Source organism: Equus caballus, chromosome 10, assembly GCF_041296265.1.
Source record: "Equus caballus isolate H_3958 breed thoroughbred chromosome 10, TB-T2T, whole genome shotgun sequence".
In the NCBI taxonomy this organism is placed as follows: Eukaryota; Metazoa; Chordata; class Mammalia; order Perissodactyla; family Equidae; genus Equus; species Equus caballus.
The window spans coordinates 68074413-68318205 of NC_091693.1; the positions used below are offsets into that span (position 1 = coordinate 68074413).

Below are 243793 nucleotides of genomic sequence, written 5' to 3' on the forward strand. Positions count from 1 at the left end.
ATCTACACCATTCCTCAGCCATGCTGTGGAGGTGACCCACATATAAAATAGAGGAAGACTGGCATGGATGTTAGCTCAGGGCTACTCTTCCTCAAGCAAAAGAGGAGGATTGGCAACAGATGTTAGAGCTCAGGGAAAATCTTACTCAGCAAAAAAAAGAAAAAAGGAGGGCTGGCCCCGTGGCCAAGTGGTTAAGTTCGCGCGCTCCACTGCAGGCAGCCCAGTGTTTCGTTGGCTCGAATCCTGGGCGCAGACATGGCACTGCTCATTAAACCACGCTGAGGCAGCGTCCCACATGCCACAACCAGAAGGACCCACAATGAAGAATATACAACTATGTACTGGGGGGCTTTGGGGAGAAAAAGGAAAAAAATAAAATCTTTAAAAAAAAAAAAAGAAAAAAAGAAAAAAGGCAGTTAAGCTACAGACTTGAGGACGGAGTTATAAGGGAGGCAATACCTGCAGAAAAGGAAACCAGAGAGATGCTAAGTGCCTAAAACTGAGCTAGTTTTGGGCATTTATGTTGAATAACCATTAGTCTGGCTATGTCCAATTATAAAGAGGTTAAGCAAGATTATTCTGTTGAGAATATTGTGTCCAGTTACCATGATGAGAAAGATGATAGCACAGAACTTAGAAAAGGGAGAGTAACAGAAAAAACATTATTGGCCACTCACACAAGGGTAAGAAAACCCTAATTCTGAGGACTAGCCCCAGCCTCCCAAACAAGAAAAGATCCCCCGAAGTGGGGGTGTATCATGTCTCCACGTGACTTAGGAGAAGTATGTGCAGAGACATGATTTGTATCTCTTTGATTCCATATTTACCACGTAACTTTCAGAAAACCAATCCCCCCGGTATTTGGAAGTACTGAATTTGGCAATGGAAGACCTATTTCTGGTGTATAACCAGGTGAGCTTTCTATGTTAAAATAAGACACTTTTTTCTATTGAAAAAATTGGTATTTAAGCTTTTAAAAAGCAATAATGTAATTTTTGCTTTTCCTCTGGCTTCAAGATTAATTATATCTAAATGAAAATGAATATGGAAGATCTACTAACAAGCGGATTCTTAGAACTCTAAAAGGATGAGAGCTTGAGAGCTAAATTTTTCCTATACTACTTTTGCTGCCATTTTTTTTTTAATTCTAACGTTTGGTAAGGGAATTGCAACATTAATTAGGATGTGACAATGAGATAAATTTACCTCAACTTCAGAAAAGGGTAGGGTAAGATGTAAGCAACGTAGGCTAAACAGATGAAGATAATACCCTTTATAGAAGATAAAATCACATGGCTGTATTTCATATTTTATTCAATTTTAATATGGTTTCCATTATTAACTTTTAAAACAAAATGATTTCCAGTTTAGAAAACAATGCACTGACCACATAATTCCTTTTTCATTTTATACAGTTATACAAATATTCTAAATACACATTTTGTGTTCAAGATGATGGCAAATAAGATTAACTGTACAGTACATAAGGAAAGAAAATATTTTAAGCATATTTAGAAGCAATAGAAATGTCTATACAAAACAAGCAAAAATGGAATAAATTTTTTTATTTTTAAAGTATTGCAACAGGCCCACAGGTTTGTAACAAAAATGTCTTTGCACAGTTCCTCACAATGCCCCATTAATAGCTAAAGCAAGACAGCGGTTTTAGAAAATAATGTTTCAAAATGCTACACATGGTACTATTGTTTGCACAGTTTGATCAAAATAACAACTCTACTCTGAGTCAAGCAAAACCTAGAGGAAATATACCAAACAACTTGAAAATCATTTGTATAAAATTCATTGCACATTATTTTACTCAGTTGTTTGAAAAGTAAAAAAGTGTATTTACAAAATATTTCGCAGTCAAAATTATGAAGTGAATGGGTTATCTCTAAGTAACACGTCTTGATACAGACAGTTCAAGGAAACACACGAAATTTTTTTTTTTAAGAGGTTTTCAGTGCTCCTTCCACAGGGAAGTAAATATGATCTACTCAAATGGATTTACAAGATGTTACACATACTGGAGCAAATTCAACACCTGCATTATAAAACAATGTTAAAAAGGTGAAAGGATGAAGACTTTGTACATTGTAAGAAGTGAGCTATTCAGAGATCAACTAGTACAGTTTTTAATTCAGTTAGCATAGAAGTCTTCATAGTCTTCAGATAACAGACAATGACATACTTGACTCAATGAAAGTTGAAAAAGCACCATGCACAACAGTCTAGTGGTAAACACCGAAAAAAATAGCACCTGGGATTTTGTGATATTGACAATTTAAAACTGGTCTAGTAACTGCCGGAGATACGGTGCCTTGGATAATTCTCTGTTTACTTGGGAGAGTTTGAAAAGTACTGGGCAGTTCAGAGAAACACATGGGATATGTCGATCAAAGCAACCTGTACAGTTCTTGCATATCTGAAAGCACAAGAGGAATATATAAAACAATAGGAAAGAAAGTGCCTATGTATTTGTGTAAACAACGAACTTTTACAATCCCTCTGTTCTGACCCACCACCGATTACTGGCGAACATACGACACGTAATATGTTACACAAAGTTTCGTTAATTTTCATCTCTTTGAAGCCTAGACTACCCCATGTTGAGACATTTTGAAAGGATATTATTTCACAAAACATAGAGCACAAAATCCCGTAAGGATTCATTTCATTCCAGAGATCAACTTTCATTTACAGTAAAATTCTATTATATTAAGATCCACATATCATTCAGAGACTGTCTCTTAAATGAGCTATAAACACTATTTTTTCAAATTACTCAGATTTATCTTTTTATATGCCAATCATAAAAAGTTATCCATTTTCTTATTTCAAAGAAAATGCCAGTATGAAAAAAAATCAAACGATGTCAATGTGAAAGTAGTAGTTTAGACTGTGGGTCTCAACCCTGGCTATACACGAGCTTAAAAATATATACGGATGCCTAAGCTCCACCCTGGACCAATGAATCAGAATCTCTGGGCATGAGCGCCTACGAATCTGTACTTTTTAGGGCTCTCAGGTGATTCTGATGTAGAATACGATCTGATCTAAAGGAAAAATAATACATCATAAAGCAATCTTTAAAGAGCAGAAGCATTATAATGTCTTACACAACGACCAGACTTTAAACAATAAGTCTCAATCACATATCCGGTTAAAAAAAGACTACAAACATGAAAAACATCCAAAAATCAGGGAGGATACTAGTGAGGACCCCAAGGGTCAAGAAAGTGCAGGCTGATTTTTCACTTGAATAGTGTATCCAAGTGATTAAAAAAAGGGAACCCCAACAGCAGCTATTACTCTAGACTGTCTTTTCAGAGGAAATTAGCCCGCTCTACTTAGTTCTCTGATCTACATCAAAGAGCTTCTGTTTCAGAGGTGTCTCACAGGGAATCCAGTTTTGTTCTTTGCCTCAACTTCTTCCAGGCAGAGAAGGGCATGTTTTCCTGGACCTGACGCTGTGATACGGAAACTGCTGAGGCCTGTGCTTCAGGGCGCTGTCTGAAGACTGCGTGCGCTGTTCATCACGAAGCCTTTCACTAATGAGGTCTCTGCCAAGAGACTCAAATCTATTCCCAGATACAGAATTTCTGCAGTGCATCTCTATGCACTGCAGCTCCACGCAGGTGCCAGGACAAACCGATAAATATCTATGCACCCTCTGTGCCTGTCTGATAAATACGCCAGGATGGAATTACTTGCCTCACTGAATTTAACTCAATGTTTAGTTTCAAGATCCTTTTCTTGGTGATTTAAACCTGCAGCATTGTAGCTCAATTCAGCTTACATTTAAAACTTTAAACACCACAACCAGGCCACTTACTTTTTAGCTCATAAGGAGGCAGACATTTAAAAAATCTGCTTTAATCTTCATCGATTCTTTCTTTTTGCTATCCTTTGGTATACTTTCTTATTCTTTCAAAAATTTTCAGTCAGATGCTTAATTGATTTATTTCCATTCTTTCATGTTTATTATCACAAGTGTTTAAGGTGATGAATTTTCTCTGAGATCTGCTATGGCTGTCTAGAATCTTATATGTAGTGTTTGTTTAATAGGGTGTATTAAAATTTCGAAGTGTTAAGGATCATTTTGTTTTCTCAGTTTATAATTAATTACTCATTTTATAGCATTGTATTGGTAAAATGTTTTTATTTGTTTATTTGGTGAGGAAGAATGGCCCTGAGCTAACATCTGTGCTAATCTTCCTCCATTTTGCATGTGGGACATCACCACAGCGTGGCTTGATGAGTGGTGGGTAGGCCCATGCCTGGGAATCGAACCCGCAAACCCTGGGCCGCCAAAGTGGAGCATGCAGACTTAACCATTACGCCCCTGTGCTTGCCCCAAATGTCATTTTTAATATTTCTACTTTTTGAAATTTATTGTTTTCTTTACAGACTAAAGATACAGTTAAGTTTTGCATATTCCATAAACACTTGAAAAGAGTGTATTTTCTAATATTGGGTTACAGAGTTGATATATAATCATCAGTTCTACCTTATAATGTTGTTTAGATCTTCCATAACTGTACTTATTTCTGATCACTTGATTGGCCTTGGGCTAAGGAAGTGTATCAAAGTCTCCTGTTACTAAAGTTTCTGACCATTTCTCATTACATCTCCTATAATTTCCACTTTATGAAAATTCCTACAGATTATTTAAGTACAAGAGACACATTTTGGGGCCGGCCTCGTGATCGAGTGGTTAAGTTCACGCGCTCCGTTGCAGCGGCCCAGGGTTTCACTGGTTCGGATCCTGGGCGCGGACATGGCACCGCTCATCAGGCCACATTGAGGCGGCGTCCCATGTGCCACAACTAGAAGTACTTGCAACTAGGATATACAACTATGTACCAGGGTGGGATTTGGGGAGATAAAGCAGAAGAAAAAAGAAAAAAAAAGATTGGCCACAGTTGTTAGCTCAGGTGCCAATCTTTAAAAAAAAAAAAGAAAAAAAAAAGAGACACATTTTAACTCTCTTAAACAAAACCCCTAAAGTCAAAAATATCTCTTGAAAGATGATGAACCATCTTTATTTATAAACAGCATCACTTCTTTTAAACTGCATTATTATAAGAAATAAGACCTAATATTGAAGAAGGGTTCTGGTTAAATTGATGGCACCACCTAGTGCAGTGTCTGCTGCTGAGGGCAAAAGACAGGAAGCTCAGGTAAGAGACCACCCGCAGCCCGACTGCAGTGGTGCTCTGGAGGTTCTGCTCACGCTTGCGCCTTGCACTAGGAGTGAACAAGGGAATTTCCTATGAGGGGTGGTTGCTGCCCTCAGGAAGCTGGAACACCCAATGACTTCAGTGGTTGCACTGACTAGACTGCGATACGTATTTACAGACCACCACCACAGGCTGGACTCCATGCTGGGCACAGCCGACTCAGCAGTGAGGGGCGGGTAGGGCTCTGCCCTCACTGGGCTCACTGCTGTCTGGTGGGGAAGACAGACACATGTAACCAGAGGAAAGCAGAGGAGGTTACGGCAGGAGCCCACCGCAGGGAAGGCTTCCCCTGGCCTGGGGGTGAAGCTGATTCCTCTCAGATGATGATTAGCCGGGGCAGAGGGCAACATTCCAGGGAGAGGGAACAGGGTGTCTAAAGGCCAGGACGCGGGACGGACTAAGGGGCATCACAGCCTGAAAGAAGTTCATGGTTGGATGATAGAGTGTGACAGGGAAAAGGGCAAGAAACGGTGACAGAGAGGTGGCAGGCAGGGGCCAGAATGGAGAAAGACTTATAAAGCATGCTAAGGAGTTTGAATTTTATGAGAGAGCGAGAACACCGGATTTGTACTTTTAAAAGATTGTTCTAGCTACTGCGTTGAGAATGGCTAGGATGGCAGGGGCTCAGGGCAGGAGGCTGCCGCAGGAGTTTAGGGGAGACAGAATGGTGGTTTGGACTAGGATGGCCACAGAAGGGAAGGAGAAAGATGAGGGTATTTAAGAATTCTTTAGGAGATGGAAGGGGAGAGGGAAAAGTCAACCTATCATTTCGACAAGCTAGGCTTCTGTGGTTGCATCAGAATCATCATACCTTTTAGATCCCACCATCCTTAATGAGATCTGTTTCTGGTTGACTGGCTATCCTCTCTAAAAGTAAAGCATTTTCTGCCAGTACAAATTGAGCAGCTAGAATGGTGCAGAGGAAGCAGTCTATACTTTACCAGTCCTTAATCATCTTTCTATAATCATTCAAATTCTTAAGAGCCTAGTCTCCTAAGAGACGGTTTCTCTCCCTGGTCACCTGCAGGGCAGCTAAGTTCTCCTACTAAGAGGCTGTGGATTGATACTATGTCTTGGTTCAAAAGCTTCTTACCTTGAGGACAAGGTGCAGAGACTGGCCTTTACCTACTGCTGGCTGGGTTACATGAGGCCTGTGAGCTGAGGAGCTGCTAGGAATGACTGTATAAGGAATTTACAAGGTTACAGCTGATGGAACCTACGAAACAGCATCAGGTCACCATTTGCATTCTGATAAAACTGAGGCCAAGGGACATGGCCGTTATTAGGAAGTCCAGACCAGAATCCTGATTTCCTATCAGCATGTTTCATTTTCCACAAAATCACACTGCCTCTCAATTATTTGTTGGTTTTAAAACATTTCAATTACTTTAAATACTGCTCTTCTAAAAGAAGACAAAACACAACAAAACAAACTCCACCTCAAAATTGTTCTTCTCTAGCCTGAAGTTAAAAATGTAACTTGAGTAGCCAGCCTGGTGGTGCAGTGGTTAAGTTCACGCAGTCGGCTTTGGCAGCCCCGGGTTGGCAAGTTGGGAAACCTGGGCGCAGATCTATGCACTGCTTATCAAGCCACGCTGTGGCAGGTGTCCCACATATGAAAAATGGAGGAAGATGGGCACAGATGTTCCTCAGGACCAATCTTCCTCAGCAAAAAGAGGAGGACTGGTGGCGGATGTTAGCTCAGGGCTAATCTTCCTCAAAAAAAAAGAGTAACTTGAAATATGATGGTATAAGATATAATCATTCCTTTAAGAAATATACTTTGTTTTTTAAAAAATGTGTTATGATAATTTTTTTCTTGAGATTTCATTTTCCAACTTATTTCAAGAGATTTCTGTTGTTTATTTCTGCTAGAATTCCTGCGTTTGAAAAACCATCTCTGCATTTTAGGTCTTTATCTAGCTCAGCCACTTATTAGCAGTGTGACATGGGGCCAATTCCTCAACCCCTGTGTCAGTTTACTAACCTGTGAGAGGGCCTACAATAATCTCTGGCATATAGTAGACTTAATCATGTTAACTGTTAATTTTCTATCTGGACTCTCAGAATTGAGAACCTTCCAAGTTTACTAGCAATTCTCTAGGACAACCAGATTTTTATGGGAATGGTGAGTAGATATGGCAGATATAGCAACTGGTACTCTTCTTTCTCTATTTTTAATATTATTATAAAAGAAATTGGGTGTATGGATGTTGTAGTTCTGGGATTTAACAAACACAATACAATGCTATATACAATACTATATACAATACTATTTCATAAAAACCAAAATATAAATTATAAAACAAATTAAGCCATTTTTAATATCCTAATTCAATTATGATATTTTAAGAAGTTTATTAACTCAGAATTCGTACTCCATTTTTCACACCACTTTTGTATCTCATACTGTATACCTCAAGAATTGATGACATTTCCCCAAAGAATTAGGCTGCTTGGGATTCTGGGTCTCTTGAACAAGGTCATACCTTTACAAGCTGCTCCTGTTTACGTTCCAGCTCTCGAATCTCTTGGTTGAGGATCACTGCAACATGCTGAGGTTGGCTCCGACATTTATTACAGATGCCGTGCTGAGTCAGGTCATCACACACAGGACAGCGTAAGGTAGTGAAATATTGTGAAATAGTGCTTTTCCGCCCTCCAGGTTCACTTCGAGAGGAGCTAGTGGCTTTCTGGATCTATAAAAACATCAATTCAGAATTCTGGGCCAGCTTCACAACAGAGCTGCTATTCTCCTGCTAATTACAGGTTTACTAAGGCATTATTTCACTCGTTCAACAAATATTGAGTAGCTTCTAGGTGTCAGGCACTGCTCTAGAGAAGGCAGCTACAGAAATGAATAAAGACCTTCCTTTCACAGAGCTTACATCTCAGTATCATCAGACATATTGTTTTTTTCTTTTGGAAGAAAAGATAGTCTCCTATGGCTCAGTTTTCGGGCTGAGATACATAGATGTGTGAGATCCTACAGGGCAATGGAGAGCAGAGAGGACAAAGGAAGAAATCCAGTTAAGTGTGGATACTGTTTAAGGCTGCACAATTTGAGCCATGGAAACAAGGCAAATGGAAGGTTAAAAATAACTTGTTAGGCAGTAGGGTGCAAAATTCAAGCAAAAGTAAACCTGGAGCATTTCAAATGTCATTAGATATAAGTCACCCAAGCGTTCTTCATTTGAAGCTAATACTGGTCTCAGAGATCTGTCTTCTGGGACTCTTTTTACTTTGACATAACATTATCATATTATTATACCCTTGGCATATTCTCCTGGTGTCTTATAAATCACTTTGCATAAAAGTTATTAGGTCAACCTCTTATAAATGCCATTGGTTTTTCTTACTGGTGACGAAATAAAAAATAGTAAGAGCTTTCTGGTGTAGAGCCAGGGTACAGCACTAGAGAGGTCAGCCAGCACAGATTCTCTGGAGCACAGCTTCAACCCGTTTCCTAGCTTATTCTTTTCCTTGAGGTCATACTGAGAAAGTAAAAATAATTTAAGCATCAACTTTTATCAGTTTGCCTGAATACCATCAGCCTTTCATAGTCTGAGATAACAGCAAATGACTGAGCAGATCTAATTCTAAACAGTAGATAAAAAACTACTACTCTCAGGCCAGCCTGGTGGCACAGTAGTTAAGTGTGCACGTTCCGCTTTGGCGGCCCAGGGTTCGCTGGTTCAGATCCCTGGTGTGGACCTACTCACTGCTTACCAAGCCATGCTGTGGCAGGCGTCCCACATATAAAGTAGAGGAAGATGGGCATGGATGTTAGCTCAGGGCTAATCTTCCTCAAAACAAAACTCCCAAAAAACTACTACTCTCCTAGAGTAATCAATCTATCCCTGATTATTACAGAATCATACATCGCTCCTTCAGACTTCTACTGAAGAAACTAAGAAAGAAGAGTTCAAGTGAAACTCCCTTTGCTAAGATTCCACACTGCATCTTTTCCGTTAGTATAATCCTATTTTAACATTATTTTTTTAGTTTGGTTTCCTCAGGTCTATGTCCAGATACTACATCTTATACATTTCTTAGACACCCATATCGAAGGAATTTTTGCTCTCCATTTGTTTTTTATTAGCTGGTTTATTCTGAGTTATTTTGTAGCTAAGTGTTTACCACTGAATAGTTGTGGGATTTATTTTAGTATTCTATAATTTGGTCAGTCTGCCAGCAGCTGGGAAGGTGTCTAGAAAACTTAAAAGTTTCTTTTAGGAAACTGGAGGAGTGTGGCACCTTAGCCAGTTTAAGATGACGAGCATCTGCTTTGCTTTTTATAGCACATAAATAAAATCTTTAGCTCCACTGGAAATTTTAAGCCAAGTCTTTCTACAGTCATAGAACGGGTACTATTTAGTAGGCTTACCCTTGGTAATTCATGATACCAGTTGAAAACATCAATTCCAATAAGTGAGAAGATTCTTGCCAGGGGTGGAAGGATTTGCTTGGTGATATAGTAGGTGGCATTCAGTCTCAGGGTTGGGTCCTGCAGGACTTCCACAGGACGCCTTACCAGCTGGATAAGTGGTACTCCAGGGGTCCCATAAATGATGACATATGGCACTCGCTCCCCAACTCGAGGCTCAGAGCGCCGGTCATAAGCAACCATTTTCCTATTTAAATGTAAATAAAATATGAAAAGACTGTCATGGAAGGCATCTTTCCAGAAAATTACATGAGAATTAAACAGTAATGAAAGTATGAGAAGTCTACAAGGGGTACCTTCAAGTTAGAGTTACAACTTTTTTTGAGAACTATATACACGTCACGTAGTTGGCACCAAGGGGATATCCTCTAAGAGTTTAAAACTTACTCTGAATCATTGCTACCTGGAAAACAATATGAGTTGGCAGATATCAGCTAGCTTAAAATGTTTTCTATCCCCTAAGGGTAAGAACTATCATAAATCTAACACTGAAAGATAAGAGAATATTTAGCTGATTAAATAATGAGACTCCAGAATGATACCGTCTACGCAGCCAGCCCTGGTGGTCTAGTGGTTGACATTTGGTGCTCTCACCACCACGGCCTGGGTTCATTTCCCACTCAGGGAACCATACCACCCTCTGTTGGTTGTCATACTGTGGTGTCTGCATGTTGTTGTGATGCTGAAAGCTATGCCACTGGTATTTCAAATACCAGCAGGGTCACCCATGGTGGACAAGTTTCAGTGGAGCTTCCAGACTAAGGCAGACTAAGAAGGACCTGATCACCCACTTCCAAAAAATTGGCCATGAGAACCCTATGAATAGCAGCGGAGCACTGTCTGACATAGAAGGTAAGAGGATGACACAAAAAGACCAGGCAGGGTTCCGTTCTGCTGAACACAGGGTTGTTATGAGTTGAAATCCACTCGACAGCACTAACAACCACAACCATCAAAGTGCTTTAGTAGATTAATATTAAGAACTACGAAGTGATTTTGATGTGACAAAAACAAAAGATTCAAGCTCTACACCGATTACAATTTCACTGAATTTAGTTTCCCAAGGGAAGCCCAGAAGAGGAGCTCCTTCTTCCTCTTCAGAGCTTCCATGGGGAGCACCATTCACCTTTAGTGAGGCTTCATGTGGGCAGGTGAAGAAACAGCTCTGTGTCTGTGCCTGTTGACTAGGTGTCCTTCCATCTACTTGGAGTAGGTGTCCACTACTCCAAAGTGTTCAGAATCCCAGGACTACATTTGCTAGGTATTGAGAGTTGTGCTGTTGTGAGCATCATTACCTTGTAAGTTCAAGGGATGGCACACAAACTCCAGGTTTATAAGAGAAACTTCCTCTGTATTCCTTGGCAAAGATAAAATCTTGTATGCTGGCCTTTCCTTCCAGAAGCTTCATACATTGTCGTTGAACATACTGTTTAATTAAACTTATATCTCTTGTTTCAAATAGCAGCTTTAGAGAACGCTCAAGTATCTTAAAAAAAGAAAAAAGAAGGGATAACCTCACAAAGATAAGATATCTCCTAGTATATTTCCTCATTATTGTTATACTTTCAATTATATAACTACTGGGTAACTTGTTGATCTGCCTTAACAACCTGCTATTTACAATGATTGAATAATAAAAATTATTAGAAATGGGAAAATATTTGAGACTTTATAGCTTGCTATTTCTAAAAGTAGAATATCATGTAGTTTGAGGAAAATCAGATTGGGATGACAGGCGATGAAATACTTGCTATGTGATGAGCAACATGAAACATTTACATTTTCTTAAATAGCCAAAAGCACTGTAGGCACAAGAAGCCAGACATGATTTCATGTATTGTTTTTATCTACCCTGTTATAGAAAGGACCTGATTGAGGTGGACAGAGAGAAGTTTAAATATCACCAAGCAGTGAAGTCAAAATCAGTTTTCGGTGTCAATAAATATATACTAATTGTGACAAGTTTCTGTACTAGAAATATTTCTATTAGGAAATGACTGACATGCAATGGGTTTACGTAGTGGATTGAACTTAAATTAGTTCCAGGTGAAAGTTCTGTATCTTATTCTGAGTACTGGAACCCATACATATTTACAAAACAAGTTTGCTAATTTAGCCCAAGTACAATTCTGCCCTCAAAGAAAGAATGCACTGGATGATATCTCTTCCAGAAACTAGTATTAAACAATATCTCAGATTCACACATTATATCTATATTGACATAATAGGTGGACTGTTGTCTAATGCTCTCATAAAACTCAGTTTGTAGAGTGCTATTCCACTTATACCACTTACTCTTGGTTTGTTAATAAAAGGAATTTGGACTTGAGTAAAGAAAAAATATAAAATACTATGGTTAAAATTACTATGGTTGAGAAATTTAGGTAATTTATAGTACCATTGTTTAGAAATCTTCCTAACTTGTATTTGATAACTGAAGTAAAGAAAATTTCAGCTAATCTAGGCTGGATTATATTACTTATGAAATGCCTCTGTTGCCAGTTCCTCTTTTTTATCTTGCTCCCTAGCTTTTGGGTGTCGTCATATGATAGCATGTATTATCATCTCCAGGTGATCAGGCAGGAAATTCTTTCACGTGCACATACTGTTTTTAGCGATTGTGATAGAAGGAAGGTGTGGGAAGAAGTCAGTAACTACTGACTAAATTTTTCATTAGAAATGAAATTCTCAAAAATCATATAGTTCCTCTTAGAGTTATACGGTCATATAGGCTACAGCTCCTCTACCTAGATGTGTGCTTAAGGATTTTCACCAGCTTCTTTAACCATTTATTTCTTAAAGATGAAAATAAGATAGATAAAACTTACCTTAGAAACAGCAGGGCAGGAATCTCTTCTGACTGTTTCTATTCCTTTTGCATCAAATACTGGGTCCTTTTGATCCAGTGTTTCATACATGTAACCCACATACCTCTTTTTTGTTTGTAAGACACAGGGCAAATATACCTGTGATGAAATTAACAAAATGCCTTTCAATAACCACTTTTTCCGTACCACGAATGTATTATTTTTATGTCTTTTTCTCTCTTAACCAAATGTCAATTACAAAAAAAAAAAGAAAGAAAGAAAGAGAAAAAGAAAAGAATTCTAAATATGGCTTAGGGCCCAAAAAATTCATGATACAACAAATTCACAATTCATGAGAATACACAAAATGAGTTGTCTTTACTTCCCTACCACTCACTCATTCACTCCTTTACTTGCACTATCAATTTTGCTCTGTCCTCAACTGACACTTCTCTCTCAAAAATCAACAATCATCTATCTTTTTAAACAATGAAAAAATTACTTTAGTAACACCTACACATGGTACGAAATTAAAGCGTTATAAGAGAAGATAAAATGAAAAGTCCTAGTTCTCCAGCCTCTACTTTCCCTACCCTAGAGGCATCCTCTGTTATTGATTTCCTGTCTATCCTTCCAGAGATATTCCATGCAAACACATGTACTTATACACATAACAGTAGCTTACCATATACATCATTCTGCACTTTGCTTATCTCACTTAATAATTTATCTTGGAGAGCATTCCATCCATCATTTTGTTTTGTAGCTACACAGTCATCCATTATGTGAGGGTATCCTAATTTATATAACCAGTTACCTACTACGATCATTTAGGATGTTTCCAATCTTTTGGAATTACAAACAGTGTTCTAGTAAACAACCTTGCATGGATTAATCCGTAGGATAAATTCCTTGAAGAGGAATTCCTAGATCAATGGGTGTGTGCCCCCACCCTTTTTAATGTTACCAAGTTGGTCCTTTCCTCTGCCCTCAAGCTTTATCAATAATCGCATTAAATGTAAATGGTTTAAACATGCCAATTAAAAGGCAGACATAGGGGCTGGCCAGGTGGCAGAGTGGTTAAGTTCACATGCTCTGCCGATGTGAACTTGGGCACTACCCATCAAGCCATGCTGAGGTGGCATCCCATACGGCATGACCAGAAGGGACTACAGCTAGAATATACAACTATGTACTGGGGGACGTTGGGGGGTGGGGAAGAGAGAGAGAGAAGGAGGGGGAGGAGGGGGAGGAGGAGGAGGAGGGGGAGGGGGAGGAGGGGAGGGGGAGGGGGAGGAGGGGGAGGGGGAGGGGGAGGAGGAGAAAAAAGACTGACAACAGATGTTAGTTCAGGTGGCAATCTTTAGGAAAAAAAAAAAGGCAGACATAATCAGGTTGGATCTAATCAAAAAATGAGACTCAGTGATAAGCTATCTACCAGAAATCCACTTTAAACATAAGGACATAGAAAGGTTAAAAATAGGGGCCAGCCCAGTGGCGCAGTGGTTAAGTTCGCATGTTTCGCTTCTCGGTGGCCCAGGGTTCGCTGGTTTGGATCCTGGGTGTGGACATGGCACCGCATGGCACGCCATGCTGTGGTAGGTGTCCTACATACAAAGTAGAGGAAGATGGGCACGGATGTTAGCTCAGGGCCAGTCTTCTTCAGCGAAAAGAGGAGGATTGGCAGCAGTTAGCTCAGGGCTAATCTTCCTCAAATAAAATAAAATAAAATAAAATAAAATCTTTAAAAAAAAAAAAAGAAAGGTTAAAAATAAAACCCAGAAAAAGACAGACATGCTAACATGAATCAAAACAAAGCTGAGTGGCAATATAATGATATTAGAAAAAATAGATTTCAAGACAAGGAATATTATCAAAAATAAAATATAAATTCATCAAGAAGACACATAATCCTAAAAGTGTATGCACCTAATAAGAAAAATTCAAAATGTATGAAATAGAAACTGACAGAACTAAAAGGAAGAAACAGGCAAATGATTATACTTGCAGACTTGAGCCACTTCTCTCTTAGAAACTGATGGAAAATCACTAAGGATACAGAAGGCTTCAACAACACTGTCAATTAATTTAACCTAAGTGACATTTATAGAACATTCCACCCAACAACCAGCATACATGAGGCTCTTCAACATCACATGGGAACATTCACTAAGATAGACCATACGCTGGACCAAACAACAAATTACAATAAACTTAAAAGCATCGAAATCATACAGAGTATGTTCTCTGACTGCAATGGAATTAAATTAGAAATAATAACAAAACAATTTCTAGAATATCCTTAAATATTTGGAATTTAAACAACACCCTTCTAAATAATCTACAGGTCATCATCATTGAAACAAATGAGTAATAATGAAAACACAAGCTATCAACATTTGAAGCTAAAGTAGTATTTAGAGGGAAATTTATATCTTTAAATGCTTATATTAAAAAATATTTGTTTAAAATTAATGATTCAAGCTTCTAAATTAAGAGGACAAGAAAAGCAAACTAAACCCAAAGTAAGTATAAGGAAGGAAATAATAAATAGTGAAAATTAATAAAATGGTTCTTCAAAAACTTCAATAAACAGATAAACCTCAAACTAGAATGATCAAAGGAAAAAACCCCATAAATTATCAACATCAAAAGTGAAAGGAGGGCTGTCACTAAAGATCTTACAGATATCAAAATCATAACAAGGAACTAAAAATAATTCATGCCAATAAATGTGACAACTTAGGAGAAATGAACAAATTCTTTGCCAACACAAGTTATCAAAACATGGGAGGAAAACGTGAATAATTCAATATATATTAAGGATGTTTAATCTGTAATTAAAAATTTCTCCCTAACCCCAAAGAAAATTTCAGGACCAGATGGCTTCACTGGTGAATTCTATCAATCATTTAAGAAAGAAATAACTGTACACACTTTTTCTTTCAGAAAATAGAAGAGGGAACCCTTCCAACTCATTTTACAAGGCCAGCCTTTTTTCTGTCCTCAAATCAGAAGAACAAAAAAAACTACAGACCAATATTCATCATGAACATATGCATCACAATTCTTCTTCTTCTTCTTTTTTTTGGTGAGGAAGATTGGCCCTGAGCTAACATCTGTTGCCAATCCTAGTCTGGCTCAAGGAAGATTGTTGCTGAGCTAACCTCTGTGCCAATCTCCCGCTATTTTGTATGTGGGATGCCTCCACAGCATGGCTTGATGAGCAGTGTGTAGGTCTCTGCCTGGGATCCTAACCTGCAAACCCCAGGCCGCTGAAGCAGAGTGTGTGAATCTAAGCACTACATCACTGGGCTGGCCCTGCATCACAATTCTTAACAAACGTTTGTTTTCTTTGAGAAGTTCTGTAGTTTTTGCTTTTATGTTTAGGTCTGTCATCTACTTCAGGTAAATCTTCATGTCTGGTGTTATTTTCCAAGCAAATTACGCTCTTCACTTTGCCAGATGTCCACAGTACCATACGCATACCTCTAGAATAGCATCCATGCTCACTCTGTTTTCTAATTTTTCTCTCCTCTCTCTCCCCCAAATAGAATGCTCTTTAGGGCAGATACCATATTTAAGTCCTCTTTGAATCTCTTCTAGCACAATCCTCACCTCAGAGTAGGTACACGATAAACATTGCGAGCCACCCTTGATTCTTTTCTCCCTCTTTCTTCCTCTCCACATCTGTTCTGCTAAATCAATCACTTATAACTCCTGCCCATACTTCTTTCTCAACAGCTCATGAACTGTTCTTTTGTTATTTTCACTAGTTCAAGACTATTCAGGTTGCAAGAAGCATCCTGTCTTGAGATTCTCCTCTTCCCAATCTGTCTCATATGCCACTCGCCCAACAGCTCTGACCATGTCATGCTCTTGTGTGATAAACTTGCCTGAATAAAGTTTAAACACTCTAGCTTGGCATTCAAGACACTCTACTATCTGGTCTTAAATTTATTTTTCCAGATTTCTCTCCTGCTACTCTGTATTCCCATACTGTGCTTTTCCACCTCCATATCCTTCTACGTGCCATTTTCTTCCATGCAGAATTGCAGCTCCATGGTGCCTAGTGAAATTCTAACCATTTTCTGAGACACGGTGCAATACGACCTCCTACATGGAGTCTCCCCATCCAGCCCAGGAGGACATCATACCTCCCTTTCTTTGTGCTCTTACAGTGCTTAGGCAGACAGCTCTCATGAGACTTCCGTAAGTTTACAATAAAAGAGATCACTTATATACATTTCTAATCTTTCCTTTTAGATTACCGGCTCTTAGAGGGCAGGACTGTGTTTCATGCTTCTTTGCATTCCATACCTCTCCTAGCTCAGTATCTTTTACATAGAAAGAACTAAATACAAATTTGATACCTAAAGTAAAATGAAAATAGTCAAAGATCCTTGTGGCAGACTAGATTTTCCAAAGAACTAATATCTCCCATCCCACTTAGTCTTCTTACAATGTGACTGACATTCTTCCCATTAAGAGATTCAGGGGGAGGGGTCTGTGTTCCCTCTTAAATCTAGATAGGTTATGACGCTGTGTGACTTTGAGACTAGATCATAAAAAGCAAAACAGCTTTCATCTGTTTCTCTTTGGGATGTTCACTCCTAGAATTCAGCCATCAAGTTATAAAGAAGAACAAGTAGCCTCAGGGAAAGGCCAAGAGTAGGTGGTGCAGCTGACGGCCTGAGCTGATGTCCCAAACAGCAGCCAGTATCAACCCCCAGACATGAGAGTGAACAAGCCCGAGGCGATTTCAGCCCTGAGCTGTCAGTTGGGTCACCTCTGGCCTTTAAGTTTTCCGAGCTGAGGACCTAGACATTGTGGAGCAGAAACACGCCATCCTGCTGTACCCTTTCTGAATTCCTGACCCATAAAATCTGAAAGCATAATAACTCGGTGGTTGTTTTACACCATTAAGTTTGGGGTGGTCTGTTACACAGCAATAGTTAACTGGAACAATCATTTATATAAAGACATTACTAAAAAAATGGAGAAAATTATGGGAAAATATTTTAAATTTAACACTTTTATAGACCCATACAGTGTTACTAATTCTCAACATGTATCGAGCAAGTCAGAAATCTCTAGAAGGTATGTGTATTTCAGATGTGATTATTAGTATTACATTTCTCTTACCTTTTCAAACTTCAATTTCACTGGTTTAGGGTTGGTAGCAGTTACCGCTTCAGCAATTTCCTGACCAATCTTAAAAGACTGCTCCTTAGTGGCTCCTTTCAGTAGTACAAACATACTAAGAGGATTAAAAATAGAGTAGGGTAATGAGGAAGTCACGGTAACAAAAATGTCATCAAGAGTAACTTTCCTGGCTACTACTCTAATACCAAAGAACACCTTTTTCCTTCCTTACTCTTCCTTATTAAGTTGCTTCTTATCTAAGCTTTGTGTTATTACACTTCCCTTGCATACTCATGGTATATCTTGTTACAGATCATTAAGACTTAAGACATCTAATATTTCTAGTTTAGCTACACACAGACCAGCTCAGCGATCACAGTTGCCAGGAAAGGTCCTGGGTCATTTCTAGACATTTACAGCTTTGTATAACACACAATTACGTCAATTATAAAATAAGAGAAAATGTGATCGTAAAGAAATGGAAATTTATTTGTTATATGGGAGGAAATTTCCTTCTAGAATGACCCAACTTTAAAAAGACACACATACTCTGTAACATATGCTCCCTGAAGAACAGTTAGGAAACACAAAAAGGCACAAAGAAGAAAACAGCCATCTATAATCTTACCATTCAGAAAAAAGACGCTACAAATCATAGTGTATATCTGTAAATCTTTTCTCATTTGGGATAATAGATCATACTGTTTGGTAACTTTCTCCTTTCATTTAACGGTATATTGTGAACATTTTCCCATGTCACTTAGTTCTTTTACATCATTTTAATAGTTGTACTGTATTTCAATTATGATATATTATAATTTAACCAAACCCCTATCACTGAAAATTTAGGTTAAATTTTTTTGCTAATATTTCAATATATAATAATAATTTGGCATGCTCTGTGTCCTTAGAATTCCTAGAAATGAAATTTCTGGATAAATGATATACACCAAGAATATTTTTGGTAAGATACTGCCCAACTGAATTCCAGAAAGATATTTCTGATGTACATTCCCACCAGCAATATATGCAGGTCAAGAGGGGAGGATTTCTAAGGTGGCCAAAAATTCCAATATTAAAAATACTAAAAAATAACAGATAAAACAAAAGTATTGGGCTTTTTTTTCCTAATGCAATCTGGTTAACTTTATAATAGCACTTGACATTTCAGTATATACCACAATTTGAGACTGATAGAAACAACGGCTAATAAATATACTTAAGTAGGAGAACTTATAAAGTTGATCTTCACTTATAGTTTTAGTGGAAAGACAAAGTATTGGAAATGAACAATATCTTGAAACATGAATTTTGGATTCTTATTTCTAGTCTTGGAGCCACATAAACCAATCTCATATTTCTTAATTGTTTTTATATTGGACTTTAAATCTCATTTGGATGGTTTCTTTGGAAAAACTCTTTCTCTGCCAATACTGTAGACAGCACTTGCCTTAGAGTCTGATATGAAAAGCTTAAGAAAAGGAATATTTATTCAATATTACTTAAGGTCTTTAAAATAAAAATGGTCTCAGTCTGAATTAATTTTAACATTCACTAAGGCAGAACCAACAGGGCTTAGATAGTCAATTATACGTTTAAGCTATGCTACACTCTGAACCGCTTGAAGCTTTTTATAATATTTTCTTTTTAGGCTCTTCTGATGCTCATTACACTAATATAGCCTTATTTTTTGAATAGATTACTATGAAATCTCCTTTTGAAATATTATTTTTAAAATCAACTTTGTTGAGCTATAATATGCATATAATAAAATGAACACATTTTAAGGGTACTCCGTGAATGCTGACAAACGTATAGATGTGTTATGGGCTGAACTGTGTCCCCCTCAAATTCGTATGTTGAAGCCCTAACCCCTGATACCTCAGAATGTGACCGTATTTGGAGAAAGGGCCTTTAAACAGACAATTAAGGTGAAATGAGGCCCTAATTTCAGTGGTTAGGGCGAGCCTAATCTGACTGGTGTCCTTACAAGACGACGAAATTTGGATATACAAAGAAAGACCAGGGATGCACATGAACAGAAGATCATGTGAGGACACAGCAAGAAGGTGGCCACCTGCAAGCCAAGGAGAGAGGGTTCAGGAGAAACCACACCTGCCAACACTTTGATCTTGGACTTCAAGCCTCTAAAACTGTGAGAAAATAAATTTCTGTTTTGTTTAAGCCATCAAGTCTGTGACAGCCCTAGAAAACTAATTCACTTGTATAACTACCACCATAATCAAGATATAGGACATTTTCATCATCCCCCAGAGTTCCCTTGTACTCCTTTGCAATTATTCTCCACTCTACTCCCAGCCCCAGGCAACGTGTGACCTGCTTCCAGTTACTATATATTAGTTTTGTTTTTTCAAGAATTTTATATAAATGGATCTATATAGTATGTGCTCTCTTATGTCTGGCTTCTTTCACTCAGTATATTTTTTAGATTCATTCATGCTTTTTAAGTAATAGGAACTGGTTCCTTTCTCTTGCTGAATTAATATTCCATTGCATGGATATGCCACGTTTGTTTATCCATCACTCATTGATGGACATTTGGATTCTTTGCAGTTCTGGACTATCATGAATAGAGCTCCAATGAAGATTTGCATTAAGTCTTTGTGTAGTCTTAGTTTTCATTTCTCTTAGGTATATCAAAGAGTGGAATTGCTGAGCCATATGTTAAGGGTATATTTAATTTAGATCTAACTGCCAACCTGTTTTTTTTTTTTTTTTAAAGATTATTATGCTTAAAATGTTCAGATGCGATGATGAATGAAAACATTTTGAAATTAAATGTTTTACACACTTCTATAAAGTTCTAGAACAGGCGAAACTAAGCTGTGGTAACAGAAACCAGTTAAGTGGCTGCCTAGGGGTAGGGGATGAAAGTGAGGGATTGACTGCAAAGGGGCAGGAGAGAACTTTCTACAGTGATAGAAATGTTCTCTATCTTGACCGGGGTGTTAGCTGGTTACATGGGTCTATGCATTTGTATACTGAACCACACACGGTGCACTTTTTTTGTTAAAAAGTAAACCTTAATAAAGTTGATAAACATTAAAGGTATACATACTTCACATCTTAAAAGTTATTATTATAGCGTATATATTTGAGAATTTTCCCAGTAGTGTTAGTGGGTTTATCTGAGTCCGTCTACACTGTTTTGGCCAGTTTTATCTGGAGCTAAGTTTCAAGAGAGCTGGCCAGGATTAATGGAAGTTTTTTTGTTTTTTTTTTAATGGAAGTTTTTGGTCACTTAAGAATGCAAGTGACTAGCCTACAAAGAGAAAGACTATTTTAAAATAAGTTTCTATTTGTCTGGCACTGATGCTTTTAATCTAGTTAAATAACATTTATCTTTAGGTTTAGAGATCCAAGTACACATTTAGAGCCATGAAAATCACATGGCTTTTCTCAATTATACTCAGACGAATTTCCCAAGGAATTCTTATTTTAGCTCCCCACTGCCCTTCTGCTGCCCTGGATGTGTGTCTTGCCAAATGCCCTTGCCTAACCTGTCTGAGAATCACTACTATAGAGAGCTTCACTAACTGATAGAAGTAGGTCAGATTAGTAAGTCATAAATATTATTGAGAACCACATTGTTTGAACCACTATAATATAAAAAATACAGGGTTTATTTATTATACTTTCTAAATGGACAATAATGTGTAATTGCTTTAGAAAGAGAGACACCCTTCTAACAGAGTAATTTTGATGCTTTGGTAACCAATTTCCCTTAGCTAGGCCCCAAGATTCATAAAATCAGCAGTCTTGAAGTTTGAGGGAGGCAATGGTCATTCACCATCATCTATCAGATTTCCTTCATTCTGATGATGATGCAACTTAGTCTCAGAGAGCTAAGCAACTTGTCAATGGCCATGCAATAGCTAGGAGTATATCTAGAAAGAGAATTCAGATTTCCTCACTTTCAATTAAGAACTATTTTTCATTCCACCAGTATTATCTATTATCCCTAAGAGGAGTGTTTCTCAATCTTTTATCATTATTGTCCTCCCAAAGGTAAAAGTTAAAAGTAGATTTAACAAGATAAAGTAATTACTAAGGAATGAAAGGTTGTTGGGTAGGGTTGACCTTTGTGGGGCCAAAACCCACTGTAATATTTAACTATTTTTGCTCCCCAAGGACAAATTTGTATCCTGTTGGGGCGATATTATTACCATTGAGAATGCATGCTTCAGACTGAATTGCCCTCATCTAGTATATTTCAATAAACATTTGTTGAATGAATCAGCTAATGAATAGTGATCAAAAGTTCTAATGATATTGCAAATAAATTTCCTTCATCAGAATCATAAAATACCTAGGAAGTCTGATGTAGAGACAAAGCATCAGCTAGAAATAAAAAAAAAACCCACTGAGTACCAATTTATAGCTCTGCTACTGACTAGTTGGGTGATCTTAGACAAGTTTCTTCTTTTTTTTTTTTCCTGGTGAAGAAGATTGGCCCTGAGCTAACATCTGTTGCCCATCTTGTTTTCGCTTGAGGAAGATTGTTGCTGAGCTAACATCTGTGCCAATCTTCCACTATTTTGTATGTGGGACGCCACCACAGCATGGTTTAACGAGCAGTGTGTAGGTCCATGCCCAGGATCCAAACCTACGAATCCTGGGCCACCGAAACAGAGCATGCAAACTTAACCACTATACCACCAGGCTGGCTCCTTAGACAAATTTCTTATCCTAGGGGAATGTGCTTTTAAGCAGCACCTGAGAATGTCTCTCCTAGGGTTCCTCTTAATAGCATGAAAACTGCTGACCTAAATAATACCAAAGTCCTCTTCTAGCTCCAACATTCTGTGAGTCTGTGTTTTTTGGTCTGTTTGAATTCCCAAAGATCTGAAAGGTTAAATAACAACTACAAGCAGAATCATGCCAACTGCTGATTTTGTGTGTGTTGTTAACCACCGACATGTATGACCCTGAATTAAACTCAACAATTTGTAACTTTTTCCTCTTCCCTAAATACTTTGCAAGGAGCTCTGCTAACAAGGTACAAAACTATGTTCTAGTAACTTTTATTTTGCTAGACTACTCAGTTGAAGTGGTTTTACAGAGATGTGAAATACTCTAAGTCAAACTAAGGCACAGCTTTTGATGGGGAACAGGAGAGACTATGGATAATTAGGGCCTGGATAACCTGAAACTATCCCCACCTGTTGGTAAATGAAACAGCTGCTATAAGAGGCAAGGTTTCATTCAGTATTAATATGATTATGCTGATTGTATATTCATTAAAGAACTGAAGAAGATTAAACGCTGTTTAAAGATTACCTAGAATCTATTTTTTTATTGAGTTCATAATAGTTTACATCAATGTGAGATTTCACTTGTACATTATTTCTTGACTGTCACCACATGAGTGCTCCCCTTCACCCACTGTGTCCACCTCCCACCCCCCTTCCCCTGGTAACCACTGAACTGTTCTCTTTGTCCATGTGTTTGTTTATATTCCACATATGAGTAAAATCATCTGGTGTTTGTCTTTCTCAGTCTGGCTTAAGGATTACCTAGAATCTATTTTTAATAATTAGAAGCATTATCTCCTATTGCTTCGTTGGACTGTAAAGTGATCAGAGCTCCTGAGGTAAGTGCTCTTAGCATGATCACACTGTGACTCTAAGCCTTCAATATGAAAAAAATTTCAGAGTCCCAGAAATTTGTGTAATACCTATATTCTAGAAGAATTTTAATAAGTCATACAAATAAGATGTTACACAAATAACTGGACCCTGAAAAATATCAAAGCAAGCAAGCAGGCTGAGGTTATTAATTCAGGATTCAAAGGCAGTCCTATCCTTTGTCAGTCCGTGGATGTTGGGCTTCAGGAAGTCTATGAGCCCTCTGGAATCAAATGGAAAACTGTATTTGCCTATACAAACTTTTTGTAGAAGGTCAACAGATTTTGGGACCTAGTGAAAAGTTAACTACTCAGAGCTTTGGCAACTGTCTTTCAAAATGTTTAATTATTTTAAGACAGATGTTTAAATTCAGAGAGCTGCAGCTTTTTGAAGCATCATTCACATTAAAAGCTGTTTCTTTAAACAGAATAGACTCCGGTGTGTGCAGTTTTTTGTAGATCACTATCTACTTGGCTACCTGGAGGGATGCCATGGGAATCTTCACAGTTTGTGGCTCAGGATACTTACATTTTCTGTCTCTTAAGATCATATCTGGTAAATCAGGACCTCTGCTAACTCTGATCAAGAGATCATAAGGACTGGAAAGAACTTAAGTAGAACTCTACTTTTAGGAAGGCTTCTCCTTAAGCGATTTCAAACATTTAAATGAGTATCTGAGGAAATGCAAAAAGACAACTACAAACAGAAAGCTCATTACCTGTCAGTATCACCGTATACAACTCTAGCACCCCACTTCTTGGTATCATTCACCAGTTTAATAGCTTGTTCCAAGGTCTCTCTGGCTTTGTGAACAATACTATCCCCAACCTGTTGGTACAAACACATTGGAAATAATTTCTTAACATAGCTTAGTATAAGTCAGTAGACTTTAATATATATATTACTAAATATTTCTCAAAACAAGGAGAAAAGAACATAAAGAAGAAAATAGTCACCAGTGTCATCATTCTTTCCACAAGTACTCAAGAAGAAAATGAGGTGGATGAAGAATTTAAAAGAAGGAACCAATCAATCTACAGACTTGCCTGTGAGTCTATCAGTAAGTACAATGGACTGCACTTTATACAAGGTACACAGCTACATTTGATTCCGAAAGAAGAAGCCTTGTTTATTCACGGACTTTCTTATATGCCTTTATAACCAATTCAGCAGGAAATTACTCTGTGTTTGTGCATGTGCGTGTATCTTTTAAAATTATTCTGCTGGAGTGTGATGATAATTTCTTTCAGTATCATTAAAAAGTTAATGCTGGGGCCGGCCCCGTGGCAGAGTGGTTAAGTTCCCATGCTCCGCTTTGGCGGCCCACGGTTTCGCCGGTTTGGATTCTAGGCAGGGACATGGCACCGCTCATCAGGCCATGCTGAGGCGACATCCCACATGCCACAACTAGAAGGACCCACAACGAAGAATATACAACTGTGTATTGAGGGGCTTTGTGAAGAAAAAGGAAAAATAAAATCTTTAAAAAAAAAAGAAAAGTTAACGCTGAACTTAAATCCCAGTGACTGTTTATCCATAATTTTTAGATAACACTAAATCTAAGGAGAAATGTATAATTATATAATGGAAAATATATTACAAATGTTCAGGTTAAATCAAGGAGGTAGATATATGTCTAACAAGCGTTCTTTCATTGGTGATTGGTGAGTTTTAACAATGATCATGGTATAAGCTAAAACAAAGACTGGTACATCTTGACAAGTATGAGAAACAAGCTAATTATATTTCATAATTAAGTAAATTAAGGAGACTAGTATAGCATTGCTGCTTCATTTATTAAACTCATTAAAGCTAAGAGTAGGGGAAAGTTGCCCTTCTGTATAAATGGAGCATTCCTTTTAAAATAAAAATCATGTACTTTTTCATTTCTGTTAAGAAGGAAACAACAGTTTCAGTGCTCCATCTTCTTTTACTGTAAAATTTGAATTACTTGAACTAAATGTAGGATGAAATAGTATTGAAAAGCCTGTTTAAAGTTGCTTTACAAAGGAAATATTAAGTGTATGAACAAAGTAATAAAAAACTGGTAGCAGAAACAATTTGGGTTTTAAATTAAGATCATGAATTCTGTTGAGACCTTTAGTGCATTAGAAAACTTTGAGAATGTGAACTATAACCTAATACATTTTAAAAATCATGCTAATTGAAATTCAACATTGAATAAAATGCTCAATTTGTCATCTGTTGCCACTTTCAAACAAGATAAACTTTAAAATATGTGACAGCACATAGCTGGATGGGTGAGCCATCTAGTGTCAGAGTCTAATATGCTTTTGAGATATACACATACAAATAAATACATACACACACTGATCATAAATGTCTGCCTCCTGCTGCCTACTCTGACCCATTGAAGTTACACCTGGAAGTGTAAGTCAGAACTCCTGCCCCTGAAGACCACGCACTGTAAAGGATTCAGTGGCATGTGGGGGAGGGAGGGGAGACAGAAGTGGGGGGCAACTGAATTAAAACTGTTTCTGCTACTTTGTGCCATGGTTTCTAATTTGAAAAACATCACTTCATTATGTGGCTAAGATACTGGATTTAAAAAAAGGAAAATTGGTTTCACAATTTAGACAATGGCTGGGATCCTGAAATGTCACATTAAGAAAAGTAAGAAAAATATTTAAAGTAAAAATCCTCTGAAAGGAAATAGAGAGTGGGTGAAGATGCGGAGAAAAGGGAATCCTTGTGTACTGTTGGTGGGAATGTAAATTGGTGTAGTCACTATGGAAAACAGTATGGAGGTTCCTCAAAAAATTAAACAATAGAACAACCATATGATCCAGCTAGCCCATTACTGGGTATTTATTCAAAAGAAATGAAAATTCTAACTGGAAAAGATATATGCACCCCCATGTTCACTGCAGCATAATTTACAAGAGCTGAGACATGGAAGCAACCTAAGTGTTCACTGATGGATGAATGGGTAAAGAAAATGTGGTGTGTGTGAATATATATATATACATACGTACATACATACGATGGAATATTATTCAGCCATAAAAAGATGGACATCTGGCCATTTGTGACAACATGGATGGACTTTGAGGTAATTATGCTAAGTGAAATAAGTCAGTCAGAGAACGATCAATACCATATGATCTCGCTTATATGTGGAATCTAAAAATAATAAACACCCAAAACACTGAACTCATAGATACAGAGAACAGACTGGTGGTTGCCAGAGGCAGGGGGTGGAGGGTAGGTAAAATAGGTGAAGGTGGTCAAAAGGTACAAACTTCCAGTTACAAAATAAACAGGTCTTGAGGATGTAATGTAAAACGTGGTAACTACAGTCAATAATATTGTATTCTATCTTTGAAAGTTGCTAAGATAGTAGGTGTTAAAAGTTCTGATCACAAGAAAGTAAAATTTGTAATTATATGTGGTGATGGATGTTAACTAAATTTGCTGTGGTAATCATTTCACAATATATATAAATACTGACTCATTATCCTGTATACCTGAAACAAACATAATGTTATATGTCAATTATCTCTCAAAAAAATAAATAAAAAGGAAGAGACAATGAATAGCCAGTTGAAAAAAATTGTCAAATATATATGTATACTGAATATGAGTAGTAAATCATTTAGGAGAAAAATGTGAAGACATCAATTTTTTCTTTTGCTGGGAAAGATTCACCCTGAGCTAACATCTGTTGCTAATCTTCCTCTTTTTTTTTTTCTCCCCAAGCCCCAGTACACAGTTGTATATTCTAGCTGTAAGTCCTTCTAGTTCTTCTATGTCAGCCGCTGCCACACATGGCTACTGACAGACAAGTGGTGTGGATCTGTGCAGGGGAACTGAACCCGTGCTGCTGAAGCAGAGCATGCCAAACTTTAACCATTAGGCCATCAGGGCTGGCTCTAAAAATTTTAATTTATGAAGTAAACAAGTCAGTGATGATGTCGAACTGAGACAGAGAGATTAACCTACAACTATTAGCTACATCATTTATTCACCATCTTCTTTTTATAGGAATTCTTACTTACAAAGTCTTGTCTTTCTCTATGAAAGTCCAAATCTAGCACGTTTTGTGATCTTGGTGGTACTGTCAAATATTTTTGATTGTGTGTTCACTGAAGGAAAGCAGGTGGCAGCAGTCAGTAATCCACTTGCGATTTTAAAAATGTGACTAACAGCTTCCATTTTGACTCCACTGGCCCTAACTTTTCACTTGTTCATTAGAGGGCCTTTCTGTTAACAGCTTTTTCCCACTCATGATTTCACATGTAAGTTAACACACATTGTATTGTTGGCATATAAAGAAGGGCCAAACATAAGCTTGCAATCATTAACCTCAGAATAACTGAAAAGTCCAGGGTCAAGGAGGCAGACGTTGCTTGGCAGGCAGACTTCAACATGCAGGTAGCAGCATTCTTCCTGGCAGAACTCTATACCCAAATTTCCACTGCCAGATCAAAACTTCCAAATTCCAGTTATTCTCAGGTTAGAATATTTACATATTCTAAAAAGAAGAGTTAATTCCTGCATTGTTTTGTTACCAAAATACATTAACAAACAAATTTTAAACTGAGAGGGAGGGAAAAATTAGGGAATTGTGGACAGGGCCCAAGATAAGATTTGATATCCTGATTCTACATTAGTAATATACTGATTTCCACTTTTTCTATTAGATTACTTATATTAGTGTTTTTCAAATGTGAGTAATAATATGAATCCCTAGGATTGACAGAGTATTTTTTACATTACCTAAAAATAATACAAACATAAAAAGAGATATACACTTCTTATGCTTATAGCCTTTACAGAACTACAAAACCAGAAAACTTTATCCAGTACAAACAACACATGACCAAAAAATTCAAGTTAATGATATTATTTTTTCATTATAGATAGAATTTTGCTGTTCTCAATGTTAATATGCCACTAACCGCTTTGCACAGGTTCTTTTTTTTCCAGTAGACTTTATTTTTTAGAACAGTTTTAGGTTCACAGCAAAGCTGAGCAGAAGGTAGATATTTCCCATATAACCCCTGCCCCACACATGCATAGCTCCCCCATTACCAACATCTCCCACCAGATGGGACATTTGTTACAAGTGATGAACCTACAGTGAGACATCATTATCACCCTGAGTCTACAGTTTATATCAGTGTTTTATTCTTGGTGTTGTACATTTTATGGGTTAGGATAAATGTATAATGATATGTATCCACCATTATAGTATCATACAGAGTAGTTTCTTTCTTTAAAGATTGGCACCTGGGCTAACAAGTGTTGCCAATCTTTTTTTTTTTTTTTCCTGCTTTATCTCTCCAACCCCCCCGCCACCCCCCAGTACACAGTTGTATATCTTAGTTGCAGGTCCTTCTAGTTGTGGAATGTGGGACGCCACCTCAGTGTGGCCTGACGAGCGGTGCCATGTCCGTGCCCAGGATATGAACCCTGGGCCGCCGCAGCAGAGCACGAGAACTTAACCACTCGGCTACGGAGCCGGCCCCCAGAGTAGTTTCAATGTCCTAAAAATCCTCTGTGCCCTGCCTATTTATCTCTTCCCCTACCCTTTAGCCTGTGGCAATGACTGATCCTTTTACCATTTCCAGTTTTGACTTTTCTAGAATGTCATATAGTTGGAATCATACAGAATGTAGCCTTTTCAGACTGGCTTCTTTCACTTAGTCATATGTGTCTAAGCTGCTTCCACATCTTTCATGACTTGATAGTTCATTTCTTTTTAGTGTTCAATACTAGTCCATTGTCTGCATGTATCAGTTTACTTATCCACTCACCTACTTGAAAGACATCTTGGTTCCTTCCAAATTTTGGCAATTATGAATAAAGCTGCTATAGGCATCTGTGTGCAGGTTTTGTGTGGACATAAGTTTTCAACTCCCTTGGGTAAATACCAAGGAGCTCGACTGCTTGTTCAAATAGTAAAAGTATGTTTAATTTTGTAAGAAACCACCAAACTGTCTTCCAAAGTGGCTGTTTCATTTTGCATTCCCACCAGCAACTAATGAGAGTTCCTATTGTTGCATATTCTTGCCAACATTTGGTGGTGTTAGTGGTTCAGGATTTTGGCCATTCTAATAGGTGTGTAACGGTATCTTGTTGTTTTAATTTGCACTTCCCTGATGACATATGATATAGAGCATCTTTTCATATCGTTATTTGTCATCTATAAATCTTCTTTGGTGAGGTTTCTGTCAGTCTTTGGCCCATTTTTTTTTCTTTTTAAAGATTTTATGTTTTTTTCCTTTTTCTCCCCTAAGCCCCCGGTACATAGTTGTATATTCTTAGTTGTGGGTCCTTCTAGTTGTGGCATGTGGGATGCCGCCTCAGTGTGGCTCGATGAGCAGTGCCATGTCCGCGCCCAGGATCTCAACCGTCAAAACCCTGGGCCACTGAAGCGGAGCACGCAAACTTAACCACTTGGCAACAGGGCCAGCCCCTTATTGTTGAGTTTTAAGAGTTCTTTGTATATTTTGAATATCAGTTCTTTACCAAATACGTCTTTTGCAAATATTTTTCCCAAGTCTATGGCTTGTCTTTTCATTCCTTTGACAGCGTCAGAGCAAAAAATTTTAATTTTAATGAAGTCCAGCTTACCAATTCTTTCTTTCATGGATCATTCCTTTGGTGTTACATCTAAAAAGCCATCACCAAATCCAAGGTTATCTAGATTGTATTCCTATGTTACCCTCTAGAGTTTTATAGTCTTCTGTTTTATACTTAGGTCTATGATTCAATTTGAGTTAGTTTTTTGTGAAGGGTGTAAGGTCTGTGCCTAGATTCATTTTTTTGCATGTGGATAGTCAATTGTTTCACCACCATTTGTTGAAAAGACTATCTTTGCTCCATCGTATTGCCTTTGCTCCTCTGTTAAAGATCAGTTGACTATATTTATGTAGGTCTATTTCTGGAATCTCTATTTTGTTTCATTGATCTATTTGTCTATTCTTTTGCCAATACTACACTGCCTTGATTACTGTGGCTTTACAGTAAATCTCAAAGCCAGGTACTGTTGGTCCTTTGATTTTATTCTTCTCCTTGAACACGGGCATACTTCGTTTTATTGTACTTAACTTTACTGTACTTTGCAGATATTGCGTTTTTTACAAGATCCTCCAACCAGCAAAAAGATTGCAACTCAGTGAAGACTCAGATTATGGTTAGCATTTTTTAGCAATAAAGTATTTTAATTTTATTTATTTATTTATTTTTGGGGAAGATTGGCCCTGAGCTAACATCTGTGCCCATCTTCCTGTATTTTACATGTGGGATGCTTGCCACAGGATGGCTTGATAAGCCATGCTAGGTCCACACCTGGGATCTGAACCCAAGAACCCTGGGCCACTGAAGCAGAGCATGTGAACTCAACTGCTATGACACTGGGCTGGCCCAGCAATAAAGTATTTTTAAATTAAGGTATATACATTGTTTTTTTTTATACATAATGCTCTTGCACAGTTAAGAGACTACATTATATTACAAACATAACTTCTGTAAGCACTGAGAAACCAAAATATTTGCATGACTCACTTTATTGCAATATTCGTTTTATTGTGGTGGTCTGGAACTGAACCCGAAATATCTCCGAGGTATGCCTGTATTGTGTTTGCTATTCTGGATCTTTTTACCTTTTCATGTCAACTTTTAGAATCAGTTTGTCAATATCCACAAAATAATTTGCTGGGATTTTGACTGGGATTGCATTGAATCTTTAGATCAATTTGCGATGAAATGACATCTTGACAACAGTAAATCTTCTTATCCATGAACATGGAGTATCTTTCCATTTATTTCTTTGTTAATTTCTTTCATCAGTTTTGAGTTCTCCTCATATAGATCTTGCATATATATGAAAGTATTTCATTTTGCGGAGTGCTAATGTAAATGGTATTGTGTTTTTTATTTCAAATTCCACTTGGTCATTGCTGGTATACAAGAAAGTGATTGACTTTTGTGTATTAAACTTATATCCTGAAACCCTGCTATAATCTCTCTCTTTTTTTTTTTTTGGTGAGGAAGACTGGCCCCGAGCTAACATCTGTTGCCAATCTTCTTTTTGCTTGAGGAAGACTGTCACTGAGCTAACACCTATGCCAATCTTCCTCTGTATTGTAGTGGGACACCATCTCATCATGGCTTGATGAGTGGTGTGTAGGTCCATGCCTAGGCTCTGAATCCGTGAACCCTGGGCCACTGAAGTGGAGTGTGTGAACTTAACCACTATGCCACCAGGCCAGCCCCATATAATCTCTTATTAGCTCTAGGAGTTCTTTCCTGGTCAATTCTTTCGGATTTTCTATAGAGGATTATGTCATCTGTGAACAAAGACAGTTTCATCTCTTGCTTCCCAATCTGTATACCTTGTTTCCTTTACTTGTCGTACTGTATTAGCTAGGACTCTCAGCACAATGTTGAAAAGCAGTGGTGAGAGAAGGAACACCCTTGCCTTTTTGCTGATTTTGGTGGGAAAGCTTCAAGTTTCTCATGGTTAAGTATGATGTTAACTGTATGGGGTTTTTGGTAGATATTCTTTAACAAGCTAAGGAAGTTCCCCTCTATTCCTAGTTTATTGAGAGTTTTTGTCATGAATGGGTATTGGATTCTGTCAAATGCTTTTTCTGCATCTATTGATATGATGTGACTTTTCTTAGTTAGCCTATATGTGATGTGATAGATCTCATTAATTGATTTTCAAATGTTGAACTAGCCTTGCATACCTGGGATAAATTCCACTTGGCTGAGGTGTATAATTGTTTTTAAACACTATTGGATTTGATTTGCTAATATTTGTTGAGGAATTTTTGCATCTGTGTACATGAGAGTTATTGGTCTATAGTTTTCTTGTAATGTTTTTGTCTGGTTTTGGTATTAGGGTAATGCTGGCCTCATGGAAGTTAGAAAGTATTTCCTCTGCTTGTATCTTCTGAAAGAAATCATAAAGAACTGGTATAATTTCTTCCATAAATGTTTGGCAGAATTCACCAGTGAACCCATCTGGGTCTGGAGTGCTTTGTTTGGGAAGATTATTAATTATTGATTCAATTTCTCTAATAGATATAGATCTATTTAGATTGCCTAATTCTTCTTGTGTGAGTTTTGGTAGTTTGTCTTTCAAGAGATTGGTCTATTTCACCTAGGTTATCAAATTTATGTGCATAGTATTATTATCCTTTTAATATCCATGGGAACTGAAGTGATGTCCCCTCTTTAATTTCTGATATTACCAATTTGTGTCCTCTCTTTTTTCTTAGGCTGGTTAGACGCTTATCAACTTTATTGATCTATTCAAAGAACTAGCTTTTGGGTTCTTTGGTTCTCTGATTTTCTCAATTGATTTCTTGTTTTCCATTTCACTGATTTCTGTTGCAATTTTTATTCTTTTCTTCTGCTTACTTACTTTAGATTTAATTTGTTCTTCTTTTTTTAGTTTCCTAAAGTAGAAGCTTAGATGATTGATTTTAGAAATTTCTTTTTTCTAATATATGCATTCAATACTATAAAGTTCCTTCTAAGCACAGCTTTTGCTGATCCCCACAAATTGTGATAAGTTGTGCTTTCATTTTCATTTAGTTCAAAATATTTTTTCTCGAGATTTCTTCCTTGACCCACGTATTATTTAGAAATGTGTTGTTTCAATCTCCAAGAACTTTGGGATTTTCCAGCTCTATTTCTGTGAATGACTTCTAGTTTAATTCTATAGTGATCTGAGAGCAGACACTGTATGATTTATATTCTCTTAAATTTGTTAAGGTGTGTTTTATGGCCCAGAACATGGTCTATCTTGGTGCAGGTTCCATGTGAGCTTAAGAAAAATGAGTAATCTGCCATTGTTGGATGAAGCAGTCTATACACACCCATCATATTCAGTTAGTTGACTGATTGTGTTGTTGAGTTCAACTATGTCCTTACTGATTTTCTTTATTGTCTTCTATTTGTTACTTTTGTTTTTTGTTCCTACTTTTTTCTACACTTTTTCTGCCTTTTGTGGTTTTGACTATTTCACATGATTCCATTTTCTCTTTCTTGCATGTCAGTTATATTTCTTTTTTCACTTTTTATAATGGCTGCCCTAGATTGTGCATTATATATCTATTTTCAATATACCAGTTTCAGATACCACTACACCACTTCACACACAGTGTATTTTACAATAATGAAATAATCTTCATTCCTCCCTCCCATCCCTTGTATTATTTCTGTCACTCATTTTACTTACATATAAATAAACATAATCACTTTGTTGCTATTATTATTTTGAACTGTTATCTGTTAGATCAATTAAGCAAAATAAAAGTGTTCATATTTTACCTTCACTTATTCCTACTCTGATGCTCTTCCATTCTGCATGTAGATCTGAGTTTCTGACCTATATCATTTTCCTTATCTCCAAAGAACTTCTTTTAGCATTTCTTGCAAGGCAGGTTTACTGCCAATAAATTTTCTCAATTTTTGTCTGAGAAAGTCTTCATTTCTCCTTCACTTCTGAATGACAATTTTGCAGGGCACAGAATTCTAGGTTGGAGAGTTTTTTCTCTCAACACTATTTTACTCTGTTCTCTTCTTGCTTGCACTGTTTCTGAGAAAAAGCTGAATGTAATTCTTATCCTTGCTTCTCTGTAGGTAATGTGTTATTTTCCTCTGGCTTCTTTCAGGATTTTTAATTGATTATTGATTTTCTGTAGTATAAAAATGACATCCCTAGGTTTAGTTTTTTTGGCATTTAAACTGCTTGGTGTTCCTGAACTTACTGGATCTGTGGTTTGGTGTCTGACATTAATTTGGGGAAATTTTCAGTCATTACTGTTGCAAATATTTCTTCTGCTCCTCTCTTTCTCTCTTCTCCTGAAATTCCTATTACACATAGGTTACATCCTTCTGCAGTTGCCCCACATATTTAGGATATTTTTTTTTTTTCCCTTTCCTTTTCAGTTTTGGCAGTTTCTATTGAGACTTCCTCAAGCTCAGAGATTCTTTTCTCAGCCATGTCCAGTTTGCTAATAAGCTCATTAAAAGTATTCTTCACTTCTGTTACACTCTTTCTGATCTCTAGCATTTCTTTTTGGTTCTTTCTTAGAATTTCCATCTCTCTGCTTACATGGCCCATCTGTTCTTCATGCTGTCTACTTTATCCATGAGAGCTCTTACCAACCTCATCAGTTGTTTTAAATTCACATTCTGACTATTCTAACATCCCTGGCCATTTATGAGTCTGGTTCTGATGCTTGCTCTGTGTCTTCAAGCTATGTGTTTTAGCTTTTAGCATGTCTTGTTAATTTTTTTTGATAGTTGGACATGAGGTGTTGGGTAAAAGGAATTGCTATAAGTAGGTCTTTAGTTATGTGGTGATAATTTGTGGAGGGAGAGGAAGTGTTCTATAGTCCTGTTGCAGGACTCAGTCTTTCAGGGAACCTGTATCTCTGGACTGTGGACTTCACATGGCTTCTCAGCCCCCCTCCTCCGCCCTGCTTTGGTGGGACAGGGAGGCTAGAGTGGGCTGGAGTAATTTCCCTTCTTCCACGTGGAAGGCTAGAGCAGCTGGAGTCAGGTAATTCCCCTTCTCCCAGGTCAGTTAGGCTCCAGTTAAATAGTTTCTCCTGAGGGCAGACCTTGTTAAGAATAGAATGCTGCGGTGTATTTCAAAATAGCTTCTTTTCCTTCCCTGTGCCAGAAGCACAAGAGAATTTCTCGCTGATATTGACTGTGACAACCTGGTTAAGCCCCTAGAGGTAAAATCCACAGAAGTGTGGGGGCCCCAGTGACTGGGTACCCTGGAGATTTATCTCTCAGATGTGTCTACCTCGGCACTGGTTCCTACAGAGGTTTGTGGTCTTGGGTTTCTGCTCTGGTAAGCTGTGATTCTCTGTATTCACCTCTCAGTCTCTTTAATTTTGGGGGCAGTGGTTTGCCCTGTGATCTCCCTTCTCTGACAGATCTAAGAAGAGTTGATGATTTTTCAGTTTGTTTAGGTTTCTACTTGTAAGGATGGAATGGCAACTGTGAGCTTCTTACATGCTGGACCTGAAACTGGAAGTTCCTTGCACAGCTTTTCGGAGTTTACTTTGCCTACTGTGAGCTGTGTGGGAACTTGATTCTTCCCCTGCTTCTCCATTACTGAACTACTACAAATATGGGATACCACAATGTTCTGGCCTTCAATTGGCATGAAAAGATCATCAAAAAAACAAAACAAGTCTACTCTGTTCTTTTCTCAATCACTAGTAAATTATTATATTACTCTGTCACACTATATTGTATTCATGTCAAATTAACACCCTAATTTGGTAAATAACAAGAAATTCATCTCATACTATGAAGTGTTTCAATTGCAACTACCACTGCAAAAGAAAGGTTTTGTTTTATATCTACTGATACACTAGTAAATATGGAATTATTTTTGTTCATTCTGATATTTAGAGAAGCCAACCTAACTATCATCAGATCTCTATCAACATATTAAAAGGAATTCTTTAGTACCAAGATTGCTGTAAACACTGCTATAAAGGTGGCACTGAAATCTCATTCTGATAGTTGGTTACAATATGGTCATCTAGATTATGCAGAAACATGCGTATGCTAATTTCTAAAATTATCATTGAAAATAAAGACACAAAGAGTTCTTATAGCAAAAACCCACAAATCCCTAAGAATATATATGTATATAAGCCCTGGTTTGAGAAAAATTGTCCCTATGTCATGGAAATGAAACTCTTTAGTGTAGCTCCAAAACAAAGCAAAATGCTTTAATGAACAAGTATTCATTTAATGCTGTTTTAGTCTCTTTTGAAAAAACCACAGATTCACATCACTTACCTCAATGCATGGCATTCTCCCAGAGAAATTAGCAGCTGTATAGCCGAGTGTGCAATTTGCTATAAGCTTAAGTCCTAGCTGACGTGCATCGAGCATTCGTGAAAGGGCTCTGTCTTGCTTATAAGCCTTCATCGACTGCTTCACCATGAATCTGGTTTTCAAAATTTCTTCAAGCATTCTTGGTAGCACACCCTTTCTTACTGAAGGCTATCATAAAAGAAAAAAGAATGTTCAAAATCCCTTAAACATTATAGATTTAGATAATTAAGAAGGAAGCACAAAGTATAATTATGGCCAACTGTTATGAATTGAAACATACTAATAATACAGTGGCCACAGGACCAGTGGCCATCAATACAAAATCATTGCATTTTCCTTTTTTTGAAGAGGACTTTTTGCCTAAAAGGTTCCTGTAATGTTTATAAATCTAATGTAGTACTACTATGGGAGTTCAGAGACCTCCAGGGAGGAGGATGTCAACTAGCACATTGAGAGACCATACAACAAACAAGTTCAGAGGGAAATTTGTTCAAAACTTTGATCCAAACCCCCACTCTTTCAGAAAGACACATGGGATTTGTATCACTCATAACAAACCTCAGTTTTTAAAGATCTCATCCTAATGACCCCACACAGTAATCTGCATGGAACTCCATTTATCTACCTTGGAAGAATGATGAGCTGGGTTGACTCTGCTGACATTCAAACCTGCAGTTCCAGGGACTCTAGGTATTTCAAATCTGATGCTTAGACCACTAAGCCATCCCCTCCGGCCTATATTTATTAGCAATCTGGAAGAGGGGATGAATAGTGAGGTGATAAAATTTGTTGATGCCAAAAAAAAAATCATTTGTATTAATCAAGACTAGGGAGAATTTATGAGAACTCCAATAGGAATGAAAACCACAAAACAGTATTAACTTTGAAGATGATTCACAGACACGTGCAAGGTAATGCATGTTGGACTGACCAAGTAAAATGCCAGGTAAAGGATAATCACACTCCTGAATATTAAAAATCTTATTTTCATTAAGCTTTATACATTGGGTCAAAATGTAGATGCAAAGTATTAAAATGCTGTTAAAGGCAGATAATATAATCAGCTGCTAGGTATGTGACAATGAAAACATATTCTAACCTCTAATTCATTCTGTGTACCTTTTGAAGCAGCCATAATATTTAAGACATAATACACATCACTATGTTAAGATGTAATATTTTCCAAAAATGAATATATCATGAACTTTCTGGCAAAAATTTCCTCATATCTAAATGGCTAATTTTAGGGTACTTTTTATTTATTTATTTTTTTGCTGAGAAAGATTTGCCCTGAACCAACCTCTGTTGCCAATCGTCCTCTTTTTGTATGTGAGTTGCCACCACAGCATGGCCACTGAGAGATGAATGGTGTAGGTCAGCATCTGGGAACAGAACCCAGGCCACTAGAGTGGAGCATGCCGAACTTAACCATGAGGCCACTGGGGTTGGCCCTAGGATACTTTTTCAACACAGCATCCTCTTACTAGTAGAGAAGGAGGCTACTTTTGCTAAGTACACCAGAATGAATTTGAGAGCTAGTGGGGTCCATGCTGCCATCAACCACCATATAGTCACATGATTCTAGTACAGACTCACTACTAAGGAAACAGAAAAGAGAGAAATGAAGTTGGCATATGAGAGGCAACATAATCTTCTCCTAGATCTCTACTATTTGTCTTTAATTTACTCATTTATAAGGCTTTCCTCAGTCTCTTTTAAGGGGAGATAAGAGAGAGAGAGAGAAAAAAAAAAACCCTGTTATTAGTTTGACTACCTTCTTAAAAACACAATTCATAATTATATTAGAGTATCACTATTTCTAAGATAGTTTTAATTTAATTTAAAATAACGTAGAAGAACAATTAGTAGAGTTTACACATTCAGGTAATTTAAATCTTTATAAGTTAACATCGTTGTGATCATCAAATAGCTATTTAAGTCTGCCAGATTCTAATAGAGGCAGAAGGTACATACGTCCATTTATTTCCCTAAAATATTGCATTAAAAACTAAAATCTAACAAAAGATTTTAAACCTAAATTCATGCAAAACAATATGACTTTTTTTTTAAACGATTTCTGAGAGGATTCCTATATCCTTGACTTTTTGAGATAAGATATTCAAGCAAACTTGTTTTTGTTGTTGTTATTGTATTATATGCCAACAACAACTAAACCACTAGCTCTCCAAAGGTTAAGCCACAGTTAATACCTTTCATTTACAAGAGAGTATTACCTTGACAAAAGCTATTCCATTGGGGGACACTGTGATATCATGCCTAATTTGGTAAAGTAAATCTGGAGGTACTCTTAGAGAGGTACAGCCAAATTTGAACTCATCATACCTGTTAAGAAAGAAAATATTAAGCAAATACTGTCTCAAATCATAGAATACAGATTCTAGGCAATTTTAGGATTCCATTAGAAATTCATTTTCAAACATCTAAACATGAATTCACATACTTAGTAATATGTTTGTCTAATTACCAAAATGAAGTTCTCCAAATATTCACAATTAACAGATACATTTCTTAAATGGCACTAACCTAAAATTTATGGGTAAAATCTATTCCGAAATACCAAATTTCAACTTCACATATGATCACCTTACACTAAGTTCCTTAAAAAAAAACTTAAATAAAAAGACTGTAAATAACTTGTCCAAATTTCTGTTCTTAATAAAAAGATGAGACTATCAAAACAATTTCCACGAATGCTTTCTATGAAGGAGTGAGCACACACTAGACTAAAACTGTAACACTTGGTTTTAAACATACAAAAATCATTACAAAGGAAGACTATATTTTCTTACGAGAAAAATATCTACTCCTTTGAGTATTTAAAAGGTTATTCTCATTCAGTTTATAAAATTCAGTTGACATGAAGAAATAAAACCTAACATTTAACAATTTAACTTTTTAAAAAAGTCATAGGCTATTTCTGAGAAAAGTCAAGAGGAGGTGATATCTGGAGTTATAAGATCATAGTCCTCAAACTGTGCCACTGAAAGGTGATTTACATAAACAAACTAAATATAACTCTCATTTAAAAAGAGACCATAGATGCACACGGAGAGTGAAACAGATAAGTTGCAAGGCTGATCTGTTCAGTCTTCTTCGTATGAGTCATCCATCCATGACACTGAATTAGTCATATGGTGATCCATGTCAATTAGTAAGGTAACCACAAAGAACAAATTAGCTGTGCCACAGCCCATTCATCTTGCTCATAAGGATCAGCTCAAGTGCAAAGCAACACTCAAAGAAAGTCTGATTTTAGTAAGAAGTACAAAGCACAACAACATAATTGTAAATATGAAAAAAACTTACTTGCCCAAGTTCTCCACATGGCCAAGGCAGGTGGAAAAACAGTAGTTGTATGCAATCACAATAGAAGGATACAGTGACTGGAAATCCAAAACAAGAACAGAGTTGCTATAGAAGCGAGATTCAGGCTCCATAATTAGGGGAATACACTGTGGGGCTCTCATCTGGGATCTTTGTTGTACACTAGGTGTCACAGGAATATAGTTCATTGGTTTAGCAATACGCAACATCATTGATTCCACACGGTACTGCAGGCAGAGAGGTGGAGGCAGGAAGAGAAGAAACAGTTTAAATATAAATATACTGGTCTTTTGAATATGTGAATTGGTGGATGTTTTGCTCTTCAGAATAAAGATGCATGACTTTCTTACAATAGTTACATAATATTGGTTATTTAGTCAGCTTTCAGGTGCCTGAAGGGGACATTTGTAAATCCTTTTCCTATTCCTGTAACTTTTACAAAAATTGTAAAATATGTCAAATAACTTACACAAGTCAATTTTGAAAAGATAGACACAATTAGATTTCTTCTTATATTTAAATACAGCTATATCATAACAGATGCAGGAGAGACAGATGTATAGTTCGACAATTTCATTTAAAAAGGTGGCTAAGGGGCCGGCTCCGTGGCTGAGTGGTTAAGTTTGCGCGCTCCGCTGCGGCGGCCCAGGGTTCAGATCCTGGGCACGGACATGGCACCGCTCGTCAGGCCACGTTGAGGCGGCGTCCCACAGCCCACAACTAAGACGTGCAACAAGATATACAACTGTGTACAGGCGGGGTTTGGGGAGATAAAGCAGAAAAAAAAAAAAAAGATTGGCAACAGTTGTTCACCCAGGTGCCAATCTTGGGGAAAAAAAAGGAAGACAGGCAACAGTTGTTAGCCCAGGTGCCAATCTTAAAAAAAAAAAAAAAAAAAAGGCGGCCAATAGTCTTTGAGAAATTTATGTGGGAAAATCAGAGAATGAAAGTCAGGAGACTTGAGATAGATAAATGATGTTATTCCAATTTTCCAAGAAGAAAACTCAAGGATTCCAGAACTGAAAGGTAGTCAGCTTAATACTAGTCCCTTGAAAAACTGAAACAATTACTGATTGTTTATAATAACCACTATTAAGAAGACGGTCTAGAGCATTAGGGAAAAGAAGCACTCACAGGAAGGATGGGCTCACTGAAACGTTCTCATGCGCTTTTAAGGTATCTTTACCTTTTATCATAAGCCAGCTCAAATAGTTTTTAAAACTTGTGGGGGTCTAGATAAATAAAATAAATAGCTTATACGTGAGAAACTTAAATAAACAGGTAATGTTAAAGTAGGTAAGCTCTATTTTTTCTATAGTTATTGAATTGGTAGGTTGGGGGAATGCCACAGACATAAAGTAATTAAAATAATTAAAATAAAAGATTTTATGAGGTTAAGGAACCTGAGTGATTTAATGTACTATCTCTGATGCCTAGCATAGTGTTTATTTAACATACCAAAGGTATGCAAATAACTATTTGTTGAATGAATGCATGAAATAATTTTCAGTGAGACAATTGACAAAATCTTTCATTATATCCTTGGAAAATTAGTTAGAAAGATATGAATTAAATGTCCTCCAAGGTCCCATTTTTCATTAATGTTTTAAAAAAGTGATACAGCTCACTCATATTAATTCCCAAATCCTTCTCTCTTTTTATTCTTTAGAGTTGGAACAACTCAAAATTAGGAATGTAAAACAAAAGAAAGGCCGATTTTCTTCGCTGCTTACTCGGTTCTAAGGAGCATCCCTAATCACACTGACAATATTCAGGAATATAATATCTTCCTCAAGGGCACAGTCATGTTTTCCTTAATACCAAGAAAAACTTAGCAGTGGCCAGAAAGTTGGTAAGGAGAAAAAATAAAAAGTGGAGCTGTTAAGTGAAATTAAAGCTTTTCCAGAAAATAACATGACAAGATTTGATTAACCAGTTTTATCTTAGTTGGTATCAGATAGAAAGTTAAGAAAATAAAATGACCTTAAGCATTTCAAAAGTAAGTATATCAGTCACATAGAACTTTCAAGTGTGTAAGAAAATGGATTTCCTACCTGTGAGCCCCTTGTCAATACATGTAAAAACTGAATGCCAAAAAGTCTAGCCATTTCACTGGTTTTCCCAATCACGTCCAGCTGTTCTAACATTTGGAGATTTCCACGGACACGGCTAATGTAATGATCAACCATTTTCCATCTGTTAAAAGAGAATCCATGCCATGAATATTAGGGAAAAATTTGGACACTTGAAACTATTACTGCTTCATTCTTCCAGAACCTACATGTTAAAATCGAGGTTATTTAAGGAGGGAGTCAAGGTAGGAGCCCCTAGCAAAGTATGTTAAGGAGCTAAACATCAGAAAATTTTGGATGTTTCAAGGGCATGAAACCTAGTAAAACTACACAAAATTTAAAAGAGTACTTGTGATAAGGTGGTAAGACTAATTATTTTCAATATTTTTCTTGATGTTACTCTATTTTTATTATAAAAATTAACATTCTCTCTTAGATACCATTGCTGATGATGCAATAATAATACAATTATAATTTATCATTTCTATAGGTTTTTAAAGAACTTGAAGACTTTGGGTTACCATTGAAAATACCAGTCTAAAATAAAAGCATGAACAATCTCCTCATGGAAAGAAACAGGGTAATTTGGTGAATATTTAGAAAAATCCCAAAATAATTTTAATGAGACCATACATGGGCTAAATATACATCAAATCAGTATTTTCTGGGAAACTATAAATATTCTGCTCTTTGATTTAAGCCTTGTAAAAGATTAACCTCTTTACTCTACCATTTTTGTTAAGAAAACATGCAAACAACAAAAACCTTCACCAAAGCCATGAAAGGAAATTTTGATTTAATATGATTATGTTATTAAAATGTAAAAATGATCCTAAGGTATACTATAAAGAATAAAATTTATTCATTTAAAGAATATTAACATTTAAATATATTGTAATCTTTAATTATATGGCTTTTAGAAGAATATAGTCACATAACTGTTCAATAAAAAAAGTTTAAAAACCTATTCCTATGATATATGACTAATCCATATAGAAAAACTAGAAAATGAACATAAAAAGAAGAAAAAAATCTTTTACTGTATAATTAAAAAGACAGATAATGAGTGTTAAGCAAAGATGCAGAGAAATTATAACCCTCATACACTGCTGGTGGGATTATAAAATAGTGCAGCTGTGTTGGGAAACAGTCTGGTGATTCCCCAAATTATTATCATCTTATTTATTTATCTTTTTCAGGAAGATTAGCCCTGAGCTAACATCTGCTGCCAATCCTCCTCTTTTGGCTGAGGAAGACTGGCCCTGTGCTCACATCGTGCCCACTTTCCTCTACTTTATATGTGGAACACTTACTACAGCACAGCTTGCGAAGCGGTGCCATGTCCACACCCGGGATCTGAACCCGCGAACCCGGGGTTACTGAAGCAGAACATGGGCACTTGACCACTGCACCACTGGCCCGGCCCCTCCTCAAATTATTAAACACAGAGTTACCATATAATCCACCAATTCCACTCCTAGGCATATATCCAAGAGGAATGAAAACATGTCTACATAAAAACTTGTACACGAATGTTCTTAACAGCATTATTTGTAATAGCCAAAAAATGGAAATAACCTAAGTGTCTATCAAGTGATAAAATAAAAATAAATGAATAAATAAAATGTGGCACACCCACACAATGGAATATTATTTGGTGATAAAAGGAAATGAGGTACTGACATATACTGTAACATGAATGAATCTGGACAGCATATGCTAAAACAAGCTAGTCACAAAAGGCTAATATTATGTAATTCTACTTATATGAAATGTCCAGAATAGACCAATTTATGGAGACCGACAGTAGATTAGTTGGGGGGAGGGTGGGAAGGGAGGATTGGAGAGTGACGGCTAAGAGATGCAGGATTTCTTTTTGGGGTAATAAAAATACTCAAAAATGTATTGTGCTAATGGTTGCACAACTCTGAATATACTAAAAACCATACAACTTATACACTTAAATGGGTTAATTATATGGTATGTGAACTATATGTGAATAAGACTGTTAAAAAGAATTAGGCAAACATAAAAAACCATCCTAAACTTATTATCAATATGCAATTTTTTAATAAAATAGACAAATGGAACTACTGTTCTTGCATTTTTAACTTAATATATTGCTACTATTTCTGCTTATTTTTTATAGCTATTGAGTATACTATTGTACAATTATCACAACTTAATTAATGGATCTATTATTATCTTTTATTACTCTGAGCAACACTGTGATGAACATCTTTATAGCTAAGTCCATGTACAGATGCTTAAATATTTAAGATAAATTCCTAGATTTGGTTAATGGGTCTGCTATGATTTAGTTTTTAATACATAATGACATGCTGCTTTCTAGAAGGTTTTAGTAATTTACATTCATACTAGTGATGATAAAGTGCTTGCTTCCTTGCAGCTTTGTCAACACTGGGGAGTATAATTTTTTAAGTTATAACTAGTTTGATAGGCAAAAAATTGTATCACATTTTAATATGTATTTGTCTTAGATTATTAATGTAATCCTTCAATAATACAGATTTGCCAAATGTAAATCTGAGATAATGCATTATGTGTGGCTTTGGCCAGTCCTTTTAAACAAAATCAAATGCATTTAATGGCTCATCCTTTCTGCAGATTATGTGAATGGTCAATGACCTGTCTGGAGTTTGCTGATTCCTTCTTCTGCTTGATCGAGTCTACTGTTGAATTCCTCTAGTGAATTTTTCAGTTCAATTATTGTGTTCTTCAGCTTCACGATTTCTGTTTAGTACTTTTTCATATTTTCTATTTCTTTGTTGAAATTCTCACTTTTTCCATGCTTTGTTCTCTTGGCCTTGATGAGCATCTTTATGACAGTTATTTTGAATTCTCTGTCAGGTAAATCATATGACTGTTCAATTAGGGTTGGTTTCTGGAGATTTACCTATTCCTTTGTTTGGCACATCTTTGCCTGATTCTTTATTGTCCTTGACTCTGTGTTGGTGTCCCACATTATATAAAGCAGGCATTTCTCACAGTCTTCATGGACTGGCCTTGTACAGGAGAAGACTTCCACCAAACAGCTCAGCCAGAGATTCTGGAGACCTCTACCAACTCTTTCCCTCCCTAGGGAGAAGCAGGCAGCTGTGGTTTTTGTTCACTCACTCTGCTGTGTAGCAAGAAGAGTTACAGTGTCTGCTAGTTCAACCCACTGTCCTCATTCTCCAGCAGCTAGACTGTGCCAGACCTGTTGGAGCTCCAAGACCAGAAACACAAATCCCAGTTTTTTGGGTAGCCTTGGAGAAGTTGGGGCACTAAATGCATGGATCAACTCTTTCTCTCCCCAGGGATAAGCTGAGAACTGGAATTTTTCATCCACTTGCTCTGTGCTGAGCAGGGGGGGAAGATCTGTGGTGTCTACCAGCCCATGCTGCCATTTCCATTCGGCTCTGCCAGCTGGACTGTACTGGATCTGTCAGAGCCCCTTCAGAAAAGCTGGGGTGCCAGGCATGCAAACCAATCCCTTCCTTCCCCTGGGCTGAGCTAGGGGCCATTTCCTGATCACATGACTCTGAGCCGGGGCAGGGACTCTGGCAAGAGGGTGTCCCAAATCTCCCTACCAGCTTTGGTGAGTCTGATTCTACATTCACCCTGGGAGCAGGAGCCTTTCAATTAGTTCCTGGATTTTGCATAAAGGAAATATGTCTGTAAATTGTTGCTCAATCAGTGTGTTTGTGGGGAGAAGGAGGGTCCAGGGCTTCCCACTCTGCCGTCTTGCTGACGTCACTCCGTATCTTTCCTAATACATATTTTTTAAGCATTTAAAAAGTAGACATTTTAAATTAAAAAAGTGATCCTTTTGAAATAAGATCACCTTCATTCCTACTTTCTAGTCCTATCTGGCTAGTCATGTGGTATAAAAAGAGAATGGGTATTGTAACTTTTTAAAAAATAAACATAGCATGGGGCTGGCCCCGTGGCCGAGTGGTTAAGTTCGCGCGCTCCGCTGCAGGCGGCCCAGTGTTTCGTCGGTTCGAATCCTGGGCGCGGACATGGCACTGCTCGTCAGACCACGCTGAGGCAGCGTCCCACATGCCACAACTAGAGGAACCCACAACGAAGAATACACAACTATGTACCGGGGGGCTTTGGGGAGAAAAAGGAAAAAATAAAATCTTAAAAAAAAAAAATAAAATAAAATAAAAAATAAACATAGCATGACTAAGCGAATCTTGTTAGGTAATTTTTTGTTTGCTATACAGAATTATGCCATCCTCCTAACACTTTGTCAAACTCAAATGTACCAAGCAAATACAAGTTTTGATTGGGGAAGAGGAGGGGAAACATCATCACAAAACATAAGCTACTCAGGAGAGGCCTGGCTAGAAGCTGAAATGGTTGAACTTAGAGCATCTTGAGGGAAGAGGGTATTTTAGGGGACAGAATATCTGGGAAGAAGGTGACAAAAAAGGATATGAGAATTCTAAGTACAACCTCACTGGTTTTGAACTTTTTCTATGGGTTGGCTCTATACCCAGGAAATGAAGGAAATTTCTGATATTACCTTCTTGAACTACATAACCCTCTGCTTCTAGGACATTGCTCCTAGCTCAGAAACAGGTATAGTATTCAATAACTAGTTATTGCATAGTGGATGAAATCAGGACACTATTACGGTTTTCTAGATCAGTAATATTAGGGATTAGGAAAGGTTTTATAAGCTGATTTAGAATTCTAATCATGAGACATACCATTTGGAAAAATGTTTTCTAAGTCCCAAACAATAAAACTTTGGGAATATAACTCAATTCATATAAATCAAAGGCTTCCAAGAGACCCAAATCTGAGCTTACAAAAACAAAATAATTAGGGCACCTTCTGTAAAGCAGAAGCTTTCATTTCTCAGTGAATTTACAAAAAATATATATATTTCCTTAAAACATTGTAGAAAGCAAATTCAAATTAAAAAGTATGACTTACTTTCTTAGTAAGAATTCACTTAAGTTTAAAAATAAATTGTCTGATCTTCCAAAGTATCTCCAAAGAAAGAGTGCATGGTCTCTCCATGTAACAATCCATTTAACATGAATGCACTAATGTCTAGTCCAAGCCCCTTATGTAGTATGTTAGGTCCAGCTCTCTATTTCACGTGGCAAAACAGAATTACTTATCATTCTAGATAATACCTAATTAGAGGTAGCAAAATATGCATTTAGAGCATTCTAGGGCCTATAAACAAACTGCTGAATATAGTTTTCACTAAAGTTAATATCAAGTTACATTTTATTTATTGGTATATAATCTCTCCTAAGCTTCTATTTGTATAAAGCTCTGATCATAAACTCAGAGCTTTCTGTGATTTTATCTCACTTTCTTGAGATTCCTCAAAAGAGATTAGAGAATCAGATGACGTGCTCAGAAAGTAGTTTCCCCAAATATATCAAGTCATTTTTAAGGCTCTACCTTTCCATCTTCACCACTGTGTGGCTGTACAATTCAATAAGCAGAGCTTTATTCATCTCAAACATCAGACACATTCTCTTCAGGACTTTGCTCTTTACAGAACTATTTTCTAAGCTTATAACTATCATTTTAACTTTAACTTAAAGGAAAGGTGGGAACTTTCACTTCTGACTATGATGGAGTAACTGGTACTGGACTAGCCTGGACAAAAGATACAATGTATTTGTTTCTGGGCAATAAACACTAGGCAATGCAAGACTGTGCTCCTTGAGAGAAGGGAAAACTCATGACATGAACTCCAGCCCGTGTGGAGACAGTTTCCTAAACATAGTGCAGTATGATAGAGTCTGAATAGAGCATGGGTGGCCTGCTAGGCTGAGGAGGCAGAGATTAGAGTCCAGGCAGTTCACAGCTGGAATCTGCAGGACAGGGCACCTGTGCAAGGGGCAGGAGTTAGTGGTCGGAAGTACAGCTAGGGGTTCCCTGTGAGTGCCGGGCTGTGCTGAAATGAGCAGGATGAATCCACATGAGGGTTACTAGAGAGCAGCTGCTGTGGGCTTGGGTTTGGAAGAGAACTAGTCAGATAGTGCTGCAGTTGGAGGCTAGGAATGCCAGAGTGGAGAGACTTCATTACCCCCTTATTAACAACCTGGGCATCCAGCTGAGAGCCCAGAAAAATCATGCCTTTAGAGGCCTTTGCCCTAGAGTAACGCCTACTCTAGACAAACCTGAAACTAGGCACTAACAATACGCACTTGGGACAGCATTTGGAGATGGAGTCCTGTCAAGTTGGAGGGGCTTAGGAAACATCACGGGCTTTCCAGAGATCTACCTTAACAAAGCACAATATCTAGGTCTGCACAGGTTCAGAGAACAGCTAATAATTGAATTGACTACTAGAGCAAAAATAAACAGAATTCAGAGGAAGATAACAAAAATCCAGAATCTGTGCAATAGAACATCTACAATATCCATTACATAATCATGCAAATAAACAAAAGATATGACCCACGGTTAAGAGAAAAAGCAATAAACAGAAACTAACACAGAGATAGCCTGACGTTGGATTTAGTAACTATTATAGATATGTTCAAGAATCTAAAGAAAATAACACTCAAAAAATAAAAGAAAAATATAGTCCTAGTGTGTGAACAGACAGGGAAATTCACCAAATATGGAATCTATAAAAAGAAAGAACCAAATGAGAATTCTGGAACTAAAAATACAATAACTGGAATACAAAATTTATTGGCTGGCCTTAATAGCAGATTGGCAAAGACAGAAGAAAGTTAGTGATCTTAAACATAGGTCATTAGAAAAAAGACTGAAGAGAAAGGTACAGGGCCTCAAGGATCTGTGAGACACTGTCAAACAGTCTAACATAGGGGCTGGCCCAGTGGCGCAGCAGTTAAGTTTGCATGTTTCGCTTCTTGGCAGCCCAGGGTTCGCTGGTTCGGATCCTGGATGCGGACATGGCACCACTTGGCAAAAGCCATGCTGTGGCAGGTGTCCCACATATAAAGCAGAAGAAGACGGGCATGGATGTTAGCTCAGGGCCAGTCTTCCTCAGCAAAAAGAGGAGGGTTGGCAGTAGTTAGCTCAGGGCTAATCTTCCTGAAAAAAAAAAAAAAGTCTAACATACACGTAATTGGAGCCTTAGAAAGAGAGTAAGAGTAGGGGCATAAAAATATTTAAAGAAATAATAACCAAATATTTCCTAAATTTGATGAAAAACCTCAATTTAAAAGACCTAAGAAGCTCAGCAAACAACAAGAAAGATAAATATAACAATAAAAAAAATCTACTTCTAGGAATATCATAGTGAAATTACTGAAAGCCAAAGGCAAAGAGAAAAATCTTGAAAGCAACTAGGAAAAAAAATTATGGAGTTCTGCTTTGGATGTAGAAAGCTGCAGAAGAACATCACTCTAGTCTAACAATGATAAAAAGCTGGATAATCTACAAAATCATAAGTTTTCTTGAAGTCATCAGAAAACTGAAGTTACAAGAGAATCAGGTGAACTAAATTTCATAGGGTGACAAACTCATCTAAGGACAGGCAGGACACAACCTATTTCATCTGTGGCAGAACATAGGAGGGAGAGGCAGCTGCCATAAAATTAGGTAAGAATGAAACAGTTAAAATGTTAACAAATTCTTAAAGGTCATGTAGGGGCTAGCATGACCGTTTAGAATCACTTGGAGCCCCAGATACCAGCACAGTCTTTTTCCATGGACCCCCACCAAATGCTTGTGAAAGACTGGGGGTGGGGCAGGAGAGAGCACAAAGAAATGAAACCCCGCAATTTCCTCTGACCCTTCTCTCATATGAAGCAAAGCTTTGAGGTGCTATGGGACCAGTAGGAGACTCTCCAATCCTCAGGGAAAGAATAGACGCAAAAGATGTCTGCTGCTGGGAAGAGGGGTAGCAGCAAAAGCTACACATGAGGGAGGGGAAGGAAACTAGTTTCAACTGTGGGCTTTGTACTAAGCAGCAAGCAACAACTGTGCACCACTGGGAAAGAGGCAGGAAACCTTCCCAACATAGATTTCAGGGAAACATACACTACCGCTGAGAAGGGAGTAGAAGCAAACACCATTTTCCACTGAGAGAGTCAAGAAACCTGCCTAGGGCCAGGACCTGGCATGGTACAAAGCAGAAGTCCATCACTGCTGTAGGAAGAGCAGGAAAGCTGAGAAGGCCTCATTCCTGAGCTCCAGGAGAAGAGGAACTTCCAAGGATGACTAACTTCAGTCAGAAGTGAGAACTGAATAACTTCCCCTGCCTCCACACAGAGTAAAAGCAGCAGTCAACCAACCGTTCGTTAAGCCTGACTTTGAAAAAAAATGCATTGCATACAGTGGAAAAATGAGAATGACTGTTGTTTCTCATCAGAAACAATGGAGGACAGAAGAAAAGGGAATGAAATCTTTAAATTGGTGGGGTAAAAAAAAATCTCAACCCCAAAATTAGACATTGAAAATATCATTCAAAAGTAAGGGCAAGATAAAGACATTTTCAGATAAATAAAGGCTGAGAGAATTTGTTGCCGGCAGACTTGCACTAGAAGAATTGCCAAAGAAAACAATTTAGCAGTGTCTTAACATGTTAAACATGCTAACCATGTGACCTGGCAATTCTACTGCTAAAGAAATGAAAACGTATGTTCACACACACGAAGACTTGCCTTACAGTTTTATTCATAGTAGCCTCAAACTATAAACAACCCAATTGTCCATCAACAGGTGACTGGGTAAATAGTGGTACGTTCATATGATTGAATATTATTTAGTAATAAAAATGAACAAAATACTGGTTTATGCAAAAACATGACTGAATCTCAAAAAATATTATGCTACAGTTTCCTGGTGGTCTAGTGGCTAGGATTCAGTGCTTTCAAAAAACATTATGCTGAGTTTCTTCAACGAAGTCAGACACAAAGGGGTAGACTGTAAATAATTCTATTTATACGAGGTTCTAGAACTGGCAAAACTAATCTATAGTAATAGAAATTCAACTAGTACTTATGTGGGTGGTTCAGGAATAGGTAGGTTGACTGCAAAGTTGTATAAGGAAATTTTCTGGGTGTTACAAATGTTCTTTACCTTGATCAAGATACTGGTTATAAGGTATTTGCATTTTTCAAAGTTATCACACAATACACTTCAAATGTGTGCATTTTATTGTATATAAATTATATTCCAACAATACTGATTTTTAAAAAGAGATAGTATCCTCTTGAGAGTTATAAAACATTACCTGTATAGATCTGTCTTGTTATCAAACCAATCTGATAAGACTCGGAAGGTAAAGAGGGGAAAACGCTGATGAAGAACGTGAAAGCTCACATTTTCAAAGGTGTAGTTAGTTAGAGCCACCTGAAAAAAAGCAAGACTCTATTAGAATAATGCTTGTATTTATGTGCAAATTTGGTTCTAAAAGACCCCAAATATTACTTCTAACATTTTATAGTAGATATGGAAGGTACTTATAAAAATGATTTGTGTTATAACTGAATCATAATTAATTTAAAGCTATGGCTATATAGCCTACTGGACAGAAATGTTTATAATAAATTAATATTTAATTGGAAAAAATCAGACTTGATGAGATTCAACTTGGTCATGTAATACTTAAGAGATCCCAGTTCTTATCATGTCTTTTTATAGTCTAGGCCAATACAAATACTGACAGACAGAAGCCCTGTTAAGCAAACTAATTTTTTGTTCCTTCCTACTTACCTTTTGGTCCTTGATGACAGGCTGCTTAACAGGACTCCACAGATTCAAGGATGTGTTATCTAGTTAAAGGCAGGCATTCATCCTGCTCCCAAGAATTACATCAGTACTAAGACCCAATACATGGACATTATGGAGTCACTTAACTTTCAGTCCAAAAGCAAAAGATTAAAAAGGAAATGGCAGAAATGTTTCCCCAACTTCAGATCATGTAGGTAAAAGTTGTGTTAATAATGGGAAAGGAATACTGAAAAAGGGTCCAAATTAATAAAACATACCTCTAGCTAGATGATCTCTCAGAAATACCTATAAGACACAAGCAATCTAGACAATGGTAGGTATTTCAATGCAAAATGGAAATTAAGGAACCCGTAGTCCCCATTCTTAGGTCAGCTTGAGATTCTGAGGAATAGTTCAAATAGTACTTTACATTTGTATATTATATTATAACTTTAAAACATTTTTCTTTTCCACTTCTACAATCCAGCAAGTAGAAAACCGGGAGTGAACATTAAGCTCATCTAAGTGCAGTGACCCAAATTAGTCTTGATGTACAATTTCTATCACTCTCCAGGACGACAGCATTGGAAAGTAGCATACTTCAGAGTGTGTCTGTGTACTCACTCACACACACACACACACACACACTCACAGTTTTAAACATTGGAATGAGCTTATTCTAGAGTCACCAGTATAAAGCAGATACTAATCCATTATCTTAGAAGTAAATTACCATTTCTTTCCCAAAAATCACTACTGGCCTGGAGTACTTCTCTCAAAAATAAATAACTCATTTTATTATCAAGTCCCAATATTTGAATGGCTCTTCTACCTGCTAATGAATATTTTCATTTAGTTTTTTGTATTTAATTTCCATTTAGTATTACAGAAAATAGAGCCAAACATCTGATCTCAGGCTGTTACATCATTACCTAATATAGAGGATAGCACTTGAGCCTAAATCTAAACTTCTGCCACAGTATATATCTTCATTAAAACAATCAATCAAAAACATATCTACAGAAAAGATCCCCTTGTCCTGTAGCTCTCTCCTGAGGGAAAAATCTGAAGTTTGCCATGTAAACTGACCTATTAAGATTAACTAGGGGATTTTGTGACCTCAAATAAAATCTTAGAAATTGGTCCCTAATATCTGAGGCAGATGGAGACCTATGTTCTGGGTTGATTTTATTTCAAATAGAACAATTTCATAAATTGGATTAAGACTAAACAAGTATTATAACCTTATAACACCCACTCTACTTTGGGTTTCCTTGGTGTCACAAAAGCATAAAAATGCACAGCTGTAATCTCAGCTGTGAGTAAAATTAAAGGAAGGAAACATAAACTCTAAAATTAAGATGCCTCATCTTCAGAATGTTGCAATCTTTAGAGAGCGATTTACTCTAGAAGTCGAAATATGAACCTAAAAATATGAATTAGGAGTTGGGGGGAAGTCTGAATAAGTTAAAAATTGGATAAATGTACTATGTAGATCAAAGTCAGAATTGATCAATAAATCAACAAAATGTTACAGTGTTGGTCCATTTATCCTATTGATAAAAGGAATGGGCTGACTTAGAGGGATCACTTTTCCATTCATAGAGTCAAAGTGCAAAACATAATGGTTAATGACTTTGGAAACAAACTTCCTCAGAACTGGGAGAGGCACTCAGAGTATTAGTGCAGGGGAGTAAAGAAAATAAAGGTGAAAGGAAAAAAAGGGAAGGCAACCATAACTAAGCACCTGTGCCCTACATCCTCTAACACCTTATTCCTTCAGTTGTTCCTCATTTCCTGAGTCTTCAACTAAAAATTATTTTTGATTGACATATACTGCATATAAAGAAATGTCCACAAATTTAAAGTGAACAACTCATGAATTTTCATGTTTGCATACATTCATGTAACTATCACCCATATGAAGACATGGGAAATTTTAGGACTCTGGAAGGCTCCCTTGTGCAGGCCCTGTCCCAGTCAATACTTATGAAAGTTAACCACTGTAGGTTAGCCTTGCTTATTTTTAAACTTTATAATAAATGGAACTAGTTATTATGTACTATTATTTATCTAGTTTCTTTTGCTCAACATTACATCTGAGATTCATCTATGTTGTTCAATGTGGCAATATTTTATTCTTCTTAATTGCTGTAAGGTATTCCTTTGTTACAGCTGCTTACCCTGTACTCTAATATGCACCAATTATTTGCTGAGAAGTCTGTGTTTTCTAGAGTGTTAGAGTGTTGTTTGACAGCAAGAATATCTTTGTCACCACACTCCCCCAGCCCCCAAGACACAACAGTCATCTCTTTTCCTCTAAATGTATATACCACTGATGTCTCATTTGGCTCTTATATGGTGCCTATAAGGTCAGTGATAGATGCCCTATCAAAGCCATATAATATATTTAGGAGATCTATAGATACTATAACTATACACACACATACATACACATATACACACACCCTCACACACTCATTCTGAACATGCTCTCTGTCGTCAGAGAGCTTATTATATATTTTATACATATTTTATTTTACATATGCTTAAAATATACAACAAACTCTCTCAGGACAGAGAGCATGCCCACAATGAGCCTGAGTCTTGATCCCATACTAGCTGTGAGGTTTCAGGCAAGTCACTTATCCTCTGTGAACTTCAGTTTCCTCAATTAGAATGACACCTCACTACTTTGTTGTCTTACTTATGCTGCAACTTTGTGACTATCAAAATTTTAAAATGATGAGTCTGTAAAAGTGCCTTATAAATGATAAAGCAATATATGAATGCAAGGGAGTATATCATTTTACCTCTTTACATAATCTTCATTGCCCATCACAGTGTCTTAATTTTAAAAAGCACCTGAAACATGCTTATTGACAGACTGAAACCATAATAGAGAGTATCAGAACCAGATTCTAATGTTACCAAACTGAGATAATGTGAGGCTTCGATGCATGCACAGAAGCATCTGACCTTCCTAGTGACTGTTGGGAGTGTTCTCTCCCAGTTCCTCATTATCTTATCTGACTACTCTTTCTTAGGATCTGATTCCTCTGTCTACTCCTCAAAATGTTTTCCTTCACAAAAATGTTGTCCTTGGCTGAGTCCTGATGGCTCTCTCCATTCACTTTTTGCTGAGGTCATTCACTCTCATGTGACTTACAAGGCAGTATCTCTAATCCAGACCTCTACCCCATATGTGGGACATTCCTATTGAAATGTCTGTGGGTATCTTCACCTGGATATTTGACTGATACCTCATGCTCTGTATTCTTAAAGCATCATTTTCCCACCTAAACATGATCTTAAACTATCTATGCCAGAACCCCGAAAATCATTCTTGAAACCTCTTCTTCTTCATCTTTTTGTACATCCAGTTCTTGTGGATTTATCCTCTAAATTGTTTTTTGAATCCCTACACCACTGCCAACTTTCATTTGGGCTACCCTAATAATGTTACTGGTTTCCTAACCTTTGGTCTTCTCCCCTCCTGCACTGCCATCAGAGACAGGTCTCAGACGTAAATTCACATGTCACTATCTCTACCCCACCTTAGCCACCCACTCCCAAGATCATACTTCAATATCTATAACCACCAATGACTGTATTCCCTCCATAATCTCATGCATCCCATTCTCTGACCACCATGTCCTATCCTTCCAGTTTACTCCCTCTGGTGCCGCAACCTCTCTTTGCTCCTTATCTAGCTCAAATTCCACAGTCGATCATTATAATCACAACTTTGCACATACTATTCATTTCTTTGCCCCTCTGCTGCTTTATTTGTAATTAACGAAACTTTAGCAAAGCCATAACCCTTTGCTTGCGACTTGTGGTCAAATCTAACCCTCTGTTACTCTCTACTTAGACCTGTGAATGTGAACGTAGCTGGCAGGTATCTCTTTAATTTCCTGATACAAATCTCAAATGGGCTCCCAGTGCTGCCTAGCTTTTATACTATAGTTTCTGCATTAACCACTCTCAAATTCTCCTAGATAACTTTCACACTTTTCTCTCTTCAAACCCCAAAAGCCCCCCCACTATGCGCACTCTCAGCTGAGCACAGTGATTCCTATTTCACTGAGAAAACTGAAGCAATGAGAAGAGAACCTCCACAGATTCTCACTGGCACATCTACCCACCTACCAACATCGGCACCCACAGAATCTGCCTTCCTGCCTGTTAAAATAGAGGAGCCAGCTATACTCTTACTGCTATAAACCCAGGCCCAAACGTGTGTCCTAGAGATGGAACTCAATAAATACTTGTTGAATTAAATCAGATCTGTTCCCAACCTACTTGGCAAATTCTTGAAAGGCCTGGATTAAGCTGATACCCAGAAGGCCTTTAAATATAATCTTTAATCTTCTGGGGAAGAGTCATTCTTTCATTCAAGCAGTCAACAAATATATTATGAGCACTATTTTTGTTACTGAGGATTTAAAGTCCAGGGGAATAGCAGTAATTCTATGTTAAAGTTAACCAGGAGAGTGAAAACTAGCATATTAAAAAACAAATTTTAGGGGCCAGCCTGGTGGCGCAGTGGTTAAGTGCACACGTTCTGCTTCAGCGGCTTGGGGTTCACCATTTTGGATCCCGGGTGCAGACATGGCACCGCTTGGGACACCATGCTGTGGTAGGCATCCCACATATAAAGTAGAGGAAGATGGGCATGTATGTTAGCTAAGGGCCAGTCTTCCTCAGCGAAAAGAGGAGGATTGGCAGCAGTTAGCTCAGGGCTAATCTTCCTCCAAAAAAACCCATAAAACAAAATAAAACACCAACAAATTTTATTAAACCCAAACTAGGCATAGAAAAAAGGATAGCCATTCAATTGTAAACTGTGTCTGGGGAATGCAACTGCTGTGTACATGTCCTAGAGAGAACAAGGAGATTGCACTTTCATTTTACATACTCTTCTGCATTTATTTTGTCTTTTTTATAGTGCACAGGAACTATTTTTAATAAAGAGCATATTGTAAAAACAAACTGTTAAGATTTAAAAAACAATAATAGAGTCAGAAACTGCTAAGTGTCATGAAGGAGACACAGATAAAAGAAATAAGGATAAAAAGGAGCTTTTGGAACTGCTTAAATCCAGAAAAAATAGTTTGCGGGCCTCTAACATGCAGAAAATTCTCAAGGCCAGCTGACAAAGATCAGAGATAGAAAATATTCAGCCTAGAATTAGAGAAAGGCTTTGACCCTGAATTTTCAGTAAGGACTACAGAAAGCCCTAAACTTTGAAAAAGTACTTACTCTCTAATTTGTGATTTTAAGCTAATAGTGGATAATTGCTACAGCTGCCTTTGGATTGTCAAGGATGAAAACACCCCTGAAATTAAGATTCAATAATTTAATTTTGTGTTTACATACTTAATGTATGCGTTCGTCCCAGGCATTATTAGAGACTGCAGTTTGGAATATATAATGGAATACACAAACCAAATATACCACAATCTCTCTACTTTGCATATCCTATCTCTGTCACTAGGAATTATTTTGAAGTCACTGGAGATTCTTGTGCTCTGATAACATTTTAAGAAGAAAACAATAGGATAAAATTATCTTCAAGCAGATACATATATTGTACATTTTTGAATTAGATGAAATGTGAGCATAACTTTAGGCTCATGGTGGGGAGAGGAAATAAAAAGAAAAATGAGAATACCTGAATTTTATATAAAGAACTTATTTCCTTATCTGAAAGAATTACTGTGTTATAGTGCCCAAAAGAACTGCAGAGGGTATGTACGGAAAGTCAAATGTTTTATATAAATCTAGAAGAGCCAGAAAGATCATAGTGAATATTTGCATATAATAGAAAATGTATAATGAGAAAGTAGTTTCAAAGAGAAACAACTGAAGAGCTTCTTTTAAATATAAACATTTTATCTGATATTATCCAAAGTTCAAAACCTGAGAATGGACCAACTTACAGTAGGCATCTTTTTTACATTTCAATAAGAGAAATCAGGCAACTTCAAGGACGTAAATATGACCTAGGACCCTATGATCTCACATTTTTAGTGAAAGAATTATTTCTCTGAGTTATTGTAAATTAGTAAGATACAATCACACACCACATAATGACGTTTCAGTCAATGACGGACTGCATATTCGATGGTGGTCCTGTAAGATTAGTATCATATAGCCTAGGTGTGTAATAGGCTATATCTAGGTTTGTGTAAGTACATTCTATGATGTTCACACAACTACGCAATTGCCTAACGACGCATTTCTCAGAATGTAACCTCATCGTCAAGCAACTCGTGACTGTAGTTTGGTGAAATTTATACCACCAAAATCCTTATCTGAGCCCCCAAAGCCTCAACTGGATGCTCCTATTAACTATTTCGAAATTCTCTCTTTCCAATTTACCTTATACACCAGACCCAGTTTTTAAATATCCTTAGTTCAAAAAGTTCTTTCCTATGTTGAGAATAAATTTTTCTTACTGTAATAAATCAAAAAAGCCAAGCTATATTCATCTGGATTTAAGTGCAAAAATGATTCAAGTGCAAAAAATGATGAAATTATACAACATTCAACACACACAACATAATATTTTATGATAGCTATAGACTTTTCTAGCTACTGCTACTTTAGACACAAATAGAAAAAAACTAAAATTCATCAATAATACTAAATACTTTTGTAGCTTTGCATTTTAAAAAGCAGAATTTATTTCTGTAACTAATTAAGTATAATAAAAATAATTCACAAAGAAGCATAAGTTATATAGTAGTATACTAACACTCTATAATTATTAAAATCGTTATATTGATCTAATCTGTTTCCAAACAAAATATTACATAAAGCACCTTACCTCATTTTTCATGATTCTCCAAAGATTCAGCGTAATTCGGCCAACAATATTTATCTCACTCATTGTATCTGATCCATACTCATCTCTTTCAGCTGCAAATCTGTTCTCAATTTTGTCATCTACAGAAGTAAATATGGGTTGCATCAGGACTCACAGAGACCAAATTTCCAAGCAAATTTTGCCAAAGAAAATGAGAATAATAAAGATTAAAGATGAAGATTAAAGATGAAATGTAACTCACAGTCTGTTTTGTATCAGACTTTGAGAATAATCATTATTTTGACTAATAAAACTTTTCTTTTTTCTTGAAGTTATGAAAGAATTTTGTGAAATAAATGTATCTGAAAACTATGTATTTTTTAAATTAAAAAATGTAGATACACACACATGTAGTTTTAAAACAATAAACCCTTTCCTCTTTAAGTTTGGTAATTTCTGGCACTATTTTTACAAACTCCTAATGCCACAGCATTTCTTTGATGTTAGGATGAAAAATGTTTAAGTTAAACTGATAATTTCTTGGGAAAAAATGGTAGAGTTTTTAACCCAAACAATTTTCTGAAAATCTGCTGACATCAGTTAGTGATGTTCATATTTAGGATGAAATTCTCTTAACTGTGTATGGAGAACTAGATGAAGAGTTCCTCTTACAACAAACAGAGTTCTGAGTCTAGTTTCTTAGGTGATGATTTTACCTAGAAAAGAAACTAAAATGTGTTTCTCTTATATAACACTGGTATGTTGTTGATTATAGGCTCTGAATAATAAACATATTTACCATATACTGAACGTCTATTATGATCTAAGATCTTTACTAACATTATTTCTTTTATTTTAATACAGCTATTTTACTATGTTAGTATACTTTTTATTTCACATTGTAGTAAATTCCACTCAGAAATGTTATATCTTGCCCCAGGTCATAAAGTTAACAGAATCAGTATTCTAAACCAGGGTTACCTGATTCCAAAGACCATGTACACACACTTACCCCTTTTCGTTTTTTATTTTAAAGAGATAATGTTTAAAAGTTTTTTTTCTTTATTTAACAAACACACATAATGTTTACTATGTTCTCAGGCACAGTTCTAAGTACTTCACAATCGCCCTATGAGATAAGTTCTATTATCATTGCCATTTTACAGATGAACAAATTGAGCTATAGATAGGTTAAGCTTGCTGGACATCACACAGCTAGTCAGCAGCATAGCCAGGATTTGAACCCAGGCAGTCTTCCTCCAGAATCTCTGCTCTTTACTATGCCGCCTCCCTAACCATGCCATTTCTATTGCACCATGTTGCCTCATAAAAATAGTTTCAGCAGTGTGCTGAAAGGACAAGCGCTTTCATTCACTCTTATGATCTGAAGTCATATACCTTGCCTGTTACAAGTAATTAAAACAGGGAACACTCATGCCGCCCCTCCTGAATATTCAAAAACCTATCCCAAATGAAATGCTGAAAAGATTGAGATATACCACTATTCCTATCAAGGAACACAGAAGCTACAGAAAAAGTCATGCAATGAAAAACTAAACAAAGTACTCTGCCTCTTTATTCTAAGCTTTTGCAGTGCTCAAAATATTTATTGTCCTTCAAACGTCTAGCTTCAACCTTTCCCTTTAAATTTACCAGTGCTTAAGACATTTTATCGAAGTCATACCCTCTCTCCCAGGAACTCTTGATTAGTTTTCACCGATTTTGTATTTGGTCTTTTAGCCTCCCAAAGCACATGCTACTTGCTCTAGTCAGACTTGTGGGGAGCCTCTTAAAGTTACTAAAAATTCTAAGGTATAAAGAAAATATAATTTTAAAAAGTGCTCTATAAACTGTAATTTTGATATGAATATTATTATTGCCCTCCCATTTCAATTAGGATCAGACTTTTGGGGAACAGCCTCCAAAATTCACACGATTTTTTAGCCTGACACCCAAATAAAACTCAACAGTCAGTGTTCTTCTACCATCTCCTTCCTTACCAGCCAAATGGATAAAACATAGAAGCAGACAAACGAAATAACATAATGGTACTTCAAGGCAAAGAAATGTTACATGCTTCATAATGATTATGAAGACTATCTCATAATACAGAAAACTACGATAAGATGCTGGATGAAGGAAGCATAATAAAAATAGGATATATGTATGATTTACGTCATATAAAAAATAAAGACCTACAGATGTATATGAAAAATGACTGAAAGAGAAAACCCAACAAATATATTAACAGTATATATAGCAGTGAGATTGGAGTAGTTCTTCTTTGACTTTTCTTGACTTTTAAATTTTCTCTAATGGAGTTATGATACATCTAGAACTTACACAATTTAGTATTAAAAATTAGGTTAGAATGACAATACTGTTTAACAACTTATCTTTATTTACTTTGTAATTTGCCCTGTAAAACCACACAAGATTTACAGTGCTTCATACCTGGCACCCGAGAGATCATCTGACATAAGTTCACACTTAAGGCAGCAGCCCTCTGTAAGAGGTAACCCCAGGAATGCATCTGAATCTCGTACCCTAGCAGAATATCAGGATCATATCTAAAGAAGGAATGAAAAGATCAAACAAGGAACACACATTTGAACTTTTCACCAGAAGAACTCATTCTTCATGATATAAAGCACAAAAATAAAAATCTATATTCTATAATGTTTCTTAGATGGGCAAGGGATGACATAGTGGAACCTAGAGAATTCCCATACACGAAGGAATGAGGTGATTGGATTAGAGTTCTTGGATTTGAAGCTACTTTGGTAAGGCAAGCATAGTTTTTACTCAGACTATGTATTTATTTGATATAACCTGGGATGGAGGCTGACAGAAAGTGGGGTGGGAGGGAGGCATAACCACTGAAATACATGAGTGAGGGTAATGTGGGTAGGGGCAGGGTGAAGTGTGAGGGCCTGTGTGGCTACTGTATTTTGAAAAAGACCCTCCAGATCACACTGTTGTCACTTCTCTACCCCTCTAACCTATACTGTCCTTAAACAGTTTTAATGCTGAGGAAGAAAATGAAAACGTCTTTCTTTCCCCACTTAATTTTAGTAATGACTTGGTCCTCACATGAATTAAGGACTCAGTAATGACAAATTTGTCCTCTAAACTTAAAAGGAAGGTGACTCAGTTTAATAGAAGAATAAAATATTAATGGGGGTGAGATTAATGTGGGGAAGCTCAGCATCAGAAAGTAGGAGAAAAATGTGCTTATTGTGGTCACAGAGTTGCATCCATAAAACTGAACTGACAATCTGTATCCAACTCAGAAGGAGCTTCTTTGTGGCTCCTCTTAGAACTTCCATGGTGACCACCATAGAAAAATGTTTGGTTACAGTGTAAGGGAAAATAAACATGAAGATTTACTTCAATGGGAAAATTGTGTGTGGAAGAGAGGATCTGATTATAGTCACAAGTTGAGAGTAAGAACTTTTGAGAGCAAAAACTACAGTAATGCTATCAAATTATAAACTCCAAATTACTCTGATCATTGTATTGTTTATAAAAGCCAAAAAGCAGAGTGAAAGATCACAAAATTTATAAGTTGGGTTTTATATAACTGCTGATAAAGTCACTATAATGAGTTGTGGGCTATGCAGCCTGTCCAGATTCTATCATTTAACACCTGAAGAATCATCCAATGCCTGTAGTACAGAATATACTAATTTACTGATTTAAGCTATATAGGGCTACTCTGCAAGTCTGTGATATAACAATGGATCATTTTGAGTAGATCAAATCTATTTTTAGAAATGGTGTCAGCTAATATTTTATCATACTTCCATAGCTACTTTCTTAAAATGGGTGTCAAATGGCTTTTTTACTGAGTCAACAAAAATAAGAATGTCACAAAAATGTCTCCTTATTTTTAACCCTGGAGGATTTAAGTAGCTGATATCAAAAGAACTAGGTTTGGGGCCAGCCCGGTGGCATAGCAGTTAAGTTTGTGAACTCTGCTTCAGTGGCCCGTGGTTCACCGGTTCAGATCCTGGGCACGGACCTACATACTGCTCATCAAGCCATGCTGTGGTGGCTTACAAAATAGAGGAAGATTAGCACAGATGTTAGCTCAGTGACAATCTTCCTCAAGCAAAAAGAGGAAGATTGGTAACAGATGTCAGCTCAGGGCCAATATTCCTCATCGAAACAAAAAAAAAAAAAAAAAAGAACTAGGTTCAAACTTCTGCAATAGCATTTTTTATTTTTCCTATTCCTTAAAAGCCTATCCAAATACATTCTATAATGTAAATTTTAGTATCTGCTGATCTGTTTGTGATCCTGTTATACCATCACAGACTTATGGAGTAGCCCTCAAACTTGTCAGGAGAAAATGATAACATATCTACTATCCATGTGCTTTTCTCCATATAAATAGGGTTGAAATTTTTGAAAAAAACCTGCTTATATAATAAACACTTAGTGATTACCATAACAGACCAGCCAAATAGACCTTTTCATCAACCTACAAAAGAAAGTATTTTCTTGGGGGCTGGCCCGGTGGCCAAGTGGTTAAGTTCATGCGCTCTGCTTTGGTGGCCCAGGGTTTTGCCTGTTCGGATCCTTGGCGCAGACATGGCACTGCTCGTCAGGCCATGCTGAGGTGCTGTCCTACATAGCACAACCAGAAGGACCTACAACTAGAATACACAACTATGTACTGGAGGGCTTTGGGGAGAAGAATTTAAAAAAAAAAAAGAAGATTGGCAACAGTTGTTAGCTCAGGTGCCAATCTTTAAAAAAAAAAAGAAAAGAAAGTATTTTCTTGGTAGCAGGTTCCATGTGGCTGTTGATTCTGGAACGAAGAGCAGGATTATGGCATGAGCATGGAGAAGAAAAAGAAAGCAAGGCAATTGTAACAATGGGGCAAAAGCTTAGTTTCAGAGGTCAATTCTTATAAAGGAAGACCAGAAAGATCCTAGGACACTCAAGAGAAGTTTACCAACACCCTACCTGCTCATTAGTCTTCTAACATAACATCTGATACCTTAATACATCTTTGTTGATAGCAACTTCATCACCTCTTCCATTAAAGTGAAATTCTTCTCAGAGCAGCCAAAGATGAACTATCTGTACAACAAGTGCACCTCTCTGTAAAACTAACTATGTAATGTCTAAATTTGAGAAACTGGGGCCGAAGTATCAAGTGGCTCTTAGGATTGTCAGGGGCAGATGTGAAGGATTCCCACACACACAGAAAAGAACCCATGCAGGTGACTGCTTTAGTACTGAGTCACCTGGATCAGGCATTACAGCGTGGCCACAATGGCCACAAGAAGAGCCCTTCCATTAGAACTCTTATAAAGACAGTTCTTCTAATTTCTTCACCTGAACTTTGCAAGATGCAAACTTATTCTTCTTATTGCAAGAATTATTATCATTATAATCTTCTTATTGCAAGAATTATTATTCTAGCCAGCTACTTGCTCTGTGGTGGCAACTGACTTACAAAGTTGGTTAAGTACACATTTTTTGATAATGTTTTGAAAATAATTTTTTCTCAATTAAAAAGACATTTCAATAAAACAGACATATTTTATAATCTGCTACTGGTCAGAGATGACTGCTGACAAAACAACAAAAAGTTACCCTGCTTCTCTTAACAGATTTACTAAATAAGTTTCACTCAATATTTTTCAGATTATTATTTTTTGACCCAGAGGCTGTTTCATCTCAAGAGACTTTTAAAGCTGATAAAACATCTGTGTCAAGTTTAAAATCCCAAGGATTCTATATTTCTCCTGTGAAAACATTTGGTGACAATAACAAAATCTTGGTGACTTTTTCTTCAATTTTTGTGAATTTTATTCACTCTATCAGCTCTCCTAAAGTTACAGAAGGAACAAAGTTGGGTAGATGGGATTAGTAGTGGAGAAAAAACAAAACTGTGAAGAAAATGGAAGCAGCAGAAACATGAAAATGATTTTATTTGCTTAGGCAAAAAAAAGTTGCTTCACAATTAATATTTTAAATAACCCATTAAGATCTGTACAGAGGCCACATAAGGGGGTTCTAACTAGGGCAGTGGTGATGGGCATGGGGGAGAAGGCATGATCTTAAAAAATAATTCTGAGGTTAAATGGATAGGATGTAATGTATGGATGTAGGGAAGAGAAAAAAGGAGGAATCAAAGCTTATATTTAAGTTAGAGAGGCTGGGAATAACGTAAAATTATTAATAGTTCAAAGAAATATAGAAAGAGAAAAATGATTGTGACAAGAATATAATGGATTTGGTTTGACTTGTTTAATATAATTTTATATTACCTTTTGTATTTGGCACCTAAGGACATAAATGTTAAGAATGGAAAAACAAAGTCAATAAAAGTCTTTGAGAGTATGTATCTGTATTTTATTCAGTTTTATATATAGCACCTAGCACTGTACTTTACATGTAAAGTTAATATTTAAGTACTAACCAGGTTAAGAGTTTTATTTGCATTACCTCATTTAATTCTCATATTTATTACCTATTTTGCAGATGAGGAAACTAAAGCTGAGAGAGACAAGAAACTTCCTCAAGACAAAAATACAGAGCTGGCTGACTCCAAAGCCTATGCTCTTAACAGAGCCTGTGTTGAGTAGATACTCAACAAATGGGGTGTGAGAGTGAGATAATCTCTTAGGTGGTTGTTTGGAATAAAATATAAAGGACATCAAAAATTGAAATGTTGATATTTAAGCATTTTTCTTCTCTCTAAAATAATCACATGATCTTTTATAGTAAGAACCAGAATGTCTTGTTCTGTTTACTGAATTTTTCTTAATTACTAGTATAACTCATGTTATGGATATTTAAGAAAGTTACTATACTTGCAAATGACTGACAAAATTCTCAGCGTTGGCAGGACTATATCTAACATGGAGAAGACAAGCATACAAAGCCCAGGACATTATTGGATGTGTGCTGGCACACAAAATAGTGCTCATTAATGTTCTGACATGTTACTTTTGCTAAGTTGCTTGCAGAAATAAAAGTGTGGGCACTGAAAGCATCTGACACGTTGATCACTTCTGTGAGAAGGTAAAAGGTAGGACTGACAAGGGCAAGACTCAAAGGGATGAGAATCCATCCAGTCACCAGTGCTATAAATGGTAAAAATACATTCTTCTTTTTTCCTCCCTAGAGTGGTGGCTAGCAGCATATCATTTTTGATGCTCTGACATTTAGTTTTGTTTTGTTGAAAACATTTTCTGGTTTCCAGTATTTAAAATAGTTTGTTAACCTGTCTGAGATTCAACAGATGTTGAGCCTGTAGAATATCATCCTGATCTTTAATGTAGAATATCTCAGTTTTATGGGAAGGAGTTCAACTATAGGAAGCACAACAGAAAGGACAGAGTGTAACCACATGCTCAAGGACAGTGTGTACCTATACATCAGGATCCAGAGTATGTTTTAGCCTGCTGTAGGCATTTAAGAACCTAAACCTAGCAATGGGCAGAAATCTTAAGTTCCTAGAAAAGTGAAGCACTTAATGAGAGTCCATGGCTACCAAGAGTTATAGTCTTGAGAAAATGCAACAAATCCACTTAATTGTTTGATTTTTAAATGAAAATATTTTTGTTTTTAAAAAAATTCTTTTCATAAATTTTGACAAGATTCTACTATCAACCATCAAGGCCAACTATCAAATGGTCAAAAGAGATCTTTAAGGAAATATGTGCACAAAAGACATACCATATAGTCCTAAATTTATAAAGAGACTGCATTCCAAAGATTTTTGGAAATATTGGTTTGTTTAGAACTCAGAAAAACATTTTCTTAAAAAAAAAAAAAGGTACTGAAATGGTGGCTGGCCCCTAAGGTAGAAGCCCATTTAATGAATAATACAATTTAACTTTAGTAATGTTCTCCATTATTTTACCCCTATAGAAAAATCATGCTAAAATCCAAGTTGAAAGCTAGAGGCTAAACTAATATTTCTCTTTCACTTGCCCCTCAAACTTAGAAACAGCATATTCTTTTTCCTATCCCTAATCTGATGGAAACAGTGATGGTGGTGGGCGGTGAGAGCAAAATCTTTCCAGGGATAACTACTTTCAAGGGCCACAGGCAGGGATTCTCCCCCTCTTTCCTACCTTCACCTGTATTAATCAGCAACAGTATGAAAGGACTCTGAACTAAAACTGGAAAAATCAGAAAATACAAAACAATACCTCTTTATTATAGCTGCAATTTCTTGAAAAAGTGCCTTCTCATCAGCAGCATAGGTAACTTCTAGTCCTGTAATTCCAGATCTAATAAGTAATGGGGTCTGATATCTGATATCTAAGAAAGAAACAAAATGTTTATTATAAATATAATTGTGTAAGTAATATCATTCCTTACATTTTAAAGGTTTTCTAGTTTCATATGCAACTGAAAATTCAAATTTCATATTTTCAGTTATTTTCCTGAAAAGTCTACATTCACAAAACTCCCCAGATAATAATGTCACCTGAAAAGAAATTTTATTACTGTTTCTGTTTTTAATTTTAATCAGTGGTATGCTGGAAAATGTTTAGAACCACCTCTCCAGGGGAAACAAAAGCCTTGATTTGTAGTGCTTGCTTATTTCCATGACATAAAGACTTCACACCATGAATAATTTCAAACTACTACTAATTTCAACTAATTAAAAAAAATTATGAAAATTTAACAATTGGTTCATGAGCTGGTACAAGCCAGCTCAAGTATACCACTGATTAAACTGCAAAATCCTATACGGTTCTGCTCTGTGCTAAGACTTCCTCTTGAGTTGACCGAATTCATGTGTTACCATTTAAAACCGCAGAGGGACATTTTGTATTTTATAAAATGGTATGCTATATGAAGAACCTCTGAACCAAAAGTGTAGATATTTCGGAAGAGATAGAAACATAAGTTAGAATCCATCTGGGAAGACTCTTGTAAAACATTAACTTACAAAAGCACCTTAACTTCTTAAAGCAAAGAGAAACTCTGTATTAGCAACAAAATACCAGCAATGTATACATAAGGAAGATTGTCTACTCCAACTAGAGATACATAATCATTTGGATTCTGTATTAACAATTAGTATTTTATAAAATAATATTTAGAACAGATTAGATATGCTAATTGGAAATTTTGTTAAGACTTTATATATCAACTTTATATTGTATTGCTTCTGACTTCCAACAATAATCCGAGTAAGAATAATGAATCTAGGACAAAGCTATACATGAGACTTCCTACTCCCATCTCTGCAAACATTCTAGAAAGGAGTTCCTTACGCTTGCTTGGTTTAGATCTCTAGCACAGAAACTGACCCATTAAAAGGTTCATCCTTGGGTGGCTAGGATAAAAATGAACAGTACCTTGACTGGAGACTGTCTTGTCTTTATCGATCACTATTACACCTGTGAGTTCTGTTTTGTCTGTATCCGGTAGTGGAGTGTCAGATGAGATGCAGTAGAACAGAGCACAGATTGGGTCAAACTCCGGATCTGGTTCTAAATCTCGCCTAGTTCGAGCATGTAACTCCACACTGATTAGGGTAAGATTTTGTATCTACAAAAGGAAATACAAATTATGCTTTTAAACATTTTTTTGAGACGTCCCGAAAGAAAGACTCCAAGGAAATGTGTGTGTAAAATTACAGAAAAAAAATCTATAAAGGACATAGTTACAATTTAGCACTCCACAGATTAAAGATTTTTGCTTGTAAGATTAGATTAAATCAATTCACCTTTTATTTTAGAAAATCTTGTGCTGTAATTTCTCAATGACAATACATACTTAAAACTATTTGTCTGAAATACCTGCAGTGCCTCTCAATTTTCTCAATTCCTGTTTGGGGAACTAGGGAATCATTAGTCCAAGTGGTCATACATTCAAACTAAAGTCTGTTACTTCTTACCTTCTACCCGGATAACTATACTTTTACCTATAGTTTAAAGTAAAAAGAGGTATTTCTTAGTTTGAAGCTCCTACCTACTAATTCTCTACTACTTGAGGGCTACTTAAAATTTAGACTTTTGTATATACTAGGCAGACTTTTAATTATGGTTTTTCTTGGAAAAAAATCATAAGAATTGTATGGTATCAACTACACAATAGCCAGATTTTTGCCCATGCATATATTCTCTGACATATAATGCAAAAACATACTATTTTGCTTTATATACTATTTTTCTATACTAATAAAAACTCAACTATAATCCTTAGCTCTCTTTCTAAAATCAAGACAGAATAAGTAGAAACTCTGGAAAAGAAAAAGAAAATATAGGTTTAGATTCATGATTATAGCTAAAATTATAGCCATCATTGTACCAGTAATGTATATATACCTGGAAATGGAAAACACCACAATACTGATAATTATTCAGACCATATAAATTTAATAAAGGATTTGTATTTTGTATTTATCTTGCATTCCAACTGTTGAAGAAATGTAAATACAAAGCTCTCACTAGTGACGGGAGTAGAATTTGGTAAATCTCTTTGGAGGACAATTTAGAACTATCTATCAAAATTAAAAATGGAGGGGGCCAGCCCAGTGGCGCAGCGGTTAAGTTCACATGTTCCGTGTCTCCGTGGCCTGGGGTTCGCCAGTTTGAATCCCAGGTGCGGACATGGCACCACTTGGCAAGCCATGGTGTGGTAGGCGTCCCATATATAAAAGTAGAGGAAGATGGGCACGGCTGTTAGCTCAGGGCCAGGCTTCCTCAGCAAAAAAGAGGAGGACTGGCACTAGTTAGCTCAGGGCTAATCTTCCTCAAAAAAAAAAAAATTTAAAAATGGACATATCCTTTGATTTAGCAGTTCTACCCCCAAGAATATATTCTGCAGATACATTCACACATGTAGCCAAAATATATACACAAGGATGTTCACTAAAGATTATAATATTCCCAATCTTTTATAAGTTATAAAAGACTAAAACCTGTGTCTATCAGTTGGGGACTGGTTACACAAATTGTGTGGCATCCATAAAGGCTACATACAATGGAATAAATACTCTGTGACCTTTAAAATTTTCAAAAGCCAGATCTACATGTCTTAATATGGAAAGCTCACCATAATACACTGACAAATGGAACCAGTAAGTGTACTATGTTTCTATGTATGTAAAAAATGTTAAGCACACGCACAGAAAATTTCTACAGAGACATAAAAGACACAGAACAGCTTACTGCCTTTGGGGAAGGAGACTGCTTAGTTTGAGATGGGAGGGAAGCTTACTTTTCATTGTAACTCTTTTTGTCCTGATTGAATTTTTTTACCATGTACATGTAATACTACATACATTCATGAGTAAATTTGTTACTAATTATGCATGGATAGGGCATAAGGAATAATAAAACAAATATCCACCAATCCACCACTTTCCTTAAGAAATACATACTGCTGTTCTAAAAAGACAAACTAGTATTAAAAAAAAAATCAAACCAAGTAAAATGGTGAGTGAAAGGAAAGAACTTTACTTTTAAATATATACTCTTCAGGACTGTTTGATATTTTTCTTTTTAACAGTAAGCTTGTATTAATTTGGTAACACAAAAATGTAAAATAAAAAACCTCTCCCTAAACTCAAACAAAACAAAACCAAAAAGCTAGTTTAATTAGAAAAGGATGAACATGTGGAAAGACTATGGAGAAGACTGAAGACAAGTACAGGTCAAAGGAGTCTTGCAGGTTGATTTATGTACTCAATTTTGAGTATGAAATTTTGCCTTTCTATTCCTTGATACAAAATGCATTACTTAGGGGCATTTTCTTTTTCAGTAAACATATGGGGTGAAGAGATGGAGAGAGATTTATTGAGTGTGACTAGGAAAGAGGTAGTTGAGAAAGCGGGACAAGGATTACAACTCTTCTCTTCTGCATTGAGTATTTATATGCAGAAGAGAGAGAGATTAACCCAGAGTAATGCGAAACAGAAGAAAAAAATGCTACGGGCACAATTTCCGAGAAAAAGGAAGAGTATAGTACAGGAAGAGGAAGAGAGATTTTTTGGATTCATTCCCTAATTGACCACCAGATGGCTGTCTGGAGTGAGCCCTGAGGTGAAGAAAGCCAGTGTGGGGAAGCAGCTATGAGCAACCCACCAAACCTTCCGAGTGATTGTAACTTTAAGAAGGCCTATGATTCTGAAACGGGGTTATGTAGAATCAAGTAACAGTGTAAGAAGAAAATTACTTTTTTCAAATAATAATAATCAAATGTAACAAGTCTCTTTCCTGAGGTCTATCAAATTTGCTTTAATATGTTTTAAGAGAGTATTTTCTTTAATTTTCTAATTTCAGGTGTGTACTTGATATGTATTCCTGAGTTTATTGGGTAATTTATCTGGGCTTCAGGGGATAGTACAGGGTCAGGTATAAGGCAGGAACCAAATCAATACCGTTGAATGAAAAAAATTTACAAATATAATTACGGCATTAGACTATGTTCCAATCTAATCCTAAAAAAAGTACAATTCTTAGTTCAAATTCAGGGTAAAAATGTGAACAATATTTAAATTTTTCTCTTAGTCTATGCTCATCCCATCCTTAGAACAGTTTAAGACACAATTGAGAACATAAAAACAAAAAATGAAAAATTGAATTCTCTGCTCTAAGGGCAAAGACATAAAACAACTGTATAAACCAGCATTGTCTAATAGAAATACCATCAAAGTGACATAAGTATTTAAAAATTTTTTTACTAGTCACCTCAAAAAAAAGTAAAAATAGGTTAAATTAAGAATATTTTCATTTAATCCAATATATCTAGAATATCACCCTTTCAATGTGTAATCAATATAAAAAATTACTAATGAGATATTTTACATTCTTTTTTCCTATTACGTCTTCAAAATCAATGTGACTTTTACATTTACAGCACATCTCAACGTGGACGCTGAATGGAAATACTTGATCTGTATTTAGATATAAGATTTACAGCTGAAAAAGTAGTTTTACATAACTAAGTTGTTCCAAACATACTTAAAAGTTTTCCAATAAATCGGTCAAGTATCAGTTTTTAAACCTAAATTAGGTAAAATTAAATAAAATTTAAAATTCAATTCCTAGATGTATAAGCTAAATTTTAAGTTCTCAACACTCACACTGCTAATGGCTACCGTACTGACAGCACAGCTACAAACAAATGAAAATCTACCCTAATTTCCACCTAATTGCCAGTCTCATATGTGCTCTGAGTTGTGTTTTCTTTAATACAGACAGATTTACAGTGACCCATTCACACATATTCTCCAGTCCATCCTGTGACTGATGTACATTTTTACAAGATAGCTCCATAGTCTTTGGCACACGGTCTGTGCTGTGAATGCAACTGGGTTATAGACAGATTATATGAACAAATGAATTGTTGCAAGCACGAATCCACCGAGCCAACCTAATAGAAAAGACAAGTAAATGTCACATTTGGGATGTGATATAACATCCTAATATAACAATCCCAGAATAACATATAGATTTCCTAACAGTTAAAAAACCTTTTCTAATTTCAGCTTCTATAAACTGAATTCCAGTTTTAAGATTTGTGAAAATTGTGAAACCACAAAGCAGCCTCAATAACTGATGGCTACTTTAAAAGTTTCTCTATTTTATATAAATGTATAATTATGTAAAATAGTAAGAATAGTAAAGAACAAAATGAAGATTAACAGGCACAGAATTCAATATATTGCTCCCTCAGTAACCAATTTCCAGACTTCTTTGCCAGAATAAAACATAAAAGTTAAACAGTGCATGTGTCTTTATTGTTGCAGTTTTACCTCATGCAAAGCTTTTGCCTCCTGTAAGTTTTGGACGCTGACTTTGAAACCATAAGTATTGTTTAAAGATGGTCCATCAATCTGAGAAGTTTCTTTCTTTGGGGTATTTACTGATGTAAACTGATTCTATTAAAAAAACACATAGCCAGAAAAAGATAAATGAGCAATCATTTTCTTCCTTTGATTACTTATTCCTACTTAGAGAATATGCTTTGTGTATTTAGTAAAATATGATAAACTAATATCTCTTTAAGTCCAAGAAGAAACCAGAAAAGTATTTTATTAACATTCTTTTCATGAGAGTAATTCAAGATACCAGAACTGGATATATGTAGAAATATCTAATATAATCTATAAGCAAAGCGTAGTTGATCTCTGAGTTTACAAACCTCAAATACTGAAAATAACAGTCTTGTAGAGAGTTGACATTTATGACATGGACATTTATCATGACCTTTCTTGGAAGTATGACAAGCAAGCAGGCAATGTATTTGCAACTAGTTTGGCTAAAATTTATCAAAGATTTGAATTCTGGGTTTCAATTTTACCCTAACACAATATGTGTCTGAAAGATGAATTAAAACATAAACAATCCTCAAGGGTTTATAAAGAACAGAATCTTTCTATGTTTTAAAAATATTTTCCTGATTTCCCAATCCATTAACCATTTTCCCCAAAGTGACGATTTATGTTCAGAACACACTCATACTTGTTTTTAATATAAACAGCTTGTAATTCAACAATACTGATTTAAAAATGAAAGTTTTAAAAGAGTATTTATAATCTCAAAATAGATATACTAAAATACATCTTATGTAATTAATAATATCTACCAGAAGTGGTCAATATGGAAGTGATTTCTATCATGTATCTACAAGGATACATGTCTAATGTATACTTTCTTCACATAACTATGTTTCTAAGTTAAGTATTACCATATTTTTAGTATTAAAATAAAGACATGATTTTTCAGAGTTTCAGTAATAAATAACGTTGCTTTCCTTTGCTTCTTAGTAAAATGAAGTGAAAAAAGTCAATAATGTTATATTTGAGAAAAAAGTAATAAACCAAGAAAAAGGATATATTTTTGGTGGGATCAAAAATCACTTACTTGAGCTCTGCTGTCATTGGATTGTTCTGATTTTGCCAGTAATCAGTTAATGTATTTGTATCCTCATAATCCACATTTTGGCTATCATATTCACTTTCTCTGTAATATTTGTATTTACATATAAGAATCTTTTAGATCCCAACAACAAAAAAGAACTAAAAAAAAATTAGGCAATTTCTTGTTGTCTCAAAGATATGTAAATAAAGTGATACAAAAACTAATAAATTTTTTTTTAAATTGAGACATAAAGTTATCAATTATCTAACTGAAATCTGAGAATAAGAATGGATCTTCCACTGATCTTTAAAAATGTTTAGCATAGTTACCTTTGCTTGTGTTAAGAGTACTCTTCTAAGAGTGGCAGTATTACTTCCTTTCTTATGACTCAATTTCCGCGTTTTTGGTTCTGTAGAAAGAAATTTCATATTTAACATGTACATCAAAATGCCTGTTTCTGTTTTCTCTTTTAATTTTTGTTGTTCCAAACACTTAAGTACCTTTCGTGAGTATCGTCCTATAAATTCCTCCCAAAGATTTCATAATTTAAAAATGAAACTAATTCAAACTTCTGATCCCCACCAAAATAACATTAAAATTTTGCATTTTAAAATAAAAACATTAAGATTTTAATTATTGAGTTTTATACCTCAGTCATTATCCTAGGGAATCATTTAACTCATTTATTCACTTATTTATCAAGTATTTATAATGAGGAGGAAAAAGTTTCTACCCTGATGGGGTCAGAGACAGAATTGGACATTTATCAAACATATATAGAAAAATAAAATTATAACTGGGCTAAGTACAACAAAGGAGAATATAATCAGGAATTTTTATCTAGTCAGGGAGATTAACAAGGCTTTTCTGAGCTGAAATCAGAAGATAGAGTAGTAACTAACTAGGAACAGACTGGGGATTTTCCCTGATTACTGAGCAAAAGAACTGGAAATTGCTAAGGGTGGATAAGAAGGCTAGGGTGGAAGTCCAGGTGAGAGATGATGACAGCCTGGCCTCAGGCTGACAGCCTGGTGGAGGTAGAGAGATTCAGGTAATAAAAGAAAAACAAAAGAGATAGGACTTGGTAACAGACTAGGAACCAGAGGATAGGCAGTGAAGGAATCAGGTGAGTGTTACAAATAAATCCCATGTTTCTGACTTGTGTGACTCAGTGACAGAGAGATGATGGTACTGTTCACTAAAAAATAAGGAAAACTAGGGGCCGGCCCCATGCCCAAGTGGTTAAGTTCTCGCGCTCCGCTGCAGGCGGCCCAGTGTTTCGTCGGTTTGAATCCTGGGCGCTGACATGGCACTGCTCATCAAACCATGCTGAAGTGGCGTCCCACATGCCACAACTAGAAGGACCCACAACTAAGAATATGCAACTATGTACCGAGGGGCTTTGGGGAGAAAAAGGAAAAAATAAAATCTTTTAAAAAAAAAAAAAAAAAGGAAAACTGAAAGAGGACCAGATGGATTTCTGTGTGGGCATGTGCCTGTATGTATGAGTGTGTTGGGTGGTTGGTGGTGAATGGATGCAGTGAGATCACGAATTGACGTTAAAAAATACTGACCTTGTGCTGCCTTTGAGCGTTCAAGTACAAATGCCAAATAGGAAGCTGGATATAGTGTTCTGGAGCTTAAAAGAGAGTTCTAAACTGGAAATTTAAATTTGTGAGTTATCTGTAGTAATCCTGTGAGCATTAGGGAGATCATTTAGGGAGAATATAGGATAAAGAGTAAAGAAGGCTTAAGGCCAAGCCTTAATAAACTCCAACATTTAGATAATACCTGAGAATGTGAGATAAGCTTCAAAGGGAAGCACGCAGGAAGAAACAGAGGAGTAGGAGAAAAGCCAAAGGGAGAAGCTTCAAGAAGGAAGATGTGATCAACAGGACAATGGCTGCTTAGATGGCATGTGATAGGAAGACGGAAAAACATCCACCAGCTTTAGCTACATGAAGGTTATCGAGAACCTTACAGGGCCATAGTGGTGGAATGATGGGGGCAGAAGCCAGTTTACAGTGGGTTGAGAAATGAGTAGGAGGCAAAGAAATGGAAGCTGTCAAATCAGAGAAATCCTTAAGAAATTTGGCTTTGCAGGAGAGGAAAAAGAGCAGAAGCTGGCAGATGTAAGGTCAAGGCAGCTGTTTGGTTTTCTTTCTGTTTTAAAGAGTGGGAGAGACCTGGGTATATATTAAAGCCCGTGGGAAAAACCAAGTTAAGAAGAAGGTCAGGTTTCTGAGAGGGTTCCTATATTTCACCCAGAAGGCAAGAAGATAGGATGGAAACAGATGTAAGTAGATTTCACAGTAGAAAGATAAAAGTTTTCAAGTGATGTTGTCTTTCCAAGACATGACAAAATAACAATAATCTCTCATTAGCTGACCTAAAATTTTATTTAAAAAGCTATGATTTTCATTACCAAGTCTAATGTTGTTTTCATTTCTAATCTTTGAGGGACAACTACGGAGCCTTTCTGTTATTTGTAAACTTACCTGATGATAAAGGGCTAAGGCCAGTTGCTTCAGGAAGCTTTTCCAGAAGTTTTCTCTGTATGATTGGTGTACTGTGAAGGCAAAGTGATTCACACATCCCAGTTCTCGTCCTAATGTTAATTGGAGATATCACTAGAGGCTCCCGAGGCTCACTGCAGGGGCTTTTCTGTACATCACCTTTCACCGGCTTTAACAAGTTCTCAAGAGCCAAGGAACGTAGCTCCTCTACTGGCGATGAGGATCTGCCATCTCCATTTAAGGTTTTGAAATCTGGGGATATTGCTTGTTGCCAAGGGGGAATTAGGGGAGAATCAGGGGAGCTATAACTAACATAACAGTCATCATCATCTTCCTCAGGATCATTTGAAGCAGCAACTGGTGGCAGTGTCTGACTTTCACTTGCAGTTTGACTGCATCCTGTGGTTGGCGCTTGTAAAGCAAGCTGAGAATTATCAACATCTTCCTTGGTATGTGATGTAGTAGGGGGTATATGTGGAATTGTATCCATTTTTGGAGGCACTACAGGTTTGTCATCTGGGTTAACTGAAGAGCTGAAGTTCTCAGCAGATTTTATAACTCCAGTTGGCTCAATTTTAGACAGTTTCTTGGAACGCTCATATTCTTCTTTGGCTTGAAGCCATGATTGAACCAGTTGTCGACTTGGGGCACATTTGCAAGGCATAATCACAATTTTTTTATCTTCAACCATTTTATGGCTATTACTCGACCCTTTATTGACAATTGCTTGGGCATTGCGAAGGGGTGACCCTGGTCTTGGATTCTGAGTCATTGCTGAGAATGCTGTTTTCCATAGACGAAGGCCTTCCAAGGAAAAGTCTCCCTCAAACTCAGCCAGATCATTTGGAAGTCGAGTTTCTACCATGAGAAGCCGTCCGCCGATCTCCCTATAAACAACATATTTTAGAACAACTGTTTTGTCTCAAAGAGCAATTACCAAAATATTTAGCTCCCTATCCTAGAGATTTTTTAAAGTTCCTTTTGACGTCTTAAAAACGCCCATCTATTTTTTCCCTTGCCACATCCCCCCACACACATATTTTATGCACGTATGCTCTATCTTCAGTCTCAATATGCTTTTCCTCACAGGTATGTGACTACTAATTTTCCTTGGAGGGTATCATCAATACCAGGGAAAGAAGGTATTTTTTGTTTTAAGTGCCCCATGAAGCCTTCTTTTCTTCAAAGAAATCGCACGGACTCATCAAATTCCTTTCCTGTACTCATCTTAACTTTCTACTGTCACTACATGTGAATAAAAATAATGGAAGAATTTATCATCAGAGACCATATCGCTAGACTTTATTGACAGCCTCTTTCTACATTCTCTAGTATCTATAGTAGTGTAGCAAAGCCAGCCAGTTCAAAGAAACCTTTGTATCCCCCAAATTCCCTCAAACACTAAAAAAAATCACACAAAATTGAGGTAAATTACAATTCTTTCTCTCTTTTACATGGCAAGGTTTAACACTAACATAAGAACTCAGGAGTTAGCAGAGCCCACGGAATGCATAGCTTAAATGCTACTGTTGTATATGTATGTGAGGCAGCCTGGTTTAGTTTCCAATAGTTATAATACTAACCTAAACCCCTCTCTCTCTAACATAGATCCATTGGTACTATTTCTGCCTTCTGCAGCAACATAAGTCTACCTTTTCTTCTTTATGCTATCTCTTTCATAAAAAAGAAGACACTTCTTAGTTTTTTCAATTACTTCTCTTAGGGTATGATTTCCCAAACATCCTGGTCATTCTCTAAATAAAACTCAACGAACTGGATTTATGCTTTTTCATTTGGAGTAGAAGGAGGAGCATTAGGGTTACCACAGTTTCTTTTCCCCTTTACATGGAAAGATTTTGGCCCCTACTAGTTAACTCCATAACCAGCATCTAGCACCTTCTCTGCACCTATCTCCCAGGTATATGAAAAATCAGAAGCAGAATTATTAAAGGAAATGAATACATATGTCATGGACTATATCCAACTCTAATATTAATGACACAGAGATAATGAAGTAAAAAATAACAAAGATTGGTGAGGTGTGGTAAATTCAGTTTTCTTGAATATTGTCAGCAGCATGGCAACTGTTACAACTCATGTCATAATATATATATCAAGAGCCTTAAATATTTCAGTAAATCTACTTCTAGGGCTATAAGGGAAAACTCCAAAATACAAGAAATGCTTTGGGAAGAAGATACTAGTCACATAATTATCTAGAGTGGCAAAACAGGAACAACCATTCTGTTCAATAAGACATACACGAGAGAATACTATACAGCCATTCAAATGATTTTTCAAGATACTCATAAATTTAGAGAATGTTTACAGTGTTTATAATGTGAAGTGAATAAATCTGGATGCAATACTGTGACTATAGTAATATTTCATAAAACAAAACTGTACACTAAAAAAACTAAGAAAACACATTAAAATATTAATAGTGGTCATCACTAGGTAGAGAAATGGTGTGATTTTTATTTCTTCTTCTTTTATAGTTCCTAAATTTTCTATAGTGAATACATAGTTTTATACAAAAAAATTGTTCTTTAAAAATAATGACTATTGTCTTTTTATTTCAGCTGCAGGACAAGAGTCAAAGTTGGATAACAACTAACAGCAACACACAGTTAATGATGAGCATATGGTAAGTTAACTAAGAGTTAAGAAGATGTATAAGGCTGAGGTAGAAAAAAGTGTGATTAAAAAATATAATCACTATTGATAAAGTCAAAGCCCCAAAATAACAGAAACTAATGTCTAAGGAACAGATATTCGTGCATTCTGGCAGTGAAATAAAGAGAAACAGTCCCACCTGGGTTAAAAGACCACATGTGGGTAACTAAGCAAAACAAAACAAAACTGTGAAACTGTATGGTAGGAAGGGAGAGGTATTTCCCGTCTTTTACTTCAAGTCCTTAGAGGAAGGAAGTTCTATTCTATATCTCTAATCACTGTCTCTCACCCCTTTCTTAAATGGACTCCTGTGGGAATTATCACCAATCTGCTGGGTAAAAGCCAGGCATTCACTGCGTCCTTTAGACTAGGGTCAGGAACACGGTGCTCTGACAGGGCAGCGCATACATGCACTGTGGCCTCTTGCCTTAGCTGGTTTTTCATATCTCTCCCATCATTTAGACTAAGCAGGGTCTGCCTCAGCAGTCCCAGCCAACCTCCTCTGCTTCTGGCTAGATGGCTGAAATCAACTGTCTCTCTTTGCAACTAGTTACGTAAATGGGGCAGGACCAAGAACCACCACTTTAACCTCCTGAATTAAGTCATGTTCCCCCAACTTAGCTCTTATCAGATATGTTCTACCTTGGTGATGCAGGTGGTACAGGATACCTACTTAAATACTGGTTTACAAATAAACCAGTATTGTGATTTTTTTCCCATTTTGCTATTGGCTGTGTGTGTGTGTGTGTGTGTATCTGTCTCTCTGCTTATCAAAAGAAAGAAGAGAGAAGGGGAACTGAAGTCCATCTTGCACCCCTAATAACTGTACAAACAATAATATGATTGAAGATGTGGCAACGTGAAAAGAAGATGGCATATAATAGAAACAATTTAAAATAATCTTCATTTACAGATATACCATAAGAGTACTTAAAACATACATATGCTCAGTTTCAAACACTTTTAAAAAATGAAGTTTTAAAAAATTACAAAAGTTTGCCATTTTAGAAATAAGTACCATTTTAAAATGATAATCATAATATTTTTAAAGTACTATGACATCTCTTCTAATTCGGCATGTCACAACAGGCCTCTGCATCTTTTATCCTTAATGTTGACACAGTGTTAAATAATAGTAGATCCAGGACCAACACTCATCAATTTAAATAAATATCTCTATGTGTAACCATCCAGGTAGTTTGTGAATTTTTTTTTTCCTGAGGAAGATTCACCTTGAGTTAACATCTGTACCAATCTTCCTCTATTTTGTATGTGGCTCACTGCCACAGCATGGGCACTGACAAGTGGTATAGGCCCATGCCCAGGAATTAAACTTGAGCTGCTGAAGCAGAGTGCGCCAAACTTAGCCACTAGGGCACAGGGCCGGCTCTGTGAATTTTTCTTAGTAAGTCCCTAATTATGAATAGTTTTTACAACTGTATACTTACAAATACAGTATCAGAGCCAGAAAACTAACAGTGAGGTACCAAATGTTGTTATATACACTAAAATTATTCAGAGTGACCCAAGGGGAAAAAATAATTCTGATTACCTGGGCTTTTCTGGTACATCAGAAGGATTACTGCAAAAAGGTTCCTGGTAAACAGTTTCCGAAAGGTCATGATCCAACAATGTTGCCATAATTTCTTCCCTACTTGGTGGGGACATAAGTGGTTTCAGAATGTGAGCAGTTCGAGGGGTGAAAGTGCCATTTTTAGACTGTGAAGGAGAGCTGGTAGACCTTGGTGAACTATCAGGAGTTGGTGTCAGTATGTCATTGTTTCTTGAAACATATAATTCTAAATCTTCAGAAGCTACATCCACAAGTTCACCATCAGGTGAGGATAGTATTGTGGTAAAAGAGGTATTGACTGAGTCAAGAGCCTGTCCTATTTCTTTTCTGGTATGACCTTGAATCCAGTCTGAATTGCAAGGCTGAGAAAGGCTAAGAAACACTTCTTTGCTTACTGAACTCCTATTCAATCTGGATTTTTCATTTAGACAGTCCTCTGCCTGCTGGACACAGAAAGAATCCATGATGGAATTAGACCGAGTTGTTAGAGGATGAAAGCTACTTTTCCACTGGTTGTGGCAATGATTCTCATTGCTATCTATGGAGGATTTCTCAAACAGTTCAGGGCTTAGAGTACTGGACCTAATCCATGAGGTTGAGTCTGAGGCATGGTGTTTGTCTTCATCACACTTCTGGTTATCATGACTCAAAAACTCAGTTTTTTCTATAGTTTGTCCTGGGAAAAGATCCTGAACGGCATCACTTAGGAACTTCTGAGGCAAATTCAGATCAGCTGGGACAAACTGACTTCCAGAATAAAAGCTACAAAATCCAGTTTGACCTATTGTATTAATATCAAAATTATAATTATGTTCAGGAGACAAACTATCTTCAAGTGAGTAACAACTTTCAAAACCTGGATCTGAAAAAAAGATGGGACTATCATCTGATAGGGAGTTGTCCAACTGGCCAGAGTTTTGTAAATTAAGAGAGTCTACTTTAAGAAGTTTGGGAACTTTTTCTTTAGGTTTTGTACTTCTGGGAGTTCGAGGTTTTCTTTGAGATGTTACCGATCGTGTTCGTTTAATTGTTTTGTTATGCTCAAGGGAACCAGAAATATTTTTGTTTGGTTGATGTTTAGTAGATAATGGGTCTTGCATAGTATTTGCATTTTGTGCTTTCTGCTGTCTTTTCTGTAACAGTTCTTTTAGAACTGCCAGCCCAGACTGTCCTTCACCAAACGCTGAAGGTGTTGATACATTTCGATTTTTACACTGAGAAAGTGCTTTGGTTTGTGAAATTGCTTCTGACAATGACCTTTGTTTTACCCTTTCAGGTTTAAAATTTGACACACCTAAAATAAAGCCCCTTTGTTTTTGCTCCCATGCTATTTGTTTGATTGGACTTTTTAAGGAAGTTACAAAGCAATTATTAGGCATTTGGCTTTCCTCTGAAGCTGCATTTCCTGGAGAACAAGTTTCACTGTGCTTTGACTGTTCTGCCATGCACACAATCTGCTGCTGACTGTCTTTGCACTGTGAAAAATTAGGGGCATACGTCTGATCTGGCTTTGACTCTAGGGAATTATGATAGTCATTTAACTTTCCGATAGATGACAAACAGTTTTTTTGTGTATTTGCATTCTCTTCTGTCTTTGGAGACATTATACCAGAAGATATCTGTGTATTCTGTGCTACCTGAGACAAATGGTTGGAAAGGTCAAATATGTTTTTTTGAATCAAGGTTGATTCCTTTAGAGTAAACATAGCACTTTGATTATGAGACCTTTGAACATTAATTTTTGAGATTCCAGGTCCCATAGAACTACAAACAACTGATGAATGCAAATCATCTCGTGAACTGGGGAATGTTTGCAAATCCACAGGCTTCTTGCTTTCTAAGAAAGAAGAAAAGCAGCCAGATAAATTCTGTTGTGCTCGAATTCCAGTGGGTAGGGGAGCAGAAAGGGGATGATCTATAGCAGAGCCCATTAGGGACACATCTTTCTGTTTAAAAAGTAGTTGAGAGCCTCCAGAACTATTTGAGGTCTCAGACACATTCTGATGTTTCAGCACAAACTTAACTTCAGCACCAGACTGGGATTTTATTTTTTCATCTTTAAGTGTTATGTGCTTTCTTGACGTACCTTTCTCATTTGTTTTTTGTTTCTGTTTTGCTCTTGGTTTCTTTTTTCCATCACCTACTAGTTTACTCGTCTGATTTCGTTTGTTCCTTTTCTTAGTAACTACAGAAGGATTAACAAGCTTTGTTTTTGATTTCTTAACCTGTGTTCTTGCTCGACTATTTTTTTCCATACGGGAATTAACAGTCTTGCTATTATATGCGTTAAGACCCTTAAGAAGCATTGCTTCCTTATCTGCAGCAGCCATAATTTCTTCAGCTCTTGGATCTGTGGGAGACCAGCAGCGAGGTGGAGAAGAATTTATGGGACTTGTGCTTCTCTCAGAAAGAAAACCTAATTTAGACATAACATCACTATAATTCAAGTCACAGTCTTCGGTTTCAGCATTATAAGATGGTGAGGGAGGAGAAAGAATAGCATGTGACCGTCTTTTCCTGAAAGACAAAGTTCTTTTAACATTTTCACTATTTGTCCTTTGTTGCTTACCAGGTTTTTTCTTAGTAGACTTATGTTTTGATTTTCTTCTGTGACTTTTCTTTGGTGTTAGTGGATAAATGGGATATTTGGTTGCAGGGGAGTCAGGAACTTTTGGCCAAAAATCCTTCAAAGGTGCAAGCTTTTTATAAAGTTCCATTTTTTCCTCTGTTAATATTACTTGCTTTTCTTTAGAGTCTATTTTCCCTAGCTTCACAAGCATATTTTTTCTCCCTCTAAATCTATTAATAATAATATACTTTATGATGACAGGAGGCAGCTTTTTAGACATTTTTCTTCGTTTTCGAGATTTGAGAGTTCCATCTAAACTTTCGCCAATTTCCATGGGATGAGGTAGGCTAACTTTTGAGTTGTGTGTTACAAAACTTGACTCACTATCTTCAGTCTCATAATTTACCTTGCGTTTGGCTCTAAGTGTGTATTTATTTCCATACAATCCAAAGGACTGCTCAGTTTCTAAGCTTCCATCTCCAAAGTGACAGTCTACAAAACTGTCTGTAGGTGTTTTATTTTCAAAAGCTCCACGGGTGACTTTAATTAAATCACTGGCCAATACATTATCCTTCTCAGAATTACTATTACAAGTATTATTTTGCATACAATTATCTTTTGTGGATCCAGTCTCACTAGTTTTGCTAGAAGTTTCTTGATGACCTACAAGTTTCTTTTTACTCATTTTTAACCGGGACTGTTTATTGCCAGGTTGTAGTTTATATGTGACAGGAGCGAGTTTCTGTGGTCTACTGAGACAATTAGAAAGAACAACACTGGGAAAAAACATGTAATGTGCTGCTTGCTGGCTGAGGCTTGGCTTTTCTGTTTTATGTTCTTGAAATTCTTCATATCTAATTTTAAGTTTATTCAGTCCACTTTCATCAGCAATGCTATCAAGAGACTGCACCATAGTTCTGTTCTCCCCTGAACATGACAGCAATTCACAATTTTCAGTTAACGATGAAGGGAATAAACTATTCAGAGCTGTGCTGTTTCCTTTTTCATTTCCTTCAGATGATAATTTATTTTTTGAATGACTTAAGTCAGAAAAGTTGAAAGAATTTTTGCCCAATGTACTTTCGCAAGTGTGACGGTTCATATGTATAAAAGGGGCATCCTTATCAATTTTTCTAATGTTTGTATACTTTCTACTTGGTACTTGTCTTGTAACAGATGGAATCTCTTCTTCATAATCAAAAATACTACTTTCACAGGAAGATACCTGAACGATATCTTTCTTACTACTTTCTTTATGAGAGTTTTCTGAGTGGACAGTACTGCTTAGAGATCCAGGGTATTTCATAGAGTAAGTGCTTTCATTTGTAAAAGAAGCAACTGAACGATCTAGATCTTTTTCTGTGTTGTTTGGCTGTGAAAGGTCTTCAATTAAATCTTCCTTGTTCAGAACATGGGAAGAAAGGGCACTTGAGTGTTTACACTGAAAGGTAATCTTAGCAGAAGATGGGGGTTCTAACGTAGCAGCATCTTTATGAAAGATGGAAGGTTTTACTGATAGCTTGCTTGTTGCAATCACAGAAGAGTGGGTTCTAGAATTTTCGTTGTTCAATGGATTGTCTGAAATGGGGGAAAAAAGAATTTATTTCACTTCCACTCTTTTAATTTTTTGAATATTTTCCCAACCATGACAACATCGCCATGAAAGAAATTATATGACATTAAGTTTGTGTGTTTAAAATGGTTATCTCAACAAAAAGGTCACGGCTATCACTAGGAAAATAACTCAATCTAAATAGTCAAGAGTTAGTTATGTTTGATTATTAGTCGTTATTTTAAACACATATTCCTTTGATCAGAAATAGATTATATTAATATTCAGTGCCTCTAGGGGAAGTAAGGGAAAAATACTGTCACCTTAAAAAGTTTTCAAAAAATAATATGCTTCTTTATCACTTCAGATAAGCTACATATACTTCTTACAGTTTCTTATGCTTCTTAAATATTAACATGATAAACTGATTAAAGTTTATGAAGCTTTAAGTCAGTGATTAACAAATGTTATCCTCTTAGATCTACATTCTTTCAAAAGAAAAAATCCTGGAGAAGGACACAACACAACAATATTGTTATGGCCTCACTTAGTCAATTATATAGGAAGTGTGATTATGGTCTTAAAATATATTTTTAGCCCCTCAATAATGAAATGCTCACAGCATATTAGTTTACTTACCACTATTTTCATCTGCAGTTCCATCTAACTGAGGTATAGAAAGATTGCCTAGAAGCAAATTGTTATTACTCCATTCCATTTCTTCATCTGAAGATGAATCATCTTCTTCGGTTGAACTTCTATGGGTATTTCTGCACGGTGATCTAGAGAATATTAAGATTCACTAGTGAGTACGATTATTAGGAAAAAAGTATACAATTTGCTTAATTCGATGCTGGAACAATAAAACAATTAAAAAACCTTGAGAATTACAAATTTAAAAAGAAAAGCAGACTGGCTTTGCTTTATCATGCTACATTTTGTATCATGTCCTACAAAAAGCTGCTGTCGTAAATAGACTTGATAATCCCTTTTATGTGAGCCAGAAGACACCATCATTCCTGTCTTCAAAGCTCCACAATACCCTGGATTACCACATCTAATCATGTTCTTCTCTATATCCTCCCCTTCATCCTATCAGTACACATACACATATAACAGCTTGGTTGAGAATCTAGTAATTTCTAAAAAGGCAGTATATCCTGGTGTATTTTAAGAAGCCCCCATAAATACACAATCAATACATTATGAATTGGAAAAAACAAACAAAAGGGTAGGTTGGGGGTATTCAGGTCAGGGCTGAAAGAGAAATAACAGTGACCAGAGAGGGGCTGGGAAGTAGGAAAAGTGTTGAATCAGTCCCAGCAGTGGCTATAAAGCAGGGTTATACTGAGGAATTCAGATGGACTGTGAAGTCCAGATGGATCCTCTCTTTAAGTTTCATCTCAATTTAAATTTTTCATTAGATCCTAGCTTGATACCTTCCCATCTATCTGGATAGGCAAACGTATTTTCTATCTATACCTAATTTTTTCTTTCTCTTGCCTCAAAAATTTGAACATACACTTTATTATACATGGAACAGTTTCTCCATTAAGACTTTCTCAAATCACAATTTGTCCTAAAATCACTCTCTTAAAAGCTGAAAGAATTATTAGAGGTCATCTAGTCCAACTTTCTGCCCAATGCAAAAACTTTATTTTTAATAGATTCAACACAAGCGCTCTGCTTTTACACTCTCTGCATAAGGGGCTTGCTGTCTCACACAGTAATCTTTGCCGTTGTTAATGGGTCTAATTGCTAGTAATTTTCTTCCTATATTGCACAAAAATCTTTCTTTCCAACTTCTATACATTATTCCTGCTTTGGTCCTGTGTAGTCATATGTGGCAGGCCTATGCCATTTTCCACATGATAACTTTTAAAATATTTGAAGGCATTTATCATTCATCTCATAATTCCTCTCCAAGCAGAGCAAATGTTATCTATTCTTTCTACTGTTGTTTAAAAGTGATAGTATTACAGATCCTTCTAGTTTTCTTCTTCTTTCTTCCTTTACTTTCTGAGTATTTTTAAAATATGGTACTCAGGGCAGAATATAACATCCAATATACAAGCACAGAACTAAATGACTCCTTTTCTAGACACTATACTTCTATCATTCAATCTCTTTCTAATAAACATTTATGAAATGTTTAGATTTGTTTTCCCAAGGTTAAACTGGTCATAGTTTTCAAAGAGTTGGCCCAGTCAATGAACACACAAGCATTAATTAATCATGGGATATACCATGCCATTTTTTCTCCCCTCCCCAAAGCCCCAGTGCATAGTTGTATATCCTAGTTGTAAGCCCTTCTAGTTCTTCTGTGTGAGCCGCTGCCACAGCATGGCAACAGACAGGTGGTGTAGCTCTATGACCTGGAAGCAAAACTGGGCCACTGAAGCGGTGAGAGCACCGAACTTTAACCACTAGGCCATCAGGGCTGGGTGCACACTTATTATTTTAAACAGGCTGACACCACTGGTAAAAAGTAGATAGTGGCTTTATAAGAATTTTATACATTTGAATATGTACTCACTTAACAGAGATATAAAAGTATAAATAGCTAAACAAGGTATAATCTAAGAAACTGTAAAAGAAATGCTAATGATACGTTGAAGGAAAAAGCAAAGGGACAATACCAAAATAAAACAATGAAACAACAATGAAGAAAGGAAAATAAATTGAAATAAGAAAAAGTGAAATGCCACAAGATCATTCAACTAGAAACATCAAATAACCAACAACTTTGCCAAAATACAAAAGAAGTAATCCAATTTATTACAGCAAGACTTAAATATATGAAATAAATACTATAATTATTTATTAATAAAATCCAAAACCTGTTAGAATAATAAATCTCACCCCAGAAACAATTGGTAGCCAATAATTAAACTATTTTGGCAACCATACAACACTACAGACTTATTGTGCCTCTTTTTTTTTTTTTGAGGAAGATTAGCCCTGACCTAACATCTGCTGCCAATCCTCCACTTTTTGCTAAGGAAGACTGGCCCTGAGCTAACTTCTGTGCCTATCTTCTTCTACTTTATATGTGGGATGCCTACCACAGCATGGCTTGCCAAGCAGTGCCATGTTCCCACCCGGGATCCGAACCAGCAAACCCCAGGCCCCCGAAGCGGAATGTGTGAACTTAACCTCTGAGCCGCCGGGCCGGCCCTATTGTGCTCTGAACAAAGTAAAATCCATGGCTTTTCCAGAGACGTTGTTAAGTCCAGAATGAACTGAAGATCTAACGAGTCTATATTTGTGAAGCTGACCGATTGAACATGAACATATGACTCTACGCTTTATTAGGCACCACCTATTTTGTTTCAAGATGTTTTTGAATCTATATTGCTATCCAATGAGTTACCAATCTCCAATATTTGTGACCATCTCAATCCAATTTAGCATGATACTTGGCACATAGCAACCATTTAAGTGGTTTTTGAGTGCAAAATTAGTAAGCTCTTTGTGAACCCACCTAATTGGTCACTACTGCAACGTATTCTCCTTATCCACAAGGATATTATGTAAACTTTCTTAAATGCCTGGCTGAAATTAAGACTCAATACAATGATTGCATTCCCCTAAGTATTTAAAAAGGATATAAAGATGGTAGAGCCTGATTTGAACTCACAAAGGGTCCTGATATTCTCTGCTTCCCTTTCTAAATGCCCACAAAGTGTTTATTTAACAATCATAATTATCACCCCTATGATAGAGAGTAGGACGGGAAGCAAGGAGTTCAGTTAAAAAGTGAATCACAGTATTCCAGGTAAATGGTAATGAAGGCCTAAACTAGGATACTACCTTGGGAAGGAGGGCGATAGAAGGATGGAACAGAGGCTACGGTGACAAGTTGACTGACAGCGCTTAACAACAAACAGATAGGGGTGTAAAGGAGGGCAAGCCACATATAACACTGAAGTTGCAAATTTTCACAAGTTGGGAGGAAAGTGGTGTTATTACAGAACTAAGGAACAGAGAAAGAAGAACAAAACGATTTTATAGCACTGTCATTAAGGACTGCCTATGTTCCAAATGAGGCTGACGTGGTTGAGGCATTTCCCAACAGGATATGATGTCATGAAAAGATTTATAAAGTTTATACAAAAAAACCTGACAAAACAATTTATAGAATAGCTACAAAGAAGTTTTATGTCTTTACTTCACTTCTTTTTTTAATAGAGTAGGAAATATCAGCAAAAGGCATTCTATGACATGGCTGAGGGTCAAATCTATCAGGAAATCAAACAGTGATTCTGTCTGGACCAGGTAAAATTAGGTCTTCAAAGGTCAAGGAGCTGAGTCTCTGAATGATTTATCACTGTGACAGCAAAGGGGAGTGAGTATGTGAAACTAGGAAGAAAGCATGAAATAATATTTTGCAGTTCTGGAATTTCCTACTCATGGAATGAAAATGAAATTCTTTGTAGGAGCATTCTGTGAAAATATAGAAGAGAAGATTTTGATATATACACACATAACAGGAGAAGGGATCAGAAATTTTATTTTTTATATTAGGTAGTGCTGAGAAACTAGAGAAATATTACATATCTATTTAATATATATGTAAACATGTAATATGTATAAATATAATTTATGGATTAACTTCTTTCACCTTTCAATAATGGCTTTAGGGGTGAAAATTTCAAACACAAACTTCAAAAATTTTAGTACTGCCGGGGCTGGCCCCGTGGCCGAGTGGTTAAGTTCACGCGCTCTGCTGCAGGCAGCCCAGTGTTTCGTTGGTTCGAATCCTGGGCGCAGACATGGCACTGCTCATCAGACCATGCTGAGGCAGCGTCCCACATGCCACAACTAGAAGAACCCACAACGAAGAATATACAACTATGTACCGGGGGGCTTTGGGGAGAAAAAGGAAATAATAAAATCTTTAAAAAAAAAAAAGAAAAAATTTTAGTACTGCCTACGGAAGTTTAAAGGAGAGGCATACTCAGTGTTTTGGGCTCAGAGGCCTAATTTCTTCTATACATAGAGCATACAGCTGAGGGGCAGACTCAAACCAATCAAGGTAACAAGAGAGTGATATAAAACCACAGCACCATCTTATTCATTTACCTTGAGAAATGAACCAGAATACCAGTGTCTGCTTCTGGGACTCTTTTATTTATTTATTTTTAATATTGAATTCTTTCAGTCTAATCAGACTAGAAGCCATCCTTGTCTTCAAAGCTGACTAAAGTTGTTGCCCCGACCCTTCACAGTTTAACACTCAGAGGGCATTCTTTTTCCCCAAGTTCTGGGATAAGGAGGCACTTCTATTTTGCCCCATTTATTACTCACACATATTAATACTGCATAGATAAATGGATGATTTCTAAACATTAGGTTTATGGGGGAAGGAGGAATTGGAGGAAGGTGGTAAAAAGGTACAAACTTTCAGTTATAAGATAAGTAAGTACTAGGGAGATAATGTACAATATGATGACTACAGTTACCACTGCTAATATGATATATAGGAAAGTTCTTTTTTTCCTCCTTCTTCTTTTCCCCAAAGCCCCCCAGTACATAGTTGTATATTCTAGCTGTAGGTCCTTCTGGTTGTGCTATGTGGGACACCACCTCAGCATGGCCTGACGAGTGGTGCTAGGTCCATGCCCAGGATCTGAACCAGGGAAACCCTGGGCTGCTGAAGCAGAGTGCACCAACTTAACCAGTTGGCCACCGGGTCGGCCCCTATAGGAAAGATCTTAAGAGAAGAGTTCTTGTTACAAGGAGAAAATTTTTTTTCTTCTCTCCCCCAATTTTTTCCCCATTTCTTTTTATTGTGTCTACATGAGGTGATGGACGTTAACTAAACTTACTGTGGTAATCATTTCACAATATATGTAAGTCAACTTTTATGCTGTACACCTGAAACTCATATAGTGATAAAAGTCAATTATATCTCAATAAAACTGGGAAAAAAGAAAATAAAAGTTAAGCTTATTTTTTTAATGTAGCAAAATTTTATTTTTCTTGGAATATGAAATTACACCACGTGAAAGACAAAGCACTACTTAAAAGGGATTTAAAAGTAAATTTATAACATTTTATGTTATGCATAATAGTAAGAAATAATTTCTGATTAAAGAAGAACTGTGATAATTACTAAAGCATGTTATTAAACCAACTGAAATAACTCAAACGTTACCTCTTTTTGGCACAATGTTCTTCAATATTGCTGTCCCATCTCTGAGACATCACCAGACTAAGCTCCATTTCTTCTTTTTCAATCTGTGGTTCATTTTCTTCATCATCACTATTTTGGAGATTTTTAGTGTTTCCAAAGGAGTGACATTGTGACGGCATCCTATTTCTTTCTCCCTGATATCCATCATTTTCCAAACCAGCAAGAAGACGTACCAGAGCCTCATCAGGACTACTGTCCACTACAAAACAAGTGAAGCATCACCAACAAATAACTTAAGTTTTCTAAATAATTCAACAATTCAGATAATTATAAAATAACAACAAAATCATAGATACTGGCACATGCTGAAAGAATACAGCTGGTGCAAAGACGCTGACAAAGCTCCTCCATCACAGTATGATCCTTGGAACATCTGCATTAGAATGATTTTCTGTCCTTATAAAAAAGAACATCCCCAGACCTCACTCCATATCTCCCGAAACACAATTTCTGAGGTAGGGCCCAGGAACTTACATTTTAACAAGCTGCTCAAGCTCTAACTGCAAACTTAACTAAACCAAATATGGTCACAAGTGTTCAAAATAAATATAAAATATGCAATAAATATATGAAAATGATAAGAAAGTGACTTAGGGGCCGGCCTGGTGGTGCAACGGTTAAGTGTGCACGTTCTGCTTCGGTGGCCCAGGGTTCGCTGGTTTGGATCCTGGGTGCGGACATGGCACTGCTTGGCAAGCCATGCTGTGGTAGGTGTCCCATATATAAAGTAGAGGAAGATGGGCATGGATGCTAGCTCAAGGCCAGTCTTCCTCAGCAAAAAGAGGAGGGAGGATTGGCAGCAGTTAGCTCAGGGCTAATCTTCCTCAAAAAAAAAAAAAGAAAAAGAAAGTGACTTAAAAACAATACATGTAAACACCTCATCCCTCACATAAGCTTTACTCAGCTCAAAGGATGGTCAAAGGAAAATTGTTGCTGAAAAACACAAGAGAGCTTTAAAAGTGGTTAATAAAATTACTTAAAAAACCTTGAAGACCACAATGAGATACGATTGTATCTCATACAGTAGGGATGCTAAAATCAAAGACAGATAATAGCAAATGTTGACAAGGATGTAAAGAAACTGGAGCCCTCATACATTGCTGGTCAGATTGTAAAATGGTACAGCCACTTAGGCAAAAAGTTTGGCAGTTATTCAAAATGTTAAACATAGAGTTACTATATGACCCAGCAATTCCATTCCGAGGTACATACCCAAGAGAACTGAAAATATATATCCAAACAAAAACCTACACAGGAATAATCACAGCATTATTCATAATAGCCAAAAAAGTGAAAACAACCCAGATTTCCATCAACTGAAGAATACATAAATGACGTAAGTTATATCCATACGATGGAATATTATTCAGCATTAAAAAGCAATGAAGTACTGATCCGTGCTACAACATGGATGAACTGTGAAAACATCATGTTAAGTGAAAGAAGCCAGAAACAAAAAGATATATGATTCCATTTATATGAAATGCCAAAAATAGGTAAATCCAGCAAAAAAGAAAGAGATTAGTAGTTGCCAGGGGCTGAGAAGACGGAAGAACAGGGAGTGACTGCTAATGGATAATGGGGTTTCTTTTTGGGGTGATAAAAATGTCCTGGAATTAAATAGTGGTAATGATTGCATAACTCCATGAATATGCTAAAAATCACTGAAATGTACACATTAGAAGGTGAATTTTATAGTATGTGAATCATATACTAAAACAAAAAAAAGACCAGAAAGATGGAGGTTTGCTCTAATCTAGTACACAAACTTTTTTTCTGTAAAATTAGATAACATATTCACCATTTACTAAAATATCAAGTTTCAGGTTTTCTTTGTTGACATTAGAGAAATTGGTTCAATCGTGCTGCCAAATATAAAGCAAAAATGAAGATATTTGCTTATAAGAGCCATTTTGGAAAAAATGCATTTCTTAAACCTAGAATTGCAGTTTATTTTTCCTGCTTCACACTTTAAAAAGATTAACATTAGCAAATGAATTATAGATATTTGACTCTCAGCTCTTTGACTAACATTGAGATTGCATTTTTGCAACCTTAGGCCAGGTGGAATTATATCTGCTTAGGCCAGGTGGAATTATATCTGCTCACGATATATGATATTTGCCTAATGTAATGAAATAAGGATATGCCTCTCTCCCTTCTCTTTGTCAATTCTTTAATTTTCTCTATGTTCCTCTGTTTTCACTGTTTGTTTTTTATAACTAGAATGTAATTTAAGTCTATATAAATTTATTTATTTGCTCATTCATTCAGATGGAGAAACAGAACATTTTAGATTATAAACTTCAAATTAATTTTTAAACGTGGTCTTTGGGTCATTTCTTTCTGCATATGCCATTCATTGAAAAACAATTTTTCTTACTCCTGTCTAAAATGTTCTTGAATTTGTGTACAATAATTTTGGTAATGTCCCTAGTCAGCCAATTTGTATTCCATTCAAATGAAAATGTAGTTAACAGAGAGAAACTAGGATCACATTTGATGCTATACCTCATTTGATACAATATGAAAAAACAGAAAGTGAGCAAGGAAAGAAACATAAAATCACTATACCAAGCAAAACAAGAGGCATGAAGTTCAATATTTCACTTTCTGCAATGAAATTTTTAAAAAATTTGTGAAAAAGATATCAGTAATTCAGACTAAATTATTGAAATGAAACCTAGCAAACGGCTTATGACGCTAATGAAAATGCCTTTAGGGAGATGCAAGGACACTCAGAAATAACTGTCATGTTCTACAGTAGCCAAAAATTAATGGCTTGAAAGAATTGTCCAGGGAAATTTCTGACACTCACCGAGAAAGAATCATTTATGGTATTTTACTATGTACTTAATTTTAGAGAATTTTAATTCAAAATAAGCACATGTTCCCCCTAAAGCAATATGGTGTTCTTCCAACCAAAGTGAAGTTAAAAAACAAACGGAATTATTTTCCTTTAATTAATTTCTAGAAAAAGCTGCGGAGAAAACAAAAAAGAAAGCTACTTCATTTAATTTGAGGTTTCACTTTTATACTAACTAGAGCAAGGATTTATTGAATATGCAACACTAACCTCTTCAAATCAAAGAAAAAAAATACCCCTCACATACGTACTTTTGTCGATTTAAAATACTGAAAATTTATGGTAGAACTGTTACTTACAGAAAACTGGTGACTCACTCAGTCTTTGAGCCAAAGGCTGAAAAGTCTGACTATTTTCCATAAGGTTCAAAATTGCTTCTTCATTAATAAGAGCTTCTTCCACTTTGTGTCTAGTGTGACCTTAAGATGACAAAGAATACAAAAACATTAAAGCAATGGCCTAACTCTAAAATTTATAGTTTAGAATTTGTGTAAATAGGGAGCATTACAGTGTAAACCTATTTAAAATTTTGAACTGCTGGTGATATATGTAAAATACAAACATAATAAAATTTAATAAAAACCACAGGAATATCTAGCCAGTCACATGGAGTAATTAAAAAAAAAACTCCTGAATCTGTGAATCACTAAAAATCTGCAATCTCTTTAGCCTCTTCAATCCGACCTAGTTTGTACAAATAGGTATATTACTCGGATAAAAATCATTGCACATTAAAATATACAAAGGGAAAAGAAAAGACAAACTGTCTTATTTGAATAATAAAATTCTTTATTCTCTATGGTTTAAAAATTACAAATAAATTCATTTTACTTTAATTTTATATTTCTCAGAAAACTTTCAACTCATGATCTAAACACATGTCTTTCGGGGCTGGCCTGGTGGTGTAGTGGTTAAGTTTGCACCCTCTGCTTAGTGGCCTGGGGTTCGCAGGTTCAGATCCCAGGTGTAGACCTACATATCACTCATCAAACCATGCTGTGGCGGTGTCCCACACACAAAATAGAGGAAGACTGCCACAGACGTTAGCTTACTGACAACCTTCTTCAAGCAAAAAGAGGAAGACTGGCAACAGATGTTAGCTCTGGGCCAATCTTCCTCACCAAAGAAAAATATATTTATATTTAAATCTTTCGACGTTATTTTTATGAAGGTCTAATGTACAGAGAGATTAAATAATTTTAAGAACAAAAATAAAATAATCTCCTATTAAAATCTAGTCAAAGGGTGAGATAGAGAATACAAAGCAAATAGTAGTAGGGAAAATAAGACTTTAGAGCAAAAATGGCAGGCAGTTGTAAGAGAGCTAACTGGAAAACAGTTCTATTTTTCTGTTTCTAGTATTCACACTTAATGTTTTCAACAGTTTTTAAAAGAGAGTTAAAAGCTTCAGGAAGAAATATTTTTAAACATCCTATGACCTAACTGGGTTAATAAAGAGTATTTAATCAAAACAAGAGAACAAACAGAGAACTATGAAAATAGCTAATCCCAAAACAAAAGACAATTGAGAGGATCAGTAAAAACAAAAGGCGGTTCTCTGAAACTAATAATAAAACAGACGACTGGCAGGAATGATCAAAACAAAATAGAAAAAGGCATAAATAAATTATGTTTCAAATAAAAGGGGAAGTGCCAAAGGAAAAAGAGAGATGTTAAACTAATACTATGAATAGCTTTATACTAAAAACATGGAAAAACCAGATAAAATGACTAATTTCATAGGAAAAATATGACACAAAACCCAGTTCAAAGAGAAATAGAAAGCTTGAGTAGATCTATAACAACTGTGGAAGTTGAATTTGAGGTTTAAAATTGATCCCCTTCTCCTCCTGCCCCCAACACCAAACCTACCCACAAAAAACTACACTAAGTCTGGATGGTTTTACATACTAGGTCTATCAAATCTCCAAGAAACAGATTACATCAACCTAACAAAAATTCTTGAAAAGAGAGTTGAAAAAGAGGGAAAGCCCCACAACTCATTTAATGAGGCAAAGTATGGATCTTTCTCAATTATTTAAAAAAAAAAAAGTTAAAACTCTATAAGTAAAATATTAGCAAAGCAGATATAGCAATGCTTGAAACAACACACCACATTGTGACAAAGAAGAGTTTATTTCAGGAGTGCACAGTTAAACATTAGAAAATAAAAATTACTTTAACATTACTACATTAACAGAATAAAAGAGAAAAATTGTGATTATGTCAATAAATTCAGAAAAGAATATTTGGGTAAACTTTAATATTCATTCATGATTAAAAAAGTAAAACTCCAAACTTCTTGGTAAACAAGAAATGGAAGCGATATTACTTAATCTGATTAAAGTTTATCTACCAATATCCTATAGTAAATATCATAATTGATGAAATATGGAGGCATTCCTTTTAAAGCCAGGAAAAAGACTATTATCATTTCTACTTAACATTATCTTTGAGTCCCTAAGCAGTGATTAAAACATTTGAAAAAAAAATATGACAATGGGAAGAGAAGCAATAAAACTGTTATTTGTAGAAGACAACTCTACACACAGAAACTCCAATGGAAAAGACATAGAAACCACTGGCACTCATAAACATTGCTGGATATAAGACTGGTATACAAAGGTCAGTGAAGTTCCTAAATATCAGCAATAAGATGACGTAATTTTTTAAAAATAAAACTTAAAACTGTAACAATTATAAAGCACCTGGAGTATATATTACAAAAGATATAAAATAATTTTACAAAGAAAATTGCAAAACTTTATTGAAATATATGAAAGAAGACCAAATAAAATGAGAAATAGATCATGTTCACTGATGAAACTATTTGGTATAAAGATTAAAAATGTTCGGGGGGCCGGCCCAGTGGTGCAGTGGTTAAGTGCCCATGTTCTGCTTCGGTGGCCCGGGGTTTGCCAGTTCGGATCCCCGGTGCAGACACGGCACCGCTTGGCACGCCATGCTGTGGTAGGCGTCCCACATATAAAGTAGAGGAAGATGGGCATGGATGTTAGCTCAAGGCCAGTCTTCCTCAGCGAAAAGAGGAGGATTGGCAGCAGTTAGCTCAGGGCTAATCTTCTTCTTCTTCTTCTTCAAAAAAGATTAAAAATGTTCCTAAATTGGTCTATAAATTCAATGAATTCCCAATAAAATCTCAACAGGGTTCTTCCCAGAAACAAAACAATCTGATCCTAAAATTAATATGGGGGAACTTTTTTTAAAGATCAAATAGACAAGACAATTTTGAAGCCAAATAAGGGAAGATCTGCCCCTTATACTTATAAAGCAACAGTAATTACAACGGCATGATATTAACACAGGGGAACATGACTGAAGTGGGACAATTCATGGAAAAAAACCCAACTAAGTATGTTGGAACAAGCAGCTATTTATTACAATTAGATCCTTACTATATATACAAGTAAAATTTCAGATGAATTGAAGACCTAAATGTGAAAAACCAAAGTGTAAGCACACATAAGCCTTAAGAATGAAAACTTTCATTACCTCAGGGTAGGGAAGGACTTGTAAACCAGGTTTTGAATCATAATGGCAAAAAGTTTTACACCTGGCACTATCAAATGTTGTTGAGGATGTAGGGAAATAGAGAAATATAAGGTCTAATAAATTGTGGGAATATAAACTTAGGTAGATCATTTTACTGGACAATTCTTTAATACTGGCATTACTAATACAATGTGATATTTTTATTATTAAAATACTTCAAAATCTGAAAAACTGAGCACTGAAAATAAAAGGGTTTGTAGGAGAACAAAAAGGTTAAGGCAAAACTTATGCAACTTTGTAATTAGAGCATTGACAAAATCAGTAATTGGTACCCCAGGAGGTAACTCTGATCAGTCAGGCAGACAGCTCAGTGTGGCTGGAGGCAGTTATAAAGGCTACTAAAAATGCAGGGAAAATAATAGTATGGAAATGTTGGGTGCATTTTGATCAGAGATGTGGCTGGTAGATACTTAGACAAAGCAAATGAAAGTAGAGCTCTGAGCCAGTGGGCTGCCATTAAGGTGAGCTCAGGAGATGTGCAACGTGCCACGAGTCAGAGATTGTGCAATGCTGGGATGCAAATCTTAAGGAGGGAGGAAGCCCTGGTGTAGGTGCTCATTTTTAGTTGCTGTTTCACACAGTCAAAAGAGCCCCTACTGCCAATACAGCAGTGAAAAGACAGCTTTTCCTTTCCTGCTGAAGACTGTAATTCTACTCCTGCTAACCTGGCTGCCCTTGCCTAGAAAAACTGTGGAAAGAACAATGTGACTTCTGGATAAACCTTTCATTATTCTCTCATTTAGCAATCATGTATAAGCTAATTGCATTACAGAAACCCTGTCATGCGATCTAGGTAGAGTACAATACACATACCCTAAAACCTGGCAAATTACACTTCCATATGTCTTCTGTAGAGAAACTCTTGCACAGAGCCACAAGGTGACAGATATAACACTGTTAATAACAGTGCAAAAGTGAAAACCATCTAATAGTTGTAGAGAAACAGATAAATCTGTTTAGTCGTACAAAGGAACACTAATCAGCAGTTAAAATGAATGACCTAGAAACATTATGAACAAGATAGATTTCAAAGTCATAATGTTGACATAAAAGATACTCAACATCATTAGTAATAAGGGAAATAATTAAAACCATAATGAGATGCCATTTCACACACACTAGGACGGATATATAAAGAAGACAGATAATAACAAGGTTAGTAAGGATGTTGGGTCACTGGGACTCTCACATATTGCTGGTGGGAATGTTAAACAGTGCAATCACTTTGGAAAACAGTTTGGCAGTTTATTAAAAAATTAAACACAAATTTACCAAATGACTGAGCAATTTCACTCCTTGGTATACACTCAAGAGAAATGAAAATATGTATCCACACAAAGACTTGTATACAAATGTTCATAAGCAGCATTATTCTTAAGAGCCAAAAAGTAAAAAACGACCCAAATATCCATCAACTGATAAATGAATTAACAAAATATGGTATATCCATACAATGCAATACTATTCGGCAATAAAAAGAAATGAAATACTGATAGACACTACAATATGGATGAACCTGAAAAGATTATGCTAAGTGAAAGAAGCAAGACACAAAAGATCACATATTGTATGATTTCATTTATATGACATATCCAGAGAAGGCAAATCTTGAGAGACAAGAAAGTAGATTAGTAGTTATTTGGGGCTGGAGGTGGGAACAGGTGTGACTGCAAATGGACACAAGGAACCTTTTGGAGGTGAAGGAAATGTTCTTAAATTGAATTATGCAGATGTTTGCACAACTCTGTAAATTTACTATAAATCACTGCATCATATACTTAAAATGAGTGAATTTTCCCTCATGTAAATTATATCTTAATTCAGTTGTTAAAAACATGTTGAATGAAAAAAAGCAAGTTGCTTAATGTATGCCAAATAGAACACCATTTATGTAAAATTTAAAATCTAAAATAATAGTATATATTGTGGACATACATATATAAGAAAATATAAAATCACACATGGTAACAGTTTGCACTAACTTCAGAACAATGCTTAGCTCTAGAGATGAAGAAAAGTTAGAGGAATAGGAGAGAGGTTTTTGCCATATTTATGATGTTTATTTCTTAGGGGGGAAAAAAACTTAGCCAACTTAACCACATACTAATGTCTCAGTGCTAGATATATGGATGTCTGTTAGGGTATTTTCCGTATACTTGAAAAGGAAACCTCACCTTTGCTCAACTCTGTGTCTTTATGGACTTCTACCATATTAGCTGGCGTACACTGCAGAATTTCAGGAGACAGAACCTCAGGGTGCAATGTTAACTCAGCAGAGAACTCCTGGGATCCGTCACTGTAGTCCACAGATCCTGATAATGTTCTGCTTAATTAAAACATAACCTTTATAACAAACTAGACAACAAAGCAATAAAATTAGTTCTGAGATCTGTAATAAATAACCACTTACACAGAGAAATCATTCTGTTTGAGAATTTCCTGAAGTCTCTTCTGAAATTTTTTTTCATTTTCTGTTGCTGGCACAAACCTGCGATCTTTGAATTGTAAAAGTGCATTAAAAAATGTAGATAGCAAACGAAAGAAACATTTTCCCTTTCTCCTAGAGTAGCTTTTAAAATGGTAGCAATTTCCTATCCTTTTCTTGACACACAGAACACCACCCAAAAGCAGTCCTATTATAAAAATCAAACAAGAAAGAAATGGTTGTTACTAAAGCTATAAAATTAAGCACATAAAGTCAGTTCAAGATTAAGTTCTATAATTAGACTTAAATCCAGAGCAGAAAAACACTGTTCTCTTCCTATAAATGTATCATATGCCCTGAACCTAGCAGTTTTCCCTTCATAAAATATAATATTTTCCCTTTATAAAATACAGTATTCCTATTTTAAAAGGTATAAAAAGCATTAGAAATTTCTCAAGGCATTTTTAGTGTCCAAACACTATAATAAAAACTTTAATTTGACTTCAAATTTTATTAAAAAATTTTAATTGGACTTCAGGCTTACTACTGTATTTCAAATACATTTGCCTTTTGAATTACGTCTTTTATTCTTTTACCTTTATTTTTAAAATTTTGTTGTATCCATGGCATTTAATTGAGCCCCCTCAAATTCTTTTTGAATGTAGCAGGGTTTAATAATAAATAAAATGAATATTTCCCTTCAGAGCTGTACAAGATGATCAAAGTGAGAGTTTATATAACATCTCCAAGAAAACAATTTGGGGGCAGTATTTCATGGGTTACATTTTCAAAGCTTAATGAACTAAATACAGTGTTTCTAAGTTGGGATTCATCATCTCTGTGAGTATTCTACAGTTCATTTGGAAATAGAGAAGACTAGAATATACTAGAGAATGAAAAAGGAGCAAATAGGTGGGGCAAGAGGACAAGGTATGGTGAAAACCGAGGACAATGAACAGGTCTATTTCTTACCGGGAGAGAGACAATGAGTGACACTTGGGAGGTAAAAATTACAGTTCAGAGCAACGACAATAAGAAAAAATATAGGAAATTTAAAGGTAATTCAAAAAGTAAAATCGAATGTCAAGGTAAATTAATGGCTTAAACTTTTCCATTAAAATACCTAGTTAAAAAAAATAAACCAGTCCTATTAGGTTCATACCTTGTGATTCGGGTTGGCTAATTTGAGAAGTTTCATTTCTGTTTCTTCGCCGTTGCTTTTCATCTTCCCAGATGGCCTGTAGACCAGGGTTTCCACCAATTTGAGCTGTAATCACAACAACACTTCACTACTATAAAGGTCAAAGTGAAAAATACTTGCTTAAAAAAAGAAATCCAAACTTTTTAAATACTGACTTTTAAGAAAAATAATTACTTATTTTGTGTAATAAAACAGACAAACTATCCCAACCTACATTTATTATGCTACTCCGTTTTAGTTTTCTTCCTATTGGTTCCCCAAAACCCAGCAGGTGAATAAGATTCAAACATTTGATGATAGCCAATAGACCTAAGGGTCCCCTCCCTGGCATAAAACCTGAATATAAAAATACTAAAAGGCAGACTATATTAAACTCGTTTATAATGGCTAATTTATTTAGTGTCACACTTACTTTAGGTTCATGTCTATGAAAACATACTCATATGAATGAAAATGGAAACTAAAAAAAAATGAGTATCTCATCAGAGATAGAGAAGCAATCTACATGACATCTTGCATCCTCCTATAACATCTTACTTCCCTAGTAATGTTTTCTTCCCTACTTTCTCCACTCTACTTAGGTCATTAATTTTTATAAATAAAAACTTACATTAAGAATAATTGTGTATTACCTTCAATGTCCAGCCGATTTAAGATATCAGCAGCTACAGCATCCACTTCTAATTCACATGTACTCTGAGGTTCAACACCTTCCAGTATTAATGAGCTGTATTAAAAAGATATCAAAAAACACACTAATTATGTAAGAGCAAATTTTCTGAAGATTTTTCTTACTTATACAATTTTTCATGTTTAGGTGATAATCAGAAAAGCCAGTGATATTATATTAATTCACAGTTATTCGTGACATAATTGATACTGTGTGTGTACACATAAAGAAATGAAAAACGGAGAAAAATACAAAACCTATTATATTGACAGTCTATTGAGATCCTTTTGCAGCAAATTTTACATATTTTGGTTCATGACACTTTCTATATAAGAAATATAACATTTTAGCACGTGAGTCATATCCAGGGCAAAATGGGATAAGATAACAGAGGGACGATAGAGGGATGCATCAAAACCATACCCATATGCAATCATTTGCCCAGAGGCAGCTTTCTCAGCAGTCATAGATGGTTTAAAAAAAAATGAGAAGAGAATATGCAACAAGAGACGAGGGTAGGTGAGCATACTGAAAAAGTAGGTAAATGACACTGTTCTCCCTGCCCTCAACTACTGCTGAGCTGGGGAAAGCTTTAAAGTTCTCCCTAATGACAGAACTGAGAAACCACATAGGTTCAACAGCGGAGTGACAGCTAGGAGATGTGGTGACAGCATGAGGTCATTAATTTTTTATGAGAATTACAGAGGGTTGTTCCCACTAATGCTGACTCAAAAGCATTTTTGTTTTTCATCAGAGCCACAAAAAAGATTAGGAAGACACCATATAACTGTCCCTGTTGACAGAATGAACATACAATGTCTAACGTGGATCTCAGTTTACTCATTCTACGATTTAGATCTCCTACCCATATGGGCGCCAAATGAAAAGGAGAGAACTTTTACTAGGAAGTGGGTGATGGCAGATTTCATTAACATTTTTATTTTAAGAGAAACATATTAGCTAAACCTTATTTTCCATTGTCTATCCCTAAGAAAATTTTGATGGAACATTAGAAATTATTAACTTGTTAAACCACAGAAATCTTACAATTTAAATAAACATACATGTATACAGAGAAACACAAAACACACATGGTTTTGCTTTGTCCTTATACTAAAAAGTTTCACAATTTTTGGAAGAATTATATTGTAAATTTCAAGGGTAAATTGTCCAGAAGTAGCACATTGGTGACAAAGGAGGGAAACAGTAACATCAAATAATGCAATCTTATAGTAGAAATTTACAACTATCTCCAGCTCTTATTACAAAACTACTTCAGACATTCTGAATAGAAGATGTTCCTAGGGAAAGGAAGTAGTTTTCAGAATTAATGACCTGTTTCCAGCATATAGAAAAAGCATGAATAAAAAATTTGAGTCAGCAAATACATGTAGACCATGCATTTTAGTCATGAAAAGTAGATAAGTAACACAATGGCAATTAGACAATTGGGCCTCCCTGAACATTTCTGGTCATAGCTTAACACCACAGACCTACTAATTAGAAACACTGAGGGGGAAGTTCAGACATCTATAACTTTAAAAATCTCTTCAGATCATTCTGATGGACAACCAGGGTTGAGATTAATGCAGTAGACTCTACTTTGTGGATTCAACACTCCAGCAAATGATCCTGAATGTTCGTGATATGTGGTAATTTACAATGAGCTAGCAAATAAGTAGGAGAACTGCTTACTCAGCACTCTCATCTTATTACAAGTTTGTTGCTCTCTATTTGTTATGGCCCTTGTAATAATGTTTATGAAGGGATAAAAAACATTTCTTTGTTAAGAGAAAAAAAAAAGGTACCCAGAAGAAGGTGCTAGCACTGGCATAGAAATGAGACTAATAAAATATCAGAGTACTGATTTATGGCAAAATTTTTTTACATTGTTATTTGTACTTGATGAAATTATGGACTTTCATGTTGAATACAATATAAGCATCCCCAGAATACAAATTTATGGGGTAATCTGAGACAAAAATATGTAACTATCCTACATTTATTATAAATTCTAATTCCGAATACCTTGTCTAATTTCACCAGTTTGCCTACTCATATCTTTGTTTATAATTTGCCAACTCTTAAAAGTAACAAAATAGCGGGGCTGGCCCCGTGGCCGAGTGGTTAAGTTCGCGTGCTCCGCTGCAGGTGGCCCAGTGTTTCCTTGCTTTGAGTACTGGGCGCGGACATGGCACTGCTCATCAAACCATGCTGAGGCAGCGTCCCACATGCCACAACTAGATGGACCCACAAGGAAGAATATACAACTATGTACTGGGGGGCTTTGGGGAGAAAAAGGAAAAAAATAAAATCTTTAAATTGTTAAAAAAAAGTAATAAAATAGGCTCCTTAAAAACATTCTAAAATTTGAGCTTTTCATTATAATACAGAGGGTTTCCCCAAACTTACTCCTAACCAGTGGGGCTTTACTAGTTTTATGATCTAATCAAAAAGACGTTTGTTCAAAAGGGCTTCAAATACAAATAAACTTTGATTTTAATTGATCGTGCAAAAAACAGTTTAGTAAATGTAAAACTTTGAAAACCAAGGGGGATCTAGCCAGTAGGTAAAATCCTTGGGTCAAGCTGATTTGCTCCAATTTTAGAGAGAGAGAGGGACTGCATCACAGGCATAAAACTGAGACAGCAAATAGCTTGTTGGTCACTCTGCTCTGGACAAATTGGAACTTGAATCTCATGTGGTAAATAACACTCTCTCTAAACTTAATACCATTTCAACAAGATTATAAAAACAATTCTGCTTATCTCCAAAGGAACCAAGAAGTACATGTGTATGTGTAAGCGCATGTGTGTGTGTGTTTATCAAAAAGTCCTGATATTTGTTGAGCTAAACCAAGAGGTAAGGCAAGTCACTAACTGTCCATGTCACTTTGAAGTTTTCGAAGTCTCATTCTGGTATGATATTCCGGTCATAAAACAATGTATTTCTATTATTATTTAATGAGATTCTTTCTTGATTTTAGGCATTAAAAAGCCCAAGTAATTCTATAATATGGAAATTTTGTCAGGTACATATTACGATCTTAAGCTACATAAATTAAGCTCTAAACAAATATTTTTACGATAGTTTATCTTCAATTAACAAATTCACATTTTCTTATCATGAAATAAAAAATAAAGTCATTTAAACATTTTTTCCACCTTGCATTCTTCATTAAAAATATCTGCTGTTTTAAAAAGCATCAGGGGACGTGTAGTGAAGAGCGGAAAACCATAACCACCCTGCCAATACCCAACTGCTCAATAAAAGGATCAAGAAAGTTTGGGCAATACTTTGTAGTATAAAACAGAACTCCCTCTGAGTTCTATGCAGATAAAGCTATTATTGATAATTTATAAAATAGTCACAAGAAATCACAAATGATATTATTCATACACAGTATGTCAACCCACTTTTTTCCATAAATACTTAATATTTAGAAATTTGAGGGGTTATTTTTATTAAAAGTATTTGCTATTTAGGTTTTAAATTATTTCATTATGTGATTTTTACCTGGCAAGTTATAGGATATCAATTTAGAATGCAAGATGAAGATGGATGTTGGAGAGACATATAAACATTTACAACCAGATTCCTTTTATTAATTAGGTAATAATCAGGTATATTTTCATGGTCTGTTTCTAAAATCTATGAATCCATCTAACATACTAATGTTGAGACTTGCTTTTTTGATAAACTTACAGATTAAAAAAACAAATATAAGGTTAAAATTAAATTATGGTAACCACTGATTTATGAATACAGTAGGATACACGTGAATAAGTTTTCTTTTCCTCTACAACATCAACTAACCTTGGTATTTCATTTTCTTCCCACCGAAATAAAGTACCAGTAAGAGAATTTCCTGGTAGCCGATCCTTGCAAGATCCAGTTGGATGCAATGGATTACCTAGGAACAGAAAGGTAAAAGTGGAGAAGTTCTACTTTTAACTTGCATATAACTACCCTTTAAGTAAAATAATATATGACCTATATGTCTAGTTCCTAAAATTGTGTCCTAAAATTCACACACAGGTAAGAATACATATGCACAGTTGAGAGTAATGGTTCCAAACGAAGAGGGGAAAAATGTATTTGCAATATATGAATATGAGAGAGAAATGACTACAATACTTTCATACTAGAATAAAATTATGATACATCTAAATGTACCATTGTGGCAGGTATGTTTAAAATCTCATTTTTTAAAAAAAAAGAAGAATTAAGAATTTTTGTAGAGTTTAATCTAAATTCCTAGGATATCCTGTATGGGTCTCAACTAAAATTCTAGTGGGAAGCAGATTCCAGATAAAAATAAAACATACTTTAATATACTAATCCCTGAACAACAAAAAATACACAATGCATTCCAAAAGTAATGGCAGTAACAGTGAGTGGAAACCTGGGGCAAAAGCAAATATAATGACCATTAGTACAATACTACTGGTACTGAAGAAGGTACAACACATGTTTGCTTAGTTGTCCCAGTTTCAGAAACTGAGTCCTGGGGTCATGCTTTGGAAGTACTCTCTAAATTTTAGCAACTTTTCCGTGATCTCTTGTGGGAATTTAAATCTTCACATAAGAAAAAGCCTGAATGAGTGGCACAGAAAGAATCTTAACATTAAGAAAGATATTAAAATCCCTGACTACAAAACATACTACAAAGCTACAGTAATCAAAACAGCATGGTAACGGTACAAAAACAGATGCACAGTGCTCGCTTCGGCAGCACATATACTAAAATTGGAACGATACAGAGAAGATTAGCATGGCCCCTGCGCAAGGATGACACGCAAATTCGTGAAGCGTTCCATATTTTTCATAGAGGACAAGTGAGATTTGGTGGGTGCCGACAGCAACGGAGCGACAAATATAAGTGATCCCACCCCTGGCCGCTGGAAAAGCCCATAACACCGTTGCAGACCCCAAGGAGAGAGCGCATCTAGGTGGGCAACAACAGTAGGCACCTGCAGCCTGAAGCCCCCCTGTGACGGCCCCCACGGCAGAGGAGGGAATCCAAAGGTCCACTGTGGCTACGAAGAGGGGCCCAGGCCCAGTTAGCAACTACGGACAGGGTTCCTGGTTGGTGCAGTATAAACAGCTGCTCCCCCCACCGCAGCAGCTGAAACAAGTGAAAGGAGCAACTAAACTCTATCTCCATGCGGAGGCACAAATCAACAACATCAAGAATATGAAAAAATACATTAAATCTCCAGAACAGAAAGAAAGTAACAAATACACAGAAAACAATCCCAAAGAAAATGAGATATATAACCTAAATGATGATGACTTCAAAACAGCCATCATTAAGATTCTCAATGAGTTAAGAGAGAATTCTGACCGACAACTCAACGAGTTCAGGAGCTATGTCACAAAAGAGTTTGATACGATAAAGAAGAACCAAACAGAAATATTGGAAATGAAGAACACAATAGAGGAGATTAAGAAAAATCTAGATGCTCTGAACAGTAGGGCCGATAATATGGAGGAAAGAATTAGCAATTTGGAAGATGGCAATATAGAATTGTTGCAGGCAGAGGAGGAGAGAGAAGCAAGACTTAAAAGAAATGAAGAAACTCTCCGAGAATTATCAGACACAATTAGGAGATGCAACGTAAGGATTATAGGTATACCAGAGGGAGAAGAGAAGGAGAAAGGGGCAGAAAACCTATTCAAAGAAATAATGGCTGAGAACTTCCCAAATCTGGTGAGGGAGATGGATCTTCAGGTGACAGAAGCCAATAGATCTCCAAACTTTATCAATGCAAGAAGACCAACTCCACGGCATATAGTAGTGAAGCTAGCAAAAGTCAACGACAAGGAGAAAATATTAAGGACAGCCAGGCAAAAGAAACTAACCTACAAAGGAACCCCCATCAGGCTATCAGCAGATTTCTCAGCAGAAACTTTACAGGCTAGAAGAGAGTGGAATGATATATTCAAAAATCTGAAGGACAAAAATCTACAGCCGAGAATTCTCTACCCAGCGAAAATATCCTTCAAATACGATGGAGAAATAAAAACTTTCCCAGATAAACAAAAATTAAGGGAGTTCATTGCCACAAAACCTCCTCTTCAGGAAATCCTCAGGAAAACCCTCATTCCTGAAAAATCCAAAAAAGGAAAGGGGCTACAAAACCAAGAGCAGAGGAGATAAGTAGAAGGACAACAACAGAGAGTAGCAGCTCCACATCAGAACAGATTAAACCATGGGACGAGAAACAAAGGAAACTGAAGAAAAGTGGAAAACAAGACACAAAATGGTTGTGGTAGGCCCCCACGTCTCAATAATCACTCTAAATGTAAATGGATTGAACTCCCCAATCAAAAGACACAGAGTGGCAGGATGGATCAAAGAACAAGATCCAACAATATGCTGCCTCCAGGAAACACACCTCAGCCCCAAAGACAAACACAGACTCAGAGTGAAGGGATGGAGAACAATACTCCAAGCTAATAATGAACAAAAGAAAGCAGGTGTCGCTATACTAATATCAGACAAGGTAGATTTCAAAGCAAAACAGATAAAGAAAGATAAAGAGGGACAGTATATAATGATAAAAGGGACTCTCCACCAAGAAGACATAACACTTATAAATATATACGCACCCAACACAGGAGCACCAAAATTTGTAAAGCAACTCTTAATAGAACTAAAAGAAGACATCAACAACAATACAATAATAGTAGGGGACCTCAACACACCATTAACACCAATGGACAGAACATCCAGACAGAAAATCAACAAGGAAATAATAGAATTAAATGAAAAATTAGACCAGATGGACTTAATAGATATATATAGAACACTTCATCCAAAAACAGCACGTTACACATTCTTCTCAAGTGCACATGGAACATTCTCAAGGATTGACCATATTTTGGGAACCAAAGCAAACATCAATAAATACAAGAGAGTTGAAATAATATCAAGCATCTTTTCTGATCCTAATGCTATTAAACTAGAAATCAACTACAAGAAAAAAGCAGAGAAAGGTGCAAAAATGTGGAGACTAAACAACACGCTTCTCAACAAACAATGGATCATTGAAGAAATTAAAGAAGAAATCAAATTTTATCTGGAGACTAATGAAAATGAGAACACGACATACCAAATCATTTGGGATGCAGCAAAAGCAATCCTAAGAGGGAAATTCATCGCAATACAGGCCCACCTCACTAAACAAGAAAAAGCTCACATAAGCAACCTCAAACGACACCTAACAGAACTAGAAAAAGAAGAACAAACAAAGCCCAGAGTCAGTAGAAGGAGGGAAATAATAAAAATAAGAGCAGAAATAAACAATATTGAAACAAAAAAGACAATAGAAAGGATCAATGAAACAAAGAGTTGGTTCTTCGAAAGAATTAACAAAATTGACAACCCCCTAGCCAGACTCACCAAGAAAAGAAGAGAGAAATCGCAAATTAATAAAATCAGGAATGACAGAGGAGAAATCACAACAGATACCAATGAAATACAAGAGATCATAAGAGAATACTATGAAAAACTATATGCCAACAAATTGAACAACCTGGAAGAAATGGACAAATTCCTAGACTCCTACAATCTCCCCAAACTGAATCAGGAAGAAATGGAGAATCTGAATAGACCAATCACAAGTAAGGAAATAGAAACGGTAATCAAAAACCTCCCCAAAAACAAGAGTCCAGGACCAGACAGCTTCTCTGGAGAATTCTACCAAACAGTCAAAGAAGACTTAATACCTATTCTCCTCAAACTGTTCCAGAAAATTGAGAAAGATGGAGAACTCCCTAACACATTCTATGAAGCCAACATCACTCTGATCCCCAAACCTGACAAGGACAACACAAAGAAGGAGAACTACAGGCCGATATCACTGATGAACATAGATGCAAAAATCCTCAACAAAATTTTGGCAAACCGATTACAGCAATACATCAAAAAGATTATACACCATGATCAAGTGGGATTTATACCAGGGACACAGGGATGGTTCAACATCCGCAAGTCAATCAACGTGATACACTACATCAACAAAATGAAAAACAAAAACCACATGATCATCTCAATAGATGCAGAGAAAGCATTCGACAAGATCCAACACCCATTTATGATAAAAACCCTCAGTAAAATGGGTATAGAAGGAAAGTACCTCAACATAATAAAGGCCGTATATGACAGACCCACAGCCAACATCATACTCAATGGACAAAAGCTGAAAGCCATCCCTCTGAGGACAGGAACAAGACAAGGGTGCCCACTTTCACCACTCCTATTCAACATAGTACTGGAGGTGCTGGCCAGAGCAATTCGGCAGGAAAAAGAAATAAAAGGAATCCAAATAGGTAACGAAGAAGTAAAACTCTCGTTGTTTGCAGACGACATGATCTTATACATAGAAAACCCCAAAGAATCCACAGAAAAACTATTAGAAATAATCAACAACTACAGCAAAGTAGCAGGGTATAAAATTAACGTGCATAAATCAGTAGCATTTCTATACACTAACAATAAACTAACAGAAAAAGAACTCAAGAACTCTATCCCATTCACAATTGCAACGAAAAGAATAAAATACCTTGGGATAAACTTAACCAAGGAAGTGAAGGATCTATACAATGAAAACTACAAGACTTTCTTGAAAGAAATAGGCGATGATATAAAGAGATGGAAAAACATTCCTTGTACATGGATTGGAAGAATAAACATAGTTAAAATGTCCATACTACCTAAAGCAATATACAGATTCAATGCTATCCCAATCAGAATCCCAAGAACATTCTTCACAGAAATTGAACAAACAATCCTAAAATTCATATGGGGGAACAAAAGACCGCGAATTGCTAAAGCAATCCTGAGCAAGAAAAACAAAGCCGGCGGAATCACAATCCCCGATTTCAAAACATACTACAAAGCTACAGTGATCAAAACAGCATGGTACTGGTACAAAAACAGGTGCACAGATCAACGGAACAGAATTGAAAGCCCAGAGATAAAACCACACATCTATGGAGAGCTAATCTTCGACAAAGGAGCAGAGGGCCTACAATGGAGAAAAGAAAGTCTCTTCAACAAATGGTGCTGGGAAAACTGGACAGCCACATGCAAAAGATTGAAAATTGACCATTCTTTTTCACCACACACCAAAATAAACTCAAAATGGATCAAAGACCTAAAGATTAGGCCTGAGACAATAAGTCTTTTGGAAGAGAATATAGGCAGTATACTCTTTGACATCAGTTTCAAAAGAATCTTTTCGGACACTGTAACTCCTCAGTTGAGGGAAACAATAGAAAGAATAAACAAATGGGACTTCATCAGACTAAAGAGCTTCTTCAAGGCAAGGGAAAACAGAATTGAAACAAAAAAACAGCTCACTAATTGGGAAAAAATATTTACAAGCCACTTATCTGACAAAGGGTTAATCTCCATAATATACAAAGAACTCACACTGCTTAACAACAAAAAAACAAACAACCCGATCAAAAAATGGGCAGAGGACATGAACAGACATTTCTCAAAAGAAGATATGAATATGGCCAATAGACACATGAAAAGATGTTCATCATCGCTAATCATCAGGGAAATGCAAATCAAAACTACACTAAGATATCACCTTACCCCCGTTAGATTGGCAAAAACATCCAAAACCAAGAACGACAAATGTTGGAGAGGTTGTGGAGAAAGAGGAACCCTCATACACTGTTGGTGGGAATGCAAACTGGTACAGCCACTATGGAAAACAGTATGGAGATTTCTCAAAAAGTTAAAAATAGAAATACCCTATGACCCAGCCATCCCATTACTGGGTATCTATCCTAAGAACCTGATAACAGATATCTCAAGAGTCCGTTGCACCCCTATGTTCATCGCAGCATTATTTACAATAGCCAAGACGTGGAACCAGCCTACATGCCCAGAAACTGATGATTGGATAAAGAAGATGTGGTATATATACACAATGGAATACTACTCAGCCATAAAAAAAGACGAAATTGGCCCATTCACAACAACGTGGATGGACCTCGAGGGCATTATGTTAAGCGAAATAAGTCAGTCAGAGAAAGACGATCTCTATATGACTCCACTCATAGGTGGAAATTAGTATATTGAGAAGGAGATCTGATCGGTGGTTACCAGGGAAAAGGGGGGGTGGGGGGAGGGTACGGAGGGGGAAGTGGTGTACCCACAACATGACTAACAAAAATGTACAACTGAAATCTCACAAGCTTGTAATCTATCATAACATTAATAAAAAAAAAAAAAAACAGGTGCACAGATCAATGGAACAGAATTGAAAGCCCAGAAATAAAACCACACATCTATAGACAGCTAATCTTCAACAAAGGAGCTGAGGGCATACAATGGAGAAAAGAAAGTCTCTTCAACAAATGGTGCTGGGAAAACTGGACAGCCACATGTAAAAGAATGAAAATTGACCATTCTTTTTCACCATTCACAAAAATAAACTCAAAATGGATCAAAGACCTAAAGGTAAGACCTGAAACCATAACGCTTCTAGAAGAAAATATAGGCAGTACATTCTTTGACATCAGTATCAAAGGATCTTTTCGGACACCATGTCTTCTCACAAAAGGGAAACAATCGAAAGAATAAACAAATGGGACTTCATCAGACTAAAGAGCTTCTTCAAGGCAAAGGAAGACAGGACTGAAGCAAAAAAACAATCCACCAAAACTGAGAAAAAATATTTGCAAGTCATATATCCAACAAAGGGTTAATCTCCATAATATATAAAGAACTCACACAACTCAACAACAAAAAATCAAACAACCCGATCAAAAAATGGGCAGGGGACATGAACAGACATTTCTCCAAAGAAGATATACGGATGGCCAATAGGCACATGAAAAGATGCTCATCATCATCGATCATCAGGGAAATGCAAATCAAAACTACACTAAGATATCACTTTACACCCATTAGAAGGGCAAAAATAACCAAAACAAAAAGTAAGAAATGTTGGAGAGGTTGTGGAGAAAAAGGAACCCTATACACTGCTGGTGGGAATGCAAACTGGTGCAGCCACCATGGAAAACAGTATAGAGATTTCTTAAAAAATTAAAAATAGAAATACTATACGACCCAGCCACCCCACTACTGGGTATCTATCCGAAGAACTTGAAATCAGCAATTCCAAAAGTCCCATGCACCCCTATGGTCATTGCAGCATTATTTACAATAGCCAAGATGTGGAAGCAACCTAAATGCCCATCAACTGATGACTGGATAAAGAAGATATGGAATCTACTTAGGCATAAATGGAATACTACTTAGGCATAAAAAAGGATAAAAGGGCCCCATGCACAACAACATGGATGGACCTTGAGGGTATTATGTTAAGTGAAATAAGCCAGATAGAGAAAGACAATCTCTGTAAGACTCCACTCATATGTGGAAGTTAAACATGTAGACAAAGAGAACAGATTAGTGGTTACCAGGGGAAGGGGGGAGTGGGCACAAAGGGTGAAGGGGTGCACCTGCAACATGACTGAAAAACAATAATATGCAATTGAAATTTCACAAGGTTGTAAACTATCACAATCTTAATAAAAAGTAAAAAATAAAAATAAAAAAAGAAAGACATTAAATTTACAATGCTCTCCAGCTAAATTTAATACTTTGATTTTCTTACTTGGTTAGCTTGATCACAAAATGGTGTAATTAGGCTGAGACCAGGTATTACTATTTCAGCAAAACATATGTAACTGATTCTACACACTTTCAGAAGTTTTTAAAGATTTTGCTGTTATGTAGCTAGGGCATTTAAAAAAATACTTTGCAAGTTGTAAATTACAACATAAATATTATTTTCTAATAAATTCATATGAATTAAGAATCTACACAAGTGTACTGATTCAAAACTATCTATCACATTATAAAAATTCACATTTTTACCTACACTGTATGTATTGTTTTAACATATTTCCCTAAAGAACATGTAAACTCTCCAATTTAAATATACATATATAAACATGAAATTTCTTTTCAACTGTGGATGTTAAAAAATGTAATATAAAGTGCCTCTGTGCTGTTCAAAATATTTACTCTATTTAAGTACTTCTATACTTCACCTTAACAACTATAGTAAGTAGCACCATTTCCATTTTATTTGACAACGTATTATATAATTGAATACTGAGACAAAATTGCATATGCATATATAATATTAAAATTTCAAAATCTTTTTCACTTTTGATTTTACTCCACTTTCAAAAGTAAGATAATGTTGGGGCTGGCCCCGTGGCCGAGTGGTTAAGTTCGCGTGTTCCGCTGCAGGCAGCCCAGTGTTTCGTTGGTTCGAATCCTGGGCGCGGACACGGCAGTGCTCATCAGACCACGCTGAGGCAGCATCCCACATGCCACAACTAGAAGAACCCACAACGAAGAATATACAACTATGTACCGGGGGGCTTTGGGGAGAAAAAGGAAATAATAAAATCTTTAAAAAAAAAAAAAAAGTAAGATAATGTTATGTACTACATTAACTTGTCTTATAAGACAAAAATGTTGTTATGCATATATAAAAACTATATATATTAATTTACCATAAATTGTTTACTGTCAGTTTAACCGTAATGTATCCTAGGTAACATGACAAAATACAAAAACATGATTCACCTGTTTCTTCCAAGATTTCAGCATAACCTTTCATCTTATACAAAACAAAACAAAAACCTGAGGGCTATTTAATATAATAGAGATAAAAATTTTATTTCATCATATTTGCAATTTCTCTGCTTTTAACCAACTAAATTTTATATATTTCTGCCTTCACATCATAAAAATCTTCCCTATTAAAAAAAAAGAAACCCTTCTAATTACCATTCTAATACTCAACTAACTTTTATAACTAAAATAAATGTCCTAATGTTTCTGATAATTCAAAGTGTTCTCATGCTTTTTCACCTATGGAAACAAACTTTTGTGAAAATTACCTCCTTTTTCTATAAATACCTCCTGTACATACTCTAGAACCTTTTCCATTCTTCAATATTTCTTGAACTCTCAGCCATATTTGACATTGATACCCAACCTGTTATTCTAATTTTTTGCAATAACCTTTTTATTTTGGAATAATATTAAATTTATAGAAAAGTTGCAAGGATAGTATAGACAGTTTTGATATACTGCTTACCAGGTCTCCCCTACTGTTAAGATTTTATATTACCATGGTATACTTGTCAAAACAAAGAAACTGACACTGGTACATTAGAATTAAGTAAACTAAACTACACACTGTATTTGAATTTTACCAGTTTTCCCACCACTGTCTGCTTTCTGTTTCAGGACCTCATCTAGGGCATCACATTGCCTTGAGTTATGTCTCCCTAGTCTCCATCAGTCTATTTCTCAGTCTTTGTTTTTCATGACCTTGACGAGGTTGTGAGTACTGGTCAGGTAACCTGTAGAATAGCCCCCAGTCTGGGTTTGTTTGATGTTTTTCTCGTGATTAGATTGTGGTTATGGGTTTTTGGAAAGAATACCACAGAGGTGAAGTGTTCTTCTGATCACATATGAAGGCGCACATGATATCCACATGACATCACTGGGGATGTTAACCTTCAATAGTTGGGTAAGGGACAGTTCTATGGGTTTGACGAATGCAGCGTCACACCACCGTGTCAGTACTGTACAGAATAATTCCTGCACTCTAAAAGTTCCTCTGTACGTTTGCTTCGTGGTCAACACTCCCCTCTTCTCCACATCCTGGAAACCACTAATACGTTTTCCATCTCTATAGTTTGCCTTTTTCAGAATGTTATACGAATGAAAGTGTACAATTTGTAGCCTTTTGGGTCTGGCTTCCTTCACTTAGTAAAACGCATCAAAGATTCATTGATGTGTGAATCAATACCTTGATGCTTTTTATTGATAAACAGTATTCCATTGTATGGATACATCAGTATTCTCCACTGTCCTGTTGAGTGGACATCTTGGTTACTTTAGATTCTTAGTAATTACAAAAAAAGCCACTATAAACATTTGCATACAGGTTTTTGGGTGGACAAGTGTTTTAAATCACTTTGGTAAATGCCTAGGAGTGCAATCACTGGGCCACACAATAAATCTGTAACATTATGAGAAACCGCCAAACTGTCTTCCAAAGCGACTACACTATTTCACATTCCTCCCAGCAACGAATGAGAGGTGCTGCTGTTCCACATCCTTACCAGTCTGTCTTATTGCTAGTTCTTTTGGATTTTAGCCATTCTAATAGGTGTGTAGTGGTAGCTCTTTGTGGTTTTAATTTGCATTTTCCTAATGATATATAATGCTGAGAAATATCTTTTTGTGTGTTTGCTATCCTTACATCTTTTTCACTGAAGAGTCTTGTTCAGGTCTTTTTTTCTTTTGGTGAGGAAGATTAGCCCTGAGCTAACATCTGTTGCCAGTCCTCCTCTTTTCACTGAGGAAGACTGGCCCTGAGCTAACATCTGTGCCCATCTTCCTCTATTTTATATGTGGGACATCTGTCACAGCATGGCTTGATAAGTGGTGCATAGGTCTGCACCCAGGATCTGAATGTCCAAACCCGGGGCCACCAAAGTGCAGCACACAAACTTAACTACTGTGCCACCGGGTCAGTGCCGGTTCAGGTCTTTTGACCTTTTTTAATTGCATTGTTTGCTTTCTTATTGTTCAGTTTTAAGACGTCTTTATATATTCCAGATACAAGAACTTTATCAGATATGTAATTTGAAAATATTTTCTCCAAGTCTGTGACCTATCTTTTCATTTTCTTAATAGTATTTTTCACAGAGCAAAAGTTTTTAATTTTGACAAAATCAACTTATCAATTTCTCCCTTCATAGATCATGCTTTTTGTGTTGTATTTAAAACCTTATTGCCAAATCCAAAGTCAAGCAGATTTTTCCTTTGTTTTCTTCTAGAAGTCTGATGTTTTACATTTCATTTAGGTCTATGACCCATTTTGAGTTAATTTTTATATAAGGTGTGAAGTATGTGTCTGTGCTCTTTTATTTTCTGACATATAGCTTCTGGATTCCAATGATTCCAGAACTATTTGTTGAAAAGACTATCTTTTCTCCACTGAATTACCACTGTACCTTTGTCAAAAACTAAGTTGACTATATTGTGTGGGTCTATTTCTCGGCTCTGTTCTGTTCCATCAGTCTATGCGTCTACCCTTTTGCCAATACCAGCCTGTTTTGATTGCTGTAGGTTTAGTAACTCTTGAAATTGAGTAATGTGAGTCCTTAAACCTTTACTCTTGAAAATCCCTACATTGGCGGCGGGGGGGCGGGGGGGCGGGGGCGGGGGGAGGAGGATCTCCTAGGTAAGAAATAAAAGATTGAGGGGAAACAAACTCTGTATGGAAAAAGGTTAAGCAGTGGATGGTTCTCTCTCTCTTACTTTCCTTATATCTTCCCTCTTCCTTCCTTTATTTGTTAGTCTCTTTATGGAGAAAAAGGGAAGATACTGGGCAGACAGCCTACCTCATCCTTCATTAGATGATTCTCTTTTGGGGATCCTAAGGACCAAGGGACATCTATTTATTCACACAATTTGGTGTATTTTAAAAATTTTATAGTACTGTAAGATTTTTGAGAAGATGAGAAAAACTAGCATTTAGTAAACCATAAGTTGTCATCTAAACCTGAAGTTAGTATTATCTAGTAGAATTAGTTACGAACAAATGAATTATTTTGGTCTACTTACAAGCAGACTCATGCTGGTCATAATGCTTCAATCTTTGTGGATTTAAATGAAAGTGTAATTATTTAATATAAGTTGTCACTACAAAACAATCTCTTTTTAAAAGAACTATTGCATCTAAGTTGTTTCACATAAGGATATTATCAGCATGTTGGAGAGACAAGACAAACACAACTGTAAGTGAATATAACATTATACATTAGAGCATTGCAAATAGCATCACATTTAATAAAGATTCTGAATTACAGTTTTTCAAATCACATCTAATAATTTCAATATCTGAATTCTTTGTAGGTCTGGGATGTGTGTATGTGAGCATGTGTGCATGTTAGGTTTTGCTCATGGAGACAGCCTTCTCGTGTGACTGGTATGTTCTAAATTGTGTGCTAAACATATTATACTTGAAATTTTACTTTGAGGAAGAATTTGAGACCTAAGATAAAGATAATTCCCTCTAGAGAGGATCTGCATTTGCCTCTGCCATATCTGAATGTACTACTAGAGCAGCACCACCTCAGATCAAATTCTAGATTTGGGAAGCTCTTTTAGTCCCAGGGGATTGAAACTGGGCTGAAATGTCTCAAAGGTTGTTGCACTTCCTAGGTGGTGCTCAACTTAAGGGCATATCTATTTGAGACCCTACCTTACTCTGTGCAGGGTTCTAACCTGTCCAGCAGGCCCCAGGCTTTTGTTTCTGTCTCCCTCACCTAGTAAGGCTGTCTCAATGGAGGTTCTAAATTTTCCAGGATTAGCAAACTCCTCAGGGCAAAGAGTGCTTTCAGCACTCTACTCCCTCTGTCAGCCAGTACTTCTTTTTTGTTTTATAATCTCTTTGATACATTTAAGATTAAAAACAAAATTCATATCTAGCCTTTAAATTGTTTTTAGTAGGAAGGTTGATCCTAATAACCTAGCCCACTATTCAGGGAAAAAAAAAATCCTCCTTGGTTACTTTTCAGAGTACAGTTTGGATATGACAGAAGAAATGAAAGGAGTTATACCAAAAAGAAAAAAAGGGCTGGTGAACTACAAGACAAAAAATGCTAACCTCTGGTTCAAGAAGTTTGGCAGTGAAGGAAAAGAAAAAAATTTTAACAGAAAGAACAGTAGAATTGGAGCAAAATGTTGGATTGATTTTGTATTAAGTAGAGGAGATGGAATCCAATGAGAATAAAAGGCTAAAGATGCTAGACCATTTGACCCAGATATTCTATTCCTAGGTGTATGCCCAAGAGAAATGAAAACACACGGCTACACAAATACTTGTACATGAATGTTCACAGCAGCATTATTCATAATAGCAAAACGGTGGAAACTCAAAATGTCTACCAATTGATGAATCCATAAAGTGTAGTGCAGCCATAGAACGGAATATTCTTTGGCCGATAGAAAGGAACAAAATATTCATACATGCTACAACATCAGGATGAACCTTTAAAAGACTAGGCTAAGTGAAAAAAACCCCATATGATTCCATTTATATGAGATGAGCAGAATGGGCAAACCTACAGAGACAAAGTAGATTCATGATTGCTAAGGGGTGGGAGACATGGGAAGATGGGAGTGACTGCTAAAGACTATGGGGTTTCTTATAAAGGTGCTAAAAATGTTCTAAATTTGACTGTGGTGATGGTTGCACAACTCTGTGAACATATTAAAAACCACTGAATTGTCCTTTTTTTTTTTTTTTTTTGAGGAAGATTAGCCCTGAGCTAACATCTACTGCCAAGCTTCCTCTTTTTGCTGAGGAAGACTGGCCCTGAGCTAACAACTGTGCCCATCTTCCTCTACTTTATATGTGGGACACCTGCGACAGCATGGCTTGCCGAGTGGTGCCATGTCCGCACCCGGGATCTGAACCGACAAACCCGGGGCTGCTGAAGCAGAACGTGCAAACTTAATGGCTGCACCACTGGGCAGGTCCCTCCCTGGATTGTCCATTTTAAATGAGTGAATTGCATGATACGTGAATTATATCTCAATAAAACTGTTAACCAAAACATTTTCTTTTGAGATTCTTTTCCTGATAAACTCTAATACCACTTTGCATATTTCTTTTTATTCTTTATCCACTCGGCACTTATTTTCTAAATACGTATTATTCTATAAATCATCAATTGCATAACACTTGTTTCAAAGCTTTAATTTGAACTTGCGAAATTAACCTTACTTTTCCTTCTTGCTTTTCGGAACTTGACAGCAGCCAGATTAATTAAATTCATTCCATACAGATTGTAGTCAATGAAGAGCTGTAGGAGGTAGGGAATATGCGCTTCATGAGGCTGGTAATATCTATTCATTATGGCTCCACTTTGCAAAAGTTCACATATCCTAAATCAGAAAAAAAAAGTTATGTCATAAAATTATGTTTCCTAAAATATAGTGAAATAATGATTATACTAATATAGAGAATAAAATACATTATACTAGCACACAAATTTTTCATTTCAACTTTACTGGAAGTTTGTATTTTGTTAGAAATTAAAAGTTTAAATCAAGTTTTAAAGAAAGCCGTGTACTCTGAAAGAAAATGACAAAAAACTTCTTGGATGAAGAATATTTTGACTTTTAAAACCAATTTAAGACAAACTACATTAAAAAACCAAAATGTCAAAAAGTTTTTGAAATATGAGTTTTCCTTTTAAAAACGCAGAAAAAGTTTTCAAAAGATTATACAAAAATTCTTAAAAAAGGAAATATGACTCAATCCACCACTCAGGGATGTTACTATTGTAGTATTTTTCTTCCGAATTGTTTTTTCTTCATGATGGGGAATACAAACAATAGGCAATTATAAATAGTGTAAGTGCCATGCAGGGCAAGTATATGAACATCTAGAAGGAACATTATTCAGACCGAGGTGCAGAGGGAGTGTCTACAAAACTTTCTTGAAGAGAAGTCGCTAAGCAGGAGACCAAACGATGAACTGGAGATACTTTTTCTCTGAAGAGAGGAAGAGCATTTCATGCAAATAAAATTGCACACATAAAGGTCAAGAGAAAACATGGCTTATTCAGGAACTGAAACCATTGACTGAGGGAGGCCTAGTGACAGAGGCTGTGGTTGGTGAGAGAGGCTAGAGAGGTAACGAGAAATCAGGTCATGCAGAGCCCATTAAGACACGTGAAGAGGTAGTGGAATTTGCCTGTGAAGTGAAGAGTAGGAAAGTGAAGTGAGCAGGTTAGCTAGCGAACGCACAAGACTAGAGCTAGGGAGTGAGGAGTGAGAAGGCTACTGTGGAAAAACTAAGATGATGGTGACTTTGACAAGGATCACAGAAACGTGTTGATTCAGGAAGTATATAAGGAATAAAATGGTCAGACCTTAACGACTAACTAGACATGGAAGGTGTATAGAATAGGAGTGGAGGGTAATGCCTAGATTTTTTGCTTAAGCAGCTAGTTGCGGTGCTGCATTTACTGAAATAGAAAGGACTAAAAGAACACAGGTTTATTTGGAGATTTTCCTTTTGGAGAGGGAATAAGGATAAACTCAATTTTAGACATACTGGGCTTTAGGTATAGTGGGGTATTTCATACATTCTCTGAAAATATCAGAAATAAATGATAATGAAGATGAGAATAAGAATAATTTTATTAACACAGCAGACGCAGCTAACGTTTTTGAGCACTACATACTGAACACTCTGTTAGGTGCTTTAAATGCTTAATCTCAAGTAATCCTCACTAAAAATCCATGGTACTATCATCCCCATTTTATAAATAGAGAAACTGAGTGTTAGAGAGATTAAAAAGTTGTCCAAAATCACATGGATATAAAGCGGAAGAGCTAAAATTCAAACCAAATTTTCTTTGACTGGTGAATCTTCACTCTTAACTACGGTGCTATTCTATTTATCCGGTAGATGGTTTGATACCTATACTGATCAAGAGCTTTGGAGGGATAGTTAGGCTACTGATACACACTCGGAAGTCAAATGCATAAAAATCAACAAAAACCAAACCAAACCATGGGAGTAGTTAAGGCTACAGAGGGAGGAGACATACAGAGAGAAGAGACGAAAGCCTGAGACGGAACCCCAGGGAACAACCACAGATGTTAAAAGAGGAACCAACAAACTGGCATAAATATGAATGATCAGATGGGTATGGGGAAAGCCAGAGGAAGTTTATAGCAAAGAAACCAATATTTGGGATTATTTTAAGGCACAGTAAGCATTGAGACGAGGTCAAAAGGTAAGGACAAAAAGGTGTTAACTGGATTTAACATGGAGGTCATTAGTGAAGGCAATTTTAGTGGAATGGTTGGGGTAGAAGCCATAGCAGAGTATTAACGAGTGAATGGGAGATAAGAAATTGGATACACAAAGTACAGATAAATCCTTCTGGGGGAAGAGCTATGAGTATGAATGCATGTGTGTAAAATTAACAGAGTCTTATTAAAATCTAAACGGTGTGGAAAGGGAGATGGGGATAACTGATAAATGGAAAAAAAGGTCAAAGAGAGTAGATCTTGAGCTTTGGAGGTGAGAGGGAAAATCTTTCACTGTAATAGGCAGCAAAAAGGAGAAAATGAATGTTAATAGAGTTTAAGGATCTTTGACAGAAAATTAAGAGAAAATATTCCAGTGTTTTCAAACCTTTTGGTCCAAGGAAATTTTTTCACTCTTAAAAATAACTGAGTGCACCAAAGAGCTTTTGTTTATGTTGTTCATACACATTGATATTTACCATATTAGAAGTTAAAACTGAGAAATTTTTAAGAAACTTATTTACTAATTTTAAAATAATAATAAACCCATTATATGTTAACACAAATAACCTTGTTTTATAAAAAATAACTATATTTTCCAAAACAAAAACAATTTAGTGAAAAAAGAGAAACTGGTTTATGTGTTTGCAAATCTGTTTAATAGAAGACAGCTGGATTCTCACATCTGCTTCTACTCAGTCTGTTGTGATATATTGTTTTGGTTGAAGCATATGAAGAAAATCCAGCCTCACACAGATATGTGGCTGGAAAAAGGAAGGTAACTGAATAGCACTTTCAGATAAATGGTGAGCTGCTTCTTTGATACTACATGGAAACGCAACAGAGTGGTAGTTTCTCAGAGGTTCGCAACAATGCAGAATTTGAAACCGGATCCATGAACTTTTTGTACCATTACATTAAAATCTATTGGTCTGTCTTATACTTTGAATAATTTTACCCATGCATGATTTTCTAACATCATGCACTGGTCATTTGGAAAATATAGGTCCACTAAGTTATACAGATATTCTAAATGTTGATACACTTCATTAAACAATATAAAAAAAATCATTTGTTAATACTATCACCTATCTCATCAGAAAGATCTTTAAGTACTAGAAAGGTTTTAAGTTCACAGTAGCAATAAAGTTTTCCAAACTTTTAATGTTTGCTTAAAAGCTCAAATTTTATCATTGGCAACAAACACTATGAGTTTTCTTCTTTGAAGTGACAGGCCCACTTTGTTCATTTTCAGAAGATGTCTGTGAGAGAGGTAAACCATTGTAACTTGACTTGGGCCAAGGTGCCAGCAGTTTTACCCAGCAACAGCGAACACAGTGAAGAAGGTGAATCACATCTTAGTACTATTATGAAAATAATTTTGACAATGCATATCCCCTGAAAGGGTTTCAGGAGTCCCCAGTCCACACATTGACAACCACTGTTCGAGACTGATGGGTTCTATTTTCTCCACGAAGTAGGAGACAAAGCCTCAGAAGGAGCTTTACATTTGAGTAAAGAGTGTGGAAAACGGTTAGGAGAGAATTAATAAGAGAAAAATAGAAGGCAGGGCAGAGCCCAGGTGAAGTTGAAGACCATGAATTTACAGTGCTTTTTTGTGGTATCCTGCATAACCAGAAACCAGACTTTAGCAGAGAGAAAGCAAACAAATAGATTAATCCCGAATTGACGTCTTCACCTGGCAGGCAAAGGAGTTGAGAAGATACAGAATATAAGATGGAAAGGAAATAAATTAATTGTAGGAGGAGGCTACAAAATGGGGTAGTAGTAGTGGGGCCAAGGAGTTTGAAGCCTAAAAACAGGTAGAGTGGGAGTAACTCAGGGACAGAATTAAAAAGACAACAAAAACCAGACATAAAGGACTTACTGCAGCCATGAAAAAGTTCTAAAACTGAATTAGAGTGATAGATGCCCAACTCAGTAAATTTACTAAAAATCACTGAATTGCGACACTTAAAATGTGTGAATTTTGTGGCATGTAAATTATATCTCAAAAATTTGTTTTAAAAAAAGAAGACTAGTCAGAAACCAGGAAGTCTGCATTTTAAAGCTCAGAGTGGGGCTGGCCCAGTGGCGCAGTGGTTAAGTTTGCACGTTCTGCTTCTTGGTGGCCCAGCGTTTGCTGGTTCGGACCCTGGGTGAGGACATGGCACTGCTTGGCAAAAGCCATGCTGTGGTAGGTGGCCCACGTATAAAGTAGAGGAAGATGGGCATGGAAGTTAGCTCAAGGCCAGTCTTCCTCAGCAAAAAGAGGAGGATTGGCAGCAGTTAGCTGAGGGCTAATCTTCCTCAAAAAAAAAAAAAAAAAGGTAGGAAAGTTTCAGGGTGTGTTTCAGGGTCAGAGAATTTCAGGGTCAAGAGAGTAAGCAGTTTAAGAAGAATGGAAGTAAAGATCATAGGAGATGGGCAAGTAGATGAATCAAGAGGCCAGTCCCCAAACGATATGTATAGTGTTCATTTATTCATTCCACAAATAGTTACTGACTAACTACTATGTGCCAGACACTATTGTAAACACTGGAGATTCAGCAGCAAACATAGCAGAAAAAAATCTTTGTCCCTGCGGACTTACCTTCCAACATGATACCAATTTTATACAGAAATTTTTAAAAGAGGATATGTGCATATAGATGTATGAAAAATAGAAGGACGTACACCAAACTCTTAAAAGTGATTGTTTCTAGGGAAGAGAGTTTAAGAGAGAGGGTAAGGCTCATAAGTTGCACTTGAACATTTTACATATATACTATAGCCAATATTTACACAGCACTTATGTATCAGGTACTGTCCTGAGTGATTGACAGATATTAACACATTTGATCGTCAGAACAATGTGTATTAACATCAACCCTATTTACAGATGAGGAAGCTAAGGCACAGAGAGATTAAATAACTTGCCTAAAGTCACCCAGCTAGAAAGTAGCAGAGACAGATTTTGATTGCAGGTAATCTGGTTTCAGAGTCTGGACTCTTCACCACTACATTATGTTTTAGTTAAATACCATAACGCAAACGATTCATGTATAAAGGTACTATAAAAATTAACAAAAAAAAAAAAGAGAGAAAATATCTTCTTTCATAGAACCCTGTTCTTTTCCTTAATTGCATGTATCACATGTTTGGTTACATACTTGGGTTGCTTGTTTACTGTCTGTCTCCCCTGCTAGGCTGTAAGATCCCTGAGGGCTAGAACCATGCAAACTGTGTTCACCACTGTTTACCCAGCAAATTCCATAATGCATCAAATATAAATGTACACATTTTAGAAATATTAAAAAATGAGTAAATGAATGAATCTGTCAATAAATCAGGGAATTTCAGATAGGCACTATGATAAGCTAACTATATAATTTAAAGCAAACTTATTAGAAATAGTTTAATAAGTATTTGATGCTACAGTCAGAAGGAAGAAAAACAGATTTATACTTCAAATAGAACTACAGTTTACAGATTATTTATAAAAGACACATGCAAATTTTATTCATGGTTTCCTCTCTAGCACAATTGGGGATGAGAAAGAGGAAAACGGCTGAGGTTCACTCTCTTACCACTGTGTGTACAAGAGAGGGTAAGAATCCACAGGGACAGCTCTTTTGTTCTCTAAGGATAAGAGAAAGTGTGACTGGAGGGGAACTGGTCTAAGAAATATCATTGTGGGCTGGCCTGGTGGCTCAGCGGTTAAGTGTGCACGTTCCCCTTTGGCGGCCTGGGGTTCGCCGGTTCAGATCCTGGGTGCCGACATGGCACCGCTTGACAAGCCATGCTGTGGCAGGCATCCCACATATAAAGTAGAGGAAGACGGGCACAGATGTTAGCTCAGGGCCAGTCTTCCTCAGCAAAAAGAGGAGGATTGGCAGCAGATGCTAGCTCAGGGCTAATCTTCCTCAAAAAAAAAAAAAAAAAGAAATATCATTGTCTGTTAAGTGCCTATTCTGAAAAACTGTTTTGGTGCCCTACATAACAGAAGATGTTTGGGGTAAGGTTAGGGGCAGGTTTTAGAGAAAACTAGTTTTCACTGGTTACTCAGAGAAGGGAATAACCTTTGGGATTAGGGCTGTGATTCAGTGAAGTACTCAACTGGTCTAATTTAAAGTACACCTCCTATCCTTGGTGGCTGTGCCTCTCTTGGTGCCTAAATTCACTCTGGGGAAACATCCAATTTCTGTCTTACCAAAAGGTTACCTTTTGGAACCTAGTACCTACTAGCAGAGAGGATCTTCTGAAAAAACTACACTCAGAGATTCTTCAAGCCACTTTTACCCTAGCTCATCACCACACGGGTTTTTTTTTAGGCTTGTTTTGAAGCCTAAAGAATGACTGAAGTCTTCCCTATATGTGTCCTTCCTTCTCTGAAGAACTTGGACTCTAGGATGTTTGAGAGAATAAGCTACAGGTAGAGAGATTTATTGAGAGAAGGGGGAAAAAAAAACACCCAGAAACAAACGAAACAAAAACCTGAGATGTAAAATTTCACCAACATCAATAAGGAATCAACAGGATTCTGAGATCTCGGAACCCTCCCACAGTGGCCTCACCCTCAAACACTTCTTGCTTTGAAACTGAAGAGCAAATTTCTCTTGGTACTGAACATCTGGTCTGGCCAGCAGGGCACTAAGATCACACAGACAGCCATCAGCTCTCCTTATCTACTTCTACAAACTCGCCAAGACAGAAAAGAAGCAGTTAAGAGCTATAAACCAAGGTCCATTCACCCTTAACATATCCTTCCTAGAGTCCAAGCCATGGGTCTCTCTCTTTATACATTATGTATATAATATGGTCTCCTTTTTAGTAATGCTACAAACTATATAGGCCTTTCTTATAGATTTTTCTTTTATTATTAAATTAATGAGTTATTCATATTTTTATTTCACTTATCTTTGTACCTTTTCACCATTGCAGGATTGTAAAGATAGATCTTCATAAAGTGTCTCTCCTTCTCATGATAACCATAAAAAGGCCTGAAATAAAAGAAAAAGATATTTCATATTATTTTCATCATTCAGAGATGAAATAATGCAACTTATAGCCCTAATTAGACTCAGCTGGCTTAATTCAGTCTTACTTATATTTAATATTACCAAAAAACAACAAAAAACCTCTAAGACCTATCAATCAAATTTACCACAGGTTAACACATGAAATATTGAAATCTGGTTACTTCTTTTAAAAAGTTTAAAAACACTATTTTAAAAAAACTAGGGACGAAAAGGAGCAGCAAACTATTTATACCTTAATTTCAATCACTGTAACTCTATTAAAACGTGGCTCTTTTCTCTTTATTCTGAGCATGTATAAGAAAAACAGAGACTTTTCAGGCACCTTCTTCCATTACCCATGTTTTCTGCCAAAAACTAAAGCTCTTCATTTAATTAAAAGTCCTTTAATTAACAGCATTTATATTACTTTCCTTGTCTCTGTTTATTATTAATTTTGCTAGTTCACTAAGCAGAGACAATTTACCTATTTTATGTATGTATGTAGGTATGTATGTGTATATAACACACATCCAAATCAAATGAAGCCTGTGAAAAGTGTGTAGACAGAAACTTAAGAGATTGAAAAGATCATGGCCATACTTAAGGACTCTAATTATGCTGAGGCTGGGTTTTTCTCAGGGCATCAGCTGGAACAGGGAAAGGGAGAAGCAAAAATCCACATGACAGAGAGAGAAAGAAGTCTTCAGTGAAAGATGAAATAACTTGGGCTATCATGTTATATCATTTCAGGAGGTTCTGAAACTATCCAGTACGTCTGATATACAGGCTACCATTTTCAAAGATGATGTAATTAGAAACAATATATGAACAGGTCTGAACTTGTAGACAAAATTAAAGTTTTATATCTGCCTAGAGTTTCTCTGCAAATAAGTGGCTGGTTAAGTCTTTAGGTGGATAAATCCAATCACTTTTCATTTTAAAAATATTGTCCCTTTATGACAGGCACTAGATAGAACTTTCCCTCATTAGGACGCCATTTCTGACATGTCTGATAGTGTAGTGGACATCAAATATCATTATTTGGGGTATATTTAAACAATTTTTTTAAAAGTTGTTTCCAGTCCTTAGGTCAGAGCCACCTGTATGACTGCTGTAAAGCAATTTCTATTAAAAACAATCTAACTATTTACCAAGGTCTAAAGGTTTTTTATCTTGTCCTTGCCACTTATTTCAATCTTACATCACACCTCTCTTCCTTTTTCCTCCACCATTCTAAACATTTCACCCCTCTAACCTGATCCACTCTCAGGTAACTTGCCATTCCCTCTGCCTGGAAAGCTCTGCCCTGAGCCTTTGTATGGCTTGCTTTCAAGCTTCACTCAGGTGTCTGCTTTAAACTCACTTCAGAAAGGCCTTCTCTGACCATCTCTCTCTATCCCTTCCCCCTTCCCCTTTCTTGACTTTTTAAAATAACACTTACCACTTCCTGTCTAGTTTGCTGCTGTTTACCCCATTTTTGCTGCTATGAAGGAAGGCGTGAAAGAAAGACACATTACGTGAATGATCTCATTCTCTCTCACTGGCAAAATTCAACTCTTTATTTGTTCCTCCTGCTGTAGTATTTTTCATATATATAAATATACCTCTCTAAAGACATGGGTTATCTTTAGCCAGATAAATGGGGAGGGGGGGAGTCTCCATTGGTGTGGTCTATATTCTTTGCTTTGTCTTGGTTTTGCTAACAATCTTTAGGTTTTTACAATTAGCAGCTCATAAATTTCAAAAACTGAAAATAAGTTAAGACTATCAAACCTGTAAAATTCTTTGTAAATCTAAGACTCTGTTTTCATATCTATTGCCCCAAGATATAGCCTGGAAATTTAATAAATTCAGTTCTCTGCTTCTTCTGGCCAAGAAAGTCTCCGTATAATTTAACCTGCAACCCTTCCTTCCTGCTGTTGGCTTTAGTTGATTTTGCCAAAAGAATGCCTCAACAGGGAGACTCTTTAGGGGGAAGAAAGTAGAATAAAGCGGAGTTTGAGAGTAGATATTTTTAAGCTTAAAAATTATATCCGATAATCGGAGTTAGTTTTTAAATATAATAAAAGGAAAGTGAGCACAGATAGCAAAAAACTCAGTTAATTAATTTAGATGGATTAAGACTCTCTCTATAGGATATTTTCTAGAATCATGGTAGCTACGTGGCAAGGAATCCCCGAAATGAGCCTAAGGTCACGGTCCTCTCTCTTAACCCAGCCTCAGGATAATGCATAGTCTAGGAAGACCGGAATTAAACCTTGCACAAATTTTAACTTGGTAGCTAGATGCAACCTTGTCTACCTTAAAGAAGTAAAGACTATTGAAAGAGTAAAGGAATCACAGAAGCTAGAATGTATGGTAAGAGAAAAGGGAATCCAGGTTAAGAAAAAATATATATATATTAGAATAGGAGAAAAAAGAGAAGGGCAGCCATAAATTAGATTGAACAGCTCATCTTTTGCCCCCAGGTATCCAGATTTGTAACTCAACTACTCTTAAAAATATGGCAATGCCTTTAACAAATACCCATCAAAAATATAGACCGATTGGTGACTAATTATTCATTTCACTAGGCTGTCTGGAGATTCTACTTTGAAATGGGATTATGTATAGGAAAGTTCTTAGAAACTACTAAACATAAAAAATTAGGATATAAAGCTAATGATGATCTTTAACCTAACTGTTGTTGTCACAGCATGGGTATGGACTTTCACCTCATGCATTTATTCAAACAAACAGTTACTGAGCCATATCTACTAAGTGCTCAACACCATACAATATGCTAGGGATATAATAATGGACAAGACAAACACGGTCTTTTTTCTCATGGAGCTTACCTGCTGGTGAGAAAAACATAAAAATTAAGTAAATAAAAATTAAAATAATTGCAAACTATATTAAGTGCTAAAGGAAACAAAGAATAGGATGAGATACAGAATAATAATAATGAAACCTATTTTAAGGGAGGAAGTCTCAGGGAAAACTTCTCTAGAGAGGTGAAGGATTTGAAGAACTGGAGAAGGGTACAGCACTCAAGGAAAGGAAACTGTATGTACAAAGGTGGGGAAGAGCTCAGCACCTCAGAGGAACTGAAAGAAAACCAGTGTTTCTGGATGGAACATAGTGAACAAAGTTACAGAGGCAGGCAGGGATCAGATCACATAGGCTGTGGTTAGGAGCTTAAAGTTTATTCTATGAACAATATGAAGCCACTCAAGGATTTTACATTATTTTAAAAGGATCCAATTTCCATTATAAGAAGGGTACTTTTGCAGCTCTGAAGTGAGACAAGAACAGAAGAAAGGAATTCAATTAAAAGAATACTCTGGTGGTCCAGAGGAAAGCCTAGATTAAGGTAGAAGGAGTAGACAGATTTAAGATGGATTTTGTACAGACATATCAAAGTCAAAATGTTCCAGTATGAACCCCAAATCTTTCTTGCCAGCTGCTCTACCTGCACCGCCCATCCTTATAGCAGTAGACTCAAAATTTTATAGTCATTCCTGACTCCTCTCACAACCCTCATCCAACCAGACAGCGAATCTTGCTGACTCAACCCTCAGAATAGATCCAGAAGCTATTCTGACTACTCTCCTGCTACTACCCTAGCTCAAGCCACCATATTTTCTCATCCAGATTAATGAAACAGACTCTTAATGCTCTCCCTGTTTCCACTCTTATCCCACTACAATCTATTCTTCATACAGTTGCTAAAGCAATCCTTTTAAGTTGAAGTTAGGTCATGGCTGCTCAAAATCATGCAATAGCTCAAAGTAAAAGTCAAAGTCCTTAGAACCACCTACTGCAATGGTTCTCAAACTTTAGTATGCATTTGAATCATCAGAAAATCAGAAAGGCTTATTTAATTCACTTAGTCTTGGGTGGGACCAAAGAATGTATTTTGATGAAGTTCCCAGGTATGTTAGTCTGAATCCTCTGAGAAGTAGACGTCAAAATGTACAAGAAATTTATTAGGGGAAATAACTGTGAGAGAAAATGAGGGACCCAGGAGAGGTGGGGACAGCCACCAGACTTAGATACAGGTCTGATCCCAAGTGGAGGAGAGAGGGACAGAGGGAAAATCAATGGAAGTGTCTTCTATTGCAGTGTGATTCTAATGAAAGATCAGAATGGCTGTTGGAGAGTCCTCAAGTGTCTCCCCGGAACCTGCCTTAGTACCCTTGCCACACTTAGTCATTGGCTGGGAGAAGCCTCTGGAAGCAACTTCAGCACATATGGGATGATAGTTGGATTTCAGAGCAGTAGCTGGGGCTGTTGGTCAATTATGCTCCCTATTTTTTGGAGATCCGAGTGGTACATTCTCATGGTTGTCAAACTAGCTAAAGCTGATGTTAGTGAAACCAAAGAATGGAAACTATACCTTGAGAACCACTGGCCAGCATGTTCTCCATCCTCTCATACCTCTCTAACCTCACTTTGTCCGACTCTCCTCTCTCTCCATTCCAACATGACCTCCATGCTACTCCTACTCCCTCACTTTCAGTCTTTGCTCAAATGTCATTTACCTTGTTGATGACACCTTCCCTGATTACCCTATGTAAAACTGCCACGAGTTCACTTTCCCACCCCAGTACTGATCCTTCTTATCCTGCTCTACATCTTTTGTTCTACAGCACTAATTGTCATGTGATAAATAGATTTATTTATTTCATGCTCTATCTATTGGTTATTTCTGTTTCCCATTACTAGAATGTAACCTCCTTGGGGGTAGGGATCTTTGTTTTGTTCACCAAAATATTCCAAGCACCTAGAACAGTGCCTGGCACATAGAAGGTGCTCAATAAATATTTGATGAATGAACTACATGAATTTCTACAGTTCTAGGAAGCAGAGAAATGGAAAAGGTTAAAACAGAAAACACTGTTAACCATCTTTCATTGCAATAAAAATGTACATTAAAAAGTTACAGCAAGAGATATGCCCCAGTTCCATTAGATTAGAAGTAAAAGAAAAACAAACAGAGTATGTTTGAATCAGATATGTTTTCCTTCCATTAGAATAGCAATAGAAATACTAGAGATAAATTAAAATTTAAAAAGATGTTATCACATACTTACATTCCTGAAACTAATGACACTTTGAACACGTGCTGAGCAGTGGAAGATGGATTGCCTAAAGCCACATTAAGTGCTCTGTCGATACTGAACGCCATCTGAGAAAGATAGCTTTCTGGCTGCTGTCCATAACCATCATATGGCACATAGAGGTAAGGAAAGATGCCATGTAGATGAAGACACGTCTTCTGACCTAAAATGTAACACATCATAAAGTTTAGTCTCAAGATGCATTTCAAAATTTTAACATTACAAAGCTCAGAGTGTAAGTCATTTATATGTTCCATTGACAACAAAGCTTATCTAAGGTAAGGGCTGAAGAAAATTAACCCATAGTTAAACCCACTTATATTAACTATATTTTACAACAGAACATTTAGAAGCATTTTATAAACGTAAGCATTATAGTATGATTTAAACACAGTTTTGATGAAAATATGTTTGAATATGTGACCCTCACAAACTAGTTTTACATACTTCACTGAATTGCCCTGTAATACCACATAGCACAGAGTTATGAAGCTTACAAAAATTCACTGGAAGTTTATTAGATAAATCAATGTCTGTCTTAAGCTAAATGTTTTCACACAAGAGACTTCGCTAAGACAGAGACAGCTCTGGAAGAAAGGAGAGGGTAAAAGCAGTTCCAGTGTGTAGAATTTTGCTGGGGGAAAGGAGGGTAAAAACAAAATTTTGCTATTAGAAAAAAAAAAACCTAGACAAAAACCAATGAAAAGGAAATCCTACAGATCAGTTGTCTGCAATGGGCTTCTGGATTTGCATTTGGTGGAGTGGGACATGAGGAGACACAATGAGAGGAGAAAAAACAAGCATGGACACTCCCCAGGAAGCCATTATATCAGGTAAGGTGCAGAAGGGGTAAATGGTGCTGACTTGCCGACAGACAATCTGGCAGAGCCACGATAAAGAAAGTAATATGACTAAGAATCTACAAAAGAAGTGTCACAGAAACAGTCATGCATCTATGACAAGGTTAAGTAACAACATAAACAAAAAGCAGATGCACCATTACTCTCATGAATCTGGCAGGGTATGGAAGTGGTTCCTGTCCTCAGAGCATTGTCCCTAGTTCCCCTTGGGTACATGCCATTTGTCTAACTCAAACAGAGAGGAGAACAGCAGTGATGGAAGAACACATCCATTTTTCTCATGCTGTCACTCACTATCGCTGTGCTGCCCTGCCAACACAATCTTCGGGCTTCTTCCCCACCCCTTATCCCACTCTGCTTCACTGGGCTTTTCTTTTGGTAGGAAAGTAACTATTCGTTTGATTACTATTTCCTATTTATAATTTAGAATGATTTATATAAAAATAGTTTTGTGTTTTATTGATATCTTGTATTTACACTTCTTATAGTTAATAACATCTTATTTTTAAGGTACAGCTATAACAGAATTAACAAATAAATCTGGAATAGTTCTTAATTATATAAAGTATAGCAAAATTAGAAAGATCACTCACATAATGAAGTAAGATATATGCTCTCTCGAGTACAGTATTTTGATTTGAACTACCAACTTTCACACTTTTGAAGAACTACAAATTGTGTTGGTGTTAGACCAATTTCAGTTTCTATTTTTAGCAGCAGTTATGCTACGTAATTTCAAAGGAATGTAAAAAATATTTTTGGTTAAAATAAAATTCTTTGACTATTTTCTTTCATTTCTAAATATAACATGGTACTATTTTTTAAACATTGCAGTTTTTTAATTCTTCAAATAGAAACTATTCAAATTGGAAGGATGAGTGAGTCTTAAGAAAATATATTTAATCAATTTACTGATATCTACCTGAATGCTTTTTAAACATCTCATGAAAAAAGCTTATAACTTTTACCCTTCTGGATATAAACTACAATTTGGTTAAGAGCAACTGGCATGCTAAACCATGGAGTGAGGGAGGTGGGAAGACAGAGAAGTATTCCCTTTTAAGGCGACAAATCTAATACCAGTGATTACAGAATTACTAGTGTAATAGCATATTTTACAAGCAATATTTTAAGCTCCAAAGTTATTAATTTTACAGTCTATATATCTTAATAATAGAAATTTGGGTGAATCTTAAAGAAATAATTATAAAATTTGATTTCTACTAATAGTTCCTTTATAGGCAGGGTGGTCAAAGTTCATAAAATATTTTTAAAATATCTTTTCACAACTCCTGTGAAGTAAGGGCCAGAGAAATTATCTTTCTATTTATAGGCTTTGGAACTACAGTAATTTGTGGTGTATGATTTAGGAGAAAAGCAGGAATTATTTATTCAGCAGGCACTGGACTAAGTGCTTTACATATACTCATTTCTAAAACTTAGAACAACCTTGCAAGTATCACAAAAGTTAACTTTCCCAAAGTCACATATCCATTAAGTAACTGAATCAGGATTTGAAAGCAGATCAACGAAATCTAAAACCCATGCTCTTTCCATTTAACCATGCTGATTCAATTTTTTAAAAAGTTAATGTTGGTTTCCTCAAACCTTAATTTCTCAGTTCTTATTTTGTATTGTAAACATCTGTTTTCTTATGTGACTCTCCCATTTGACTGCAAATTCTTTGGGAGCTGGTGCTATGTTTGAATGATCATAATATCCCCAGGATCCAGCACAAAACACATAGTATGTGTTTAATAAACATCTGTTAAGTAAATGAATGAAGCCTCAGCAAAATAGAATAATTGTGAAAGGAGAAAGGAATGGCGTGAAAGCCCTGAATATCTGAAAAAACATATCTATGAAAACAGAGGGACTCTGATACAACTAAGGAATACCATCAGGATTTCAACAGGACATGGGTGTTGGGACGAGTCCCCAGCTTACTGCACTTTCCTACTCTGCATGACCCAAAGTCCCATTAAAGCTGGAGTCACTACATCAACACAGATGTACCTATTTCTGGTTCTCCAGCAGCTAGGGATGGCTCGGTGCCTTACTCATCACCCTTTCCCAACAATAACCTCCTGAAGAACAACTACAGCACAAAGAATTCTTTCCACGGCACTGATGGCTTTACTATAGAGTAAGAATCACAGAGACGAAAATGATGAGAAACAAAAGAAACTCAAAAAATTAAATAAGGAAAGAGGAATGTGCTAAAATGAATATGAGTCAATTTTTTTTGGCATAGGGTGTCTCTTACTATTGGAAAATTTGTAGTTATGCAATGGCTTTACTTTACCTTGACAAGATACAGATCACTTCTAGTCATTTCCCTCCATCAGCTCTACCCCCAACAGACGTGTAGAGCTATACAGATGTAAAGTCTCTTCGAGATCAACTAGTCTACCCCAACCCCCATCACTTAGGATTAGGTTCACTTGTGAGAACACAACCTAAAATCAGTAGCTCAAGCATTAAATTGTGGCTTCTTTCCCATAAAGAAGTATTAGGTGGTATTAGGGATTTAGGTTTTTTCAACATATAGTTAGTGGCCTAATTAAGAGGAACTTGAGACTTCAGTCCAGATGCTTTTCCACTATATTTTAAGAACGTTTTCATAAAATTAGTGAAAGCTATGCTATTTTGAAAGCTAACTAAATGATTTGGGATTCTTACAAGATTTAGAATATTAGCTATTTCTAGTTAACACGTGGATCCAAACAAAGAATATACCCCTACTTTCTGAGTGTCCCCTCTTATTGTCAAGTTAAACTGAATTAAGGGCAACAAATCCATTTTCAAAAGATTTTTAAGAGTTTGGATTTTCCACCTGGCCCAATGGTGTAGTGGTTAACTTTGTGCACTCTGCTTTAGCAGCCCAGGGTTTGCAGGTTCGGATCCTGGGCGTGGAGCTATACACTGCTTGTCAAGCCATGCTGTGGTGGCATCCCACATACAAAAATAGAGGAAGATGCCACCGATGTTAGTTCAGGGCCAATCATCCTCACCAAAAAAATTAAATTTAAAAAAAAGAGTTTGGATTTCCAATTTGACTGATGTTGCTTAATTCAGAAACTGCAACAAAGCTGTTTCAGGAAAGCTCCATGGAATCTTGTCACAGCATAAATGCTGGCTTTTAAAGACACCATGGCAAAACTGTGGGATTGGCCACTTTTCAGTTGTGTGTAAGTAGGGTTTCTAAAACCAAAGTAGGTGTCCCTGTTAACACATAGTACTTGGGTACTCTGAATCTAATCTTTCACAGAACTTACAATTATCTAACCATTAAGTCCTCTGTATTCCAATGTTTCTTATGTCATTTTCCCATCTTTTCTTCTATATTTTGAATGCCTAGATTTGGTCTCTTAATTAAATTGTGCATCTAAAATCTTGTTAGTTTATCTGTAGCAAAATTACCCGTATTTTTGTAGATCCACTTTTGATAAACAGAAAGACTAACGTACCAATCCTCTTAACTCTCGGGTCTGCAAATTTTTTTCTGTAAAGCGGCAGATAGTAAATATTTTAGGCTTTATAGGCCACACTGTTTCTGATACAACCACCTAACTTTGCTGTTATAGCCTGAAAGTAGCCATAGACAGTATTTAAGTGAATGAGTATGGCTGTGTTCCAATAAAATTTCATTTACAATAACAGGCAACGGCAGGGATTTGGTTCACGGACAGCAGTTTGCCAATCCCTGCTCTAATGGATTAGATTTCTTCATCATCCAGAAAAGTTTAGTGTCTTCTTCCTTTTTTTTTTTAAACAAGCTGACTGGTAACCACAATCAAAATCATGCTGGCCTAAGAGTATCTTAGGAGACTGAATAAGAAATGCTTATGCGTAATTTGCAAAATTCATCTCCCAAATCTCAAATTCAATCTACACAAGATTTTAAACAACTCTACAGAGCTATAAAACAAAAAAAATTGATATGTGAAGATGAAAATTCCTATTTATAGAATTTTTCATATTTTCTTCTTCCTGGAATATCTCTTTGTAAGTTTTATATCATTATCTATTTCCCTGCAGTCTTTCTTTGCTTCTATCTTTCTAAAGTTTCACTTCATCTTTCTTTCCCCATCCCTACAAAACTACAAAATGAACCAAACCCCTCATAGTCACAGTTAGAAAGCGTTAGATCACCTATTCTCATTAAAAAAAAAAGTCTTAAGTATATTACTCTTAGCCCTAGAAATTACATATTCAGAATTTATCCTAAGGAAAAAATTAAGAATGTACATGAAGATTTAGACATTAAGAGGCTAAGACAGTATTACCAATAATAGTAAAAAAATTGATGACAATTTCCAAAAATAGGAGATTAAGTAATTATGATATATCCGTATCATAGAATAAATCTATGGCTCTCATACCAAATCCTGCTTGCTGCCTGTTTCTGTAAAAATAAAGTTTGATTGGAACACACTATACCCATTTTGAATGGTCTAAGGCTGCTTCTGCTGCAGGCAGAGTTGAATAGTTGCATCAGAGACCTTCTAGCCCTTAAAGTGTAAAAAATATATTACACAGCCCTTTACAGAATAAGTTTGCTAACTTCAGCAACAGATAGTGTTGAAGTATATTTCCTACCATGAGCAGATGTTTATAATATTTTTATTTTAGGTAATATTCAGGTTTTATTCAGGTTAATATAAATAATATATTAAATCAGACAATGGATGATTTTCATCTTGCTTATATATATTTTCTAAATATTATACATTTCTGTAGAGAAAGGCAGGTAGGAAGGAGTCACCTACTTCTAAATGACCCAGAAATTAAAAAAAGCAAAAACAAAAACAAAACCAACAACTAAGTACGATCACTAACTTTACAAAAGGCATATGCATATAACTTCCTGTTGAACAGTTTCTCTTCATTTTCTCTCTTCACTGTAAATAATGTTTTGGGGTTTCACATTTATTCATTCTATTTTATTTCTTCAACTAAAGTATACAGGACTTTCTTTAGAATCATTGGTTTTAAGTTACTAATCCCATGTTACTCACAGAACTATATCCCTCAAACACCAGACGTTTCAAAGGTCTATTTTATTCATCTATTTGTCTACGGTATCTTTGTACTTCCAGTGCTAATCATGGTTGGTTCTTTCACTCACAAATATAGGCATAAATTATCCATTCATCAAATAATTTTTAGAAGCCCAGTGTTAGGTGCTAGACCACAGGCTGCTCATAATCACAGTCCTTGATCTCATGGACTTTACACTCTCCTCAGAGATAAAGACGAGTAAATAGGCAATTACATGTAGTATGGTAATTCTCTATCCAGAAGTATCTAACTCAGATTTGTGAGAACATAGGAAAGCTTCCCAGAAGAAGCAACAAAAGAGCAAAGTGAGAAAGAATGTTGCAGTACGTACGGAAACCTGAAGACAAATGAGAACATGGGATGGTCTCAGAAAGGGAAAAAATGTAGGTAGGATGAAGCAAGGAGTGCAACACAGAGGAAGACAACGGGCATATGTGTGAGTGTAAGAGAGAGTGTGTGTGTGTGAGAGAGAAGACTCTACGACCTGTGTGGATTTGCACCGTACAAAGTTTTCTTGTGGACACATTGTGGAGAAGCTAGGGATGGAACTATAATAGGAAGATCTGTTTAGCAGGCTGTTGGAGTAATTCAGGCAAGAGATGTCAGCAGAGATGGAGAAAACATCAAGAAGGATTTAGGGCATAAAATAACTGACTGAAATTTGACGGTAGGGTAAAGGAGAAAAAATCAAACATGACCCCAAATTTTGATTTAAGCAACTGGATAGATGGGAGTGTCATTCAAAAGAAAACTAAGAAAGAGTAGGTTGATTTGTTTCGAACTTGTGGAATTTTACATCTATAGAATTTCCACATGGAGATTTACATTAAGCACAATTAGGTACACAGATGTGGAGCTTAGAGAGAGATCTGGGCTAGAGAAGAAGACAGATCTGAGAGCACGAGTGGCAACTGGGAAAGACTGCTCAGCGAGAATAGACAGACAAGAAAAGCAGGGCGGCATGGGGGAGCTGGCCCCATTGCCAAGTGGTTAAGTTCATGCGCTCTGCTTTGGCAGCCCAGGGTTTGTCAGTTCAGGTCCTGGGCATGGACCTACACACTGCTCATCAAGCCATGCTTTGGTGGCATCCCACACAGAAGAACTAGAATGACCTACAACTAGGATATACAACTATGTACTGGGGTTTCGGGGAGAAAAAAAAAAAAAGAGGAAGGTTGGCAACAGATGTTAGCTCAGGGCCAATCTTCCTCACCAAAAAGAATACCTTTAAAAAAAGAAAGAAAGAAAGAAAGAAAAGGGGTAAAAGATAGAAACTTGAGGAATGTTAATATTTAAGGGAGGAATAGAAGATTATGATCTTGTGGGATGTTAAGGAATGAGCCCCTAAGAGAGGTGCCAGGCAAGAAAGGGAGATAATAGTCAGTGAATAACTGAGAATGTGAGTATGTTAGCCATGCAACCAGAGTTCCCAGGGTCCAGTAGAAATGTATAAGAGAAAGGCAAGCAATGAGAGGATGGATCAGACACTGAAAGCAGGACACAGATAAAAGTATATAAGAAATGGGAAGAGGCACTTCCAGAATGGCAGAGGAAAGACCTTTGAAAACCTATGCTCTGGAAAGCAAAAGGAACACTGGCAAATAGTGTCAAAATCAACTTTTTCCAGCACTCTGGAAATTAACTAAAGGCTGTGACAATCCAAGAGTGTCTACTCAAGAAAACCAGTTGAATCTTAGCAAGAATAACAAGCTTTGTGGTGTTTTAATTTGCCCTAATCCAATCTCCCAACCCCAGCTCCAAGGTAGCCTTGAAAACCAAAGCCTTGCAACCATGGTAGCTGTAAAAACCAAAAGCCAAAGCAGGCACTGCAGAGCCCAGAACAGATGTGGAATTACTCAAAAGCCCCATTCTATCAAAACTGTCACTATCTGACCTGCCTTGTAGATTGCTAAAAAGCTCCATTCTCAAGGCTTGTCTTTGATTCAGACTCAAAGCTCATTCTATGTGTATAGTCCTATCTGCAGCATATATTTTATTTAAGTTTTTAAATTTTTTTTTTAGGAAGATTAGCCCTGAGCTAACTACTGCCAATCCTCCTCTTTTTGCTGAGGAAGACTGGCCCTGAGCTCACATCCACGCCCATCTTCCTCTACTTTATACGTGGGATGCCTACCACAGCATGGCATGCCAAGCAGTGCCATGTCCGCACCTGGGATCCCAACTGATGAACCCCACGCCGCCAAGCAGCAGAATGTGCGAACTTAACTGCTCCGCCACTGGGCCGGCCCCTGCAGCATATATTTTAAAACAACCAGCAGCAATTGCTTAACCTCACAGTTATGAGAGGGAGTTTTACAGTTGCAGCTAATAAGAGGCTGACCAAAAAACTTGAAAAACGGGGGAATGAAATGTCAATAAGCGGCTTTGAAAAGCTCTGATACAGTCCCGGGAAATTAGAAGGCTATGCATATGTGTGGAGCTGTGTGCATGCTGAGGAAGTCCTGAGAAAGCCCTAATCTTCACTTCTGGCTGAACTTGAGGCTCTGCTCCAACACACACACACAACACACAACACACACACACACACACACACACACACAGAGTCTCTCAGCAAAAGCTGGAAGGAGACCTACTGGCTCAAGGCATTTAAAGAAATCTCTGACCAGGAATTAACTAACCACTAAGCTAGCTGAATAGAGACTTCAAAGAATAGAGACTATACAGAATTAGCTCAGGAAAGTCACTAAAGAAGCAAACAGCAACATCACCAACGGAAAAAAACAAATCCTGGGGGTAGGGAGGAATATGATTTCCTTAACTGTCACATTATTTAAATTGTCTAGTTTTCAACAAAAAAATTATAAGACATAGAAAGAAATAGGGAAGTATGGCCCATACACAGGAAAAAAAGCAGTCAATAGAAACTGTCCCTAAAGAGGCTCAGATGTTGGTCTTACCAGACAAAGACTTTAAACCAGTTATTATAAATATTTCAAAGAACTAAAGGAAATTATGTCTAAAGAATTAAAGGAAAGTTCGAGAATCATACCTTACATAATCGAGACGAAGAGACAGAAATTATAACAAAGAACCAAACAGAAATACTGGAGTTGAAAAGTGCAGTAACAGAAATTAAAAATTTACTAGAGAGGGTCAACAGCATATTTGATTGGCACAAGAAAGAATCACTGAGCTTGAAGACAGGTCAGTTGAGATTCTCCAATCTGAGGAACAAAAACAAAAATAATGAAGAGAAATTAACAGAGGCTCAGAGATCTGTGAGACTCCATCAAGCATCCCAACATATACATAACGTGAGTTTCAGGAGGAGAGGAGAGAGAGAAAGGAGTGGAAAGAATATTTGAAAAAATAATGGCCAAAAACTTCCCAAATTTGATGGAAAATGTTAATCTGCATATCTAAGAAGCTCAACAAACTTCAAAGTGGGACAAACTTGAAAAGATCCACACTTAGACATATGATAGCCAATCTGTCAAAAGACAAAAAGAAAATCCTGAAAGCAGAAAAGCAATTCATCATGTTCAAACTTTCCTCAGTAAGATTAATAGCTGATTTTTCATTAGAAACCATAAAGGCCAGTGGGCAGTGGGATGATATAGTCAAAAGTGATGAAAGAAAAAGACTGTCAGCCAAGAATTCTATATCTAGCAAAACTACCCTTCAAAAATGAAGGAGAGCTGGGTGAGGTGGGGAAAAAAAGAAAAAATTGAGATATTCCCAAATAAACAAAAATTGAGAGAAATCATCACACCTAGCAGACCCGCCCTACAAGAAAAACTAAAGGATGTTTCCTTTCAGGCTGAAATGAAAAAACAATAGACAGTAACTTAAATCCACACTAAGCAATAAAGAACACCAATAAAGGTAACTACATAGGTAAATACCAAAGATAATAAAAACAGGGGCCAGCCCGGTGGCACAGCGGTTAAGTGGGCACGTTCCACTTCAGTGGCCCGGGGTTCACCGGTTCAGATCCCAGGTGCAGACATGGCACCGCTTGGCAAGCCATGCTGTGGTAGGCGTCCCATATATAAAGTAGAGGAAGATGGGCACGGCCATTAGCTCACGGCTGGTCTTCCTCAGCAAAAGAGGAGGATTGGCAGCAATAAACTCAGGGCTAATCTTCCTCAAAAGAAAAATAATAATAATAAAAACATTTTTTGTTTGTAACTCTTGTTTGCCTATCTCATTTAAAGGACAGGTACATAAAATAATAATTATAAAATTGTCTTGATGGGCTTATAATGTGTAAAGATGTAATTTATACGAATGGTGTTATATTGGAGCAAAGTTTTTATATACTATTAAAATTAAACTGGGATTAATCCAAACTAGACTGTTTTAAATTAAGATATTAGGTGTAATTCCCACGGCAACTATGAAAAAAATAACTAAAATTTTATATATATATATATATACGTATGTATATATATATATATATAAGAAACAATAATGGAATTAAAATAGTATAATAGAAAATAACTAGGATAAAAGAAGGCTATAATGGAGGAAGAGAGCAACAAAAAAGCATGAGACATAGAGAAAACAAAAAAATGGCAGATGTAAAACTATACAGAACTATGTAGGTGGCCGCAGGGACACATTGTATCTTGGCCTATAGCTCTCTACTCAATGGGGAGGATCAATTTTCCGATTTTTACATTCACCAGTACAATCTGCGGTACTATGCCAAATGAGGAGACTTTACAGAAGCATCACAAGCCAAAGAAATTCTGGAGATTAGAATCCTTTGTCTCAGCCATATACTCTATATCCAGAAGAATCATCACGGAGGAAAAAGGAAAAAGGTTGATGTAAGGGTATTTTTGAAGAAAATAAAGAATATGATTAGTATTTAGATGGAAAACACTGTAACTGCATCTCATTCTTGAAGGATCAGCTCACTTGCTAATTTAATTATATCCACCTTCCTTTACCTACAATAGTAACTTTAAAACTTGTTTCCTCATTTATGTTCTCACAGCACCTGTACAACTCTACCACGGCATTTATCATATTATGCTATACATAAGCTTATACTCAGTGGAATCACATCATATATACACTTTATTTACTGCGTAGAAAGAAATCAAGGGGGACAGGAGGAGACACATGAAGGGAGAAAGAACAAATGAATGAATATGAAAACACAATGAAATGGCACCAGTGTGTCCAATCAATAAATTTAACTTCTAGAGCCATGAGGTAGGGTATACACACAAATTTGTTGTTCCTTAGTTAGTCTCAGTTACTTTGTCCTTCTAACAGCAGAAGCACCTCCTATTGAGAGAGGCAACTAAGTATGATTCTATTGTCTAAAAGATACATTTCACAGTTTTCATAAAGCATGGCCCTGTTTGCAGACCAACTATTTCAACTATGGCTCAAATGAGGAAACAGTGATTAGTGTCTATATCTAAGCAAAACAAAGCTGTTGGACTTACTGAAAGATACTGTGGCTGGTTTCATGCAATTCAAGAGACTGTCAAGGGAATTCTGCCTGTGAGGTTTTAATCTCATTCCTTTGCTTCAGAACCTAATCTGCATGTAAGATGCAACTTCACTCTGTCTCTGCACCTACAGTGTGAGTTCCTTGAACACACATATCATGTCTTCTTATTCTCCCTATTCTCAATGCCTAGCAGAGAGCCTGGAATACAGTGGATGTTTGATACATGCTGGGCAAGCATGCGTGGTATAATAAAAATATACATATTTGGTCTTTGTGCCTGATTCCTGACAAAGAACTTCTAAAACCCTTGGCAATTCCTGAGTGATAGGAATGACTTTTGTTATTCATAATAAAGCCCTTTCAACCATACCTGAATTTATGCTAATGAGGTCTCTTGGTGAGGTCTTTAGATAACTTCTGAACTGGGGCTGGTTGCCAGAGGAATCAATAGTATCATTAGAGGGTTGAAACTTTCAACCCCATTTCCCCCCCTACCTCACCTCCAGGGAGGGGAGAGAGACTTAAGATTTAGTTCAATCATCACCGGCCAATGATTTAATCATTCGTACCTTTAAAATGAAACTTCAGTAAAAACTCTTGAACAATGAGGTTTTGCGGAGCTCCTGGTTGGTGGTGCATCCTGAGTCCACGGGGACAGAGGCATCTGCGCTCAGGATCCTTCTGAACCTTGCCCTATGTATCTGTTCATCTGGCTCTTCATTTCTATTCTTTATAATAAACTGTATAACACTTTCCTGAGTTCTGAGCTGTTCTAGCATTTACTGAACCTGGGAGGGTGGGGGGTTGTGGGAAGCTCCAAATTCATAGTCGGCTGGGCAGATGCGCAGGTTGCCTGGGGACTCCATTTGTGCCTGGCATGTGAATTGGGGGCAGTCTTGTGGGACTGATTCCTTACCCAGTGGGGTCTGCACTAACTTTGGGTAGTTAGTGTCACATGTGAATTGAATTGTAGAACATCCACAGTCGATCTCAGAGCATTGAGACTTTCTTGTTGGAAAGGTGACAAAATAAGGATGTCATTTTCATACTAGGTAACTCCTAAGAAGGCTTTCAACTGAGTCTAGTAGAAAATCTGACTTCTATTTTCTCTCCTTATAAAGAATTTATTTTCAAATGATAACGAAGATATTTATAATGTCCTCCCATATCCCCCTATTTGCAAGGGGATTCAGAGACTGAAATAAGAACCAATTTTCCATTTTAAATAACAGTAAAATAACCAATAACATATAACATACAAATTCTTTTATAATTAATAGATCAAGAAGCTGACGAAATGATGTGTCCAAAGTCCATATGTAATTTAATTTGCAATTATTATTACAGAAAGGAAATCCGTAATTACCATGACTTTCACAGTGATTGTGAACCTCAGTTTGGGTACTGGTTAAAGGGCCACACACCAAGGTATATCATCATAGTTTTCCTAAAAAGCCTAGCCTTAAAAAATTAAACTAACAGTGGTTTCAAACCAGAATCTCCAAGAAAATGTATACTTTTCAGACTAAATGTCTTATAATTAACTAGTGTTTATTAACCTCTGCTAAAAATAAAATTCCAGCCTGTAAACAAATATTGTTTTAGTTTTGGACATTTCAGCCAGAATGGTCACACACACTAATCTTTGTGGTATTTCAATTGAAAGGTAAGTAATACAACGTCTTGAAGTAAAATTAATAACCTGATCATAGTTTGAAAATTCACCTCAGATGATTTAAAGCAGTATTAATAGCTAATCAAGATAAACTTAGTGTCCAATCAAATTTGTATATAAATGCCTGAATTTTCTTTCAAGGACACATAAATAAAAAATGTCATACGTAATTATGTAAATCTAGTAAATTGTTCAACCATACATTACGGTAGCTGAACAATCAAGGACCTTAAAATTTTATCTATCTACAAAAAAGTGAGAAAACAACCCACAGAATAAGAGAAAACTATTTGGAAATCATATTTGATAAGGAACTTGTATCTAGAATAAACAACTCTTACAACTCAAAAAGACAACTCAATTTTTAAATGGACATGGGCTCTAAATAGACGTTTCTCCAAGAAGATATAAAAATGGCCAATAAGTACATGAAAAGATGCTCTACATCAGTAGCAGTAGTGAAATGCAAATCAAAACCACAATGAAACACCACTTCACACCCACGAGATGGCTGTAATTAAAAAGTCAGACAATAACAAGTGTTGTGGAGAAACTGGAAACCTCATATACCACTGGTAGGAATGTTAAATGGTAGGGCTGCTTTGGAAAATAGTCTGGTAGTTCCTCAAAAGGTTAAACATAGAGTTATCGTATAATGAGCAATTTTACTCCAAGATATATGCCCAAGATAAATAAAAATATAAATCCACACAAAAACTTGTACATGAATGCTCATAGCAGCATTATTCATAATAGCCAGAAGGTGGTAATAACCCAAATGTCTACCAACAGACGAATGGATAAACATAACATGGAATATCCATACAATGGAATATTTATTCAGCCATAAAAAGGAATGAAATACTGATACAGGCTATAACATGGATGAACCTCGGAAACATTATGCTAAGTTAAAGAAGACAGAAATAAAAGATCACATATTGTATAATTCCGTTTCTGTTAAATGTCCAAAATAGGTAAATTTATAGGGACATAAATGTAACTAGTGGTGCTAAAGGCTGATGGTGTCAAGCAGAAAGGGTAGTGACTGCTACTGGATATGGCGTTTCTTTTTAGAGTGATAGAAATGTTCTAAAATTGACTGTGGTGATGGTTGCACAGGTCTAAAAAACATTGAATTGGACACTTTACATAGGTAAATTGTATGGTATGTGAAATATACCTGAATAAAGCTGTTATGTAATTTTTTAACCTATCCATACTCATTATTTTCTTTGGAGGTCTCTAATGAGAGGACCTAACTTTCAATAAGCCACTAGAGTCCATGCATTCATTAAAAGGAATTATTTGTATCATAGAAATAAATTACAAATAAACTGAGAGAAATAACATTAGCCACTAAAACCACTTATACATCTTTATTTCCATTTACTGATACACCAAATATAGTATTTTAAACATTGAGTCACATTAAGATGTTTTCAAATTATAGAGATGTTCCACTTAAAGTGATCATTACCAAAAACAGATAAAGAAGTTAAAGATTAAGAACTGACAATGTTAAGTTTTTTCAGACAATAAAAACTTAATGACAATAAAACTAAATACTACACTGTATTTAATATTGACTGTCAAAAGGTAGAGGCAGCATAGCCTTTTCCCACCCCTCAAACTACTCCCCCCTCAAATATCCTACAACTTTTGTTTATGAAGTAAAGGGAAGTTTTCTAAGGACTATGTTTAGTTCCTAAGAGTACCAAACTGATATGGCCAGTTAGTTCTACTAAGTTTAACTGGTCTCATGGGGGCCTGAATAAGGAAGAGTTATAAATCATGAAAATCAGAAGTTCAAAATTCTGGCAGAAACATATTACTAAACCTATCAAAAACAATGCAAACCAGTGGAGCAACATCTTTAAAATATTAAAAGAGAAAACGAAATTTTTTAAGTGGTTGCTCTAGAGTTTGCTGTATACATTTACATCTACTCTGTATCCACTGTCAAATAACACTATACTATGCTTCAAGAGTAGTGCAGGTACCTTATAACAGTATTCCCAATTCCGCCCTCCTCTCCCTTATAACATCAGTATCATTCATTTCATTTATCCATAAGCTATAATCACCAGTACATTGTTTCTATTATTATTTTGAACAGTTACCTATTATATCAATTAAGAACAAGAAAACAAAAGTTTTATTTCACCTGCACTTATTCCTTCTCTAATACTCTTCCTTTCTTTATGTGGATCCCACTTTCTGACCTATCTATGTTTCCTTTTCTCTGAAGAACTTTTTAAAACATGTCTTGCAAGGCAAGTAACACTTCTAACTGGTGACAGATTCCTTCAATTTTTATTGGTCTGAGAAAGTTTTTATTTTTCCTTCACTTTTGAAGGATAATTTCAATGTTTACAGAATTCTAGGTTGGTGAGCTTTTCTTTCAACACTAAGTATTTCACTCCACTTTCTTCTTGCCTGCATGGTTTGTACAGAGAAGTCTGATGTAATTCCTAGCCTTCTTCCTTATATAGGTAAGGTGTTTTTCCCCCTCTGGCTTCATTCAAGATTTTCTTTGCCTTTGGTTTCCTGTAGTTTGATTATGATATGCCTAGGTGTAGTTTTGGTATTTATCCCATGTGGTGTCCTCCGAGCTTCTTGGATTGGTGGTTTGGTGTCTGTCATTAATTTTAGAAAATTCTCAGCCATTATTACTTCAAGCATTTCTTTTGCCCCCTCCTCCCTTCTCCTCTGAGGAGCCCATCAAAGTCATTCCTCATTTCAGTGCTTTTGATTTCTAGCATTTCCTTTTGATTCTTTTTTAGAATTTCAATCTCTCTGCTCACATTACCCATCTGTTCTTGCATGTTGTTTACTTTCTCCATTAGAGCCCTTAGCATATTAATCATAGTTATTTTAAATTCCCAGTTTGACAATTCCAAAATCTCTGCCATATCTGACTAGGAGTTATACCGTATTTACTGTAGTTAAAGAGCTCAGAGGCTAAAATGTCCTCTAATTCCTTATTTTTGTCTCTCCTGTTGTGTTTGGGTTGTCCTAGAAACTCCTTTAGAGTGCAAGCCATGCAGTTGTTTCATGTGTAATCCTCTATTACTATACAGGAGCCCTGGTGACATGGTGGTAAGATGCAGGGCAGGGAGGAGAAGTGTTCTTAATCCTATGATTAGGTCTGAGTCTTTTACTGGGCCTGTATCCCTGGTTGTGCCCTCTGCAAGTGAGCCTCAGCCTTTTTTCCCCCTTAGATGAGACGGTAAGATTAAATGGGGCTGGAGTTGGGTATTTCCCTCTCCCCAAGTTGGTTAGGCTCTGGTTGTTTCCCTTTTGGGCAGGGGGAGAACAGAATGCTCTGAGCATGTTTCAAAATGGTTACTATTCCTCTCCCCCTGCCAGAAGCATGAGAGGATTCCTATTCCAGTCTTTACTGTGTGAACCTGATAGAGCTCATGGAGGAAAAACTCACAAAACTATGGGAACCTCCCTAAAACTGTGCCCTCAGAAGTTTTTAACTCTCAAGATAATCCACATTCAGCTTCTGGAAGTTCATCAGTTCAACCTTTTCTACCAGTTCCTGGCTCTGTCAGCTTCTGCTCCCAGTAAGCTATGATTCTGTGTGTTTGCCTGTCTCTTCAGTTTTCAGGGGACTAGTTTACTCTGTGATCTCAATTCTCTGATGGATCTAAGAAGAGTTGTTGATTTTTAGTTTGTTAACTTTGTTCTTGTTCTGAGGACAAGAATGACAACTTCTAATTTCTTTCATGTCTGAGTGTGAATCAGAACTCTTATGTCCTTTTGCTATGTTCCCATCATTCCTTGAACACTTTCTTATTTTCTGGAACAATAAGATGTTCCAGGCTCATCTTGTACTTTCTATGCCCCAGCCACAGAATCAGTCATCTCTCAAGGGAGTTTTGGTTACTTTTAGTGGAGAATGTTACTTAGAAATCAAGATCTGGATGCAAAATGTGCTCATGGTAGGTGGGTGTCATTACTTCTAGAACCTCTAAGCACACAGAGCTAGGAAAATTACGTATTTATACACATACTCATATCCCTATATTTATTTCTGTATCTACCTATTTATCTATCCTACTCTCTATATAATAAAAACTATGGATTCATTCTCATACCTCCAATTTCAACCCAATAACCTAGAGACATTCTAGTTGGCCCCATTTCCAAGTTTCTCTCATGTCCAACTGTGAGAAATATGGCTCCCATTTTCCTAAATATATTTACTCTCTTGCACAAATCTAAAAAACATAAAAAGTAGCTTCAGAATTACTAACCACTACCACTGAAAAAGGCATATCTACTAACTAGAATTCAATATTTGTTTACTCTTCTGAGGGAGGAAGAATGGTAAAATTCCCATATAGTGAAATACACAAATATTAACTGTACCTTAATTAATTTTGACAAATGTGTGTATCTTTACCAAGTTGCGGAACATTTCCCATTTTCATCACCCCCAAAATTCCCGTATGCTGCTTTTCAGTCAATCCCCACCTCCTCTGAGGGAATTATTGTTCTGATTTTTCACAAGTTTTGTCTAGCACTTCATAAAATTGGAATCACACTGTACATACTCTTTTATGCCTGAAGTCTTTTTGCTCAGCATAGTGATTTTGATGCTCGTCCACGACATCACATGTAGCAGTAGTTCATTCCTTTTTATTGCTCCGTAGTAACTCCTTGTGTGGATATATCACAGTTTGCTTACCCATTTTATATATGAGACAAGAGATTCAGAGTGCCTAAACTCACACAGTTACCTGGATGAGAAGAATTCCAAAGATCTCAGAGCCAGAAGAACTCTAAGCTCCTGATTCTTAGTCTGGTGTTCTTTTAATTCTACCAAAGCACCACTTTGAACAAGCTAAACAAGAACACCACCACCAAAAACTCCACGGACATCTTTTTTAATCAAGTAAAATTAGTGATTTATAAGGAAGTACCTATTTATAATCACATCACAGATGTATTAATATTTTTTAAAATCACCACTATGATACTTTCTAACAAATTCTTAATAGGAAAGGAAAAACATACAAATTAAAAGCTCACTGAATCAAATACAAACATTTTAAAATCTTTAAGAATATCTGTATAGTTAACAACATTGACATTTCTTCCATAATCCATATTCCTTCATAATCCTTACTTCTGCCAATGGTGATTCCAAATATATCTGGCATTTCTCAAATAACATCTCCTAAACAGTTACTTTATATTCTGCCTTAAATAAAACAATTTATATGTTCACCAATTTCTGCTGTTTAATCTTATAAACTGCCAAGAGGAGTACTCTCCTAATTCTAGCATTCCTAGACAACTTTTAGCCTTGTAAGTCTCTTCTCAAGTCTGTCAAATCATCCATTTCTAATCCTCTACTTAGAAAATCTATTAATCTAGCTCTCCTTAAAACACCATATAAAAGACAGTTCTTCTTCAACCCACAATCTTTAAGCTCTCAGACCATAACTAACTTAGTTATTCTGATCTAAGGATGAGAATTTTTCTGTAATATCAAATGCTACCACTTTCCCCTCATGATGAAAGTCTATGGTGGCACCATTCAAGGTGACTGTAAGTCATTACCATAGACTGAAGAGCCAAAAGTAGGGGGATACCGACAGTGAGATTACCATTTGGTTAGACCGTCCCACCACTTCCCCCTGGGCACCAAACATACATACTCTGCTTCTTGGTCCAATGTACATGAATTTCCTGAAGTTGAAGTAACTGAGAGAATTTGACGTCTCTTCCTCAAAGGCCATGAACAAATCTATGGATCTATTATTATCTGATGTAAGCCTCACTGTAAAGTTCTCCTCTAATAGGTTTCCAGAGCTCTCAAGTATTCCAAAACAACATCCATCTCACAAGAACATGATGAAATATAAAGTGCACCTTAAAGCGCTGAGCACCTGAAGATACGATAAAATTTGAAATGCTCACACAAGTCAGGGATGTTGTGATCCTAATTCTGCTAACATGAGAACAGATTAGCTTTAGACTTAATCTATCACATATATGATGACCCAAGAACTTAGTCTATAACACAAATGAGGTAGATGAGACCAATTAACATCTTATTTCACTTACAAGTCACAATCATTCGCTCATAATTTATGAGAAATAAAATGCCAATTATTATTCTGAGTGAAGAAAACAAACAACTTAAGATGTAATCAGAGCACTGAAGAGAATTCTGTTTAAAGCAGCTCCAGCTCCTCAGTGGTCAACATGATTATAAATAAGGTGACCATATAATCTGTCATCACATTGGGATTTTTGAGAATAAAGGGGGGTGTTTTATTAATAATTATGCAAAGGTAAATTGGGGACATCCCAGACTAACTGGGATGAATAGTTATCTTAGTATTAAGAACTCCTCAAATCACAGGGACTCTTTACTTTTTCTTTCTTAGATTCTCTTCAGTAGGAATCTCCTACTGTGAAGCAGTAGGAAATCTAGCACTTGATATTAAGATTAGTGGCTATGGTATTTTAAAGAGACAGGCACATATTAAAAATGAATAACAGATCTATTCTTTTTACAGTAGCAGAGACATGAAGGGTGAATAACTTCATGCAAATCTGGATAAGACTTCTTTACCTTAACTGATGGCAACCATGAACACAGAAAAACTACACACTAATTACTAACCTTACTCACAAGCACATTTAGATTCAGATGGTACTTCCTGAGCTTCTGTGTTTAATTTTTATATTTGAAAACAATTTTCAACTATACCTACCATCTCAAAGCATACTACTTTTTGTTTTAACATACTGCAAGGGGGGAAATCTGTTTTTATTGCTAAAACTACAGAAAACACTTGATGGTTTGCAAAAGATTGTTACATGGGTGGTAGCAACACTTGGCCTCTAGCCTCTTGCCAAATACCACACCACACGTGTTCTGCATCACCAGTAAACCCAGATGCCCTTATGTGAAGTATTTCATATCCAACCAGAATTAATTAAGAGACAAACAATCCTATGGTCTTAGTGGATGAAACCAAGAACTTCTAATCTAATGTTAGGACTTTGGGAAAGTAATTTAACCTCTTTCTAAATATTCATTTTGGTCAAAGTCTAAGACATGACTGAAGAAGGTCTTGACACTGAAAAAGAAGTCAAACTCTTTATATTAAAAAATATATATAAATACTTTATGCCAGGGGTGGGCAAACTTTTTCTGTAAGAGGACAAATAGTACGTTTTAGGCTTTGTGGGCCATACAGTCTCTGTTGCAACTATTTACATCCTGTTGGACCAAAAAAGCAGCCATAGCTAATATGCAAATGAATGGGAGAGGCTGTGATCCAATAAAACTTTACTTACAAAAAACAGGCGGTGGGACTGGATTTGACTCTGAGGGCTGTAGTTTGCTAACCCCTACAAGCTCTTTTCACTAGTATCACTAGTGCCTTGGACAGTGTCTGGTACATAATACATGCTCTGTAAATGTTTATAGATGATATTATTTAATAATAAAAAAACACAAGCAAAATGTCTGAGCTGTTTTGCTACAAACATTGTGTTTATGGAGTACTTTTTGAGACTTTAACTTCCTAGGTAGAACATAAGGTTGGTATTTCTCACACAAAAATACTTTTTAAATTTTTTAAATAAAAATTTTTACTTTAATTATATTAATCACAGTCATGTCGCTATTAACTCTGCTTAACCAAGATTAATATTAATTTTCTGGCTCCTTGGGGCCATTCACATTAATAAGTAATCTGACCATATAGTATAAGGACTAGAGCTGAAAGGTCATGTTGAGTTAAGGCGATAGTTAATACCCTGACAAGGGAAAGTCAAAGGTTAGTGGAAAAAAACTCTGCAGAGGAAACTGATGTGCAGAGAAGAGAATGGAATAAAAGACCTGTTTGCACCATGCAAGGAAGATCTGAAAGATTTCTCTGTATTATAATAATAAATTTCCTTTTCATTAGAGCTTCTCTGAAAGGCTTCTGTTCTTTGCAACTAAATGATTCCTGACTAGAAAATGGATTATGAAACATTTTAGAGAGGTGTTAATAAACTTGAGCTGAATCTTTAAAAAATGAATAGACTGGGCTTCCAGTCTACATGTAATAGGGAACAGATTTACCCTGCCGCCTGAAATAATTAAAAAAACAGAAAAAGAAATGAAACAATGGTTTTCAGACATTGGACAATGGCTGGTATAGGAGAGTAATGCCCAAGAGAAGAGAAACAAAGTGAGCCCCCTCCAAGAGCTCCTTGCTTAGAGAGCGCTTCCAGGAAGCAGACGGAGAAGGAACCTAGGTGGAACCCAGCAATTTCCCTGAGTTGAGAAAATAAAGTTGGGAGGCCAAGCTTGCTAGAATTTGCCTGGCAGAGTACCAGAGAGGAGAGATCTACAGAGAGAGAGTACACAGATCTGCAGAGGGTCCCCCTAAAGTCTTCACAGAGTAATATCAGCACATGCTTGTGAGGACTCTACTCAAAGCAGGAAAAAAAATCAACTAAAAGGAGCAGAAGGAACAATCCCAGGAGCTCAGACAGTGGCAGGAATAATTTGTGTTTCATTCAGAAAGGGAAAAATCTCATACTTCACAGGACTTCAGGCAGAACAATCATAAGGTGATTGCCTTAGGAGTGGAGCAAAATCAGCCCGGTAAAGTATCTGCAAAATACATATTTGATAAAGGATCTAAGTCCAGAATACATAAAGAACCTTATCAATTCAATAAGAAGGAAAACAACAATTTTTTTAATGGGCAAAAGATTTGGATACTTCATCAAAGAAGATAGATTACTATATGAAAATAAGCACAATGAAAAGGTATTCAGTATCCTTAGTTCTTAGAAATGAAAATTAAAACAATGAGATATCATTACATTCTCACTAGAAAGGATACAATTTTAAAAAGACTAAACCAGAACCAAATGTTGATGAGAGTATGGAGAAATTTGATCTTCTAGACACTGCTGGAGGTAATGCAAAATGGTATAGCTACTTTGGAAGAGAGTTTGGCAGTTTCTTATGAAGTAAACTTACCACGTGACTCAGCAATCCCACTCCTAAGTATTTATAAAAGAAACAAAAATATGTACTCACACAAAGACTTGTACATGAATGCTCACAGCAGCTTTATTCATAATAGCCAAACTGAAAACAATCCAAATGTCCGCTCCTATTGAATGGTACATCCATATAATGGAATATGACTCAGCAATATAAAGGAACATAGTACTGATACATGCAACAATGTGGATGAAGACACAAATGGCTACATACTGTAATGATTCCATTTATATGAAATTCTAGAAAAGGCAAAACTATAGTAATTACAGTGACAAGGTAGATCAGTGGCTGCTGGGGGTGGGGAAGAAGGTTTGACTGAAAGGGGCACAGGAAACTTTTTAGGGTGATAGAAATGTTCTATATATCATGATTGTGGTGATGGATGGTGGTTACATGACTGCATACATTTGTCAAACTCATCTAACTGTATACTTAAAATTGGTCAATTTTGTTGTATGTAAATTATACCTCAATAAACTGATTAAAGAAAAAGAACAGAGGAATGAACATATCTTCACTTTGTCTTACCTGTCCCTCACAAGGATTTATAAACGCTTGACAGAAAATGGCAGTAGGTAGGAAAGTAGAGATGTAGAGATCATCAGCAAGAAAGGACAGGGAGTTGATAGGAATGATGAAGTCATAAGGAGAAATAATATGCCACTGTTACTAGATTTTAACCATTCCAATAATGAGAATAATCTGCTCCTAAAAGAGACCCTGACCAGTCCAAAATATCATGTTTTATCAAAAAGGTATTTCTTATATAACGTTCTAAGGGCTACTTAAATCAGAAGCATCCCAGACCTTCGCCATCAGACACCCTAAGTGAAAAATCCCCAAATCTACCTTTTAAAGATTTTATTTTTTTCCTTTTTCTCCCCAAAGCCCCCTGGTACATAGTTCTATATTCTTCGTTGTGGGTCCTTCTAGTTGTGGCATGTGGGATGCTGCCTCAGCGTGGTTTGATGAGCAGTGCCATGTCCGCGCCCAGGATTCGAACCAACGAAACACTGGGCCGCCTGCAGCGGAGCATGCTAACTTAACCACTCGGCCACGGGGCCAGCCCCCCCAAATCTACCTTTTAAATTGCTCCCAAAGAAATCATTTTGCAAACTGAGTCTGAGAGAACCACTATATTGGAAGGAATATACATACGTGTGTGCACATGTACATACATCAACTGGGTTTGCAATGGCTCCAGGTCAATCGAATTCAACAGTACATACGCTCTCCTTACAGGAACACAAAATCATCTGTTTCATGGAGACATAAGGGGCTCAAACAAGATCATCTACAAAAACCGCTTAGGATAATTCCAAAGTACTCAATGTTGTTTTGCTTGCCAATCATATTGGTCTTGAGTAGGAAGACAATTCTAAGCAGACCAAAAAAACACCCTTCGATCTTACTAAGTGTGAAGTTACATGATGCCATATTGCTTCTGTTTCACCATAACATACTAGGTCGTAGCAGGTGATAGCCACTTCAATTTTAATTACTATTTGTAATATCACAATATTTTCTTTAAATAAGTGATTTTTTAAAAGGTATATGCTATGTTTGCCCCTTTATTTTATAAATTCTGTTGATTTCTCATAGAATTTCCTATGGGCTTTTTCTCTGTACGTTCAACTTAATTTCAAACATCTTTAAAATCAAGTACTACTATGTCAAAAGAAAACAACAATTTAAAAATGAAACAAAGCAATGTTAGGAACTGTAGAGAACAAAGCTGAGTGAAGAGGCCAAGGTCTTTACCTTCACGAAGTTTTATTTTTGTTGTGCTAAAATATATAAAACATAAAATTTAACATTTTAACCTCTTTTGAGTGTATAATTCAGAGGCAATAAGTACATTCACATTGTTGTGCAACCGTTACCACCATCCATCTATAGAACTTTTCCATCATCCCAAACTGAAACTGTGTACCCATTAAACAATAAATCCCTATTTCCCCCTTGTCCCAGCACCCGGTAACCACTAATCTACTTTCTCTACGAATTTGACTAGTCTAGGTGCCTCACATAAGTGGCATCATACAATATTTGTCCTTCTATCATGAGTTTTTTCTACTAATTTTTATTATATGTCTACATACCAAGCACTGGACACAAAGACTGGCAGCATACTGATTTGCCCTCATGAAACTTATACTCTAATAGAGAAGACAAGACAAAAAACAAAAAACAAAATCCTGCAAGTCAATGTGATAACTGCTCTAACAGAAGTACAAGTACAATGGTGGCACAAAAGACATGAACTCTGAGGAAACTCAGGAGACCTTAACAATGAAAGCAATGTCTCAGGAGAGTTTTGAAATATGAAGAATTATCCAAATGGACATGGTCATTCCATCCAGAGGAATAGCATTCATTCATTCATCAAACATTTAATGAGTGACAACACAATGCCAAGCACTCTACACCTAGAAAAGTCAAAGTTCCTGCTTTCCTTAAGGTAAAAGCAAATGCAGAGCCATGAGATATGCATCTGAGCAAGAGCAAGCAGTTCAGACTAAAGGACAAAGTGCTTGAGAAGGAAGATGAGGCTGGCAATGCATCCAGGTATCAATCTAGAAAAACTGACTCCATACCATAGGCCAGTTTTAGAACTTTATATGAGTCACTGGTGGCACATGCTGGAAGCACATATTCCTAGAACAATCCCAAAGGTTTTTATTTCATATTTCTGGGGTGGACCCCAGGAATCTATACCCCAAGGTGATTCTAAAGCAGGTATATCCATGGACTGGTTTTTGGGAAATACCTCTGTAGAATGCGGCAAAGTAATGATGGCTTCAAAGGAGAATAATATGAACAGATTGTATGTTTAGTTTATTAATTTTCCCCTAATTATAAAGTAATACATGTTTTTATTTAAAAGATAAAAAAGCACAAAAAAGGAAAAACACTACTCAAATCTACGACCTAGAGCTAAACACTTCACATTCTGGCATAGATTTTTTTCTCTGTGTACATTATATATATTTTTAATCAGAAACATCATGCCGTACAAACTATTTTGAAGTCTGTTTTCTTCACTTAGTCATGCAAGTGAACATTTCCCCCGTCTATTCCTTCTTAGTAAGATTTTTTATGACTGCATAGCAGATCACATGTACCATATAGATGTAACTACCCCTAGGTTATTAGCCATTTTTCATGTACTTTCCTGTACCATTATCAATATGTCAACATTTGGATGAAATACGAGATTTAGAAAGATTGCTCTAGTGACAAGGGCTGAATTTGAAAAGAGGTGAAATTAGAGGCAAGTTGAGGGGCCATCCTGACAGTTCAAGCAAAAATAATGAGACCTCAATTAAAGTAGTAACAAGAGAAATGGACAGAGAATGGATTTGAGAGGCCACAATCTAAATGTAAGGGTTTCTTATCTGTTTAAGATTATATACAAAGAAATATATTTACCAAAGCCCCACAATGTATCCAAGATTAATTATTGACAAAAACATATTAGGATAAAAGAATACTATGTATTTTTACTTTTCGCGTGGGGGGGGGGGGATTTACACTCATATGCGTAAGATCAGGGTTCCAATTGTGTTTAAGTAACTTAGAGTCTTTCTTTTCATCAGAGGAAAAACAATTCCCTCTTGCAGTTCTACAACTGCGAAAGCAGAGCCATAAAGAGTCACAGTTGTCGACAGAAGCTTGATCCTCTGTTCTAGAGCATACACTGGGGCTGGAGCGGGAATTTAACACTCTAAACAAGAAACTGCCCATGATCAGGTTTACTTCAATTTTAAAAAGTATCTGTATATATTGAGGCTTTCTGCCAAAAAAGCAAATGCTTTATGCATTTGGCTCCCTGTCCTTTTATGTGGCTATTCTCCAATATCAACTTGGAGATATCCCCATTTCAAAATCTGCTAGCTACTGAAACAGGGTCAAACAAAATACTTTTCCTCTCTGTGAAAAAGTGTAATGTATCATGCCAAGGAATCTTACTAGGTAAAGCTGAGATCACATAAAAATGCTCACGATGAACCAGTTCCCTTCAAACTACTTTTTTTCCGATACTGATAGCCATTCCACAATATTAAGCTTAGACTTCAAATGTAAGGATGTTTTATGATTAAACTTTTAGACACTTGAATCAGATTCTTTTTTTTTAGTAAATCTGACACACCTCAATGGATGTAAATGAAAAAAAATTAGAAGTATAATCTTGCTTTCCTTTTTAGATAACATTCCTTTTTATTCATCTCTCGTGTAATTTAAAAAAGTAACTAGATAAGTCTCATTTATCACTTTTGATAATTCAAAGCATCTGAATCTACTCAAAAACTTTTTCCACACTTGAAACTTCCAAATTTTAAATTTGCTTTATTTGTACTAAGTGGTTTACTAATTTTTAGTGGTCTTAAATCTTCTATGCATAAAAAAGTCTCTCATTTAAAAGGCATACCATACCACTTACACTTCCAAACCATTTTCTCAATTAACAGGCTACAAAAACAAAACAAAACACTAATGCTGATTTCTTACTTGTATTGTACCTCATGTCTATTTAATTCTACATACTTCTAGGAGAATAAAATAAACATATCTGGGTCTAGCTACTTGATACCGTAATATTAATTTTTTATTCCAAATTAAATATGTAATACTATAATAAGTGAAGCATAATTCAGAATGAAAATCTAATGAATTTCAAGTAATTAACATACATAGGAAAATAAGAAAATGTTTTTGACATATAAAACTAAAAACACACCTTAGTTCATAAGTCATTAGAATTATTACATTATACTCTATCTTCACAACAACAGCCACAATCCTGGGCCATTTCTCATGGTTCCCGAATCTAATCAGATTGTTTTTAGTTGGACAAAAATTATTATAAACTTACATTGTACTAATAATCTGAAAGATCTCCGGACGTGCCAAAAAGTATATATGCTTCCATACCACAGCTTCACCTTCTGAAATATCAATACTTCAGGAATAGCAACAACAACCCTTATCATTAAGGACATCTCCCTAAAAGATAAATCTCATCATATAGAATAAAAGAGTGGGGGGAAAAAAAGAAAACACCCAGAACAAATCATACAAGAGCTATGAGACAATATTTATGGTCTAGCATATATATAACTGAAATCACAAAAACAGAACACAGAACAGGTCAAAAGAAATATATGAAGAGACAATGGCTGAGAATTTTCCTAATTAAAGCACCAAATCACAAAATGAAGGAATTGAAAGAACAGCATACAAAAGAAAACAGACACATCATATTGCAAAGGTAAAGACACATCATATCCAAAGGCACATCCAAAGACAGAAAAAAATCTTAAAGACTGTGAAAAAAAGAAAAAGACACTTTACATACAGAGAATCAAAGATAAGAATTATAGCAAAACTATGCAAGACAGACCACGACAGTGACATCTTTTAAGTGCTGAAAGAAAAAAAAGGCAATCCACAATTCTATATTCAGTAAAAATACGTTATAAAAATCAAGGAAAAATAAAGTCTCTTTCAGAAAAACAAAAACTGAGATAATTCATTACCACCAGACTTGCTCTACAATAAATGTTAAAGGAAGTTCTTCAGGCAAATGATATATGACATCAGACAGAAACTTGGATCCACACAAAGAAATCACCCAACACTAGAAATGACATAAATGAAAGTAAACATGAAACTTCATTTATTTCTTATTTGTAATTGCTCTAAAATATAACTGCCTCAAGCAAAAAATAGTAGCAATATATTTTGTGTTGATAGCATATATAAAAGTAAAATGTATGACAACAAAAGCACAAAGGATGAGCAGGAAGGACTGGGAGTATAAAATTGAAAGGCGTTATAGTACATATGAAGATAAGTACTATTATATGACGGAAGACTGTGATTAGTTACAAATGTATACTATAAACCTTAGGGCTGTCACTAAAATAATTTCAAGAAGAGGTATAATAAATGAGCAAATAGTGGAGAGAAATGAAATGTTAAAACATCCAAGTAATCCAAAAGAGGAAAAAAGCAGCAAAGAACTGACAGAATAATAGAAAACAGCTACCATAGTGGTAGATTTTAGTCCAACCATATTACTACTTACATTAAATGTACACAATCTAAACACACCAATTAAAAGACAGATTGTCAGACTAGATAAACAAACAAGCCTAACCATATGCTATCTACAAGAAATCCATTTTAAATATGAAAACATAAATGGGGTGAAAGTAAAAGGATGAAAAAAAGATATGTTGGGAGACAATTCTCCATGGGTCTCTGTTGGGGTGGCTATCTTTGAACCTACTTAGCAGTACTTGGCCTACAACCATCTCCCCAATTTCTCCTTATTAATAAGCTATAAAGTGGAGATTCAGGAATCTCATGTCTATTGCCAGCATCTAAGGGATTTTGTGCAAGTTAACTTGTTAGCGTTCAAAAAGGTAAAATCTAAGACCCTTCACAATTCTTGACATGATATACCATGTAAACACTAACCAAAAGAAAGCTGAAGGGGCTACATTAGTAACACACACAGACAACTTCGGAACAGGGATAAAGAGGCCATTTCATCAGGAAGACAAAATAATCCTAAATATGTATGGGCCTAACAAAACTTCAAACTACATGAAAACAAAAGCTGACAGAACTGAAAGAGAAATAGACAAATCCACAACTTCAGTACTCCTATTTGATAGAACAAGCAGATGATAAACATGTGGAAACATCAAGCTTACTAGTAAAAGAAAATACACAAACTCACAATGATATCATTTACACCTATAAGACTTAATTTAAAACTTAACAAGTCTGACAATTCTAAATGTTGGTGAAGATGTGGAGCATCAGAAACTTTCCTACACTGGTGGTGGGAGTCTTGATAGAAGCACTTTGGAAAATAATTTGGCATTACCTAATAAAGCAGAGATGTGCACACCCTAACCAGCAATTCCAGCCCTGGTAGAACTGGGATAAACTCTTACACACTGCACTGGAAGGCATGTACAATGGTTTTCATAAGAGCACTGTTTATAATTGAGGATAAAAAACAGGAAACGACTCAAATGTTCACAAATAGGAGAATGAATAAATAAAATCGTGGTAGTCATATAACGCAACACTATACAGCAGTGAAAATGAATGAATGACAGCTATATAAGTCAACACGGATGATTCCCCAAAACATAATGGGGAAAAAAATCACAGAACTCAAAAATAAGTAGCTCCAAAAAGATAAAACTAAACAATATATATGTTTAGGGATATACACAGGTGAGATAAAACTATAAAGAAAAGCAAGGAAATGATTAACCAATATTAGATAGGAGAGGAGGAGGCAATCAGGGACTTCAAAGATATTTGTAATGTTCCATTTCTTATACTGGGTAGTGGACAGGTATTTGTTGTATATTCTTTATACATATTATAGATATTATCATACTTATTTTAATTTCATATTTTAAAATTCTTATGAAGAATAAGTAATAAATACAGATTCACTCAGCAAATATTAAAAACAAACCCCCCAGGGCTGGCCCAGTGGCGCAGCGATTAAGTGTGCACATTGCACTTCTCGGCGGCCCGGGGTTCGCCGGTTCGGATCCCGGCTGTGGACATGGCACCATTTGGCAATAAAGCCATGCTGTGGTAGTGTCCCATGTATAAAGTAGAGGAAGATGGGCAAGGATGTTAGCTCAGGGCCAGTCTTCCTCAGCAAAAAGAGGAAGATTGGCAGCAGATGTTAGCTCAGGGCTAATCTTCCTCAAAAAAAAAAAAACCCAAAATAAAATAAAATCATGAAATACAAGTGCAACATGTTCTGTTAGGCCCAATTAGATACTGAGACTCACATGACCCAAACAGGCCATACAAGACATTGCTCATAGTTAGCAGAATATAAAACATGAAACAACATGCCAAGAAGACAGTGTCAAGTAGTTACTCTTCAGCAGAAATCTGCACAGTAATTTAGGGACTATTCTTTCTCCACCCCGACCCCTACTCCCCACCCCCAGGGCAGGTCAAGTGTAAGAGGATCGGTATAGTAGCTAGGCTATCTTAGAACTACCAAATAGCAACCACTATCTCCAGTCCCATGGACACAGCTTCCTGAACCTCACAACTGACTTGCTCAATTACAAGAGTTATCACACCCAGTGAAGCCCAAAGCTGTAGTCTATCACGGGTATTTACAGTTCATTCACAGCCCTCCTAGTTCATATGTAATTTACTAACCACAAGTCACTTTTACAAAAAGCAATAGTGTTAGGTTACACAGCGCTGACATTCTATCTTTATCAGGTTTCCAAGTGAATAAAACTAGGAAGTTAACCCAAGGCCACAGTTGTCCAGAGAAAAGAAAAGCTATTATTAACTCTTTACTCACAACAAATAGGGAGATTCAGTTTAGAATGGCACTGAGCTAAACATCTATTAATATATTTCAATGAATCTAAGATGCCAATGATTCTAAGACATCATTAATTTTTGCACTGCCAAGAAACAACAAATGCTGCTAATTATATACGGTGCACCACTGATTGTAAAACACATCCCCATTACTGAGATATAGAAATGGGGGGAAACACACTTTTTAGAATCAATGAAATACAGAATAACCCTTCTCCCAATTTTTCACTAAAATATTTAAGATATACAACCCTGGGGCTGGCCCGGTGGTGCAGTGGTTAAGTGTGCACCTTCCACTTCTCAGCGGCCCGGGGTTCACCGGTTCGGATCCCTGGTGTGGACGTGGCACTGCTTGGCAAAAGCCATGCTGTGGTAGGTGTCCCACGTATAAAATAGAGGAAGATGGGCACGGATGTTAGCTCAGGGCCAGGCTTCCTCAGCAAAAAGAGGAGGACTGGCAGTAGTTAGCTCAGGGCTAATCTTCCTCAAAAGAAAAAAAAAAAAGATATACAACCCTATTTTCCATCTTGGAGAAACAGTCTGCTCCAAAAGAAACCAGATGCCTACTAAAAACTTTCTGAGATGTCTAAGGTTGTATTCTCTCACTGAATACCTCTCGTTTTTCATCTATTCTAAAAAGACAATTCCCAATATCAACATAACTGATGGGGCAAAGCCCTCTCCATCCTGGATGTTGAATTAGCTTGTGTGACTGATTAAATCATCAAAAAGCCCAAAGGGCCTTTACAACCTGGAGACTTTCATGTAATGCTCTGGTTAAATACAAACAAAAAAGCCCCCAAAAAACATACTGCCTCAGGCTATCAGGAATAAGTTTGTTCTCACAAGACACAGAGACTGTGCGGTGAGAACAGGGGAAAACTCTTAAACCTCAATCCAGTAGAGGCATACTAGATGAAAGTTTTCATCTAAGCGTTGTCCACAATTATTAGTTCTGTATATCTGGGAGGCTGATTCTATCAGCTTATAAGTGGAAAATGACGACAACTAAGTGGACTCTCCATACTCTGCCTACTGGCAAAACACCAGTGCTGGATAAACAGCTTCTTGTTCACAGACCGCTAAGTATGGGACCTATATAAATATTCAACAGCATACATAACATATCTTCTCAAAACGCCAAAGAGAAGAATCTGTGATAATTTACATTGGGAAACAGACGAAATGTAGAAAGTATTTTCTGTATGTCTTCAGTAAGATACAACAAAATTAAGTTTCTGTGAAACATCTTTTCATAAGGAAAGATGATCAGTTAAGAACACTAGGAAGGAATAAACACACAAGAAACATATGCAGACTAAGATACAGATGGAACCCTAAGAGATAAGGAAAAAGGAAAGAATATAAAGAACAAAATTAAAATCCACTTTCGAGATGAGAAAGAACAAAGTCAATACTGCAGAAAGACATATCAGTAACACAGAAGATGAAAACAAAAATGTTCCCCAAGAATGCGAAAGGAAGAAGTTAAAAATTAAGACGGAGGACAAGTATAAAAAAGAAATGTGATCCAATCCATAAATAATGGGTATTTCTTTCAAAAAGAAACAGCATAACATATGGTATAGAAACAATAACCAAAGGTATAACAGAACAGCTAACCCCAAATAAAAAGCACCCACTTCTCCACATCAAAAGGATTTTCCCGTCTCAGTCAAAATTAAAAGACACCAGAATAATGTTCAGAGAATTTTAAAGGAAAAAGCTGGGACACACGAAAACCATACTGAGCCATGCTGTCATTAAAACATTCAGGAACAAAAAAGCCATTTTCAGATATTCCAGGGTTCAGAAAAGTAACCCCCAAGTATATCTCCTGAAAAATAGTACCTGAAAACAAATTTGAGGCAACCTAAAAAGAGAATAAAAATTGGAACTCAAGAAAGGATATCAAAGTGTCATATAAAGAGATTAGTGGTGGTACTCCATACCAAATTAATATGTACAGGTGAAACTGCTCTACCGAAACTGAACACATAAGCTAAAACTTTTTGAAAGAGATGATATACAGTTTAAAACATTCAACATTTATAAGTTAAAGATTAACTTGGGGAGCTGAGAGCATTAAAAAGCTAAAATAAGCTAAATTCCTTGTGTTATAGAAAAGAAAATAATACTTTTTGTTTTTGAATGTTATAATTACAACTACATTTCTGTACAGATGCTTTTAAAAATGATTTCTGTATCTATGCTTTTAAAAAAATAAAATACATAAAACAAGGTCTATGCCGTACAAAACAAAAACCAAAGGAAAGCATAAAATAAAATTATTAAAAAGTGTAAAATTAAAGGAGTAAAAATCAAACACATCAATTATAACAAACTTTTATTGTTTAAAATCTCCCTATTAGAAAGATACTCAGATGGGGTTAAAAAAATGAAGTGACATAAAAAGGATTAAAAACGGTGACAGGCAATGAATGATTATTGAGGAAATAGTCAAACTAAAAGGAAACAGGAATAACAATTTTGACATGGGACAAGAAGTAGGATTCAAGAAGAAAAAGAAATAAAGGGTCTCTTTAGATTGATAAAAAGATATCTACAGTGCAACTCAAATACTGTCTAGGTCTACAGCTGTTCGTTATAGGTCTGCAACAAGACAAGTATAAAACTTGAAAGTAAGCATTTAGATAATCTAAAAGGGGAATTCTATACCTGTTTAATATAATAATAAAAAAGGAAGCTTGTATTCCGCTTGTTGGTTTTTCTTTTTCATTTCACTTTTCCAGTAACTGACTTTTTTTTTTTTTTGCTGAGAAAGATTACCCCTAAGCTAACATCTGTGCCAATGTTCCTCCACTTTTTTTTTTAAAGATTTTATTATTTTTTCCCTTTTTCTCCCCAAAGCCCCCCAGTACATAGTTGTAATTCTTTGTTGTGGGTCCATCTAGTTGTGGCATGTGGGACGCTGCCTCAGAGTGGTTTGATGAGCAGTCCCATGTCCGCGCCCAGGATTCGAACCAATGAAACACTGGGCCGCCTGCAGTGGAGCACGCGAACTTAACCACTCGGCCATGGGGCCAGCCCCTCCTCGACTTCTTATATGGGGGTCACCACCAAAGCATGGTTGATGAGTGGTGTAGGTCTGCACCAGAGATCTGAACCTGCAAACCTGGGTTGCTGAAGCAGAACATACTGAACTTAACCATTATGCCACAGGGCCAGACCCCACTTTTAATATATTTTAAAGTATCAGAAAAAATATTGATGCTCCACCACGAATAGTCTGAAAAGCACTGCTATAAAAGACATATCAGTTATGAAACTTTAGAGATGTAAAGAAAAAGTGAAGAACAAAATGGAAGTGGGAAACAAGCCCATTTCATGACAGATGAGATATAAAAATAAGTATATAGAGGATGAAAACAAATTACAAAGTGTCATATTTTCTTTAGAAACTCATCTATTATAAGATGTCCCATCAATTTAATATCAGCTGTCCAGGAGGGAAAATTTATGTATTTATGTGTATTAAATGTACACATTGTGAGATGTCAACATCAGAAATGTTAATTTTTTAAAAAGGATTAATCAAGGAAATGATAGTAAGTCAACAATTTGGTATAAATAAACAGAAAACTTTAATTATCAATGAAACATTTATAAAGATACTGATGATATAATAGACGCTAAAGAACACCTCAATAACTTTAAAAAATAAAAACTACATAAAGCATGGCAAAAATTGGTTTTCAACCATTCCCCACGATAAACCATTTTAAGATTTCTGTTTATTTTTGCTTTTTTGATGCTGCTGGCAAAATTACATATGAAGAAAGGGTCTACCTACTTTAAAAACTTTTGAAAACTCTACTAAATGACTCAAAACATACTCATCTGTCCAGCCTCTCAGTTTTCTAATTCCCTTTTCATATAGAAGTCCAGGGAAGAAGTCAAAGTATTTCATAATGTCAGATAATACACAGGAGCAGATGCCTCTGCTCCCCTTTCCTAGCTCCCCTCTATCTTATTAAAAATGCAGGATATTATTTGGGTAGTGGGTGGCATTATTGCTTTCTTAAAAAAGTCACTGTCTGTCTTTCTTCTACGGGGCCCACTGGGTAAATGCTTGCCTGATCTAGCCACCCTAATAAATAATAAAGGCTAGCTGCATAGGTAAAGGGTTATATATGAGTTAGAGCATTGCCTGAACCACTACAACTATATATGTGTTGTACACATTACTCACACACACACAAACTGAAGTAGATGAGAATCAAAGCAACATTATTAACGATGGATCCTAAGTGAAACAAAGTATTTTCCATCTATGCTACAACAGTCTATCTAAAAACAGCTCTCCAAAGGATGATCCTACTTCTTGGATTGGTCTGTCAAAAGGAGTGGTCTCATGACAGAACCAAACCTAGAAGAGAAAAAAGTAAATCAAAGATAGGATCCTTTTGAAACTGTTCATTTTAAGTCACAGAGTTTTAAAAGGTAAGTTCTCTAAATAAGATGTGATAAAGTTGGGATCTTTTTGTTCCATTCGTGTGCCTAATATTTAAACCTAACTTCAACTAAACATGATCTAAAAGCCTCACTTAAGATATAAAAGTTCTTTATAAAGATGAAAGAAAATTAAATAAAAGGTATTTACCATAAGGATAAACAAACTGAGAAAAATATTCGCAATTCACCTCAGAGGGAAACCAATTCCTAATATATGAAGAGCTCCTTGGAATTAATAAGCAAAAGACCAAGACTTTCAACAGGAAAGTAGGTTAAAAAAAAAATTAAAGACAAACAAGTAGTACACGGAGAAGGAAATACAAATGGCTCTCAAGCATATAGAAAGGCACTTGATATCACTCAAAATAAAAGAAATACAATTTAAAACTACACTGAGATCCATGTTTTTACCTGTCAAATTGGCAAAGATCAAAACATTTGAGAACACAATCTTGGTGAAGACATGAAAAAAGTCTCATATTGCTGGTGGGAGTACAGATCGAAACAACCTCTGTATCACAGTTTTTCTCACTCAACGAAATCCTCGTAGGACATTTAAAAATTGTAGAACACAAGACATATTCAGCCCAGTATGGGCTGTTGGTGATTTTCAAAAAATTGTTATAATTGTCAGCTTTTATAGAATTTTGTTCACATAATGAAGCAGATAGGTGGGCAAGTTTAAGAAACCTGGATGATGAACACAGCACTCTGGCTCCATCTGCTGCTCATCCCATGATACCTCATTGTGCTCTTAGTAGGTGCTCAATAAATATTTGTTGTGTGAATGGGACCAGGAATGATGCTAAGGGATGATGAGAATGGAATAAAACAAGAACAAGGAATTAACTAAATTTATCTGAATTGTTGAATACACTGCTTACATAAACAGTACACTTTTTTAAGATCAGGGCACCATCACTCTGGCAAATGTTTCCAGAAAAATGAGGCAGCCAGCAAGAGTGGTATAGTAGACTGTTGCAGTAATGGCCCACTCATGAGTCACACACTCTTAGGAAACCCCTCCCCACACTGACTCTGGGGTTGGCCACATGATTTGCTTTGGTTCATGGGAAAACAGAAAATATATGGGGCTTGCCTTCACTTGCTGTTCCTGTAACCGCTACTAGTGCCCCCAGGTGAAGGCTAGTCAGCTAGAGACACAAGGCCCTCCACCACCCCAGCCAACAGCCAGCCCCAGAATCCAGACATATGAGTGAAGACATCCTAGACCAATCAGCTTCTAGCTGACAACTTATCAGCTGATTGCAGCCCCAGAAGCAAGCCCAGCCAGAAGCAAAAGCAGAACTGCAACTGAGCCCAGCCCAGAATCTTGGGCTAAGAAATGGCTACTGTTTCACATCATCATTAAGTTTTGGGGAGGTTTGTTAGGCAAAGACTAATACAGGTGGAGGCCAGCCCCGGCGGCCTAATGGTTAAGCTCGGCATGCTCAACTTCAGCTGCCCGGGTTCAGTTCCTGGCACAAATCTACACCAATCATCTGTTAGTGGCCATGCTGTGGCAGCCGCTCACATACAAAAAGAGGAAGACTGGCAACGGACATTAGCTTAGGTGAATCTTCCTCAGCAAAAAGAAAAACAAAAAAACTGATGCAAGTTGGGAGGGGAACAGGATTGGTGGACAAGGAAAATTTTTGCTTTACTTGTTTCTGTTTTTTAAATTTCATAAGAATACATTCATATACTACTTGTTTAATTAAACTAAACTTATAAAAATATTTTATATCAGATTGATAGTAAAGTCCTATCACCTTATAAACATACACATGAAACAAAACAATTCAGTCCAAATGGGAAGATGAATTTGAGAGGAGACATTAATATTACTCAGAAACAAATGGGTCAGTAAAGAGTACCAAGGTATACTATCACAAAAAAATAGTGAATAAGAATATATTCACGGTCACTGCCACACCTCAATAACGGCTAATCTCAAATTCTGGAAGTGTCAGGAAGCATACATCTCATATTTTGCTTTCTCTGTTTAGGCAGGTAATGGCCTAACACATGTTCCTTCATTTTAATCTTCACATGCTAAGAGATAAACATATGCTGAATAACTTCAGGCAAAAGTTAATTGACCTCTCCATGCCTTATTTCCTCAACTGTAAAATGGAGATAATAATACCTATTTTATACCATTGTTGTGAAGATTAAATCACTCAGAACAGGGTACAAAGCAAGGGCTCAATAAACGGTCTATCACCTGTTAGTAAACGATATCAAATTAAGGTCTTTTGACTAACCTGGCTTCTATTTTAAAATCACTAAGCATCATCAACCAAGGTATGAATCATCAAAATTAATTTGAAAATTTTTCTAATGACTTCATGAAAAAAATTAAAAGACAATGTTACTAAAAACCAAAATAAAACAAAACAAAACCTGGGAATATATGTAGGAAAAATATGGTGAAGAGCATCAAAACTCCTGGCAATAATGAATTCATTTGGTCCACATTCCACAATCTCAAATAAGTTTAAAAACCAAAGGTTTCAATTTTTGTGTGTGTTACAACTTCACAAAAGGCAAAAACAAGAAGAGAGCAGTAAATCCTACCATCATCTTTATTGTGATCTCTGGTGCACATACTTTCAACACGTTCTACCATCATTTTAAAAAAAGAAGGCACTACTGATGGCTTTGGAAAATGAAGCTTTCACAAGAAATACACTTAACCTAATCCGCAGCACTGGAAAACTGTAGTTACTCCTTGATCGATGACTTAACACTGCCCTTTTTCAAGGAAAGATCAGGCCTGTCTACATATATATACACACACATCAACAGTTAAAGAAGAAAACTCAGGCCTGAGTGGGGTACTTATAAAAAAAGTCAATTTTTTAAAATGTGTTCTTAAACAGGTAATTACCTAGCCTGTAGACATGAGTCAGGGACCGACTATAAACAGCCTTATACCACAATGTGCAGGTATTTATACTATTGTGAGGAACAAATAAATCCTACAAAAATGGAATTTTCATTTGAACTCAATTCAAATATTTTAAAGAGTACTTAGCATTCATGAAGTAATGTGGCAGACTGTGGAGTCAGAAGGGCAAGGAAAGTAACATTTATGTTACTATATAAGCCAGACATTTGTATTTAACCATAATAATCCAATGAGGTGGAAATTATTAAAACTCATTTTACAGAGGAGGAAATTAAAGCTCATAGAAGTAAAATAACTTGCCCAGGGTCTCTCAGCAGCAGAAAGCAGTGTGAAGGGTATGGGGGGGGAGGGAGGGGAAGGCATAGGAGGGTAGCACCATGTGACTATTACACCCACAGACAAACACAACACCCAGTGTCAGTCCTTTATCAGCAATGTGAAAGGAGGCCAGGACTATGGGAAACCAAAGAGATGATCTTTTGGAAATGGGCAAAGGGTCACAGCTGGCTTTAAAGAGATTGCTATTTGAGTTGTTACTTCAAGGATGAGTAGGATTTATCAATTTCAATGCCAAGGCTCACCCCCACCCCCCTCATCCCCAATATATTAACCAAAATAAATTACTTACTTGAAATTGAGAAAAACAATTTTGAGAGAAATCTTCCTCAGATATATTATTCCATAGTTTTAAAACAAATAATATGATGACAGTTTAATTTTTAGGTTGCTTTTATGTGGCTTGTCTTGGTTTTTATTCTGAAATGAAATTTAGATTAGTCATTTTCTTGTTCTGAGAAACTAGGAGTATGCCAACATGTTTTAATTTCACATTTTTTCACATATCAACATGTATTCTTACTTACAAACTCTTTCGTTTCACCATCTCAAACAAAACCTAATTTAATATATAAATTACTTTGAAGTGTAAATATATATACAAAATAAGATATTTCTTTTAATTCTTGTTATACTTCCTTGGAAATTGTAATAAATGGAAGAAAAATAGAAAACTCTTGTTATACTATTATATACTACACAAGCATTTTTGAGGTAACACGCTTTCCTTTATTATTTGAATCGTTTATATAGTAAACGTTCTCTCAACCCAAAGAAAATTAAATAACTGCCCCCAAGAAAATTGACCTCAAATTCTTAGTAATTCCCACAACTATCATCTAAAAAAGAAAACAGAATTGGACCCAAAAAACCCCTAAGTTTTCCAATGGCAATTACTCCCCTTTTTTCTCAGAATTTACTCTGCTAGGCATATACTCAATTTCTGCTGCAGAAAACAGTCCAGTTTGCCAATACTAATTAAGCAACAAAATATTTTTCATTTAAAAAAAATGAAATATTTAAAAATCTACAGAGAACTAGAAGAAACACAAAAGATCATCTGGAAAACTTGAAAAGAATGACCAAGAAAAATCCCCAAAAAATCTCCACACACCAAAAGGTTAAATAGACTGTCATTAAGAGGGTTTTACTTTTACTGTAACTAGTGTTTGTCTCAAAAACGCATCCACTTTATGTTTGGACAGTGGAGCTTCCTTTAAATTGCCTAAAACACCTATTCCCGCCTTAGCTGTATCTTACCTGGAAACCATAAGTTAACACAATTTTACCCAAAGTTTACTGTACCTGAACTCCCATTATTTCCTCTTTTATTTAGTATCACTGTGGTGTCAGAATGGCAGCCAGGTATCAAAATGACATACACCATACCATATCCCTTACCTAAAAAAGTTTCTAAGTATTTCTTTGAAATATCTAGGGCTAATGGCAACATTCTTTGAAGCCTGTTTAACTCCAACCTACTTTTTCACTCATGTTATTTTTAATTGAACAAATTCTAATCCAATCAAAAGCCAGGTGAGAGAAAATTTCACTACAGCACAGGAACTTGAAACGTCTCCTGATACATTTCCCTTTTCTTTGAAAAACTGTACACATACAATTCTAGTACCAATTTTTGTTTACATCCATCCTAAATTCCTCTTGCTATAGTCTAACCTTTATTTATTCTTCTTTTTTTTAAAGGAGATAGGTACAATCATCTCAAAACAAATCCTACTACAACCTATTCTACAGGAAGATTCTAAGCACTATTGGACACAGGAGGCCCTCAAAGATTTCTAAACTGTGTACATGCAGTTCTTTTAATAATTCTTCTAAGGTTCTGTATATTCATCTTTCATCAATGCCTTCTTCCAATTTTCCCTCAGGTTTGGAGTACCAGTGGGAGGCAGTGAGAACTGAGAGTCAAGACCCCCAGTTTTCAGACCAAGCCCCAGACCCAAAACTATAGGACGCTGGACAAATCCCTGAGCTTACCTACCTAGATTGCAGTTTTCTTTATATAAAATGAGAGGATTTGACCAGAACAGTGTTTCCCAACCTTTTTCACATTGTAAATAATATTTGCTCAGCACACTGGCCAACAGGAGGGCATTTGGAGGCATCGACATGGTGCTTGGTGAAAAAAATTTATCACATTTTCTTTATATAATTATAGATGAAAAATTAAAATTTAAATGAAGTTTGTAATAATATGAATGAATCTCAAATCCAACTTTTTCCACATCAGGAACAATATTTCAAAATAACAATGATGCTTTATTTTTGCAGAACATACATGCACTATTTAGGCAGTCACCTTGCAGCAAGCTAAATGGCACATTAGATGCACATGGCTAGGAGGATCCCACACAGGCGAATACAGAAATTCAGGCCTAGACTGGGGCTCCAAAAGGCAACATCCCTGCTACCCTGTCCTCTCATCTTCAGTGGGCTGCCCCGTGCTCTGGGTGACATGCTCCTCAGGCACGTGGAATACTACAAACTCCAATAGCAGCTCCATCATCCCCCTTCTCCACGAGAGGCAGCCACACACTCTGTAGCTGGCTGGAGCAGATTCCAAATAGTAAAGCACCTCCTTCAAACATCAAAAGCAGCAGTAACCGCTGGTTGTTGCTCATCATGCTATCCGCTTACAGGAACCCCACAGCCTTCCTTCAGACCTCACTCCACTAAAGCCACTCTCCCTGTGTTAGTGAGCCACATAACATCAACTGGAGGCTCTGAATGGGAAGACCTCTAGCAAAAACTAAAATAAACAGTATTGCAGTAACCATTTGACAACTGTTTACAATTACTATGGACTTTTATTTTCGTTCTTCCTTACCAATTCCTGTAAGCACAACTTTAAAAAATCAACTCTGAATAGATATTACATGCACATGGTAAAAAAATAATACTCAAAAATTACCAAACTGTATTAAAAAAAATTTAGTCTCCCACCTTTGTCCTCTAGGCCACCAGTTCCCCTTACTGGAGGGAACCATCGTTATCAAACTCTCATAGCCTTTCAGATACATACACACATATTTTAAACCACAGATGGCAGCATACTATACATGGAGTCCTGCATCTTGCTTTTTTCCTCTTAATAGATCTCAGACATGCACCATAGCAGTACACACAGTGTTCCCTCATTATTTTTAAGGTCTGCCTAATGTTCCATTGAATAGATGATGCCATAATTTACTTATCCACTTCCCTACTAGCTTATGTTTAGGTTGTTTCCAATCTTTTGCAATGACAAATACTGCCACAAATATTCTTACATGTTCATTTGAAACATACATAAAATCTTTTAGAAGATAAAATCCTTGAATGAAATTGCTAGATCAAAATATATGTGCATTTTTAATTTTGAAAATGATTTCCAAATCGCTTTCCATAGAAAATGAACACTTTATATTCCCACCAGCAATGTATGAGAATGCCCATTTCCCCTTTCTCTCATTCTCCCCAAGTTATACTATGTAATCAATCTTTCCTAATTTGATAGGTGATAAATGGTTTGTTGTAGCTTTAATTTACATCTTCATTATAAATAAAGTTGCACATCTTTTCATATGAATTCTCTTTGCTCATTTTTTCTACTGGATTATTTTCTGGGAGCTCTTTGCATATTAAGAGAAAATTAGTCCTTTGAGAAAAACGTACAAATAAGATTTACTAGTCTGTTTCTCTTTTAACTTTATGATTTTCTTCTCTAAACGGAATTTTATTTTCATGTTGTAAAATTCAGCAATCTGGCTTCAGTTGTTTGATGCTTTGAAAGGTCTTTGCCATTCCTAGATTTATATTAAAAATAATTATCCTACTTTTTTAAGGTTTTTTTTTGGTGAGGAAGATTGGCCCTGAACTAACATCTGTTGCCAATCTTCCTTTTTTTTTTCTCCCCAAAGCCCCAGGACATAGTTGTATCTCCTAGTTGCAAGTCATTCTACTTCTTCTATGTGAGATGCCACCACAGCACTGCTTGATGAGCAGTGTGTAGGTCTGTGCCCAGGATCCCAACTGGTGAACCCTGGGCCACTGAAGCAGAGTGTGCAAACTTAACCACTTGGCCACGGGGCTGGCCCCAATTATCCTTCATTTTTTGTTTTTACATTTAAATCTTTGAGTCAGCTGGAAGCCAACTTTTTATTTTTCCAGATGACTAACTGGCTGTCTCAACACTGTTTATTAAATAATTCTTCTTTTCCCTACTGATAGGTAAAGGTAGCATCCATTACCATATACTAAGTTCTTATACATATTTGAGTCAGTTTCTGGCCTTTGCTCTGTTTCATTGCTGTCATGTGCCAAAACCACGCTACTTGTCAAAGCATTTTAATATTAAAATCAGTTTACATATAAATTGGTATAATAAAACCAGAAATTACTGGCTTGCTTCAATATAAAAATCATTTTGCAGTTCCTAAATTGAATTTATATAATCAAGTTCAACACTATTAACATGCAATCATGCATTTTGGTTGACTTATTTTGGAGCTCAATATGAACCCCAAATCTTTTTTACAGTATTTCTGAACCATATCTAGAAAGCCAATTTTTCCTTAATTTGGTACATGAATAGTTTTTAATTATAAAATCAATACAGTTCTCTGTAGAAAATCTGAAAAATACAAAAAACACCTCCCAGAGATAACCAACCTTTACATTTTGGTAATTCCTTTCTGCATTCTTAATAAATAACTATTCATAAACTGATTTTTTTCACATACTATATTGACAGCATTTATCCATATTATTTTATATTCTCCTAAAACATAATTTTAATGACAAATTCTACTATATGAATATGCCCAATTTATGCAACCAATTCCCCACTGTTGGATATCTGGGGTTGTTCTCTGTGACGACTATCATCTACTGAATAATTCTTGCAACAAATGCTTGAGTTTCAAGCACTGTAGTAAGCACTGACTCCACAATGGTGAGCAAAAATGAACACATTACCAGCATTTATGGAGGTTATCGGGAAAAACAGACATGGATCTCCAACATATATAAAATTACAACTATAGCAGGTGTTATGAAGCAGAGTTTATGGAACTTTGAGAGTCTATGATAGGGAAGGCTTCCCTGAGGAAAGATAAATTGGAGTTTAGGTGAAGGAAAAGGAAAAACATTCTAGGCAGAGGGAACAGCAGGTACAAAGGCCTCATTGTGGGAGGGAGCATGGCAAGAATAAGGGACTGAAATAAGGCCAATATGGCTGGAACACAAAGAGCAAGGCAAGAAGAACATGGCTCAAGCCATGACTGGATAGAAAGGTAGGGGCCAGACTATGCAAGACCTTGTAAGATATGTAGACGCCACCACATAAGACATGTAGCTTTGTCCTTATCCTAAATGCAAGGGAAAGCTACTGAAGCATCTCAAGTAGTAGGTGATATAATCAGGTTTGCATTTTGAAAAGATCCCTCTGATTACAGTGTAGAAAACAGAGTAGAAGGGAACAGAGTGGACTGGGGTAGGCCAAGATTAGGAGGCTACTGTAAACGCATCCAAAAATGCCAGTACGTTAGACTAAGGTGGTGATGGATAATGACAAGAAGTAGATGGGTTCAAAAGATAATTCAGATTTTGCCAAAAGATTTATATTCATAGATTAAAATCCCTAAAACTAGAATTATGGGGTCAAAAAAGAACATTTCAAGGATTCTGATATGCATTGCCAAGCTGCCCTGCCAAGAGCAGTTTTCTCTTCATTTGTGAATTACCTTGTATCTGTTCCTCTATCAGAATTTTTAAATTTTAAAATTCCTTTAAAATGACTTAATCCATACTTCCTTCATGAAGCCTTCCCTGACTCACTCCCCTGTCTGCCTGCTAGGTGCTCACTGAACGTGTCCTTCTTTGAGTTTTCACTTTGTCTTATACCCATTTCTATTATACTCCAATCAAGCTTTGTTCGACTTACATGTCTATCGTCCCTACTACACTGTGAGCTTCTGGAGGGTAGAAGGTGTTCATACTGATGGTACCTAACAAAGTCTCTCAATACACATAGTACGTTCTCATTAAGCGTTCACTGAATGAACTGAATCACGTATTACCAGATTCTACTGTGTCCAAAGACTCTAAGAGAGCTACTGCTTACGCCTCTGATTTCCTGATTGTGATTTTAAATCAAACACAATACAGAAAACTAATAAAATTTGCTACTCAGGGCTTCAAATACCTACTAAATAAAGTGACTAGTTTTGTTTGTGGTAAATCACTAAATCTCAGTAGTGTTCCTCAAAAATCTACTAATTATATCAAATAGGTATTACGTGATCTTAAAATATTTTTAAGTGGTTTAGCAAGAAAGGGGCTATGAACAAACAAGATTTTTATTAGAGAAATTATTTGTAACCTGAGTATTTGATAAATGCTAGTTTTCAAAACTGTACTCATCTCAAACATTTAATAACCCACCAATTTATTTAAAAAAATGAAGTTATTAAGCAACTACATAAATTTATACAGCATTTCAGAATTGTCTCTCATGTGAAAAACTTGATTTCATGTTTCACAGTCAGCATCTAGAACAGTCTACTAAAATTTTCACTAGCTGGAGGAAGACTCAGAGCGGGGATTGGCAGAGTTCCTTACAGTAATCTGAAAGACAAGCAGCTCCCTCTATAGTCTGTTTGGCCTACTTTGTTTAATTACTTGCTTTGTGAACATCTCACTCACACTCTTCTATTCATTCCTACTCTGCGTCTCAGCAGGGAAGCTTTTCGAAAGAATAATTCTGTTGAACCCTGTGCTGAGAAGACTGAGAGAGCTGTCTAAGCTCAACATGAAGTGAGTCACATCAAGCAACTAAGCAAGAGTTGGGATGTGGACACTGGACAGCTTCCCAGGTCCACCTGAGTCAGGTCCTCACAATGAAGTCTTAGGATTTTATTTAAAGTGAATTCCCACAGCAGTCACACCCATATCCAATCTAAGTGAGAAAAAACACTGTCCCGTACTTTAGTTATTTATAACCTTGCTTCCCTTCATCAAAACAAGTTACCAAAATGTTGTTATACTGCTCAACACATTGCTATATCAAAACAATGTTCAAGATATTTTAAAGATGAGCGAAAGAAAAGCAGAAGCGGCTTTTGTTTTTTTTAAATAATTCTATCACTCGCACAAAGAAAATTTAAGTGAATCTCTCAGAAATCAATATCCTCAGTCAGCAAGGGATTAAATCAGTCAGGATTTACCATTCAAATTTGAATACGCCACTTTTTTAATGCCTTTTCAAATTTCACCAACTTAAGATATGAGAACTTTTAAACCTAACACACCATTTATTTGTTAAATTACTCAAGATATGCTCTTAAAACATAGGACCATCAGAAGTCAACTGGACTGTTTTCTACAGCAGAAAAATACTTTTCATGCTATAACAGAAAAACTGAACTGGTAAAAATGTAATAAACCTATTCAGAATTTATAATATAAATCTGATATGGCCACTTTATTTGGGAGAAAATTTCTTCTGCTACTATTTTTCAGGACCTCATTCATAAAGCAAACTCCGTTTAAAAACATCTTTTCTGCAAACCAAGGTAAAAAATTAAGGACTTCTAAAATTAAATTTATAGTACTTTATGTAACATAGGTTTATCATGTTACAATTTTTCATTTATTTATTTTACTAATTAGTAAATATATAAATATAAATTATACTTTCAAACAATAAAGCTGTCTTCATTAAAAATTCTAGCATTCAGACTTTTATGAAGCCAAATTGATCTCTCTTTTATATTAACTATTTTCAAGTTTTATTTTACTGGGTGGACTGGACTAGTTTTCTTTGAGGAGAGAATTCACAAGCAGATTATTAGACAGTTTCTGTTTATATTTAATTAACGCTAATTTTACTGAGTTTCTGAAGTGCTAAAAATGCTGACTTGATTTCTGAAAGCTGTAAACTCTAAATGTATACCAGTGACTTCCAATTTTTTCACCTGTTGAAGAAACATAAAAACTTTTATGTTTGAAACTGTGAATTATATTTATAGCAAACTCAATTTGATAATCCTTAACAACCTGAAGTTTGGGTTTCACTGTACCAAGTTTATCTTTCAATGTATACACAAAAAGTCTTACTTTTATATTCATTTATATTATACATTTCAAGGCATATAAAAAAAAAGTTTGGGGTTTTTTTTTTTTAAAGGCGGGGCTGGTAATCTATTGTAAGATGTCCAAGAAGGAAGAAGTAATGTTTCTAATCATAGTTCATACGTCTATTTTTTTAAACTGAGAAACACAAAAGTCCATCATATTCTTTATTTTTTAAAGAATATTTTCTCAGGTAGTAGAATTACTACTAGTTCACAGTGCAATTCATTTATTTCCACAAACAAAAGTTTCCTATGAAACAAAGCTTGAAAATCACTCAGCGATACATAGTTAACGACTTGTGTAGAGGAAAAAAAACTGTGTGTAGAAAAGTAAACCAAACCATACAAACTTTAATACTCAAAAATGCCACAGTATATCCTATGAGCATATCGCTTTATAATCTGGAAATCTACTGAACAGAGCCATATCAACGTCACTATCTTTTCCTTTCTCTGCACCTGAAGTGAGAACAAACAGATTATTACACTGAAATTCCAGTTAGAAACAAAGACAGCACCGCTATACTTAAAAGGTCAGAAAAATCTATCCTTCAGAACACTTCATTGCCTTTAATTTCCAGCCTCCAAAGTTTCAAGTGTTACACGTTCAACGAATTGTTAACAGCACTCAAATTCCCCATCTTACAAGGTCCATATCATCAAAATCTTTCCCACTATTTTAAAAAGGAATACTCTACCAAATCTCACTGACGACACTGAAATTTTTAACAAAGAGAATTCACATTAAAAGATAACTGCTTCGAATGAGCGCTTGTGTTTGGGAAAGTAGTGCTATTATCTCGGTAGTCCACAGAAATTGACTAGTAATAAGATGAATGGTGATTAGGGCAAGGAGCATCAAGTGGGAAACGCTGTCTAAAATCCCATAGGGCAATACACAGCTAGAGGCAAGAGCATCCCTTTCTAGGAGGCAGCTCCGTTATTTCACGTAGGCAGTTCAAAGCACGTAGAAACGTAAAACAACTCAAAACATCTCGTAAATTTGGCCACTATCCTATTTACATTATCATAAACCCCCAAAAGCTTCTGAGAAGGTAGCTTGTCACTGCCGTCTCCCCATCTGGCTCGTTCTTCTAAATAGTTCGTTTTAAATATATTATCTGTATACAAATGCAACCCGACAACCCAGCAAAGGGGCATCTTTTAATGCTTGTGTTGCTGAGTTGAGCTGTAGTCCGCAAGAAATTCACGCTATTAAGTGGGGTGTTCTACGTTGGGCAACATAAACACGCATTTCCTCCTTCCACGGATGCACATTTCCCTGAGAGCACCGCACCTGAGGATGCTGCCCTGTCCCCAGACTCTGGGGCTACAAACTCGAAGGAGTCACGACCTGCGCTCCCAGCAGAACCACATGGTCACTTCAATGAGAACGATTCTCTGGCCCCAGGCGCCACGCTTCAGCCCACCGCCTCTCCGGAAGGGGCAGAGGAGAGCGCTGCTGAGAAGCGGCGAGGAGGAGCGACTGACAACAGAGCTGACACTTCCCCTCTCCTCCCCGAGCCATTTCCAGAAAGGGGCACTTGGGAGACGCAGGGGATGTCCGCGGTCCCACCGGCGGCCGACCTGAGAGCGGGACCCGGCGAACCCGTCCCCCCCAGACATGGCGCGGTCACCTGGCCCCTCCTGCGGGGCCAGAGCGGAGCTCGCGGCCCCTACCCCGCGCCCCGGAGCGCAGAGCCAGCTCCCGGCCGCCGCACGCAGTGTAAACACTCGGCGCCCGCCGCCTCCCCGCAGACCCCCGTTTCTGCGCCGCTTGTCACGCGCGGGAGGAAAGGCGAGCCGGGCGGAGGGAGGGCAGACGCGGCGGCCGGCCGCCGACAGCGCCGGCAGCGTGCGCGCGCCGGGGACGGCACCCCGGCGCCCCCGGCTCCCGCTCCCGCCCCGCGCCCGCTTACCTGCCGGGGTCGCTCCGAAGACTCGCACCACCGGCACCTTCTTGACAGGGGCCTGGGTGACGGGGGATTGGCAGATATCCAGCCCCTGCAGCGGGCTGGCCATGTAGTAGTCGGCAGTCACTATCCGCACTGAGAACATGTTCGCCGCCGCCGCCACCGCCTCCTCTTCACTAGCGACCTGGCAGCGGCAGCAGCGGCGGCGGCGGCTCCTTCCGCAGCGGCAGCCCCACAGCAACGGCGGCGGCGGCGCCCCCTCCCCTCCTCGGCGCGGCCCCCTCCCCTCACACACACACACACACACCGCGAGCCGCGGCGGCGGCGGGCGGGGTTGGCACTGCTGCCGCCGCCTCCTCAGGAGCACCCGGCGAGGGGCAACAGGAGAGACGCCGTCGCGCTTTCGTCGGTGCTGGTGCTGCCGCCACCGCCGGGAATCACACGGGCTCCTCGGTCCCAGGCTGCAGCTCTTGTTGCCATGATGATGATGTCACGGACGCAACCACTGGGGGAGGGGAGGCCGGGCTTGTGTGTGGCGAAGGGAGGGCTGCGAGTAGTTGGGGGAGGGGACGCGGCGGGAAAGGGAGGGAGCGGGGCGCGCGCCCGAGCGGGACACCCAGGCGGGGCCGGGTGTTTTCTTTCCCGCCCCCGGGCACGCGGCGGGGGAGGAGGCTGGCGGAAGGCTGGGCCGGCGCCCGCGCCGGGGATCGATGACTCGGCCGCTGGGCACGGCCACCTGGGTCAGGGGCAGCGGAGGGGGCGGCGGAGCGCCGATGCCACGGATGGGTTTGGAGGGGCTTGCAGGAGGCGGGCACCCGTGTTCAGGGCCGTTTCGGAGGCTAAGCGGGACCAGCCGGAGCTGCGGTGCTCGCGCTCGCCTTGCCGACCGCCATTTCGCATCCTGCAGAGGAGGCGGGGGCCGCCGCGGAGACGGCTTTTTACAAGGTAAGAAAACCCGCCCGCGGGAGGAGGGAGGCGAGGCGCAGATCTCGTGCCGCCGCGGCCTCGCGGGAGGGCGGGCGGGCGGGCGGCGGAACGGGCGGGGCCAGGCGGACGCAGCCGGCCCTTCTCAGGTAACGCGGCGGCTCCGCGCGTGGCCTGAGGGCGGCGCGAGGGGCGGGGGCGCGCGAGCGCGGGCTCCGGCCTATAAAAGGGCCGCCCTGACGCTCCCTCTCGAACGTGCGGCGAGAGCCGCCGCGCCCCCTCTTCTTGCGCGCTGCTGCAGTGTGTGCGCGCGGCCACTTAATGAGATTTATTCACGCTCGGCTCTGCTCGGCTTTGCCAGGAGTTGGCAGAGCCGGTGCACAGGGATTTCCCACCGCGGTGTTCTTCTCCCGCCCCTTCCCTTGCCTCTCGCCCTAGCATACCCTTCCTTGGTTTCCTTTTCGGGCCCGCAGGCTGCGTCTCGGGCGCGCGCGTGGACATGTAGGGACTTGTCAGCTCGCGGTGACCGCTCTGCTCCCCGCCCTCCCCCTGCGGAATGTAGGATTAAGAGCCTTTCAGAGAAATTTTCGGCCAAAGAAAAAGGCCCGTGAAAGTCGCCGCGGTAGATGTGGACTCCCAGTGCTATTCATTAACAGGTTGTGCGAGGTTTTACTACCCGATGGCGTAAAAGCAAAAAGGGGAGGGGAAGGACCGTGAACAAAACAACTTTATCCAAAAAGAGCAGGGCAAATAGGGGTGCAGTTGAGAAATCGGAAAAAAAAAAACAAAACAGTGGTAACAGATGCAGCTGGATTGGCCATTACACTGGAACCGATGGGTTTTTGTCTGACTTGGTCACTAATATTGGGCGTGAACTTGGACCAATAATTTGTGGGGTTTTTGAGCCTATTTCCTCGTCTGTGAAAGGAGAGAGCATCAATTAAAAATCCGTAAGGGTTTCTTTCCAACATAAAGATTTACGCAGTAGGAGGCAGAAACCATGATTTCAAGTTCGAAATACACCGCTGAATTAGGACTTTTGACAGTCGTTTCAATCTACCCAAATTAGGGCTGATTCTTTCAGGCTTGTATATTATACGGGTGTTTTAATGGTGGTTAGGTTGCCATATATTTGAAGTGGTGTGAGAGATCCTCATTTGGAACCATTGTGATTCTTCAAATAGAAAAATCAAAAGGCTCGAAGGGACAGATCATGGTAAGAAGCTGTCTATAAATTCCATAGCATATAATGCTAATAAGAATTTATGCTCCAAGGGGTTTGAGACTGACTACCACAGTAAATGAGCCTGCAGAGCGTGATTATAAACATAGGTGGCAAGATTTGTACTAATACGCAGAAAATTACCTAATAATATTTTTAAGAGGCAAAATCTCTTCAATTGATTTAAGTTTTAGAAGGCTATGGAAGTGCTTTAAAAATAGGACTGCCATGCTAAAATGCATCTTCTGGTAATTAAATATTTTGTACAAGCTGAATGTCAGATACACAATACCAGTGATTCTCATAGAATTCTATGGCACTACAGCGTTCTTTAAAATTTAACAGTTTAGGGGGATGGGGCCTGGAAATTTGTATTGTTGGCAACCCCACCCACCACTCTCATAATTCTTAAGTAATATAAATTGAGAATCCCTGTACTATATTATAATCAAGCACATCCATAATATTTAACTTATACTATTCCTAACTAGAAAAAGGTAAAAGCATTGAATTCACAGATTATCTCTTTCCAGAAAAAGGTCTTTCCTCCCATCTCTTGAACAACATCACTTACTTTAAGAAAATGCAATTGCAACCACAATTCAGATCCTTCTAGAATTCCAAAGAAAGAATGTTTCCTCTTGAAGAAAAGCATTTGCAGCGTGAAATTAGGATATTGTGTCCATCGCACATAATGGAGTTTAAGTTCATGCTCGAATTGAAAACCTGACAGTTCCCCCCTAACTAATCACTATCAAATGTGTGTTATAAATATGTTCTACAGAGGAAAGAAAGAACTCTGGAATCTTGAGTCAGAGAATGAAAATTTTAAACCAGCATTTACTAGCTAAACAAGTTTGGACAGCTCACTTTATTTTTTTGGAGTTTATTTCCTCATCTCTGAAATGGGTAGTAATTCCTTTTTTAACCACTCAGTGATGTTATAAGGCTCAAATGAGATAATGTATGTGAAAATATCGTAATAAACTGTTGACATGCAGAAGTTTAACTCATCTAAAATCAGTAAAATTGTTTGGAATTGTCTTATCTACATACAATGTGAGAAATGCCAAAATTAAACTCTATATTTAATATCCTTAAAGCATCTTTTTTTTGTTACTGTTGAGTGGCTTCTATTTGCCAGGTGATTTGAGATATAGTGAGAAACAAAACAGGCATGGTTCCTGCCCATGTGGATTTTATAGTTTAGCATCATAGAAATGCATTTTAGTCATATCAACCCACATTTTATCATTTCTTCTATTTCACTGATGTAGACTCATCATGTCATGCCTTTAGTAAAAGCCTGTCCAGCCTTCTGTACCAATAACGTTCAATGTGTGTTAGCATCTTTTTGTTAGCAATTTATAATCTAGAACGGAAGGCAATGGCTACCATAATTTTTGGGCAGATATTATAAGACAGCTTATGCAACACTCCTCCAGTCTCCTTTCTGCTTGCTTTTCCATACTTTAGAAGCTAGAAAATTAAAAACTACAGTTTCTAGACTCTCTTGCAGCTAGAGTGCTGGCATGAGATGAGTGGTGTGCCAGTAAATATTTAACAATGCCTGGGGGAGAGGAAAGACCCTGATTTGTAGCACTGTCCAGTTTTCATGTTGTGAATGCTCTCAGGCTATCAAAATGACTTCACTTCAAAATGTGGAGTTAGCTGGAGAAGGATGCTAACAATTGCGAGCTGGCTTTAGCATAATCACTATATATGACCTAGTTTCCAGCAATCAGATACACCCATTCAAGACACAAATGTGGAAGTGAGCAACATGATGCCTCAACTGCACTCAGGGAGTTAGGATTTTCTGGCAAACACCATATGGAGGTGTCTGGTTCTTCTGGGTAGCTGGGGAGGAGTTCTGGCATCCATTTTTAGAGTCATAGGTGCTGACTGGCAGGTGGTGCTGGGGTGGGTTTCTGCTAGAATAGCCCTGTGATGTGGAATAACTGTTTTTCCTGGTTTGGTTTTTCCTGTATGTTGTTTCTAACTATGTATTATCAAAGCCTGGTTCTCTGGTCCTCTCAGAGATCTGTGATCTAAATGCTGGCCTTTAATCTAGCTCAGACACACCCAGCAACATAATTTGTGGGGCCCAGAGCAAAATGAAAAATGTAAGTCCCCTTGTTCAAAAAGCAAGAAAAAGTGCCATTATATGTATTAAAATATAAAGCTTTTTCTTTCTTCTGTTATCTTGCCCTCAGCTTGTCATGGTGTTTTATTTGCTTTTTAACATCATTCTAACTAAAGAAAAATTGGAATTTTAAATTATTAGAATGAATTTTACCACTCATCTTTATATTGTACAATGCCATTTATAAATGCAAATATAAGAGCCTTTAACTCATACATGGAATCACCAAAATTACACAATTCATATTTCGTAGCTTGTACATGCATATGTATTTCGTGCTTGTCAGAACAGTGTAAATGCTACAGAAAACCAACTCAACTGTTTTTATTTCCCTTCTTGATAAGCACACATCCTACCAAGCTGAGTAAGGAAGGACTGAAAGGAAAGGGAACTATGGGCTGCCCTACCTTTCCTCTTTCTTCTAGTCATCATTTTCAGTGTAAATGGTATTACAGGGAAGTAAAAATACAAGTAAGAAAGGATATGATAGGGTCCTTTGGTCACTTGTATTTCTTAAGATGCCATTGCCTTCTTTCTGCCCCTAAAGCAAGTTCTGGTTCAAATGCAAAGCATAGCCTCTTGGAACTGTCAGTGCCTCCTCTAAATCAGTCATAGATGTAACATGCTTGCCTTTTCTCACTTTGTGACTCTCTGAGTTCCTACACCTCATGGGTCCACCAGAATCTTGTGCTTATGAGGCATCATGAAGACTGTACGCAAATAGGGTGGCAAGGAAGAAAGGACACACACATTGCCTGCTCAGCTTGCATGTGTAATCCATTGTACCACTGGACTTCATTTATGAAACAGCCATGCAAACATAAAAGTATTACGATTTTCAAAGCGGTGACTGCAGAGCATTAAACCAAACAATGAGACCTGTTTGCACAGTCTGCATGCCCATGAAGTTCACTCTGAGCTCAGTGTTTCTCAAAAGGGCTTCTCCTGGTGTTTCAGGTGAAACACTTCTTCATTGTGCAGGATATTTAACATCCCTGGCCTGTGGGCACTACATGCCACTGTGACAAAACTACCCCTAAAGAGGAGTTACTGCTCTCCACTGAACTCCTAGAGTGGACTCCACTATCTACAGCTAGAAACCATAATCATTGTAGATCCAAGATAGGTCCTGTGCAGCTTTTGCTAGTGATTCTCAAGCAGAGCAAAATACAGAGTTGAGTTTAAAAGATTTCAAATTTCTCATACTTGGGAGAGCAGAATTATTCTTTTTTCCCATTGTCAGAAACATAATGCCAGCTATATTAAGGATGAAACAGTATTTGAGATGAAAGTTTAAAGGTGATTAGTGAGTTTTAGGTGTCACATGCTTATAAATAGTTGACTCCAGATACGTGGCAATTTCTGGTAGTTAAGAAAAAGAGCAGAGGCTGGCCTGGTGGCATAGCGGTTAAGTTCGCATGCTCCACTTCAGCGGCCGGGGGTTGCCGGTTTGGATCCCAGGCCCACACCTACACACTGCTTATCAAGCCATGCTGTGGCAGATGTCCCACGTATAAAATAGAGGAAGATGGGCACAGATGTTAGCTCAGGGCCAGTCTTCCTCAACAAAAAGAGGAGGATTGGCAGCAGATGTTGGCTCAGGGCTAATCTTCCTCAAAAAAAAAAGAAAAATAGCAGAGAACCACAAAAAAGCAAAGAAAACCATCTTGCTTTCATTATCTTCATCAACTGGCTGAAGGGGGAAAAAGCCCCCAGGAAAGACTAAGAAAGTTGCCATAAGAAGCTATAGTACTCTTCATATGTTAGATTTTGAGCTTAGTTTCATTGTCTCTCTACTTTTTTTAATGTTTTAGTTCTTGATTTAAGAATATTAACATCATAGCATAATAGAGCTCAAATTATCCCAGATCGTTCTGTTTCCTTTATCTCTATGCTGTTAGCTACATTGAAATTAAAAGCTCTAGTTCTATACACCTGGCCTTCCCTTTGCTAACTCTGAACCTCAGTTTTCTACTCAATAAAATGGAGATATTGGTATAATTAGGTTCTAAGTCATTTCACCAAAAGCCAATTCGTTAAAAAGTAATTTTACCAAAAAATACATTTGTTAACTTCAAGATGAATATTCCCTAAAACAAGTATTTAGTGAATATAACTGATTCTTTGGCAAATTAGCTTTTAGTAGATTGGACTGTTTTCCATCCCTATTAGGTAGATCATAAGGATTAAATGAGGTATTGCAAAAAAGAAGTGCTTAGCAAAATCCTCCATAAATCTTAGCTATAATCCCTCTAACATTCTGACTTCAAATCTTGCCCATTCTCTCTCCTGAATATTCCCCATTCCTGTCCACATAATCATTGTCTGTCTGTAGGCTTTCACTGCCTTTAGGTGGACTATTGCAATAGTCACTTAATTGGTCTCATGGCTCTTCCTCTCCAAACTTATTTTCCACACTCCTGAAAGATCTGTCTATCACATAAGTTTTAAATTATCTTCTACAATATAATAGCTGATTTCATGTTCTTTTCCATTTATCCTCTAGCACCACTGGAGTACTTGTAGTTCCTTAAATATACCTTAAATATTATTTTTGAAAAAGCATCAAATCTCTATGACTTTGCCTTTCTAACTGGAATATCTTCCCCCTTCTTGTCTCCTGTCAAGATTTCTACTCTTCTTTCAAGTTTTGGATGAAATGCTGCTTCACTGTAAAGATCTTCCTAAGCAGATTTAGGTATTCTTTCTAGGCTTCCACTGCTTTTTGTACATGCTTCTGTTATAACTCTTAGATTATTGTAGTAGTTTGTTAGTTTGCCTATCATTCTAATAGACTGTAATCTCCTTGAAGGGAGGGGCCATGTCTTTTTATCTTTTCCATACTAGCTTCAAGTATAGTGCCTAGAATATGTCTTCAACATTTATTGAATTAAAAAATTAAAAGATCTGTTTACAACCCTCTCTACTGCCCTCCTACCACGCCTCCATTTTACAGATCAGGAAGCTGAGGCAGAAAGAAATGAAGCTATTTATTTAGTGAGACCCCATGCCTCCTAGCTCCAGATCTGTCACTTGTACTCCTGTGCTGTAGAGAGTACTATGTATCTATGTACTAGTCATTTCTGTTGTAGCAAATAACCTGTCTTGCCAGTGTCTTTCCATTCATCTCTAATCTAGGAATAGGCAGAAGGGCATAGCAATTTGACAAGATTCATATTTTCTTCTTTGTTCAATTATTTGGCTGCTTTTGTTTGTTTTCTAGTAAATTCAGCGGAATTTGGGGTAAATTCTTCTTTGCGTCATTCCTTTCCTTTACCTTCATAGAACTCAGTTTTCTTAACTACTCTAGGGTTGAATGTCTGATGGATTTAGTCTAGTGGTCCTCAACCAGGGCAATTTGCACCCTTGCCAAGGAGACATTGGTAAAACACCTGGAGACATTTTTGATGATCACATCTGAAGGAGTGCTTGTGGTATCTAGTAGGTAAGAGTCCAGGGATGCTGCTGAATGTCTTAATGCACAGGACAGTCCCCACAATGGAGAGAATTATCTGGTCCAAAATGTCAATAGTGCCAAGGTTGAAAAACCCTGATCTAGACTAAAGGAAATTTTTACCCAGCCCTTCATCCAGTGTCTTGCCTCTATGAAAGCATGATGGAAAAGAAACTCGTTCCTTTCCAGAAGGGATTTGGAAGCCCTAGGTAAGTATGGCAAACTCTGGAGGCACCTGCTATCAACTCGACCCACTCTCAAAAGACTGTGCAGGTTTCCCCAATTTTCATAGCATGTGCCTGGGTATAAGATAGGCACATAACTATGTATTGCCTGAATGATTAATAAAATATTTTTTGGCTAAAAGAATGAGATTTTATTTCTCTCTTTTTTAAACTAAAGAGAAGTCAAGTTAATCATTGTGGTGAGAGCTGAATTTCTCTCTGTTCTTATCTTTTTAACCAATTAATCTACTTAGTTACAGGAAGAAGCAAAACTTTTTAAAAAGAAGTCTCAACTCTCCCACTTTTATAAATTGTAGTTTTAATAATAGTAATAGTTTTAAGGGAGAGACCAATAAGCCTAGAAACTAAAGATGATGTTTGAGGAGCAAAAAAATAAAAGAAGCTTTCAGAATAGAGTAATATTAGAACTGATGCTTGAGCTCTCCAGGACCCTCATTTAAATTACGTAAACAGATTGATATTGGAGCATTTCCGATGGATTATGGCTAGACAGGAAGAGAACAAACACATAGAGTAAGATTAAATTAAGTTCCCAATTTAAATACTCAAGATACAAAACCTCAGAAGCAAAATGTCTATATAGAGCAGCGTATCTCAGGGTAGTTTTCCCTAGCCCCAGAGTCCCTACTGCACTTTTATATGCACAGCTTAAATCACATTCCAGGAAAACTTCCACTAATAATCTTTGTTATTGACAATGAACTCTGCTGGGTTTTAATCTTCATTTTACATCCTCATTCAGGGGGCCAGGAAAGACTATATATTGTCAGATGTGTAGCTATAGATCTACACTTATATTTACTTATTTTCTCAATAAAATGTATTTTTTCAATCTTAAAGGTTTTAAATGCATAGCATAGAAAATATGGCAAACCATAAAGAAAATATGGGACACTCAGTCCCACCAAGAGGCAGTCATGATTAACATTTTAGTCCACTTTTTTCTAGAAAATTTTTCTATAAATATATGACATAGTGGAAATAATGTCCTTTTTTGTTACTTTACATTATAGCAGAGGCATTTCCCATGCAAATTAAAATTTTTCATATACATTATTTTAATGGATGCAGATTATGCTGTGCTGTGAACATACAATAGTTTGCCATTTTCCCACTGTTGGCCAACAACAGAATGTTTCAAATTTTACATTATTAAAAATATCCCACTGAGCATTTGCTCCATTTTGGATCCTACCCTTAACTTTTCAAGAAACTTACTTTATATTTCATTATTTGACAAGAACATCAGTTCCTACCTAGTACATGCCGTGTTCCTTTTCTCCAAATAAGAGTATTTGTATGTGATATTCTTTCTGCCTGGTTTGCTCTTCCTCTGTCCACCTCTTTTTGTCCACTTCATTCACTCTTTAGATTTCAGGTCAAAGATCACTTCCTCAGGGAAGCCTTCCCAAATTCTGTATTTGAATATGGTTCTCTGTTACATACTCTAATTGTACTGTGTTTCTTTCTTCCATAGCACTTACCTCTGGTTGTAATAATCCATTTATTTGTGTATTGTTTGATCAATTTCTGCTTCCCCCTTTGGACTAGAATGCTACAATCATTATCTGGATAAGCAGTGATTATAATGCTGTCTTAAACACAGGCCAATTAATGTGATCTCATTCATATCACTAAGATGGGTTAAAGCTTGAGACTGAAATACGGTTAGTCAGGCATTATGTGCCAGGCACTATGCTAGGTGCTAGGAATATAGAAGTGAGAATGACCAGCATGATTTCAGCCTTCATGGTGCTTATAGTCTACTGCAGCGTTTGGCAAACTTTTCTTGTAAAGCGACAGATAATAAATATTTTAGGCTTTTCAGGCCATGTGATCTCTCTTACAACTACTCAGCTTTGTTCTTGAAACACAAAAGCAATCATCAATACATAAACGAAAAAGTGTGTCTGGGCTCCAGTAAAACTTTATTTAAAAAACAGGCAGGGGGGCTGAATTTGACCCATGGACCATTGTTTAATGACCCCTGGTGTAGGGGACAAGACAGCCATTAAACAGATCATTGGAGATGATGAATACTTCAAATGAAAAGAATAGGGTGCAATAAAGTCACATGGCAGAGCTGTCTAACTTATTCTAGGGAGAGGAATAAAGACTTCCTTGAGGAACATGGCTGTAAGATTTAAGAAAGAAGAGTAGTTATCTGGATGAAATAGGGGCAACAGGCTCAGTGAAGACCTAAAGCATGGAAAGAGCAAGAATAGAAATAAATTTATTTGTAAGCTTGGTGATTGATAGGAAGAGGGTGATGAAATTGCGCAAGGATAGAGTATAGAGTGAAAAGACACATTCAGTATTGAAAATTTTTCAGAATCTAATACATCCCTAGAGGAAGAGATGCTAGCAGGAAGGACTGAGAAGGAACAATCAATGAGGCATAGCAGTAGCAGGAAGTCTAAGACTCTACAGACATCCTAGCCTCTTCTTCCATCTGGATGTGTAGGATATGTAGTTGGGAGAGGGATTAGACTAAATTAGACCTTTAGACTTGATTAGTCTAAAGGCTATGGGAACCTCAGAGAAATGACATACTTTCTGAAGGATAAGGTATATACACAGAAAGAAGAAGAGAGCTGAGGACCAACAAGGCGTGCATGGTAGGGTAGAGAATGAAGAGGTAGTGAGGAATTAGAAGTAATAGATAGGGACACATTGCTGGTATATAGTAGGTGCTCAATAATTTTTTGATACATGAATGGAAGGATAACAAATAAGGTCAAAGAATCCAAGAGGGAAAGGGTTTCAATAACAAGTTGGTCCATAGTTTTGCATGCTTAAAAGAGCTATTGCTCAAGGCTGGTTTCCTTGGCTGTCTGGGAAAGGTTGCAGGTAAGGACTGAGCCACTCTTGACCTGTGGAGGTCAGCCACAGCCTGACCTCCAATTCCTACCTCTAGGAAAATCTTACTTGGCTCTTTTCTTCCCTGAAGAGTAGAATTAGGGACCTTCTGGTGTCAGTACATACTCAAAATAAAAATGCTATAAAATTAGAATAAGAGCAACATTTTCCATAGATTACAATGACACCAGCTCAGCTGTTATCTCTTCTCTTGGTCATCTGTATTAAACGTGTATTTCATTACTTAATTCTTAAGTTTTTCTATTGTTGTTTTAACTTCTTATTAACTTCTTGTTGATATCTATAAAATTATATTAGATGCTGTGGGTGATTCAAAAGAAATGTGAGACATGGCTGTGGGCTCAAGTGCTATGTCATTGACCAATAAGTTGTAAGCTTCTTGATGTTAGGAATCATATTTGACATTTCCTTTTTTTTTTCCTTGTACAGTATCAGATGCATGGTTGGTACTGCAGAAATAATTTTCCCCTGCCCACTGCATTACACCATTTGGTGACCAGTGGTGTCCATCTAGGCACTTCTGTAAGATTTGGACAAAACATGCCTCTTTCTGAGGCAGATGATATTCTGAAGGCATCAGTAACAGTAATTTCAGCTTGTTGAAGGTGAAGGTTCTTTGTGTAAAGGTCAGCCTGTCAGTAAATAGCATGCCACCCTTTTCTTTCAAGATTATAAGAAACCTTTGTATATGTGTGTTTTTACACTTAAAAAAAAGAGTAGTGGGAAATTGTACTCAGTGGTCTCACCATATGTTTTCAAATCAGAACTGGGGCAATTGAATTGTAATTTATTTTTGAAACATTTATTTTCACAAATTTATGAGAGCAGGGAGCTGAGATTTTTCTCATCTGAATTAGTAGGTAATTCATTCTCCATTCGACTTGAACAGAGAAGACCTAGCCTTAGGATGAAAATGTGAAGCAGAGGTTCTTGCCAAGTATGAAATGTGGAGCAAAGATTAGTCTTAAGAATGAAGGGAAACATTACTCATTTTTCTTAAGCTGCTGCTTACCTCTGTATTAGCATGAAATGTTTTTAGACTGAAAGCTCATACAGAAGGGGGAAGGACCCCCTTTCTAGAAGATCCAGAACCCTGTACCCAGCATATCCGAAGTATTTCAAGAATTAATTTGTTAAAGACTGTGACACATAGCTTAGTCTTCCTCTTAACCTTAGCTCCTGATCTCACCCTGACTGGATCCATCACCCAAGGAGACGGCCCACCCAGCACCAGCCTCGAACTTTCTTCACATGTTCGTCTCTAGTGATCTTCAGCTACTCACTTCTATTACTACCCCCTGGATCTTGTCGTGCGCCCAATCTGTTTCTCCTCTAACTTCGTAAATGCAGTCTTCACATTCTCTGACCAGAACTTTCATTCTAGCTTTCTCTCTCAGTTACTCCCAGTACAACCATTCTCAGTTCCCTGACATCTCATCTCCAGTGCCCTTCCCACTCTGCTTCAGCCTCTCACCCTTCTCAGACTTCTCAGACTTGGGACCGCCAATCCACAGACTTTTCTCTTTTCTCCCTTTCAGCCTTCTCCTGCCTTCACTTCCTTTGATCTCCTGCTGCATTGTAAGTTACTTTACCACTGTCTTGTCAGGAACCACATCTCCTTTGACCTGTTGCCTGGCTATCCTTCACCTGGCAAAACACCAGCTCTAACTGGGTACCTGCAACCAGATTGCTGAGTGCACCCAGACAGAAAAAATAGCACTGCTGTGCAGATTGGCATTTGGCACTAAATTCAGGACCACAAACTTCAGCTAGATTACTCTCTATCCATACTACTGGGAAGGGAAGGTTATCCTTATAATGTATTACCCTCTCCCATCTGAACCTCATACTCCATATGCCAAGATGGAATGAATTATAAATTCTCCTTTGTATATCCAAAATTAATAATAGGCTGAATTATTGCAATTATCATTACCTTCTCTCTGACTCTCTAATTAGCTTTTGTGCTTGCTTTCCTGTTTTACTTTATAGTTTTGGGTCCAGATCATCCGATAAGGTAAATTTCTAATGTTTTTTCAATTAATATTTGATCAGTCAAAGAGAACACGTCTCAAACACTAGGGAATGAAATGATAACTGAAGGAAAATCCCTCCTAGGGATAGTGACCCTTTTTAGAGAGGCTCTTGTGAATCTAATTCGTCTCCAATTGTTGTAACTCACAGCCACAGGCTTTAGGCTCAGCTCCCTCAAGTTATTTCAGTCGTGCCTTTCCCAGCTTCTCCCTTCCATCATTTCTGATCCCATGAGTTCTCTAAAAACACGCCCTTCTTGTTTCCTAAAGTAGCAAGGAAAGCAGTGCTGCTTGGGTGGGGAACAGCCGTGGGTACTGTTTGTATGTCTAGGACATTTATTGAACGGCAGTGTGGAGTGCTGGTTAAGAGTTTATGCTCTATAGCCCGGTTTCCCTGCTTACGTGCTCTGTGACTTTGGGCAAATTACTTTCTGTGCCACAGTTTTCCCGTCCATAAGATACAGATGATGATAATAGTACCTACCTCACAGGGTTGTTGTGAGGATTGAATTACATGTATTAAATGAGTTAATACCTCAGAACTGGTAAGCACTCAGTAACTGTAAGCTATTATTCATAATTTAGAGGCAGCGTCTCTATTTCCTAAAATACATTTATTCATTAACAAGAAGAGAGTAATGATGAAATCTAGGACTTATTAAAATTCCATTGATTGGATATAAAAAGTAGACTTTTAGGATTGCAAAAGACCAAGAAATTATTTAGACCCTTGGTTCTTAACCAATACTATGCATCAGAATCACTGATGAAGTGTTGTGAAGCTGCAATTACCCAGGTCCTCCCTTCTCACATCCACCAAGTCATAATGCCCGCAGGCAATTCCAGTGCAGTCTGCCTCGCAAGAATCACTGAAATAATTCAAGTCTTTAGATTTTATGATGAGAAAATTGAGACTTAGAATAAATGACTTGCCTAAGATTTCATAGAGTAAGGGGGATCCAGGTCATCTAGCTCCTTGGTAAGTGATCTTCCTATTCTTTGTTGCTTGCCACATATATTACTTTCTAAAGATACTAATATGGGAGTTTATTCTTCTCTCAGTAATATCAGGAAGAATAATATAGGCTTTAAAAGTGTACTTTATTTAGCATTTAATTTAATTCAAAATAATAAAATTTATTTTACAATTCATGCAGAGGACTACTCACATTAATAATAGGATTTAAAGTGAGTTTTGCTATACTTTTCATGTAGACATTAATCTTTCCCACAATGCTTGTGCTAATTAGTACAAGGAAACACTGTGTGTGGCAGAGTTGCTTAACCCAACCTCACAGATTGACAGGCAAACAAATGCTTAAAGGGCAAAGTATCTTTAGGAATTAAACTCTTTTGAGCTCTCATAATAAAATATGCATTTCTTATAATTAGGATTTTTTATTTTATACTTTTCAGTTTTTTAAAAAAAACCTTTGTAAAATATTCTTGGAGTTTTCTAGTCTATGAACAGTTAATGTAGAAAAATCAGAGGTTACTAGGTTCAGTGTTCTTATTGTAGCTTTACTGATTGTAGATTAAAAGTCAAAAGAATTTCTGAGTTTTTGTATAGTACTGAGTACTATGATATTATCTCTCTTAAAATATGTTTTTCTTTATCCATAATACAGAGGAATCAAAAAAATATGTTAGAACTTGGATGTGAAGTTGCACAAATGTGTGAAGCAAATTAAGGTGACAAGGCAGAAACAAGAAAATGTTCAAATTAAATCTACCTTTCAAAGCAGGTCTATTTATATTTCACTATATTTGCTATTATAAATTTATTTTCATGTATGTGTTTCTTTGCTAGAAATGATAAATGGCTGCCAACCCAACTTCTGATTCTTAGGCACCTCCATTTTACCCACAAACCACTCATTTTGATTTGGTCAACACTGTGCACAAGCCCCTAAAGAAGTCCACCATCCCAGATCCCCATCAACCTATTAAACTACTGTTGCTTCTGCTGTGTCTTTGCCTCTTTCCATACCCTTCGCTTTACACTTCATCTCAGGTTCAGCCGTTAAATCTTTTTACTTGATGCTTGAGTTTGGCTTCCTGGCATTTGACTCTATGCTCAACCTGATTATCTTTGGTTTAGACTCACCTTCCAGTTCTAAGATGCCAAGATTTCTGTCCCTTGATTCCAGCACAGCCACTGGCTGCTACCTCAGTGGACCAGCCCCAAACACTAGCTCCATATGTAAACATCCGTTTATTCATCTGTTCAACAGATTTTATTCATCATTACTATGTGTAAGGCACTAGAGTAGTTTCTGGGTAATACAGAAGATTAATTAGTGACAGAAAGCTCCTTAAAGCTCTTAAAATCTGGTAGGACAAATAATACAAGTGTATAATGATCATTTAAGATAGTATGTGTTGAACTCTTACGAAGTATGCATACAAACGAGACATTAATTCATGAAAGCTTCAAATCGATCCTTAGCCAGGGAGTTAAGGGGTATGGAGTACAAGGGGACATGACCAACAATAACCTGAGATGGTAGGTCATGGATTGAAAAAGATTGAGAACACTGACAGCTGTTAACTAGACTTTGAAGGTAGGGTACGAAAGACACCATGGTAGAAAGACATTCCAAAAAGTGGAACCAAATCAATAAGAACAGAAAAAGTAAGTTATGTTAAAGAAAGCTTATTTATCTAGATTGGTTGACAGTATAAATAAGGGATGAAAGAAAGCCTAGAAAAATTGGTTGGAACCAGTTTATGGAAGCCTTTGAATACTGAGGAGTTTAGTGTTGGCAAGCACATTGGGGAGTCAGAAGGTTTCAAGCAGGAAATAATAATTGGCTTGCTTTAGCAGTGATGTACAGGAAGGAGATAGGCAGGCAGAGACTGCAGACCAGGAAATCAGTTAGGAGGCTAACACGTACAGTAAACTAAAGTAGGGAGGGCCTGGAGATGAAGACTATTCATTTGATTTAGTGCCAGTTACCCGCTAGTTGTGGGGATCTGATGAGGACTAGGCCCTTGTCATGAGGGAGTTTTCAGTCTAGTGAGACATTGATCTCTTAAAGGCTCCTAACTGGGTCGCTGCAAGATTTTGGGACCACTTCTGAGCTTTGCCAGGTTACTAAGGAATTAGGTCCTCATTTAACAATAGGATATTTTCCTTATTTTCTAAAACTACTTTTCAATTTTATGAATCAGCTAAGACAAAAGAACCCCAACCACTTATACATAAAGAAAAGCAATTTATTACTTAAAACAAGACAGTAGCACTAAACCAGACAAGGCAAAGAAGATGACATATGTTTTAAAGAGATAACTGAAGATGATGTGGAGAATGAATTGGAGATTAAATTAGGAGCAAGAAAACCAGTTAAGAGGTTGTAGTAATCCACCCACTTGATGATGAGGGTCCATATGAAAGAAGAAGAGTCCTTTCTTCCACCATAATCCTTTCTTTCGCAGCCCCGGTACAACTAAGGGATGGGTAGGCACTCTCATTTGGAATTGAATCTTGAACAGAGGGACTCAAGAACAGAAGAAACACTGTTTACCTCTTCACACTTAGAGGTGATGCTCCTAGTGTCAAGTAGTCTCTTTTCTGATTCTTTTCTTTTTTGGAGCATGGTTTGCCAGCCTTCACATTGATTGTGTGAGCTCCCTGATAAATTCTTGGTTTTGCTTTAGTTGGCCCAAATTGGTTTCTAGGGCTTACAATAAAAAACCCCTAATTGAGACTGTGGTGATGTTTGAGGCACCTATGGATAACCAGGTGGAGACCGTTAGTTGGAAATATGAAACTAGAATAGTGGTTCTCAAAGTGATGCATCAGAATCACTGAGAACTTGTTAGAAATGCAAATTCTCAGGCCCCACCCCAGACTCACTGAATATGATACTCAAGGAGTGGGGCCCTAGCAATCTGAACATTAGTAAGCCCTCATGGTGATTCAAATGCACATTATAGTTTGAGAACCAACTGAACTAGAGCTTAAAAGGGAGACTGGGGGCTTTGCTCTCGGCTGGACTGTTTCGTTTATCTGTCATCCTCCTCCTGGAACTACCTGGCTTGCCTGGGCATACTTCTCTCACGGTGATGAAAGAAGAGTTTTAAGAGGACAAGCAGAAACATGCATGGCTTCTTGAGGCCTAGACTCCAAACTGACACACTGGCACTTCTGCCTCATTCTGTTGTCCATAACAGGTTATACAGCCAAGCCCAGATTCAAGGAGTGAGGAATAGAATTCACCTCTTAAGAGAAATAGCAAAGTGACATGGCAGAGGACATGGATTCATGGAGGGGTGAAGCATTGGGACCATTAATATCACAGCAGGGATGACCTGAGCATGCTTGAAAGTAGAAGGGAAGGAATATGCAGAACGAAGAAGAAGGTGAAGTAAAGAGCAAAATCGATACCATAGGTCAGAGAATTAACCTTTAAGAAAAGGAAGGGCGTATCTGGGAGTGGAGGGAAGGGAATTTGATTGAATTAGATTTAGACAATTAAAATATGGGATGCCCAGTACAATTTGAATTTCAGGTAAACAATAAGTTTTTAGTATTAAGCATGTTCTATACAATATTGAATAGGCTCTGAGTACATAGTTTGCTATTTTTTGAATTATTTTAAGTACCATTTAAATATTTCTATAATGCAATGTTTGGGACACACTTGTACTAAAATATGACTCCTTGGTTGTTTGAAATTCAAATTTAACTGGACATCCTGTATTTTACCTGGCAACCCTCCTTGGGATGAATTTTAAATAAATCAATGGTGAGATAATCTACAAAGGGATAGATGGGTGCATTTGGGGATTTAATCCTGGAAGAAGTTTGGAATAGCTGCTATGAGTGCTGTGCGGCGTCAGTGAAAGAATTGCTGAGTAGTAAAGGCCCACTTAACAGCAGGCAGCATGCGTGTTTCCTGGATTAAATCAGCAGTCCTGCTTCACTGCTGGGAAGCAGTAGTAATAACAGAGGTTGCTGGTGCATGTGACCACCTTGGTTTGACTTCAGCAGGAGAGGTCTGGGCGGGAGTTTGGGGTATAATTGAAATTACTTAGGGGTCCAGGTTGTACAGGGGAGCAGGTGAAACCAGAGGTGAATTGGGAGGCAGAAGGTGAGCAGTGAGAGAGGTGGAAGTTCACAGAGAAGAAACAGAATTTACAATCTTGGAAGAATAGTTCTGTATGATAATGAAGTTAAAAATCCAATTTCACTTTACAGAACTGGAGCTAAATTAAGACCAAGAGCTCTGGAGACAAGGTACCTGATTTTGCATTCTAGTTGTGTCATCTTGGTCAAATAATTTAACTTCCCTATGCCTTAACTCTTCATTTGTAAAATAGGAGTAACAATGGTTCATACCTCGTAGGGTTATTGTGAAGATTAAGTGAAATAAACCATATGAAGTACCTAGAACAGTATGTCTGGTACACAGTAAACCCTTAAATGTTTGCTACGTTTTATTATTTTAAATATCACTTACATGTATCTGTAATCAATAAATGTGAGTGCTTTAGAAAATATTATTTTAAAAACAGATGGCAGGTATACACTGTGTGTTTTCTACCTTAGCTAACAAATGCCCTGTTTAATAAATACATACACAATTAGCTACCTGTTGAAGTTGGAGCTCATGCAACCTTTACCATTTAAGCTTGTTTTCTTTACTGTTATTACAGGAAAATAATTATCACGCTCAAGTCATATCTGTCTCCTCATTTCCCCTAGGTGACCACACTTGGGGATTGTCATAGTTTGAGTAATTCCTCTGGGCTCTGCCACCCAGCAAGTTAAAGAGGACAAGATTCCTCCCAGGGGACTGTGGTTCTGGGAATGTGAGCAGCTTGTTTTCATGAGATCTGCACCCTGGCCTGGCCTGGTAGGAGCTGTTGTGTGATGGTCTCGTTGTTTGTAGTTGCTTCTTCCAGCTTACACGGTTATTTGTATATAAAGATTTATGAAAAGTGAAGCTTTTACCAGGATGTTTTACTTATACAAAGAAAAATTAAAACTATTTTAAAGTGATTACTTGTGTCTTATATTTTTCTCTTTTAAAATAAATGAAAGTATTAATTGACGTTGTCTGGAAATAAAATGAAGACCAAGGAAGTGGCTATGCTCTTAATGTTTTAAAATAAGGTAATATTATTCTCTGTTTAATTGGAGCCTTCTAAGGAATTACTACAGTCTCATACACAATTGACTTAAATGCATTCTTTATCTTTAAAAGGAAGCAGAATAGGATCATTGAGTAAATCACATGTGTTCACAGTCTTGTCTGGTGTAATCAGATACTACACAAACACATTATTCTCTAGTCGGGAGGGTAAGGGGATAGTTGGAGCAGGACTTGCCCTTGCGGAGACCTTTTTTTGTTTAAAGAATAGTGCAGTGAAAGACCACACAGTAGAAGATAACAGAAAATATCTTCCAAGCCTTCCTCCACCTTTATACTTTCTCATTCTCCTTTGTTCTCTAAGGACATCTGTTGTAATGATTATTCCGTAAAACTCATAGGTACGCAGCAGAAGGCATATCGTATTTCACTTATTGTTTTGTCTACTAGAATTATTGCTCTCTTTTATATCATGCCATTGTAGGTTTTTAAAATATTTTGTTTATAAAAGATAAGAAAGGATGATATAGAAAATTTATTAGTTAACTGTAGATATCTAAAGAGTAAATGTTTTAACTCTGAATTTAATAAAATTATATTTTAGCAAGTCTAATAGACTTATTAGGCTACATCTTAAAGAGACAAATACACTAAAAAGATATGCTTTACAAGATGGATTTAATTTTCCTTTTTTATATTAATTACAATGGATTTTAAAAAGTGTCATGCTTAGGCATTTGAAAGACATTCTTAATTATGAACAACAGTGATGTGAGACTTTGGAAGCTTTGAAATAGGTCCATTATTTCAGATGTTTTCAACATTTTAATAGCTGGTTTGCTGTCTGTTTTATGGATGCAATTCAAAATTCAAGTTTTTACTTCTTATTAAGGGTTCTTATATTGCATCCCACTTTTGCCCTAGGTTGATCTTTTGGGGATTTTGAAATTCATGTTTGAAGGGTTTTTTTAATCCTTTTTTTAATGAAAAATGTCAAACATATACAAAAGTAAAGTAAATAGTATGGTGAACCCCCAAGTCATGTTTGAGCTTAAGTGATATGTTAGTACAGGTACTACATTTGGTAATACAACAGATGTTCAGGAACTCAAGAAATGCTTGTGGCTTAATACACACTTGGAAGAATTTGTGTAAATCAAATTTTTAAAAATATCCAACTGTTTCCCAACCTATGACAGATTGTATTTCAAATGTTTGTTGGTGGTCAGCCAATTTTTGGACCTACAAATGTGTTTCTCATAGAAATAATCTTAAAATGGCTATTAGCTTTTCAGGCCAACTCTCAGTACCTAATTCACAGTTAAGGCAAACCCACGCAGCATTTTTAACATTGTTTCAATGAGAAAATGCCTCCCGTGCAATTGGGATACTAGGGAACAACCACTGCCCATCTTTCCTTCTGCTAAGTATGGTTGATAGGACAGTGGGGAGTCAGGTTCCCCTGTAATAGAGAGTGATGGGTCCTTAATTCTCTCAGCAAAACTCACAGGAACTCAAGAGAAGACAGCAGGAGGGGTGGAGGGTGAGAGTGCACTCCATACAGACCATTCTGAAATTATTCCCCATTTCCTCTGCTAGTGGAGTTTGTTTTTGTGGTTTTTTTTTTTTTTAAAGCCCTTTTTATTAAAAAAAAGAAAAAGAAACCTTCCTTTATAAAAGAAATAGTCTATGTTGTATCTAAAGTTTACATTTTACACACTTTTTTTAAAAGTAGGCTTCGGACTATTTTCTTTCTTGAATAAGTTTCCGACATAGGGGGAAAATTATTTTCACTGGCTAAGATATGCCTAAGATAATAAGAAGAAATTCCTGACTACTAAAACATAAAATTGGAATATAAACATAGGTACTAAACTGCCAATAAGCTAAAATCAGGTTATTGGAATAACGTTTATAGTGAACCTATACTGAAAATAAGGCCAGTTCAGAGTGAGGAACTCTAAATATTACAGTGTTCTCTCATCCTGAGAAAGTCACTTAACCTCCCAGGATAATTAGTAAAATGAATGATTGAAAGAAATCAGCCCTATTCCTTCTCATTCTGAAAGTCCCAACTATGAATAGTCATCTTAGATTCTGTGAACTCTTCAAATGCCTAGCATGGGTGGCATGGCTATTATCCTGTCAGCTATTACAGGCTCCAGTCTTACATCCCCTCCAGAGAATGCGTATTGCGTGCTTTGAGTGACTTGTCAGCAGGCCCCCAAAGCTAGCTAGCCTCGTTTTCCAGAGGGAGTAATACCAGTACCCTTACGTACAAAGAGAATCAAACATACTTTGTGATGAGTCCGCTGAAGGTCCCACAGCATGGTCTACCACAGCTTCACTACAGACCCATGCTCCCATTAGATAAAGAGGGGCCCACTGTGTGTAGCAAACTAACGAGGTACTTTGCATATCTTACTGTATTAATCCTCACGGTAACCCTGAAGGGTGGGGATGTTGTCCTCATTTTACAGGTGAGGAAATTTCCCAAGAACTAGTGATGTAGCTAGTATATGGTGATACTGGATTCAAACCTGCTATGAGGGGAATGAACCCACAGATCTCTATTTGAACCTGCCCACCAAACTAGCTAAGGGAAGAAAACCAAAAAGCCTTCTTTGCAGTTAGCTTTACACTCACCAGCAACTCTAAGAACTCGGACTCCTCTGCCTGTGGGACCTGGGCCCTGCAAACTCCCAGAGCTAGCTCATGTCCTCAAGACCCCTCCCAAGTCCAGGGTAAGCCTGCCCCGTCCCAGCCCTTCTGAAGTCTCAGGCGAATGCCCTGCAGCTTTCACAAGGCTCTTGCAGCTAGAAACTCTGTCACCTCTAACCCAGAGGAGGACACTCTGGAGCTCGACATTAACACACTGCTTCAGAAGAACCCGTTCTGTGTCAGGTCCCTCCATACGTACTGGTGGTGCTGAGAGTGCCAGAGGACAAGTTGTCCTGCCAACTAGCATAACTCAGGCAAGAACCTGCATGAAGAGAGTAGCTTAAGAGGAATAGAAATAAAATCCGAGGAACTGGAGTTGTCAGGTGATCCTACAAAGGAACCTCTAGGCCCACAGAAGTGTCTTCTGCATCAGTAACTTCTCCAGTAACTTCAAAGATATCTACTTCTAGATCTCTGAATTTCTAACTGCTGATAAAGGTGAGTCCAAATTTAAGATATCAGGCCCAGAAACACACAAAAGTAGCTTAGGGAAGTTCTCACAGTATGGTCCTGGAACCAGCAGCATTATCCTTGCCTGAGAACTTGTTAAAAATGCAAATTATTGGGGCCAGCCTAGTGGCATAGTGGTTAAGTTCACATGCTCGCTTCAGGGCCCAGCGTTCGCAGGTTTGGATCCCAGACATAGACCTAGCACTGCTGTCAGGCCACGCTGTGGCAGCATCCTACATAAAATAGAGGAAGATTGGCACAGATGTTAGCTCAGCAACAATCTTTCTCACACACACAAAAGGACAAATTATTGGGCCCCATCCCAGACCTACTGAATCAGAAGTGGGGTCCAGGAATCTGTGTTTTAACAAGCTCTGCTGATGTACACTAGTGTTTGGAAACCATCTGACGTAGGACCATGAAGGATGATCCCAGGTTTTCCATAGTAACCTAGAATTAACCTGCAACAGCTACCTAGAGCTGGATTCTGCCCTCCCACCCACCACCCGGCTCTAACCAGTGCTGTGGTTAGAGTTAGGTGACTCCCCATCAAGACTACTGCCTAGTGTTTTTTTGGGGTTTTTATAAAGATTTTATTTTTCCTTTTTCTTCCCAAAGCCCCCCGGTACATACTTGTGTATTTTTAGTTGTGGGTCCTTCTAGTTGTGGCATGTGGGATGCCACCTCATCGTGGCTTGATGAACAGTGTCATGTCCGTGCCCAGGATCTGAACCAGCAAAACCCTGGGCCACCAAAGCAGAGCACGCGAACTTAACCACTCAGCCACGGGGCCGGCCCCATGCCTAGTGGGTTTTTTTCCTTGACAATTCCTAAGAAAATTTGAGGCAGATAGCAGATACTCAGTAATGATTGAAATGAAATTTTAAAATTCATTGTTTATGATAGGGGAATTAGAAATAAATATCTATTAATAGGGATTTTATTAAAAACCAATTATATGAGGATTGGGACCAACACTACGTTCACTATATTCTCATTGCCTACTACTGTGTAAGTATTCAATATTTGTTGATTGAATAAATAAATGAATATATACTCATATATATTCAAGTCCTGAAGTACAATGCAGCCATTAAAAAAGATGTTTTCTAATAGCAATCCCACTCCTACGTATTTATCCAAAAACCTGAAAGTCAATGTTTTTAGCAACTTTATTCATAGTTGCCAAAAACTGGAAACAACCCAAATATCCTTTACCTGGCTAATGGATCAGGAGAGGACTGCATTTGGGGAAGTAGTTAAAGGGACCTAATTTTACATGTTGCTGTTTGAATTATGCAGAAGAATTTATGTATTATGTAATTAAGAAATAACATTTCAGGGGCTGGCCCGTGGCCAAGAGGTTGAGTTTGCGCGATCGCTTTGGTGGCCCAGGGTTTCTCCGGTTTGGATCCTGGGCGCAGGCACCTGGACATGGCACCGCTCATCAGGCCATGCTCGGGTGGCATCCCTCATAGCACAACCAGCAGGACCTACAACTAGAGTATACAACTATATATTGGGGGGTTTTGGGGAGAAGAAGAAGGGAAAAAAAAAAGAAGATTGGCAACAGATGTTAGCTCAGGTGCCAATCTTAAAAAAAAAGAAAAGAAAGAATAACATTTCAGAAACTGAAAGGATAGACACCAAAAATGTCAGTAGTAGTTATCTCTGGTTGGTAGGATGACAAGTGATTTTTATTTTCTTTTTTCTTATTTGTAGTTTCTAATTTTTCTATGTAAACAAGTTATGCTTTTGTAACTAGAAAAAAAAAGTTATAAAAAAATGGGGGAGAGAGACCCAGGAAACATTGACTCATAAAAAATTTATACAAGTTAGAAATGTGAAAGTTATAAAAATATATATAACAAAGTGTCACTGGAAAGAGAATTCGGATACTCCCTCTAGAATAGTGCTTCTCAAACTTAACGTCCATATAAATCACCTGGAGTGTCGTTGCAATGCAGATTCTGATTCCAGGGTCTGCAGTTCCAACAAGCTCTCACATGATTCCAATGTTCGTGGTCCACAGAGCTCTTTGAGTACAGAGGCTCTAAAACTACACTGTCAAAAGAGCAGCTACTAATTAGCCACATATGACTATTAAATACTTGAAATGTGGCTAGTCCAAACTGAGTTGTACAAGTGTAAGACACACACAGGATTTTGAAGACTTAACACAAAAAGAATGTAAAGTATCTTAACAATTATTTTATATTAATTACATGTTGAAATGTTATTTTTGGACATAGGGTGTTAAATAAAATTTGTTATTAAAATTAATTCACCTGTTTCTTTCTCTTGTTTTAATGTGGCTACTAGAAAATTTTAAATTACACTTGTGGTTTGTATTTTTGGCTTATGTTATGTTTTTATTGGACAGCACTGATCTAGAATAACTATTAACAGGATTTTACTTCACTCTGGGTCTTAAATCACCAACATAATGCAGGAAAAGGATTAATACTCCATTAATGACCAAATTGATAACTTTTGTATAGTCACATAAACGTTCCCAGGAGTTCTTAAAATCCGTAGGTAGAGGTTGAGACAAGTAGAAATCATATAATTTTAGATCAGGAAGAAACTGTGAGGTCATCAAGTTCAAACCCCTTGTCCTATGGAATTATTTATCAATTTGACAATGAAGTATTCAGTACTTAATATCTGTAAGTACTGAATAAGTACTTAGGTGACAGGTGAGTGAGTAAGGTGAGGCACCTACCCTGGGGAAGCTAAGAATGATGGTAGTGGTCTGTAACTGCACCCCGTGAGGCATGTTGACAGAGTGCTCCCAAACACAGAGGCAGAGGCTGACTCAGACTTTGATTTTCCTGAGGAGGAACCAGATGAGTTCCACACAAGAGGGCTTAGTCAGGCCAGCTTTCAGTTTCCTCAGGTTTTATAGCTTCTGTTTGAATGTTACTGATGTAAATAAGGCTTTAGGATTAACTTTATTTAAGTAATCAATATAAGGCATGCTGTCCCCTCTCCTCTCTCACACAAAATAGATACACTGTTATCGGAATAGATACACTCTTATCAGAAAGCAAAGAAATTTAAACCTCAGAAACTTTGAACATGGTTGATGGTAGCAGAATGAAGTTTGGAGTGCAGCACTGCCACAGCCAGCCTTCAATTATATGTGCAAATGAGGGGCAAAAATTCCTGAGATGACTAAAAGCTATGAATAAAACAAAAAGTTCAGGGCCCAGCCCTGTGGCCTAGTGGTTAAACTTCTGCATGCTCCACTTCGGCAGCCCAGGTTTGCAGGTTCGGATCTCAGGTGTGGATCTACTCCACTCACCAGCCATGCTGTGGCGGTGTCTCACATACAAAATAGAGGAAGATTGGCACAGATGTTGGCTCAGGGGGAATCTTCCTCAGCCAAAAGAAAATAGTTCACTTTAGCAATTTTTTTTTTTGAGGAAGATTCACCCTGAGCTAACTACTGCCAATCCTCCTCTTTTTGCTGAGGAAGACTGGCCCTGAGCTAACATCCATGCCCATCTTCCTCTCCTTTATATGTGGGACCCTACCACAGCATGGCTTTTGCCAAGTGGTGCCATGTCCGCAACCGGGATCCGAACCAGTGAACCCCGGGCCGCAGAGAAGGGGAATGTGCGAACTTAACCGCTGCGCCACTGGGCTGGCCCCCAGCAATTATTTTTTAAAACCTGTTTATCAGGAATATCTTATACCAGAGGCATTATGACTGAAATTTGTTCTTATTTGAGTTACATTTCCTTTCTGTGAGGCAATGAAAAGGCAAATTTAGGATGCGTAATAAAGCATTTCAGTGAATTATGAAAATTCTTGTTACTTCAAGAGGTAGTATGCGGTGAAAATACGAATAACCCTTTAACAATTTTTTTGGTTAAAATCTGGGTCTCCCCCATAACATTTCAACCCTTCATAATGTAGTATTAAAGAATTCAGGTTGCTTTGGTATGCAGTCTTAGTCTGTCAAGAAACAGCTTCAGGGGACGAGCCTCCCTCATTACATGCACAGACCCAAAGATCCTCGTGATCATGGGTGGATCTAATCTGAACGCTTGTATTATTCATTTTCAACCAATATTTTTTAAATTGCCCTTCTGGAAAATGTCAAACCTACCTGAGCATGGCTGGATGCACCTTGTCCAAGAGTGAAAAACCGCCTGTAGCCTTTCAAAATTAAAACTTGAACTAAGCAGAATACATAGTTCTGCCTAAGAATTGCAGCTGCTTTCTTCTGTCTTTAAAAGTAATTAGAATAGCATTTTTAGAACCTTAAATGTTTGCTAGGAACCAGTGAGTGAGTTTGGCTAATGTTGCTTCATTCATACCAAAAAGTAGTGTATCGAGTCTTTGGTTGGCTTTGAATATTCCTAATGAGTTTTTTAAACATCTGATTCCCAAACATGAGCAGTAATTATTTATAGGAAGTGGTCTAATTTTCTTGAATAGTCTTCCATCGCACACACACACAAAAGGAAAACTCACTACCTCATTGTTAAAAATGTGTCAGTTGTAAGGATGCCTGTCCTTGGTCAGCATGTTGGGAATGCAGGAGATCTCTGTCTTGGAATACCTGTAATAAAGATCCCCTAATAGAGGGATTTGGGATGATGAGACATTTACAAAAGGTTTAGATTCTGAAAAAATATTTACGTGTAAGTGTAGTCCAATAATGCTGTAATTTAGGTATGAATTCCTTTTTCTCAAATACAGTTTCAGGAGAATAAGATGTTATAGAAGAATCAACACAATGCTCATGTGTCAAAACACCAAGATTGCTTTTCTATTTTCCTGAGGTACATCAATAGAAAAAATACAAAATGATAATTAGTCTACTTGTCACCTCATCAGAGGTTTTATAGATTTATCATTTGCGTGTATAGTATATTTATGATACAACTTACACACTTATTTATTTGAGATGGTTTTATTAGATGATATCTTCAGGCTATGAAAATCTGACCCACTATCTTTTCTAAGCTTTCCTTGCCAGATGGACATTAGAAAGCTTCATGGTCTGTTTGAAAAAATTCCTAATATTCCAGCCTCTTAAATAAGCAGTTTTCCCACTATGACATTAATTTCTCCTTAAAGTTTTTACCTCAACTGTAATTTTTAGGGTAAATGGGAAATACACATAATAATAAGTGCAATTAAATTTATAATGCGCTGATTCTCTTTTGAAGATTGCCTTGAAATAAAGAAGGAATTCAAAATAGAGAATTTCAATCTAGTTTCTGTGACAGTACAAGATATCCACAAATCTCCCAGCATTTCATTCGCATTGAGCTATACATTTATGATGCATATCTACCCTTACTAGAGGCCAGAATTTTCTCTCTGGAGTAGAATATGCATAATAATAGTGGATAGATTTTGATAAATTACTTGGCTTCAAAACAACGCTTTGTTCATGTACATAGATTCAGGAGCAAAATGTTTAGAGAACTGTTTCAAATGTATCTTGAGTTGAAGAGATCAACCATGGCAAATCCAAACTGTTCATTCTCTTACTCTTCTAATCCACTGTTTCATACCTTCTCCTCCTCAAGCCACCAATCCCCCCTCCCCCTTCCTCCTTGTCAGCCCTTGTTTCCTTTTTCTCTGAGCAATAGGAATAATCAGAAAAGAACTTCCACAGACCCCACCACCACCACCACAGTCACCTACCAGTATCTGTGCCCATATTCTCTGCCTTCCTTCCTGTTACCATGAATGAAACGATCCTAGCTCGGTATCTCCATGGCTTGTGCACTAGGTCCCACCCCTTGAATCACCAACTTTCTCCTCTGTCCTGCAGCATCATTCCCACCCTCTCTGTTGGATCATTCCCATTCACATAACCTACTCCCACTTAGGTGGAAGCAACCATCAGCTCTCTCCTGGGTTCTTGCCTCCTAGCTGGTTTCCTCTCTCAGTCCCCGCTCCCCTTCAGTCTGTACTCATCACAACAGGCAGAACGCTTCTGTGAGAATCCAAGATCTTGTCACTCCTTTGCTCAAAACCCTCCAAAGGCTTCACATCTCACTGGGTGTAAGAGCTAAAGTCCCTACAAAGGATTTCAAGCCCCTATGTGGGCTTCCCTGCCCTCACCTTATCCTTACTACTCTAACTTCGACTCCTGCTTCTCTCCCTGGGCTCTGCCTGCACCAGCCACGCTGACTTTATTTTTCCTTCATCGCCCAGGCACACTCATACCACTTGCACCAGCTTTTCACATCGTTTGTTCCCTTACTTTTTAATCTTTCCTCAAATGTCACTTTCTCAATAAGGCCTTTCTTGCCCACTCTTTAAATTATCATTCCCCCAACCTCCCCTGCTCTGTTTTTCACTTATCATGTGGTGAAATACTATATATTTTGACTTGTTAATTGTTTATGATCTATCTGCCCCCAACCCCCTACCCTAGGGAAGATCCATGAGTGGTTGGGATTTTTTTTTTTTTTCTTTTTAGCTCCCTTCCATATGGCTGGTATATTCCTGGAACATAGTAAACACTCAATAAATATTTGTTGAAAGAATGAATCTGTCTTTATAAGAGTGTGACTGGAAAACAACTTGGGAGTATCAGTCATGCTGACTAAATTTCTTTAATCTACTTCACCAATTCCATTTTATAGACATGTTTAAATACACTTTTAGCTTCAGTTGAGTTTCTATAGGCATTCTTCTTCCTATAGAGGAATTGTAGGACTCTCATATACTTTAAGAGAAATATACTGTAAGAAAAAGTAGGTATCTTAATTCCTTTTGAACTTTTGTATTTTTCAATAGTTTTGTATTTAAAAATTTTTTAATGCAATTCAGACATTCAGATATTTATACTTATTCTATTTTGGTCCCTGTACAAAGATAATAAGCTGTAAATTTCTCTCTAAGCACTGCTTTAACTGCACTACACAAATTTTATGTTGTATTTTCACTATCATTCAGTTCAAAATATTTTCTTGTAATTTCCCTTGTAATTTCTTCTTTGACCTATGGACTATTTAAAAATATGTTAATTTCATTTTATGATCAGAAACCATCTTTGTATAATATCAATCCTTAAATTTTCTTGGATTCCTTTTTAATTTTATTGAAGAAAATATACATAGAGAAAATATATGTCTATCATAAGTGTACAACTTGATAAATTTTTAAACTGAACAGAACCCTGTAAACAAGACCAAGACTAGGAAGTAGAACCTTGGCAGAACCCCAGAACCTCCCTTATTCTGTCTTCTCAACACTATCTCCCCTGTAAAGATCACACTATTCTGAAGCAAAGACTAATTTAGGTAATAGGTTTTTGAAATCAGGGTTATTGAGTTTTAATCTCAATCCAGAAGGACTACCATTGATAGGTACCAATTACATGAATTTTAATAGATACATACAGTTGTGTAACCACAATTATGTTACAAAACATTTCCGTCACCCTAAAAAAAATTCCCTCTTACCACTTTGTAGCCTGTCACCTCCCTTTACCCTCCCTTCTGGCAACAACAGATACGTCAGATGTGTTGCCCATTCTTGCAATTTTGCCTCATCCAGAATATGATTTAGGTGGAATCACATTGCAGGTGAGTTTCTGAGTTTGCCTTTTTCCACTTAACAGGATGTATTTGCGATCCATTCTTATATTTGAAAATATCAACAATTGTTCCTGTTAATTGCTGAATAGTATTCCATTTTAAAGACTCAGTAATTGAAGGACATTTGGATTATTTTTAGTTTTAGAATATAGTGAATAGAGTTGTTATAAATATTGGCATACAGGTCTATGTGTAGCCATATGCTCTCTTTTATCTGGGTCAATAACACAAAGAGAGATTCCTGGGTCAGCTGCACCATTTTGCTTTCCTACCAGCAATGGATGAGAGCTCCAGTTACTCTGCATTATTGTGAATACTTCATATTGTCAGTTATTATTATACTTTTAAAATTCTAGTTATTCTGATAGGTGCATGGGATCACATTGTGGTTTTAAATGGTATTTCCCTAATTGCAAATGGTATTGAACATTTTTTGTGTGTGTGCTTAGTTGCAATCCGTGTATCTTCTCTGTTGAAGTGTCTGTTCAAGTTTGTTTCCTCTTTTTTAATTTAGTGTTATTTTTCCTTTTATTTATACTGAAGGAACTTCAATTGTAATTGCTTTTTTTTGTTTTTCTTTTCTTTTATTGAGGTCATGATAGTTTATAACATTGTGAAATTTCAGTTGTACATTATTATTTGTCAGTCACCATATAAATGTGCCCCTTCACCCCTTGTGCCCACCCCCCAATCTCTGTCCCCCTGGTAGCCACTACACTGTTCTCTTTGTCCGTATGTTTGTATCTTCCACAAATGAGTGAAATCATTTGATGTTTGTCTTTCTCTGTCTGGCTTATTTTGCTTAACATAATACCTTCAAGGTCCAACCATGTTGTTGCAAACGAGATGATTTTGTCTTTTTTTATGGCTGAGTAGTATTCCATTGTATTTATCCTTTTAAATTTTTTGAGAGTTGCTTTATGACTCAACAAATGGTCTTTCCTGGTGAATATTCTGTGTGATCTTGATAAGAAATGTGTATCCTTCAGTTTTCAGATAGTGTTCATAAGTGTCAATTAGACTAAGTTGGTTTATAGTTTTATAAAAGTCATCTGTATCTTTGCTGATTTTCTGTCTACCTGTTCTATCAATTACTTTATCAATCAAAGAGGAGTTAAAATCTCTAACTATTATTGTGAATTTGTCTATATCTCTCTTCAGTTGTATTGGTTTTTACTTCTTGTATTTTGAAGCTCTGTTATTAAGTGCATGCATATTTAGAATGGTCATATCTGTCTGATGATTGACCCTTTTATCATTATGAAATGTCCCTCTTTATTTCTGGTCATATTCTTTGACCTGAAGTCTACTTTGTCTAATATTGGTGTAGACATTTCAGTTTTCTTATGATTAGTGTTTCTACTGTATATCTTTTTCAATCCTTTTACTTTTAATCTATCACTATCTTTATGTTTCAAATGTATTTCTCATAGACAGTTTACAGTTAGGTCTTGCTTTATTCTCCAGTCAGGTGATCTCTGCCTTTTAATTGATGTGCTTAGTCCATTTACAGCTAGTATAATTACTGATATGCTTAGATTAAGTCTACTCTCTTGCTATTTGTTTTTTATTTATCTCCTCTTTTGTAAATTATTTTTTCTTCTTTTCCTGCCTTCTTTTGGGATATTTGAGTATTTTTTAATCATTTTATCTTCTCTATTGTAGTTTATTAGTTATGCCTCTGTTTTAGCTTTTTAGTGGTTACTGTAGGGGTAACAACACCCAGCTTTAACTTATCACAGTCTACCTTCAAATACTATTATACTATTGACCTTACAATGATATACTTCCATTTCTTTCTTCCAGTCCTTTGTATTATTGTCAGACATTTTACTTCTGCATATATTTTATATACCCACAATACATTGTGATTATTTTTGTTTTAAACAGTTAATAATATTTTTTAAATTTATTTTATATTTACCCACATATATACCCTTTCCAATGTTCATTCCTTTCAATTTTCCACTGGTATTATTTTCTTTGGCCTGAAGAATTTCCTCTACAGTTTTTTGTAGCCCAGATCTGCTAGCAATAAATTCCCTCACTTTTGTTTATATGAAAGGGTCTCCCTTTTGCTTTCATTTTGAAGGTTATAGTTTCTGGATGAAGAATTCTAAGTTGACAATGTTTTTTGTTTGTTTGTTTTATTTCAACACTTCTCTTCTGGCTTGCTTTGTTTCTGATTTTAAAAATCAGCAGTCATTCTTATCTCTGTTCCTTTGTATATAATATGTCTTTTTCCCCCCTCTGGCTGCTTTTAAGATTTTCTCTTTATCATTGGTTTTCAGCAACTTAATTATGATGTTCCTTGGTGTGATAGTCCTGTGTTTGTCCCTCTCGAGGTTTATGAGATTTCTTGGATCTGTGAGTTTAGAGTTCTTACCTAATTTGGAAATATTTCAACTATTATTTCTTCAAATGTTTTTCTTTGCTGCAGTCTTTTTCTCTTCTCCTGCTGAATTATACTTCTTGATATTGTCCCACAGGTCACTGGGGCTCGGTCCCATTTTAATTTTTCCTCTATGCTTCAGGTTGTATAATTCCTATTGCCCATTTTTCAGATGCACTGATCTTCTGTAGTGTGTAAGCTGCTGCTTTTAAGCCCATCCAATGAAATTTTTAATTTTGTTTCAGATAATGTATGTTTCAGCTCTAGAAGTTATAATTTTTTTTTTTTTTTTTTTTTTGGTGAGGAAGGTTGGCCTGGCGCTACCATCTGTTGACAATCTTCCTTCTTTTGCTTGAGAAAGATTGTCCCTGAGCTAGCATCTGTGCCTATCTTCCTCTATATTGTATGTGGATTGCTGCCACAGTGTGGCTTGCTGAGCGTTGTGTAGGTCTGAGCCTGGGATCCGAACCTGCGAAACCCAGGCTGCCAAAGCAGAGCTCGTGACCTTAACCACTACGCCACCGGGCCAGGCCCTGTATGATTCTTTTTTTATTCTTCTATTCTCTCTATTGAGATAGCTTATTTGTTTTCAATTTTTTTTGTGTTTTCCTTTACATCCTTGAATGTATTTATAAGAGCTGTTTTAAAGTCCTTTTCTATTAAGTCTATCATCTTTGTCAATTCTAAGTCTGTTTCTGTTGACTGATTTTATCCTAGTTATGAGTTACAATTCCTTGCTTCTTTACATGTCTAATAATTTTTTATTGGTTCTGGACGTTGTGGTTAACATGCTATTGAGTTTCTAGATTTTCTTGTCTTCCTTCCAGGAATATTCTATTCCACCAGGCAGTTAATTTATTTGTAGATCAGCTTGATCCTTTCAAGTCTTGTTTTAAAGCTTTGTTAAGATGGTTCTAGAGCAGAATTAGACAAAGTTTTTCTTTCAAGGGCCAGATAATAAGTATTTTAGGCTCTACAGGCTATATACAGTCTCTTTTGCATATTCTTTTTTTTTTTTTTTACCCCTTTTTAAAAATGTAAAATAACATTCTTTACTCAAAAGCCATGCAAAACCAGGCTTTGGGTTGGATTTGGCCTGTGGGCCAGCTTTACCAACCCCCCGTTCTAAAGAATTCTTTATTCTAGGGCTACTGGAGCCATACATTTATAGTATGGCCTTCCTGAGGTCTCTATTAAATGCCTGCTATCAAGTCAGAGCTATTGAGTGTCTGCGATTTCACCCTACTTGTAAGCCTGCAACAGTTGCCTGGATGCTGGCAGAAGATGTGAGACTCCTAGGTCAGAGACAAAGGACTTTATTACTCACAGCACAGCAGCATCATAAGCTTCTTATTCTCATTGATTTCCCTTGCCCCCAAACCTCATGGGGGCAAAGCAAAGTGGGTCCAAGTGGATGTTACACACACAGTGGGTTTGTATCACAGCTGAGGAACTCTGAGCTTAGGAAACCTCCCATCTTATGAGATAGCTGCTAGCAAACCTGCCAAGACTTTGCCCTGGAAGAAGCCATTCTCCTTATTATCCTGGTCAGGAAACAAATCTTCCTTTGTCCTGGAGAGTGCCACTATACTTTCCAAAGGCTGTTGACTATATAAACATTCTTGGAAAGATAGTCCAGGACAAAAGTTGTCACATGACAGGGAGAAATGCCATGGAAGATTATCTCTTGGCACTCACAGTTCAAGAGATCTCTCTACTGGTTGGAATTCAAATGCTTCCCAGCCCTGTGGAAATGTTGCTCAAGTCTCAGATCCCCAGTAGTTCTTTCTCTCAGAGTTGTTCTTCTCCCAGAAGTTGTTTTGCCTGGCCTTATGGGGTCTTACCTTATGCATGTGCATCTTAATATTCAAACAAACACTCAAGATGACTCTTATGCAGCTTTCTGGAATTCTGTCTCTGCACGTCTTTTTCCTCTCTGGTACTCTTGTTTCTCAAATTGCAGTCACCTTCTTGAGTTCCAGTCTGTCTTAAACTTGGCAAAATCACTGTGCTCTGCTTGAGTTCTCCCTCTTTGCATGTCAGTCCGCAGAGAGCCTCCAGGCAGAAAGCTGGGGCATTTGTGGAAGTCAGCTCATTTGTTTTCCTTCTCCCAGGGATCCCAGTCTCATACTGCCTGTTGTTCAGCTTCCGAAAATGGTTGTTTGGTTTACTTTGTCTATTTTTATAAAATATATTTTTATAGCAGAAGAGCTAGTCTGGTACCAGTTACTCCATCATTCTTAACTATCTTTTTTACCATTAATTTCTTTATGTGTTTTGGAATTTTGATTTGCACAATGACTTTGAATGGGAAATATTTCTGTCATCTTTTATTATTCCATCTCTAATTTGATGAATATTTCCATCTACCTTTATCCCCATTCCATGCCCCAGTCCAGAACAAGATCTTAAAATGGCTTTCAGAGGGCTCCTTCTCCTTATCAATATTAGGAATATGGCTAATCAAGTAACTGAGCCAGCTGGTATCTCAGTTCATTTGCTGTAGTGATGTTTTTCTTTTGTCCTTTTGCTTTCATGGGTCTACTGCTTCCCATAAATCCACAGCTCCAGGCAGTATATTGGCAGTAGTTTTATTCAGCATCCTTTCATGGAGCTGGGGAAAGTCGGGTGACCAATCACTGCTGTTTGCCTGGAACTAAGGAGTTTCCTGGGACTTGGAATTTTTGGAGCCAAGACACAGAGAGTCCTGGGAAAAACAAGATGGACGATCTGCCCCAGTTCCTGGCTTTCAGTAAAGATGCTGGCTTTTGTCTCCACCTTAAGTAGAGCATTTTAGCCCCAGTATTCCACCGGAGCTGAATTTCCAGTTGCCACAGCTGCTTCAAAACCCAGACCCTGATAGGCTGCAGCTTTAACCCAGCTCATTGCTTGGCATTTCTGTTGTGTTTCTGGTCCACAAAGATGTTTATCTTGTTTTCTGAGCCCAGCAATGACCTTTTGGTTTTCTCTTTTTCTATTTTATCTGTCATTACCATGTATTTAGAGCATAAAGGATGAATTGAAGCATGAATTCACTGTGCCATCTTGACTGGAAATTCTTCTGATTCTTTTTCAATTTGATTTTGTGTTAGTTTAGGAAGTAATGTAATTTAACAGCCTGCTTTCTTTAGAAACCCTCCCAGCCCTTCCTGTCATTTTTAGGGATCCCAGATCACAGAAATTCAGGTGAAATGTAGTCACTGTCCATATAGGGGTTCTGTTCTTTTTGGGGGGGTCCTCGTAACTCAGTACTTGAGTTAGAATAGCATCCTAGCTTTGCTCCATCCTACATCTTCCGATTGATGAAAATGTGTGTCAAACATTGTTTTACCATCATCCTCACCTCCACTTCTGGCTACTCTTGTTTTCTTGTTCCCCCATTCTTGAAGAGGCAGAAGGAAAAAAGTTGAAAGGCGGTTAGGGCAGTGGTTTCCAACCTCTTTGAAACTGACGGTTCTTTTTTTATGTAACCCGTAATCTGTTTTTAGAGAACGTATGGATTTTCAGACCCTTTTAATAGCTTTGGAGCTCTCCCAAAGAGTTACTACCCCTGAAATTGTGCAAAAGGAGCAGGAAAATTCATTCTACTTCCTTGTTTGCCTTAAACTATGCTTCATCTATATTCTTTTAGATGTGAAGATTTTTTTAAACAATTTTGAGTCTTTTGCTCTTCCATTCTGTTGACAATAACAATCTAGTTAATTGTCTTGCAGACTTGCATTGTGATTTATAATAAGCATTTTAAATATTTCTACTGGATTAAAGAGTTTTTGAACAGAGAGGTTTTCACATTTCAAACCTAAGTATCTAAATATCATGCAAACCAAGCTTCTGTCAGAATACAAAACTAGTGAAGCAGCAAAAATACTTCCCGGAGCAAAGTAGTTCGCACTAACCATCTTAGCTCTACTTAGAAAAATATTCCCATCGCTCAGCTTTGGTTTCCTGTTTTTAATTGAAGTGGTAGAAATGCGTATGTGGCCATTCTCATTGAGACATTTAAAAACCGGTATCGCATGGTATCATCTTTAAGAGCCAGTCTATTTTTTTTTCTTCAAGATTAACCCGGAGCTAACATCTGTTACCAATCTTTCTCTTTTTTCCCTTTTTTTTTTTCTTCTCTCCAAAGCCCCCCAGCACACAGCTGCACATTCTAGTTGTAGGTCGTTCTGGCTGTGCTGTGTGGGATGCCGCCTCAGCATGGCTTGACCCAGCCCTAAGTCCACAACCAGGATCCGAACTGGCAAAACCCTGGGCCGCTGAAGCAGAGCTTGCGAACTTAACCGCTTGGCCACAGGGCTGGCCCCAGAGCCAGACTTTTTTTTTTTTGAGGAAGATCAGCCCTGAGCTAACATCTGCTGCCAATCCTCCTCTTTTTGCTGAGGAAGACTGGCCCAGAGCTAACATCCGTGCCCATCTTCCTCTACTTTATAAATGGGACGCCTACCACAGCATGGCTTTTGCCAAGCGGTGCCATGTCCGCATCTGGGATCCGAACTGGCGAACCCCAGGCCGCTGAAGCAGAACGTGCAAACTTAACCCCTATGCCACCGGGCCGGCCCCAGACTATTTTTAACAAAAATAAAATAAATACGTGAGTTAAACTGCTCACATGATGAAATTAAATATTTTCTGGGAGATAATTTAGTAAAAACCAAATGATTCAAGAAATCATTACCTTATTGTTTTGTTTGTTTTGTTAAAGAATCTAGTTGGAAAACGCCTTGTTGGGGTATCTTAAAATGACTCCGTAGGTAGCTGGTCTGTGATTCCTGACTGGGCGTATGGAAAAGTTACAAAATGAAATGGAGAACTGTCATTTAGAAATTGAGAACACACTTTACTTATTTAACTGGGACTAAATACTGCTGGAGCAAATTTTGTGCTAAAATTAGACATTGGGGTTGGTCCAATAGCAGCACAAGTTATAATCCTTTAGAAATCATAGTCTGTTGGTTCAAATCAGGACACTGCAATGTGAGACTATAAATCACTTATGCCATGTTCTTATGAGACCGTTATACCATGGCTGTCTCCATTACAGGACAGTGGAGTTACCAAAGTTAGAATTACTTCTACCTAAAGGTTGAGTTTTGTTTTATTTTTTGCTTTTCTTTCATATATGAGAAGGTCCTCTGAAAATGATATTTAATTTCCTAACACTCTGGCCTCATGACCCCCTCACACATAAAATACATAGATACATTGGGAAGCATGTATTAGGTGAGTACGGTGGACAGCGTACTAGAAAATTAGAAAATTAATGAGAAAGGTAATGTGGACGGTGGAAAGAGAATGGGTCTTGGAGTCAGACGTACCTGCCTGTGAATCCTAGAGAAATCACTTAATTTCTCTGGGCCTTGGCTTTCTTATCTGGTTGAAAAAAAAAAAGCAGAAGATGTCAGGTGCTGAGAAAATGTACCCCCCCACCACCATGAGAAGACATTTAGATAGACAGATAGAATTGAATTCAGTTAATGTTTACTATATGCCAGGCATTGTGCTACACATTATCTCCTTTAGTCTTGACACACCCCTGAAGTGCTGGAGTTTATACAGTCCTTCTCTATGTCTTTAGGCCTTGCTTGCCTAAAAGGTGCGTGCCTAGAAAGTGGCAGAACCAAGAGTAGGGCCCAGTGCTCTTAACCACTATGATTTCAGCCTCACAAAAAGCAAAACCTCTTAGAGATATCCCACCAATTTAATGCTGTCAGAAATGTCAGGACAAACCATTCATTTCTCATCATATGTAAATTTTTTTTTTACCAAATTTAATTTTGATGCATGTATTAGCTTGTTAGAACTGCCATAACAAAATACCACAGACTGGGGGGGCTTCAACAACAGAAGATTGCTTTCTCACAGTTCTGGAGGCTAGAAGTCCAAGATCAAGGTGTCAGCAGGTTGGCATTCTTCTGAGACCTCTCTCCTTGGCTTGCAGATGCTGCCTTCTCTCTGTGTCCTCCTGAGAACATCCCTCTTTCTATGTTGTCTCTGTCCTATTCGCCTCTTCTTATGAGAACACTCGTCATTTTGGATTCATGACCCCATTTTAACTTAATTACTTCTTTAATGTCCCTATCTCTAAATACCGTCACATTCTGAGGTCTTGGGGCTTAGGACTTCAACATATGGATTTGAGGAGACATAATTCAGCTCATAACAATGCATATGTGTTATATACCATGTGATACCAAGTAAGAAAGAAAATCACTAACCCCTATAGAGTGTTTACTATGTGTCAAACACTGTTCAAAACACTTTACACGTATTTATTTAATCCATATGAGCTAGGTACTATCATATGACTTAGTAAGTAGTAGGCTAGGACTTGAATCCACACAGTCTGACGCCAGAGTCTGTGCTCATCCAGTATTTTATGCTGCCTCTCTCAACCAGAAGCATCCCGTTTGGACCAAAGAAACAAAACACAGTAATGTCTACTGGAGGTAAAATTATGATTAACATCAAAAGTCTGTATATGTTTAATTAGCAATTACTAGGCTATCAAACATGAAATATAATGAAGCAGCTTTCATTTATTCCTTTGTTATGGCACAAGTAATAAATCAGGGTTACTTAGAAAATGGCAAAGAAAATTCTAAGTAAAATTTGTAGCATTCATCTCTGCATAATAAAGAGTTAATTAATACAAGTATTTTTCTTCTAAACCTTCAAAAGCAAATAGTATGCACAATGAAGTATTAACATTTGAAGACCTAGGACGCATATGCTTCACTTCTGCTTTTTCTCCTAAGTGGGCATGATTCCTGCTTCAGCCCGTCTTACTGAAGCAAAAACGTTCCATGTCTGGAGATGGGCTCAGGGATAGCACTGTGCTCCTTCCAGCCCCTGAACTAAGTCGACAGAAGCAAGCACTTCTTGGAGCCAGAAGTGACTAGGAAAGAAAATCGTAGACTGTCTCCACCACTTCCAGAGTCCCCAGACAGTTAAGAAGGAAGGTAGGGCTCCCACTGCACAAAGGAATAGGATTTGAGACAGTGTAGTTGGGTCTCAAAGGACAGTGTTCCTCAGCTTACAGCTGGTTTAAACCCAAAGTGAAAAGAAGAATAGATTTGGGGTTAGGACACACTGCCATGGTGCTCTTTTTGCCGGTCATTGTAGTGTGTTCACAGAGCCTCTGCCTTCGAGATGCTTACAGTCTGGCGACTGGGGGATTTACAAAGATGAAATAATGAGAGCACTATTATTCTGTTAGTTGAATTGCTCATTGAAATTATCTCAGTTCTCTAAACAGGTTTATAAGAACATGTCTTAACAGAACTCAGTGCTTTGCATTTCACAGCATGCTTGTTGTCCTTAAGGCTGCTCAGACTACAACAACATACTCTGTGGACCACTGACCCTTCCAGAATTGTGTCATGCCTAATTGAGCTGGGAGATCATGCCACTGTTAGCCTCAGGCCTCCATAGACTCCAGCCTGGCTGGAGGCCTTGGAGCAAGCTTAAGTGGTTCTAAGTGTCTGGCTGGAGTGGGGAGGAGACTGCCAGTGCCCTGCCAAGGCATAGAGCCTGAGAAATGGCTTCAGCTGTTTTTAATCAATGAAATACACATTGTCTGTCTGCATTTTATAAACCTTCAGAGGTAAGAGCTCTACAGAATCCTGAGACCCCCATGCCGTCTTGTGGTAGTAGAAAGAAGTTTTGGAGTCTCACATGTCTTTATTTGACTTCTGACCCTCCTATATGACTTCAGACAAATTACTAAATTTTATGAGCCTGTTTTATTTTTTAATCTATAAAACAGCCCAGTAACTATGCAGTTACTGTTAACTCTCTTCCTCGCCCTTTTGTGACTTCTCTCAGTCCCTGACATTTTTTTTTTTTTTAAAGATTTTATTTTTTCCTTTTTCTCCCCAATGCCCCCCGGTACATAGTTGTACATTCTTTGTTGTGGGTCCTTCTAGTTGTGGCACGTGGGACGCCGCCTCAGCGTGGTTTGATGAGCAGTACCATGTCCGCGCCCAGGATTCGAACCAGCGAAACACTGGGCCGCCTGCAGTGGAGCGCGCGAACTTAACCACTCGGCCACGGGGCCAGCCCCAGTCCCTGACATTTTTGAAGAACATCTTTTTCTGATCATAAATGCTCTCTGCTATCAAGGAGGTGAAAACTCTATGGTTTAGGATGTCTGTGGATCCTGAAGAAAACGTGAGGTGGATGGGGTTGGCCTGCCCCTGTCCTCCCTGTCCTCAGCTATGTATTTATTTCCTCAGGATAGGATTTCCAGTCAACCAGGGCGAGTCCTTAGAACAGTACAGAGTTCAGTAGGGTCCAGAGTTCTTGGAAATCATCTCAGCATAGAGAGATCAGCTACCCTTATTGGTACTGAATTTAAAACAAGAAATAGTGGCTTAAAGCCATTATGTGGCCTAAAGCCTATGAAAGTTAAGCTTACATGTAACAAAGCATTTTATGAGTTCAGAAACAGTTGGGCAAGGCCATAAACTATCATATTACTAAATTGCTACCATTTCTAATGTTCAAGGCTCCAACTACAAGTTTGTCCTTAGAGATTGTGACGTCCTCTCAGTAATTTGGGTGTACCCACTTGTGCTTGCAGCTAAGGAGCACATAGGGTTTGCTGGTTAGTATGTTGCCTATATTTGAATCCTAAAAATAACCACCTCATGAGAACTGGCTGAGCTTTGTGAAGATTATGCTCCAGTTGGTTAGAAATGGAAGGTACATTTTTCCTCTCCCCTCTTGCCTTTCATTTCTAAGCACATTTGCCTCTACTCTGAAGCAGAGGCGACTATTAGAGCAGCTGCCGTGAGCAGCTGTAGAATCTTCCATGTCATCTGCTCCTCTGCTGTGCAGACTTTGTCCCAGCCTCTGCCCCCAGTTGTCCTTTTCTTCCTTTCAAAATGGCCCACTGCCCTCTTCTGCCCAGTGCCCCGCCTGGGTTCTGGCAGTGTCCCCGCAGTGATTTCAGGGGACTTTGCCTGGTGTCTCCTGGCTTTTACCATTCTGTATAGCGAAAACAAAATTAGCGAAAACATTTTTATGTTATGAAAAACAACTGGAAGGAAAAAAAATGTCTATCAGCCAATAAATAGCTGCTTGCTGCTGTCCCCGCCACTTCTGCTTGTCATTTTTGGTGGTGCTCTTTTCAACGTGCTACCACATCGGTACACTATAAAGCTATAATTTTACATTTGCATGCAGAGACCAGACGATTATGTCTCTTGGAGGGGAACCCCTCCACCGGATTACCTTGATTTATTCATCCTGTGCGCAGTAAACAGCTATCCCAGAGGCCCTTCCCGTAACTTCGCCGGGACTGCTGAGGGACTGTCCGAGCCGCTCCCAGCGTTCTTCTCAGTGCACAATAAACTGCTAACAACCAGCAGCTATGGAACACTTCTTCTTCTGTAATGTATGACTGAGCAGAAGCTTCTCTCTAAGGTAGACTATGGGAGCTAGTGCAGGACAATGCCTTTGCACAATATGTTAAAGTAATTTATGTTCCATGGCTTTTAGAGAAGGGCCAGCTCATTCTGACTGGTTCTTTTAGTGTTGTTTGATTTTGAACACTTAGAAAATGGGCTTGCATTCTTTTTCTCTTTTTGAAGAAGCTATTATGTTGTTTTAAAATATACGTACTTTAGACTTTAGGTAATATATTATCCAAATACTAATTTACAATAAAATATTATTTAATATATTTGATTTATAACACATTACATGCAAGAAGCTTAGAAAGCAGGTAAAAACAAATTATGTGTTTTCTTTTACTATGTGGGCAACAGAATTGTCTGCCTTAAAGAACAATATATATCACCTTTTACCACTGCTCTCTGAAAATAATGTGGGGTTAACAAAATCTAAATTGCACCTGTCAGACTGCCTGTAGTATCTTCAGTTTTCACTGACTGTACTCTCCCTTCTCTCTCTCCGTACCTTTAGAATAATGGACCAGCAGCACAGTTTCCACAATAAAAACAGAAGTGAAAGAAAGGAAAGAAAGAATTTATAAAATTTCTTTTGGGTCTGTAAGAGAATGGATCCTAGCATGAACAGCATATAAGTATGCAGGCAAAGTATACCTAAAATAAGGCGGTACACACACGCCAGGCTTGATATGTGGGTGTAGTGTGTGCACGTGCCAAACTGCCCATTTTCTCACATAAATATGGCAGCTTCACTACCTAGCGACAATTGTATTAATGCTTTATTGGGAAAAAACACTCCACTAAATTGCCTTCTTAAATATCACAACATATAATAAGTGTATCTTTGCTTAGAAGTGTAAAAATAATGTGCTTGCAAATACTTATTAACTAGAACTGAGAGTAAATACTTTGAAGAATAGATAAGAAACTAGAACAATTAGACCTCAGTTGGCCTGGACCAACTGTGAAAATATAGAATCACAGAAGCTCTGAGCTAGAAGGATTTGATTACGCCTCTATAATACAAATCTCTCTCTCTCTCTCTCTCTCCTTTTTTTTTTTGGTGAGGAAGATTGGCCCTGAGCTAACATCTGTTGCCAATCTTCCTCGTTTTTTTTTCTCCCCAAAGCCCCAGTATGTAGCTGTATATCCTAGTTGTAAGTCATTCTAGTTCTGTGTGGGATGGTGCCACAGCATAGCTTGATGAGCAATGTGTAGGTCCGCACCTAGGATCCAAACTGGCAAACCCCAGGCTGCTAAAGCTGAGCATGCGAACTTAACCACTCAGTCACAAGGCTGGCCCTACAATCCAAATCTTATTAGAAGCCTGAACCCCTTTGTAACATCCCAGTGAAGTGATCGTTCTGTCGTTGTTCTAAATACTTTTAGTACAGGGATATTCATTACTTACCCATGCGACTGGCCTCACATTCTTCTCATTCAGGAAAGACATAATTACTTATACCTTTACATTCATTCTGTTCTTCTTCTTCCCCTTCAACCCGCATAGAATAAATCTAATCACTCCTACAACGCTTCATATATTTGAAGACAATCGTCATGACTATAACTGGCCTATAACTGAGCCATTGTTAACCAAGTGTCATCTCCTAAACCAGTCAGAGCCAGGATGTTTATCCATCCATACCACCCAGCAGCTGAAATATCCTTGAGGTGGTGTTGCTTCCTAGATGATGGGCCTGTGATGTGGTTGTGCTGTATTGATGAGTTACTGCTAAAAACACTGGAGCCAGTGAGGGGAGGTCCTAAGCCTAGAGAGCCCAGGAAAGAGCCTCAAGTCTTAATGAGGTTGGTGGCAGCAAAGGCACGGACTGTGATGTCTCCCTTGCAGCAACCCAAAAAGTCTTCCTTCCTGTCATTGACATTCAACCAAGCCTTCGATTTTGGAGTCAGGGCCTTGAGCTTCAGTTCCACCACCGGCTCTACCACTGGACGATTGCATGCCCTTGGGCAATCCCCTCCACCATTCCAGAGCTCCCTCGTTGACATGCTGCTTTTCTGCCTAGAAAAGCGGCCCCCTCTCCTGGCCTCAGCTTAGATGTCATTTCTCCAGGAACCCTTCCCTCACTCCCACCCCTACCCTACCCTGAGACTGGCCTCTGTCTTCCATTGCACCCTATACTCACCTCTCTGGTAGCACTTACTTCCTTGTGTTTTAATCACCTGTTTACTTGTCTGTGTCTGCTGTGCTAGAAGATCTTTAAGGCCAAGGACTCGGTCTTGGTCCCCAGCACTTTGCCCAGTGCCTGGTGCATACCAGAACTCAGAAGATATTTATTGATAAAGGAAGAAAGGAAAGAGAAGACAAAGAGGGAGAAGACAAAATGAGGAAGCTGGACTACATTACCCAAATAGCCTCTTACAGCTACAACGCCGCAATTCCTTGTTCTGAAGTTTCATCTTTAATGTCAACCTCAGGGTTTTAAAAATTCAGGTTTTCTCTAGTAAGAGGATGAGTTTCAAGTGGTTACACCAAATTAGAAAACTGGGGGCTGGCCCCGTGGCCGAGTGGTTAAGTTCGCGCACTCTGCTCCAGGCGTCCCAGTGTTTCGTTGGTTTGAATCCTGGGCACGGACATGGCACTGCTCGTGAAGCCACACTGAGGCGGCATCCCACATGCCACACTGGAAGGACCCACAACGAAGAATATACAACTATGTACCGGGGGACTTTGGGGAGAAAAAGGAAAAAAATAAAAAATAAAAATAAAAAAATCTTAAAAAACTCTAAGTATATATTCATACATCTAATACAATTTTAGGACTGAGATTTAGATTTCATTTAATGAGCCCAAACATTATTTTATATATGAGGAGACTGAGGCACAATGAGATTAAGTTATCTTCCCAAACCTACCTGGTTAGTGGGAAGACCAGATTTTTAAACATACCTCTCTTGGCCAGGATCGTTGGTCTCTAGTCTCCTCCCTTTTTGAAAGAGCTGCTACGAACTTGTCTACAAATTGAAGTGACAGACATTTCCTCTTTTATGTTATCCATGACTTTCTGGCTGTACATTAAATTGTGAGAAACCCCCTTCTCTGCCCCTAGACAAATTAATGAAAATTAGTTCTCTTTTCTCCCAGAAATGTCAGAGGGTGCCATAATGCTACACGAGGTGTTCCTGTAAGTTGTTTACTAAATGGAGTTGTAGTCATGTGGATTGCTTTCAGCCAGGTTGGGTATCGAAGCTCGGTGTTCTGGGGTTAAGTCATAGGGTACTGCTGCCATGAGCCTAGCTTCTTGGCGAGCAGTCCTGAGGTGCAGCTGTAAGGTGACCCAGTTCAGGCTTGAGGCCAGGGTCCAGTGCTCAGTGCCAGAAACCTGAGCCAAACACTGGAACTCATTCCCAGGGCACTGAATTGGTCTCAATTAAGATTTTAGATGAAAAGATTTTTTGTTTGCCCCGAAGAACCACTTCGATTTATAAGCTCATAGGCAAACTGAATGTTTTGCCATTATACTTGGAATACTTTCTAGAGGCCAAACCTTTAAAAAGAAAAAGGAAGAGGAGGAGAGGAAGAAGACTTTATTTAAGAAGTCATGAAATATTTCTTGAAAGCAATAGTTTTCGTAAGATATGCTGCCTGGAGAAGCTTTATTTTCCTATGTCTTTGAATATGCTGTGTAAGTTGTAAAACTCCTTCAAATGTAAGGAGATGTTGGAGTGGAAATGGTAGAAGTAGTGGTCAAAGTGATGGTGATGATTGAACCAAACTCTGGACCCATACGGATTTGAATTCAGAGCCCAGCTCCACGATTTACTAGCAGCTGACCTTGGGTAGTGTAGTTAAGCTTGGAGACTGTCTTATATATTGGAGTTTTCAACCTGGCTGTGGTAGAATCATCTGGATGCTTTTAAAAAGTATCCCTGCCTGGGCCTCAAATCAGACTCTCTCAGGGTGGGACCCAGGCATAAATATTTTTTGAATGCTCTCTGGTGATTTTAATGTCGAAGACCAATGGCATAATGATTAAAACTTTGGCTCTGGAGTCAAATCACTTGGGCTTAACCTACAGATAAGCCATTTTGTGGAATTTGACCTTGGACAATTTACTTGATCTGTCTGAGCCTCAGCGTTCTTATCTGTAAAATGAGTTTAGTTAAGTCACTGTAGTGTAGAGTTTAGTGTAGGGTTGTTAGAGGATTAAGTTAGGTAAGTTGTGTAAAATACAGCACAGTGCCTACAACATAGTGAGTGTTCAATTATAGACGCTATTTTTATTATTAGTATCCACACTTGCTTTCATTCATGTTGGGTTTAAGGCCCCGTTTGATCCTGTTCACAGTCCTGCAGAGAAGACTGAAAAATCAGAAGTATCTTACTAATGAACATAAAAATAAGTGGAAAATCCTATAGGGATAAAAGTGTGTGTGTAACCTTCTTGTCGGATTTTGAGTGAAATGATGAAGTTCAGGGTCTTCACTGACTCAAGCCCCTACAGGACCTTAGTATTTATCATTTCTCCACTTCACAGAGTCTTGTTTAAAAAATAAGCAAAGTGAGAATATATAAGCACAGAGGCATTCAAGGGAGAGACATATTGGAAGAAGCGAAATGGAGGCTGGAGGCCTCTAGTTAGAAAGATATTTCCTGGCTCGACAGTCTGTCTCAGTAGTTCTCAAACTCTAGTATACATCAGAGGATCATCTGGTTCTTGTGAAAACACAGATTGGTGAGCTGCACCCCCAGAGATTCTGGGAGTAAGTCTGGAATGGGGCCTAGGAATATGCATTTCTAGCAAGTTCCCAGGTGCCGCTGATGCTGTTGGGCCAGGGACCACACTTTGAGAACTACTGGTGGCCAGACGTGGTAGCTCTTGGTAGTCTATGTTTTCTTAGACCCTGTTAGCTGTTCAGGTTGCTTTCCCATCTACACCCCTACAGAGTTGGCGGGCACCCCAAAATCTCTTTGTCTTCTGATGACCTAGGTACTGCCATGGAACAGAGTGTTGGTTTTCAGTTCAATAGTCTCTTCTCAGCCTCAGGTCTTGAACTGCACTTTCTTCTGCTGCTGCTTGAAGGGTGCTTGTTGTGCAGTCTTAAGCTCCCGTTTCATAGTTCATTTCAGAGAATGGTGGGTGTTCCTCTTTCCCTGCTGACCACCACACACCACCTCATTCCCAATTCCCTCAGGGCTCTTTTTTTTAGAGATTGGCACCTGAGCTAACAACTGTTGCCAATCTTCTTTTTTTTTTATTCTTCTCCCCAAAGACCCCAGTACATAGTTGTATATTTTAGTTGTGGGTTCTTCTAGTTGTGGCATGTGGGACACCGCCTCAGCGTGGCCTGACAAGTGGCACCATGTCCGCACCCAGGATCTGAACCAGCGAAACCTTGGGCCGCCAAAGCAGAGTGCGCGAACTCAACCACTCAGTCATGGGGCCGCCCCCGCTCAGGGCTGTTGCCTATGGAGACAAAGCCCAGATCCAGCAGCACAGAATGAGTGTCCTTCCACAGAGGCCTCTAACTTCTACCTGGCACGGGTCAAACTCAAGAATCTGGGACTTTTGGTTACAGTCTCTACTCCTTTGTTTCAAGGAACTTGGGTCACATAGGCAAATCCAGACCAAACTCTGTAACAGTCCTGGGTCACATATGTTACTAGAAACTTGGGATGATAAAGGACTCAATACGCTCACACTGAGCCTTGCCTCAAGACCATCTTGTCCTTCCACCTTCACAATTTCTGTTAATATCACTTTTATCCTAGTTACCCAGCCTCAAAATTTGGGCATAACGATCCCTAATATTTGCTGAGTACTTAATCCTCACAAAAACTGTATGAATGGATACTATTCTATCCATTTTATGTATGAGGAAACTGAGGCTTAGCAAGACTAAGACGTAGCTAGAATATAAGCTCTAGAATCTTTGTCAATTTTCTTCTGTGGTGTAGCCTGAGTGCCTAGGACTGTGCCTGGCCTATACAGGTGTTCAATAAATATTTACGAAATGAATGGAGGGTGATACAACAAACACGTGGGATCTGGGATTTGAAACCAGATCTGTCTCGACCACTGCACCACACCTTCTCTGGCTTCAGCTTTGACATTCCTCTTGTCATCCCACAGACTCATCGCCCAAATCAGTAATGGTCCAAGCAAGTCCATTATCATGATGTTTCTTGCATTTGGCCCCTTTTTCCATTTCTGCTGCCACCAACCTAGTTAGAGTGATTGCTATTTATTTCCTGAACTATTGCTGTTCCTTCCCCACCTGCAGTCTTTACAGGCCCCTGTGTGGCCTACCCAACTTTTACCAGATGGCTTTTTTCTTAAAGCACATTCAATACATCATACCTCTGCTCAAAGACAAGGTAGGTGGTGTGGTATAATGAAAAACTGAGGAACTAAGAAAACCAGGATTCTGGTCTCAATTCCATGACCTTGGACAAGTTACGTATCCCTCCTAGGCTTCATTCTCCCCACCAATAACATTACGAAGTTAGACTGGGTAATCTCTTCCCTTGCTGACGTTGTCTGGTGGTTAGACGCAGGGGCTGTTACACCCTGTCAGTGGAATCCTACCTGGAATCAGGTAGGAAAGGCAGTTGTGCCTCCAAAGGGTTTAGAATAAGATGAATACATTCATTTTTATCAAACAAAGCAGAGCAGTGTAAGTGCCATCAAAGAAGTAAAATGAGGAGCTCTGGCCATTAGGGGAGGGTAAGATCACATCTGGTTACTAATGGGAGGTATGGACGGGGCACAGAGACTGCTCTTCCTCTGATGTCAGCCTGTCCCTGGTATGCAGGCCCTCGCCTCATTGATGAGAGGAGGAGAAGCTGCTAAGATCCCAGTAGCTTTAAGCTCTTGCAGAAATCTGTCATAAACACTAACTCTCTAATTCAGAAGTGTTGGTTCAAGACACACAAATTGATGTAATGCTTAGGAACCTGCTTAAGAGGCAAAGAGGAAAGAGAAAATGAAAGTGGTTGTCATGTTCCTGATGAATGCTCCATATCTTGCTCGGCCACTTACTAGTCAGGTGGCCTTGGGCAGGTCACTTGTCTTCTCTGAACCCTGGTTTTACCTCAGTTCCTCATCTAGAGATTGGGGATAATAATACCGACTCCGCAGGATAGTGGTGAGGAATAAATTAGATAGAGTATGTAGGGCCCCTAGTGTAATGCCTGTAGCACAGTAAGCATTCAGGAAATTTCATCTTCCATCTTACCTTCTGCCCCTCTAAACACATCCGTTTTTAAACACCCTTTTAAAATCCCTGGCCGGGGGCGGGGGAGTGGAGGGAGAGAGAGAGATCATTTCACAGCGATAACTCATAGAATTCTATATGCTCCACCCTTGCATACGTTCAGATTTGGGAAATTATGTGCCATCTTAAGAAGCTTCCCACCCCTTTACAGCTATTAAAAGGACAGAGTGGAAAGGGCAAATCAGAAGTTGTTGCTGTCTTATCTGTGGCTGAAGGAGGAACTAGGGAGGTCCAGCCAGCAGCCTTATTTCTTCCTCCAGGTGAACTGATGAAGACTTAGAAGCAGCAGCTGCATCATGGCCAGGGTGGCCTGCCCTTGTCCTTTCACTTTCATCCTATAGTTATCAGGCCTTTAAGGAGCGGTTGTTGCTATATCTGTGGTTGACAGTCATCATGGCAGCCAAGAAAAATTTATGTGTCAAAACAATTGCATTTCATTAAACTTTGGAATGAGGAAATATATGTGTAGGATATAATAATTTTTTTTTAGAAATTAAGGAAAATCATCCACTCATTCAGCCTTCAAATGCTTATGGACAGCTGCTATTGTGACAAACACAGTGCTAGGCACTGGAAATACAACAGTGACTAAAACAAAACTCCCTGCCTTCTCGGAGTTTATATTATGGTGGGAGATGGAGAAAATAAACAGGATAAGTTAGTAAAATATATATTCCTGATATTACGTATTAGGAAGTAGTTGGTGCTAAGGGGGAAAATAAGGCAAGAAAGAATATAAAATATCTGTGGGGATGAGGTATTCAAGTGTTAGATAGTTGTCCAGGGAAAGTCTCATTAATAAGGTGCTTTTGAAGTAAAGACTTGATGAAAGTGATGAGCCAGCTGTGAGGGTGTCTGAGGGACAACATTCAAGGCAGAGGGAACAGTAACTCCAAAAGTCCTAAGATGGCCTTGTGTGTCTGAGGAAGGTGCCCAGTGTGTCTGAGGAAGGTGCCCAGTGTGTCTGAGGAAGGTGCCTAGTGTGTCTGAGGAAAGTGCCCAGTGTGTCTGAGGAAGGTGCCCAGTGTGTCTGAGGAAAGTGCCCAGTGTGTCTGAGGAAGGTGTCCAGTGTGTCTGAGGAAAGTGCCCAGTGTGTCTGAGGAAGGTGCCCAGTGCGTCTGAGGAAAGTGCCCAGTGTGTCTGAGGAAGGTGCCCAGTGTGTCTGAGACAGGTGCCTCATGTCTCTGAGGAAGGCGCCCCGTGTGTCTGAGGAAGGTGTCTCCCATGTCTGAGGAACAGCCAGGAAGCCACTATTTGACCTGATGGGGAGGGAAAGCAGTCAGAGATCAGTTCCGAGAGAAAACAGAGGCCAGTTGTGTGGGGCCTTATAGGACATGATAAGGACTTTGATTTTCACTCAGAGTAAGAAGAGAAGCCACCATGGCGTCTGGCCAGAGGAGTAATAAAATATTATATAACTCATTTTTATGAGTGCTTACCCTGTTTCGTTCTATTTTAAATGCTTTATTTGTAATCCTCACGATAACCTTAAGAGGTAGGACCTACATCTCCCATTTTACATCTGAGGAAACAGAGGCCCAAAGAGATTAAGTTTTGGCTGAAGTCACACAGCCAAAATTTAGATCCAGGCCAACTCTTAACCACCTCCTCGTCCTGACTCCCCAAACGCTTAAGAGATTGAGACTTTCTTTTTTTTTTTTTCTCAATACCTGTTTTTCCAGAGCACACTTACAACAAAATTACTTCATACTCATTCATAAATACAGAACTTCTTCACTTAACCTGATGAATATTCCCAGTATTCTGCTTTATGATTTCAAGTTTTTTAAAAAGCTCTCAGGTTAGCATATTAACAAGCATGTTGACATGTCTCTCTTTAATTATGCAGGCAGCTATTTCTTTTTTGCTCCTAATGTAGAGGTTGATTGGGAAAATTTTTATTTTATTGCTTACAACCTTACCCTAGTGCTACTTAAATCACTACTATATGATTTGGCATCTATAATTTATCATTTTCCTCTGCTATTAGATGAAATGCCCTTTAAAGCGTTCCACGGCAAGGTGAACACGAGTCAAGCTTGCAAAGTTCTAGAAAAAAGAATCGCAAAGAGTCATTAAAGAATAATGAAAGTTGATTTACATAGCATACAATTTCAGGGCTGCCCAATTTAAAAAATATAATTACTCCACGTCATTTTCAGAAGGCATCTAAATTTCAGCACCTAATTTTCATCATCTTTTAAGGAATAACATCAAAAATACCTTATTTTTATAAATATTCTAAGAGCAAAATCTTTAATTCATTTAATTTTTAAGTCATTTCTCTGGATGTCACTAGAGTTAAGGCTGAAACAATAGACAATTTAAAATATAGGAAACCCAGATTTCTTTTACTGTTGTGTGGCTTTAACATTCTACTGCTGTAGCCAAGAGTCCTTGGCTTCTGGGGCCAACTGCCTTTTGCATGCTGATTTTCTGGAGAGAGTCTCTCGGGAGTTATTCCTTTTGAGTAGTATCTACTATGACTTTAGTCCGTGCAGGAAATTGGGGTAGCAGAGTTTGGGAATGAAAACACTGAGGGAAAAATCTCTCCCAACTCAATCTAATTTTAGCTTTCGCAGACCACTTAGCTGTACCTTCAGCTACCTGCAAATATATGCCTCGCAGGTGCCCATCATTGAAGGACTGCAACCAAGACTTAAAGAAAAATAATGTTTTCTATCATAATATTTTTCAGTAAAATAGGTGATGTGTATCAATGTGTGTGTGTGTGTGTATTTGCGTGTGCATATGCGTGCAAACCATATGCATGTATACTCACCTTCAAGTATTCATTCAGAAAAAGGGAGACAGTCCAAAAGGCTTTCTATTTTTCATAAACTCTATTTAATTTTTCCTTTCAACCCCTCACAACCAAAAGGACCAGTAGTTCTGGGCTCAAGACCTCAGAAACCATATTATTGTGTTATGTGAAACAGGAACAGGAGGCTTTTTTGGTATTAAATTTTATGTGGTAGCTCTTTTGACATGGAAATAACTAAATAAAATCTAACAAAGGTCTTTTGCGAGGAAATGGTTAAAAGGGCACGTCTTGTGGCCAGGAAAACCACAGCGTATTCCAATTAGGAATAAATTAGAGAGTGCTACACTTTTCTGGAAGGGTCAGGAAGTCAAACTCTTGGCCTTGAGCTGCCTCTCACCTCCACCCCTGCTGACCCTGAGAACAAGTCGCCCCGTCTCTGTGTGAACCCAACAGTTGCAGCCAAGCCTTGCCATTCCTCTGCAGAAAGGAGCCAGGGATTTTCACCAGAGGCTCCTGGCCAGCATCAGAGTCAGAGGGAGGTAACCAGGTGCCAGGGGCTTTCTATAGGATCCCAATGCCAGCTTTCTGTCTGCAAAGGAAAATTCACTAAATTCGCTCAAGCCAAATCTGACATAATTAAAAGTCTCCAAAAGAAGTTTTGTAAGCTGTTTTGCTACTGAAGATTAAGTTCTCATTTTTCAGATTATATTTTCTGTTTTCCTTAAATTCAGCAGCACTTTTAATCCATGGCACTCATTGGTATACAAGAAAACCCATTCTGCTGTCCTCATAATCAATTGAAAGCGTACAGCTGTGACACCTTGGTACTTTATATTGTGAATTGATCGCCTTATACTAACATCTGATGAATACTTTTTTAAAGTTCTTTAGATAACCTGTACAGCTGATGTGTATGGTTAGTTGGGAAACTGGGGCTATGAAGCAAGGTGCCCAAAATAGCTGAATTTGATCAAGATGTCATGCATTCTTGACCTCTTTAATAGAGTATTTTGCTGTTTGACAGCATCTAAAACCTGTCCTTCCAGGTCCAGCTCAGTTCCTGCCTCCAGCCCAAAGCCTTGCCTCACAACTTCAGTTCTCACTGAGATCTTCCCTATGGGACCACCTAAAGCCCTACTCTCTGTGCAGCTGTTATGGCATTTGGATATGTCATCACACGCCGTCATTTCTTCACTGATTTCTTTCAAATCAAAGGCCATGTGCTCTGTCTCGTCAGCCCCCTGCACAGTGCCTAGCTCTGTAGGAGAAGTTAACTGAGTTGATTTATAGCCTTTTTCATCATTTCCCCAATCATCATATCTAGGACTAGCGTTTGCACTATTGCTTTTTATTTCTCCATGCACTCTGTGTTCCTTAGTGACCCAGAAGCATCCAGAGTGAGCTGCACATTGGACCACTCCTGGAATAGATTCATCACTTGTGTTTTTTGGCTTGGATATCACTGTTCTGTGCCACCTGTGGAAAATGGGAGACAAATTATATCCCTTATGATTGCAGTTGTTAGGGAATTACCGGTGAGTATAAAGAGAAAAAAAAAAGCTAGTGGAACAGGGAAAGAAAAGAAATATAAAAAAGGGTGGGAGGAAAAGAGATGGTGAGGAGGGAAAAAGCCCCTGCTCTCTGATGTAAATATATGTTTCCTTTTTTAATGATAAAACATAAAGACTCCTTGCAAATGCGTTTCATAGAGGATTACTTGCACATCTTAATAATGTTTGCTCTTTAGGGAATTGTATGCAGAAATGACTGCCTTTCCAGTTCGAATTAGGAATAAACTGGAAAGGCAGTTACTTTGGAGGGAAGTAAAAGCAAAAGCCTAGTAACACTGGTGTATTGTATGCGACAGTAAGAAATGACAACTCAGACTGGGGCAGCTTCTCTCTTATGTGATCAGCTTGCTATGCCCTCAATGAAGCCATGAGGTTTCGCGTTTTATAGGTTGAGCTTCCCACTGGCAGCAGCTGAAGCAGTTCATTATGCACTTCTGTCACGTGATCCACTTCATCAACCAAATGGAACTGGGAGAATAAGTCACCCTAACAAGATCCTTCAGTACACTCTTAAAAACTACTTACAGATGTACTCTTCCTCTGAAGGGATACAATGAGTTTCCTTGTGCTGTGCCACATGATACAGGAAATGCATTATCCCCATCCAAATTCACGCATACCAGGAGGAAGCACGTGAAAAGAAAGCAGCGCACAAAAGCACACACTGCTTTTGCAGAAGTCCTGAGAGGGGCTCATACACCAATTTATGATAACGGCAGATCAAATCCCGGGCCTCTGAAGCTCAGTTCATTACAAATGCTAATGTCCACACAGGGAAAGGAAACCACATCAGCATTCAGCATCGACACAAACACTGCTAATGCTTTTTATTTATGGCTGTCACTGAGTCCCCTCAGCAGTGTGCCAGACCTCCATTTGTGTTGCAACTTTAGCTACTTTATGTGCTTTCAGGACCAGCTATGTTACGTACCCATAGGCGATTTGTGTTTTCAAACTGTCTGCTGAGAGAAGCGGCCACACTTCTGATCTTGAATCCGGAACCATGTGTTGACATTCAGATCAGGTAGAATAAATGTTTTTGTAGATGAGTCTAGGATTAGATTCACCTGCCATTGTTAAATCTTCCTATTTCAATTGGTGTGATCAATTTATCATTCATTCAGTCAGCCAACAATTATTTATTGAGTACCTGTGATGGGCCAGGCACTGTTCCAGGCACTGGAGATACAACAGTGAACAGAGAGAGTCCTGCCATCCTAGAGATTACATTGGGAGAGGGGGCAGGGGGAGACAGTAAACAAATAAATATGTAATGTGTCAGAGAATGTGTCAATCAGGATAGGCTAGTTATTTTGTGGCAGTAAACAACTCAGTATCTCAGTGGCTTAAAATAACAGTTTATTTCTCACTTACACTGCGTGTTCCTTGCAGCTCAGCTGGGAGCTCTGTTCTGTGCAACTTCACTCTGGGACCGAGGCTGCCTGGAGAACCACCATCTGGAGTATGGCTAGTCTCCGTGAGAGAGAGGAAGATAGAGTGGTGAATTTCTCACTGGCTTTTAAAGCTTACACCTGAAAGTGATACATGGCACTTCTACTCAGATGTCACTAGGCAAAGCAAGTCACGTGGCTGTACCCAACTTCAAAAGGCGAAGAAGTGCAATCATACCCTGTGTTTGGGAAAATCGGACACACTTGGTGGGCAGAACTGTCCCAGATGATGACAGTTGCTATGAAGAAACAAAGCCAGGTAAAGGAGATGATGTCTGGATAGCTGGTTTCTACTTGATATAGGTGGTCAGGAAAGGTCTCTCTGATAAGGTGACATTTGAGGAGAGATTCTAAGAGGGCCATTTGGATGGGCACGGGGCAATTTCCTGCAAGGGATACAGCAAGGGCAAAGTGTGCCTGGCGTGTTTGAGAAACAACTAGGAGGTCCAGGTGGCTAGACTGGAGTGAGCAAGGGGAAAGCTGTAGAAAATTAGGTCAGAGAGATAACCGAGAGCTGGGGACACAAGGTAGGGCCTTACTGTAAGAGCTCTGGCCGTTGTAGATTTTTGTGTAAAGACACAATCTGAGTTAGGCTTTAAAAGCTGCTGTGGCTGCTGTGTGGAAAATACAGCAGGGGGCCAAGGATTGAAGCAGAGAGTGGTTAAGAGGCTGTTTCAGTAATCCAGGTGAGGTAAGAGACGGGGTAGTGGTCAGATTCTGGACATAGTTCGAAGGTAAAACCAACAGAATTTGCCAATGTGTTGGTTGTAAGAGAAGGAGGAGATTTGAGGATGACTTCAAAGGTTTGTTTCTCCTAGTAGTGCCTGGACACACATAAGGACTGCCTCAGGTGGTTTTTGAGACTCTTCTAACTTGGCAATATCACCATAGCATATAACTTCCCCCATACATGAGTCAAAGTTGGACAGCCAAGTGGAGATATAGATGCTGGGGCAGTCAGCCTGATTCATGTACCAGCAAAGGGACTTCTGTCCCCACATTGGCCTCATATCTGGTCTCTCTTTGGACTTATGACCCAAGTTAATTTATAAAACCAGAGAAGTGAGCTTCATAATTACAAGCAAAATAGGAGAAAATGACTGAGTCATCCCAACCTCATCTCACCCCGCCATTCCTCTGTGAACCTCAGATAGCGCTACCAAGAAACCCAGCTATTACAACATGGGGTCTATCCTCATTGGACACTGGGACAGTGATGTGTTGCCTCCCATTCTCCTGGAAATACGTTGAGTAAAATTCTTAACAAATACGACAAAACAACACTGTGGTGTTTTTCTGAATAGTGTGTCCCCCATTTCTGCTCACCCTGTCATCCTGTAACATGGCTCTCCCCATCACTACCACCCAGTAAATGGCAACTGGAACTCCCTGCTACACCTGGGCCTTCTCTGTGTCTTCTCCAGCATAGAGTAGCATAGGTTGAGTGCAAAGTTTGCCACCTACCATAACGGACTGAATAAATGAAGGTCCATGCTGTTTTTAAGAACTATTTTGGGGGTATTTATACTCAAAAGCATTCATTTGTTCAAGAAATCTTCTTGAACTCCTACTATGTGCCAGGTACTCTTCTAAGCACTGGAGACACAGCCATGGATAGAATATATAAGTAATATATATTGTTGAAAACTGGGAAAGCATAGAAAGGTACTCAGAAAAGATAACATTTCCACTAACTCACCACCGAAACATAATTGCTAGTAACATTTTGGTGCCCAGTCTTTTTCTGAGCATATATATCTTTCCTTCCTCCTTTTTTGAATAAAATTTACAACTTTGGGCTGACATTGTACATTTTTTCTTTTAAAATTTTTTCTTCTCATAAAAATAAATCATAGCAGATGCTCTGTATTTGTTGAATGAATGAAAGAATTAATTATAGAAACAATAAATTACAGAGAAGCAAAAATTGAAAAATGAAAATCACTACTAAGAGATAATATCACTATTAATAGTTTAGGTTGTTCAATATGGATTTGAATAATCAGCATATTTTTATAACAGTACTCCACAACAAATGATTTTTTAAATGACAGCTTTCTCTTTTTTTCTAATTGCAAAAGCAACATGCTACTGTGGTTATTTTGGAAAAGAGGGAAAACTGTAAAAGGGAAATGAAAAGTCATTCATAGTCCCACTGCTCAGAGACTACTGCTATTAACGTTCTGGGCGTTTTTTCTAGGCTTTTTCTTGAACAGTACAATAGGTTAATTAAGAACCTGGACAAGTTACTTAGCTTCTCTGAACCTCAGATTCCTTATCTGTAGAATGACACTAGTATACCCACTTTGTAAGACTGGAGTAAAGTTTAAATAGATCAGGTATGCAAACTGCTTAGTCCAGTATCTGACGCATAACAACTGCTCAATGAAAACTCTTACTCTTTTGGAAGATAGTTCTATATAGTTGGTCATACATATACATGAATTTTAATCCTTTTTTTAAAAAACTTAACATTGGGGGCTGACCCTGTGGCCGAGTGGTTAAGTTCGCACTCTCCGCTGCAGGCGGCCCAGTGTTTCGTTGGTTCCAGTCCTGGGTGTGGACAAGGCACCGCTCATCAAGCCACGCTGAGGCAGCGTCCCACATGCCACAACTAGAAGGACCCACAACGAAGAATGTACAATTATGTACCAGGGGGCTTCGGGGAGAAAAAGGAAAAAATAAAATCTTTAAAAAAAAAAAAACTTAACATTGTATTATTAAATTTTAAATTTGGAGACAGTCTCAAATTTTCTGAAAAGTTGAAAGTACAAAGACCTTTTCTCCCCCAGACCATTTGAAAGAAAGTTGCCGATCTGATTTGCCCATTACCCCTGAATATCATAGAGCACGTTTCCTCAGACAGAGACATTTTTCTCCATAACTCTAGTTCAGCAAAATTTGGAAATTAACATTGATACATTGGGGGCTAAACCTCAGATTCCAGTCAAGTTTCTCCATGGCCCAAGAACATAACTTTAGCAAAAGGATTGCTGTTCAGAACCACATGGTGCAATGATTCCTCACGTCTCCTTAGTCTCCTTCAATCTGGAATAGTTCCTCCGTCTTTCCCTGACTTTCATGTCCTTGACACTTTTAAAAGATATAGGCCAGTCATTTTGTAGAATGTCCCTCAATTTGTGTTGTTGGATGTTTTCTCATGATTAAGTTGTCTGTCTTTGTCAGGAATGTCACATGCTGTGTTTATCAGGAAGCTCAGATGCCGTGTTCTGTAGGTAGCACACCTGCTTTGGCTATAACACCTGTGCTGGACCACCTTCCTACAGAGACACCCCCTCACCCTGCCTGGGCTCCGAAACCCCACACCACGCCGCCGCTCTAGAGGGATACCCTCTTCAGCTGGCCTGGACTCTAACACCGCACGTTAGACTGTCCCTTTGCAAGAACACTCCCCTCCTCCCACGTGGGCTCTGAAACCCCATGCTGGGCTGCCCTGCCACCCATCCTCAAACCACCTGCGATCCGACACCCTGCACTGAGCCACCCTCTCAGACCTCTTTGGTTCTGACCCTGAGCCAAGCTGACCCTGTGCAGGGATGTCCCTCTCGTCCCGACACCCTGCACCAGACCTCCCTCTCATGGATGCCCTCCTCCCTCCTCTTTCCTGGTGTTCTAAGTCTTTAAAGATTTGTGGGGTCTATGTATATAATATCAGTTTCTCCTCAAACTAGAGAAGTCTGTATGTATATTATTGATGGTCCGTCAGTAATAATGTGTTTTCGTTTCAACGATGATCTAAAAAAACGTAAAATGTGAGCCACTTGGCTCACCTGGGGTGTTCATTTTATAACCTCATACTTTGAGTGTCAATGCTTTGTGTTTAAAATTGAGTTGGCACCATGTGATGGCTAACATGGCTATATTTAACTTTTCTATTTTTTTAAAGATTGGCCCTGAGCTAACATCTGTTGCCAATCTTTTCTACTTCTTCTCTTCAAAGCGCCCCCGCCCCTGTACATAGTTGTATATTCTATCATAGGTCCTTCTAGTTCTGGTATGCAGGACGCCGCCTCAACATGGCTAGATGAGCCGTGCTAGGTCCGTGCCTGGGATCTGAAATGGTGAAACCCTGGGCCACTGAAGTGGAGGGTACGAACGAACTTAACCACTCGGCCACAGACTGGCCCCCAGCAATATTTAGCTTTTAATGTGTTGGTAGTCTTTACTTATTTTTTTAGGATCTACTCTTTTAGCAACTTTCCTATATGCGACACAGTATTATTAGCCATAGTCACCATGCTGTACATCACAGTGTTTATAGTCTTTAGATTGGCATTCTTGGCATCAAAATAACAGAAACCATCTTGCTTTCTGTTTGATAAAAATCATATTGAATTATCTTACCAGTTGTAAAGCTAAAACCGCTCCTTTTCAGTCGTAAGATGCAATTATTAAGTGTAGTCTTTTAATTTATTTAATAAATTAATTTTTATTTTCCATCATAAAAATAACCATGCTACTTTAATTGTCACAGGCTAATGAGAAAAGAACTGGGCCGACCTCATACACAAATGATGCATTCATGCAAAATGAAGGCCAAATGAATCATGGCAGCAGTATAAATGAAGTTTTATACTTCACAATGGTTCAAATAGGGGAAAATGGCAAGAAAACTGAGTCATTACAGGTTTCATGGTAGCACGGGTGGAACTCAAAAGAAGCTAGGCAAAGCGGTCACTTTATTCAGGGTATAAGGAGATGTATTGGTTTGATTCTGTGTTTATATCACATGCCAACTTCCAAGTATTCTCCATGAAGAACTTTTCATTAGAAGTTTTTTTTTTTAATTTAACATTATCATATTTTGGAGAGCACCACTTTTAAGTCAGTTGGACCAATTAAAATAGCCAACTGATGGTTTCAAATGAGTGACCTGATGGGAAGAAAAGTTATAATAATGATAATGACTGTCCATCATGCTCAAAATCAAATATTTAAGTCAACAGTTGCAACATAAAATGGGTAAAATTTCTTATTATACTTTTATAATTATGTGTATAAATTGTAATTAAATCAACATTGGCTGTTTAATGTCAGCAAAATATTACCACCTTTACACCAAATTAATGTTTTTTATTTGAATTTATCTGGTGATTTTGTTTTTATTTGATTTGTTCTTATAGATTTTTTTAATTGTGGTAAGAAACACATATAAAATTTACCATCTTAACCATTTTTAAGTGTACAGTTTGGTAGCATTGAGTATATTCACATTGTTGTGCAACAGATCTCTAGAACTTTTTCACTTTGTATTCTTATAGTTTTTAATGAGCTACGCGTAAAAGCATTTATACCTAATTGTATATTGGTGCATATTTAAGGAACAATATGATGAAAATTATTTGAGTCAACAGGGGGGCAGTTTCAAGAGAACTTGTTTCCTTTAAAAAAAAAAAAGAGGTTTGAGAAACGCTAACCAATGTGATAACTCTCGTTCTGTTTAAACGTTTGCTTAAGCAGCCCTCCCCCCTTTTCTTCGCTGGGGAGATAGTTCAGAGTGGGCTGTGTTGGAGAAGACAATGATAACTTGTTTCTTGGAAAAGCAGACCCAGAGGAGAGCATAGCAGTTTTCCCAGCCTGAATTCAACATTTCCTTTTTAATAATAGGTATAATATGAACACAATACTGCCTTTCAAATTACTTTTCAAAATACTTTCAAATCCGTTATCCTATTTTCGAGGCCCCATTGTGAATCTCTAAAGTTAGTTTCCTTTAAAGTCTAACATCACTGCCAAGTTTGGTATGTTGGACCTTTAATCATTCCAACCACTGCTGCTGGGAGTCTTGCTCCTTAGCAAGACGTCGGAGGAGAGGAGGCTGTCTCCAGATGGCTGTGATTGCTCTGTGAGTCTGCTATGGCCGCTTCCAGGTCTTACTAAGAAAACAAAGTAGCTGATTAGCTCCTCTGAAAAACTGGATGGAAGTTTTAAGCTTAAAAGTTCATAGGTTGAGGACAAAGAGAACTGATCAGTGGTTGCCAGGGGAAAGGGGGATGGCGGGAGGGCACTAGGGGGGAAATGGTGTACCTACAACAAGACTAATAATGATGTACAACTGTAATTTCACAAGGATGTTAACTTTCATAACCTTAATAAAAAAAAGTGAGAAAAAAAAAAAACTTCATAGGTTGACCTCGCCTAAGGCTTCACTTTTAAAATGAAAAAATTTTTTGTTAGAATTTGCTATTTGACTTTTTGGAGATAATATTCAAAGTCCCCATAAATAATCATTAATTATGAGCTAGAAAGCAAGAACGAAAGGACAAGAAAGGAAGGAAGATTTATTGAGTCTTTACTATATGCCAGGCACTATTCTAGAAGCTTTATGTCATCCATCTTACCTTATCCTGACAGCCTCCCTGGGAGTTGGTTCTGTTGTCCCCACTTCGTGGCTGAGATTGAGAGGTTAAGTAACTTGCCTAAGGTCACATAACTAGTCAGTAAGTGAACTGGGATTCAAACTCTGGTTTGTCTGATTACAAAGCCACACCATGCTAGAGTGAGAAACGTGTTTAAAACATCACAGATTCAGCCTGGTCAGTGTTTTCTGCCACAGATTTTGTTTGAGGAAATCGGACAGTGCCAACATTCATTCATGGAGAGAGTTTCTTTGCCCATTCCAGCAAATTATCATTTTCTGCTTTCTCTCTCAGTTATTTGTATATTTAGCTGACAGGCTGAACTTCAAACATTCCCCCACACCCCACTGAGAGTGCAGAATTCCATTTGCTCTCTCCCAGCCGACCCTCCATCGCCCGGTTTCTGCCTTTCCAGATGTGAAGGTTGCGTGTAAAAGCGTATCCTCACCTTCCCACTTCTGCAGTGCTGTCAGGCCCTTTGAGGCATGCATGGGCCTCGGCTGCTCTTTAGAGAGGGCTGATGTATATGCCCTGTGGGCTGCCTTGTCATTTATTGGTTTAATATGCACACTCTGTGGTGCTTTTTCATCCTTTCCCATTTCTTACATTCTGTCTCCTAATCTCGGACCTCATTTACATGGTGATTTATAGGGATTCTGAATATTATAATCTAAAAGCTGTATGGGGGGAGAAGGAGTGAGCAGCTCTTCTATTTATTAGGAAAAATCTCCAGTCATCTGCTTCTTTGAAGATCTGACCTTGAAACTGCATAAGTGTGTGCCCAGTCCTGGGTCATAGTGAAGGTCAGGGAAAGGGACCAGCTGGCCCACCTGCTTAGCATTTACTGTACACTGCCTTGGGTGTGAGCTTTTCATCTTATGTCCTATCTTCCCAGCTAGATTTTAAATACTTGCAGGGCAAGAGCACGTGTCACTCATCTTCATGCGAAGCATAGTACCATGCACATAGTAGGCATTTAATAAGTAGTTGGAGATTTGTTGCTGATCTATTATCTGCTGCTTAATTCCTTCTCTGTGACCTTCCTGGGATTAGCTTTTGAATGACACTTTCGATTGAAATGGTACATGATGGAAGCAGACCTCCCGTGCTCACACTAGGGTGTCAGGAACTTCTGCTTCGTGGGATCCAAAGACCTAGTTCAGAGCACTGAATTTGAAAACCGTGAATGTGGAAAGGCCCTGCCTGCCCACTTTGGAACGGCCTCCTTAAGCTCCCCTCACAACGTGGTTTAGTGCCTGAACTTTGTGATACCATTTTGCCTGGGAGGGTTGGTGTATGAAACTCTTTCCTCCACTGACACCAGAGTTTAAATTGGTCCTCAGTCAGCCGTTTTTTTTTTTTTTTTTTCCTATTAGGGTCAAAGGTAAGGTGATGTGTGAAGGGGCAGCCAGGGCATGGACTGGGAGGATAGGGCTGGAGGAGAGGGGCAAGAGAGGAGGTCCTAGGCGTCTGGGAGGAAAGAAGGAGCACACACAGAAGTGGGGAGGGGCTGTGCTGTGCAACATCAGCCACAGCTTGACAGCTCTTCACGGAGCCGGCTGGCCCTGGATGTACAAGTTCTCCTCAGTTCACTGGTTTTGCCACAGCCCAGTTTAGAATTGTCTGTGTTCTGGGAGCCCGTTGTGAATGAGCATCTTGTTTTGAAAATCAATTTGAAGCTAGAGTGGAAGAAGTTTTCTTTTATTATTATTATTTTTTAAAGATTGGCACCTGGGCTAACAACTGTTGCCAATCTTTTTTTTTTTTCCTGCTTTATCTCCCCAACCCGCCCCCCCCACCCCCCCGGTACACAGTTGTATACCTTAGTTGCAGGTCCTTCCAGCTGTGGGATGTGGGACACCGCCTCAACATGGCCTGACGATCGGTGCCATGTCCGCGCCCAGGATTGGAACCCTGGGTCACCGCAGCGGAGTGCGTGAACTTAACCACTCGGCCACGGAGCCGGCCCAGAAGTTTTCTTTTAGTCACAAATTAAAAACAATAAAAATTTGACTATCTTGCTTTATCATTATTTTTGGCCTCATAACAATAAAAAGTAGACTTTTCCTTTTAACTTGGGGGGGGTTTATAAAACCTCCACATTTTGTGTACATTTCAGACGTGGGAATCTACCACCCCAGAACCCATTTGAGAGGGATTTAAGGCTCAGGGAAATAGCAGCTCTCTGCACATTTCTGAGTAACTGAACTCTGTAGATAACAACAGATTGGAAGATGGAATCAGTTAATCCCTGAACTGAAGGAACCCTTGGCCCACATCCCAGATAACACAGGAGGCTGAAAATTGGTCAGCTCCCAGCCTCACCTGAACACATTTCTCCTCCTCTCGGCAGAAGGCAGCTTTTGACCCTCACCAGCCTGAGAGCCCGGCCTCCCTGTTATGCCTCGATGAATGCGTGAACAAGTGGCTTTCTATGGAGGGCATCGCCTGGAAGGTGGCAAAGGCTAGACAGCTACCTGCAGCCCAGCTGCTGCCCACTGACGAGGCTGGCAGCCAAGCCGAGTGCCAGCTTTTCCAAAGCAGCCCTTTTGATAACACTGATTACATTTCCCTCACTAGAGCCTTGGGCTCATTGAGCAACAGCCAACTTCTCCGGGTAACAAAGAGGAAGGGAAAGTAATCCAAACACAGGTTTTATTATAAAAACCAGGGAGTGAGAGAAGTATGTTTATTCTGTAAGATAACACACCTGCTCAGTGCCCGGGAGGCTCGTTTCCATCAGTTGCCATGGCAAACTCGTTATACTTCAAGGCCATGTGGCTTTGTTTCCTTCTGAGATCTGGTCCTTGTCCTACCTTTTCTAACAACTCCAACACAATGACATGGAAGCCTGCAACAGCATAATTGATTTCTCCTTCCCTCTATCAACGGTTCACATTTGTTCGGCACAGGACGAGGCTGCCTCCTCCTTTGAACTCCTAGCTAACCATGAAGGCATGCTTCAGAGAGCCGTCCTCATTAACATTCCAGGTCCGCCTTCCCTGTCAGCGATAAACAAGCCGGGCATCAATGGCCTCCTTCCTTCCAGTTTTACAAATGAGTGGCTCAGTTCCATGTTTTGCTGCCGATCCAGGTGCCCAGGCGTACACGCGGGGCTAAGAAGCACGCGGGGGAGACTAAAAATAGAACAGCAGTTTTGGACGCATACCAGAGCAGCTACTTCATCTCAACTTGCTTTGCACACTAAGCCTAATGGGATCCATCAGGCATGAGTTCTCTCTCGTGCGCTCTCTCTCCCTGCTCTCCCCAGCTGCCGTCTACCATCAGCGCCTTCCTGGTGAAGGGAGCAAAGGGAGGTCAGGCAAGGGACAAGAAGTGTGTCCCCTCATGGTTTTAGTTTACAAGTCCTAGGAGATCTGGGGGCTGCAATTACTCCTTCCAGACAAGTGTTTCTAGAAAAGAGCAGGGAGGCCCAGAACATGGTCACCTTTGCCCAGGTACACTTGGGTCCAAGACATTTATTGTTTAGCAAAGGCTCAAATATCACTTCCTAAACACCCAGGGAAGTGTGACCTAGACCCATACTCATATGCTCCTTGAGAAGCAGAGAGCTGAACTACCCTGAGCATTCCTCTTACAGGTCCCACCTGCTTGGCTTGAGGTTAAGGATTTGGGAGCAAATGCACGGTCACAGATAGAGGGACTGTGGCACACGGGGGTAGGGGTGAGGGTGGGGGCTCGGCAGTACGTGACTGCCTAGGGTCTGCAAAAGCCTCCTACCTCCCACCGAGTATGCTGTGATTCTATCTGAAAGCTTTTTCCAATAGAAAATGGAACAAGTCAGTATGAAGTTACTATGCTATCCTGCCTGGGCACAAGGCCTCCCAG

The 243793-nt window shown here is 37.5% G+C and overlaps 2 protein-coding genes and 1 non-coding gene across 6 annotated transcripts; 2 read left to right on the top strand and 1 right to left on the bottom strand.

Annotated features, from left to right (window-relative positions):
- Nucleotides 1-1297: 1297 nt before the first annotated feature.
- REV3L (REV3 like, DNA directed polymerase zeta catalytic subunit) lies at nt 1298-179902 on the bottom strand. Of its 4 annotated transcripts, none has more exons than XM_070225413.1 (33): nt 178988-179902; nt 169226-169353; nt 130705-130894; nt 125534-125608; nt 118585-118745; nt 104537-104633; nt 100683-100777; nt 100012-100116; nt 98835-98919; nt 98599-98747; nt 93154-93273; nt 89950-90187; nt 84429-84571; nt 79648-83815; nt 75402-76306; nt 73233-73312; nt 71796-71921; nt 67390-67582; nt 66229-66340; nt 60503-60618; nt 58070-58188; nt 50756-50874; nt 41542-41683; nt 39470-39714; nt 38377-38485; nt 36104-36310; nt 24009-24118; nt 17643-17757; nt 12519-12656; nt 10986-11176; nt 9631-9877; nt 7733-7942; nt 1298-2425 (listed from the first exon to the last, which is right to left on the bottom strand). In XM_070225413.1, the coding sequence occupies exons 3-33, from the start codon at nt 130797-130799 to the stop codon at nt 2285-2287; spliced, it is 9156 nt and encodes a 3051-aa protein (XP_070081514.1). In that variant the 5' UTR covers nt 130800-130894; nt 169226-169353; nt 178988-179902; the 3' UTR covers nt 1298-2284. The 4 variants fall into 4 exon arrangements, with proteins under 4 accessions (XP_070081514.1, XP_070081513.1, XP_023506703.1 ...); XM_070225412.1 differs by having other exon boundaries at nt 98599-98750; XM_023650935.2 differs by lacking the exon at nt 169226-169353 and having other exon boundaries at nt 178988-179895.
- Nucleotides 105440-105546, top strand: LOC111775509 (U6 spliceosomal RNA). Its single transcript, XR_002811216.1, has one exon. It is a non-coding gene; the product is annotated as a U6 spliceosomal RNA (small nuclear RNA).
- On the top strand, nt 179135-241976 carry LOC102148804 (uncharacterized). The gene is made up of 3 exons (XM_070225441.1): nt 179135-179926; nt 233506-233823; nt 241759-241976. The coding sequence occupies exons 1-2, from the start codon at nt 179460-179462 to the stop codon at nt 233615-233617; spliced, it is 579 nt and encodes a 192-aa protein (XP_070081542.1). The 5' UTR covers nt 179135-179459; the 3' UTR covers nt 233618-233823; nt 241759-241976.
- Nucleotides 241977-243793: the final 1817 nt, after the last annotated feature.

What these genes read in the sequence shown, in the direction of transcription:
- LOC102148804 (XM_070225441.1), top strand. Translation starts at nt 179,460, where the DNA reads ATGATGATGATGTCACGGACGCAACCACTGGGGGAGGGGAGGCCGGGC. An exon ending in CGGAGACGGCTTTTTACAAG is followed by an intron (nt 179,927 to 233,505) that starts GTAAGAAAACCC and finishes TGTTCCTTGCAG; the next exon opens with CTCAGCTGGGAGCTCTGTTC.
- REV3L (XM_023650934.2), bottom strand. Translation starts at nt 179,126, where the DNA reads ATGTTCTCAGTGCGGATAGTGACTGCCGACTACTACATGGCCAGCCCG. An exon ending in CTTCGGAGCGACCCCGGCAG is followed by an intron (nt 130,895 to 178,987) that starts GTAAGCGGGCGC and finishes GTTACATTTTAG; the next exon opens with GTCAGAAGACGTGTCTTCAT. An exon ending in CAAGACAGTCTCCAGTCAAG is followed by an intron (nt 66,341 to 67,389) that starts GTACTGTTCATT and finishes TTTCTTTCTTAG; the next exon opens with ATATCAGATATCAGACCCCA.